The sequence below is a fragment of the Mustela erminea genome, chromosome 10 (genome assembly GCF_009829155.1).
Source record: "Mustela erminea isolate mMusErm1 chromosome 10, mMusErm1.Pri, whole genome shotgun sequence".
NCBI classification, from domain to species: domain Eukaryota; kingdom Metazoa; phylum Chordata; class Mammalia; order Carnivora; family Mustelidae; genus Mustela; species Mustela erminea.
The window spans coordinates 79,164,498-79,442,603 of NC_045623.1; the positions used below are offsets into that span (position 1 = coordinate 79,164,498).

At 47.5% G+C, this 278,106-nt stretch overlaps 6 protein-coding genes and 1 pseudogene across 9 annotated transcripts; 4 read left to right on the forward strand and 3 right to left on the reverse strand.

The window, feature by feature from the left end:
• Window positions 1-36,694: 36,694 nt before the first annotated feature.
• MFSD2A (major facilitator superfamily domain containing 2A) lies at window positions 36,695-50,458 on the reverse strand. Its single transcript, XM_032361569.1, is given in 15 exon segments — window positions 36,695-37,449; window positions 38,274-38,450; window positions 38,542-38,685; window positions 39,117-39,229; window positions 39,322-39,405; window positions 39,885-39,968; window positions 40,176-40,297; window positions 40,416-40,506; window positions 40,944-41,101; window positions 41,455-41,533; window positions 41,671-41,794; window positions 46,790-46,914; window positions 48,640-48,714; window positions 48,716-48,772; window positions 50,215-50,458. Coding segments are annotated over 15 exon segments (1,590 nt in total). The 5' UTR covers window positions 50,308-50,458; the 3' UTR covers window positions 36,695-37,385.
• Window positions 50,459-80,426: 29,968 nt separating this feature from the next.
• MYCL (MYCL proto-oncogene, bHLH transcription factor) lies at window positions 80,427-87,133 on the forward strand. Its single transcript, XM_032361570.1, has 3 exons — window positions 80,427-80,685; window positions 81,021-81,525; window positions 84,516-87,133. Exons 1-3 carry the CDS (start codon window positions 80,605-80,607, stop codon window positions 85,112-85,114), a joined length of 1,185 nt encoding a protein of 394 aa, XP_032217461.1. The 5' UTR covers window positions 80,427-80,604; the 3' UTR covers window positions 85,115-87,133.
• A 10,004-nt stretch (window positions 87,134-97,137) lies between these two features.
• On the forward strand, window positions 97,138-145,796 carry TRIT1 (tRNA isopentenyltransferase 1). 3 transcript variants are annotated; one of them, XM_032361784.1, is made up of 12 exons: window positions 97,138-97,337; window positions 125,828-125,968; window positions 130,881-130,979; window positions 131,690-131,832; window positions 134,295-134,437; window positions 136,818-136,929; window positions 137,303-137,415; window positions 137,677-137,754; window positions 140,564-140,673; window positions 141,000-141,117; window positions 143,759-143,956; window positions 145,578-145,796. In XM_032361784.1, exons 1-11 carry the CDS (start codon window positions 97,164-97,166, stop codon window positions 143,926-143,928), a joined length of 1,401 nt encoding a protein of 466 aa, XP_032217675.1. In that variant the 5' UTR covers window positions 97,138-97,163; the 3' UTR covers window positions 143,929-143,956; window positions 145,578-145,796. The 3 variants fall into 3 exon arrangements, 2 of the variants coding, with proteins under 2 accessions (XP_032217675.1, XP_032217674.1); XM_032361783.1 differs by lacking the exon at window positions 145,578-145,796 and having other exon boundaries at window positions 143,759-144,472; XR_004289920.1 differs by lacking the exons at window positions 140,564-140,673; window positions 145,578-145,796 and having other exon boundaries at window positions 143,759-143,922.
• Window positions 145,797-187,181: 41,385 nt separating this feature from the next.
• LOC116568223 lies at window positions 187,182-189,303 on the reverse strand (annotated as a pseudogene).
• On the forward strand, window positions 189,285-221,305 carry BMP8B (bone morphogenetic protein 8b). Its single transcript, XM_032301604.1, has 7 exons — window positions 189,285-189,635; window positions 204,287-204,476; window positions 204,884-205,032; window positions 211,177-211,371; window positions 212,165-212,244; window positions 212,802-212,912; window positions 216,354-221,305. The coding sequence occupies exons 1-7, from the start codon at window positions 189,302-189,304 to the stop codon at window positions 216,501-216,503; spliced, it is 1,209 nt and encodes a 402-aa protein (XP_032157495.1). The 5' UTR covers window positions 189,285-189,301; the 3' UTR covers window positions 216,504-221,305.
• Window positions 221,306-222,389: 1,084 nt separating this feature from the next.
• Window positions 222,390-236,957, reverse strand: PPIE (peptidylprolyl isomerase E). Of its 2 annotated transcripts, XM_032301606.1 has the most exons (11): window positions 236,884-236,931; window positions 236,426-236,597; window positions 235,839-235,937; window positions 235,212-235,255; window positions 234,694-234,720; window positions 233,483-233,564; window positions 232,688-232,788; window positions 230,423-230,546; window positions 224,067-224,252; window positions 222,979-223,121; window positions 222,390-222,803 (listed from the first exon to the last, which is right to left on the reverse strand). In XM_032301606.1, the coding sequence occupies exons 5-11, from the start codon at window positions 234,694-234,696 to the stop codon at window positions 222,735-222,737; spliced, it is 708 nt and encodes a 235-aa protein (XP_032157497.1). In that variant the 5' UTR covers window positions 234,697-234,720; window positions 235,212-235,255; window positions 235,839-235,937; window positions 236,426-236,597; window positions 236,884-236,931; the 3' UTR covers window positions 222,390-222,734. The 2 variants fall into 2 exon arrangements, with proteins under 2 accessions (XP_032157497.1, XP_032157496.1); XM_032301605.1 differs by lacking the exon at window positions 236,426-236,597 and having other exon boundaries at window positions 236,884-236,957.
• A 26,114-nt stretch (window positions 236,958-263,071) lies between these two features.
• Window positions 263,072-275,219, forward strand: HPCAL4 (hippocalcin like 4). The gene is made up of 4 exons (XM_032302526.1): window positions 263,072-263,287; window positions 269,105-269,274; window positions 269,459-269,674; window positions 271,192-275,219. The coding sequence occupies exons 1-4, from the start codon at window positions 263,128-263,130 to the stop codon at window positions 271,387-271,389; spliced, it is 744 nt and encodes a 247-aa protein (XP_032158417.1). The 5' UTR covers window positions 263,072-263,127; the 3' UTR covers window positions 271,390-275,219.
• Window positions 275,220-278,106: the final 2,887 nt, after the last annotated feature.

Sequence of the window (278,106 nt, forward strand, 5' to 3'; positions counted from 1 at the left end):
CATTTCTTTCTGTCCCTTCCCTAACTTCTCTGCTGCATGTGATAGTTCCTAAAAGTTCATTCTTAGGTTCTTTATTCCTTATTCTTTTCATTGATGAATTACCCTTGTATCATGTCTTTAGTTAATAGGTAGTTTCATTTCAGTGTCCCTCTGGTGTGTTTGCCATCCTTTTATTTTGCTTTAGGTTCTTGAACATCTTGCTGCAAATTCACTAAATGACATTGGACAGTGTGTCAGTAAATTGCCACAAGATGGCAGCCTTGCTAATTTTGGCTACTTTGAAGAGTTACCAACTCCTTTAAGTTGGAGGGAATAGGAGTGACTTCTAAAAAGACTTTAATCTTATTTATTTAGTCAGAGAGAGTGGCCACAGGCAGATAGAGTGGCAGGCAGAGGCAGAGAGAGAAGCAAGCTCCCTGCTGAGCAAGGAGCCTGATGTGGGACTCTATCCCAGGACCCTGGGATCATGACCTGAGCCGAAGGCAGCCGCTTAACCAACTGAGCCACCCAGGCATCCCTAATCTTACTTATTTAACATTTGTTAAAAGTCTGCTCAATACCTGGTCTTTTAATATATTAGCATTGGGTTTTTAAAAAATTTCACCGAAGTTAAGATAATCCCCTTTGCAGATGAGAAAATCGAGTTTAAAATGGTTAAATTTGGGGCGCCTGGGTGGCTCAGTGGGTTAAGCCGCTGCCTTCGGCTCAGGTCGTGATCTCAGAGTCCTGGGATCGAGTCCCGCATCGGGCTCACTGCTCAGCAGAGAGCCTGCTTCCTTCTCTCTCTCTCTCTGCCTGCCTCTCCATCTACTTGTGATTTCTCTCTGTCAAATAAATAAATAAAATCTTTAAAAAAAAAAATGGTTAAATTGCCCAAAGTCAGGACCTAGATTTTAAACCAGTTTTCTGACTCCAAACCCAATTCTCTTTCCATTCCGTAAGAGAATCTCAAGCTGCAGCAGTATTATTTAGAGGTTTCTATTTTTGTTTTTGTTTTATTTGTTTTTTTTAAAAAAGATTTTATTTATTTATTTGACAGAAATTACAAGTACACTGAGAGGCAGGCAGAGAGAGAGAGAGAAGGAAGCAGGCTCTCTGCTGAGCAGAGAGCCCAATGCGGGACTCGATCCCAGGACCCTGAGATCATGACCTGAGCCGAAGGCAGCGGCTTAACCCACTGAGCCACCCAGGCGCCCCTTGTTTTTGTTTTAATTACAACTAACTGAAAACCACCTTGAGCCAGCTTAACAACACAATAAAGCTTTTGGGAATGCCTCACAGAAGCCTAAAAGGAAATGATGTCCAGGCTTTAAAAGAGAGAATAGAGCCAGGAATTGGAAAGCCTTCAAGATTTAGGGGAGGAAGGACAGAAAAATGGGGGAAGGGGAAGAGAAAGGGAAAGCTGGGGTGGCCTCAGAGATTAAACTCTGCCCCATTCCTCATTCAACTAGAATAGTCCCATTTTTTTTTTAAGATTTTATTTATTTATTTGACAGAGAGAGATCACAAGTAGACAGAGAGGCAGGCAGAGAGAGAGGGAAGCAGGCTCCCTGCTGAGCAGAGAGCCCGATGCAGGCCCGAGCCCAGGACCCTGAGATCATGACTTGAGCCGAAGGCAGAGGCTTAACCCACTGAACCACCCAGGCACCCAGAATAGTCCCATTTTTAATGCATTTTATATATTGGGGTCCCCATGTCAGATTCTGTTTGAAAAATAAGGATGAGGTATATTAGTACTTTTAAACCACTGGTGTAATATATGAAGCCATTCCCACATTATTGGACATTTAAGGCTATTGAGGTTTTCCTAATTTTTCACTCTAGTAAGTTAAATTGTGATGTATATTCTTTTTTTTTTAAGATTTTATTTATTTATTTGACAGACAGAGATCACAAGTAGGCAGAGAGGCAGGCAGAGAGAGAGGAGGAAGCAGGCTCCCTGCTGAGCAGAGAGTCCCATGCGGGGCTCGATCCCAGGACCCTGAGATCATGACCTGAGCTGAAGGCAGAGGCTTTAACCCACTGAGCCACCCAGGCGCCCCAATGTATATTCTTTCATATTGTACTAGACAGTGCATGAAGCCATCTAGTATGTCCATTTCTCCTGGCCCTTATAACTTCGCTTAAGGGAGGAAAGGTGAGGAGTGTAGCCTTGGGCGATTTTAGCCTGTGCCCAAAGGGCTTTGCTGCTTCGGCCTTCCCTGATGGTCAGGCAGTCCAGAAACATTTAGTGCGCATCTAATGCCAGGTAACTACTGAGCACTGTGGACACAATAGTGGATAAAATAGGTCCCATCTGTCATCATGGAGCCTAGTAAGGAAGTCGGACAAGAAACAGTCCAGTAATTACAAGAATCAGAAGCTAAGTGCTGCATCAGAGAAGTTCAGAAGGTTAAGGAAATACTCAACATAGGGAGCTAACCTAATCTGGGGATGGGGGGTTATGGCAGGCTGCCCTGAGGAAATGTTATTTAATCTGAGACTTGTGGTTTATGAGATTGAGCTCCATGTCTAGCTCCAGCTCCCCACTGGGGGTGGAGGCTGCTTCAGATTTTTTCTCTCTCCTCCTTCTGCCCCTCTCCACTCACATATGTGCTCTCACTCTCTAAAAAAAAAAAAAAAGATAAAGAGATTATGGAAGGTACACAAAAGAGCTAATATGAAATCCAACAAGCATATGTTGATTAGAGCTTGGTCCAATTGCTTGCAACTCATTCTTGTTCACTGTGGTTTTTAGCTCCAGTGTCTAGGCTCTTGGTTCCAGCCCCTGAATCATCCTTTCTTTCTCCTAAGAAAATGCAGTGAGCAACTGGTAGCCTCAAGGCCTTTCCAGCCCTCTGCCATGCAGTACCAAAGTCAAAGCCAATGTTTTAGGCTTTTGTTATGGCAACATCCATACCAAAGTGTTTCATTATGGCTACATAGTGAATCACCCCCAAATTTAGAAGCTGTATAAATTTGAGTCTTCTCAGAAGCAGATGCCAAGGATGGAATCAGAAGTCCAAGGAGGCACTGCCTGTGAAAGATAAAGATAAGAGGAAGCCAGAGTAGACAGGGACAATCTTCAGCCATGATGTGGGACTGACACCTGTAACAGGAAGATTGGGTAGAAAATGGTTCAGAGTTGCATTTTCTGAAGCAGAGTAGGGAACCTCTGAAGGAACTTTGGCCAGGCTAATTTCGCATTACAGTCCCACAGGAGTCCCACAGCCCAGCTTCAGTATGCCCACTGGGCTTACTCATCAGCTGGGACTAATCCAGGGAGAGTGTGCCTTGGCATGAATGCTGTGGCAAACCCCAAAAGTATGACATTTGGCAAATGACAGCTGCCTATGCTCTTCACAGCAGTTCCTTTCTGAAAGGTAAATCTAAGAGCTCATGCACACAGTCCATCCCTTGCCCTGCTTGGGATTCAGTCTTCTTCACATCTTTGGAAAGCAGCTCCTCCTTCCAGGCCTCTCTTATTGAAGGAAAACTTAGAAGAGGGAGGTTAATTGGTTGAACTATAGCCCCCATTGCTGCAGATGGTTGAATTGTCTTTTTTTTTTTTTTAATTAGAGACTCTCATTATATATTACAGGTAGTAATCCCTTTTCAATTCTATGCATTGCAAACATTTTTCCAATTCATCCTTTGACTTATTTTTCCTTATTAAAAAAATGGAGTTTTTGAGGTCTGATAAATCTAACTTTTCCTTGGTCTTCTGAGCTTTTCTCCTGTTTGAAATGTCTTTCTAAATCTTAATTTGTAAGTTTAGACGGCAAAATGTTTTCTTAAAATTTAATTTTTTTTAACTTTTTAAATTCAATGTACCCAGAAGTTATTTCTGAATGTAGTGAGTTTGGGAGTCCAATCTTATTTTCTTTCTGGTGGATGGCTAATTGTGCCAGGGCCATTTATTAAATTTACTAAATAAACCACACCTTCCTCACTGAATTAGCATACCATTTGTCATTCCTAAAATCTTCCGTACACATGTACACATGTCTGAACTCAGTCTATTTTTATGCTAACATTCACTTTTTCATTAGCAGTATTTTATTATTTTTTGGTGATCAGAACACAGATACTATGAACAATTTTTTTTAAAGATTTTTATTTATTTGACAGATCTTAAGTAGGCAGAGAGGCAGGCAGAAAGAGAGGGGGAAGCAGGCTCCCTGCTGGGCAGGAAGCATGCTGCAGGGCTTAATCCAAGGACTAATCCAAGGACTATCCAAGGACCAGTTCAGGTCATGAGATCATGAGATCATGACCTGAACCGAAGGCAGAGACTTAACCCACTAAACCACCCAGGTGCCCCACAATGCACAATTTATGCATAATTCTAAATATTGAAAATCTCTAAAAGTGACATGGCTGTAATAATTTTTTTATGGCTGTAATAATTTTCTGAACAACTTTGCAATGTTCTAGCTTTAAAAATTACAATTAATTTGGTCATAGAAAGAGGATATCAAATACCAGTATCTTAAAACACTGATGAACTATTAGGTGTAAAACTTCACAGATTTATAGTTAAAATCAAGCATAATGCCTACACCATAAAATTTTCAAAACTTTGTATCCTATTAGCAAAGAATGAAAAAACTAGATCATACCATGCAAAAGATGTCACAGATGGCATACATGGATCCAACACTAAGAAACAGTAGTTGTTTTGCTTTGTTTTAGGGTTTGATTCAATATATTCCTATTTAGAAAACTTTACCCAATATTAGAGAGTTAATATTTTCATCAAACATTTCCATGGAGCTTTTGTAAATATTGTCCATACTCTAGACCTTTGTTGAAAACAAATCTCAAATACCAAAGAATTAGTATTTTATTTACCACATTGTATGTATACCTCATAATTGGAGGACAATAATAGCAACACCTTGAAATATTCTGTATATTTGGAAATATTAAAACATATTCCTAAACTGATCAAATAAGACATCTTATAGGAAATCAGAAAATACTTAGAACTGACTTAAAAAATACAATATATTGGGTGCCTGGGTGACTCAGTTGGTTAAATGTCTGCCTTTAGCTCAGGTCATGATCCTGGGGTCCTGAGATAGAAACCTGCATCAGGCTCCCTGTTCAGTAGGGAGTCTGCTTCTCTCTCTGCCCCTCCCCACTGCTTGTGATCTCTCTCTTTCTCATACTGTCTCTCTCTTTCAAATAAATAAAATCTATTTTAAAAACACAATATATTGGGGCGCCTGGGTAGCTCAGTGGGTTAACCCTCTGCCTTAGGCTCAGGTCATGACTCCCAGGGTCCTGGGATCGAGCCCTGCATTGGGCTCTCTGCTCAGCAGGGAGCCTGCTTCCCCCTCTCTCTCTGCCTGCCTCTCTGCCTACTTGTGATCTCTCTCTGTCAAATAAATAAATAAATAAAATATTTAAAAAATTGAAAAAATAAAAACACAATATATTAAACCTTGTGGGATGTGCTTAATGCATATCCTTGAGTGTTCATATTAGAAGATAAACCAATTATTTAAAAAGCTGAGTGTTGGATACTTGGCTGGCTCATTCCATATAACACACAACTGACTCTTAATCTTGGGGTCGTAAATTCAAGCCTCACATTGGGTGTACAGATTGCTTAAAAATAAAATCTTAAAAAATATTGTAAATAAATAAATAACCAAGTGTTAAATTCAGGAAGTTAGACAAAGAACAACAGAATTGACCCAAACAAATAGAAGTAATGAGATATAAAAATAAGAGGAGAAACTAAATAAATAGGAAACATACATGTGATTAAAAAAAAGATTAGCATAGGCAAAAAGCTGATTCTTTGGGGAAAGTCACAGAATAGACAAAACTCTGGTGAAATGATGAAGGAAAGACACAAAAAAATTTGAAGTAAAAAAGAAGACATAACAGATACAACAGAGACTGATGGAATAACATATTTTAAAACTATTTACAAAAAAAAACCCCAAACTATTTACCACGGCTTAAGCTCTAGCCAACATACCTCACATCCATCAAATATGCAGAAGACATTCAACCTCCTGTCAGAACATTTTCATCACATTATGGTGTCAGCTCAACGTACAGGACCTCATCCTCTGAATGAAGTCAAGTTGTAGAGGAGGCTCATCAGATGTGGCTCCTTGGATGTAGTTCCTCTTGATCTGGAGATCTGTGAAATGAATAATTGAGTCATCTGCAACACAAACATGGTTTACATCAGTGTTATGGGGTTAGGATAATTGCAATAAACATTAAAAGAAGTGGGGGATGGATAGGATACAGTCAGTGTTTCATAGCAATTCTAAAACTCCACACAATTTTGAAATCCCCAAACCCCATGAATATGTGTGTATTTCCTTGATTATGACCCAGTCCTGCTTCCTGGGAATGATTCTTTGTAGCTCTGAGCTGCTTTGTGGATCCGTGATTCTTCACTTTGAGTCATCCTTCCTTTCCTTTTTTTTTTTTTTTAAGACGTTATTTATTCATTTGAAAGGGAGAGGGAGGGAGAGAGAGAGCATGAGCAAGGTGGGGGCGGGGTGTGTGGGCAGAGGGAGAGGGAGAAACATTCCCTGCTAAGCAGGGAGCCTGATACAGGCTCATCCCAGGATTCTGGGAAAATGACTTGAGCCAAAGGCAGATGCTTAACCTGCTGAACCACACAGGTACACTTCATCCTTCCTTTCTCATAAGAAGTGGCTCATAGTCCACTGGGTGATGTATGGAATTGTTGAGTCACTATATTGTACACCTGAAATGAATATAACCCTGTATGCTAACTATACTGGAATTAACATTTTAAAAAGGATGTGGCTCATATTTGCTGCTGTGTAGACTTTACAGACTGCTTCTTGACCATGAAAGTGGGGAGTTTCCAGGGCTCTTTTCATTTTGAATTGTCCTTTTCACTTGAAGCTGGTGGTGTTTCCACCAGCTTCAAGTAACGTAGTTCTCTTACATTTTTATGGATTTTTTTTATGTTTTCTGTGAATTTTATTTGTGTTTTTGAATTTGAATTTGAATTTTATTTATGTTTTCTGTGAATTTTATTTATTTATTTAGTTCTTCAAGAAAGTCCACTTTCTACCTTGGTCTAAGATTCAGTATACAAAAGAAAAACATCCTTAAGCTTTCTTTTTAAAGGTTTATTTTATTTATTTTAAGAGAGGGCACACATGCACGCTGGGGGAGGGGTGGAGGGAGAGAATCTCAAGTAGACTCCTTGCTGAGCCCAGACCTATCACGGAGCTCGATCCCACTACCTGGAGATCATGACCTGGGCCAAAATCAAGCATCGGACTCTCAATCATCTGAGCCACCCTGTGCCCCAACACCCTTAAGATTTTTAAAAGTTCTCTTGTCTAGTAAGTAAAAGAATAAGGGGGATTTTATTTATTTTTTTTAATATTTATTTACATAATCTCTACACCTAACATGGGACTCAAATTCACAACTTCAAGACCAAGAGTTGTACACTCCAGAGGCGGAGGGAGGCCTCCAACTGAGCCAGCCAGGAGCCCCAGTGAGAGTTATTTTAACATTCTTAGAGGCCATTTAGTTTACTTGAGAGGATCTATGAAACATCCACTTAAAACTTTCTAAAATCTTAACAAAAAGTCTTAAAACTGCACTCTCGACTCCATCTTTATCTTTTTTTTTTTTTTAAACTCCATCATTATCTTAAGAGTAGTCTTCCTTTGAGAAAATTTTGATGGCTAGAAAAGCTGTCCTGAGCCCTTCACTTACCCTCTCAATTCTTTGAAGCTAAACAGTTCCCCTTTTAGCTTATCTCTCTCTTTCTGTATCTTATCATAGACAACTAAAACAAACCAGTTGGCACTTAGAACATTCTTCCTAGAGATCTCCTTAGCCAAATTCACCCATACATTAAGTGTACTACTTTCTATTTGTGTTCCATCGCAGAGGATGAAATTTATTTATTTATTTATTGAGAGAGAGAGAGTGCAAGGGGGCTGGGGGCAGAGGGGAAGAGGGAGACAGAGAGAATCTTAGATCTCAGGCAGGCTCCATAGTACAGCAGTGGAACCTGACATGGGGCTTGATCTCACGACCCTGAGATCACAACCTGAGCCAAAACTAAGAGTCAGACACTTAACCTACTATGCCACTGGAGCCCCCAGGTAACATCGTTCTGAATACCAGAACTGTATAACAGGAGTTGCCTTTCTTCCACTACAATGACAATTTCCTTTTTTTTTCCCTTCAAATTGTCACTAACAGTCTCCTTGAGGCCCTTCCTGTTTCAACCACTATTGGTCCCAAGCCATTGGCACATGGTTTAGGTTTTTGTCACAGCAGCACAATACTTCTGGTATCAATTTCTATTCTAGTTATCTATTAATAAGAAACCACACCAAAGCTTATTAATTAAATCAATAACTTATTATCCCTTATGCTTTGGTAGGTTGAGTGGGCTCAGTTGGGCAGTCCTCACTTGGGGTGTCTCATATGATTACCATCAGATGGTAGCTGGGAGAGGAGCCAGCTGAAGTCTTTACTGGGCTGGATATCCAAGCTGACTCATTCACATGACTGGAAGTGGATCCTGGCTCTCTGCTGGGAGCTTAGTTGGGTCTGTTAATCAAAGTGCCTACAGGTAGCCCATACACAGGGTCTGGGATTCTCACACTATGATGTCTGGATTCTGAGAGAGACTATCTTAAGAAAAAACATTCTAAGATTCCAGATGAAAGCTGCAATGTTTCTTATGATTGGGGGGAAGTCCCAGAACAGTACTTCCTTTGGGTTCTACTGATTAAGCAAGTCAGCATTATGTTGAATAAGTGAGTCATTAAATCCATTCCAGGTTCAAGGGGATGGATAATGCCAGAGAGGGAATGAATTGATGCCAGAGAGGGAATGAATTAATCATGTTCATCCCTGGAGACTATCTACAAAATCAACTTTTATAACCTAAAGGCAGGGAGAAAATTTTTTTAACTCCAAGAAGTGTAACCTGAGTTGATTAGATTATGTTAAAATCAAAACCTTTGGTTCAATGAAGGACTATGTGGGCAAAGTGAAAAGACAGATGACAAAATGAGAAAAGATACTTTCAATGTCTAATGCCAATAAGAGATTTTTATCTAGAGCAGAGTTCAGCAAACTCTTTCCATAAACAACCAATGAATACTTTAGCCTGGTTTTGTGATCCAATTCGTTCTCTGACACAGCTATTCAACTCTACTGTTGTAGCTGGAAAGTGGCCATAGACAGAAAGTGAATGGGTGTGACTGTGTTCTAATAAAATTTTATTTACCAAAACTGGAATTAGGCCAGATGGAGTCTGTGAGCCATAGTTTGCTGATCCCTGATCTAGAAAAAACAAGGAACTCCTGAGTATCAACAAGAAAAATACATCAAGTCCAATTTTAAAAATAGAAAGGGGGGGCTCCTGGTTGGCTCAGTGGTTTAAGCCTCTGACTTTGGCTCAGGTCATGATCTCAGGGTTTTGGGATCGAGCCCCACATGCGGTTCTCTGCTCAGCAGGAAGCCTGCTTCCCCACCTCTCTCTGCCTACTTGTGATCTCTCTCTGTCAAATAAATAAATAAAATCTTTTTTAAAAAATAGAAAGGGGTATAAGTAGGCAATACACAGAAGAGGAAACTCAGGAAAGTAATAAGCATGTGAAGAGACATTTAAACTAAATTATTATTATTATTATTTTTTTTTTAAAGATTTTATTTATTTATTTGACAGAGAGAGAAATCACAAGTAGGCGGAGAGTCAGGCAGAGAGAGAGAGAGAAGCAGGCTCCCGCTGAGCAAAGAGCCCGATGCGGGGCTCGATCCCAGGACACTGAGATCGTGACCTGAGCCGAAGGCAGCGGCTTAATCCACTGAGCCACCCAGGCGCCCCTAAACTAAATTATAATCAGAGAAATATAAATTAACAATGAGACATTGCTTTACATCTAATCAGACAGCAAAAATTAGGGAGATGATGGTGAGTTTTGTTGAAATAGGGACTCTTCATGATGGGAATAAAGACATGCAACTATTCTAGAGTGCAATACAGTGGCCCATAGTTTAATAGTGTATGCGTATACCTAATGACCCAGCAAATCTGCTCCCATGTCTGTATCTCAATGAAATTCCCACTCAAGTCCTTAAGGGGTCATGAACTAGAATGTTCACTGCAGCATTATTTGTGGTGCAGAGGAGCGGAGAGACCATGTGAATTTTTGTTATCTGAAGAGTAAATACATAAAATGTAGAGAGTGTATGCCAAAGAGTAGCGTATAGCAGTTGGGAGCAATGGATTAGACATATAGTGCTGCTTTTAACAAGTCAGAGTAAGTTATAAACATAAACAAACCACTTATGCAAATATAAAATACATGGGCACAAAACAATATCTGTTTTTGCAAGAACACAAACACAAAGATATATGTCAAAAACAAACAAAAACTACAGTGGTTGTCTATGGAGTAGGAAAGGAAGTGATTATGGAATGAAACGGAATAGATAGATTGACAGATAGGAGCACATTACATGCATCAATGATGCTAATGTGCCATGAGATGAGGAAAATGATTAACTGCATCTGAAGTTAAAAATAACAGATAATATAAAAAGCCAGAGTGTCAGTTTTTCTTTTGAAGGAGTAAAGAAGGCAACTGCATAGAAAGATGAACCTGAGCTGTGAATGCCCCCATTCAATTATTTTTCCTTGGAATTAGCCACATATAGGCTAGCATGTGAAAGAATGTGCTGGGGAGCATCGGAACCAGCATGAGAAACATCTGAATAATAGTGTGCAATGTCTGTTTGAGGTTACCAAGGTTTGAATTTTATATTCCAAATTCTGAATGTATCCTGATGACAGTGAAAGAAGTGTAGGTTATTTCTGAATCCACCTACCCATGCATAGTATCCAATGCATAATATTACTCCATTTTCATTAAAAAATACCATTACAGGGGTGGCTGATTGGCTCTGTCAGTAGAGCATGTGATTCTTCATCTTAGGGTTGTAAGTCGAGCCCCATATTGGGTGTTGAGATTATTTTAAAAAATAAAATCAGGGTGCCTGGGTGGCTCAGTCATTAAGCATCTGCCTTTGGCTCAGGACATGATGGGAGGGTCCTGGGATCGAGCCCTGCATCAGGCTCCCTGCTCAGCAGGAAGCCGGCCTCTCCCTCTCCCCTTCCTCTCTCGCTGTGCCTCTCTCTGTCAAATAAATAAATAAAATCTAAAAATAAACAAAATTTAAAAATCATAAAAAATGTACCATTATGTATTTATACATATATACATACAAAAGAAGTTGGAGGGCTTTGCTCTAAACTGTTGACAGAGTTACCCATGGGGTGGGTGTGTCAGCGATTGGTCAGTAATTCACCAAATCTTTCCTCTTCCTTGTGGGCACTCATTAGCTTATGTCTCTCAGCCACCCTACAGATAGGAATGGCAATGTGCCTGAGATCTGGCCAATAGAATTAACAATTCTCTATGTTCTTTCTCCTTCTGTGGCTACTTTGGAAGGTCTGTGTTCAATATGGAAATACAAGATGAAAGGAGCCTGGGCCCCTGAATCATTTCTTAGAAGAGAGCAGTTTTTCTTTTTTTTTTTTTTTAAGATTTTATTTATTTATTTGCCAGACAGAGATCACAAGTAGACAGAGACGTGGGCAGAGAGAGAAGAGGAAGCAGGCTCCCTGCTGAGCAGAGAGCCCAATGCGGGGCTCGATCCCAGGACCCTGGGATCATGACCTAAGCTGAAAGCAGATGCTTAACTACTGAGCCACCCAGGTGCCCCAAATACAGATTTTTAAAAAAAAATTAATGTTTCACAATTTATTTATTTATTTATTTTAAGATTTTATTTATTTATTTGACAGACAGAGATCACAAGCAAGCAGAGAGGCAGGCAGAGAGAGAGAGGGAAGCAGGCTCCCTGCTGAGCAGAGAGCCCGATGCGGGGCTCTATCCCAGGACTCTGGGATCATGACCCAGCTGAAGGCAGAGGCTTCAACCCACTGAGCCACCCAAGCGCCCCTGTTTCACAATTTATAATCAACTCTTTTTCCTTGTTCTCTGAGTAATTCCTTCTCACTTAACATTTTTGTAGTAAATGCAAATTTGAATGGTGTTACCGGATAGCAGATTGTCCAAGGTGTAGAAGTATAGAAGTCAGCTTGCTATCCTTTTTGGTTTTCTTTTTTTCCTTTTTTTAAAAAGATTTATTTATTTATTTGTTTGAGAGAGAGTGCATGGGGGAGGGGCAGAAGGCGAGGGAGAGAGAATCCCAAGCTGGCTCTGTCCTGAGCACAGAGACTGAAGTAGGGCTGGATCCCACGACCCTGAGATCACAACTTGAGCCCAAAATCAATAGCTGGATGCCACCCAGGTGCCTCTCTTTTTTGTTTTCTTAATTAAGATATGATTCACAGGGGTACCTGGGTGGCTCAGTGGGTTAAGCCTCTGCCTTCGGCTCAGGTCATGATCTCAAGGTCCTGGGATGGAGCCCCGCATCGGGCTCCCTGCTCAGCAGAGAGCCTGCTTCCCTCTCTCTCTCTGCCTGCCTCGCTGCCAACTTGTGATCTCTCTCTATCAAATAAATAAAATCTTTTTGAAAAAGATATAATTCACACACTATAAAATTCATCCTACTAAGCATACAAAATTCAGTAATTTTAAATGTATTTATCAGTCCTTGCAACCACCACCACGCACCCAGAACATTTCCATCACCTCAAAAAGTAACCCCATGGTCTTTAGCAGTCATCATTCCCCATGGTCCCAGCCAGCATGACAACCACTGATCTATTTTCTGTCTCTATGAATTTTCCTATTCTGTACATTTCATATAAATGGAATCTATAGTATGTGGCCTTGGGGGCCTGGCTTCTTTCACTAAGCACAATATTTTCAAGGTCTATCCATGTTGCATCATATATCACTATTTTAATCATTTTATGTGTGAATACATTTCATTTATGGATATGCCATATTTTGTTTATTTATTCATCAGTTGATAGACATTTGAGTTGTTTCCACTTTCTGACTATTATGCATAGTGATGTTATGTACAAGTTTTTGTGTGAACATATGTTTTCTCAGTTTCCTGGGGTATATACCTGGGAGTAAAATTTCTGGGTCATATGGGGACTCTATGTTTAACTTTTTGAGCAACTGCTACACTATTTTCAGCAGTAGCTGTATCATTTTGTATTCCCACCAACAGTGTATCAGGGTTCCAATTTCTCAACATTCTCTCTAAAGCTTGTTACTGTCTATCTTTGATTATGGCAATCCTAGTGGGTCCGAAGTGGTATTTCATTGTGGTTTCAATTTGCATTTCCCTAATGATTAATTTCTTTCTATTTTAATGTGTGTGTGTGTGTGTGTGTGGTGGTGGTGGTGGTGGTGTTGCGAAATACTTTTTTTTTGTAAGATTTTATCTATTTATTTGATAGACAGAGATCACAAGCAGGCAGAGCAGCAGGCAGGGGGAGGGGGAAACAGGCTCCCCGCTGAGCAGAGAGCCCTATGCAGGGCTTGATCCCAGGACCCTGAGATCATGACCTGAGTCGAAGGCAGAGGCTTTAACCCACTGAGCCACCCAGGCGCCCCTGAAATTACTTTTCTGTAGTGATGAGGTATTTGTGGATTATATGTTGAAGAAAACATAAAATATAGAATTGGTTCTATTCTCTCCCATGTTTTTCATTCATCTCTTCTCCCCCAAAAGAAACAAAAAGACAGTCAATTCATTTTAACTTCTTTATGTAGCAAGGTGACTAGGTAGGATACAGTTTGGGAGTCAGCACTCCTCCTGATGAAATTCACTAATATCCTTCTCTCCACCTCCACTCATTTATTTAAAGCTTAGTCAGCTCAGGCTGCCTTAACAAAATACCATAGATGGGGTGCCTTGAAAAACAGAAATTAATTTTCTCACGGTTCTGGAGGCTGAAACATCTAAGTTGAAGGTGCCAACTGATTCGGTTTCCGTTGAGACTCTCTTCTTGGCTTGCAGACAACCACCCTCTTGCTGCGTCCTCACATGGCCTTTCCTTAGTGCATGCTGTTTTGGTTGCTGGGGCCGGGAGAGAATGCGAGTACTCTGATGTCTCTTCTTAGAAGGACACTAATCCTAACAGGTCAGAAAACCATCCTCCTGACCTCATTTAACTTTAGTGATTTCCTTAAAGGGTCTGTCTCCAAATACAGCCACACTGGGGATTAGGGGCTCAACATATGAAGAGGCGGCAGGGGACACAAACATTCCGTAGATCCATTGATTTCTTAAGAACCTCCCGAGAAACAGTGTTGATTTCTGTCCACTATTTGATGCAGACACATCTGAATGCTAGCTAATGGATCCGTATGGCCCTAACCGACTGCAGAGAAGCTCATCTGTGCACTTGAGGGGGAATTTGAGAAGAGGGCTGCATGAGGCTGGCACAAAAAGCCGAATCCAGCAACGGGGACCATGAGCGGGGAGTACCAGGTCACCCAACTGTGCTACACAAGGGCACCATTTATTTCATAATCAATTAGAATGGCACTCCGTGGAGTTTTTTTTTTTGTTTTTTTTTTTTGTTTTTTTTTTGTAGTGCAAAACATGTAAGGCTATGCCCTAGGTCATGGCTCTGAATATGAGGTCTCAGTAACTACTGGTACTCTTCCTGGGACCATTCCCATCCAGATACTATAGAAGTAGTGTGGGGAGAAAATTACTCTATGCATGTGGTGAAAAAGCTAGATCACTAAATATCACCTCGCTCGGGGGTTCTCTTTGCTATCTTTGGTACTCTTTCAGAGGTTAGAGCCCTTTTGCTATGGGTCCTTCCCAATTGAGCTTAATGCTAAGGGATTAACTACTAACTAAAGTCCTTCCTTTGTCTACAAGCAACTGCGACTGCCTCTGGTTAACTTAAGGGGAGACATATAGGAACTCATTGAAAGAAAATGTGGAAAGACAGTCTGGGGAACCAGGTATCAAGATACTTAGAAATCAAGGCAATTCTGGATATGTAGTTAATAGAATGCCTATTGGGGATGCTGCCCCAGAATGAATCAGCTCTAAGAGTTTTCTGTCCTTCCTGTCTCCCACTAAAATATCCTTCCAGAGAAAGCACTTCCCAGTGGCCTAGTTGGGATTTGATGCCATCCTCTGACTAGGGAAGGGTAGAAAACCGTGACTGACAGCCCACCAAGCCAGCAAGCAGTGGGGGAGGAGACAGTCTCCAAAAGAAGGAGCTAGAATGCTGATAGAGAAAAACAACAGATGTCCTTGCATTCCAACCAGGGGTTGCCAAGCAACGTCCTCCCACTTTTTTTCATACCATACACAATTTTTTAAATGCCTCTGCCTAACATAATTATCTCACATGCAAGCAAACACACACACACACACACACACACACACACACACACGCACGCACTCAATTCCTTTTGGATATAACCCATGTCCAGTTATGGCATCCATTCCTTCCCTGGTTCCATCAAGATCCCCCTCCATACTTTGAAACTTGTGGACAAAATGACAAATTTAAACACTGCCAATGAACACCATACACAATTCTAGGGGAAGGGAATAGGGAAGAGAAGGATAACTACTTTTAAATATATCTGACTTTCTGTATATTACTGGATGTCAGTTGATGTAAGTTAAAGAAGGAAAAACCTCATCCTCTTCCTGTGTTTCCCCCTTTACTCTCACATGACTACCATACTCACAGCACTTCTGACACCAGATGGGGGGTTTTTCTGCAACACTAGCCGAGGATCTTCCAATTTAACTCAATTCTGATGCTTCCTACCCAAAAATAGTGTCAGATCCCACAAGTTAAGTGCTCATCCTACAAGACTGCCTCCCACCTTTACTTCAGATGCCAACAGCAAACCCAGGTTGTCACCTTGGGTCTGACCAACTGGCTATGAATCAAAGGTTCCCATGATTCCCTTCCTCGGGTTTGGTTAATTTGCTAGAGTGGCTCACAGGACTCAGAAAAATCATCTACTTGCTGTGCAATGGTTTATTTTAAAAGGTGTGGTAAAGGACACAGATGAACATCCAGATGGAAGAGATGTGTGGGGTAGGGTATATGGGAAGGAGTACAGAGCTTCCATGCTTCTCTGGACACGCCACTGTCCCCACACCTCCACCTTTTCACCAACCTGAAAGCTCTTGGAACCCTACACTATTGGGATTTTTTGGAGGCTTCCTCACATAGGCATGATCAATTATCAACTCCATTCCTAGCCCCTCTCTCTCCTCTGGTAAAAATTCCAGGTTTTTTTTTTTTTTTTAAGATTGTATTTATTTATTTATTTATTTAAAGATTTTATTTATTTATTTGACAAAAATCACAAGTAGGCAGAGAGGCAGGCAGAAGGGGGGTGGGGGAAGCAGGCTCCCTGCTGAGCAGAGATCCAGATGCGGGGCTCGATTCCAGGACTCTGGGATCATGACCTGAGCCGAAGGCAGAGGCTTAACCCGCTGAGGCACCCAGGTGCCCCAAGATTGTATTTATTTATTTAAGAGAGAGGTAGGGCAAGTTAGTGCAGGAGCAGGAGAGAGGGGCAGAAGGAGAGGAAGAAGCAGGCTGAGCAGGGAGCTCAATGTGGAGCTTGATCACCAGACCCTGGGATCATGATCTGAGCTGAAGGCGGATGCTTAATGGACTGAGCCACACAGACACTCCAAATTCCAAGCTTCTAATCATGACTCGGTTTTTCTGGTGGGCTGCCAGCCAAGAGCCCACCAGAGTCTCCTTATTAGAACAAAAGATGCTGCTATCACCCACAAAATTCTAAGGGATTTAGGGACTTTGCATCAGGACTTGAGTTAAAGACAAAATGTTAGAACAAAAGATGTTTCTAGTGCGCTTATCACTAAGGAAATTAGGAAGGTTTTAGGGGCTCTGTGCCAGGAACCAGGAGCAGAGACAGAATATATATATATATATAAAAAATATATATTATATATAATATATATAATATATATTAATATATATATCTATATATATCTATAGATATATATATCTATATGTATTTATATATATTATACATAGATATATATATATGGCCTGCAAACATGGTTGCCATTTGAGTTTTACTTCTTCTTATATTTATTTATTTATTTTTATTTATTCTTATTTATTTATTTTCTCAAACCTTGAAAGTCTCTAGAGGAAGTAGAATTTGGTTATGCTGACCTAGTGATAACACCGACACACATAGACTTCTCCATGTCAGTCTAAAAGAAACAACATTTATTTATATAAACAAATTTTGCATTGGTATTTGTAGAACTGTTTATTAATGGATGGATATTTCAGTAATTGAAAATTTGTGTTGTTTAGAATAGGTGTCCCCTAGTCTGTAGAGTTTGACTTGGTCAATTTCATGATCAAAAGAGAATTCTTGATTCTTTTTTTCCCAACCTGCGCTTGTCCTCATATTTCCTTTTTCTGGATTTTATCTTGTACTCAGGCCAAAACCTTAAGAAACAACTGTGAATCCTCTTTTTCTTCCCGTTCCCCCAGCTCTCACACTCCAATTCATTGGAGTCTTGTTGTCTCTCCTTTCAAAAATTTCAAGGAGGGCCTGGGTGGCTCAGTCAGTTAAGTGTCCAACTCTTGAGCTCAGCTCAAGTCTTGATCTCAGGGTCGTGAGTTCAAGCCCTGCATTGGACTATATGCCTGTGGAGCCTACTTTAAAAAAATTCAAGAATCCAACCTCTTCTCTGAAGCCATGCCTACCAAGTCTAAAGTCCCATCATCTGTTACCTAGCCTACTGTGATAGCGTCCTAACTCATCTGCCTCTTTTCACTCTTGCCCCACTATCAGTTCTCCGCTCAACAGCCAGAGGGAACTTTTCCAAAATATAAACCAGATTCTGTTAGATGTGTATATATTTATGGGCTAATGTAAAAAACTTCCGGAAAATTTAGCCTCTTATGTCATTCCTGGCCACATCGTAGGTAGCCAGGTACCATGTCATAAAAATGATGTGATGTTCCATTCCTAGGAAATTAAAAAAAAGAAGAAGAAGGGAGGTGTTGCTGCTATAGGAAGTTATAAATAGCAGAGTTTGACCTAATCATCTTGGCTCTTGCCCACACTTTACCGGGCAGCCAGTGCAAACAACCTCTGAGCAATTAGCATGAGAATGTTGGAAAAATTGTCATAATAACCTGATGTTTTTCAGATAGATTCCTGCTGTTCTACTTGCTTCTCTCATTACAAAGTTGACCTTTGATGAACTAGTGAAAAGCTTGTTCCTATCATGAACCTGGGTTGCTGCTCTGATGTTATGCCGTCACTTAGCGGGAATGAATATGGTGGATTTTGATGCTCTTCCATGATGCCTTCCAGAAGGACCAATGATCAGAAATATAGTGGGCAAAAAAAGTTTTCTAAATCTCAGGTAGATAGGCATAATTACCATGAAGCTGATAAAGCTTAAGATTTAGGATGCCTTCCTTGCACGAGACCCTTCCAAGGGTCTAATTTTGTGTTCATACTTACATATTATTTTTCTTTATTTTTTTAAAAGATTTTATTTATTTATTTGACAGACAGAGATCACAAGTAGGCAGAGAGGCAGGCAGAGAGAGAGAGGAGAGAGCAGGCTCCCCAAGGAGCAGAGAGCCTGATGTGGGGCTCGACCCCAGGACTCTGGGATCATGACCTGAGCCAAAGGCAGAGGCTTTAACCCACTGAGCCACCCAGGCGCCCCACATATTATTTTTCTTAAAAAGAACGCCACCTTTGGGGGTGTCTGGGTGGCTCAGTGGTTTAAAGCCTCTGCCTTCGGCTCAGGTCATGATCCCACGGTCCTGGGATCGAGCCCCACATTGGGCTCTCTGCTCAGTAGGGAGCCTGCTTCCTGCCTCTCTCTCTCTCTCTGCCTGCCTTTCTGCCTACTTGTGATCTCTGTCTGTCAAATAAATGAATAAAAACAAAACAAAACAACAACAACAACAACAACAAAAACCCCGCCACCTTTGCAATCAAGTTTATAACACCTCTTCCCAGGTTTTGTGACAGCTACCAGAAAAAAGGAGATTCAGGATTTGGATAACATGAGGAGCTGGGGGAAAAGAGCAGCAAATGCTATATGTCCCTGGGACTTTCTATTTTGCTAACCCTCTGAGAAACCTTCTGATACCTACTCATTCCAAGTCACTCAACACCCACACCCTTGACTCAGCTTTAACTGCTTTTTGCCCTTCTGTAGAATTCTGGCAAACTTCCAATTGCATGGACCTTCACGAGACCCTACTGAAAGAGATGATCTTAAGTATCTTAACTGTGAAACTATATATCAGCTTAATCATCTCCTCTCCACGAAATAGCAAGAGACTAGTTAGTTTGTAGTAGGTAGTTCCACTTGGCCCATCTCTTTACCATCTAACATAAGAGCTGAGACTTCCCAAAGTCCTGGCAGGATGTATTTGAACTTCTTGGAACACAGTAGACTCTCTGACTTATTCAATACATTGAACTAAAAGTAAGACTCGTTGCTTTGATCTCTGCCCCCAAGTCATGGATGATCAAAACACTCTGGATCTGCACTGACTTAGGTAGCTACATCTTGAGGCAAAATTGCACAAAGTAACTGAACGAATGTTAGCACTTCCCAGGTGTTGCACCCTTCTGCTTCATCATCTCCAAAGTAGGACATTGAAGTCTTGCTGAGTTAATCTTTAATGATAATTTTTTAAGTGTTTAAGAACCATCATTTTAATAGCACCCCATAAAATAATATGATCCTCAGACCCCACAAAACCCAACTGTATTCTTCAGGGAGTAGCAAATCAAAAATTTCATTACTTTCTATTTATTTATTTATTTATTTATTTATTTTAAAAGATTTTATTTATTTATTTGAGAGAGAGTGCATGAGAGAGAGATAGAGCATGAGTGGGAAAGGAGGGGCAGATTCCTGCTGAGCAGGGAACCTGACTCTGGTCATGAGCTGAGGGGAAGGCAGACACTTAATCAACTCAGCTATCCAGGCACCCCTCATTACTTTCTATTAAAAGATCCAGTTAATTTAAGATCAATATATTCCTAACTATACTTAATGAGAATATTCTGCACTTCCCAGCAATGTGGAGGTCAAGGTAACAACTCAAGTTTTCAATCTGGCTAAAAAATCACTTTGCTTCTTGGGGCGCCTGGGTGGCTCAGTGGGTTAAGCCGCTGCCTTCGGCTCAGGTCATGATCTCAGGGTCCTGGGATCGAGTCCCGCATCGGGCTCTCTGCTCAGCGGGGAGCCGGCTTCCCTCTCTCTCTCTCTCTCTGCCTGCCTCTCCATCTACTTGTGATTTCTCTCTGTCAAATAAATAAACAAAATCTTTAAAAAAAAAAATCACTTTGCTTCTAACTTTACTTAATGTTCTATGCCTCCTATTTTTAAAGTATCACATTGTCCAGGGGGTTCACCAGGAAACTGCATAGTCAAATAAAGCTATTATTCCCCCACCCCCGGTTCTTATCATTGTATCATATGTAATGGTATTATAAGAAAGATGGATCCAGGGTGCCTGGCTGGCTCGATCAGTAGAGTGTGTGACTCTTGATCTTGGGGTCGTGAGTTCGAGCCCCATGTCGGGTGGAGAGATTACTTAAAAATAAAATCTTAAAAAAAAAAGAAAGAAAGATGGATTCCATTAACTATAAGACTCCCACTCAATGGATCTAGATATCCATATTGCATATTCAAAATTGAGGAGAACGAAATTGCTCTGCATAAAAGAGGAAGACAAATTTGGAGTATCAAAGGCAATTCTAGAGGAAAGAGGAGATAGGAAAAGAGAGATGGGAACCAACAAAATTCTGGAGGATTGGGTGTACGAGGATTAAAGGTCACTAAGAATGGCAGGAGAACTGATAAGAATTTTCTTCATTAGTTTTTTTTTTTTCATTTTGCAATCTTTATTTCTATATTTATCAGGTAGCATAATTAATTAATCAACCAAATATTTTTTTAAAGATTTTGTTTATTTATTTATTTGACAGACAGAGATCACAAGCAGGCAGAGGCAGGCAGAGAGAGAGGAGGAAGCAGGCTCTCTGCTGAGCAGAGCGCCCAATGCAGGGCTTGATCCCAGGATCCTGGGATCATGACCTGAGCCGAAGGCAGAGGCTTTAACCCACTGAGCCACCCAGGCGCCCCTCAACCAAATAATTTTTTAACTTCTAATGTAGTTGCAAGCATATAAATTTCGTCAAAGGTTAAAAACAAAAAAACAATCAGAACTCCCTAGTCACGGGGTGCCTGAGTGGCTCCATCAACTCTCCCTTATCTAGGAACTGTACCCTTCCCAGGCCCACCTTCTGGTTCCAGGGTTAGGTATGGTTGATATTGTGTGGTCTCCCTTCTCTGGCTGTAGCCAGTGATAGAGATCTGATCTGAACTTGGACATCATCCCTTCCCCAAGAATCTGGATTGGGACTGAAACATTCCAGCCTTGCTTCAGATAATATCCTAAGCAGAAACAATTAAGAGCCTGGAACCTGGAGGCACCTAGGTGGCTCTGTCTGTTGAACATCAGTCTCCTGGTTTTGGCTTAGCTCATGATCTTGGGGTCCTGAGATCGAGCCCCACATCTGTCTCTGCACTTGGAGGAGTCTGCTTGAGATTCTCTCTCTCCCTCTCCCTCTGCCCCTCTCCTCCTCTCTTTTTCTCTCTCTGAAATACATAAATAAATCTTTAAAGTAAATGAATGAATGAATGAATGAATGAATGAATCTATCTCCCTAGTCATTCAATTGACTTCTTTTAAACACTACCTAAAGAAATAACTGAAAAGAATTTCAACATTAGAACTTTCCCTTATACAAAGTTTAAGTGTACATCACTTCAATGTAAACACTTCATCATTTCCCTGCTCCCCAGCACCCTTAATCTTCTGTAACACCTGATACTCAAATACTTAACATGACTAGTTTTTGTGATACTTGGAACCCAGAGAGATAACATGAGAACGTAATCCCTGGGAATTCACAGGATTCTTCAGGAGTCTGTTGATTTCCACCAGAGGGTGTAGGATTGGAGCGTGGAAGCCATTCTAAGTAATTTCAGAAGGCAGGGATCTGGACTACATATAAAACCTGTGTGCATGGCTTTTCTTTTTCTCATCTCACCAGATTTGTCACGAGATGGGGACAGTGCTGGGCATCCCTTGTTCTGTCTCTGTTTCGGTCCACTCCTCTTAGTAGATGTTCCTCTCAGCCTCCTAGTCTACAGTGAGGGCTGGCACTCAGGGCCACTGAGCATAGCCTTAGAGATCATTCAGGGCATAAGGGACCCAGTCCAAGCTCCAGTCACCAAACCCGGCACACTGGCACAGAGCTGCAACCACGCAGAAGGGACACCATTTACTAATTTCCTCTGAGAGGCCCTGTGGGCTAGAGAGGGCCCTCACACTCTGGGCTGTGTCACAATAGGAAGGAAAAACTGACCCCTCCCATACCTGTCCTATATAACATTTCCTCACCTACCTCCCCCTGGAGGTTTATAAAGCTCTGCACTAATTGTTCCTGCCTTGGCTACCTCTCTCCCTCTACCCCCATAATTTACAAAGCTGCCTCTCTCGCAATGGAGTGAGGACTTCTATTTGCAATGCAGAACAGTTTTGTTTCTTTCTTTGATCCTTGGCCTTCCAAACCATGTTCTCTTAGGCCTGCTGGGAATAATGAGCTGGCCCATTGAAGAGTCAGGTACCTCTTCATAGCTTCTCCCTTTTCTGCACAAAAACACAAAGGCCCTGCCAAAGCTTTGAAACTGAACCCTTAGTCTCCTCCAATCTGTGCTTGTGCGCATTACATAAAAAGGAGCCTGCTGAAAGAAAGAAGGGACAAAGAGTGGGGTTTTCTTTTCCCAGTCACAATTGTTTGCATTTTCTGATTTTGCTGCAATGAATACACAGAGGCTCAGGGAGGTTATATAACTTGCCTGAAGTCATGCAGCTAGTTAAATGGGGGCTGAAAAGTCCAGCCTGTCCCAGGACTTCACAGGGTAGAGGGCTCTTTCCACCACAGCCAAGCTGTCCCTGGAAGGCTGAGACTGGCTGCCATGCCTGGGGAAGGAAGAGGTTTTCTCATAAGGAGAGAGACATGTTACTGTCCTTCAACCGGTGAAAAACATGATCTAGGAAATAAATATGTCTACGGTCAAAAGAACTAAAGTATCACCCCCTGTGGTCCCACCACCTCACCGCTAAGTGCACAGTTCTGTGTACCTAGTTTGTGCTATAATCACTCCCTGATTCTAGCTGGGCTAATAGGATCTCTCTCTCTCTCTCTCTCTCTCTCTCTCTCTTTCTCTCAGGAATCTATAATTAGAATCAGGAGGTATCCTATTTAATCTGGGAAGATCTTTTTTTGTGGGGAGGAGATCTTTTGAATAGAGGAGAAGTATGCTTGAGTTGTGTGTTGGCCATTTTTTTTTTTTAAGATTTTATTTATTTATTTCACAGAGAGAAAGAGAGAGCACAAGCAGGGGGTGTGACAGGCAGAGGAAGAGGGAGAAGCAGGCTCCCCACAGAGCAGGGAACCCCTCGTGGGCCTCGATCTCAGGACCGAGGGATCATGACCTGAGCCAAAGGCTGTCGCCCAACTAACTGAGCCACTCAGGCACCGGCCGTCTTCTACCGGCTATGTGGAACAAAAAGCTGAGCAATGATGCTGAGAGAGAGGAAGAATGATCTATGTGAGGAAGAAATAGAAAGAGATTCCTAATGCTCTTAGTTCCTGGATCCAGTAAATTCCTACTTTGTTTAAGGAGTCCAAAGAACTTGAGGCAGAGGAGGGCACCACATCCCAACCAGTCATTTCCAAACTATAGGAACTATAAATAAATTATTATTTATCACATATTTTCATGTAACAAGAGGCCAATAGTTTAATGGCCAAAACCCCAACAAGGACACAGACTTCCTGGGTGACTGCGACAAGTTTCTCAATATCTGTTTTCCCCATTATAAGATAGAAATAGTACCTTTCTGGTATGATTTTTTTGACGATTAAATGAGTGGTTATTGTGAAAAGTCCTCAGAAATAACTACTGGAGGGGCACCTAGGTGGCTCAGTAATTAAGCATCTGCCTTCAGCTCAGGTCATGATCCCAGAGTCCTGGGATCGAGACCCACATTGGGCTCCCTGCTCAGCGGAAAGCCTGCTTATCCCTCTCCCACTCTTCCTGCTTGTGTTCCCTCTCTCTCTGTGTCTCTCTGTCAAATAAATAAATAAAATCCTAAAAAAAGAAAAAAGAAAGAATGACTGGAACATAGAAAACAGTGTGTAAATGTTAGCTATTATTCATCTTTGTTTTCATCTCCTCCTTTCTCCTGTTTTATACATGGGGAAACTAAGACCCAAGAAGTCAAGGGTATTGCCCAAGGCCATGGTACAATTAGAGAGTAAGGCTGGGCCTAGAACTGAAGTCTTCTGATCCTAAGTTCAGTGTTTGGTGCATCACCCCAAATGTCCCTCAATCAACAACCTGTTACAGTTTCCTTGGAGAAAATGTTAGAACCCAAGCCCTGAAGGTATTACGAGATCTAATTAAGAAGCAGCTCCCTGCATCTGCTCCTGGTTGGAGAACAAGGCTACTCCAACTTGGCCTGCCCAGATGGGCCGCCATGCCTGTACAACTGAGGAAGAGGAGGGTTTAGTAATGATAATGTAAGACAAGGTCATACATTATCTCAAGAGAAGTGTTTTGCAAAGAATCGTGCAGCCAAAAATGTCTGCTAATATTTAGGAAATCATAAGGAACCAACATCAGTGATCTCAGCTACCAGAGACACCAAAGTGGGTGATTCACAGGAGGATTCCTAAAGCCACACCCCAAACCTCTGTCTGGTGTCTGCCAAAGCCCTAGGCCTGTTTGCCACTGATAGAGTAATAATGGCCTTTCCTTTCCTTCTGCCTTCCAAACTCGCATGAGCACCTCTTATTTTCAAGACAAAACCTAGAACCCTACTGGCGAGGGAATCTGGGAAATGTAGTTTTGATGCTTCCAGCCCCCAAAATATAGGGAAAATCATAGAAGGTAGTGAGAATGGTGATGAGCTGACAATATGGTAAGGCCCACCCTTTTGCAACTCATATGCATTCTTCTATCCGTATTTAACTTTCAAACAACATTGCTGTTCCCCTAAACATAAGGGAACTATCCCTCAGATAAATAAAGATGTTGTTATGGGCTGAATTGTGTTCCCCTCAAATTCATATGTTGAAGCCCACCTCCCAGTACCTCAGAATGAGACTGTATTTGGAGATAAAAAGAGGCATGATGATTAGGGTGGGGACCACTACAAGGCTCCTGTGTGTGCGACCAGGGCTCTGAGGCCTCCTGCAATAAACAGAACAATCCGGTACAGCAGAAATTATTCCACATAATTTTCAAATGGCCTATCAGATATTCATTTGATGGAAACGATATTTATTATTTATCTCAACCTAGAAGCTAAACCTCTCTTCCACATGTATGGTTTTAATAATTATGGAGTTTCCCAGGAACACCACTTCTGTGTAATTAACTGACGGAAGAAGGGGCTTTGTCTTGTTTAGAAAATCAACTGCAGGGACGCCTGGGTGGCTCAGTGGGTTAAAGCCTCTGCCTTCAGCTCAGGTCATGATCCCAGGGTCCTGGGATCAAGCCCCGCACTGGGCTCTCTGCTCAGCAGGGAGCCTTCTCGCTCTTTCTGCCTCCCTCTCTGCCTACTTGTGATCTCAGTCTGTCAAATAAATAAAGTCTTTTAAAAAAAGAAAGAAAGAAAGAAAGAAAATCGACTGCAAAAAACAGCTGCTGTCTGTATTCGAGATGGCAGTCCAGTTCTCCCTGATCAGTCTGCACGCGCAGCTTTGGCAGGCAGTGTTTCTAGGAATGGCTGCAAGCATCTGATAGTTACATGAGGGCTTCTGGTGAAGTTGTGCATAATGTGTATGTGTTCAAATATATAACACTTTTATGCACTACTTTCGTCTTGCTTCTCCCTATAATACAGGGAGGGAGTTAGGTTCATTACTTTGAAACGATGTGTAGATTGGTGTGAAGGGGAGTATTCTCCACTTGCCACTCCGGACCTGATCCACTCTCTGCTCTTCTGTTGCTTGCTTCCTGCCCCAGGAGGCAGACTTCAATGAATGGTATCAATCAGCTCTGTTACCCAGTGGCTTCCTGTTGAGTTCAGCCAAAGGGAAATACTACTCCCTCATCTTGGCCCTTCAGACCTAGGAATGGCAGACAAATCCTTCCAGTGCTTCCTCATTCCTTGTTGGTTCCTTTAACTTTGCCCACATCTTTTTCAATAATCCCTTCATTAAATTGGCTTCAGTTGGACTCAGCTTGAGTATACCATCTGTTTCCTGCCAGGCCCTAACAAATACACTAGTTACATTATTTCTGAATTTCATTTTAGGACAGTAAAGGGCAAATTACAAAAGATTTGTTATAAAAAGGAGTAAATCCAGAATGTGGAACATTCTTGAGGACAATTGAGCTGGTTTCTGCAATAAGTCAGCAGAATGAAAAAATAGAGGGAGGGGGAGGATTGCTAGAGATTACAAGGACTGAAAGGGCACGACAACAAAATGTAATGTGTAGACCTTGTTTGGATCCAAATCTGGACAAACCCTGTGTAATAACGCATATCTGAGACACAAGGGAAAGTGTAATTATGGACTGGATTTTAAATGATACGGAAGAAAGATTTTAAATTTTGTTAAGTATGGTGATGGCATCATGGTTAAGTGAGAAAATGGCCCATGTCTTTAAGAAATGCATACTGAAGTATATAGGCATGAAATGACATGGTGTCCGGGATTTGCTTTGAAATACTTCTGCAAGGAAAAAAGAAAAAGAGAAAGAGGGATAGATAAAGCACCTGGGGGAAAAGGGGATAGACAAAGCAAATTCAATATTATTAAATGCTGAGTCCTGGTAATAGATATAAGGGGATGCATTGTACTGTTTTCTCTACGTTGTTTGTATGTTTGACATTCTTTATGATAAAGCATTCTGAAACTAAATTAGATTAAAATCAAAGGGACATTTTGTCTAACAGGGGGCATTAACCAAGAAAGGAAGTGAAGACAAGAGAAGAGATTTGGATTGAAATAGGAATATATCCAGGGGCGCCTGCGTGGCTCAGTCGTTAAACGGCTGCCTCTGGCTTAGGTCATGATCCCAGGGTTGTGGGATCAAGCCCCGAGTGGGACTCCCTGCTCGGTGGGAGCCTGCTTCTTACCCTCCCACCCCCTCTGCTTGTGTTCCCTCTCTCAGTGTGTGTGTCTCTCTGTGTCAAATAAATAAATAAAATCTTTGGGGCGCCTGGGTGGCTCAGTGGGTTAAGCCGCTGCCTTCGGCTCGGGTCACGATCTCAGGGTTCTGGGATCGAGTCCCACATCGGGCTCTCTGCTCAGCAGGGGGCCTGCTTCCCTTCCTCTCTCTCTGCCTGCCTCTCTGCCTACTTGTGATCTCTCTCTGTCAAATAAATAAATAAAATCTTAAAAATAAATAAATAAATAAATAAATAAAATCTTTAAAAAAAAGAAATAGGAATATATCCCGGCAAGATCTATAAAGGAGAAAGGGAGCAAGAAAGTAATGATAATAATGAGACCATGGACCCTAAGGTAAATAGACAAGGTGAAGGGTAACAAAAAGGTAGGTAGTAGGGCCAATGGGCTGGGTGAACTGAAGAAATTGAAAAGTTACTGGATTCAGAATACCAAAGAGAGTGAGCCCTCTTGATTTTAGCTCACGTCATGATCCTCAGGGTCCTGGAATTGAGCCCTGAGGCAGGCTCACTGTTCAGCCGGGAGCCTGCTTCTCCCTTTCCCTCTCCCTGCATCTTCCCTGCTTGTGCTCTTTCAAACAAACAAATAAATAAAATCTTTAAAAAAAAAACCACACATACAAAAAGAATGCAGCTAGGAAAGGTATAGGCTGACGAATCATAACCAGAACATAGAAAGAACTCCCACAAATCAATACAAAACAAAACCCATTCAATTAAAAAATGAACAAAAGAAAAAAAATAAAAAATGAACAAAAGATATAAATAAGCATTTCACAAAAGAACACGTTCAAGTGGCCAATAAACATATGAAAGGATATTTAAAATAATATCTCATAATAAAATAAGATGATATCTCATCCAAAATATGCAAACTAAAACCAGGAGATTTTTTTTTTTTTGAGATTTTATTTATTTATTTGACAGAGATTACAAGTAGACAGAGAAGCAGGCAGAGAGAGGAAGGGAAGCAGACTCTCTGCTGAGCAGAGAGTCAGATGCGGGGCTTGATCCCAGGGGCTTGATCCCAGGGCCCTGAGACCATGACCTGAGCTGAAGGCAGAGGCTTTAACCCACTGAGCCACCCAGGCACCCCAGACCAGGAGCTACTTAAAACATTCCTTAGATTCCTTAGACGACCTTCATTTTTTTTTTTTTTTTTAAAGATTTTATTTATTTATTTGACAGAGAAAGAGAGATCACAAGTAGGCAAAGCGGCAGGCAGAGAGAAAGGGGGAAACAGGCTCCCCGCTGAGCAGAGAGCCTGATTCGGGGCTCGATTCCAGGGCCCTGAGACCATGACCTGAGCTGAAGGCAGAGGCTTACCCCACTGAGCCACCCAGGCACCCCTCTTAGATGACTTTTTAAAAAACTATCATTACCAAGGACTGCTGGAGATGTGGAGCAATTGGAACTCTCATACGTTGCTATTTGGCAGTTTCTTATGGGCCAAACATAAACTACCATGATGCACCAGTTCCACATCCAGACATGTATCCAAGAACAATTAGTTTAAATGGCCATCAGAAGACTTGTACAAGAATGTTCACAGCAACTTTATTCATAATAGCCAAGAATTGGACAAACTCCAAACATACAAAAGGAGAATACAACAGTTTGTGATATATTTGTAAAATGGAATTTTACCAGCAATAATCAAGATGAAAAAGATGCTAATCTACAGAACAACTTAGATGAATCTCAAAAACACTGTGCTAAGACAAAGAAGCCAGACACAAAAGAATACACAAATGATTCCCTTCATAAGAAGTTCAAGAATAAGCAAAACTAATCTATGGTAATAGAAATCAGAATAGTGGTTACCTCTGGTGAATTGGGTATTGATTGAACAGGACACAGGGAACCTTCAAAGGAGATAGAAATGTTCTCTATCTTCAACTGGGTGTAGGTTTTATGGGTTTAGACATATGGGAAAATTGAGCAATACAATTAGATTTGTCCATCTTCCTATATGAAATTATACCTTAATACAAATTTTTAATATAAGGAGTTTATTTTTAAAAATTATAAAAGCAAAATAAATACATTATTTTTACAGGAAATTAAAACCAAATATAACTAGGAGTGCCTGGGTGGCTTAGTAGGTTGGGTGTCTGCCTTCAGTTCAGGTCATGATCCCAGGATCCTGGGATTGAGTCCCACATAGGGCTCCCTGCTCAGCAGGGAGTCTGCCTCTCCCTCTCCCTCTGCCCTCCCTCCCATTTGTGCTCTCTCTCTCTCTCTCAAATAGATAAATAAAATCTTTAAAAAATAAAATAAAATAAGTAAAACAATTATAACTAGAGGAATGAAACCAAGACTTGAATCCATTTCTGAGGACATGGCTCTATCTTCAACTCCCTGCACGTCTGAGTTAGAACTGAGAGAAGGCGTGTTTTGTGTAGATGATAAAGAACAGATCTAGGATCTGTGGGGGCAAGGCACAAGGACATAGTTTCCAATCAAGATGAAGAAAATCTTTTTTACACCTTACTCCAGAAATGAAACAGGCGGACTTGAAACAGTCGGCCAATGGTAGTGTGTGGGAACAGAAGGTGGCCAGCCAGCCACAAGGCAGAAATATTGTAGAGGGCATCCAACACCAGGTGGGGGTTGGATTAGACAACATAGGTCTCTTTCCTTGTGGCCTCTATTGCTGGGTCCCTTTAAGAAATAGCAGTGAGTTGAACAGCTCCTCCCACACACTGCATTGCCCCTACTGTTAATAGAGATGACCAAGACCATCTGCTGGCCGCCATAGAATGCTGGGGAACTAGATCTGGAGACTGGGCCCTGGTGGAAGTGAAAGGGCAATCAAGGACACAGGACAAGAGTATCAATCCTCCGGACACCTGGGTGGCACAGTCAGTAAAGCGCCAGACTCTTGATTTCAGCTCAGGTCATGATCTCAGGGTTTTGAGATCGAACACCACCCCCTGCATGCACAGGGCTCCTCACTCAGCAGGATCTGCTTGAGATCCTTTCTCCCTCTCCCTTTGCCCCTTGTCCCACTGACGAGTGCACTTTCTCTCTCTCTCAAATAAATAAATATATCTTTAAAAAAAAAAAAAAGTGTTGTTCCTTAAGAAACTGACAGTGTGGTGGGAAAACAAAAAATAACTGAGTGGGGAGTGAAACCTGGATTCTGATGGAGTTCAAGGCAGGCTGGCTCCAAAATATGCTATTTTGGCATACTGATTATTTTGAATTAAAGTTATTTAAGAAACAGCCAGTACAAAAAGGACACTCTGACCTTGCTTTGTACCCGTGAAAGCCAGAGATAAATCTCTTAAGTGAAAGATTATCGGGAGGTGAAGAGACATCCTTATCACCAGAGAATGGAATTCAGGGCCAAAGCCTATATAAACACACCTTGTTACTTTTACTAATTTACTACCAAGCCCAGATTCTCTTTAGAATTCCTTACTAACTGAAGCTCCGAAACATGTTTTCTTTGTCCTACCAATTCCTCACAGATTTATGTTTCTTTGTCTAAAAGGTATAAAAGCTGCCTACTTTGGTCACTTCTCTGAGATTCATATTTCTACAAACTCCCATAAGTATGAATTAAATTTGTTTTTCTCTTGTTAATCTTGCTTATGTCAATTTAATTCTTAGACCAGACCAAAGAACCTTGAAGGGTAGAGTAAAATTCCTGCCGCCTCCAATAATTCCATCTTGCTTCTGCTTCTGGCTGGTTGTGTGACCTTGTGCAACTCCTTTGCCAACACTGAGCCTGGGGGCCAGGCAGGGCCGTTCCCCTGCCTTCCTCTGTGCATTGTTTGAGGCTGTCTGGGAGTCCTAAAGTGGAAGATGCTGGGATGAGTGACTGCTGTGACTCTGTTGGGAAACAGAGAGATTCCAGGCTTCATTCCCCATTTCTTAAGCTACTGTGAAAGCAGACAGTCCTGCCCCCCTCCCTGCTTTCCTGGCCCTAGGACATGGGTAGGACATCCCTGACTCTCCCACAAGCTATCCAGCCCCTGTTAGATCACCTAGGGGTGGGGACCCAGGCTGCCCATCCTAGGCCAGTTTCAGCAGGATCTCTGCAAGACGGAGGGCAGTTTCCTGGATGATGAGTAATCAGAGCTCACTCTGGGCTTGGTTACTTTAGGGTTTGGTCCTCACCCCGGAAAGGGCCTTAGGCCACAGCAGTCAGGGACTTCTTTGATTGCCCTAGAGATGTGAGATCCACCCAGCTCTGCCCAGCTGCCCTGTAGGACAAGGGGGAAAGTCTGGATCTAATTGAAAATACCCAGACCTAAACCTTTCCTCACTCTCCACATCCTCTGGCAATGCTGCTGCTTTCTTCTCCCCTCCCTGTCCTGCCTCTCTCCCTGGGGTTGCAAATAAATTTTAGCAAGTAGGCAAATTTGCAAATACAGAATCTTCAGATAATGAGAATCAACTGTATGTTGTCATGGGGGAGCCTCTAGGAACCCCTGACTCAGCTGGAAGAGTCAGGGAAGACTCACAAAGAGATGCTACTTTGGCTATTCCTGTAATACAGAGAGGTCCAGACAGGGGGACTGTGATCACAAGCTAAGTTATGTGGTTTGACAAAGGACAATTCTTTTCTATTCATCCGTAGGTATTTGTTGCTCTCATAGATGTGATCTTCTCTTTCACCGTATCTTCTAACTCAGCACTGAACAATAAAACTTTCTCTAATGATGGACTCATTCTATAACTATACTAATACAATAGCCACTAATCACATGTGGCTATTGAGAACTTCAAGTGTAACTAGGATGATTGAGAAACTGAATTTTAAATTTTACTTAATTTTAGCTATTTTAAATTTAATTCAAATAGCCCCATGGTTATCATGTTGAATAATGCAGTTTTAACTTATTGTGATTTGTATATATAAAGGAAAGGATATTGATTTTTATATATTAATTTCATACCCCATTTCCTTACTGAATGTTGTTTGTGGCAGTTTTTCAGTTGATTCAATTGGATTGTCTTGTAATATGAACATATTATTGACAAATAAAGATAATTTTACCTGCTCTTTTCCAATTTTTATTTCTTTTTCTTGTCTAATTGCATCAGCTAGTACCTCCAGTTAAAGGTTATATAGTAATATTGGTGAAAGTGTGTATTCTTGTTCCTGACCTAATGAAATATGTAAGTGTGTTTTTTCTTTTTTATATATATAAAAATGATACCAGCAGGTGACAAACAAATTGTTCTGCCCCCCTAGCTTGCTCCTCCTCCTGTGTTCCCTGCACTACTGAGTTGAGGTGCTGCTGTTTTCCAAGTTAGAAATCTAGCAATCACCTTTTTTCCTTCACCCTGTTCTCTCCCTTGCCTTGTTCTCACCTTGTCCCTCCTTCCCTCTATTATCCAGGCCAACTACCTGCCAAATCTATCTTCTTTCCATTTCCACTGCCACTACCCATCTGGTACTTTTCTCATTGCCTAGAAACATGAGAAGGGTGCCCTGGAGGCTCAGCTGGCGGAAGGTCCAGCTCCTGATTTCAGCTCAGGTCATGATCTTAGAGTCACTAGATCAGGCTCTGTGCTCAGCGGGGAGTCTGCTTCTCTCCTTTCTCCCCCTCCATCCCTCCCCTGCATGCACACATGCTCTCACTCTCCCTCTCTCAACAGAAAGGAAGGAGGGAGGGGAGGGAAGAAGGGAGGGAGGAAAGGAAAGAGGGAAAGAGGGAAGGAGGAAGGGAGAGAGGAGATGAAGGAAAGAAGGAAGGGAGGGAGAGAGGGGAGATTAGAAGAGCATCTACTACAGGGGCACCTGGGTGGCTTAGTTGTTAAGTGTCTGCCTTCAGCTCAGGTCATGATCCCAGGTCCTGGGATCCTGGGATCAAGCCCTGCCTTGGGTTCCCTGCTTGGTGGGAAGCCTGCTTCTCCCTCTCCCACTCCCCCTGCTTGTATTTTCTCTCTCTGTCAAATGAATAAGTAAAATCTTAAAAAAAGAAGAAGAAGAGCATCTGCTGCCTTAGTCACCTTGTTTCCACTTTCACTTCCTTCAATCCTTTCTCCATAAAGCAGATAATACAATCTTTCCAAACAGTTCATCTGTCAGATGGCTTCCCTACTTAAAACTTGTCAGTTGGCTTTTTGGCTGTTCTCAAAATAAAATTCAAACGTTCACTGGGGGCTACAAGGCCGGGATGGTTTAATCCCTAGACCTCTCCAAATACACTTCGTACCACCTGCCCTCTCATTCGCTACACTTGGGTTGTGCTGTTTCCTTTCAGTACTTCAAATACACCAAGCTCTTTCCTACCTTGGAGTCTTTGCATTAGCTGATTCCTCTAGCTACAGTTCTTTCCCCACAAGCTCTTTGAATGTCTGCTAATTCTCCTTCTTCTTGATTCAAGTCAAAAGGCATTTTCTCAGAACATTCTTTCCTGAGCACTCCATTGAAAATAGTCTCCATAGGGGAGCCTGACTGGCTCAGTCGGTAGAGCAGGTGACTCTGTACCTTGGGGTTGTGATTTGAGGCCCTTGTTGGGTGTAGAGATTATTTAAAAATAAAAACTTTAAAAAAGATAAGTTCTCCACCAATTCCCTCTGTAACATCCCCCTGCTTCTTTCATGATGCTTATTACAATCCAAAATTATTTATATGCCCATTTATTTGTCATTGGTCCTCACTGAACATGTAAGCTCTACTTTATTCACCACTCTATCCTCAGAGGCTAGCCAGTGCACCTAGTAGGCCCAATACAAATATCTGTTCCATAAATGGATAACCAACCTCATAGAGTCAAGGACAGATCAGGAATTCCTTCTTTGAAGTGTTGGAAAGTATTGCTCCTTTCTTCCAGCAGGTGGAGCCAAAGCCACACCTGTGCCATAGCAGGAGTTGTGGGTGGGGTGTATGATTAACGTGGCTGAGGACAGTAGGACAGTCAGAAGGCAGGCAGGATTTTTTGTATTAATGCTAGACCCAAGCATAGGGAAAGTCAAGATGGCACTTTTCCCAAAGGTTGGGTAGGTATGAGCTGTCCAGGAAGCACATGGAATCACTGGTGACCAAAGGAGTTTCTGGGATCCCAGGTTGTTTTTCTGCTCACAGCAACCACCCCCCCCAGCCCCCGCCATATCATCCCCCAAGAAATCAGCAGGGGATCTTTGAGGAGGAGACTGTGAGCGTAAAACTGAATAGAAGGGTTTCCATTCCAAATCCCTCATTGTACATTTGGGGGAAACTGAGGACAAGAGAGAAGCATCATGATGGGTCAGTGCCAGTTGAGTGTGGCTCAAAAAACCTTGTTATAGCTCATGTTTAAAAACTCAGCCCCAACCCACCATAGCGTGCCTGGCCCTGGGCTCGATATAGGAAGCCTCAGTGGACAAGGGGCATGGACGGTCAAGAGCTGCCCCCAAAGAACAGGCGGCAAGAATGGCTTTAGAGAGGCATTCTTGGAACCAAGGCACATTGGACCAGCGTCTGCCAGATGGACCAGGGGCCAGCAGTATATTCCAGGGCTGGGCAGGTGGCCTGTGGGGCTGGGGAGATCAGCAGGTGTCTCAGACTTCCTCCTGAAGGCAAGAGGGACTCAGAGAAGGGCTTCTAAATAGGAGGACTACTTTGGTCATCTTGGAGAGTTTGTGGAAAGAGTGTGAGGAGATCAAACCAAAGACGGAGACCAGGGCACCTGGGTGGCTCAGTTGCTTAAGCGACTGCCTTTGGCTTAGGTCATGATCCTGGAGTCCTGGGATGGAGCCCTGCATTGGGGCTCCCTGCTCAGCAGGGAGTCTGCTTCTCCCTCTGATCTCTTCCTCTCATGATCTCTCTCTCTTTCTTTCTCATTCTCTCCCAAATAAATAAAATCTTCAAAAAACCAAACCAAACCAAACAAACAAAACACAAACAACAACAAAACAACAGAGACCAGGTAAGTAATTGCAGGGATGGGAAAGAAGCAAGCAAGCTTGAGTGGTTTAGGAAATTTAAAATAACATTTTTTTTTTAAAGATTTTATTTATTCATTTGACACAGAGAGATCACAAGTAGGCAGAGAGGCAGGCAGAGAGAGAGAGAGGAGGAAGCAGGCTCCCCGCGGAGCAGAGAACCCTATGCGGGACTCGATCCCAGGACCCTGAGATCATGACCTGAGCCGAAGGCAGCGGCTTAACCCACTGAGCCACCCAGGCGCCCGACATTTATTTTTTTAAAGACAGGATTTGGTGGTTATTGATGTAGAGGGAGGGTGAGGTAGGAGTAGGCCTCTGCAAGCATTATCTGAGTTCCTGAGCCTTCCAGCTACAAAGGCCAGCCCAGAGCCCAGGGCTCCTGCCTTTCCCAGGCAGGCTGACCCTGAGACAGCAAGTCTAAAGGCAGCGAGACCTGGCTTGATGTGGTAAGAAGACTGTCAATTCCCATAATAGCCTAAAGGACTGGGTAAGAGCACTGGTCCTGGAGCCAGACAGCCTGGGTTCAAACATCAGCTCCTCCACTTACTGTCTGATGACCTTCGAAAAGTTATTTTTCTGTGCCTCAGTTTTCTTACCTATAAAATGGGGGTAGTAATATACCTACCTTCTAGGGGAATCATGCATATAATTGTGCCTGATAGTAACACTTGATCAATTTATGAAAGTGGCTTGGCAGAACTTCAGAGCAACCCTGAAAATGGAGCCCTAAACCCGAAGTCTGTATGTCTATGCACTTTTCTTCTCTGGGCTTCGTTTATGCATCCATAAAATAGAGAAGTTGGACGCATAGCCCCTGATCCTGCCAGCTTTGCTTTCCCAAAATTTGGAGCTTGGCCTAAGTGTGTGAGACCGGTGATGTGCTGGGGCACGTCCCTACCAGCTTGTGAGAGCCAACTGTTCAATTTTCAGGAATTTGGCCTTAGTACAACCATTGGTAACTTGACATTGGCTATAGTAGAAGCAATTATGCCATGCCAACGGACAAGTGCTGTAAATGAAGACTTCCCCTGCAACCTTCTCCCCACCCACGATGGTTTTTCACCAGCACACCAGTGCTGAGACCCCTCCTTAGCCCACACACAAGACCACCCAGCCAGATATGCTCTCACCTTCCAACACCGTCGTTAATAACTATGGGGAAAGAATCGCAGGTCTCTAGGACCTCACACAGCCTCAATCACATAGTGTGTGTGCCAGCAGCACGCGTTTAAGCATGCCGAGGGCAGGAGGCACAGCGTGCAGGCCTGGGCAGACCAGTCGGCTGTCTGCTAGTCAGTGGGTCACTCAGATGCAGGGGAGCGAAGGGTGGACATTCACAGACTTGGGATGGGATTCCAGCTAGGCAATTCTTGGCCATGTGACCTGAACCAGGTCCCTCTCTATACAGGAGCTCAGTCTACTCGTCTTCAAAGTGGAACAGACCTGGGGCGCCTAGGTGACTCGGCTGGATAAGCGCCCGACTCTTGATCTCAGCTCAGGTCTTGATCTCAGGGTGGTGAGTTCAAGCCCCATGCTGGGCATGGACCCTACTTCAAAAATACTAATAAAGAAAAAATAAATAAATAAAGGGGAATAGTCCCAATGTAGCAAGACTGTTTTAAGGATTAAATTTGAGAACCAGCACAATGAAGGTAAAGCCTCCACACCATGCCTGGTATAGACAGGTGTTTAGTGAACGTTAGCTGATGCTGTTATCACACCTCCAGACACAGTCTTGCTCCCCAGGGCACCTGCAGCTTCATTTCCCTGTCTTAGCACAGAAGGGCTCAGTGAGTGGCTGAGGGCAAAGACAGAAACAAGCACCTCTGGTTTCCAGCTTTTATCAAAATTAATAACATTAATAGCACACAAACACATACATACACACGTTGCTATATACACGGTCATTAAGTTATTAATTAGTCTCTGTATAAAACGTTTCTACATTAGTGTTTCGGGCTAGGCCTCATCAGTCCATGGCATATTCACAGTAGCAGCCCTGGGGCTTGGCCCCATGGGCAGGCAGATGAGAGGCAGGAGGCTGTCTGAACAGCGCCCCCCACTGTAGGCACAGGAGGTATCCTGGGCCACTTACTCTTCCAGTCTTTGGCTCCCTTTCTGGCACCTGGAGATCAGCTAGTCAGCGAACAGGCCGGCAGGCCCTGATTCCTCCTGTGGTCTGGGCCCCAGTCCCCGTGGATGGTGGCTTCAGGCAACACAGCAAGCCCTAGAGGATGCTGGCCAGCTCTGTAGAGTCTGTGTCTGAGCAGCCAGAGCTGCTGGCCTCTTCCCTGCAAGAGCCAGAGGAGATGGGTTGGAGGAAGCATCCTTCCCCTTCCCCAGCTGCCTTGTTCCTCACCAGACATCGGCCCTACAGCCAGCTGTCAGATGAGTCTAAACGACAGGTTGTAGACAGTTGGCTCACTCCCTCTCTTCATCCAGAAACCGCCAGTTGGTCTGTTTGCAGTTCTTGCTGCCCACAGCGCACCACAAGCCCCAGGACTACGTCTTGGCCTGGGCTTGCTGATGGACCACCATGAATTCACTTCCCCGTGCCTTCTGGTCTCCAGAAAGGCAGCCTCAGACCACTCCTGAGGTCTTGCCAGCCCAGAGAGCCGTGAAGAAGGCAGGCTCTGGAGTGAGAATGCCAGGGCTCAAACTCCAGTTCTACTCCTTCTCAGCTGGGCGGGTTACTCTTCCTGGTTAAGGCTGGGTTTCTTTATCAGCTGGGTGGGAATCTCGGGACTCTCCTGACGCCTAGGGTTCTCGAAGGACTGCAGGAGATCATGAAGGCACATTCCCTAGTAAACTCGGTGAGGGCGGGGATTCTGTCTGTTTCATCCACTAGAGCAGTACCTGGCCCCTAGTAGGTTTCCAGTAAGTAGCTGCTGAATGAAGAAATGCAAAACCAGCCGGCCTACAGCCTGGCACGCAGCTAAGTATCGAGAGATGTCAGCTGCCATTCTCCTCAATCAGTTGCGGGAAGGGGCAACAGAGGAGGAGCCTTCAAGGGAAGACGTCCATGTGCAGGAGGTAAGACAGGACTTGGCCACAAGAGGCAGGGTCTGAGGGCCTAGATCAGACTTTCCCCCACTCCTTTCCTCCCCGCTCTCACCTCAGAGCCTGCAGGGCCTTCTTGTTCTGCCGCCGCTTCTCCTCATCGATGGGGTACAGCGTGAAGAGCAGCAGGCCTAGCAGGATGAGGGCTATGGGAGCTATGGTCACCAGCATCTTCAGGGTGAATTTGACACGTGCCGGCTGGGAGCAGCCACGGCTCTGGTACCCGGCAAAGCTGTGGGACCCAGTGGTCAAGGGAGTGGTGAGCCCGGGGCCCCTGGGGCTCCGCCCTGCCCAGCCCTACTCCCGGACCCCACTGCACTCACTCAAGACTGAGTGTGGAGATGCCTAGGGAGACTCCGGAGGCGAACTTGGTGAAGAAGACATAAAAGGAGAAGAAGATGGGCTCGGTTCCATGAAACTGGGGCTGCTTCAGATGGAAGTCGTCGATGACATCAGGCAGCATGGACCTGCAGTGTGGTGGTGGCCGTGAGGCCATGAAGACCCACCCGCCCAGTGCATCAGGGCCCCCACTAGTCCATGTGGCACCTCTGTGTCAGTAAGAAGAGGTGGCCTCTGGGACTTTTGTAGCCCTGGGGCACACAGCTCTGTGAAGACATGGCAACTTCATGGTAATAAGAAGGCCCCCTTCTCTGAGACGGAGCCCCCCCTCAGGTATGCAGCTTAGCGAATAGGGCACAGACCAGATTTAAGCCGCCCATCTCTCACCTCGATTGGGTCTTCTTACAAAGTTCACAACCAATACAACTGTACAGGAAGACCTGTCCCACCCCCAACCTAGACCCACAAGCAGGAGAACCCCTGCAGAATTCCCAAGGAGCTTAAGAGGTAGGAGGAAAGGGGCTGGGGAACATAGCCAGGTGGGCCTCCATACACTTACCAGGGTAATAAGAAGGCCGCAGCTACACTGATGCCAGCTGCCACAGCTACCACGTAGGTAACAATCAGGTTGCTCTCCATGAAGGCCACCAAGATGAGAAATGGCACTGCTGACTAGAGGAAGGGGTGGGTTCAGGAAGATGAGTCAGCCTGGAGACTCCCACCAGCAACCCCCAACTATGCCCAGGCCTTTCAGCCCCACTCACTGAGATCCCAATGTTTACGGCCGTCTTCTTGCCAAATCGGGTTAGGAACCACTGCCAGATGGGAATGGTGAATGTGGCCGAGAGCTGGGGATACACGGTGGAGGGGCTTAGTCGTGAACTCCTTAGTCATGAACTCCTGCTGCCCTTGCTGAACCTCGAAGATATTCCTAGCCTTGCCGAAAGATATTCCTAACCTTGCCTGTGGGCAGCTAGATGACACCATCTGGGCCCTGAGGAAGTGGACAGGCACCTTGGATGGCTCCCCAGGGGAGCTGAGTGCTAGTCCCAGTCTAATCTCCTACCTTCTCTGAGCACGGCTGAGCACAAAGTCTCCAAGTTCCTGGTCTCCACGCCTTGGTTTTTGCTATGTTCCCTACTGGATTATCTTGCCCCAAATCTTGTACAGTCTTGCCTAAGCAATTGTAGGTCAGATATGACCAGTGATTCGGAGATTCCTCCCTTATCCCTCCTAACCTTAGCCAGTCTGGGAAACAACCTCTGACTATCCAAAGAATCATCTCCAAGCACAGGCTGTCTACCCACCCTCAGGGCCCCACACACACCATGATGGCCAGGAGCAGATTCTGGAATTCGTTTCGGAAGCCCAGGGTGTAGGTGCAAAACAAGGCGAAGTTCCCCTCCACCAGCTGGGGGATGGGCAGGGTAGAGGGAAGGATATGCAAGGAAAGAAGTGATGTCAGGGCCCAGGCTTCCCCATGTTTCTGGAACCTCTGCTTACCCCGCCCCCATCCCCCTGTCCCTCCGGCTTCATCACAGCCCCAGTCCTTGTTTTACCCCACCCCTCTTGCACCCGTCCTACCCTCAAGGCTGAGCATGTCAGGCCCCCCACTCACCATAAAAGCCAGGGAGGTGAAGAGGAAGCCGGCAATAAGCTTGACGTAGGGGCCATAGCCCATGACAAGCCGGAGGCCCCGAAAAAAGGATATTGGCTCAGCCTGCTGAGTCTCATAGGGTTCTGGGGGCCAGAGGAGACAGTGAGGAAGGAGCGGAGGCCCATCCCAAGCCTGCGGCCCAGGCAGAGGAACAAAGCCAGGCAGTGCTGGGGCCTACACCGCTCCCCAGTGACCCCTCACCTCTCTGCTCCCTCACGCCCAGGGTCAGGATGACAGCACAGATGACATAGATGGAAGCAATGACCCCTGCCGCTAACAGGTACGCATTTTGCTACAAGGGAGATAAAGGCGACAGAAAATCAGTTCGATCTTATCCCAACTCTTGGCAGCTCTACTCCATGGAATAGGCCCTTCCCTGGGGCCTCACTGTCTCTACCTGTGAAATGGGAGAATCATTCTGGGCCAGCTGCCTCTTCCCACAGCTAAGCAAAGTCCAAAGAAATAGAATGTTAAGAAACCAGCCTGTGGAGTGTGATAGCCCACCATTCATCTCCCCAAATCTAGTTTCTGTAAATCACTAGTTCTGTGACCCAGGCCAAATTATTTAGCCTCTGTATGTGTAGTTTCCTTATCAGAAAAGCGGGCCTGTTAACAATGTGTATAGATCAAACGCCCCACACTTAATAAACGTGGATGGCATTGAGGAGGCCTGCAGAGCGCCCCGCTGTGCCTCATCTCCCCACATCTCTGCACCGCCAAGGGCCTCACCGTTTCTCTCAGGGAGGTGGTGCTCTGTGTCCGATTGGCACCTTCCGTGGCCAGTGCGGAGTCAGCGGGGTCCTGGAGGCAAGGCGTATCCGCTTGTCCCACGATTTGCCCCTGGATCGCTGTGCCCAGCACTGTGCCCATTACCTCCACAGTCATCCCTGAATGGTAAAAAGGTCCTTTGGAGGGGCCTCATGACTTGTCGGCCTCCAGGGAGGAAGGTCGGCTGGATAGAGGCCCAGTTCTAGCCTCAGGTGGTGGCAGCCGCTCCAGGAGGGTAGATATACAATGGTGGGACAGATGGCACCTTGGCCTACACTTAAGGCCTTGCTCTGTATGACCTCTGTCTAGTCCCTGAACCTCTCTGTTCTCACCAGAGCAATGAAGGGATCAAGTTATTTTTGAGACAGCTTTACACCCAGTCCCAGCAAGGGAAGAAATGTGGCATGAGGGTCAGGGAATAATCACCCCATGGTGCCTGGTGGGTGGGTCAGTGGGCCGGAGAGACACTTACGATATGCAGTGGCAGAATCCCGCTCACTCTGCTCTGTGCTGATGAACATCGTGAGAGCTGAGTAGGGAACGTGGAAACACTGGCATGGAAGAGAGGCCCTCGGCCAGTCAGATGATGGACAAGCAGATGTGGCTTCTGGCACCAACCATACAGGCCCTGGGGACGGCCCTCGTTCCTCCCCACCACCAGACACCCAGGGGAGGCACCCACACTCACCGTGACCAGTGTTTCAAACAGGCAATAGAAAAGCAGGTACCACAGGGCCTGGCCCTGTGGGAAGTCAGGCACGAACCAGATGAGGAAGTAAGCAATGATGGCCAGGGGTGTGGAGAAGATGATCCTGGGAGAAGGGGGGGTGGTCTGAGTAGGGGCTGGATGCCAAAACCCCAGGATCTGGGGTCAGCCCAGATTGCTCTGTAGACCCACAGGGTGCCTGCCGGGAAGGAAATTCCTCCCCCTGAATCCACCCACCCCAGGGTCTCTGGGAAGAGGCTGATAGCCAAGCCCGGAAGTGCAGACTGCCACAGGGCCCCTGGACTGAAATCTTGAGCACGGAGCATGAGGTCAGACACTGTGCCTTGCCTAGTCTCCCCAGTGGAGAGGGCTCAAGGCAGGGGCTTCCTTCCTATGGGCTGGGAAAACCATGAATGGCAGTGAAACCTTGGGTGGTAGGGCAGGAAGGCAGGAAGAAGGAGCAACCCCAACACTGGTGTTCTTACATGTGCACACACACCCCACGTGAGCTCACATATACACACACCATGGGCACACACATGGCTGGGGGAGGACAACTCCAGGTCTAAGACCAGGCCTAGTGAAATCACTCTAAGGGAGGGTAAATGTCTGCCTTCTCAATGGTGCCTCCCACAACATTACAAAAGTGGTTAGACCCCAGGATGGACTGACTTCATGTCATCAGTATAAAAGGCAACAAAGGAGCGCCTGGGTGGCTCAGTGGGTTAAAGCCTCTGCCTTCGGTTCCGGTCATGATCTCAGGGTCCTGGGATTGAGCCCCCCATCGGGCTCTCTGCTTGGCAGGGAGCCTGCTTCCCTTCCCCTCTCTCTCTGCCTGCCTCTCTGCCTACTTGTGATCTCTGTCTGTCAAATAAATAAAATCTTTAAAAAAATAAATAAAAAGGCAACAGAGAGCAATGGCTAAGAGAAAGACCTTTGGAGCCATTCTTCAGGAATGCAATTCTGCCTCTACCAATAACTATACATAGTTTGGTCTTGAGCAAGTCATTCAACTTCTCTAAGGTTCATTTTCTTATCTGTATAAAGAGAATAGTAATAGCACCTAATTACACTCAACCCTTACTCAAGAGATATTCAAGTGCTGACTCTGGGCTAAGCACTATTCTTATGACTTAGGATGGATCAGTGAGTGAAACAGACAAAAGTTACTGCCCCGATGGAACTTGTATTCTAGTTGGCAAATGAAAAATAAATATAATTTAAAAGTTAAACATGTATTATTCAGCTTTCAAAAGGAATGGAAGTCTGACACATGTTATAACAGAGATGAACCTTGAAGACATTACACTAAGTGAAATAAGCCAGTCACAAAAGGACAAGTATTGCCTGATCCCACCTACTAGAGACCTAGAGATGTCAAATTCAGACACAGAAAGTAAAACGGTGGTTGTGAGTCACTGTGGGGAGGGAGGTATGGGGAGTTATTGTTTCTGGGTACAGAGTTTCAGTTTGGGAAGATGAAAAAGGTCTGGAGAAGGATGGTGGTGATGGTTGCACAATAAGAATATATTTAATGGGGGACGCTTGGGTGGCTCAGTTGGTTAAGCAGCTGCCTTCAGCTCAGGTCATAATCCCAGCGTCCTGGGATCGAGTCCTGCATCGGGCTTCTTGCTCGGCGGGGAGCCTGCTTCTCCTTCTGCCTCTGCCTGCCATTCTGTCTGCCTGTGCTCAGCCTCTCTCCCTCTCTCTCTGATAAAAAAAAAAAAAAAAAAAAAAAAAAAAAAGAATATATTTAATGGGGCAGCCTGGGTGGCTCAGTGGGTTGGGACTCCGTCTTCAGCCCGCGTCATGATCTCAGGGTCGTGGAATCGAGTCCCACATCGCGCTCTCTGCTCAGCGGGGAGCCTATTTCCCCCTCTCTCTCTGCCTGCCTCTCTGCCTACTTGTGATCTCTCTCTCTCTCTGTCAAATAAATAAATAAAATCTTAAAAAAAAAAAGGAATATATTTCATGGCACTAAATTGTACAGTTAAAAAATGCTTAAAATGGTGGGGTGACTGGGTGGCTCAGTCGGTTAAGTGACCAACTCTCTCTCTTTTTTTTTAAAGATTTTATTTATTTATTTGACACAGAAAGAGAGATCACAAGCAGCAGAGAGGCAGAGAGACTGGGGGAAGAAGGCTCCCTGCCGAGCAGAGAGCCCAGTGTGGGGCCTGATCCCAGGACCCTGAGATCACGACCCGAGCGGAAGGCAGAGACCCAACCCACTGAGCCACCCAGGTGCCCCAGTGACCAACTCTTGATTTAGGTTCAGGTCAGGATCTCAGGGTCCTGGGATCAAGCCCCGAGGCAGGCTCCATGCTCAGCGGGAAGTCTGCTTCAGGATTCTCCCTCTCTCTCTCTGGCCCTCTCCCTGCTCTCTCTTTCTCTCTCTCAAATAAATACATCTTTTTAAAGATGGTGGGGGAGTTTTGTGCCTGGGTGGCTTAGTTGGTTAAGCATCTGCCTTTGGCTCAGGTCATGATCCTGGGGTCCTGGGATGGAACCCTATATCAGGCTCCCTGCTCAGTGGTGAGCCTGCTTCTCCCTCTCCCTCTGCCCCTCCCCCCCTCCGACTTGTGCTCTCTCTTGCTCGCTCACTCTATCTCAAATAAATTAAATCTTTTAAAAAATAAAAACAAATAAATAAATAAATAGTTAAAATGACAAAATGTATGTTATATATATTTTACCACAGTTTTTAAAAATTCTATAACATTAGAAGGTGATTAAGGGCTACAGAGAAAAGAAAGCTGGCTAAAGGGGACCAGGAGCTTGGGGTTACAACGGACAGCACAGTAGACAGGGAAGCCCTCATCGAGAAGCTGACGTCTGTGCCAAGACTTTCCTGAGAGGAAGCAGTTGGCCTTGCAGTTGCCTGAGGCCAAAGTGTGCTGGGCCGAGCAGTCAGGTGCTTGGGCAGGTCTGAGGAGTAGCAAGGAGGCCGCTGAGATTGGAGTGGAGTGAGTAGAGGGGACGGGCTTAGGAGACAGGGTTGGAGGACATGGAGTATCAGGTCATGTAAGGCCTTACAGGCCACTGGAAGGACTCTGATTCTATTTCACAGAAAGGGAGGAGTTTTGAGACTTCAGTAAGTTGATATTAAAATGTAGAACAGTGCTTGGGACACAGTAAGTGCTTGCTGTGACTTTGACACCAGGAGAGCTCAGCAGGAGAGTATGGTGGTCTGCAGCCTGGGAATCAGGCCACAGGCCCAGCCCTGCTACACCCCCGCCTGCCCGCCTGACCCTGGCCTCTCACCAGGTAGCCTCGGGAACTCCAGGGAAAGTGTCTGTCAAAGTCCTCCCGATCTGAAGGGTGGATTTGAGTGCTGGCTGAGGGCAGGGGCTGCTCTTGAGGGCTGGAAGGATGGTTGGATGGTTGGCCACGGGGCTGATAGACCCTAAAGGCCCAGGCTCTTTTCACACTACAAGAAGGGGCCTAGGACCTTACTGGGGTAGGGACAGGAAGGAGGTCCCATACCCTCATGGCAGGCCTTCAGTCCACGAGGGATCCAGTGTGCCCTCAGACACAGGGGTGGAGGTACCATTCAAGAGGTATCACTGGGATTATCACTGGAATTACCACTCAGGCAGGTGAGGACATGTACAGAGACACGGTGTTAAGTGAAAAGGGAGCCTGAAGGGCCCTCAGCAACTTCAGCAAGCTGGCTGCCACACCTGCCCAGCGTGAGGCCCTCAGATCCTACTTCCCACGGGGAGGGCCTCCTCTGCTCTCCCTCTCGGCCCTCCTCCCTCCAGCCCGAATCCACGTGTCTCCTCAGAGAACAAGGGCTCCTTCCTGCCGCCTTCGCTGAGAAACCAAGTGTGACTGGAAGTAACCCGGAGGCTGCCGCCACCGCAAGGGGCTGTCCAGGGTAGCTGCATGCCATTGGCTGTGCCTCATGAGGAGATGTGGCAGCAAAGCCCCACCTCCCACCGGCTGCCAGGGACTCAGATCCGGGGCCCAGCCTTGTGGCTAACTCCTACCTGGACAGCCTGTCCAGGTAAGGCAGGCTCTCTTGCCTTCCTGCTACCGTCCTCCCTACCCCCTCCCCCACCCCAGCCATAAAGCCTGGATCAAAGGCCCCAATTTGGGCCTTAGCCAGAGGCTGGCGGGGGGATTGTGGTGGGAGGGGGGCCTCGTGGGAAAGGAAGTCGTGGGGGTGAGGTGGGGGCTGTGGGAAGAGCTTTGAAGGCCGGAGACCAGGTATGGGCACCCCTGGGGCAGGAAGGCGCCCACTTGAGCCTGGATGGGCTGGAGATGAAAGGGGTATGTCCACCCCCCTCCCTCCACCGAGCAGGATGTCCTGGAGGGAACCAGAGCTCCAGCCTGTCAGCCTGTCCCATGTGTCTCCCTTTGCTGTCTGATCTATAGTACTACCTCCCCCAACCTTACCCTATAGCCTGAGGCTGAGTAGTATAGGCTCTGTATCAAGGGAAAAGGTACTTTACATCACCCAAGGGTGCAGAGGTTATGGGTCTGCTATTCAATTCTGGGTATTACCCTCCACCCTTGCCCCACCAGGAGCTACTCTGAAGAGGTGCCAAATTATAGATTACTTAATAAGGGCCAAGACTGTTCTTGTTCTATATATTTCACATATAAAAAAGGTGTGACCTTCCCCATAAACCCAGGAGGCACACATAATTATCTCCATTTTGCAGATGAAGAAACTTGAGGCTCAGAGATGTTAAGTGAACTTGCCCCGAGGTTGCACAGCTTGGGGGGTGTTGAAACTGAGGCAGGCTGGTTTCAGAGTGTAACCTCTCAACCACTGTGCAGCACTGTCTCTGCCACTGTGGGAAATGACTTCCCTTCACTTGAAGGGAATGGACCGCAAGGGAGCAACGGGGCCTGGAGAAGGGGGGAAGCTCCTCAGTGTAGCAATTTGGCCAGCCTGGGAATGAATTGGCAGGGCATCGCAGTGCCCATGCCTGGGGCGGCTGAGGCCTCAGCCAGGGTTTCAACACTTGGGTTTTTTTCGTCATTTCTTCTCCTCACCCCACAGTCTGTGACAAGCCAGATGGAAAGATCAAGAGTTAGTAGACATGCCGGATGCCCTGCCTTCTGCCAGCTTGGAGAGGTCTCCTCTACTCACCAGGGCATGAGGCGGCCCAGGCGGGTCCAGGAAGATTTGCTAATGCAGAAGCCCACCAAGGGGTCTGTGAAGGCATCCCAAGCTCGGCCCACAAACAGGATGATGGAGGCAGAGAAAGGGTCCACCTGGAATAGGGAACACATGGAAGATGACCCCTTAATCCTTCTCACCTCAACTCTCAATGGTAGGCAAAAGCAAGGGCTCCCTCCCCGTCCCAGCCAGGTCTTGGGGACTGTGCGCTGCTCTCACCCAGGCCTTAAGCATCTTTGCTTGCCTGTTGACGGTGATAGTAACAGTTCTCTGATAGCAGTCAGTAGCAGCACGTGCCTTAGAAATTTTTCCAGATCTGCTCTCTTATGTCCTCCCTTCCACTGCCCTTGAAAACACTCCCACCCATTAGAATGAACCCAGAATCCTTTCCTTGCTTCGCTCTCACAGCCCTGAGCTCCACACCACCTGATAGCAGAATGAGCATTTGCTGGGTGACCACAGCGGGCCTCAATTTCCCCATCTGTATAATGGGAGTTATGATCCCTATCTTACAGAACCAGAGTCAAAATCCCTGTCTTACAGGTCAAGCTCTATTTTGGATGTGGAAAAAGAAATCTTTAGATGCTTTTAGAAAGTGGCCTGTCACTATCCAGTCAAACTACTCCCCTCTCCACAAATCTTTTAGCCTGAAAGAGACAGCTTATCTGGAAGGGAAGACTCTTCCTTATACCCATCAAGACTCTACTTTTGCTTTTGTTCCAGGGAGTGGGGAAGCTGGTGCCTCTCCCACACTGTAAGCTTCCCCAATCCGACTTTCCCTACCCTCCCACTCCTGACAACAGTTCTACACTTGGAGTACAGGTTCCTCATATTTGCACCCCACTTAGGACCCAGCCCATGGGATTTGCTCCAAAACTAGCTGCTTGAATGAAGTTATTTGTCCTTCCTGGGGCTCAATGTTCCCCACCTAGAAATGGATACAACTAAGATGCTTTGCTTGCAGAGCCAGATGCTACATAGAAAAGACAGCCAGGGGTGCCTGGATGGGCTCAGTCATTAAGTGTCTACCTTCAGCTCCGGTCATGATCCCTGGGTCCTGGGGTCAAGCCCTGCATCGGGGTCCCTGATCGATGAAAGCCACTTTCTCCCTCTCCCATTACCCCTGCTTGTGTTCCCTCTCTCGCTATCTCTCTGTCAGTTAAATGAATAAGATCTTTAAAAAAAGAAAAGACAGCCAGTGCGGTGTGTGAGCCCCAAAATCCATGGATGTTGAGTTTCCCATTCTTCCACCCAGGCAAAGTGATTTCTCAGGATGCCAGCCTCCTGGCCAAAGCTTCTCAAAACAAAGTGGAGCCCTGCTTCTCCCTAAGTACCTCTCCCAGTGAAAGACCCCACACACCAGGCACCTTCCCTGAGCCTAGCACTTGGGGACCCCTCTGCCCACTGACATGCCTCTGCTTCTTAGGTGAAGGTGAGATATGCCTTATCTATAAGCCTGGAAACATCTAGCAACCCCTGAGCGGGGCCAGCTGACTGTTGTCCAGATGGGGACACGGTGTGCCAATCTCTTCTTAGAACAGCGTCACTAGCAGGCTCCATTCGCCCTCACACCCTCGCCTACCCCTCCAGGCTCTATTGCTCTTGCCAGGCAAGAAGTTGCCTGACCTTGCCAGCTGAGACTCCAGGAGCGGATAGATTCCCCCGGCTGGATACTTTCCAAAGCCTTCTTATTTCTTATCCGCTGCTGACTCTGAGAGGCAGCAAAGTAAGGATTCCAGTCCCATTTCACAGATGGAACAGTCCCTAATCCTTCCTACCTCAGGATGCTGGAGGAGCCCTGGCAGGCTCATTCCACTTACCTGAGCCACATCCAACAGGTAGATCTGCAGGAAGAACCCCAGGGCACAGCCTGTCACCTGGTAGGGGGCCCCCCCCAACTGCATAGCAAAGCTTGTTGCAAATGGACAACTGTTGTTTCTTCTTGGGTTCCTTCTGAGAAGAAGAGGAAAGGATGAAAAAAACCCAAGATCCTGGCCTCCATCCTAGAATGTTCCAGAGGCAGGACCATCCCTCCAGCCATCTCTGCCAGGAGGAACAAGTCTGCCTTGCCCAGTTCCCACCCAGGGAGAGCTCACTTCCCACAAGAAAAGAAAGGTATTCTCTATCTTAGGAACCCTGGAAAAAGGGAATCCATACTGAGGAAGTTGCCCCTAAGCCACCCCACCCCCAGATTCCGAGTTATTTTAGCAGCCCGCAGTCCCAGGGGACTCCCACCAGGGTCTCAGCCATGCTCTTTTCAAGCTGGAAGGGAGCATGTTCCAGCAGTGGACCTGTCCCCACCCAGTACCAACCGCCACAACCTGAAAATCCTCTTGCTGCCAAGAGCCACCTAAGCCCAACCCCTGCTCCCGCCCTAGTTCAGAGGCCAGGACCCACCTGCCTACTGGGTTGAGGACTCTAGAGAGCCCGGAGCCCGGCTCAGCTGGCTGAGGGCACAGCTGTTCCTTCATCTGTCCCTGAGCCACCCTGGCCCCTGAACGCAGCCAGAGCTTCAGGCCAGCCCAGGAACTGTCCTGCCCTCCCTCTTGCTGTCCCCCATCTTCAGCTCCTAGGGAACCTTGGAGAGGAGAAGAAAGGACTCTGGGTGCTGGGGCCCTAACTGGGTGGGGCACCAGGAAGATTGAGGTTGCCGGGGGGAAAGTAGAGATTACTCAGATGCAGTAGCAACCTAACTCCTCACCCTGGCTGCTTGCAGGGACCGGTTAATAAAGCTAACAGGAAAAGGCAGTCACTTCCCAGGCAGATATCTGTTGCCTGGGATCCACTCCCCCTCGAGCCTCCCGATTTCGTTTGGCTCTTCATGAGGTCCAAGAGAGCTGGCGATGGGGTCGAAGGTCAAGACGCGCAAAGCACCGCGCGCGCCAACACCCACACTCACACAAATGCCTGGGGGAGTAGCTCTTGTTCTAATGAATGAACTTGAGCGGCCCTCACCGCAGAGCGGAGGCGCAAGCGTAGGTCTGTGGGAGTGAGGAGTAGGGGGCTGAGAGATGGGGAACTAACGGGGTTTTCCCAGACCTCTGGGGTCTGCCTGGCTTCCAGGGTGGCAAACCTAAGCCACTCGTCACAGAAGAACGGAAACCGGCTCAGTAGAGCCGGGCACCACGTGAAGCTTCTGGCAGGGCCGCTCCTCGGAGATGCGGGGCGGCGGGCGGGAGGGGGTGAGAAAAGGGGGGCTCCGGGGCCTACAAACTTTCTTCTTCAGCCCCCGTCCCCAGGACAACCCCCCGCCCTCCCCTGCAGCGGGGCCCGCAGGTCCCAGGCTAGCCCAAGGCGTCCCGGAACCAAGCCTCTCCCTCGACGTCCCCATCTAAGCTCGCCCCCAGCCCCCAGCCCTCCGCCCGGGTTGGCGGGGTTCGGGGGCGAGCCCTCACCTTCACCTGGGCCGGCCGTTCAGCGGCTGGGAGGATGCCGGTGGGCAGCAGCCCCGCCGCGGAGCCGCCCTCGGCGCCCTCTCCTTTGGCCATGACCCGCGGGCCACGCCGCCTGGGACCGGGACGCCGCGATGCTCCTCTGCTCCCCGGGCCTCGGCTCCCGCCCGGGATCCCGTCGTGACCGCCGCCGCTACCGCCGCCGCGCGCGCTTCTAAACCCGGCAGGCGGGCGAGGCTCACACTCCCCTGCACGCCCCCTCGCGCCTCTTAAAAGCTCGGCCCCTGCCCTCTGTGAGATCCAATCCCTGAGCCAGCGGCCCGCCGCAGCCAATCTCCGCGGCCGGCTGCCCGCGCTCCCGCCTGTCTCAGCCAGCCCAGCAGGCTCTGCCACACAGCCACGTTCTCAAAAGCCGGCATCCGGCTTGCGCGTGCTCTTCGGAACCCGGGGGGGAGAAGACCGGGACACCCACCTGACGCGCACGAGGAAACTGAGGCCTAAGGCTGGAAGGGAGCTGCCCGAGGTCCCCCAGAGTGAGTTCTCCCCGAGTGTTGCCTGCAGCCCACGACTTCTGACCCCCCGCGCCTAGGAACCGCTAGGAGCTGGGAAACCCACCGCCCCCTTTAAAACCAGGAGTCGGGTCGAGTGTCCCTCTCCTCCAAACCTGGATGGAGGATGTAGCGCCTGCCACTTTCAGTATCGATGCCCCTCTTAAATCCCCCAGGACTGATCATTCCCGCTTTCAAACACTGGATTCTTGGGGGCTCTGGGCGATGGAGTGGGGAGTGAGTGGGGTCGGGTGGGGGGGGGGAGATGAGGCCATGCAGCCGCTGCCCCTGCTGGCGGGGGGCTCCCGAGTTGTGGGGAGGAGACAGGACCACAGCCGCTAGGACACCATGATCATAACAGTGACCTTTATGGAGAGGTTCCTCCATGCCTGATGTGATCTCATTCAATCCTCTGGGCAACAACGAGCTGGGGACTAACATCCCCATTTTATAGCCGAGGAAATGCAGAGAAGCCAACCAGCTGTTCCTTGACAGAGCCAGGCCACCAGGTTTCCTCCCTTTCCAGAGCCTTCTCTCTTAGCAGCCTTGCTCTGTCCCCCTCAGCAAAAATTACCAGAAGGCTAATGGGGGTGTGTGTGTCTCCCCAACAAAAAGCCTTGGGAGATACAGAGCTGCGGTGGCACTCTGGGTTGAAACAATCAAGGAAAAGACGTGAGAAAGAGAGGACTGAGTAATCTGGTCCTTGAGAGAAGATGGACATTAGTCTGGAACAGAGGCCAGACAGACACAGATCCAGAAAACATGCTTTTCTACCACCTCGGGGTCCCTTACGCGCCCCCTGTCACCCCAGACTTCCCAGACACTCAAGAGGCCAGGTGGGGACCCATTTGCTCTAATTAGTGAGGAGGCTGCTGGGATTCTCAAGGGCCACTCACCTCTGCTCTTGTGATGGCTCAGCTTCCGGATCCTTCTTTTCTTACTTAAGATCTCTGATGGCAGGGAGGAGAGGTGAGGTCTGGCTACCCAGGATGGCCACAACAAGCTTCCTCATATGCCCTAGCAGCTTCCATCTTGACACACAGCTCTTGGTCACTGCTGAGCAGAAAGAGCCAAAGCGAGGCAGCTGAATACTGTGAAGATCGCCCAGACTGGCCCCCGTGGCTCCACCACAAGCTGTCTGACCATCTTCTGTCTCTTCCCTTCTCTGGGTTTGAGTCGGCTGCGGTGAGCTCTGTGAGCCCTCCAGCCCTAAAGCCTTCACTCTTGTAGCATCACGCCATGTTACAAGTGATTTCAACCCCCACTCCCCCCGCCCCCGACCGTGAACTCCAGGAAGACAGGAACCACATCTCTTCCACTGCTGTCCCCTTGAACTAGCTGGGACCTGATTCATAGTAGGAACCTCATAAATATGTGTTCAGTGATGCATGCTCTGTCTTCCTCCAGTACAAGCACAAGAGGAACCCATTAGGAAAAGCCCCAGGCTCCTCCATTTACTAGCTGTGTGGCTGGTCCCCAGCAGCTCAATTACACTCCCTCCACCCGCCCCTCCTCCACCAGCCCCAGTGTATAAAGTGGAGATATTAGTGGTGACTACCTGGTAGAGTTGTTTTGGGTATGAAACAAGAAAATGCACAGAAAGTGCTTAGCATGAGTACCTGGGAGCTGAAGCTGGCCTGGTCCCCCCTCCTGGCCTGATTCCAGCCTGTCAGTGTAGCAATGCAAGATTCCAGATATGGCCTGACCACGCCAGCACAATAGGCCTATTATTTCCCCCAGTCTGGACGCAACACACTGTTAATGCAGCCTAAGACTGCTGGGCTTCAGAGCCTTTCTCTCCCATGATTAGTTCCCATCAGGTTGTGATCAACTAAATCATTCAGATCCTTTTCACCAGAGCTGGGGTCAAGTCAGGTCTCTCCCTATCCTCTGCTTTGTGTGAGTGTCTTGAAGCTCACAGAAGGACAGTGTCATCTTGCTTATTCCAGTCTGGAGAAATCATTTTGAATGCTGGTTCTGTTGCTCACTGTTTTCTTTCACTGTCTAAGTTTAGATCCAGGCTGCTCCTTGAAACTTCGACTCCACCATCCATACTCTCGATGGGAACAGAGCCCCATAAAATACCTCCAAAGTCACTCATTCACCAGCAATAGAAACAGAGCACTGCTAATACAAAAGCTCCCAATTATTGAGCACCCACTGTATGCCAGGCAAGCACAGTGCTAAATGCTTTGTATATGCCTCTCATTCACTCCTCACTGGGGAGGGTAGTTTTTACTCCCCCCATTTTATAGATGATGAAGCCAAGGCTAAAGGAGGGGGAGCAGGGACGCGTTTTATAAACCCAGAGCGAAGTCCCCTTTTCTGATGATGAGTGTGGTTATAGACTTGTCACTGAGAGGTGTCTGCTGATCCTGACCACGTGTCTCCATTGGCCCTCTTGGCCACTCTCCTTCCTTCCCCTTTACCCCCACACCACCAAGCCTGGAGTCCAAGGGGCTGTGCTGAGGCTCTAGTCCACGATGGACAAAGGGCTCTATTAGCCTCAGAAACCTGGAGCAGAGACCTGGCCCCATTCTCCCTAGCAACATTCTTTCCATGTAGGACAGCAATGAGGACAAGGGCTTCTCCCTGAAGGGCAGACAGACAGATTCCCCCTCCGGTAGGACTACTCTCCCAGCCATCCTTGACCCCTTCTGTGTCTAGCCTGACCTTGCAGCCTAGGGCAAATGAACTTCAGAGTCCCGCTGCCCCTTGTTGCTCTCCACCTGTCTGTGCCCTCCTGGACACCATGCCCAGCCTGGTAGTCTTCTTTGTATGCCTTTGCATAGTCCCCTGAGCACCTCTGGGGGAGGCAAGCAGGTTCCCAGAGCTTCTTGGGAGACAGAGCAGCAGAGTGAAGTACAAAGATCCCCGAGACAGGTTACCTGGCTTCATATCTCTACCATTACAGTTTACTCTTGGGCAAATTATCAGATTTCTGATCCTCACTTTCCCCAACTGTCAAATGGGGATAATAATTGAATGTATCTCATAGGGTTGGCATGAAGATTAAGTTTGGTGCTTAAAACAGTGCTTGGCACAGAAAGAACACTTGAAAAGGATGATGATGATGATGATGATGATGGTGATGGTTACCCCTATTGGTACCCTTGGCCAAACCTCACCAATTAAGACCACTTAAGTCAGAGGGAAGAGATTTTGATGTCAATAGCTAGGGGCTGGATTGATGTCTGGTTACACAAGGTGGTTTTTTTCTAGCAAAACTGGATGCTGTCAGAACATGATTACCAGGCAGAGCGGTTGAGGTTTTGGTGCAAGGTGAAGGAGTTGTCAAGTGTGATAGCTTATAGTTTGCTATCCAGTGGAAAATCTCTGCCATGCCTCACTGGTAGACTCACTACTCTGACTTCTGGGGAAAAAAAAATCAGCTCATACTTGAAAGTATACTTAGGTCGAGAGCCACTAGGAAGTTTACATTCTGGGTGGTAGTGCTCTGAGGCCAGGGAATGGTTAGAGGTAAGGACTGGGAAGGCCCTGGAGCAAGCATTTCCTGGAACAGCTGCTGTGACAGGGATGCCCCAGCCTGCTCTCCATGTAGCCCCTTTTGTTTGTTCTGTGGGGAGGAGGCAGGGCAGAAAGTAAGAAGGAGGGACTTTTGATGGTCCCAAGAGAGGTTCTTTGGGGAGGAAGTGCCTGAGGGCCCTTGAAGTCACCAGGGAGTCCACTGGTTCCTGCCTGGAGGTTGGTTGGGCAATTGTAGGACAAGAGAGGCCCCAAGATTGATCCATCTGACCACAAGAGGCTACAAACCACTCCCCAGGGAGGCCCCCTATCCTGGGTTTCAGGACTGAGGCTAGATGATGGGTCTGACTTCTAAGCCTCAGGTATCAGGGGGTGAGGGGCACAGAGAGTACCCAGAGATTCCCTGGGACACCTGCTGCCTCCCCAAACCAACCAGCCAGTATCCCTGTATATTCTCATCCTGGACTCCCCAAAGTTCAAGATTCTTCCCAGAAGAGAGAGACCTCCCTACTCTCCAGGAAGACTGTGCTGAGGAGAGATAGGAATGGTGGAGTAGAAGCAGAGCCTGCCTTGGGAAGCCCTAAGTCCCTGCCCTCTAGGCCTCCTTTTTACCCATCTGCATAAAAAAGCAGGTTGGACAACCTAGCACCCGCTAATGGCAGTTTTAACTTCCGCTATGGCGCACAGGAAACAGGCTTTTGGTGGCTCCCTTCAGACTGCAGGTAACCCCTATCTCATGCTGATAAGGAACAACAGAACAACATAGTTGGGGCCCTTAAAGACTGTGGCCTGCAGTCAGTCTTGTCAGGGTTTGAATATAGTTCAGTCTCTATGCTAGTTCTGTGACTTTAGGCAGGTCACTTACTTCTCTGAACTTCATTTATTTGATCTGTAATAATAGCTCCCAGCGTTATCCTGAGGATCAGGCGAGACAACATGTGTGTGCAAAACTAACCTTACAGCTGGCTCTTCATCTATGTTCATGTCTTTCCTTGGTCCATTCCCTCTGATTGACAGGATATCTTTGATTGAGAGGCAGTGGGAAAACACTTCTGTTCTGGGTTTAAAAACTTAAAATATGGGGCACCTGGGTGGCTCAGTGGGTTAAGCCTCTGCCTTTGACTCGGGTCATGCTCCCAGGGTCCTGGGATCGAGCCCCACATCGGGCTCTCTGCTCAGCGGGGAGCCTGCTTCCCTCTCTCTTTCTCTCTGCCTGCCTCTCTGCCTACTTGTGATCTCTGTCAAATAAATAAATAAATCTTTAAAAAAAAAAACTTAAAATATGAGGTAAAATTTTTTTTAAAAGTTAATTATACTGGAATTTAAAATATAAATAAATAAATAATTTTTTTAAGGCTTAAAAGGGTGTCTGGCTGGCTCAGTCAGTAGAGCATGCAACTCTATTTTTTTTTTAAAGATTTTATTTATTTATTTGACAAAGAGAGACCACAAGTAGGCAGAGAGGCAGGCAGAGAGTGAGGGAAGCAGGCTCCCTGCTGAGCAGAGAGCCTGATGTGGGGCTTGATCCCAGGTCCCTGAGATCATGACCTGAGCCAAAGGCAGAGGCCTAACCCACTGAGCCACCCAGGTGCCCCGAGCATTCAACTCTTGCTCTCAGGGTTGTAAGTGCAGAGATTGCATAAAAATAAAATCTTTAAAAAAATTATAAATAGGGGCATCTGGGTGGCTCAGTAGGTTAAGCGTCTGACTTCAGCTTGGGTGGTGATCTCAGGGTCCTGGGATAGAGCCCTGGGCCAGGTTGGGCTCCCCGCTCAGCTGGGGTTGGGGGGAGTGGGAGGGAGTCTGCTTATCCCTCTCCCTCTGCTCCTCCTTCCAGTCTGTGTGCACACACATGCTGTCTCTCTCTCTCTCTAATAAACAAAATCTTTTTACAAAATTAAAATTAAAATTAAAAATTTTAAATAAATAAAAACTTAAAAGATGAGACCCTTAAATTTTTTTTAAAGACTTTATTTATTTGAGAAAGCGAGAGAGAGCAGGGGGGGAGGAGCAGAGGGAGAGGGAGAAAGAGAGGATCTCCAGCAGACTCCCTGCTGAGTGCAGAGCCCATCTCGGGACTTGATCCTAGGACCCTGAGATCATGACCCGAGCAGAAACCAAGAGTCAGATGCTTAGCCAACTGAGCCACCCAGGTACCCCCAATTGTTTTTTAAAAGATTTTATTTATTTATTTATTTGAGAGAAAGAGCGTGCTCACATGCAAGCAAGGGGAGAGACAGAGGGAGAGGGACAGGCAGACTCTGTGCTGAGACATGGAGCCCAACATGAGGCTTGATCCCATGACCCTGAGTTCATGCCCCAGACCAAAATCAATAGTTGGTCACACAACTGACTGAGACATCCAGGTGCCCCAGGGCCTGAATTTTGTATTTTTATTTTTTTTTTAAGTTAGGGACATCTGACTGGGTCAGTTGGTAGAGCAAGCACTCTTTATCTCAGGGTCGTGAGTTTGAGCCCCACATGTGATACCGAGTTTACTTAAAATTTAAAAGAAATTTTTTTAAAAGATTTTATTTATTTATTTGTCATAGAGAGAGAAGCGAGAGCGAGCACAGGCAGACAGAGTGGCAGAGGCAGAGGGAGAAGCAGGCTCCCCGCCAAGCAAGGAGCCCGATGTGGGACTCAATCCCAGGACGCTGGGATCATGACCTGAGCTGAAGGCAGCCACTTAACCAACTGAGCCACCCAGGCGTCCCCCCCAAATAAATTTTTTTTAATAAAAGCTACTTGGAGGAGATATAAAGGGGGCCTTGTCAGTGGCTCACTGAGCCTACTCTGGGTCCACCAAGCAACACAGAGGTGAATAGGGCATGGAGGATCTTGTCCTTTGAGGAAGTCACATCTAATTATGAGGACAAACCTATGCATACTAAGTTACACACTGCGGCAAAGACCTAATGGACATCTGTCAGAGTGCACAGACTTGATAATACCAGATTCTGTTTGAGGGATGGGAGTCTGGGAAGACTTCACAGAGGAGGTGATGATGGACCCAAACCCTGAAGGATGAGAAAGAGTTCCTGAGATGGGAAAGGTCACGTCGGGCAAAGGGAACAGCGCAGATGAAGAGAGATGGAGGATGGTGGGTGTAGAAGCAAGGAGCCTGGGCCAGGCATGTGCTGGATGGGAAACTGATAAGCCCTGAAGTTGAGAAAGTGGAAGGAGGCCTTGCATCCTCATCCTGAAGGCAGTGGGGAACCTTTACAAGAATTCTGAGCAGAGGAGTAACAGGACCATATTTGTACTTTATAAAGATGGCACGGCCACTTACCATCTCCTGGGCTGTTGGAACAGTGCCCTAACCGGCCCCCTCTAATTCAGTCTTTAGTGACAGACAAAAAGAAATCTGACCATTTAATCCCCCCTGTTTAAAGTTTCTGTATTATATGTGTTCAACAAATATCTGATCAATGAAAGGTTAAATGAATAAAGGGACTCTCTGTAGTAGATCTTTGTTTTGTGCTTCTGGGTCTGTGGGTCTAAATAAAACACTTTCAAACTTCCTTTCTGGGAAAGTAAGACCAGAGAAGGGAAGGAACTTGCTCAAAGTCCCATAGCAAGTCAACAGCAGTGGGACTGCTTCCCATCCCATTAGGATTCCGAGGGGTAGTCCTTGCACAGAAAGCCCCAGGCCATGTTTTGCCTGGTATATGAGTTCCCAGGATGGACCTTCCAGACCAGGGCCTCCTACCCCACAGAACACTCCCTCATCACCACACAAACACCAGCTCCATGTCCCCTCCTGCCAGGAGTAGGGGTGAAATCTGGAATTCCTCCTCCTCACCTTGCAGCCTTGATCTCTCCCTTTGCATCTGCCACTAAGAGGAACATCAGTGCTCCACTAGGCTGGGTGTGGAGTTCTAGGCCCCCCGATAACTATTAGGCTGGGTTTTGAGTCCTGGAGCTAAGAGGGGTCTGTGTTGGGTTCTAGGCTTTGGGGTAGCTTCTGAGCTGGACTCTGGGCTGCTCTGTGCTCTAGACTTTGGGCTTAGCTTTAGTCTGAATTCTGGGCCCTGAGCTTCAGGCTCCCTGGTTCCAAGTTCTAGGCTGTGAGCTGGGTTACAGGCCAGGACTTTGTTCTAAGTTCTGAGATCTGGTGTTTGGCTCTGGCTGGACTTTGCGTCTGAACTGAGGAAATGAATTGTGTTCTGGGCTCTGTGGTCTGAGTTCTGGGTTCTGGGCTTTAGTGCCACATTCCGAGCTGGACCTTGGACCTGGGCTGGCCTTGTTTGGGCTCTGGGTTCCATGCTTTGAGTTGGACTTTGGGGCTGGGATGGGCTGTATTCTAAACCCTAGGCAATAAACTATGATCTCTCTTCTGAATTCCAGGCTCTGGGCTTATGTTAGGTGGGAGCAAGAGGCATCCAAAGGGAAAATAGCAAATTCTTAAGCCTCTCTGCTCACCCCACTCCTTTCTGGAGAGTTTCAGCTCTGCTCCCTCCTCCTAGGCCAAAGTGAAGGTGGTAGTGACCTTCCTTGAGCTTTCCAAGGACTTCCCTGGCCATCAGTAAGAAATGAGAGGGGAAGAGTAAGGCTGGTGGCATGTGAAAGTGTCCTCACCTGGCCACAAGCCATCCCGCTAGCTATCAAGGATCTTCCCACAGAGCAGAGAGCGGTGACGAGGCACAGGCACACCTCACAGCCTGACTCCCTGTGGGAAAGCAGGCTGCCACAGGGGCTGGGACTGACAGAGGGGCTCCCACCCCCCACCTTTCCTACCTCATTCCTGAGATTCCCCCCCAGGAGTTAGGCTTGAAGCTCTCAGTCCTCAGAAGAGGTCATTCCCAGGGATCACCCTAAGCCATTGCTCAAAACCCTGACCCTTATTCTGACTGCCTTGTCCCTGACAGGGGACTGATCTACATTTTATTCCCCATCCAGGGAAGGTTCTCTTCCTCCCCTGTCTGCTCCAGAACCTTCCACCCTGCAGGACTCCTCCCTAGCCTAGCCCCATTGCTGGATATGCTCACTCCGTGAGGCCGCCATGAAGGCAAAGCCTGCATCCATGTGACAGACTCCACTGAAGGGGCAGGAATTCCTGCGGGTAGAAGAAGTCATTCAAAATGATGCATGTCGCATGACTGCCCAAGGGAATAACAACCAAAACCTGTTAACAGGATGTCCCCTTGTGAGTACACTCAGTTCCTAACTTTATTCTCTTGTCTCAGATCTTCCTTCCCTTACAACCACTGAAAGAGACTACCTTTTCAGTTCTCCCCTGGGCAAAATCTCCATCAGCTTCTTGTTCAGGAAACCTCACCCCCTAAGCCACAAGGGATAGGATCAACAGGATAAGAAACACTTAAAAGAACACTTCCCAGAGTCTGAATTATTCTGTCTAAAAGAATATTACAGCAGGAACATGGAGGGGCACAGGCAAATAGCCTTCACCAAGCAGCCCAGGATGGGCTTGGAAATTTTGACTCTCGGCGTCCTGTCTCTTTAAAATCTTTCCACTAGTGAGAAGTGACGAGCTATGCCTCCTCCTCATGGTTCAGATTTGGCCTTTTGGGGCGAGCGGTAGTGGCAGGAGAGTGGTAATGCGGTCATATGCATACATAATCCTACCAAACACAAGTGTTTATTCTCAGCAATGACATAGTCGAACTCCATGTTGAGGAGGAGAAACACTTTCCTAGGAGCCCCATCATCTGGTCCCTGCCCGTGGTGGAGGTAACTCAAGTCATGAGTTACGTCAGACCCTCTGAGTACATTATCTTGCTTCAGGCCATGACCCAGCATAACAATGGGCCTGGCAAAGAGTTTCAACCTATGCTAGACCCTCTTGGATATGTAATGCCCTTGTAAGATCTTTGAAAAGACTACTTTCTTCAGTTTGAGCCTGATTAAATTCGTGGCAGGTGGAGGGCTAGAATTCTTCTCACGCCTGAGAAGAGCAACTCAAAAGTGTAAGGCATTGGGTTTCCCAGTTCACACTCATTCTTTACATCGCAACCCCAGTCCCCCACTCTGACCACTGTATCCTCCCTTGGAGCTCCGTTTGTCCATCCCGGGATGGCCTCTATCTGAAACACACAGGGCACGCTCTGTTCTTGACCTGTTTCATATCTGTCCATTCCATCTCCTCAGCCATATTGGAAACCCCAGGACACAAGGAAGAGGCCAGGATGTCTTCGTTCAGATGACCATTCTCTGAACCCTGACTCAGTGTCAGGCAGAGTCCTTGAGGAGTTCAGAGTCTAGAGAGAGATCAACAGGTAAATAAATCAGTACAGTAAAAATCTGATAAAAAAAATATATATGCGAGAGGTAAGCGGAGGAGCGACAGGGGCATGGCTGCCACGTTGCACAGCTCCAGCACATACATACCAGTCTGTATGACAGGTCCCCTGCTGGAGTTATGCAACAAGATAGCGCTGGTCGTGTGCAAGCCTGGAGGAGGCCTCGAACCCAGTGCAGGAGGTCTCAGCAAGTCCCTTAAGGATATGAGCTATTAGCTGAGGCTCGAAGGGCAAGCTTGCCAGGCAGATGGGGAGCAAAGAGCACTTCAAGCAGAGCAAACAGCATGTGTGAGGCCAAAAGTGGGTGAGGGAACATGTACATGTTAGGAAATATCAGGAAATAAGAAATACATTTTGGCTGAAGCACTGGGCACATGTGAAGGAATGCCTGAAGCTGGTTTGTTAAGTGAGTTAATGAATGCCAGAAAGACTATAATAACAAAAATCATAACCACCCGCCTTTGTTAACCACTTGCTCCATGCCAGCACTATGTGAGGTGATTTATGTAAATTCTCTAACTTTGACTTCATAACAACCCCATGAGCTAAGTTCCTTATTAACCTGCCATCTGTAGATAAGGAAACCGAGGCCCAGAGAAGTTAGTTAACTTGCTCAAGGTCAGAGACCTAGTGAATGGCAGAGTCAGGATGGGAGCCCAGATGTCCTGGATTCTGGAACACGGAGCCCTTGACCACTGCTTCCCACACCACTAGTGCCCTTAACTTTGGGCGAAGGTGGCCTCAGCACAGACCCAGGTGGGCTTTTCTCAGCCTCATTCTAGGGCTTCTCCTCCTCGGTGTGAACTTCGATATTAGAGCTCTGAGGACCTTTTCCTTTAACCCTCTTTTGTCTTTACCACTCCTCTCCCACCTCAGTGACCACATTTATACCCATAACCCCCCGACCTACAGCTTCACCCGGTCTGAATGCCTGAATGTGTATTTCATAGAGTTGTTAATACAATAGATATTTTTTGGTTTATTAGGCACCGTGCTTGTGCTTGATAGATTACATGGACCCTGCCCTCGTGAGTTCACAGTCAGGTGAGCAGATAGAACCAGGCAACTAGAATGGAGCATGTTGGCAGAGAAGCTGATACCAGGAAGTATATCAGTTAGGCCTGGGTTTGGCTGTTGGTGACAAAAACCACATATCACAGCCACATCACCTGGAAATAACCAGTCCAGAGCTGGTATGGTGGCTCCATACCATATCATCAGAGCCTGGTGCTTTCTGTTTAATGGCTCAGTCATCCTCTGTCATCCTTTTGATTTTTTTGTTTTGTTTTGTTTTGTTTTAATTTATCCCACAGAGACAGAGATCACAAGTAGGCAGAGAGGCAGGCAGAGAGAGAAGGGGAAGCAGGCTCCCCGCTGAGCAGAGAGCCTGATGCGGGGCTCGATCCCAGGACCCAGAGATCATGACCCGAGCCAAAGGCAGAGGCTTAACCCACTGAGCCACCCAGGCGCCCCCATCCTCTGCCATCCTTAACACAATGCTCCTTCCTCATTGGCCAGCATGGCTGCTCAAGCTCTCATTATCACCTTTGCATTCCAGTCAGCCAGAAGGAGGAAGGTATGAAAAATAGTACTCTCCCTTTGAAAACAATTCCTGTAAGTTGCACAAAATACTTCTGCCCATAGGCTGTTGACCAGCACCTAGTCACAGAATCACACCTAGCTGTAAGGAATTTGAGGAAATATGGTTTTTACTCCAGGCCAGCTAAGTACCCAGCTGAAAATCAGGGGTTTGTGACTAAGAGCAAGCAGAATAATGGATAGTAGTTAGTATAGTTGTCGTTAGATAGTACTACTCAGAAAGTACCCCAAGGAGCTGACAATTAAACTTGAATTTTGAGGGATGAATCAGAGTTAGCCTGGCGGGGTAGCATGTTTTAGGCAGTGGGCTGCAAAGCACATTCTTGGAAATGCAAACAGTTCGAGGTGTCTCCGGCTTGGAGTGCATCTTGAGGAGTAAATGGGAGATACAGATAAGATCACATTCTCTAAGGAGTTTATTTTGGGAGTGAAGTGGCAAGTCCTGGCCCATTCTGAGAAAGAGTCACACCTGGAGGTGGGGCAGGGAGGAGCCAACCTGTGTTAAAATTAGGTTTCTCCAGAGATTAACAGCCTAGGTGTGGCTTGGGTTTAGAAGTCCCTTAACTTTCCTTCCCCCGCCGGGAGTTCCAAGAGACGCCAATTTGCAGCCATGACATATGGTGCCACAAATACATCCATACCTACACGTTCACTCACCTACACATCACACCCAGACCTCCCACTGATGTTTCTGTGTTTGGCGGGGGGCAGGGGGGAGTACGCAGGGGGTCAGGGTTCTCTCAGCCTTAGGATCCTCGGCTTGTGAACTTCGAAGGACAGAGATTTGCCAGGAAGGCTCTGGAAGTTCTAAAGGTAGGCTACAGTACTGAAGTAATCATTTGGAAGCAGTTAGTGGCCGCAAGGCCATTGGCCTCACGAGCCTCCAGTGCTGGTCAAAGGCAGGACATTGCCCACATGAACTTCCAGCTGTGGCACCCTCCCCAGACACATCACCAGGACTTCCAAAGGTTGTGTTTATTTCCCTGGGTTGGTTTTGGAGTTTATTTTTGGTTTGTGTTTTTTTTTTTTTTTTTTTCCCCAACATCAGGGCAAGATAGTCAGCAGGGTGTGGAACATTTGGCCCTCTGGAGAATAGACCCAAATCCCTTAACTCTGCCCCTACTGCCCTTCTCTGCTCTTGCAGCAAGTAGACAATGACCTTGGCCAGTCCACCTCAGAGAGTTCAGCCAGGAATCCTGAGTACACCAACACTTCCCCACTGCCCACAGAGCTCTCCAGTTCATACTCTCTTCCTCTTCCTATTCCCATAAGACACACGTGTCCAATACAGACACACCAACACACGTTGCTCAGACCACGGACCCAGATCTCCATCTATCGCCCCACGTACAGTTCTTCACATGCCAAAGTCACATATACACACACTACATACCGGCTACATGTGGACGCAGCCCTCCGGCTGCCCACATCACTTAGAGCCCCACACCCACCGCATTCATGTACGTGTGACACGTGGTATTCTAACATGCCTATACTTAGCATACACCATGCCACAAATACATTCGTCCCTCCACAATCACTTACCTTTTTACACATCACACCCAGACCCCTATTGATGTCAGTTCCTATGTTTGAGGTACAGGGCCCCTCAGGTCCCTTATCCGTAGGAATCCTGACCTTCTGAGCTTTGGTGGACAGAACTCAGGAGGCAGTCAGAGGGGAGAAGGAAGCACCTACCTCCCCAACCCAAATACATATACTCAGTCCACAGCTAAGAAGGAAGACCAACCTTTCCCCCAGTACCCCATGGACCCATGTTTGCCCCTGACGTCAGGGACATGGAGTTCTGGGCAGGGGATCCAGTATGGTGCCCTGTCTCTGCCCTCACTGCCCAAGATGTCCTGGGAACAAGAACTGCAGCCAGAAGCCTGGAAGCAAGGCTGTGCCAGGCCCACCAGTGTCATAGTGGCAGGACGGCCCTTATGCAATGGGAACCGTGGAATGCGCAGGGCGCCTACGGGAGCTGACTCAGGGGACTTGGGGAACCAGTGGAAAGGAAAGGCCCTGGCGGTTATTGACATCCAGCTGGTGCCAGGCGCCCTGTCCAGACCCCCGCAGCCTTATCTCCTATCATTCGCACATCTTCTGTTGTCCTTTATAGATAAGAGAAGGGGGGCCCAAGTTGTTGCTCGAAGCCTCACAGCCGGTAAGTGGTTGGGTCTTCCCTCAAACCTGGGACTCTATGTCCCCTTAGCACCAGGGCCCTGAGGTGGGGCCGAGATAGAGCTCTAGGAAAGGGGTAATCCAAGAAGCCGATGGGCCATATGGGGCTCTGTTCTCATCTTTTCCCAGTCTCTCACTCTCCTTCTCACTGGAGGTACAGATTCCTCCTGTTTTTCAAAAGTTTGCATTAAACACCATTTTCCTTTAACAAAAGATACCTTAGTACCTGTTTTTGCTAACCGAAGAAATCCGAAGAGGATTTTCGCTTTTATGAAAGATGGCAAATGGCGAAAAGAGAGCTCTGCGCTTGTTTCGCATCAAGCTGTCAAAGAAGCAGCGCGCACTCCTGGTGGCCAGAGTGGGCCCACCAAGCTCCTTCCCAGGAACCTCGCTCAGCAGCTCAGCATCAGGCCGCCAGAGACTTGAACTGTGGCCATAAGTGTCTGTGCTTTCTCGCGATTTATTTTACATATACATTAGCAAGATGTGTCCTAAAGCAAGCATATCAGAAAAGCCTAACAGGCTTTTTTGGGCGGTCTGGGAATGCTGAAGAATTTTTCCGTATCAACTAATGGCAATTGCTTCTTTATACAACTTCAGCCTATGAAAGATTTCATAGGAACGCAGGGGAAACCTGTAACCAAGGTGGGAGACTTCAGCCCAGGAAAGTGGAGCTGGGGACTGGGAAGGTAGGAAACATGGAGCAGCTGGCCTGCTGGCTTAGATGGTAGAGCATACAACTCTTGATCTCAGGGTCATGAGTTTGAGCCCCACTTTGGGAATAGAGTTTACTTAAAAAATAATAATAATAGCAACAAAGGGCGCCTCGGTGCCTCAGTCATTAAGCGTCTGCCTTCAGCTTAGGTCATGATCCCAGGTCATGATCCCAGGGCTCTGGGATCAAGCCCCACATCGGGCTCCCTGTTCAGCCGGAAGCCTGCTTCTCCATCTCCCACTCCCCCTGCTTGTTTTCCCTCTCCCGCTGTGTTTCTCTGTCAAATAAATAAAATCTTTAAAAAAACACAAAACCTTAAAAATAATAATAAAAGTTTTTTAAAAGGGTGAGTAGGATTTTTTTAAAGGGTGAGTAGAAAACAGGTGAATGGGTTGTGAGTTTGGACTCAAGTCCATGGACTAAGCCCGTATTAGTCCTGGGTATTGAGCCAAAGCTGGTGCTAGGCCTGGAGCTGGAGCTGCAGCTTGTAGCAAGTCAGAGCTAGAATCAGAGATGGATCTGAGCCAGGAGGCTGGACCTGGAGCAGCTGTGGTCACTGGAGTGAATCCAGGCCAGGCCAGAACCAGGACAGAGGGATGCGAGGTGAAGGCTAAGGTGCTCCCACCGCACACTTGTAGAATCTCTGCACTATGTTAAGTACCAGGCTGGGCCCCAAGGGAGTGATGCATAGAAGCTCATGCCATTCAGTAGGAAAAAGAGACAGGGACACAAAAAATTTTAATCTAGGGCACACTAGGCGTTGGCTAAAGGACTCTCCATGTAGCCGGGCTTTCAAGGGTGGCCAGTACTTCACTCAGCAGAGGTAGACGAGGGAGGTTGCGGTAGGCCAAGTTGGCATTGGGAACCCAGGTCCAGAGGTGAGAAACTCCAGCCCAGGGCTTGTTCAGAGGAGGGTGAGCTGGCATTCTGTTTCACTGGAATGGGCCAGGGAACAGTGAGCTGAGGCTGGCCATGCTAGCGACTAGAGCCCAGGGGGCCTGACGAATGTGTGGGAATGTGTGCTTTATCTAGAGGGCACTGGGACATCACTGGCAGGTTTTAGGGACAATGACGAGGTCAGACTTGTGTTTGAGAAGAGCCCTTTGGCTGCTGGTGTGGGCAAGGGCCTCAAGATGGGAATGGGAGAGCTGGAAGGCAGGGAGACCCAGGAGGAAGCTGATGCCATAGCCAGGGCAGGAGGTGGTAAGGCCCAAGCTGGGCAGTCGCTCCAGGACTGAAGGGAAGGGGACAGATGCTAGGTCTGTAGAGAGGTTATGATTAATGGGATTTGGTGATCGATTTGGTTGAGTATGAGGGAGACGGTGAAGCCTAGGAGAACACTCAGGGCAGAGCTCAAGTGTCAGGGAGGTTGAGAGGCCATTGCCATAGTGGGGTCACCCCAGGAGAAACTGTAGGGACAGAACCTGTACTCTAGCCTGTCCTCCCAACTTGGCCTCTCACCAGCTGCATGTCCCTGGCCTGTTATTTATGCCTTCTGAGCCTCAGTATTTTTCTTTTGTAGAATGGGGAAATTTTTATTTCCTTCACAGAGTTTTTATGAAGATTAGACAAAATACATATGACGGTATATGGCACAATTCATTTTTCAAAGCTCAGCCATGCCCCAGCTCTAATAATCTCTGGTTCCCAAGAAAGATCGCTGGCTTCTCTCAGTGATAGTTGCAATACCTCCTGGTCACAAGGGGTGACTTAGCCTGATCCGAAGGTATCCTACCAAGTGACAGGCAGCTCCGGGTACCTCCGGTCTCCCAATTGCTGTGCCACTGAGAAGACTATCCTGGGTACTCTGTTTGCTTATTCTCCAGCCAGCGGAGCCCAGCTGCTCTCCTGCTCTGAGTTCCTCTTCCCAGTGGGGTCCCAGAGGCCCACCACGTGACTCTGGGGGAATGAAGGAACTTCTGGAGGATACTTAGATGTCCTGAACCAGACTGGGGTCTTGCCCCACCTCACCCTCCGTTGGGCTACAGCAGGCTCCATCCAGTCAGACTGCCTCCTCCCCACCTATCCCTCTGTCCACCTGTGCAGGGAGGTCTTGAGGAGGGGTCCTGTCCTGCAAGACAGAGGCAAAGTCCACCCAGGGAGGCACCTGGCCCCTGCACAGTCTCCCAGGCTCCTCTCCTTTTCCTGTAACATCCTTCTCATTAGGGCACCTGGGTGGCTCAGATGGTTAAGCGTCTGCCTTCCGCTCAGGTCATGATTCCAGGGTACTGGGATCAAGCCCCATGGCAGGCTCCCTGCTCAGCAGAGAGCCTGCTTCTCTTTCTCCCTCTGCTGCTCCCAGCTACACCGCCGTCCACCCCAACACACAAGGTTTGTGCTTGCTCTCCCTCTCTTTCTCTATCTCAAATAAATAAATAAAATCTTAAACAAAACAAAACATCCTTCTAATCCCTTAAACATTCTTAATCTCTTAATGTTAACAGGTCCTCAGGGGCCATCCTGGGCCTCCTGCTCTCCCCACATATCCACAGGCCTCCTGTGTCACCAACATTGCACCCTAAGGTCACCTCTTTCTCCTGAGCACGGGACCTCCTTTATCCCACTGATCTAATGGCGAACCCAGACTCTTAGACCCCATGTGGCTAAAACAAACTCATTCTCCCCCACTGGACCCTCAGCTCACTGAATGGGTCTTCCTTCCACCCTTTCTCCTGGGCCTCATCTCCTCTTTCGCCTCTGCATCCTGCATCCCATCAGTTCTAAACACCTGTCACCCGTCTGCTCCTCCTGTCCATCTCTGCCCTATTTCCTGCTAAGGTGTCCACATCTTACACCCCATCACTCTGGCCTCTAGCCCAGCTGAGAAAACTCAAAGACCCACAGATCTTTTCCTTGATTCAGGGGACTCGAATGGCATAAACTGCCTCATTCTGACATGTTTGAGAAATCTTTTAGAAGAAGAACATGGTCCAGAAGGCAACATTTTAAAATCAGACAATCAATAATCACAGCTTAAATATAATATCTGCCTTTCAAAATAAACTTGTCTTGCAGACCTTTGCAACAGTGGAATTGCCTAAGAGATTTTTTTTTTTCCTGGTACAATAATTAACACCACTTTGCAAAAGGCATGCAAAAATACAATATAAAAAAGACTACTGCCTCTAGCATAATACAATAACAGCTTATGAAACACAAGCTTCCAAAGGGAGGAAAAAAAAGAGAGAGAGAAAGAGAAGGAAAAAGAAACACAAGCTTCCCAGACCTTCAGTCTTTTTAAAAGAAGCCAAAATCTGAGTTTTAGATAAAATCTCACAATTTTAAATGTTAGCAATCAGTTTTCAAAAAATTTTAAAACCAGCATTCAGCCTCCAGTATGCAACTTTGGGCCCTTCTAAGAGTGTCTTCCACACTGCTCTTGAAATGATCTTTTGCAACAATAAAAATTATTTTTTAAAAAAATCCTGCACTTGGGCGCCTGCCTGGCTCAGTCGGAAGATTATGCGATTCTGGATCTCGGGGTTCTGAATTGGAGCCCCACTCAAACTCAGAGTGTAGAGATTACTTAAAAATAAAATCTTTAGGGGCACCTGGGTGGCTCAGTGGGTTAAGCCTCTGCCTTTGGTTCAGGTCATGATCCCAGAGTCCTGGATCCAGCCCAGCATCGGGCTCTCTGCTCAGCAGGGAGCCTGCTTCCACCTCTCTCTCTCTCTGCCAGCCTCTCTGCCTATTGTGATCTCTGCCTGTCAAATAAAAGAATAAAATCTTAAAAATAAACAAAATCTTAAAAAAAAAATCCTACACTTAATGAATGCTTACCCGTTCCAGACTGGTTCCAAATACTTTATATGCACTCATTTAATCCCACACTCCACACGCTAGAGCCCAGAGGGGTCAAGTAATTTGCTCGAGTTACACAGCTAATAAGTGTAGGAGCCCGGATTCCAACCCAGCCACCTGACCACAGAGCCACGAACTGGGAGAGTCGTTGGGATCGCGGACTGTTTTTGCGCTCCGGCTTCTGCCGCAGCTTAATAACTGATGGATGCATATATAAATGAATGAAAGTGCAGCTCTAGTCCCCTCTACCCAGTTACTACCTGCCTGACTGCCGGCTGGCCTCCCCAACAGCCGACGCCAGGAACGCGCTCCGGGGGGTACCAGGCGGGCCAGCGGGGAGCGGAGCTCGCACAATGCAGGTGCCGGCCGCTCCCTCCCTTCCGCCGCTTTGAGGCTCCAGAACAGCCCCGGCCCCGGCTTCCTGCACACAGCCCCCGGCCTTAGACGTCCGGCTGCAGGCCCTCCCGTCCCCGAAGCGCCCGCCCTGGTGTTGAAGTGCGGGGGCGGTGTTGGAAGCGGGTAAGGAGGAGGCGCCCTTGACTGGTACTGGAGGGCGGAGGGGGCCAGGTTTCCAGTCCCGCGGTTCACTTCCTGGCTGTGCTCTTGGGGCAAGTGGACCAGCGGTACCACCACGGATTTGTTGCCTCCTGGCCTTGCCCTGCCCGCCCTCCCTCCTTGACATACAGAGCATTAGGGTGGTCAGGCACTCAGAGCCAACTTAAATTCAGCCCCCCCCCCCCGCATGTCTGAAAATAACACCAGCTTCTACGTCATGGAACACCTTGGAGGTGACTGAATCACGGGCTGAGAGCTTTACATGGGTAATCTCATGTAATCTTTGCAACAGCCAAGCTGATGATTCTTCTTATCCCTATTTCACAAGTAAGGAGACTGAAGAGGGAATGGGTTAGCCCTGTTCTCATGACAGGTGGCAAGGGAGTGGCAGAGCCCAGATCTGTCTGACTCAAGTCATCCTTACACTTGTGCTGCAGTGTATCCTGCCCAGCAGCGCCAACATTTCGCCCAGGGACTTGCACCAGTCCTGGGGGTAGGTACCAGGGCGGGTGCTTCCCTGGCCTTCATGAAGCTTCCCTTCTGAGGGGTAATGCTTTCTAGTGCTGGATGAACCAGAAACTCACTTCATTTCTACATGGACGGAAAGGCATGCCCCAGCACTTGAGCGCAAAACGGGTTTTAGGTGGCGGGAACAGCCTGCACAAAGCTGGGCTGACATTGGCAGCGGACCTCTGGCCAAGCCAAAGAGACAACACAACAATGCTTTCTGCGGCTGTACCCCTACAGCCTCTGCCTGCTGCAATTGGGTGCTTCATCCATGGGGAGCTCTCTGAGTGTGTCTGTTGACAAGACCACGGGAAAAACCCATCTCCCCTCCCCCCGCCCAAGACCTGATGTGGGAGAGGCTGAGGCAGTGGAATGTCCCAGTAAATATTTAGGCAAATGGCATGAGATGGGGGGAGGGAGGAAGAACCCAATCTGTAGCATTTGCAGGTTTCATGGCAGCAAAGATCCCACTGTGGCCAATTTCAACCTACCACAGTTGAAACTGGACGGTAGCCGACCATTGCACAGTACTACTGCCTTCATAGCAGATCTATTAGAGAGATGGTAGTAAATAAGTAAGGAAAGATGAGTTTTGGAGTCCTTACTGCCTTTGTTTTTAATATAATTTAAGTGTCAATTTATAGAGTTTAATTTTTTTTGTTTTTAATTTTTAATTTTTTATAAACACATATTTTTATCCCCAGGGGTACAGGTCTGTGAATCGCCAGGTTTACACACTTCACAGCACTCACCAAAGCACATACCCTCCCCAGTGTCCATAACCCCACCCCCCTTCTTTCACCCCCCCTCCCCCCAGCAACCCTCAGTTTGTTTTGTGAGATTAAGAGTCACTTATGGTTTGTCTCCCTCCCCAATCCCATCTTGTTTTCATTGATTCTTCTCCTACCCATTTAAGCCCCCATGTTGCATCACCACTTCCTCATTAGAGTTTTAATTTTTAATGACCATGTTTTACAACCAACTCACCCGATTCCTGAAAATGCAACAGTTGGATCCTGGGGAGGTGATAGATGCTGATGCCAGCGCCACACTGCGCCAAGGTCACCCAGGTCCCAGGCTGGCAGCTCCGGGCGGCCCTCCTGCCTCAGGGCGCCTACACACAGGATTCCCCAGCTCTAGCCTGGGTTTCCCTCTAGTGGACAGAAGAGTCATTCCAGGTGATTCTCTCGCTCCACCTGTGTCCAGAGCTCAGCCGCCACCACCACCCCCATCCCACCACCCCAGACGGTGTGGATGAGGCTGACCATCCCTCATGGGAAAAGTTTCTTAATGAGGGTCCTTATGGCTTCAAAACTGTCCTCAGACACTAGGCACTTGGCATGCCTCCTCTCTGAGGGACAGTGTTAGGGGGCCCTGTGGGCTTCAGCCATTATCACAATCTCTAGAGCTTCTCAAAAGCCCCATCTCATCCCCTAGGTGGCAGCTCAGGCTGGCTACATCAATCCTTCAAGTTTGGAGCCCACCCTCCATCAAGTCTAAGAAGACAAACTGCTTTTTCTGTTTGCATTAGGCATTAAGATTTCCCCCAACTCATAGTCCTCTGGGGAAATGCTGAAGGGAACCTTTCCTATGTGTTGCGCGCATGAGAAAATGGACTCACTTAGACATGGAGCCGGGGCTCAGGACTCCCTCTCTCGCATTATGCATGAAGACTCTCTTCTTCCAGAAGTGACCTTTCCAGGGGCACCTGGATGGCTCAGTAGGTTAAACCTCTGCTTTCGGCTCAGGTCATGATCTCAGGGTCCTGGGATCGAGCCCTACATCGGGCTCTCTGCTTGGTGGGGAGCCTGCTTCCTCCCCCCCCCACCGCCTGCCTCTCTGCCTCTCTGCCTCTCTGACCTTTCTCTCTATCAAATAAGTAAAATCTTTAAAAAAAAAAAAAAGTGACCTTTTCCAAGGCATAGATATATCTGTCATGCTTCCACTCACGAATCTCCTGTAATTCTTCATTGCTCATTATCCTCAGCCCACGCTCCTTAGCCAGGCACTCAAGGCCTTGGTTGAGACTCCATCCATACTGTTTACCTTAAATTGCCAAAGAAGGAAACAGAAGAAAACTGACATTTAAAAAAATTCTCCTCCGGGCCACGCACTTTGCTAAACACTGCAAACACAGGTTTCTTCCACTATCTCAGTGTAGAGAGTTCCTAGGAAATCTTTCATAAGCCCAACCAGTATAAAGCGAAAGTAATCTCTGCATTCTGAAAGTTCACATTATGCTCTTTGGTTCTATGAAAGAATTATATTATTACAGTAGAGGCTTTTTTTTTTTTTTTTTTAAACATGCTCCTCTGGGCACCTGGGTGGCTCAGTCAGTTAAGTGTCTGCCTTCAGCTCAGGTCATGATCCCAGGGTGCTGGGATTGACCCCAGGGAGCCTGCTTTTTCCTCTCCCTCTTCCTCTCCTTCCCTCCCACTCATGCACTCTCTTTCCCCTCCACCTTAGACAAATAAAAAGAAAATAAAATAATTTTCTAAGATTTTATTTTTATTTATTTGAGACAGAGAGACAGAGAGAAAGAGAGAGCACATGAACAGGAGGAGGGGCAGAGGGAGAAGCAGACTCCCCGCTGAGTAGGGAGTCCAATGTGGGGCTGATCCCAGGACCCTGAGATCATGACCTGAGCCCAAGGCAGCTGCTTAACCGACTGAGCCACCCAGGTGTCCCATAAATAAAATCTTTTAAAACAAGAAAAACGAAAAGTGAAATCCTCCTCAGATTTCTTTCAGTTAGTAAAACCAAATACTAATGTACTTTCCAAAAGTGAGGGTTGCTTTATAGTAACTTATTTCTCCAATAATGCTGCTAGGCAGGGCATTTTACAGATGAGAAAACTGAGAGGCAGTACCACCTGATCCGGTGTGACACAACTAGCAAACAGAGAAATGTTGTATTCAGCCTACTTCTCTTTACTCTTGAAAGCTGCTCTTGTCTCTTTAGGCCTGGCCCCTCCCTCGGATGGATACAGTGTAAAGTCTAAAATCTTCAGAACAGGGGCACCTGGGTGGCTCAGTGGGTTAAAGCCTCTGCCTTCGGCTCAGGTCATGGTCCCAGAGTGCTGGGATGGAGCCCCACATTGGACTCTCTGCTCAGCAGGGAGCCTGCTTCCCTTCCTCTCTCTGCCTGCCTCTCTGCCTACTTGTGATCTCTGTCTGTCAAATAAAATAAATAAAATCTTTAAATAAATAAATAAAATCTTCAGAACAGGAGTGCCTTGGTGGCTCAGTTGGTTAAATGTCTGCCTTCGGCTCAGGTCATGATCTCAGGGTGTTGGGATGGAGCCCCACATCAGGCTCCCTGCTCACTGGGGAGCTTGCTTCTCCCTCTCCTGCCTGCTCCTGCTCTCTCACTATCTCTGTCTTTCTCTCTCCAGTAAATACTTAAAATATCAAAACAACAACAAAACAAAATCTCCAGAACCTTTTTCTCACTGCACTGAAAACAAGGCCACATTCCTTAGGGTTCTAAGAAAAGGACAGCTTTTCAGTGAAACTCGAGCAGAAGTAATAGAGCCACAGACAACGGATAAGAAATCAGATTTTTATCTGATTAAATTCTTCTGGTATTGGTGCCAGAGTCCTTCCGCTCCCTTCCATCCCCCTTCTTTCCCCTTCCTTCTTCCCAACTCTCCCTTCTCATCGTCCCTCACCTTTATCTTCTTAACTTCAGCTGGAATTCTAGACATCTGTAAGGCTCAGATCAAATTTCCTTTCTCCAGAAAACCCGCTCAGAGCATCCAACTCAGGAATCTGCCTAATGAAAGTGAGAGCTCTTGCAGTTTCAAACGAAGAGGAGATTTCTGGCTGAAACTTCACTAGACCCAGTCCTGAAAATCCACAAATGGCAGTAAGAGGACTGGGGGCAAAAAACTATAAACTCACAAGAGAAGGGAATGAATGACTGTTTAATGGTCACAGGGTTTACTTTGGGGGTGAAGAAAATGTTCTAGAATTAGTGGTGATGGTTGCACATACAAAAAAAGAAAGAAACGAATGGGAGAAACTGGACCCTTGCCTCACACCATATACAAAATTTAACCCCAATGGATCAAAGACCTAAATGTAAGAGCGAAAACTACAAAACTCTTGGAAGAAAATGAAAGTAAATCTACATGACCTTGGACTTGGCAATGGATTCTTAAATATGATGCCAAAAGGCACAGCAACAGAGAAAATAGATTAATTTCATCAAATTAAAAACTTTTTTTTAAAAGAAACTCTTTTTTTAAAAAAAAAGATTTTATTTATTTATTTGACAGAGAGACAGAGAATACAAGTAGGCGGAGGGGCAGGCAGAGGGAGAGGGGGAAGCAGGCTCCCTGCCAAGCAGAGAACAGAGAGCCTGATGCGGGGCTTGGGATCATGACACAAGCCATAGGCAATTGCTTAACGACTGAGCCACCCAGGCATCCCAATGGTTGGCTTTTCTTGCTTGCTCAAACCCTATCTTGGGTCCCTTAACTATCTGGCTATCCAGCTTATCTAATTTAACATATCCTAAACAATCTAGAGGCCCACCATGAGTAATCCATTAGCATAAACTATCAAGGCCCTTTATGAATAATAAACAAAGTCCTATTGCTTGGCTAATTCCAGGGATATAGAGGCTACCTCCCAGGGACTGGAGACAAGGACCAATCAAATTCTTTATTATACAAGAGACCCAACAATTTTTTCATTTGTCAATGAAAAAATTCAGAACATCAGGGACAAAGAATGTACCCTAAAAGCTTCCAGAGAGAGAAACAGGTCACCTACAAAGGTTTCAAATGATATCAACCTTGAGCGCCTGGATGGCTCAGTCAGAAGTGCACCTAACTCTTGATCTTGGGTTTATGAGCTCGAGCCCCACACTGGGTGTGGAAATAACCTAAAAATAAATAAACTTCAAATGATAACGACTTCAAAGGCAACATTGGTTGCTAAGAAACAGGAAAGCAATACCTTTAAATTTTTGAGGGAAAATTTTTTCTAATCTGGCATTCTATAACCAACCATACTATCAACCAAAGATGAAAAGTATAATAAAGACAATTTCAGAAATGCAAAGTCTCAAAACTTTTACTTCCCAAGGACCTTTCCTCAGGCACTACAGAAAGGTGTGCTCCAACAATGTGAGGCAGTCAATCAAGAAAGTAAAAGCAATGAGCTCCAAAAAACAGGGGAGCCAAAGCAGGAGAGAAACAAAGGGAATTTCCAGAACGATGGTGAAGGGAAGTTACTGAATAACAGTTGTGACTTGGCCTAGACTCAATCAAGAAATTCAGATTAGAACAGGAAGATGAAGATCAAGTGTTCCAAAGGGTATGTTTCCAAGAAAAAAATGGAACTGATAGATTGACTATTTGCTTGATGGGTTTGACTACATGAAGTGATCTTTGTAGCTCAGGTGGGAATGTGTAGCGTTAAATTCATCATATATAAATAGAAATCTACACAAAAGAAAAAAATGAAATAATCTGACTCTGAAAAAAATTGTGCAAGAAGGAAAATGTAGTCAGAGTGCTCCATAGTCATATAGTCAAAATATTTAATGCTTAAAGTTAAATATAATTATATTTACATGTAAATATAGTTATATTTATAATAAATATAAATATTTAATATTTTAAAATCTAACTGGGAGAATAAGGGAATGCCAAATATTTGGGCATGGGAAAGGAAATATAAGAGCTACATCTTCTATTGTAGAATGTCGATAGGAATTTAAAGATTTTATTTATTTATTTGACAGACAGTGATCACAAGTAGGCAGAGAGGCAGGCAGAGAGAGAGGAGGAAGCTCCCTGCTGAGCAGAGAGCCCGATGCTGGACTCAGTCCCAGGACCCTGAGATCACAACCTAAGCCAAAGGCAGAGGCTTAACCTACTGAGCCACCCAGGCGCCCTTGATCGGAATTTAAAAAATCAGGAAAAACAGATTATATTGGTCAAAATATGGAAGTAAATATTACGGACAAAAAAACAGGTAAAAGAGGGGCACCTGGGTGGCTCCGTGGGTTAAAGCCTCTGCCTTCAGCTCTGGTCACGATCGCAGAGACCTGGGATCAAGCCCCACATCGGGCTCTCTGCTCAGCAGGGAGCCTGCTTCCCCCTCTCTCTCTGCCTGCCTCCCTGCCTACTTGTGATCTCTGTCTGTCAAATAAATAAATAAAAATATTTTAGGGACACCTGGGTGGCTCAGTGGGTTAAAGCCTCTGCGCTCAGGTCGTGATCCCAGGGTCCTGGGATCGAGCCCTGCATCGGGCTCTCTGCTTAGTGGGGAGGCTGCTTCCCTTCCTCTCTCTGCCTGCCTCTCTGCCTACTTGTGATCTATCTGTCAAGTAAATAAATAAAATCTTTAAAAATATATATTTTTAAAAAAGAAAAAAAAAACAGCTATAAGAGTAGTTTTCTTTGGAGACTGAGAATCAGGGGTGTTGAGGGCAGGGCAGAAGACACCCTTTCTTTTTTTTTTTTTTAAACCTTGTCATACACTTAGTTTTAAAACCATATACATGTATTATTTCGATTTAAAATGTTTTAAGAAAAATAAAGAAGGTGAAAAATTGAGTGTTGCTAAGGTAGCATTTGTTATCTTAGGGAATTCATATCACCATCCTGGGTCCAGATATCACCTCAGAAAATAAAGCTGTGAGCCCTAAAAGCAGCAGCATCTCTATGGAACAGATACACATTAACCAGGCTCATGAGACTGATGTTTCAAATCAGATGCCAATTCATTAATTTCTAAGGGGAAGCAGGGCTTTGAAGCAGGCTAGATCTTCTTGTTCACTGATGAATGCATTCTCTCCCTATGGGCGGATCTACATAGGGAACAGAGTGATTTTCAGCAGGTAGCTTAGTGATCCAAAGCACAGGTGAGGGGGGCGGTGAAACCACTGGGTGGTTTCAAAGAATGGGGTCTCCATCTCCCTTGTTATTGGATCAGCATCTTTGTCCCCAGACAGCACTGGGATAGACAGTTTAGTAACTGCCTTGACAACCCTTAAGGCTCTCTGCTTCATTGGCTATCTAGACTCCTCCTAACTGGCCCTTCCTTCTTTTTTTTTTTTTTTTTTTTAAGATTTTTAAAAATTTATTTGACAGAGAGAGACACAGCGAGAGAGAGGGAATACAAGCAGGGGGAGTGGGAGAAGGAGAAGCAGGCTTCCCACCAAGCAGGAAGACCAATATGGGGCTCCATCCCAGGACGCTGGGATCATGACCTGGGCCGAAGGCAGAGGCTTAATGCACTGAGCCACCCAGGCTCCCCTGTCCCTTCCTTCTCTTTTCTTCTCTTCTCTTTTCTTTTCCTTTTCTTTCCTTCCTTTTCTTTCTTCCTTCCCTTCTTTCTTTCTCTCTTAAGATTTTATTTATTTATCTGACAGAGAGTGAGATAGTGAGAAAGGGAACACAAGCAGGAGTAGTGGGAGAGGGAGGAGCAGGCTTCCTACCGAGGAGGAAGCCCTATGTGGGGCTCTATCCCAGGACCCTGGGATCATGACCTGAGCTGAAGGCAGCTGTGTAAAGACTGAGCCACCCAGACGTCCCATGGTCTTTCCTTCTTTCCTTCTTTCTCTCTCTCTCTCTTTCTTTCTTTCTTAAAAGATCATTTATTGGGGCGCCTGGGTGGCTCAGTGGGTTAAAGCCTCTGCCTTCGGCTCAGGTCATGATCCCAGGGTCCTGGGATTGAGCCCCACATCGGGCTCTCTGCTCTGCAGGGAGCCTGCTTCCTCCTCTCTCTCTCTCTCTGCCTGCCTCTCTGCCTACTTGTGATCTCTGTCTGTCAAATAAATAAATAAAAATCTTTTAAAAAATCATTTATTTATTTATTTGACAGAAAGAGACACCACAAGTAGGCAGAGCAGCAGGCAGATAAAGCAAGGGAAGCAGGCTCCCCACCAAGCAGAGAACAGGATACGGGGCTTGATCCCAGGACCCTGGGATCATGACCTGAGCCAAAGGCAGAGGCTTAACCCACTGAGCCACCCAGGCACCCCAAGGCACCTTTTTTCTTTAAGCGGCTTTAATGCCTTTATTCAGGAGGCACCTGGGTGGCTCAGCCAGTTAAGCATGTGCCTTCAGCTCAGGTCATGATCTTGGGGTCTTGGGATCGAGCCCGTATCAGCTCCTTATTGGGCTCCCTGCTCAGTGAGGAGTCTGCTTCTCCCTATGCCTCTGCCCCTCCTCCCCACCCCTGTTTGCTCTCTCTATATATCCAATAAATAAATAAAATCTTTTTAAAAAATACATTTTTTCAGGTTACAGTCTAGCCTTGGTCTGACAGTTGTTTTGTCTGCATCAGCCAGGTTGGCACATCTCTACTTTACAACATTAGAAACTTATGTCCAACCAAATAGGCAACACATTTACAAAGCACCTGTGATGTGTGGAGCTTTGCTCTAAGCCCTGGAGTTATGAGTAGCCAAGAAGACTGACATATGTCTCTGCCCTCATTAAGCTTATAGTCTGGTAAAGAAGACAGACATTAAACAAATTGTACAGCTTTCGGCCACTGTGAAGCTGGAAAGGTAAGATTCTAACCCAGCCAGGGATGTCAGATCTCATTGTCCTCTTCCTCTTTGACCTTTCCCCCAGAACCCCTCAATAAAATGGTTTGATCCTCTCCCCCCACCAAAAAAAAAAAAAAAAAAAAAAGTGTGCAAAGTGAAGGAGCAGCCCAACTCTCAGAGACAATTTACTTTATCCTAGTTCTTGATGTGGGGGTCACCTCATGGATGCCCCCAGATATCACCTACTACAATCTTACAACACAATCCTAGTGCTGTCTGCTGAATCATGGGGAAGGGCTGTTGAGTACGGATTTCATCTGGATAGAAAGAGAACACCCATTTTCCAAGCATAGAATCCCAATATCCTGTAGATTCTATATCCCACATCCTTCCAATAAGGAAGGATTTTATGCTTAAATTTATCTGGGGGTGGTTTCTGTCATGTAGAACCAAGAATCCTGACTGGTACAGCAACCATCTCAGACATCCATACACCAGAGAGCAAGTTGCCAAAAGACAGTTCCAAACCCTCTGCCTTAGGACTGCAACCAAACCTGGAACCTTTCTGACCTGCACTTTCATTCAGTACAAAGCAGGGCACACAGACTGTCACAATAAAAATCTGGTTGGCTGAGTCACTCACTAAGTCCAGAAGTATCTGCCAGAAGCTGTTCTACATACTGAGGCTACAAAGCTAGTAAGAACTAGTTGCTGCCTTCAAAGATGTCCTACAAGCATTTTAGACCCAATATATTCAAATCTGAGGGTGTCATCTTCCCTGCCTTTTCTCCCAACCCTTACATCAACTCACACTTTGTGTATGCTCCACCACAAAGAACTGCTTGCACTTCTCACTTCCCTCTGCTGGGACGTCAACAGTGAGTACTTTGGTGCTCTTAGACCACAGGAGTGGGAGGAAAAGAGACAGCTGGCAATCTGGCTGCTGATTGTAGACAGTGACCAGACCTTGCATGCCACATAGAACATTCTAGATATATTGCCTGCTAACCCAAATTACTTTGCTTGGCCTAAACAGAATGACCATATAGTTTAGCTTTTCTTTTCCCACAAAAGGCATAGAAGATGGATGACATTTCAAAGGGCTTATATGTCCATCATTTTGGCCATAGATGCAACTGCAGGCAATGGTCCCATTTTACAGATAAGCAAACAGAGGCTTGGAGTGACTTGACCCCACAGCTAGCAAATAGCAAAGCAAAGGCTTGAATGAAGTTTCTCAACTCCAAATGCCCCATTTTCTTTCCTCTAGTACTTTAGCTCCTACAGAGTGTTTTGTGTGTAGTGTGAGAGAAGGGAGTTCAACCCAGATCTAAACCCCGGGAAAAAATTCTCCTACTTACCACCAGTGCACCAGGGCTAAGTCTGTTTAACTTGTCTCTCTTGGCCTGGTACCTTCCCTACTCTATCTTCTTAAAGAAATCCTCACAATACCCTTGTAAGGTAAGTATTACCATCCTTTATTTTATAGATGAAACTGAAGCTCAGAAATGTTAAGTTTCATGCTCCAAAGTCCGGAACCTTCCTAGCTCGCTTCTCTGAGGTCCAGATCTGGACCACCACAGTAAAGAAACTGGCCAACAGGTGATAAAGAGGTTACCCGGGACCAGTCCCACTTCAGGGCTGAGGGCCGCCAGATGGCGCGGTGGAGGTGCGCCAGTTCCCGCAACCTACACCCGGCCGCAGAACACCTGAAATAAGGCAGCCAAGCTGGCTCGAGGGGCGGGGCAGGGAGTAGCCCTATTCCCTAGCCCGGAGTGGGCAAGGAGTGCGCCTTTAGTTTGCATGCCGGGGACCGCCCAAGCCTAGCTGAAGAGTCACGCCTCCACCAGACGACCCTCAAACTGTGTCAGTTCGCTGCCTGCCCCTGCACGACCCAGCGTGCAATTCATTTTGGGGATCCAGGGAATAGAGTAGAGCGGGAGAGAGCAGCCAGGAGGGGTGGAGCGGAGACTCCACTGCCCCCACCTGTCGGGGGCGGGGAAGGGGGCGGGGAAGGGGCGGGTCCTGCCCCGTAGGGTCCGCCCCCGGCCCCAGAGCCCCGGGCGCGCGACGAGATATAAGGCAGCCGGAAACAATGCGCCTGCATCTCGCGCTCCCGCGCCGATCCCGGGAGCGTCCGGGCTGTCGTGCGCGAGCGAGGGCGGGGGCGCGCGCGAGGGGGGCGCGCTTTTGAGTGCGGGGCGCGCGCTCGGCGGCGCGCATGTGCCTGTGTGCGGGCTGCCGGGCTGCCCCGAGCCGGCGGGGAGCCGGTCCGCTCCAGGTGGCGGGCTGCGGGAGCGAGGTGAGGCTACGGGCAGCCGGGAAGCGGGCTGCAGGCTGCCTCCTGGGCACCACGCGCCCCCACCCGGCCCGGCCGGGCCCTGGGAGCTGCGCTCCGGGCGGCGCTGGCAAAGTTTGCTTTGAACTCGCTCCCCGCAGCCGAGTCCGCGCGTTGTGAGCCGCTTCCCTCGGCGCGCCGACTCAGGGCTGGGCTTCCCGGGACGCGAGGGAAGGGCGCGGGCTGCCAGCCGGGAGGTTGGGAGGGACGAGAGTCTGGCAGCCGGCTGTGCAGGGGGACCTGGGGACGCCTTCTTTCCCGGCCCGCACCCCATCAGCCAGTCCCCTTCCCTCCCGCAGGGAGCGGACATGGACTTCGACTCGTACCAGCACTATTTCTACGACTATGACTGCGGGGAAGATTTCTACCGCTCCACGGCGCCCAGTGAGGACATCTGGAAGAAATTCGAGCTGGTGCCGTCGCCCCCCACGTCGCCGCCCTGGGGCTCGGGTCCAGGCGCCGGGGACTCAGCCCCTGGAATTGGTCCCCCGGAGCCTTGGCCCGGAGGGGGCGCCGGGGAAGAGGCGGAATCCCGGGGCCATTCGAAAGCTTGGGGCAGGAACTACGCCTCCATCATCCGTCGTGACTGCATGTGGAGCGGCTTCTCCGCCCGGGAACGACTAGAGAGAGCGGTGAGCGACCGGCTTGCCGCCGGCGCACCCCGGGGGAACCCGCCCAAGGCGCCCGCCGCCCCAGACTGCGCTCCCAGCCTCGAAGCCGGCAACCCGGCTCCCGCTGCCCCGGGTCCGCTGGGCGAGCCCAAGACCCAGGCCTGCTCGGGGTCCGAGAGCCCAAGCGACTCGGGTAAGGACCGCCCCGGGCCATCCAAGAGGGGGGCACCCCAAGGGTGGCCAAAACTCTGCCGCTGTCTGAGGTCTGGCATTGGGTCCTCGCGAGCCCTTCGGCCACCTCCCCCTTTCTCTGGCTGAAGCTGCCGGTGTAGCCCCCAGCGGTGTCTGTCTGGCACGTGGGTGTGTTAGTAAACAGTTTGAAGAAGTGGCGTGGGAGCCAGCGTCCTTTTGATGATGATTGGAGCCCCAGGGGACAAGGGAGACTGGGTGAAGCTTAGCGTTTAGAGAGGACAATACTAGGATTGGACTGTAGGGGATATCTGTCCTCCGGAGGCTGGAAGGGGTCCCTTAAAGGTCACTTGAGGCTTGAAGTTTTTTGTTGCTGCCACTTTCCCTGGGGAAACTCACACTCCCCTAGAGAGAGAGGAAGCTGAGGAGCCTTTTGTGCAAAGCCAAAGTCTTCACTATAAAAAATCTAGTTTCCTGTCTGCTTTACTTTAAAATGCCCATAATGCCCTCCCCTTGCACCATTCCCACCCTCTACCATTTGTGTCCCCACACAATCACCCACCAGACAGGCAAGAGAGCAATGAACGCTCCCTATTAACAGATGGAAAAACTGAGGCTTGGAAATAGGAAATCACTAGAACTAAGCCCCATCTTCTTTTGCCAAACCCTCCTTTGCAACCAGGCACTTCCTTGATGTTTCCAGGGTCTTCACGGTAGCTTATCCCGGAAGGGCTACACCTTGCTTTGTTGATTTGGTCTGAGTTGGAAAGATGTTCCTCTAGCTCCCACCTAATTTCGCCTGTGGCTCTGTGTACCTGCTTCCTTGCATTCAACAAATGTTCGCTGGCCCCTGCTTGGTACCGAGCTCTGAGCTAGGTGCCAGGATCACAGATACTGGGCTCCAGCCTCCTCCCCCACCCTTGGATGCAAATTTAAACCTCATGAAGGGCAGACTTTCAGCATCCTGCGCCACCAAACTATGCTGTTCTTCTCCTAGCCCTTACACCTCTACCCATGAGAGAGACTGGAGAGGGTGCTTCTCTAGGGTGCCAGCTTCAGGTAAATCAGGACCGAGAAAACTCTCGGTGGCTTTTAAAGAATAACTTCTACAGAACCGTTTGAGAGGGAACTGGGGAGTGGGTATGGAAGTTGTCGTACACTTGAAGGGAAAAATAAGGATAACAAGAAATTAAAAGTCAATTTTTTTCGGTCCACTGTGTTAAGGTCATTTTTAACCTGCTTGCTTTCAACACCAAGAGCTCGTGTTTGTTTAATGGCTGGAATGGGAGTTTTGAGTTCAAGAAACAAATAAAGATCTATCTCTACAAAAGCTGATGAGTGATAGAGTGGAAAAAGCATTGTCTGGGGAGTTTCGAGATCTTAGTTTGAGATCCAGAATATTACAAAGGTGATATGCGGACTTGGCTGATCTGGATCTCAGTTTCTCCTTCTGCACACCAGAGGGTTGGACTTGATTGTCCAGCTGAGACCATTTCCTTGTCTGGGTAGAGTTAGACCATCTCTGAAAAGAATGGTGTCTTACATTATTTCTTCCTTAGGCAAGAACCTTACCAGCTATGAGGTTAACACAAATATTAAAGGTTTGGGATGTGGGGAAGCCTCCTGAATCATTTTCTGACTTGCCCTTTAACCTGAACCTGTTTGCAAGCTCTTGGTTCACTCACAGGCCACATGGCCCAGAACAAAATGCAACAGATTGCAAACAATAAGGGGGGGGTGGGGAGAGTGACTGACGGCAAGGCTCAGCCAATAGGGTCTAGGGGCTGTGTAAAACAGCATTCCAAACACAGCTTAGCCAGCCAATCACAGGCCTTGTGGCCAGGAGGGCTGAATGGTCAGGTTTTATTAATGGAGAAATAATGCGATTGTCCACACAATGGAAGCCTTCCTGACAAAGGGGCTCAAGCATCCTGATATTCAAAAGAGGCCGAGAACCGAGCTCTTATGTTGTCAGACTGAAATGCATTAAGGTGGCCTTCTATGCTGGGGCGGCAAAATGCGTGAAGCAGGAAGGCTTTCCCCTATTTGCACCTCTCCGTGGTTGGGTAGCCAGGGAGACCTTTGAGGCAGGGAATGACGAGGGCATTTCCAGGCGTCTCCAGGTCCCTGGTGTTTTGGCCCCTTGTATTGGGACATTCTGCTGCTGCTCAGTTCCCTGTCCCCCGCAGAGGTCGCTTGGAAATGGTCGCTTGTACCTTTGTGAAGTTCCAGCAGCTTTTGCGGACATGCGATTACAAATCCAACCCTCTTTCTGGTCCAGGGAAGGGGGTGGGGCGGACGACCTATAAATGATGGATGACTAGAAACCCATTGAAACCAGGAGCAAAATGCTCCTGAGGGAAACCCGTTCCCTCCCCTCTGTGGGTGAGGAGGGATGGGTTGTAGCCCCCTCCCCCCCCTTCTCTGAATCTTCAGCTGAAAAGGATGGCAGAATAGAGAGGTGGGGGAATAATAGGATTTATAACTTGTGAAAAGTAACAATTCCCCAAGTGCAGACTGTGCTGGGCAGGAACAAAGGGCAGCTCTGCCCACAGACCCCTCATTTACAATTCTGATGGGGCATGAAAGAGCCCGACTGGGGGAGATCTTTAGAGCTAAACTTTGTCCCAGGCCGATAGCTCTTTCTCTCCATCCCCTTGGTGGGGGAGGGGAGCGCCTGGGCAGACTGGGGGCTGTTGGCTTGGGTCTGCCTTTTGTTCTTATCTAAGCCTTGCTGTGCAAAAGGAAATTGGAGAATATTTTCCTCCTTGCTTATTTCCCCTTCTTTCCTTCACGCTGCCCTTACCCCCTTACAAACGAACCAGTTATCTTTCTCTTCACTTCAATCCTTTTATATCTAAATGGGGGAAAATGTCAGTTCCTTTCCCAAGCCCCAGCCTAGGGTGGGTGTGTATGTGTGTGTGTGTGTGTGTGTGTGTGTGTGTGTGTTTCTCATGGGGTGTGTTTCTTCTCTGGATCTCTCTTCTTGGACAGAGGGTGAAGAAATTGACGTTGTGACAGTGGAGAAGAGACAGTCCCTGGGTGTACGGAAGCCAGTCACCATCACGGTGCGGGCAGACCCTTTGGACCCCTGCATGAAACACTTCCACATCTCCATCCATCAGCAACAGCACAACTACGCCGCCCGTTTTCCTCCGGAAAGCTGTTCCCAAGGAGGGGCTCCAGAGAGAGGTCCCCAAGAAGAGGCTCTGGAGAGAGATGTCCCAGAGGAAAAGGAAGAAGAGGCAGATGAAGAGATCGTGAGTCCCCCACCTGTAGAAAGCGAGGCTCCCCAGTCCTGCCACCCCAAACCCGTCAGTTCCGACACTGAGGATGTGACCAAGAGGAAGAACCACAACTTCCTGGAGCGCAAACGGCGGAATGACCTCCGTTCTCGGTTCTTGGCCCTGAGGGACCAGGTACCCACCTTGGCCAGCTGCTCCAAGGCCCCCAAAGTGGTGATCCTGAGCAAGGCCTTGGAGTACTTGCAAGCCCTGGTGGGGGCCGAGAAGAGGATGGCCACGGAGAAGAGGCAGCTCCGATGCCGGCAGCAGCAGCTGCAGAAGAGAATTGCGTACCTCAGCGGCTACTAAGTGACCAAAAAGGCCGACTGCTCTGTCTTACAGAGACCTGAGTTTATTTTTTCACCTTCCTTCTCCCCCTTAGTAATTTGCACATTTTGGTGATGGTGGGACAGTCCGAACAGTACCTTCCAGAATGCAGTGCAGCTGGCGCACACACTCCTAAGGGCTCGCATTCTCGGAAACCTTGAAGCCCAGCGCTCCCTCTTCCCCGACTCACAGGAGCGCTGGGTCTTCTCTGGCACCTCGGGCTTCTCAGGCAGGCAGCTGACCGAGGAGACTTGGGGGCTGCCTAGCTCACTAGCTCGGAAGAAAAGCCTGACAGATGCTATGCAACAGGTGGTGGACGTTGTTGGGGGTGGGGGGGCTCCAGCCGGCATGAAATCTCACACTCCGGATGAGCTTTAGGCTGGGAAAGGATGCTCCCGCTGGTGTCTCTGGGGTGATGCTAGGACAGCTGGGCCCGGAGGCTCTCCCTGAGGCTCTTCTTTCCAGGAGACACACGAGCTGTCTTGGGTGAAGACAGGTTCACAGACTTGATCAGCATGGACCATTACCTCACTGTCAGACACTTTACAGTAGCTGAGGAGTTGGAAAATTTATATATACTATATACATATATATATGTGCATATATTCATATATATATATGTAATGATATTAGCCAACACCCCTCTTCCCAGTCTAAATGCTGCGACCTTGAGAACATTTAAAAAGAGTTTGGCCTCTAGATTCTTTGTCTCAAAGCCCTCTGGGCCCTTTCCTCTGAGGGAGAAACCATTCTGTCCCCACAAGGGACTTTTTTGTTTCCTTCTGCCTTTGTTATGCAATGGGCTCCATAGCACCCCTTTGCCACAGGTCAGAAATATTTCCCCAAGATGCTGGGAAATGGGTCCTAGCCTGCAGCCGGGGGAAGGCTTGGAGTCCTGGCTGGGAACTGTTATCCACCCAGGTGTTTTCCATCTTGGAATCTTCTCTCAAGGCAGATGTCAGGCACCTGCGGAGGGGGAACTCTACCACTTCCTCTTTCCCACTTCCCTCTTCTCTCCATGCCCGCCCCGGTAAGTCTGAAGTTCTACTAGAACTGTGCAAACTGTCCTTCTAGTGCAACTCCAAGGAGCTTGCTTGCTGGCTCCAGAGCCACCCTCGGGCCCCATGCCAGCCTGCCATGAGTCAGATCTCTTTCCCGGCGTCTGGGCCTTGCTGAAGTTCTTGCTAGGAGAGCTGCTGGGACTCATCCAGTCCTCCAGAAGGTGGACTAGTCTCCTGGTGTGTTTTAAAGGAGCTTCCAGGAGCGCTGCTTAGCCGACCATGGATTTGGCCCCAGGTGAACTTAGTACGTCCAAGTGGATTCCAGGTGCAGCATCCAGTCTGGAAAGGCATCCAACCCAACAGGTGTCCTGTGGGCAAACTCAGGAGCCCCTAAGCCTGGCCTGGAAGAAAGATCAGCTCCTCCAGAACCCTGCCCAGGGCAGCAGGTGCCTACTGGCTGTGGTTTTGAAAGCGGGGGAGGGGAGGACAGTAGAGCACTCTCTGCTGCTCTGCAAAGCCAGCTGCTACTTCCAAACTTATTATGCACAGTGGTCTGTTTCTGAGGTTGCTTCCTGGCCTCAGAGAACCCCAGTGGAAGTTTGGGGAACCTCTCTACTTCTGGAGTACGGTTTTCGGGAGCCAGCTGACTTCTGGAATTGTGTTTGGAGAACAGGTGGGATAAAGGTTACTGATGTATCACCTGAATAGCTTGTGTTTTATAAGCTGCTGTTGGGTATTAGGCTGGGAGCAGTGGTTTGTTTTATTTGTTTTTTTTTTTTTTTTAATACTGTATTTTTGTATGCCTTTTGCAAAGTGGTGTTAATTGTTTTTGTACAAGAAAAAAAAAGACAAAACTCTTGGGCAATTCTCCTGTTGCAAGAGTCTGATTTATTTCGAAAGACAAGTTTACCTGAAATTTTGTATTTAGTTGTGATTATCAATTGCCTGATTTTAAAATGTTGCCTTGTGGGACTTCCGCTAATAAAAGATTTCTCAAACATATCAGAGTGGGGGCACCTTATGCCAGCCAAGTCCCCCTGAGCCAAGGGAAAGGATTTCAGGGTAACCACCAGTGATCCAGAAGGTTACATTTCTCTAAACCATGTTGCTAACCAGGTCATTCCACTTTGGGTTCCTGAAATGCCATTTCAGACAAGTCTAAACAATGTCGGTTCAGTACTTGGTGAACGGGAAATCCTCTTGTGAATTGCAAGGAGTACTGAATTTGTACTTTGGAAGGTTTGAAATCCCAGTTCCACTACCTGATTTGTTCTGTGCCTTTTAGCGTTACCTCTGTGACCCTTTGTTTCCTTATCTGTAAAATGGGGATAAATACTATGGTGCGGGGTGGGAGGGTGGCAGGTATTAATGAAGTAGTAGATTTTAAGTCTTTTTCTCTTTCTTTATTTTAAAATTTTTAATTAACATATAATGTATTATTAGCCCCAGGGGTACAGGTCTGTGAATCGCCAGGTTACTCTTTCTTTCTATCTTTCTTTTAGATTTATTTATTTGTGGGGGGACAGGGCAGAGGGAGAGGGAGAGAGAGACCAAGCAGACTCTGCACTGAGTGCTGAACCTGACTCGGAACTCGATCTCACGACACTGAGATCATGCGTGACCGGAACTGAAACCAAGATTTGGATGTTTAACCCATGCACCACTCAGGCACCCCTAAACTCCTTTCTAGAGTATAAAGACTTATATTCTTCAGGGTGGTACCATTCTTACCTTGATGACCTGATGACTTTGCAGGATGTCTTAAAGATCCTCAAATATTTTGTGTTGTAAATTATTTTTACCTTCTCCCTCAATTAATGAAAGAAAATGAAGACTCCCCTTCCCCCTCATCATTCTCATAAACTTACTGTTGATGCAAGAAGGGAGAATTGAATCAACGCCATTCCCGACAGAACATCACGTATGCCAAAGGACTCTGCTCCCTCTTACATATGACATCACAACCAGCTACTTGTGGGGGCCAGGGAGGAGGGAGACTGAGGTTCTAAGACTGAAAACAAAACTGCCCAAAGTGACAGGGCTAGTAAGTAATCGAGCTGGGACTGAAATCCATTTTTGTTTGTTTGTTTGTTTTTGTTTTAAACTTTATTTATTTATTTATTTGATAGAAAGTGGAAGTGAGAGAAGCAGGCAGGCTTCCTGCTGAGGAGGGAGCCTGATGCGGGGGCTTGATCCTGGTACCCTGGGATCATGACCTGAGCCAAAGGCAGATGCTCAATGACTGAGCCACCCAGGAGCCCCTGAAACCTGCTTTGCCTATCTCCACAGCCTGAGGTCTTAATCATGGCATTAATAACAACAGCTTGTTTTGTTAGCATGGGGTGTGTGGGGGAGGTAAATATGGAATTCCATCACTTAACTGCTTGTTGGAATTGTCTTTCCTTGGGGCCATTGTGCCTGCTACTTACTGAGAGGAAGTGGAACAAATGTTCCATGACCAGGCACTGTGCTGCAGTTGTGACCTGGGTGGGTTAGTCTTGCCCCAGAGAGGCCCCTCCTGGGACTGGGAAAGGCCAACAGTTGCTGTTTGGAAAGGCCATGAGCATCATGGTTGGGGGAGGCCACCTTGCCTCAGCTAATCCTTCCTTACAGCTCAGACCTGTTCGGTATTGCCTGCCTGCTTGCCCTCTCTTGTAGGGAGCCTGAGTAGAGCCAAAAAGCTCCTATAAATTCCTCACATTTGCAAAGTGACAAGGTCACATAACAAAATCAGAATCCCAAACCCAGTCTCCCATCAGATAAACTTTCCACTCCATCCCTGGTGCGTCCAGGTCACCAAACCTAGTTTGTAAGTAGCTATTTGACAAAAAAAAAAAAGGCTTGCATTGCTGGGATTCTCTTCTTAAAACTCCAGTTCCCTCTTTCAGTTCTAGTCACTCTGCTCCCAGTACACTTATCCTACATCTTTGATGCCATTTATCAAGAGACTACTTTGTTGGACTTCTCTCCTTTTCCTAGCCTTGAAAGAATTCAGGAGCCCTCTGTAAAATCATAGGGACCCCTAGATATGGGTACTGGTGTTAGTTGTTTTACATATCTTACTTCTCACAATAACCTAGGGAACAGGGTGGCATCAACCCCATTTCACAGATGAGCAAACTGAAGCTCAGACGCATTGAAATCATTTGTCCAAGCCCACACAGCTAGTGCCAGCCGCCTTGTCTCCAGCTCTGCTCCTCTGAGTCCAGCTCTGCTGAAAAAGGAGTGGGAATAAAGCCATCTCCTGGGGGGAAGGGAGGGTGTTTCTGGAATGTGAAGTATTTTAAGCTCCTTCCTAGCTCATTTCTACAGACTCCTACCTCTATCTTTGTCTGAAAATAGCCAGGAGTTTATTCCTGGATTTCAGAGAACAATTTCTACAAATTAGGTTTGACTCTGAATTGTACACCTAAGGGACTGGGCACCCAACCCAAGGACATGCACGTGGACAATAAAGGGGCAGCTGAGAAGCCACACTTAGTGTAGAAAAGAAAGGTCACCCTCCCCGTTAGACAATAAAAGGCTAACACGTGTGCTAATTCCCGCCCCTGTGGAAAGCTATTTTGGGGGGACTGAGACAGGTTGAACTACCTTAGATGTGCTGAATTTGTGTAAAGGGCTCCGGGGGTTGAGATATTCAAGAATATTCACTTGAGAAGGGGGAGGGGACGATGGGGATGGCTTTGTTGCTCTAGAGGGTGATAGGAGGGAACAGAAAGAGGTTCTTTCTGAGGATAAGATAGCCAGTTGGAAGATGATTGATGAGTGGGTGTCTGACTAGGGAGGCCTGGAGGGGAGGTGTCTAAGTGTGTCAGCCGAAGTTCCGCTGGGGGGTGAGCATTTCTACTTTAAGCCCGGTGGGCTGCTCTTGTTAATGTCTTTATTTGGAACTGCTGCCAAAGGGATCAACTGTATTAACGTTACCATTCTTTGGGCCAGGAAATGTAAATATGTTCTTAAAGTCTCTAATCAGGTGAGTTATTAAATAATTAGACTCAGTGCCAGGGGCCCAGTAGGTGCCCAGGAAGTGTTGGATTGCCTTTAAACCTGTAGGAAGCGGTACAGTTCAGTGGTCTCCCACACCCAACAGGTCTTAGTTCCAAATCTGGCTCTGCAATTTCCAGCTGCACCTTTGCCACCACCTTGGGCAAATTATGACCTTCTCTGTGAAACAGGTCTTAATAATAGCATCCACTTCATGGGGCTGCTTTGAGCGGTAGTAAGTGTTCAGGAAATGATTAGTGTTTTTCCAAGCATTTAGCAAGCCACACCTAGAATACAGATTAGTCATATCTGAAAAGCGATGGAAGAGACTGGTAGAATAAGGAATCTTCCCAGAAGGAGTACTTAAAGTAATGTGGGGTGCACAGAGTGATACCTCAAGAGTAGCCAGAGTCTGGGGAGCCTGAGCTAGGCACAGGGGGAAAGTGAGGCACAAGACCTGAGCTTCCAGCTGGTCCACAGCATCCCACGACCCACGACAGGCAGAAGCTGTGAGTCTGGGATGCTGTGGCACCTGTGGGCCCTCCCTTTGTCCTTACTGGGCACTGCGGGGTTAACTGAGCTGGGGTTAACTGACCCCATTTCTCCAGGTAAACCCTCAAACGTCTGTTTTGTTCAGGCAGTGACTCTCAAACTTGAGTGTGCATTAAGGAACCCCCCTCCCGCCCCCCACTCCCACCTGATACAGTAGGTCAGAGCCAGGAATATCCATGCCACTGACAAGCAAGCAGGAAGGTGGAATCCTGAAGAACACTGGAATGAGGAGTTGGAGACAGGTCCTGTGGAGATTAAAAAAAATACATCTATCTATCTATCTATCTATCTATATCTATATATATATCTCCATAGAAGGTGGTGTAGATGGTATAGTATGATGGTTGAGAATAGGGATTTGGAGTTACTACCTGTGTGATGTTGGGCAAATTCCTTAGCCTCTCTGAGCCCTAGAAGATTCCTTCTTCCCTGAAGTGGATATGATATTAATACCTGCCTCACAGGACTGTTGTAAAGATTCAACAGGTAATTCTACATAAAACACTTAGAATAGTGCCCGCCGCACAGTGAAAACAGTGGTCTATGAAGCTAGGCTCCTTGTGGAAGTTCATGAGCGTGTGAACACGATCATGAGATAAGGTAGTACACGTCTCAGACGAGGGCTACAGGCCTCAGAAGGGGAAGAAAGCACTTTATTTGGAGTCATCAAGAAAGTTCTTGGTGGAGATACTGTGACTATAACTGGAACTGGAAATCTCTGCAGCATGTAGCCGAATGAAGAGGAGGAAGGTGTTCTGAGCTGAGGGACTAGTTTGGGGGGAGGAGGGGATGGGGGAGGTTGTATAGAGTCTTGGGGAATGGGGAAGAATCTGGTCTGATGTGCTGGCTGGGGTGGTCATATTTTTACAAAACAAGAGCTGCACGGGATTTCTGAGAGGACCCTTTTGATTGTCAACTTCCTCAGTGGTTCTTTGAAATAGGGAAGTCAGGGAAAGAAACTGACTGTAGCTTGGGACACCGTGAGGTTTGCGGTGATGGGGTCATACAAAATAGAGCACCCAACAGGAAGCTGAGGATGTGGTACGAAAGCTTTAGGAAGGGGTTTGCAAGGAAGGTACAGATTTGAGACTCCTCGGGATATAAAGATGATGAAGGCCCAACCTGCTGAGCCAGGAGAAAGTAAAGGGGCCAAAGGAGACACAGAAGAGAGAGCTTGAAAGAGTTATGAGATCAGGACTGGACGGGAGCTCTTTATGGCTTTTTCCCTTTTGTACTTCCCCCCACTCTGATCTTACAGCCTTTGGGGCTTCACTGTGGGTGTGCAGGCCCTCTTAGACAGCTGAGAAGACCGGAAGTGAGCCCCCTCTGAGGACATTCTGATGGGCTCTGGAGAAAACCCTGTAACTCAACTTTAGGTATAATAGAAACCCTACAACATGGTGAGCTCCACTCTGGTGAGGGGAACCTCGCTTGTTTTGAGCTCCCAATTTTGAATCGACAATTCGCCAGTGGAAACAGCAACCAATGCAAAGTATTGTGATGATTCCCAGGCACTCAGCTGGGTTGTATCTTGTCCCCCACCCAACTTGTGTCTATCCAGAACCCATGAATGTGACCTTGTTTGGAAATAGGCTGTCTGCAGATGTAATCAAGTTCAGATGATGTCATAGTGGATTAAGGTGGGCTCTAATTCAATGACTGGCATCCTAGGGAGGGAGAAATGTGGAAGAGATACACACAGAGAAGATGGCCATATGAAGACAGAGGCAGGATTGGAGTCATGCTGCCACAAACCAAGGAATGTCAGCAACCACTGGAAGCTAGAAGAGGCAAAGAAGGATTCTTCCCTAGAGGGAGGCTTGGGACCGTGGCCCTGGCCACCCCTTGATTTTGGGCTTCTGGGGTCAAGAACTGTGAGAAAATAAATTTCTGTTGTTTTAAGCCACACAGTTTGTGGCAATGTGTTATAACAGCCCTAAGAGACCAATACAGGCACCAAGTTCATCATAAAATAATCCTACAAGATATATATTTTATTTGGGGGACCTAATTAGTATGGGGATCAGGCTGAAAAGGCACCTAGGGTTGTATAAAAAGCTAGTGTTTGTCTTCAACTCAACAAAAACAGATGCTTCAGACCTCCCATGACACATTCCTCCTTCTGTCCTATCACAGCATCCTCTCGATTTCCATGTTGAACATTTAAGCTTTCTGGATGCTTCACTTTGAATCGCCCTTCGACTCCAATGGCTTCACTTTTAGCCTCTTCTAACAAATTTTAAGTAAATTATTTAAAATATACAGAGGACAAGAAGTAATATAATGAACACTAGCGAGTCAGATATCCCCTCTACCTCTATGCATTTCCCCCTTTCTCTTTTCTGGCCATGTTTCCATGCCATCCCACCCCATGTACTGCTCTCAATTTTCTTTTTATTTTTTAAAAGATGTTATTTATTTATTTGACAGAGAGAGAGACACAGCAAGAGAAGGAGCACAAGCAGGGAGAGTAGGAGAGAGGGAGAAGGAGGCTTCCCGCTGAGCAGGGAGCCCAAGGTGGGGATCAGGATCCCAGGATCCTGGGATCAGGACCTGAGCAGAAGGCAGATGCTTAATGACTGAGCCACCAGGCACCACTGCTCTCAATTTTCTTTCTTTTTTTCTTTTTTAGATTTTATCTATTTATTTGAGGGTCAGAGATTACAAGTAGTCAGAGAGGCAGTCAGAGAGAGAGAGAGGAGGAAGCAGGCTCCCTGCTGAGCAGAGAGCCCCATGCAGGATTAGATCCCAGGACCCTGAGATCATGACTTGAGCTGAAGGCAGAGGCCTTAACCCACTGAGCCACCCAGGCGCCCTTGCTCTCAGTTTTCTAAAGATGCTAAGACTGGTGCAGAGGTTGTCCAGCCTGATTATATGTCTGTCCTACAGACAGACACTGTACAACATGCACGCATTAGAGATAATAATTAGGTGGCTGGCTGTGGACTATCAGAAGGGGAGGCAAAGAATTATTACCCTCCAAGTGATATGAATGTCCCTAGTTTCTTATTCTTAAATTTTAGATATGCTCTGGACTGAAGCCATCCCAGCATTTTTACCTTTTCAACTATCTCTTTACCCCAAATAATCTGTAAGCAGTAGAGTATGGGAGGTGGGCTTCTCATTCTCCACCTCTAGATATACAATATACCTTAAGTGAGAGACTCTCTTTCCTCTTTAGTTATCTTTCAAAATATATTGAGCTACTTCCCATCAGGCCTCAGAGAATGGGGAGAGGGATCAGGGCTAATACTTGGGCATAACTACAAATAGCTTTCTTTTCTCTCTCTCAATCTCTCTCTCTTTTTTTGTAATGACTTATTTTATTTTTTTAAAACATTGTATTTATTTATTTGACAGACAGAGATCACAAGTAGTCAGAGAGGCAGGCAGAGAGGGAATGAAACAGGCTCCCTGCTGAGCAGAGAGCCCGATGCAGGGCTCGATCCCAGGAGCCTGGGATCATGACCTGAGCTGAAGGCAGAGGCTTTAACCCACTGAGCCACCCAGGCACCCCATGTAATGACTTATTTTAGAGAGGGAGTGAGGGAGGGGCATAGGGAGTGGGAGAGAAAGAGAATCTCCAACAGACTCCCTGCTGAGCAAGGAGCCTGCCCTGGGGCTTGATCCCACAAACCTGAGATCATGACCTGAGCAGAAATCAAGAGCCAGTCACTCAACTGACTGAGCCACCCAGGTGCCCCCAAATAGCTTTCTTGGCTCCCTTTGTCACCTTTTGTTTCCTCATTACTATGCAAATCTTCCTATAAGAGGATTTTATGTTTTTAAAATAAATTCTTATTAATTCTTGGTCATAGACTTCAATTTCCCAATTTTCCCTTGAACTTAAACCTACCAATGAGGGTTTCAAGTTACAGATTATCTCGAAGGAACTATTCTTAGTATAATTTAGAGTTCAGAACATCATTAGGGAGACAAACAGAGGTACAAAGGAAATAGCCTAAAGGTATTTAAAAAATATGTTCCTATTCTCTTGGGGTAGGACTGGTAGAATTAAAGCAAATGGAAACGGTTTGTTGTTTTTCTCACCTCTCCTGATTTGTTTTGGACCACGGGCTCCATTCTGATTTAGGAGTCTTTCCTGCTCAGCATTTCAGTGATAATTCTCCCCATGGTCTATAGGATCCCTGTTCTCTTTGTTTCTATAGCAACAGTCCCGTGTTGCTTGGCTAGAAGCAATTTGCTGCTGCTGTGGTGAAGCCCCATTTTTTCATTCCTTTCTCCCCAGTTGCCTTGGTAACCAGCTTCTCCCTCTTTGGGTCTCTCAGTGGTAAATTCCACCCCCCTCTTTTTTTCTCTCTCTAGTAACAGTCACCTGGTCATGACTTGGACAGTGCTTTACCATCTGTGAGTGAGCACACTCTGTCATGGTCAGATTGTCATCATGAAATTAGCCTCCCTTTTGCTTTATTTGCATCATTTCTCCTGCCTGCCATCTTTCTAGTGGTTGTCATGGTAACCGTACCCTCTGAAAGTCTCCAGGCAAAGGCTCTACAGTTAACAACCATCATGTGAGAGTGTCTGCCAATATACGGCCACACATCTCGATTTTAAAACCAGCCCCAGGCGGATACCACAAATTGGAGAGAACAGGCTTTTGATCAAAGCAGACTGGATTGAGAAAAGGAGGGACAGGGTACCCTAGGTTCTGATGTTCTCCAAACATACATGTGGCTACAGGTTTTAGGCTGGGTCTGCAAGAGTGGCCATTATGCCAGCAGTGATCCAAGCAATGGAGAAATGTATCGACACTTATTCCAGGCAGACCTATCATATGCTCTAAACTTGCAGGGGGTAATTTCTCTTGCCCAAGGGATCCGGGTGATATGACCTGAGAGCTAGGCAGAGACCAGTGATCTCAGGCAGAAAAAAAATTAACCCTTAAATTGGTTAACAAGGGGTTAGTAGAATGTATATTTAGGTAATTTACATGGTCTGAAAATTTCTCTGGCCTTAGGTTGTTGCTCTTACCTCCTTAGTGAGGCAGATGGTGTGTTACCGTTATAATAATACAAAGTGTTCAACAAATGGTGGTCATTCTGTGCTAGGGTGTTGTAGCAGGTACTTTTCAGATATAACTTCAATTTATCCTTATGACAGTCCTGAGAGGTATTTCATGATAAAACTGAGGCTAAAAGGTAAAGTTAATTGTGTGAGGTCACACAGCAGCTGATAAGTAGCAAAACTGGGATTTGAACCGTGGTCTATGATTTCAAAGCTTGCTCTTTCTTTCTTAGATTTTATTTATTTGAGATAGAGAGAGAGAGAACATGAGTGGGGGAAGAGGGACAGAGGGAGAGGGAGAGGAAGAAGCAGACTCCCCCCACCGAGCAGGGAGCCTACTGTGGGGCTCAATCCCAGGACCCTGGAATCATGACCTGAGCCGAAGGCAGATGTTTAATTGAGCCACCCAGGCGTCCCAGGTTGTAGGGTTTCCTGAATTTTGGTCCTCTGGTCTCCACTTTAATTTGAGGGTTACTACTCCTTTACCCTTTCTTCCTTATTTTTCCTCTTCATATTTTGTGGGTTGTTTACTTGCTGTTCTTAACCCATTTCTTGCATTCTTTTCACCAAAAAGGAGAAAAGTTTTGTCCCGCCTTCTGATTGTGTCTGGCTTTGCGTTTTGGGATAAAAATGTTAGAGCAGCCGCCCTTGCCTGAGAACTGGGCAGATATCTGATCCTGGAGAACACCACACATCTATCTAGCTCACTGGCTCTAGCAGTAGATAGGCAAACCATTCTCCTTTCCGTTTAACAATTATTGGGTATCTTTCTGTATCAGACACTGTGCTAGGCACTGGAGATACAGCAATGACCTAGGCAGAATCTGTTCCTTGCCTTTATGGAGCTAACAGCCTGGAATGGAAATCAGACAATACACAAGAAATCAGTATATAGGGGCGCCTGGGTGGCTCAGTGGGTTAAAGCCTCTGCTTTCGGCTCAGGTCATGATCCCAGGATGCTAGGATCGAGCCTCGCATCAGGCTCTCTGCTCAGCAAGGAGCCTGCTTTCCTTCCTCTCTCTCTGCCTGCCTCTCTACCTACCTGTGATCTCTGTCAAATAAATTAAAAAAAAAAAGAAATCAGTATATATTTTTATATTGTAATTAGTGGTATGAAGAAAAGAACTAGGTGCCGTGAAAGAAAAAATAACAGGGATAGACTTGAGTTAGGACTGCCATCCCTCATTTAAGAGAGGAGATAGTTTCTAAAAAAATCAATCTTTTTAATAAATCGATAATCAGTTATTAAAAAAAAAAAAAAAACAACCAAAAAGGAGAGAGGAAGATTGTCGAGCCTCTGATACCAGCAAGCTGATGACAGGCATGTCGAACCTTCTTCAGCTTGGAAACCGTGGTCTCGCCCCTCCCACCCCTCCTCCTGTCCTCCTCGCGGAACCCTACGTATGCGCAGGCGCACTGACGGTTGCCATGGGGACAGCTGCTCCCGCGCAATCGCAGATATCTTCAAGATGGCGGCGGCGGCGGCTGCACGAGCAGTTTCTGTGGGCGCCGGGCTACGGGGTCTGCCACGGACACTGCCTCTTGTAGTGATTCTCGGGGCCACGGGCACCGGCAAATCCACCCTGGCGTTGCAGCTAGGCCAGCGGCTCGGTGGAGAAATCGTTAGCGCTGACTCCATGCAGGTAAGAGTGTGGTTGGCCCCGGGCCTGCGAAACCCAGAGGCCGCCTGCGGGCCTGTGGTGGAGTGGATCCCCTGTCGCATGGTGGTAGTGGGTGAACCCCGAGGCTTGTGGGGTGGAGTGAAGGGAACCCATAATTACTAGAGGCCCACCGTGTACCAGACATAGTGTCAGGCGATTGAGTCAGTTTTCTCTCATTTGCTCCTCAAGACGTTGCTGTTGATAGATGCTATCTCCATTGACGCTTGAGGGAATTCACCTAGGGAGATGAAACGGCTTTCTCCGTGTCACATAGCGAATAAGGGGAGGAGATGGCATTTGAACCTACATGGTTGACAGGCGTCCAATAAATACCTGTTGAATGAAAATTGTTACAGCGCTTTTGCTATTTAGAGTACTCAGCGACAGCGGTATAAATCGGTTACCGTCTATGAATAACTCCTGAGGGAATGGAACAGGGTGGATATTCAGGAGACCTGCATTCTAGTTCCGAATCTGCCATCGACCGCGTGAGCTTAACGTATCTGTAAAGTGGAAAAAATGGCACCTACTTCCCAGGGCTGTGGTGCAAAATAAGTGAGAGCGTGAGTTTTAGAATGGAGAGCACGGTCCTGAAAAGGCCGGGGCCAGGCACCTGGTAAATGTTTAAGTTGAGATTTTTAACTCCCTACTGGCTGATGGGAGCCAGGAGGCTTTGTCCTCTTCCTTGAGTTAGAGGGAAGCCGAGGAGGGTAATACACCTGGCACCCGGTTGCATTTGGGCTTGGGTTGAGAGTGGTTGACATTTAGGGTAAATCTGTGATGGAGGAATTGTAAACCCTATTTATTGAAGATAATTTGCAGTTAATGAGTTTTTACAGAGTAAATGAGATGCTTGATGGGAAATGCCTGCCACTGAGTCTGGTATCTACCTGATGGGTACTCAGCAAGGAAAGGCATTCCTTCTCCCTACTATACCGGATAAACCTCTGGGCATGGGCATGGTTTCTACCTTTATTAATTCATTTGGAGTGACATGGCCATCAACACACAAATGATTAGGATGATTCAACAAATGTTAGTTTGCAGCCTTTATTTTGTGTCAACTTCGAGAGACAGACTTTACCCCAAATCCCAGCTCTGTCTTTTCTAAGATATGTGACTTCAGCCTGACCTCTTTGTGCCTTTGTTTCTTCTGTACAATAGGAAGAAGAATACCAGTAACACAACATAATTGTGATGATTGATGTGATAAAGTGCGTAAAGCATTTAATACAAGATAGGGTGCATGGTGCTAAAAATATAAGTGCTATTTTCTCCAAGGCTCTTTGGAAAGAGAAAATCATAATCCCCTTCCTCAGGGAGTTTTAGTCCAGCTAAACATGAAACAGAGCAATTAGAAAGTGTTTGAACTATGATATTAATGATGCTTTGGAAGGTGGATGGTTAGGGAGGAGAGAAACCACAAATGTTAGATTTTATAGTAAACCATATAGTTTCTGAGAAGGGAGAAATCCTTGAAGGCTGATATAGTTAGTCATGTAAAGCTCTCTGAAAAGGGACTTGAAAGGTGAAGTTTAGATAGATAAGAAGAAAAGGCATGTCAAAGGAAGGAACATGAATGAAGATTTAGGTGAATATGTAGGACAGTGAATGTAGAACAGTGTGTATGTAGGACAGTGAAAGAAGGATGTTCATTAGGTATTGTAGATATTGTGGATGGAATGGAGAATGAGTAACATGATGAAGGCAGTGTGTAAGAAGCATTCATTTGTGAACAGTATGCACAGTGAATTGGATGTGGGGTGGGTGTTAGGAATGCGGGGGAAGGGAGAGGTGTAACTTTAAAAAAAATTTTTTTTATTTATTTGACAGACAGAGATCACAAGTAGGCAGAGAGAAAGAGGGAAGCAGGCTCCCCACCGAGCGGAGAGCCCAACGTGGGGCTTGATTCCAGGACCCCGAGATTATGACCTGAGCCGAAGGCAGAGGCTTTAACCTACTGAGCCACTCAGGTGCCCTGTAACTTTTTTTTTTTTTTTTTTAAGATATATTTATTTGAGGGCTGCCTGGGTGGCTCAGTGGGTTAAGCCTCTGTCTTCAGCTTAGGTCATGATCTCAGGGTCCTGGGATTGAGTCCTGCATCAGGCTCTCTGCTGGGCGGGGAGCCTGCTTCCTCCTCCCTCTCTCTTTCTGCTTGCCTCTCTGCCTGCTTGTGATCTCTCTCTGTCAAATAAATAAAATCTTAAAAAAAAGAGAGAGAGATTTATTTGAGAGAGAGAGAGTGTGTACTTGAGCAAGCTGGGGGAGAGGGAGAGAATCTTAAAGCAGAGTCCTCTCTGAGTGTGGAGCCTACCATGGGGCTCAATCCCAGGAACCTGAGATCATGACCTGAGATGAAATCAAGAGTTGGACAGTTAACTTACTGAGCCACTCAGGTGCCCCAAGATGTAGCGTTTTTTGAAGGTATAATCATGTTACAGTGAGCTGGTCACTGATTGCTGAAAGAATGAAGGACATAATAGACTGAAGATTCAGGTTTGTATGCCTGGGAGAGTCTGGTGAGCCTTGGAATCAGGAAGATTTGGCAAGGCACAGTGGGAGTAGCAACAGGACATCCAAGGGGAAAGTCTGCTGGGTAGGTGGAGAGTGTGCAGCAGGTGTGACTCCACTTCAAGACTCTTGTACTTACTGTCTCTGCCTGGTGGCACTTATTCCTCTAACCATGTGGCTTGCTTTCTCTCTTCATTATGTCTTTACTATGATGTCCTCCTACTGAGGCCTTCTCTGATCATCCCATTTAAAGTAAGACATCACCGGGCTGCCTGGGTGGCCCAGTCATTGGGCATTTGCCTTCGGCTCAGGTCATGATCCCAGCATGGAGCCCCATGTTGGGCTCCCTGCTCCACGGGAAGCCTGCTTCTCACTCTCCCTCTTGCCCTGCTTATATTCCATCTCTCACTGTCTCTCTCTCTCTGTCAAATAAATAAATAAAATCTTTAAAAATAAAAAATAAAATAACGCACCACCAATCCCTGTTCCCTATCTTTCTCATATAGCAAACAGTCCTTGTCAGGGGAATGTTCCCAGTAAATCATCTTAATTTTACATCATCTTTTTTTTTTTTTTTCCCCAGATTTTACTTATTTATTTGAGAGAGAACACACAAGCATGAACGGTGGGGAGGGGCAGAAGGAGAGGGCAAAGCAGACTCCCCATGAAGCAGGAGGCCTGACATGGGGCTCCGTCCCAGGACCCTGGGATCATGACCTGAGCCAAAGGCAGATGCTTAACTGACTGAGACACCCAGGTGCCCCAATTTTACATCTGTTTTTAAGTAAGTTAGTGTGTTCTGGCCATGAGTGCTGTGTATATATAGCTCTGTAATAGCTGTTATCCATATCTCAGGAGTGTTTCTTTTCTCATAACTGTACCTTAAGGTTGAGGTTGCCAGAGGTGGTGTTCGGTATAAAATAGGTCATGTCAATGTGCCTTGTATAGTGCTGATGATATGGTAGACCCTTAATATTTGATGAAATATTTTAAAGAATATTTTATTTATTTGACAGAAAAAGACAGCGAGAGAGGGAACACAGGTAGGGGGAGTGGGAGAAGGAGAAGTAGGCTTTCCGTTGAGCAGGGAGCCTGATGGGGACTGGAGCCCAAGACCCTGGGAGCATGACCCAAGCCGACCCATACCTAACGACTGAGCCATCCTGGTGCCCCGGATGAAATATTTGTTGGCTTGCCTTATTAAAACAGCACATCTTGATCCATTCAGATTTTTTCCTGTGGTTATATAGGTAACTGAAATATAAGACTTAAATTTCTTTCATCCTAGGGATGCCATGAGGATTAATTGATATGAAAACACTTTGAAGATTATCCAGCTTTCTGAACTGGCTATCGGTTGTGTTTAGTTTTGATTATATCATGGATATTTGTAACATTTCCTCTTGGTCCCTATTGGAAAACTTTGATCTTTGATTTTACTTTTCAGTCTAAATAATGATATAAAGTATCACAGCCCCATTTACGTGGCCATACACAGTTCTTCATTTCTACCTTTGCTTACATGCCCCTGTTATCTGTTTCACTTGCCTTTTTTTTTTTAAGATTTATTTATTTATTTATTTGACAGGCAGAGATCACAAGTAGGCAGAGAGGCAGCCAGGGGGGAGGAGGGAAGCAGGTTCCCTACTGAGCAGAGAGCCGGATGTGTGCCGCGATCCGAGGACCCTTCCTGGGATCATGACCTGAGTGGAAGGCAGAGGCTTTAACCCACTGAGCCACCCAGGTGCCCCTGTTACACTTATTTTTTATCCAGAGAAAGGAGATTGCACTTTTTAGTCACTTGAGGTTGACGCAGAATTTTTGGTAAGCATGTGAACAAAATTATGTTTAAAGAAAGAATTGAAATATAGTGGACACACATTACATTTTCAGTTTCAGGTGTACAAAGTGATATTCTTTAAAAAAAAAATGACATTCTTAGTGTTGGATTACCAGCTCCTTGAAAGAGCATTTTCAATTGCGAATAAATACACAAGCAGAATGATAATAATAACTTAAATTTGTATAGCAGATTTTTTTATAATATACTTACAGATGCTTGATATCTCACAATAACCTTGTAAGGTAGATACTGTCATTTCACAGGTAAGGAAACAGGCTTTGCAATAAGGTCTTACAGTAAGTAGCAAACCTGGAGTTGAACATCGTTGTTTACTTTCCATGCCCACTGCTTTGTCCACAGGAAACCATCCCCTATAGATGAGGCAGGAGCAGTGGTGCTCAATCATTAGGGAGTTATTTCTTTTTTTTCTCCCCCCTAAATATTTTATTTATTTGACACAGAGAGAGAGAGATAGTGAGAGAGGGAACACAAGCAGGGGGAGTAGGAGAGGGAGAAGCAGGCCCCCAGCCAGGGAAGGAGCCTGATGTGAGGCTTGATCCCAGGATGCTGGCATCATGACCTGAGCTGAAGGCAGATGCTTAACGACTGAGCCACTGAGGCGCCCTGAGAGTATTTCTTTTTTCTTTTTTTTAAAGATTTTATTTATTTATTTGACAGAGATCACAAGTAGGCAGAGCAGCAGGCAGAGAGAGGGGGAAGCAGGCTCCCTGCGGAGCAGAGAGCTCCATATGGGGCTCGATCCCAGGACCCTAGGATCATGACCCGAGCAGTGGGCTTAACCCACTGAACCACCCAGACGCCCCCCTGAGAGAATTTCTTAACTTGTGTGCCACTCTTCTTTCCCAGGAGTGTGCTACATTTTCATCAGGATTGAAAATGTATTTTAGGGTTCATATTGTGAGTTGTAGTGTGAATTCATGGTGATGTCTGTCTGGTGGAGTGTTTGAAGCTTAGTGGTGGCCACATAATGGGCGGCTTAAGGGGATAAAACTTGCTGCAACTAAGAGATATAATTTAATGTCAGTAATTTAATGATACCTGGAGAGAATGTTTACTGAAACCAAAGAGAAACTTGGTCTTGTGGAGAGCCTAGATGGAACAGTAAACTTTGTTATACAGCCACACAGACAAAAAAGTAACCAAATGGAAAGTGTGATAATTAGAATGTTCCTCCAAAGTTCCAAGTTGATTTTTTTTTCTAAATTTTATTTATTTGACAGAGAGAGAGAGATCCCAAGCAGGCAGAGAGAGAGAGGAGGAAGCAGGCTCCCTGCCGAGCAGAGAGCCCGATGTGGGGCTCGATCCCAGGACCCCCGGATCATGACCTGAGCTGAAGACAGAGGCTTAACCCACTGATTTTTTAAAAAACAAATATTTGCATTTTAATCCTTTTGGAATGATGTCTAGAATTTTGTATTTTGTAAGTGTAATAGTAATTCAAAAAGGATTGCAAGACACTTTTTTTTTAAAGATTTTATTGATTTATTTATTTGACAGAGAGGAGAGAGAGAGAGACACTGAAAGAGGGAACACAAACAGGGGGAGTGGGAAAGGGAGAAGCAGGCCTTCCGGTGAGCAGGGAGCCCAACACAGGGCTCTATCCCAGGACCCTGGGATCAGGACCTGAGCTGAAGGCAGATGTTTAACACTGGGCCACCCAGATGCCCCAAAACACTGTCTTAAAATTTATTTTATTATTTTATTTTTTATTTTTGAGAATGAACTTTTTTTTTTTTTTAAGATTTTATTTATTTATTTGACAGACACAGATGACAAGTAGGCAGAGAGGCAGGCAGAGAGAGAGGAGGAAGCAGGCCTCCTGCTGAGCAGAGAGCCCGATGCAGGGCTCAATCCCAGGACCCTGGGATCATGACCTGAGCTGAAGGCAGAGGCTTTAACCCACTGAGCCACCCAGGCGCCCCTATCTTAAAATTTAAATTGTCTTGCACCCCATACTTACTTTGTTATCCCTTTGTTCTACCTTAACTGTAGGGAGATCCCTTTGTCCTACCTTTACTGTAGGGCCATCCCTATTGGGGCAGTTCCCTTCTAGGGAAAGTGATCATTTTTGTAAACATTGAATAAGTAAGTGCTTTAAGTATTGAGGTAGCTTCTTTGAGGGAAAATGACAGTGGAGTGTTAACGGTAGTATATCTTAGGATGATAATGTTTATTTTTATTTTTTTTTATTTTTTATTTAAAAAAAAAATTTTTTTTTTTTAAATTTATTTGACAGAGAGATTACAAGTAGGCAGAGAGGCAGACAGAGAGAGGAGGAAGCAGGGTCCCTGCTGAGCAGAGAGCCCGATGCGGGGCTCGATCCCAGGACCCTGGGATCATGACCTGAGCCGAAAGCAGAGGCTTTAACCCACTGAGCCACCCAGGCACCCCTTAGGATGATAATGTTGTCATGGAGCCTAATGGTGACTTGCTTCTGTAGCCATGTAGCATACGAAGGTCCTGCCTGGCTTTTTGCTTCCCATTCTCATGCACTTAATTTGTTGAGTGGGACATCAGAAACACTCTGAGGAATTACTTGCTTAGTGACTACTGCTGGACTCTGCTTTGGATTTTTGCATGGCAGGTGTGACAAAAGTGAAAAACAGCATTTGTGCTTAATTTCCTGAGTTTTCCAAACCCCAATTTCACAAATTATAGAAACTAAATATTGTTAATCAGTGGTAAGAGTCTGCTTTTAAGGAAGGACAGGTAATGCAATCCCTGTTTTCCAGGATGGAAAAACTGAGGCCCAGAAGATTAAAAGAGCACGCTAGAGATCTCGCTGCAAGATACTGGTACACCTGGGAATTGGATCTAGGTCTTCTGATTCCAGTGTAGTGTCTGATATATTGCAGGAAGATGATACTGAAGGTCTTCTTTTCAGTCTGAGTCTTTTTCTTGGCATGTAAATTCAAGGTACAATACATCGCCTTCAGTCACTGGATGAAACATTGTACTGAGAAACATGAAGGCACTTGCCAAAAGATGTACAATGACTGCCTGGAAATACAGACTGCCAACTATATGCCAAGAGAAAAATAAACAAAGTGTTCTATTTGGGTTTATAGAGAGGAAGTATCTCTAATGCCTTAGTTCTTCAAGTCCTGTGGAGAAGCAGTAGTCATACATAGGAGCACAGTTCCCTTTGTGTTTGTCTAAACCTACAAGAGGAGAAGCAAATGATTTTTGGCAATCTGACTTGTGAGCAGGCTGTGTGTCATCTAATAGAGGCGGAGTTCTGTGTTCTTTTTGTCTGCTTTGGGACATAATTTAGGAGCAGTTTTTTTTTTTTTTTTAAACCGAAGGACTATTTGTCTGATAGTGCTCAAGGAAGATCTGGGATGCATGGGGGAGGGATATGAAAGGAGAGATGGGAGGGTGGATCACAGTGGCTTAGTAGGACATGAAATAAAAGTCACAAAAATCTGTTACCCAGGAGAGATGGGAGCTATCTGGAGGCTATTTGCAGAGAAAGAGGGGGAAGCAGGCTTCCCGCTGAGCAGAGAGCCCGATGTTGGGGTTTGATCCCAGGACCCTGAGATCATGACCTGAGCGGAAGGCAGAGGCTTAACCCACTGAGCCACCCAGGCGCCCCCAGAAGCGATCTTTAAAAAAATAAATACCTTAGCCTGACAGGAGGCTAAGAGGGAAATCTCAAAATTTTTGACGCATCTAAAAAATCTGTTATGAGTTTCTAGATCCCTTAGATCACCTCCATTGTGACGGTATTTAGTTTTCCTTTGCCTACAGTATTAAACCTGGGTGGGTTGTTCATATACTGTATATTCACTTTTTTGCAGCTATGGGAAGAACTCTGGAATCAAACATCCTATGTTATATAAGGAAAGAGAAGTTGCCACTGGCCAAATGAGAAACCATAGGCGAGCATAGATAGGACTTGCAGGTTCCGATTAGTGAGGATGAAATGCTGCCCTGATGTTTCTGTGCTTGGGGCAAGGTGTTGAAACTGCTCTTCTTCAAAAGGAGTATATATTCGAGACATGCAAGTTATTTGGGGTAAATAGGAATTCACCTATGTGATTTGTATGTGGCTTACCTAAGTTGTTTTTGGTTTCTTGTGTAGTTTGAATTCTTCAGATAAATTTGAATCAGACTGTGGTCCTGTTTGCTTCCTTGCTTACCTTTGGGGTTCTGGTTCTGAGCTAGAGCTTCACCACTGCTATTTCCTCATTGTGGGATCCAGAGTTCCAGGTCTTACCATGAAAATCATCATCATCATCACAACATAGTAGACAATTATAGTGTATATGCCAGATACTGTTCTAAAAGTTTTGACGTATATTACCTAATTTAATCTCCTCACCACAGCCTTGTGAGGTAGGCACTATTATTATCTCAGCCCTACAGAAAATTACTTTCTTGAGCCCTCATCTCTGCTTTTCTATGTTTTTTCCTCCACCTCTTTATATTTGTCCATCCTGTATCCCGTTCTTCTTTTTTTTTTTTTTTTAAGCTTTTATCCATTTACTTGAGAGAGAGCTTGTGAGTGAGAGAGCACAAGCAGAGGGAGAGGAAGAAGCAGACTTCCCACTGAGCAGGGAGCCCGACGTGGCTCTTGATCTCAGGACCCTGAGATCATGACTTGAGCCAAAGGCAGCCGCCTAACCTACTGAGCCACCCAGGTGCCCCCGCATCCCGTTCTTTTCCTCTGTGTCCTCTGTGTCACTGTATACATTTTATCAGGTAGAGGAGAAAGACTTCCCTGACAAAAGAACAGCATGAGCAAAGCATGTGTGTTTTCGAGTGACGAGCAATTATCTGGCATAGAGGATGCTTAAGGGACAATAGTTGATGATGAAACTAAAAATATAAGACCTGTTGAACAAATTGTAGAGGCCCTTGAAAGGAATGCCAGGAGGTATGGGGTTTTAAACATGGAAGTGACAGTAAGTCTGTTTCATTGGGTAATTCTGATGGCGAAGTGAAGAGTGGGTTAGAGAGGGATAACAAGCTAAGAATTTGGTTACATGAGCCTGGATGAGAGGAGCTGGCGTTGGACTGTGGCTAGGGAGAAGAGGTAACCATTTTGGCATTTTGGAGGCAGAATCTAGGATTTTGGTTATTAAACTGGAAGTATGAGAAAAAATGATAGAGAACAAAGCCTTTTAGATTTCGAAGAAAGAGACATGCTTCTTGAAAAAATCCGGATTAACACAGAAAAGTACAAAGGATATATCACCATAGTCTTAGCAACCAGAGGTAACCTTAACCATGATTTTGACTGCTCTTAAGTACCTCACATAAGTGGAATCAAAAATATTTCTTTTGTGACTGGCTTATTTCACTTAGCATAGGGTCCTCAAGGTTCATCCAATTTTGTATAAATTGACTCATACGTTTCATATTCTTTTTTTTTTTTAAGATTTTATTTATTTATTTGACAGAGGTCACAAGTAGGCAGAGAGGCAGGCAGAGAGAGAGGGGGAAGCAGGCTCCCCGTGGAGCAGAGAGCACGATGCGGGACTCGATCTCAGGACCCCGGGATCATGACCTGAGCCCAAGGCAGAGGCTTTAACCCACTGAGCCACCCAGGCGCCCCATACATTTCATATTCTGTATCTTGCTTGCCTCTCCCCCGCTTAACAATATGTTATGGATATTTTTATGTTTTTATGTTGGTTTTATGTATGTTATCTTTTTAATTTTTTTTTAAAGATTTTATTTATTTATTTGACAGACAGAGATCACCAGTAGGCAGAGAGGCAGGCAGAGAGAGAGCGGGGGGAAGCAAGCTCCCCGCTGAGCAGAGAGCCCGATGTGGGTCTTGATCCCAGGATCCTGGGATCATGACCTGAGCAGAAGGCAGAGGCTTTAACTCACTGAACCACCCAGGTGCCCCTATGTATGTTACCTTTTTATTTTTTATTTTTTTAAAGATTTTATTTATATTTGACAGAGAGATCACAAGTAGGCAGAGAGGCAGGCAGAGAGGGGGAAGCAGGCTCCCCGCTGAGCAGAGGGCCTGATATGGGACTTGATCCCAGGACCCTGAGATCATGACCTGAGCTGAAGGCAGAGGCTTAACCCACTGAGCCACCCAGGCAGCCCTCTTTATGTGTTAATGTAACTGTATATCAGTGGTCCCAACCTGGGGTCATTTTGCCCCCTAAGGGCACATTTGCAATTTCTGGAGACATTTTTGGTTGTAACAACTGGGGAGGTAGGTTCCTGACATCTAATGGGTAGAGATCAGGAGTGCTGCTTAAGATCCTACTATGCATAAAACAGCTCCTCACAACAAAGAATTATTTGGCCCAAAATATCAATATATTATACTGAAGTCAAACTCTGTTCTACATTGTTATTGTTGTTTGTTAAATTTTGAAGTAATTATAGATTTACATAAGAGTTTCAAAGATAGCAGAGAGTTCTTGTATACCCTTTATCCAACTTCTCCTAAAATTAGCATCTTATATCATCTTGGTACATCTGCCAAAATTAAGAAATTGACATAGATGTAATACTTTAAACTGTAGACTTTATTTGGATTTCACCAGTTTTTCAACTAATATCTTCTGTTTTCGGGATCCTATCTAGGGTCCCATGTTGCCTTTGGTCATCGTGTCTCTTTTGACTCCTCCAGTCTGTAGCAGTTTCTCAGGTGTTTCCAGTCTCTGACTTCTGAAGGGTACTACTGGTCAGCTTTTCTGTAGACGGTTTCTTAATTTGGGTTTGTCTGATAGTTTCTTATGATTACACTAGCATTACAGATTTTGGGAAAGCAAACCGCAGAGGTGAAGTACCCTTCTCATTACATCATATCAGGGCATGATGGCAATATGACTTATTTCTGGTGATGTTAACCTTGATCATTTAGTTTGGGATGTGTCTGCCAGATTTCGCCACTGTGAAGTCCCTTTCTGTACTCTGTTAGAAATGAGTTGCTGGGGCACCAGGGTACCTCACTTGTTAAGTGTCTGCCTTCGGCTCAGGTCATGATCCCAGGACAACCCTGCATTGGGCTCCCTGCTCAGTGGGAAGCCTGCTTCTCCCACTCCCACTCCCCCTGCTTCTGCCTTTTTTGCTGTGTCTCTCTGTCAAAAAAATAAAATCTTAAAAAAAAGAAAGGAAGGAAGAAAGAAGGTGCTAAGTTTAGCCCACACTGAAGGGGAGAGGATTTAAGCTAGGAAACATGTATGTGCACTATTCCATGTGTACACAAATCTCTATGTTTATGTCAGTATCTGCGTATAGGTGAAAATAAACATGGGTTTATACCAATATCTCTGACTCTACTGTGCACCACAAGGTTCATTCTAGTGTTTCTTTCCTTGCCCATTTGTGACTTCTTTCTCAGAGAGTAAGAAATTTGGTTCTCATTGTCTATAATGTGTTTACCAATTTGTGCAACCTGTATAGTAGTTTGCAGTAGTTACTTAGGTGAGAAACAAACTTCCCAATTAGGTATAATGTTTGTGTGTAGTTCTTTTTGCTCATTTTAGCCTTATAGTATCCAGTCATAAGAACGTTTTACACAGTTACTTAGGTAAGCTCCTTTTCTCCCTTCCACTGCCCTTCAGTGAAGTCATGCTATACATTTGTAATACAAGTAGATTTATTTGTTGCAGTCTGTATTCTGTCCTGGGATCCCCAGACATTCTGGTTGTTGTTGTTGTTGTTGTTGTTTTTTAAAGATTTTATTTATTTATTTGACAGAGAGAGATCACAAGTAGGCAGAGAGGCAGGCAGAGAGAGAGAGGGGAGGAAGCAGGCTCCCCGCTGAGCAGAGAGCCCGACGTGGGACTCGATCCCAGGACCCTGAGATCATGACCTGAGCCGAAGGCAGCGGCCTAACCCACTGAGCCACCCAGGCGCCCCTCTGGTTGTTTTTTTTTAAAGAATTGCCTACAGCAAAGTGCATTCTTTGTTGAGTACAGTTTTATGTTTTTTTTTTTTTTTTTAAGTTTTTATTTATTTGACAGAGACATAGTGAGAGAGGGAACACAAGCCGGGGGAGTGGGAGAGAGAGAAGCAGGCTTCCTGCCAAGGAGTGAGCCAGATGCTGGGCTTGATCCCAGGACCCTGGGATCCTGACCTGAGCCGAAGGCAGATGCTTAACGACTGAGCTACCCAGGTGCCCCAGTTTTATGGGTTTTGATAAATACAGTCAGGTACCCACCTTTACAGTACTATATTGAACAGTTCCATCACTCTAAAAATTGCCTTGCGTGGCCTCTGTAGTCAGCTCTTCTACCTCTCCGACTTTCAACCACCTCTGATTTGTTTTCTATCACCATGCTTTTGCCTTTTCCTGTGTACGTGGAGTCATACAATATGCAGCCCTTTGGGGTCCGACTTTTTCACTTAGCAGAGTATATTTTATTATTTATTTTTATTTATTATTTTTAAATCTTTCATTTATTTATTTGTCATAGAGAGCTCAAGCAAGGGGAGCCACGGGCAGAAGGAAAGGGAGAAGCAGGCTCCCTGCTGCGCAAGGAGCCTGATGCAGGACTCTATCCCAGGACCCTGGGATCATGACCTGAGCCAAAGGCAGATGCCCAGCCAACAGACACCTAGGCGCCCTGCAAAGTACATTTTAAATTCTCCCATGTTGTTGCATGAGTCCATTATGCTTTATTGCTGAGTGTCATTCCATTGTACGGATGTGCCTACCTTAGTATGTCCATTCACCTATGAGAGGACATCAAGTTGTTAGCACTTCCTTTGTGCTGTTACAGACATCTGATGGTTTAACTTTAAAAACTAAAGTTTTGGGGCACCTGGGTGGTTCAGTGGTTAAAGCCTCTGCCTTTGGCTCAGGTCATGATCTCAGGGTCCTGGGATTGAGCCCCACATCAGGCTCCTTGCTCAGCAGGGAGCTTACTTACCCCTCTCTCTCTGCCTGCCTCTCTGCCTACTTGTGATCTTTGTCTGTCAAATAAATAAATAAAATCTTTTAAAAAATAAAATAAAAACTGAAGTTTTTTCTAGAATGGCTGTGCCATTTTGCTTTTTGACCAGCAGTGAATGAGAATTTCTGTTCTTCTGTATTCTCTCCAGGATTTTTTTTTTTTTTTTTAAATTTTAGCAATTCTAATAGGTGTGTACTGGTATCTCTTGGTGGTCAATTTACATTTCCCTAAAGGCTAATGATGTTGAGCATCTTTTCATATGCTTATTTGCCATCTGTGTATCTTTGAAGTGTTTGTCAGATCTTTGGGGGGTGTGTTTGTCTTACCGACTTTTAAGAGTTCTTTGTATATCCTGGGTACATATCCTTTATCAGATATGTTATTTGCAAATATTTTCTCCTGCTTTGTGGCTTATTTTTTCATTTTCTTCAGTGTCTTTCACAGAACAAAAGTTTTAAAATTTTCACTAAGTCCAATTTCTCTTGTTTCTTTTTAAATGGATCGTGTCTTTGATTTCCTATCCTAAAATTGCCAAACCCAAGGTCACACAGATTTTCTCACCATTTTTTAAAAAGTTTTATTTAAAAAAGAAAAGTTCTGTGGTTTTGTATTTTACATTTAAGTCTATGAGCTATTTTGAATAAATTTTTGTATAAGGTTTGAGATATTATGAATGTCCAGTTGTACCAGCACTGTTTTTGAAAGGCTATCCTTTCTCCATTAAATTGCCTTTGTACTTTTGTCAAAAATCAGTTTATATTTGTGCAGGTCTATTGCTGGGCTGCATTCTTTTCCATTGATCTGTGTGTCTTTTTTTTTTTTTTGCCAATATTGCTTTGTCTTGGTTACTGTGGCTTTGTATTAAATCTTGAAATTGGATAGTGTAAGCTCTCCAACTTTCTACTTCTCTGTTTTTAATCTCTGTGTATTCTATTTTATAGGTGTATTGCTATGAGCTAGGTTTCTACTGAAGGACATTTGGAGGGTTGTTTTTTGCTATAATAAATGATGCGGAGATGAACATCTTCATACGTATATCTTTTTGGACTGTGTGATTCTCTCTTCAGGATAAATTCCTAGAATAGGAATACTGGATGAGAAGATGTACACATTACCTTCTCCCCCCTTCCAATTTTCTAAGATTATTAGAGGTTACTTACATTATTTTTCTTATTGAGGTGAAATTCACATAATATCAGCCATTTTATTTTTTTTTAACTTTTTTTTTTTTTTTAAGATTTTATTTATTTGACAGACAGAAATCACAAGTAGGCAGAAAGGCAGGCAGAGAGAGAGGAGGAAGCAGGCTCCCCACTGAGCAGAGATCCCGGTGTGGGTCTTGATCCCAGGACCCTGGGATCATGACCTGAGCTGAAGGCAGAGGCTTCAACCCGCTGAGCCACCCAGGTGCCCCTGTGTTGTTAAGTTTTAATCTTTTGTGCAGACTCCTGTGTTGGAAGTATTTTTTCAGTTGGTCATATTTGTCTTTTGTATGATTTTTTTGGTCATAAATGTTTTGTTTTGTTATTTTTTTAAGGATTTTATTTATTTATTTATCAGAGGGAGGTGGGGGAAGCAAAAGCAGGGGGAGAGGCAGACATTAGGGAGGAGCAGGCTCCCAGCTGGGCAAGGACCCCCATGCAGAACTCTATCCCAGCACCCTGGGGTCCTGACCTGAGCTGAAGGCAGATGCTTTACCAATGGAGCCACCCAGATGTCTCTTCATAAATGTTTTAAATTTGTATGTTCTTGTACACTTTTTTAGAAGTACAAGTTGGTTTTAACATTCTTTTAGAAGTAGAATGTTATAGGGGTGCCTGGCTGGCTCAGTAGAGAGTGTGACTTTTGATCTTGAGGTTGTGAATTCAAGCCCCATGTTGGGCATAGAGCTTGTTTTTAAAAAGTGAGAATGTTGTAATAGATTTATAATTTGTTGAACCGTTGGAACTTACAGATGTGGCTAAAAAATATTATTGACGTTCTAGTGTGAATGAAGGTATATCCAAGAAGTCCTTGCCTTCACTGTGCCTGTTGCTCTTCCCTTGCGTTCCCCTACATATGATGTAGCAGAGGAAATAAGGGATTCTACATTGTCGGGACTGGTACTCTTGGTTAGCTACCGAGCTATCCAGTCAGTTTCCTACTCTCCTTTTTTGGTTTATATCTTGCTAGTGCCTTGCGTAATTCTTATGGCAGTGGTTCTCGCTCTCAGGTGCACATTGCAGTCACCTGGAGAGCACTAAAAAACATTGGTTCCCAGGCTTATAGTATTCAGTAAAAGCCCGTCGATTAGAATTAGATGATTTGCTTAACTCTTCAGGTGCAGATATTCTTTCCTAATTTATAGCTTCACTCTGTGGTCTTCATTTAGCCTCTTTAGCCTGAGAGGCAGTTTTACTTACTGGGGAGACTGGGTTTTAGGCCTGCCCAGCTTTGCCCCAACTCACTCCATAACCTGGGACAAGATACTGCCCTCACTGGGCTTTAGTTTCCTCTTTGGCTATATTAGGGAGGGGAACTGATTAGATTAAATCAGGGATGGGCAGCCTTTTTCTGTTAAGGTCCAGATAGTAAACATTTTAGGCTTTGTGGGTCATACAGTGTCTGTCACAGGGTCTAAGGCTCCTTTTAGCTCTGGTGTTTTGTGGTTCCCTTCTTTCAAACCCTAGCCAGAGGTCTCACTTAGAAGAACCAAGGAAAATCTTGTTTAACCACCAGTTAAATACAGATAATATCAAGTACTTATATAGTGCTTACCACACTTGCCTGCAACCATTTTACATATTTTACCTGTATTAACTCTCATCTTCAGAATAACCCAGTGAGGAGTATAGGTGCTATTATTATTCTCATTTTATAGATTAGGAAACCTGAGGCAAAGAAAAATTAGAAACTTAAATAATCTGCAACATGAAGTTGAGTAGTAGAGCCAGAATTTGAACCTAGGCATTCTGGCTCGATTTTACTCTACTCTCTCTCTCTAACTTAGACCTCCAGATAATATATACTCTATCATAGGGATCTTGAAAGAAAATATCACTGAAACCCTCAAAAAATGGGCCAATCTTGAGGCTGTAAAAAAAAGTGACCACAGAGAGGAACTTTATTAATTTTATTTTCTCAAAAGACCCCTTTTGTTTCTGTCCCAGCATTATAGTCACATGGCATTGTCTTTGTGTATATTTTTAGCTTTCTATCACATTTACTCTTTAACAGTGAAGGGGTTCAGTGTATGAAAGCAGGCTTCTCCTCAGTTTCTGGAATTTAATTTCACCTTAGTAAGAATTCATTACTAAAGCAAACAAACAGACCAGAGTCAAATGGGGATAAAAATTCTACTGGTAAGAGGCAGCAGAAACAGCTTGTGTTATATATAGGCAGAGCCTCAAGGCTTTAGTTGTCTCTGCTCCCAGTCAGTTATATGTCCAGGGAAGCTTTCTGAGCCTCCATATTCTCAAGTATAAAATTTTAAGTGATTGGACTGGGCCCATGATCTCTGAATTTCCTTATATCCATTCTTCACCAGGGTTTGCAGGTAGACCTCCAAGCGGCCACAGCAGACGCTCTTCGTTGCAGAGTTTCTCATGCTTTAACTTAAAAGTACGTGCCAGTTTTGCATTCTCCGCCCTGATCTATGTTTATTTAGATGTAAAAATGTTTCAGGTTCTTTTTACCATTTAGTTAGATTGGTGCCCTTGAAGAATGCATAGTAAGTATACTATGCATGCACCTCTCAGTTTGAGAAGCATGACCTTCTATTAAGATTCTAGTCCCCTTTCCTTTTTTTTCTTTTTTCCGTTTAGGTTTTATTTATTTATTTATTTATTTTTAAGATTTTTTATTTATTTGACAGACAGAGCTCACAAGTAGGCAGAGAGGCAGGCAGATGGAGAGTGAGAGAAGGAAGCAGGCTCCCTGCTGAGCAGAGAGCCCGATGTGGGACTCAATCCCAGGACCCTGAGATCATGACCTGAGCCGAAGGCAGCGGCTTAACCCACTGAGCCACCCAGGCGCCCTAGGTTTTATTTTTAAGTAATTTCTATGCCATTTGTGGGGCTTGAACTTATAACCCTGAATTCAAGAGTTGCATGCTTCACCAACTGAGCCAGCCAGGCACAACCCCCCCCCCCCCCGCCCCCGCCAACCCCTTTTCTCTTAAATGGGGATAACAATTGGAAGAGTAAAAGTCATGATCTGGACTATAATTTCCAAACCACTCCTCTCACCAGGCTGACTGAACATATTACTACAGGTTCTCCTGCTTTCTGAGCATCTTAATCTGCCTGATTTAGTCAGCACGTCTGCAGTTGAACTTCGGCCAAATAAAGGTAAAAGGAGTAGTTGCCTGCCATGATGTTCCTGCAGCTAGTTCATTCTTTCTTAATAAAGTGTTACATTTTTAAAAAGTCATCCTTTTTTTTTTTTTTTTTTAAGATTTTATTTATTCGACAGAGAGAGATCACAAGTAGGCAGAGAGGCAGGCAGAGAGAGAGAGAGGAGGAAGCAGGCTCCCCAACAAGGAGAGAGCCCGATGCGGGGCTCGATCCCAGGACCCTGGGATCATGACCTGAGCCGAAGGCAGAGGCTTTAACCCTCTGAGCCACCCAGGCGCCCCAAAAGTCATCCTTTTATTAAGAAAGAAAAGTTAAGCAAGAGATTGACCTTTTTCCTACTTTTCCACATCTCTTCAGTTGAATAACAAATTCAAATTCAAATTCCTTCAATTGAGAAGCAAATCATCTTTCTGGTGAGTGCCAACATCCTTTAAAAAAATAAATTTTCGGGTGCCTGGGTGGCTCAGTGGGTTAAAGCCTCTGCCATCAGCTCTGGTCATGATCCCAGCGTTCTGGGATCGGGCCCCACATTGGGCTCTCTGCTCCGCAGGGAGCCTGCTTCCTCCCCTCTCTCTCTGCCTGCCTCTCTGCCTACTTGTGATCTCTTGTCTGTCAAATAAATAAATAAAATCTTTAAAAAAAAGTAAAAAATAAATTTTCCTTTTACCATTCTATGCCAAGATTCTTTTTTCTTAAATTTGGGCTCTTAGAATTAAAGGGGGTGTTAGAAATGAGGAGCTTGAGGTTCCAGGAAAGAAAGCTGACATCCCAAAGTCACAGAGCTGATTTGTATAGAACGGAGATTAGGAACATGCTGGGAAAGGAACAATAAGAAGTCAGAAGACATGGGGTGCCTGGGTGGCTCAGTGGGTTAAGCCGCTGCCTTCAGCTCAGGTCATGATCTCAGGGTGCTGGGATTGAGCCCCACATCGGGCTCTCTGCTCAGCAGGGAGCCTGCTTCCTCCTCTCTCTCTGCCTGCCTCTGTGCCTACTTGTGATCTCTCTCTGTCAAATAAATAAATAAAATCTTTAAAAAAAAAAAGTCAGAAGACATGGATTAAAAGTTTGCCTCTGCCACTAAACTTGCTCTGTGGCTTTGGGAAGGTTACATAACGTGTCTAAGTTTTCATTTCCTTATTGGTAAAATAGAGACCAACGTAAGATAGGATGTGAAATTTTTTTTTTTTTTTTTAAAGATTTTATTTATTTGACAGAGAGAAATCACAAGTAGATAGAGAGGCAGGCAGAGAGAGAGAGGGAAGCAGGCTCCCTGCTGAGCCGAGAGCCCGATGCGGGACTCGATCCCAGGACCCTGAGATCATGACCTGAGCCGAAGGCAGCGGCTTAACCCACTGAGCCACTCAGGCAGCCCAGGATGTGAAATTTTTAACATAGGATTTAGCACTCTGCCTCAGGCATGGCATATTTATTGAGTATACTCCATGTATCATTAGGTACCATGTTAGGTGTTGGGCCTAGGGATAAAATACCCAGTTTCTTCCCTTGGAACTTGTAGTCTAATGGAGATAGAACTTACTGTCCCTGACTTTAAAATACTTCTGTGATACAGGTAAAGGCAACGTACTGGGGGGGCAGAGAGGACAAGCACACAAGGAGTAGGAATGAGAAGTGATCTCAAAGTAGGCTTTCATCAGGAGGTGGATGCTAGAGTTTGGGGATAGATAAGATCAGATTTTCATTTTAGAAAGCTCCCCAGCTGCAGTGTGGGCATAAATTGGGGGGTTATAGTAAAGGTGGGAAGATCAACAAGGAAGCTGATGGAATGGACAGTCTAGTAGGGGAAATCACGAAAACTTCAGATGGTGTAATGGCAGTGAAGTAACGAGGAAGTGGTGATGGTGAGCTTTGAGATCATTTTAGGAACAAGTATGGACAAAAGTTGAAGGATTGAAAATGTGGGGAGAGATTGGGATACAGAGATATAGGATCACTTCAAGGTTTTTGGTTTGATTATCTCGTGGTTACTCAAATACACCTGGGAAGATCAGGAGTTCAGTTTTGGACATAGGGAGTTACAGGTGTCTGGAGTGCTGCTGCTGCTGCTGCGGATGATAGCTAACATTTATTGACTGCTTCCTATAGGTCAGGCCCCAGTCCATATTCTTCACATGGATTAATTATTTAATTTTCATCATAACCCTTTGAGGTTAGGTTTAAAATGAGCCTCACTTTATAAATAAAGTCTGAGGCACAGAGAAATTCATTAACTTGCCCACGGTTACATAGCTAATAAGTAGTGGAGCCAGGACTTAAATTGAGGCAACATGGCTCCAGAGTTTTTACTGTTAACAGCTTCACTATATTAAATGCCTCTCAACGATGATGAAAATGTCCACTAGACAGTTGAAAATAAAGGTCTGGCATCAAGAGAGAACGAGATTGTAGATATGGATTTTGGGCATTAGCACAAAAATGTTATAGAAACCATGATTGTCTGACAGTTCAGAGTTTAGAAATAGCAGGCAGACACCATAGGCTTGGACATTTCTCATTATTGTTACCATGACAGATATTACTAATACATCAGTGGTTGGCTTTATTTATTTATTTTTTTAAGATTTTATTTATTTATTTGACAGAGAGAAATCACAAGTAGATGGAGAGGCAGGCAGAGAGAGAGAGAGAGGGAAGCAGGCTCTCCGCTGAGCAGAGAGCCCGATGCGGGACTCGATCCCAGGACTCTGAGATCATGACCTGAGCCGAAGGCAGCGGCTTAACCCACTGAGCCACCCAGGCGCCCCAGTGGTTGGCTTTAGTAGGGAAACTGAGGAAGGGCCAGTGAGATAGGGAGAAAAACTGGAGAGATTGCTGCCATTGAAATTCCAAAGGAGAATGATTTAAAAGAGAGTGGAGTGGTATCAGATTGTTGTTTTTTCCATTAAACGTGTTTTCAAAGCTTAGTAGAAGAGTGTTAATATTTGACAGTCGGGGTTCATTAGTGATCTCAGGGAGTGAGATATCCATGGAACAGAGGGGAGCAGCTAGCAGAGAAGATAGCTCATTGTATTGATTCATAATCTGTGATTCTGGTTTTCAAAGCAGATGTAATCTATAGAGGCAAGGAAGTGATTGAAGAACTTCAGGATCTAATTTGGATTGGGAAGGAAATGAAGTCAAAAGGGGGAAGGAAAGAAAAACAAATGGGGGTGGGGCGGGCAGCTTTTCCTCATGCTTGTAGACAGCAGTGTTGGGCACTGTAGCCAACCTGCATTCAGACACAGCTCCATGATCTGCCCAGTGCTCAGGATTTTGCTGATTAACAAACCCAGTAGGACCACCCTACAGCATGACAACCATAAAGGGATGGAGCCTTACGTGAGTGATCTTTAGTTGTACGCTTAAAGATTTGGGGGAGTTTCTCCAAGTTAGAATTTCTTTGGATCAGTGTTTCTAAACCTCAGGACTGTTGACATTCTTTGGCTGGATAATTTTTTGTTGTGTGTGTGTCTGGTGGGGGGTGTTCCTTGCATTGTAGGATGTTTAGCATCATCCCTGACCTCTGCCCACTAGATACCAGCCACACCTCCACCCCTGCAGTTGTGACAGCCAAAAATGTTTCTTGACTTTGCCAAATGTCCCCTGGTGGACAATTTACTTCTGGTTGATAACACAGCTCTAGATTCTGCAAGTTTCCCTCTAGGTCTCTGTTGTAAATTTTACTCACTTTGATTAGTGCCTCTGGGCACTTTAGCACCTTGATTTGGCGAGTCCAGGTTATTTCAGTTTTGTGGCCTTTTTCCAGAACATTTCACTCTGGAAATAAACTCTCAATAGAGGTGAGACAGAAGCATATTTCCTTCTAGTACCCAGTTAAATACCTAGAACGTTAAATGCTCAGTGGTTATGAGATTTAAAGAAGATGATTACACTCAAACTTTATTATCTCTCAAACTTTGATATCATTTGTCTCTTTATAGTAGTTATTTGTATCTGTGTCTCTTGCTAGCCTGGACTCCTAGAGGACGGGACCCTTTTTTAATCTTCTTTGAATGCCTAACATCTTGCAGAATATCTGGCACATAATAGGCTACACTCTCAGTAAATGTTTGCTGAAATAAGTCAGTTATGTTGATAACTGGCTAAGTAGGTGAAACCTGTAATTTTTCAGAGTATTTCAGTTATCAGACCTTACAAAGAGGTCAGAGTTCCCTTAGTATTGACAAAAATCTGATTTGTGCAGAGAGAAGCATTTTATCCATTCATTTCTGTGTACACAGATCACAGGTGTCCTCTGGGAGAATAGGAAATGGAACAGAGTGACATGCTGGCTTTAGAAGATAAAACAGATCCTTTAAGCTCTTCCTAGCACCCAGGGCTGGCTGACAGATAGGTGGAGTCACACTGAAACTATAATTGAAGCTGGAAAATATAAGGCAATCAGCTACAAACCTGGTAGGGTATTGTTTTCTGACCAGGTAATAAGATAAGCCCAGTTGTGGGATTTACGATGTAAATACCTGTATAGGCCAAATGTGACATTTACAAAATTGATTGGTTTCTGCATTTGTTTAGATATTTATCCTTAGTGCAAATGTGTAGAATGTGTTGTGTTTTTGCTTTTTGTCTGGGTGGTATGATTTTAATTGATAAATAATCAATTTAATAATAATCAAAATAATCAATAATCAATGTCATAAAATGCATAATTCATGGAGCTTCTGGCACGCTCAGTTGGTGGAGTGTGCAGCTCTTGTTCTTGGGGATATAGGTTCAAACCCCATGTTGAGTGTAGAGATTCCTTAAAAATAAAAGCTAACATAATGAATAGTTTGTAACTGTATAGTTCAGTAAGTTATCCAAAAAGTGAGGGCGCCTGAGTGGCTCAGTTGGTTAAGTGACTGCCTTCAGCTCAGGTCATGATCCTGGAGTCCCGGGATTGAGTCCCACATCGGGCTTCCTGCTTGGCAGGGAGTCTGCTTCTCCCTCTGACCCTCCCTCTTCTCATGCTCTCTCTCTCATTCTCTCTCTCAAATAAATAAATAAAATCTTAAAAAAAAAAAAGAAAGTGAAAATACCCGTGTAATCAAAACTCAGTTCAAGAAATAGAACATTACCAGTCCTCTCAATGATTTTTTTTTTAAATATTTTATTTATTTATTTGACAGACAGATATCACAAGTAGGCAGAGAGGCAGGCAGAGAGAGAAGAGGAAGTAGGCTCCCTGCTGGGCAGAGAGCCCGATGTGGGGCTAGATCCCAGGACCCTGGGATCATGACCTGAGCCGAAGGCAGAGGCTTTAACCCACTGAGCCACCCAGGTGCCCCTCTTTAAAAGTTATGATGTAATCCAGCAATTCCATTTCTGGGTATATACTAAAAAGAATTGAAAAATTCAGGGGGGTGCCTTGGTGGTTCAATCCATTGAGTGTCTGCCTTTGGCTCAGGTCATGATCCCAGCAACCTGGAATCGAGTTCCAAATTGGGCTCCCTGCTCAGGCGGGTAGTCTGCTTCTCCCTCTCCCTTTCCTGCTCCCCCTGCTCATGTACTCTTTGTCTCTCAAATAAACAAATAAAACCTCTTAAAAATTTTAAAAAGAAAAAGAATTGAAAAATTCAACAAATTTTTGAAAATTTCATTTCATTGCTAATATTCACTGGTTTCTTATTATACCAAAAAATCTGTCTTCCAAGTCTTTTGTTATGGTAAACTATATGTGGTTAAATATACATGACATAAAATTTACTATTTTACCATACATTATGCACATTTACATTGTTCTCCAACCATCATCACCCTTCATCTCCAGAACTTTTTTGGTCTTCCCAAAGTGAAATTCTGTACCTGGTTTATACTTCCCCATTCTTCTCTGCCCCAGCCCCTGGCAAGCACCATTCTACTTTCTGCCTTAGAATTTAACCACTTTAGTTATGTCATATAAGTAGAATCCTACAATATTTGTCTTTTTGTTTCTGGGTTATTTCACTTAGTATGATGTCTTCAAGGTTCTTCCATGTTATAGTATGTGTCAGAATTTCCTTCCTTTTTAAGGTTGAATAATTTTCCATTATATGTATACAGCACATTTTGTTTATCCATTCATTCATGATGAACATGGATTGCTTCCACCTTTGGCTTCTGTGAATAATGCTGCTATGAACATGGGTGCATAAATATCTGTTCAGCTCCCTGCTTTCAGTTCTTTTGGGTTTGTACCCAGAAGTGGAGTACTGGATCATACAGTAATTCTATTTTATTTGTATATATATAAATTATTTATTTATGAGAGACAGAGAGAGAGAGGAAGAGGGAGAAGCAGGCTCCCCGTGAAGCAGGGAGTCTGATATGGGACTCAATCCCAGGACCCCAGGACCATGACCCGAGCTGAAGGCAGAAGCTTCAACTGACTGAGCCACCCAGGTGCCCCTATTTTTTATATTTTTATGGGGCTTGAACTCACAACCTTGAGATCAAGAGTCACATGCTCTACAGACTGAGTCAGCCAGGCACCCCACTATTTTTTATGTTTTGATGAATCATTGTACTGTTTTCCATCCATAGCTGCATCATTTTATATTCCCACCAGCAAAGCGCAGGGGTGCTAATGTCTCTACATCTGCACCAACATTTATTATTTTCTGTTTTTTGACGGTAGCCATCTTAGTGGGTATGAAGTGCACCCAAATATTTTAAAAGTAACTTTTTGCTAGGGAAAATTTCCAGCATATAAAAAGTTAGAGTGGATGCTAGTCGAACTGCTGTGCATCTCACCTCACTTCAGTAGTTAGGAACACTTGTCTGATCTTATTTCAGTTAGTTTGTTCTCCCTACCCCATTATTGGAACATGGGTCCCAGTCTTCATATACTTTTTTTCCCTATTGTGAAAAGCAGAAAATAAACATAAAATTTTTTAAAGATTTATTTATTTATTTGAGAGAGAGAGAATGTGAGAGCAAGGGGAGGGGCAGGCAGAGGGAGAGGGAGAGAGAATCCTCAAGCAGACTCCTCACTGAGCCCAGATCCCAACATGAGACTTGATCCCAGGATCCTGAGATCATGACCTGAGCCAAAATCAAGACTTGGTTGCTCGACCAACTGAGCCCCCCAGGTGCCCCTATAACCATAAAATTTTAATGTTATGAATGTTACTGCAAATTTTACTTGCACAGTTGTTCTGCCTTTCATTCAGTGATCATAATCCTTTTTTTTTTTTTTCCTAAAGTAATCTCTACACTCAGTATGGGGCTTGAACTCATCATCCCAAAAGAGTCAGGTGCTCATCAATCAGAGAAAGACAATCATCATATGGTTTCACTTATATATGGAATATAAGAAATAGCACAGAGGACCACAGAAGAAGGGACGGAAAACTGAATGGGAAGAAATTAGACAGGGAGACAAACCATGAGAGACTGTAGACTCTGGGAAATTGAGAGTTGTAGAAGGGGAATAGGGTAACTGGGTGATTAGCATTAAGGAGGACACATGATGTGATGAGCACTGAGTGTTATATGCAACTAATGCATCAGTGAACACTATATCAAAACTAATGATGTACTATGTGTTGGCTAAATGAATGGGAAAAAAAAAAGTGTTGGATGCTCTACCGATTGAGCCAGCCAGTGATCATAATTCCTGTGTCAGGGGCACCTGGGTGGCTCAGTGGGTTGGAGCCTCTGCCTTCGGCTCAGGTCATGATCCCAGGGTCCTGGGATCGAGCCCCGCATCGGGCTGTCTGCTCCGCGGAGAGCCTGCTTCCTCCTCTCTCTCTCTCTGCCTGCCTCTCTGCCTACTTGTGATCTCTGTCTGTCAAATAAATAAATAAATAAAATCTTTAAAAAAAAAAATTCCTGTGTCATTATTATTTTTTTTTTTTAAAGAATTTATTTATTTATTTGAGAGAGAGACAGTGAGAGAGAGCATGAGAGGTGAGAACGTCAGAGAGAGAAACAGACTCCCCATGGAGTTGGGAGCCTGATGCGGGACTCGATCCCGGGACTCCGGGACCGTGACCTGAGCCGAAGGCAGTTGCTTAACCAACTGAGCCACCCAGGCGCCCCTCCTGTGTCATTATTAACAAATTTCTTTGCAGCATCATTCTTGCTCCAATTCAATGCAGATATAGATGTACTTTACATATGCCCTTCATCTACCCTTCCCTTCTTGCTTGTTAAAAAATTCATTCATGGAGGACGCCTGGGTGGCTCAGTCGTTAAGCATCTGTCTTTGGCTCAGATCATGATCACAGGGTCCTGGGATCGAATCTGCTTCAGGCTCCTTGCTCAGTGTGGAGCCTGCTTCTCCTTCTGCCTGTGCTGCCTGCTGCTCCCCGTTTGTGCGTGCGCTCTCTCTCTCTCTCTGACAAATAAATAAATAAAATCTTTTGAAAAATTTATTCATGGGTAAAATGAAAAAATACACAGTAGCTGTGATCACAGTTGCAGTCATTTGTAAGCTCAACTATAACAGCACATCAGTAGCTATTGAAAGAAGTCATATTAGAATGGAAGACTGAAACAACATTATTATAGACATAACCTTGGATCGGTTCTAATTTCTTTAAAAATATATTTTTATTCGTGTGTACCTCAGTATAGTGTATACCTCAAAGTTAAGGACTCCTTTTTTTTTTTAACATAACTATAAAACCATATGATACCTAAAAATAAACAATCCTTTTATCATCAGTTATCCACTTAGTATCACCCATATCTTTATGCCCAGTTTCTTTTAATTCAGTGGTATGGGAAATGAAAAGTTGACAAATCACTCAAAGAGGACAATTTACACTGGTAACCAAGATGTAGTACTTTTGTGTGTATTAGTTTTTGTTAACTCTGTGAGCAAGACGTCTAGTTTTAATACTCTTTTCTTCTTGAAACCATTAATTACTTTTCCTTCTTTCTGATATTTGTTGGCATTTGTATATACCATAAACAGTACAGTAGGCCACTTCCTTTAATAAATAAGGTGAGCCTTGTTCTGGGCTTACCTTCTGTTTGATTTATGTTGATGTGTTTATTTAAACTTACCATTTTTAGGAGTTCTAGAAGATACACATAAAGGCAGGACTCAGGATGAAATTTTATCTACAAACTTATGTATCTGATAGGATTTACTGGGAGAGATATTTACATTTTGGCTTTTTGGAGGTGGGGAATGGTAACTGGGCATTTTCAACTATGCCTTTTCCTTTTTTTTTAATTTTAAGATTTTACATATTTATTTGAGAGAGAGATCGAAAGAACGAGTGGGATCAGGGTCAGAGACAGAAGCAGACTCCCTCAGGGAGCCCGACATGGTATTCGATCCCGGGACCCTGGGATTGTGACCTGAGCTGAAGGCAGACACTTAACCAACTCAGCCACCTAGGCACCCAAAACACGCAATTATTAACTCCTTTCCTTCCTTTACTTTTCTTAATTTGTGCGGAAGACTGCAATGTACAGTATGTGCTACAGCACTTTATAATGTCAGAAGGACATCTTATTCAAGATGTACAAAAAAGAACACCCTGTGATTTAAGATTCCATCAGTTTTCGGGTGTGAGAATGCAAGTCTGTTGTCAAGTGCAGATTAAATGAGTTAAAGGCAGAGCTGGTTCTTTCCCTATGGCTCTTTATATTTCTTCTGTGCACTATTTTACTAATTAACAATTTTCTTTTACTTGAAGATAGCTTATATTCTTGTTGGGTAAATAACGTTGGTCATTAAGAGCATGAAAGCTTCAGAGTGATAATGACATTAAACTTATTTCCTGTTCTCCTTGCACTGTGATAGTAGTAGTGGTTGTAATACAGGTAGTTACGTAATGATCCTGTATAGTGATGCAGTGTGGTAGGCTAAAACTAAGTGCTTTGCATGTATTAACTCACTTAATCCACACAACAACCCCATGAGATAGATACTGTTATCCTCATTTACTGATGAGGGATTGAGGTAGAGAGAGGTTAGTAACTGACTACTCCATAAGTACAAAGAACTGGGAACTGGCAGAGCTAGGAATTGATCTGAGGCAGCCTGGCGCCAGCGTCCTTCCTCCTAACCATTATACTGTACTGTACTTAATCGACACTCATGTAAGTAAAGGGAAATGTGAGATAAAAAATGCTTTTAACATCTTTGTGGGCTCTATGGAACTTATTATTTGTTCATTCAATGCTCCCTGTAGAATCAGTGATTACAGAGAGAACATTTAATCTCAAAGCATTCATCCCTATTTCCAAACTAGTATTTTCAGATCTGTTCTCCATCTGAGACCTTGCATTTAGAAGAAGTACATTTGAACTTTTTAGTTGAATTGGCAGATCAAGAGCTTACAGACAGGATATTGCCTTTGAGTATTTAGACTGCATGTGCTGACCCCCTGAAGCAGTAATTTGGTTAGATCACAATGTTTCCATTACAGTACAGCAGTATTAGGGGTTCTGACTTCAAAGTGTGTATGTGTGTGTTTTATATGTATCTTTGTAAATAGGCCACTTCTCTGCAAATGGAGCCAAGATTCTAAAAATCTCTCAGAGCCATTTAAATCCAAGAAATACCTAAGCATTTGAAGTAGAACTATGAGCAATGCAAAATGTTACCTTTCTGGAGACTTGTGATAAATAAAATAAATAAAACAATCTGCCAATTTTTAAACCTAAAGAACCTCCAATTAATCTTGCAGAATTCTCAGTTGAGCATTGATTTACATACACTTTTTATCTTGAAGTCTAAGCTAATAGCTACTATTTGATAAGAAAGTCAATGTTCTGTTTTCTTCTGCTTCCTTTGTCTTAGGTTTTTGTGGGTCTGCTGTGCTCTGAACACATAGGGTTAGAACACATCTATCCTGTGGCTTTGGGTCAGTCACGTGTTTGGCTGGAGGGCACGTGTGCCTTTTAAGGAGGCAGGTGACTTTCTTATGCTTATTTTCTTTCCCCTAGGTTTATGAAGGCCTAGACATCATCACCAACAAAGTTTCTGCCCAAGAGCAGAGAATATGCCAGCACCACATGATCAGCTTTGTGGATCCTCTCGTGACAAATTACACAGTTGTGGATTTCAGGAACAAGGCAACTGCTCTGATATCCTTAGGAAAGACAGCAACTGGGTTCGGTGGGTGCAAGGCAGTCCAAGCCAAGAAAGAAGTTTTCGTTTCAGTGACAGTTTCTTCTAAGCCAAGACTTAAGAAGAACCAGTAGGCAGCACCCCCATCAGAACTATATGGATCAAAAGATACAGTACCCTTGCTTCTCAGAGTGTTGTCAGACTGCAGCACCAGCCATCCCTTGGGCGCTTATTAGAAATGCTGAATTTGGGTCTCACTCCAGAACTACTGAATCAGAATCTGCATTTCACAAGAGTCCCAGGTGATTTATATGCATATTAAAATTTGAGAAGCTGTTTTAGTGGAGAGAATGCTGATTTAGGCACTAGAAGATCTGTGTTCTAGTCCCAGAACTGCCTCTTTGGACCAAGTGAATTTTACTGGGTAGAACATTTACCCAACTCATCTTCAGTTTCCTACCCTTTAAATGGGGATACAAAATCAATTTACAAATATAGTGGAGTTATCGTTAGAATTTAATAGGGATTATTGGGTGGGGGAGGACTGCAAAAAGATTTTTTTTTCTGTGATCAGTGATCTTTGATTGATTGATTGATTGATTAAGTAGATTGTATGCCCAGCATGGAGCCCAACACAGGGCTTAAACTCACAACCCTGAAATTAAGACCTGAGCTGAGGTCGAGTTAGACGCTTGAACAGCTGAGCCACCCAGGTGGCCCTTGTTATTTATTTTTTTAAAATTTAATTCCAGTATAGCTAACATATAGTGTTCTATTAGTTTCAACACCAGTATATTTTGGAAGAAAGAATAATATAAGGGGGGACTGTCCCTATGTTTTAATTGTCCAGGCTTCCAGATGGCGTAGCAGGCTGGCTCAGTTGGTAGAGTATGCAGCTCTCAATCACCAGTTTGTGAGCTCAAGCCCCACGTTGGGTATAGGGATTGCTTTAAAAAATTTGGACTGCCACATATTAAGACGTGAGGAAAATTCATAATAACTATAATAGTATTGAATTTATGCTGGACAAATTTATGACACGGAATAGAAAACTCAGATGCAAATTAAAATGTTTATATATATTTATCTTATGATCAAGGTGGCATTTAAAACAATAGAGAATACAGTAGTTAATATTCCTGGGATAGCTAATCTTTTTGGAAAAAATAAAATTATGACCTCATTATGTATGACATAAATTGCAGATGGATTTCAGAGTTAAATATATGTATTTTTAAAACTTTAAAACAAATGGGATAATAATTGAGTAGTTACGTGATTTTCAAGTAGGGAAGGACTCTGTAGATACACAGTTACTAAAAAAGTTCTTTTTAAAATTTTTATTTATTTATTTGATAGAGAGACACAGCGAGAGAGGGAACACAAGTAGGGGGAGTGGAGAGGGAGGAGCAGGCTTCCGGCTGAGCAGAGAGCCCGACATGGGGCTCAATCCCAGGACCCTGGGACCATGACCCAAGCCGAAGGTAGATGCTTAATGACTGAACCACCCAGGCACCCCTGTTTTTTGTTGTTGTTGTTGTTGTTTTGTAAGATTTATTTATTTGAGAGAGAGAGAGCACGAGTGGGAAGGTCAGAGGAAGAGGTAGAGAGAATCCCAAGCAGACCCCTTGTCCTATATGGGGCTTGATCCCAGGACCCTGAGATCATGACCTAAGCCAAAACCAAGAGTCATGGATGTTAAACTGACTGTACACCTAGGCACCCCCTGCCTTTTTTAAACAGAAGTAGCTAGCTTCCAGTATATTCAAATTAAGAATTTGTGTCAGCAAGAATATATATCAACCAGAACTAGATATCTACTGTAGAGTAACCTTGCCATGCGAGTGAGATAGGTGATAGATCTCATTCATAGCAGCATTGCTTTTTGATGGCAAAAACAAACACCTAAATTCTTACTTACAGAAGAATGTATAAAATTTGCTTTGTTCATATAAGTACTTTTTCAGCAGTGAAAATGAATAAATTGTACCTACATGCAGCAGTCAATGTGGAAGAATCTCAGAAACAATAAAATGTGAGAAATTATAGACATTCATACCGTACACATTCATACCATTTATCATAAAAGTTAAAATGCAGGCAAAACGGGTGCCTGGGTGGCTTAGTCAGTTGAACCTTCAGCTCAGGTCATGATCCCAGGGTCTTGGGATCAAGTCCCACATCTGGCAGTCTGACTGCTCAGTGGGGAGCCTGCTTCTCCCTCTCCCTCCACTGCTCCCCCTGTCTGTGCGTACACAACACTTGCTCGCTCGCTCTCTCTCTCTCTGTCCAATAAATAAACAAACAAAATCTTCAAAAAAAAAAAAAAAAGGCAAGCAAAACTAACCAATATGTTTTTGAGGGAGTTATATACACATAAGGAATAATGTAAAGAAAAGCAAGGGAATGATAAAACCAGACAATTCAGGATAGCAAATCTCAGGTTTCCCCACAGAGAGGGGAAGTAGGGAGTTGGGATGGGAGTGAATACATAGAAGTTTCAAAAGAATTGGTAATACTCCTTTTTTACATTGGGCTCATGAGTACATGTTTATTATTAAGCTTCATAATTTACATATGTTCTTTTATTTGTATTGAATATTTTTTTTTTTAGAAAAAAAATTTTTTTAAAGGTTTTATTTATTTATTTGACAGACAGAGATCACAAGTAGGCAGAGAGGCAGGCAGAGAGAGAGAGAGAGAAAGCAGGTTCCCTGCTGAGCAGAGAGCCTGATATGGAGCTCGATCCCAGGACCCGGGATCATGACCTGAGCCGAAGGCAGAGGCTTTAACCCACTGAGCCACCCAGGCGCCCCTGTATTGAATATTTTATAATTAAAAATTAGCCTACTATAAACAAAATTAAAAAACACTACAGGCCAGAGGAAAAAAAGTTTGTAACATAGGAAAGGCAAATGGTTAATATCCTTACTATATAAAGAACTCATATGAATCAATATGAAAAATACTTAAAGGGCCTGAGTAGTAATTCACAAAGGAAGAAATACAAGTGATGGTAAACATGAAAAAGTGTTTTTAGCCTTGTTGTTAAGGCCATGCAAATCAAAATAATGAGATCATATTTTTTGCCTATCAAATAGGCAGAGATTAAAAATGCAGATAATTCTTGTCTTACCTGCTTTACAACACAGTTGTATCAGGTGAGATAATATATATGAAAGCCCTTGGCAAATTAAAACATATCACTAAATGTATGTTGTTGCTTTAAGACAATTTGGTTGTTCAAAAAGAGCTGATAGAAAATGGTGTTTTCGGAGGGCAGTAAGGGATGACCCATCCCTTACAGAATTGGAGATATCTGAGTTTAGGTAAGAACCTAAAATCAGAATGTCAGAACTGAAACTACCTTAAGAAGTATCCAGTTAACCTTCTTGATTTGACAGGCTAAGTAAGGTATTAGATACAGAGGCAGAGAGAAAGGTTTAACCCAGTTTCACAGTTGTTTCATGGATTAGGCAAGCAAGTTAAACCTTTTTCCACCAAGCATCTCCTATCCCATCTCCTTCCCCCTTTTCCACTCACCATTTTCCCCTTCCCTTTTTACTTCCCTTGCTCCCTTTCCCTTTGTTAATCATAGTATATATTTGAATTAATGTTACATTTACTGTAATTCTATGCTCCCTGTACTTAAGAGGAGGTATACAGTTATTTCTCTTTTTAAAAAACAAATTGAGAGGGGTGCCTGATGGCTCAGTAGCTTAAGGGTCTGCTTTTGGCTTAGGTCATGGTCCCAGAATCCAGGGATGGAGCCCTGCATTGGGCTCTCTGCTCAGCGGGGAGTCTGCTTCTCCCTTTGCCCCTCACCAGGCTCTCTCTTGCTCTCTCCCTCTGTCTCTCTCAAATAAATAAAAAAATTCTTAAAAAAAAAAAACCCAACAACAACAAATAGAGAAAGAATGTTTCTTCTTTAATATCCTTGATTGGTAACAGCTTTCTTCTCAGCCCACCCCAACCTCTTGGGGTTCGTGGGCTTCTGGTAGAAAAGAGGTCATCTATCTCTGTGCCCACAGACAGGCTGGCAAGGGAAGAAATGCACAAATGAGTCTTTGTCTAGGTTGAAAGTCTCTTTTTATCAATTATCCTCAGAAGCAAAGCCCTTCATAAAGCAGATAATTATCTGTTCAACAGGGATTCTAAAGAGAAGAATTCAAAATAGCTGGGATATAAAAACAATAGTGGCTCAAGTTAATTCAGTGCTTACTCAATTGAAAGCAAATATTTCAGGCATCGTGGTAGGGGATTTATGTGCCTTGTCACATTTAATGCTCCTTAGAATTCAGGAGAATTTTACAGGTGAGAAAATTGAAGCATAGGCTGGATAAGTTGTCAGAGAGTTGGATCTGGTAATTGAGATCTATTTGTCCTTGGAATCTGTGCTTCTCAGTTTATCTGGTGGAGTCTCAAGTGGGGCTGAAATGTGCAGTACTACCACATAATGATGGGGACTGACTGAGTCCATCAGTTCTGACTGAGAACCATGGCACAGAGAAACCTACTTGTATTTTATCTAAGAAGGCAGTCCCACAATGGACGTCACCGTGGTGGCTTCCTGAGCAGCTGACACTTGGTTCTCTGAGAGCCCTTGGGCTTGTGCTCATTAAACTGATTTGGAATACCAAGCAAGCTTTGAATTTTAGCAGCAAGGCCTAGAAATTTCTAGAACTGGAAGGAATTACCATCATGCATTTGTATATGGTTTGTGCAAGTCCCTCTAGAACAAATAGGAAATGCTTCTGAGAACTCATGGGAAACCATGAAGACGGATATCAGTTCGTCTGGGTTTCCACCCTTTCCCCTCTGTTCTCCAGACGAGTAAATGAATGTGGTTTCTTGCTAATACCTCCTTCCCAAGTGAGTCAGGATGCTCTTCTTGATATTAAATATTGTGATGTCTTTCTTAACATTCACATTGAAGATATATTTGCCCGAGACAAAATTCCTATTGTCGTGGGAGGAACCAATTATTACATTGAATCTCTGCTCTGGAAAGTTCTTGTCAATACTAAGGTATGTTTAGTTCACTTGTAAGTCACTGAGGAATGGGTTCCTCTTTCTTGCCAGCTAATTTTAGTGGGAGGAAGGTTGACTCTTGTCTATTTCTTAAACTCAGCAACTGTAATTTTCTTACTTAATATTCTGAAGCAAATGCCACCTCCATATATGAAGTGTGCTCCTCCAGGGTGGCCTGAGGGCAGGGGCCGTGTGTGGGAAAAATTCTCCTCTGTGAATTAATTAGCATCTTCATGTAAGTTAACAGTACATCAGTCTGACTCAGCATTTCTTGGCTTTAACAATCTGTACATCAGTGAGATGTCTAACACTAACCCTTCTGACGGAGATGCTATTGCATAGGGTGAGACTTTGCAGACTGTAATGTGTGGGCAGTCCTGGTCCACCCTGGTCACTTGCTGAGAAGACTAGACTCCTGAATATGTTAATACAGATGTGTTAGCCCTGGTTTGTGTTTGTACTTCTGACAAGGAAGCGGGTACCCGAATACTTCCCTGAGCAGGATGTCCTCCTTTGTGTGCTGTGGCCTCACCACACTACCACAGTATATTGGAATTTTCTACGGTCTGTCTTTTACTCTATGGCAGGACCTTCTGGTTTCTCTCTGTTCTGTACTCTGAACTCCTAGCAAAGTGCCTGACATATACACTGTTGCAGTACTTGTTGAACTGTTGAATTAAATTTGCTTCTGAACCTTCTTTTAATAGCCCCAGGAGATGGGCACCAAGAAAGTGACCGACCGAAAAGAGCTTGAAAAGGAGGATGGCCACGTCCTCCACAAACGCCTAAGCCAAGTGGACCCAGAAATGGCTGCCAAGCTGCACCCCCATGACAAGCGCAAAGTGGCCAGGTAAGAGAGCCTGGGCCTGAGTCCGTCTGGAGTTGGGCAGTCAGTTCTCCAGTGCGCCTGGGTAATGAGAGGAGTTTGGTAATAGCAGTTAGTGGAGGCTGGTATGTTCCCAGCTCACAGGTTGCGAGTCCCTGAGTTACTGCCTCGATCCAACTCCCTCAATAAATAATTGCACCCAACTTTGTTGTTAATTTAAAATGTATAATACAATGGAGTTTTCCCTAGGGCCTAGGTAATTGTGCTTCATTTTCTATTTGATCTTTGCTTGTATAACAGTTTTCATATAAATTTTTTCTGGCATGCAGTTGGTTTACATTGTGATTTGAGTTTCATAATTGATGGCGCAATGCTGAGTTCTGCCCCAGCAGCTTTCCTAGTGGGAGGTAGATTTTATAAACTGTCTCATAGACCAGCTCACCTTCACATGTGGAGGCTTTCTTGAAGGGAAGAGCAGGGTGGTGAATGAACTCATAAGGTCATGTTTTCTTAGGTTTGTTTTGAAATTGCAGCCTCGTGTGGTAAGTTTATTCTTCTGCAGTGTTGGGAGTGAAACCGTATCTAATGAAGTGGGGTAGAGGATCTGATGAAGGGCGGTTGATTAACACAGATAAAATACTAGAGCACCATCTGGTATTGAGAGGGATTAGGAAGTAGTCCACTCAAGTGAATAATCTAGATGAGTGTTTCTTAATTCTTTTTCACTATCTCCCACCACCCCATATATACCCAGAGCCTTTTTAGAAAATTTTGTGCTAATTCTGCCTCCCTGCCTCCCTGTCCTCCATGGAATGTAGTATTAAAGAATAATATTTCTTTGGGTATGGTTGCCCCTAAGAGTGTCACACACCATTGTATTGTCTAGGTATTTTTGCCTCCTTCAGAGCTGTGTCACCTCAGGTGATAATGCACATTCTAGATAAATGAAATTTATACTTCCAGTGTCCAAACATTTTATTTTAAAAAATATTTTAATAGAGATATTTCAAAAATTTTTGGAGAACAAGAACATTAAAGATGAACAGTTTTATGTTTTATGATGTAATTCTAGAGTTTGGTCTTTATTACCCTCTCTTTTTATTTATTTATTTTTTTAAAAGATTTTATTTATTTATTTGTCAGAGCAAGAGAGAGCACAAGCAGGAGAGGCAGCAGCAGAGCAGACAGAGGGAGAGGAAAAGGAGGCTCCCCACTGCCCTACCCACTGAGCAGGGAGCCCGATGTGGGGCTCAATCCCAGGACCCTGGGATCATGCCCTGATCATGGTGCTTAACTGACTGAGCCACCCAGGCTCCCCATCCTCTCTTTTTACTAATGAGTTTTATCTTATCACCTCTCTGCATTTTGCTGCTTATAAACTAGTAATGTGCCAAGAATTGTGTCTTAGAGTCAGTAGCCTCTGAACAAGCATTCTAGAGTCCCTTCTTTGGAGAGGACTGGAAGACTTTGTTCATCTTTCTTTTTTTTTTTGATGTTTTTAATTTATTCGTTTGAGAGAGAAAGAGCATGAGCAAGGGGTGGGGGTGGAGGGGCTGAGGGAGAAGCAGACTGCCACAGAACAGGGAGCCCAATGCAGGGCTCCATCCTAGGACCCCAGGATCGCAACCTGAGCTAAAGGCCAGCACTCAACTGACTGAGCCAACCAGGTGTCCCTCATTTTTCTTTTATTTTGAGACTGTTTCCTAATCTCCAGATAATTGAGATTATCTGTTACCACGATTTTTCCTCATAGGTCTTCTTTGAGTGACCAGTGGTATAGAAAGACAAGGGTCTCTACTTTTGTGTTAAGGTTTCAGGAAGTAGAATTGGGTCAGGAGGGAAAGATCACTTTCAAGCTGAATGAATAAGTTGCAGTCACCCAGAGTGGTGGCGTGTAGATTCGAGAGTTGTATTACCTAGGGCTGCATAACTAATGGAGGCAGACAGAGTGGAGGTGGCTGAAGAGTAAGAATGTGAGTTCTTTCTTCAGTGGTCTTTGTGCTAGTAGAGGACCAAATCAGAAGTGTTCTTCGTTAATTCTAGACCTGTGTAAAAAAAAGTTGATGAGCTGGATATACGACATACTTCAGTACTGTGGGAAAGGCGTTCCAGCGAGACTGGACTTGCTGGCTTGTAACAGTCTCCCAAATAAGCTCTTTTACTGCTTACCTGACAGTGAGTGAGCCCCATTCTGTTTGTGTGGAAGAAGCCTGCTGTCTTTGAACCTGAGTTTAGAAAAGTTAATGTATGTTTAGAAGAATAGTATTATTCTTATTGACCTAAAATTTTCTTTAGGACTGTTTCCTGAGTAGCTGTAGGATTGGAATAACCGCAGACCTTCATGGCTTCAGGAGCTTAAACAGTGAAAATGAGAAAGAGGTGGTTCTGTAATAAATAGCCTCTCTCCTTGTTTCATTTGAGAATCAGTATTTTCTAATGGTTTTTATGGGTGTGTTCCCCCTCCCTCACCCCTTTAAATGACTTAGGAGCTTGCAAGTGTTTGAAGAAACGGGGATTTCTCATAGTGAATTTCTTCATCGTCAACATGCAGAGGAAGGTGGTGGTCCCCTTGGAGGCCCTCTGAAGTTCCCTAACCTTTGCATCCTCTGGCTTCATGCTGACCAGACAGGTAAAAGCCTTTTGATGCCTTAGAGTCCATCTGAAATAGAGCTTATATATATATATATATATATATATATATATATATATATATAGAATGCCCAGAACCATGAGTGGGTCTTAATAAGCACTAAACAAGTGTTAGCTCTTAATTTTATAATTACCATGATTCATTAACTTATTAAGGCACAGTGCCTTTCCCTTAGCTATCTGTCTGGAAAGGGAAGTAGGTGCCCCTGGCATTAGGATAAGATACCAAGGATGGGATAAGAGGAGATGGGTGGGTTGGGTAAGAGACTGCCATCCAGGGACGGTCTGAAGAGAAAGAGAAGGAAGGCTTTGAGGAAGGAGGTCTGACTCCCTGGTTGGCTGGGTGGAGGCCGCAGACCTGAGAAATGGGTATGATGATTATTAGCCTGATTATGGTTTGGTGGGTGGTTTTTTTTTTTTTTTTGGTGAAGTATGATAATGCCTTGGGATAGTACTAACTTCTCCATCCAGCTAACATTCAGTAAGCATTCATTGAAGTGCTGGTATGCTGCATAGTTACTTGGATTTCAGAGATGAGCGTGAGACCGTGCCTGGTTTTTAGGAGCTCCCGGTCTAGTGGTGCAGCAAACAAAGATAGCTACTACATTGTGCTAAATGCTAGGCTAGAAAGTACCTTGAGGCCACAGAGAAGGGATACCCATTTTTAAGGATAACCTGTGGGCTGGTCTGTCTGTGAACAGGCAGCATAGTGTAGCGATTAAGAATATGGTCTTTGAGGGCGCCTGGGTGGCTCAGTGGGTTAAGCCGCTGCCTTCGGCTCAGGTCAAGATCTCAGGGTCCTGGGATCAAGTCCCGCGTCGGGCTCTCTGCTCAGCAGGGAGCCTGCTTCCTCCTCTCTCTCTCTCTCTGCCTGCCTCTCTGCCTACTTGTGATCTCTCTCTGTCAAATAAATAAATAAAATCTTTAAAAAAAAAAAAAAAAAAAAAGAATATGGTCTTTGAGCCAAACTGCCTGGATTCAGATTCCTGCTCCACCATCTTTTAGCTGTGTGAGTTTCAAGGCAAGTTAGTTAACATTTCCTATGCCCCAATTTTCTCTTCTGTAAAGTGGAATTAATGTATTAATAATAATACATATATGTATTGAGGATTAGATGAATTACAACATACAAAGTGGTCAGGTATGCATGTGATGAGTCCTTAATAAACAGACTTTTTAGGAATATCGAATAAGAGGTTACTGTTACTGCAGGCTGAGAAGTAGCAATGGCAGATAATGTAGAGCATGGTTGAAATGGTGAAAATTTGTTAAATTGATCTCATGTGCAAGTTCATCAAAAAAGGTAATTTTTTAAATGAAATTTTTGTGAATAAAAACATGTATTGCAGTTCAGCATAAAATAATGGAATCTGATTCATAATAAAGCTGACCACCACTTTTGGTCATAATAAAGTTTTATCATCCCATCTGAATGATTATGACCCCTGACTCTTTGCTCCTTTGTCTGGCTCAGTAGTTCAGGGTGTACCTAGGATGGCTTTGGATTAAAGTTCCTTGTTCCTATCCGTGATGTCATCTGAAAGTCCTTTTTTTTTTTTTTTTTTTTTTTTTAAGATTTTATTTATTTATTTGACAGAGAGAGATCACAAGTAGGCAGAGAGGCAGGCAGAGAGAGAGAGGAGGAAGCAGGCTCCCTGCTGAGCAGAGAGCCCGATGTGGGATTCGATCCCAGGACCCTGAGATCATGACCTGAGCCGAAGGCAGCGGCTTAACCCACTGAGCCACCCAGGCGCCCCCATGAAAGTTCTTAAATATAAAAAGAACACAAAGCTAGAGTAACAAAGATAATGGAAAAAAGTAAGAAGGATAACCAAGGGGTGTCTCAGCTACCTCTGAAGTAAACAATGAATATACATTCCATAATAAAATATTTGTCCTTCCTAATAGCTGTAACTGTATGTTTTTTCTCTCTCTCTCTCTCTCTTTTTTAAAAGACTTTATTTATTTATTTGACAGAGATCACAAGTAGGCAGAGAGGCAGGCAGAGAGAGAGGAAGGGAAGCAGGCTCCCTGCTGAGCAGAGAGCCCAATGTGGGGCTCGATCCCAGAACCCTGGGATCATGACCTGAGCCAAAGGCAGAGGCTTTAACCCTCTGAGCCACCCAGGTGAACCTGTATGTTTTCTCTTTATATAAGACGACCTGTGGTTCATTTTGGCTGTTTTTATTGAAGTGCGATCTTAAGTATGACATATATAATATGAGTTATTCTATAATCTTTGAACCCTTTCTTACATTTGAACAAATGTATTTCTTGTAGCAGCCTGTCCATTCATCATGTAAGTGTCTAGTGGGCCACCTACAACAGGCTTGCTGGTTGATGGGCTAATGTGATTGAAGTTCTAGATGAGCGCTTGGATAAGAGGGTGGATGACATGCTTGCTGCCGGGCTCTTGGATGAACTAAGAGATTTTCACAGACGCTATAATCAGAAGAAAGTTGCAGAAAATAGGTGAGGATTTGGCCATTTCTTTGACCCACTTTCCCTCCCTTGCTTTCGGTCAAAAGACCATAAATGTAATACTGGCTTTGGATCTACTTGTAAATTAGCCTTTGTCCTTGGCATTGGCAAGGCTTGTTGGAAGGCAGTCTGGTGTACTTGTTACAGTTGCACTTTTCTAATCTGTCAGACATTCCTAGGAATGAGCTTTCAAGAGAACTAACCAGGGAGCTGGTGGGGGGTGGTGGAAGAAGGAGTTTAGAGAATATGTAACTGTTGAGGATCTCAGTTTCTCATCTATGAGATGAAATGGCTCAGCTAGATAGATCTTTTCTAAGCCATCTCAGATGCAGTGGCTCATCTGCTGATGCTCTCCTGTTCCCAGCCAGGACTATCAACACGGTATCTTCCAATCCATTGGCTTCAAGGAATTTCACGAGTACCTGGTCACTGAGGGAAAATGCACACCAGAGACTAGTAACCAGCTCCTAAAGAAAGGTGTGAATTCTTCCATCTAACCTAGTCTTGGACATCCTTGGATGGCAGAGTGCACCGCTGATATGGTCTGAGAAAGAACTGAGGTCAGAAGAGTCCCAAATGGCCTTCTCCCAAATGGTCTTCAACTCAGAACTGAGATTTTTGTCTACCAAGTATACTCCAGTGTGCTGCTATGGTTGATTTCTCTTCTGCTGGTCTGGGAGGGCTTGCCTTTTGGCTGGGTCAGAACTTAGAGGTTCTTAGATCTACCTTGTCTTTCAGGTATTGAGTCTCTGAAACAAGTGACTAAGAGATATGCCCGGAAGCAAAACCGATGGGTTAAAAATCGATTTTTGAGCAGTAAGTCTCATGTTTTTCCTTATCCCCTGGGTCCATTTCCAGTAGAATATAGATCCTTAGCTCACCCAGAAAAGGAACTTTAGTTTCTGGACCTGTCCTAAGCTTTGGGGACCCGATCTGGGAGAGGGTCTACTGCATCAGTGACTGTGCAGGATACTTCCTCGTAATGTCTCAGGAAACAAATGAAATCTTTCCAATGAGGAGTTGAATATTCAGGTGGTAGCTACAAACAGGTTAAGAGCATACTAGCAACATCGCTATAGAGTTGGTGCTCAAGGGTGACTTCAGCTTCAGATTTTGTACCTGAAGTGCAGTCAGATTTCTTTAGGGAGGCTTTCCTAATTCACATGGTTCTCGGGCATCTGGCTGGCTCAGTTGGAAGAGCATGTTACTCTTGATCTCAGGGGTCGTGAGTTTGGGCCCCATGCTGGGTGTAGAGATTACTTTAAAAAAAAAAAAAAAAGAAAAGAAAAAGAAAAGAAAGAAAGAAAATGGTTCGTAGACCACATGAGCAGTTGCAAAAGTCAAACCTACATCCTTGCTCCCAGCGTTGCCTTCACTTTCCGGTACGTGGTGCTTCCGAGTGCTGCAGCTTTGCCTTCAATTGAACAGCACTTTTAAGGAACAGGGAAGGAAATTCTCCTTCATTTGACCTTGTTCTGTGTCTTTTAGTATATGTGCTGCCGAAGTGAGGACTGTGTCTTTGACACTAAATTTGGTGCTATACATATATTACTGAACCTGTGAGGTAGGTGTTATTCTTTGATTTTTGCAGATAAGGCAAAGGAGGCTTCAGGAAGTTAAATATATTGCCAAAAATCTGCCAGCTGAATAAGCAATACTGATTACAGGCCTGACACCCCACCACCACCACACACACATTGTACTTTTTAGTGCTCTTCTTGATTCCTATAGCCATAACTTTAGCTAGACAGCATTGCTGTTGGGCCTCAGGTAAGAAATTGTTCAGTTATGAGCTAAAAGGAGATTACCTTAAAAGAGATTATGTGAAACACCAACTTTATCTTATGGACATTTCTTAAAAATGCTTCTGAATCATCTCCTGTTTGCCTTTTGCTGTTAGATTTCTGCTTTCAGTTATAGATAAGGACAGCTGAGGCCTCCCCTCTGCTCTTCAGGGCCTCTGAACAGAAACATCTCGATCCGTGTTGTTGACCACCAATAGCTGAAGTTCTTTCTCCCACACTCGCTCTCAGCCCGGCATCTCTGGGGTAGTTCTGGCACCAAGGGACTCTTTATACCTACTTCTCCTTACCCTGCTTTCTCTGCATGTCCTGTCAGATAGGAGAATTCTTGGCTTCAGCTAATACCGAAATCGAATTGCATCAACTGAAATTCACTACTACAGATTTCTAGTGCAGCTTCTCCTCTCCCCAGGGCTAACAATTAGTCTGTAACAAAAGATGTTTTTTGTAATGATTTGAGACTTCCCCCTGTGGTAAAGCCACAATAACTCCCCCATCCCTGAGTCAGGAGGGATTGATGGCACAGTGCATCATCTGCCCATTCCTCATTCATGTGTATGCCGGCTCAGTCCTGGTGCTAGAGTGAAAGGCACAGCTGCCTTATAAACCAGGAGCTGTGTGTGATTGGCCAGGGCTAGTCTGCTGGGACATGGCTCTGGCAAGAAGCCAGAGGGACTTCCCCGCCCCAACTTGGCCTTGGACCCAAGCCAGAAATAGCAGCTGGGAGCCGAGAACTTGTTGAAAGGTGCTTAGACAGGGCACAGAAACCCAACAAAGGACTGAGAGGGGAAAGGAAAATATAGAGTGGCCTGGAAACAGGTGCAGAGCTTAGCCAAGGCCAGGTGTGCTGTGGATGCTGCCTGCACCCTCCCAGTCTCACCTTTCCGTGTGGTGGCAGGTGCAACGCAGTCCATTTTATGAAGACTCTTACTTGTGGTTGGCACAGTCAAAAGGCCAGCACCTGCCAGCCGTTGGCATCCGAAGGACTTTGATGTTTTTGTCCATGCGGAGATGCTCTTTGCCTTTAGACAACTGACTTGACCTAGCTATGGAAGGCAGTTTAGTGTGTCCATTGACAGGGGAAGCTACCAGCAGAGACTAAACAGTGTTGGCTCCAATGGGCAGAATGCCTGTAGCTTTACTCTAGGCTGTCCCTAGTCACCTCTCCATACAGAAGTATTTACGAAAGGGTATTTCTTGAATACTCTAGATCTGTTTCCTGAAAGAAGGGGCTCACCTAGTTCAGTCAAAGGCTTCTTTCTAGTTCTCAGATATAGTGGCTCATTGATAGATATTCTTCTGTCTCAGTCCCTGAATATCCTTATGGTATCAACAAGTTTCATAAATGCCATACTGCTGAAGGGATATATACAAACCTGAGACTAGTGTCTGTTCCTAAAGAAAGGTGTGAACTCTCTTGCCACAAGAGGAACATCACTGTAAGATGATAGGCAACTTAGAACAGGCATTTACTTCAAACTGTTATTTACTCCTTTGATATGCTATCTTCATATTGTAGCCCACATGGTTGTCACTAGAGCTGTTACTCTGTTCTGTTTTTCTGACTTATCTGGAAGATCCTATCTCTAGAAGTCTCTAGATTATTCGGGTAGACTAGTTGGCTACAGATCAGTAAACCTTCTTGATCATTCTTGTATTGTATGTAGTTGTTTGGTTCATGTTTCTGGCTAGAATGAATGTTATGATCAGAATGTTTATTCCTTTGGCCCCTTTTATTTCCTTTGAGGATTTTGGAGTCCTGGGAGCAGAATTGAGTGGGTCTTTGAGGCTGACTTCTCACAATTTCTCTTTGTCATCATTAGGACCTGGTCCCAGTGTCCCCCCAGTATATGGCTTAGAAGTATCTGATGTCTCGAAGTGGGAAGAATCTGTTCTTGAACCTGCTCTTGAAATCGTGCAAAGTTTCATCCAGGTGATCATTAATCACAGTACTGCGTATTGTCTGGCTTTCAGAGACCTTTCCTTAGTTGGCACCTTTGTTGGCAGGAAACCAAACTTTCTTTTTCATGGAATAGAGCAGAAGAGTTGGCTGCTTTTAGATCTCTGGAGGCTGTGTTTCTACTTTCACATTTACAAAGGTTGCTAAAATCTGTCTATAGTCCACCTGTTCTGTGGGATGAGAAAAAGGAATCTTGGGAAAATCCCACTTCCCTTAATATCAGAGAATGAGATCCAAATCTCTCTGAGTCGATTGCTTCTCTCCCACCCTGCCACCCCCCACCCCCCTTGTTCTTTCAGGGCCGCAAGCCTGCAGCTGCTCCAGTAAAGATGCCATGCAATGAAATGGAGAACAAGAGAAGTTACCACATGTGTGACCTCTGTGATCGAATCATCATTGGGGACCGTGAATGGGCAGGTGAGTCTGGGAAGGACACGGAGAACTGTAAGGGTGATTCACAGTGACCTTGTGAAATTTAAGGTCTTTGATGGGTTGAATGCTTGAGTCTACTTATTTGTAAAGGGACGGCCAGATTCCTCTAAGAGCCCCTAAGTACTCAAATTTTATAGAGACTTTCCCATTTTGGAGAGTTATCTTTGTATTCTGATTTTCAAAGGAAGATCATATGCGCTCCATCTTCAGCTAGAGTAGATATTTTATTTATTTTTTAAGATTTTATTTATTTATTTGACAGAAGAGAGAGCACAAGCACAAGGAGGGGAGCAGCAGGCAGAGGGAGAGGGAGAAGCAGGCTCCGCACTGAGCAAGGACCACCCCCCCCAACGTGGGGCTCAGTCCCAGAACCCTGGGACCATGATCTGAGCTGAGGGCAGACGCTTAACTAAACTGAGCCACCCAGGGGCCCCTAGAGTAGATATTTTATACTGAGAGATCTGCAGTTAACTTTCCAGAGCTCCTTTGACTTTCCTGAACCTACCTTCTAGGAATTTCTTGGCCTTTCATGTTTAAAACTCAGTGTGGATGAGGTGAGATTGTAAGGGAAACCAGCCAACTCACCCAAGAGACCAAGGAAGCAGAAACAGCTGGGAAGGTAGGGGGAGTTCAGTTACTCCTCCTGAGTACAGTCTTTGAAAATGGGATCTCTTTGGTAATTTTTAAGGTAATATATTGAAATGGTGGTGATTGCTAAAGCTGTGATGAAAAGTGTTAAGCTGTGAAAGCAGGGGCACCTGGGTGGCTCAGTAGGTTAAGTGTCCAACTCTTGGTTTTAGCTCAGGTCATGAACTGTGCTCAGCGGGTAGTCTGCTTTGGGGATTCTCTCCCTCTGCTGCTACTCTGTCCCCACCCCCTTCTCCATGCATGCGTACACACTCTCTCTTTCAAATAAATAAATCTTTTTAAAAAAAAAAATCTTAAAAAAAAAAAAAAAAAAAGATGCTATGAAAGTCAGACTTGTATAAAGGAGGTGGCCAAAGGGTTATGTCTTCTTTAAAGGTACTCTTGACTAAGCAGCATGGGCCCTGACCTTAGGCTCTTTTTCACTATTGTAGAGCCTGGATTCACTTCTGCCACAGAGTCACACTGAACTCCCCTGTCGGGTTCTTGCAGTCCTCTAGTCAAAGCCCAGAAAAGGCCAGGGCCTCCCAAGTCTTGAGTTTACATTCTGTTTGGAACTTTTTTTTAAGGCTCACTCCTTTTGAGTACAGTAGGGCTTGTAGGGACCCAGTGGCTAGAATCCTGTTCAGAGCACTGCCGTGAATGGGATTCTCCTAGAAATAGAGTTTTCTCCCCATACCAACCAATAGAATGATTAGTTCTGTTAACTGGTAATGCTGGCAAAATGAACTCCATTGTCAGAGATTGGGGATGGCGTGATTTGCCCAAGCAGCAGAAGAAGCCTCGATTGTCGTTGGTTTATAATGATGAAAGGGGAAGAGAAAGAGAGTGTCTGATTGTTTTTTTTCTAAAGGAAACTTAGTGGTTCAGTTTGTCTAATGTCCTTCAGGGATAGCCTTAAAGAAACAACATTTGTGAGCCTTTGTGAGCTTAGCTTGTGTGAGCCCTTCTATAGTGCCATCTGTCAAGTCCTTGCTCCCATCTCCTGCTGCCGTGGCGAGCCAGGCCAGAAGCCCTTTCTTGCCTTAGGCTCTAGCTGGAGAATAAAGCTGACTTTTTTCCCCCAAGTAAACTTTTCTTTGACTTCTAACCTCTTCCTTACTTGTTTTTTGCTTTGAAACCTTAAAATGATGTTTTTAATAGATATCAAAGATAATTTAATCTGGTTGTCTATGTCTTTAGAGGCTTCCAAAGAAAATTTCCTTGAAAAAGAAAAAGTAGAAAGAGGCTAGTATGAGGATGGGAACAGTTTTCATATATCAGGCAACAGTGACCTTTCAGTTTTACTGCTTCTGTGGGCTCTCAAAAAGGATTGGCAGAGAAGAATGCTTCCTGTTATCTCTCTGGAGCATTGTGTGCTTGGAGAATGGGAACCTTGTGGATTAGTCATTCAGATGGCTTGTCTAACCCAGGCAGAGGGATGTCAGATCAGCAGGGGTAACCTGTGTGAGCAGGAAAGAAGTGCAAGGACAGCTCTAGGTCTGATGTGGGACAGAGCATCTGTTCTGCAATATAGACAAGGATTTGGATTTATAACTTTTTAGCTGAGTGAGTTGAAAGGTAACCTATCTGTAACAAGAAGCCACGTTCTGGAAAATTGAGTTTAGAGCCCTCATTCTAGAAAGTTTCATCTCTTTTTGTACTATAGGTGAGCCGAAGAACTTACCTGCTGTCTGTCCTTGGACAAAATCTAAGTCCTTGGTGAAATTCAGTTTCCTCCTGTATAAAATGAGCTGAATAATACTGTCCTGCAAGATGGCTGTGAGGATTAGTGATGTAAAGCACCCAGCAGGATACACTGACTGCATGGTAGCTTGTTGGCCCTGTAACTTCGCCTTCCCTTAAAAATGCTATGCAGCTCTTACCAGTATGTGTTGATCCTGTTATTGTTAAAGAAAAGGATCATATAGTTAGTTTTGTATGCTTCTAGGATTGATTCTAGAAAGTTCTAATGAGTTGTTTTTGTTTTGTTCTGTCTTAGCACATATAAAATCCAAATCCCACTTGCACCAACTGAGGAAGAGAAGAAGATTGGACTTGGATGCTCTTGCTACCATTGAGAGTCAGAGTATTTCTCCAGACTGTGACAAAGAGCCTGAAGAGAAAGGGTCCCCAGGGCAGAATGAGAAAGAGCTAAAATCTGGTGTTTAAAGAGAAATGTCCAGTAGCCTTTGCACAGGTAGGGACACAGTTCAGGAGGGAGGGCTATGTCTGTGTCCCTGTCTGGACTGAGGAGTGCTACGCAGAAAGCCCCCACCATTTTCTTTTGCAGTGGTATAGTTTCAGTGTTCTTTGTCATGTAAACAGCAGGACTTGTTAGCTCCCTGTTTGGCTGATGTGCCTGGTAATGATGATTTTGGGAAGGAATTTTTTTTTCTTTCAACCCAAAAGGTTCTATTTTTGAAAGAGGCACAGATTGCACTTTTTAATACTTGAGGATCTTTTTGGTAATGAATACCTGAATTTCCTATATCCCTTAAAAAAGAAGTTTTATGTCCCCGACTGTGGCTAAAAATACCTCATTTCCACTTCTATAAAAGATGACTGAAGTATTGTGAGCCACAAATCAGGAGTTCTGGATTTGGGTGAATGGCAGGAAAGGCCCAGCCCCAGTGAGATGATTAAGTGAACTCAGCCAGTTGTTGGATTCCACTGAGAAGGAGAGAAGGAGGTGGTCATGATGTGGCTTGAAAACTAAAGACTTTGACATTTGTTGAGCTCCTCCTGTGTGATAATTACTATCACTGCTATCTTTTTATTGAGTTAAGAGTCTATATTTTTATTAAAAGTTAAATAAAGAAAAAGTTTCTAGGAGTCTCTTTAGTCCTTAAAAAACATATATATACCATGTCTAGTTTATACATAGTAGGCTCTGTAATCAATATACATTGGGGCACCAGGGGGCTCAGTTGGTTAAGCATCCTAAGGGCACCTGGGTGGCTCAGTTGTTGGGCATCTGCCTTTGACTTGGGTCATGATCCCAGGATCCTGGGATCGAGCCCCACATTGTGACTAGCAGGAAGCCTGTTTCTCCCTCTCTCACTCCCCCTGCTTGTGTTCCCTCTCTTGCTGTGTCTCTGTCAAATAAATAAAATCTTTAAAAAAAAAAAAAAAAAAGCATCCTATTCTTGATCTCAGCTCAGATCTTGATCTTCACGTCCTACATTGGGCTCCACACTGGGCTTAGATCCTACGTAAAAAACAAAACAAAACAAAAACATGATAGCCTTTTCTCAAACTTAACATTCGTCTTAATGATCTTTCTGTCTAGTCACTATTCTTTTTTTAAGATTTTTATCTATTTATTAGAGAGAGAGACAGCAAGAGAGGGAACACAAGCCGGGGCAGTGGGAGAGGGAGAAGCAGGCTTCCCACTGAGCTGAAAGCCTGATGCGGGGCTCAATCCCAGGACACTGGATTGAGTCGAAGGCAAACGCTTAATGACTGAGCCACCCAGGTGCCCCTGTCTAGTCATTATTTAGCAAATGTTTATTGAGCACTTACTATATTCCAGGAAGACATAGAGGGTTATTGGAGATGTGTGATTTCTAGCAGTGTTGAGTACATGTATGTATTTAGCATAAAATTAAGCATTTTTGTGTTTATAGTTCAGCAGCATTAATTATGTTCATAATGCTATGCAACTATCACCTCTATTTCCAAAATTTTTCATCACCCCAAACAAGGTGTATCCATTAAGCCATAACCTCATTCAAGTAATACGTTATTTGTTCAGAATCTACTAGATGAGAGGCTAGAGGGAAAATGGAGATAAAATGAGATGTCGTTCTTGTTTTCAGGGAGCTTTGTTCATACTGTACCAACAGCCAGTCTAGGGAAGAGAATATCTAAAGGCCATAAGAGGTGTGTATATATTTTGTGTATTATGCTTTGGAGGGGAGGAAAGAGAGGGGAAGAGGATCATGGAAGAAGGAGCACTTCTGCTGGACCTTTAAAAGCAGTTCTTGGTAGGGTGCCTGGGTGGCTCAGTGGGTTAAGCCGCTGCCTTCGGCTCGGGTCATGATCTCAGGGTCCTGGGATCAAGCCCCGCTTCGGGCTCTCTGCTCAGCAGGGAGACTGCTTTCCCCTCTCTCTCTCTGCCTGCCTCTCTGCCTATTTGTGATCTCTGTCTGTCAAATAAATAAATAAAATCTTAAAAAAAAAAAAAAGTAGTTCTTGGTTAGCTATGTGTAGGAAGAGAGGATAAAGAACTATCAACCCTGGCTGACCTTTTTTAAAACACTGCTGAATTCCATAGCCTTACCTTTTTTTTCTTTTTCCTTCTAACATTTTTTAAAAGTCATTTTTTCCACTAAATTTGTTTACATACTTCAAAATCAAAATGATATCAAAAGACATTCATTGAGGGGCCCCTAGGTGGCTCTCCGCTCTATCTCTGAAATAAATAAAATCTTTATTTAAAAAAAAATGTTTTGTATTTGAAAGAGCACAAGCAGGGAATGGTAGAGGGGACTGGGCAGAGAGAGATGCAGATTCCCTACCCAGCAGGGAGCCTGACGTGGGGCTCCATGCCAGGTCCCTGACAGGATCTTGACCTGAGTGGAAGGCAGACGCCCAACCAACTGACCCACCTGGGTGCCCCCAAATAAAATCTTTAAAAAAAAAGACATTCTTTGAGAAATGTCACTCCCATTTCTATCCCCTTCTCCCCAAGTAGATACTTACTAGTTTTTTAATCTCTCTCAAGAGTATTTATTTATTTATTTAAAAGGTTTTATTTATTTATTTATTTGACAGAGAAGCAAGCTACCTGCTGAGCAGGGACCCTGATACAGGGCTCAGTCTCAGGACCCTGGAATCATGACCTGAGCCAAAGGTAGACACTTTACGACTGAGCCACCCAGGGGGCCCTCAAGAGTTTTTTGATGCAAAAATGAACAAATAGAAATATGTATCCACCCCCTCCACAAACCCCCGCCCCCCGCCACCTTACCCAGAAGATAGCCGTTAGCACATACTCTCTTCATCTGTCACCTCCCCTGTAAGCAGCATCTGGGTGTACATGGATTTCTCCTGCTACCTCTGTCAGGTCTTTTGTGTTGGGCCTTAACCATTTATGCTAGATTCCCCAGTTAACTCCAGCAGGGTTCACTTAACCTCATACACTGAACTTAATTCAGATGCTAGGGCTTAGGCCCAAACCAGTCTCTGACAAATTTTAAGCTATGGCCAGCCCATTCGTTCAGCCAGCAGATACCTCAGAACTTCCATGTGCTTGGTGCTTTGCCAGACTCAGAGGCTACAGTGGTGATCCAGAAAGTCTACACTGATTAAATAATTATCGAATTATAGCTGTAATAAGGCTGCAAAGAAATCACACTTGCTCTAAGAGCGAGTAATCTAAAGCCTTGCGCCCCACCCCCTTGGTGTGTGGGAGTGTGTGCATGCGTTGGGGGAAGACACGTGACACAACAGGGCACAGTGTGATGCTAGCTCGGGGTTTGGAGCCAGGTCTGCAGATATTGTACGGCGTGACCTGGAAAGCTGAGGTTCTCAACGTGACTCCAGTGGCTTCTCCTCCCTCCTTCCACACTCTGTGGGTGGAATATCCTGGACCCCTTGAGTTTTATTGAGCTTTACCCATTCTTTTTTTTTTTTTTTTTTTAAAGATTTTATTTATTTATTCGACAGAGAGAAATTACAAGTACACTGAGAGGCAGGCAGAGAGAGAGAGAGAAGGAAGCAGGCTCCCTGCCGAGCAGACAGCCTGATGCGGGACTCGATCCCAGGACCCTGAGATCATGACCCGAGCCGAAGGCAGCGGCTTAACCCACTGAGCCACCCAGGCGCCCCGAGCTTTACCCATTCTTAATGACTTTGAATTTCAAGAATACATTTTTCTAAGCCAAAGGAGAAATTATCTTTGTATCCACCCCATGTTATTCTTTACATGGAACATAATAATATAGTTTTTCCCAGTCAGTTTTACATTAACTACTTCTGGAGCTAACAGAGCAGAGGTCACATCTTCCCACTGGAAGTGGGGACGGATACTTAACTGTGAGTCAAACAGGACCGAGCGTGTTATATGCAGTCTCCTACACAGTCCTGGGAGGGAGAGGCTGTTTCTTTCCCCAGTAACCAGCGGGCAGAGGGACTGGGCCCAGGAGCACAGCACAGAGCAGCCGGCCCGAGCTGAGGCACTGTTAAGCCGCCTGTAATTTTAGGAAGAGCCTTCGTCTCTGAAATGCTCTTCACTTAAGTCACTAAATGTATTTTAAAGCTTTAAAAAAAGTTTCAGGGGAGAAGCAGGAAAAACTAGTTTTAATAATCCCACCTCCAGAAGCCTTTAATCCTTTCACCTGAAATACTTGGAGCAGCAGCTTCTCATTGAATCACTGCTATCTCTGTGGCAATTGGAAATCAGGAATTTCCTGAAAGAAAGAAATCCAAATGCCTAATATTTATGAAGTACCTATGAAATTTAAGGCACTGTCATTGGACCCACTGCCTCTGTTCTTAGAAACTGTAAATTCAACAAGATTAATTCCTTCACCATCAGCAGAGAGTATAGGGAAGAGGAACACTCACTAGAAATCAGCTTGGTGCCCTGATCTGAGGCCCTGCATTGAGGTAGATTTCCCCTTCTCTGCCTGCTGCCTTCTGAATGACCTTGCTGTTGAGTGTAAGGAAGGAAAGTAGTTCTCCCTAGTGATTGTCATAAATATAAGGATGAAAGGATCATCAGCACCTTCTTGTGCAGATGGGAAATCAAGCCCCGAACATGGATATTCCATAGCCCTAGAGCAGGTTGTGGCAAAGCCAGGACAAAGCTCCGCTTCCCTCTGTTACTGTTACTAAATATCTCATTCCAGATCTCATTTGAGAGCTGGAAAGGACCAGGGAGACCAGCTCTGGGCTATCTGTTCAGCCTGGATCGAGGGTGAGGAGTGCCATTTTGTACCATCTGGCCTAAGCTAATCCCCACGCTAGCCAATCCCTTTGGTCCAGGTGCTCAGAGTCTTCAGTCCACAGCAATGCTCTCTAAATGGCTTTGGTAATTGATTCCAGCACTCAGCAAGCTATCTGGTCCACCTACCTTTGTCAGTAAAAAATTTTTTGCCCCAGTTTTATTGAGATAAGGTCGAAAAAGAAAGTAAAAATCTTAACTAGGCTCTGCACTTCTTATAGTTAAGGCAATGCTGTTTTTAAGTGGGTAGGAAGTACTTTGACTCTGAATATCAGAGAGCTGGATTCTTAGTCTAAAATATTTTGCTTGATTTTTAGGGCCAAGCAGGAAAACAGTTCATCTGTAGGCTAGGTACGTGGTTTGATCCTTTGTAACCCTTAGTAACTGTATTCTTAGCCTCAGTTCCTACAGAGAGGTTTTTCTGCTTAAAACATGACATTAGGGCGCCTGGGTGGCTCAGTGGGTTAAGCCGCTGCCTTCGGCTCAGGTCATGATCTCAGGGTCCTGGGATCGAGTCCCACATCGGGCTCTCTGCTCAGCAGGGAGCCTGCTTCCTTCTCTCACTCTCCATCTGCCTGCCTCTGCCTGCTTGTGATCTCTGTCTGTCAAATAAATAAAATCTTTAATAAAAAAAAAAATTTAAAAAAAAAAATAATAATAATAAAAAAAAAAAAACAAAAAAAAACCATGACATTAAAAACACCACCAACAAAAAAAACACTAGAAGGCAAGCTTTTATGAATGCAGTAACCTGTTTGTATATCCCCAACATGTGGAAAATCCAGTATTTGTTAAAGTAATACATGAAAGCATAAAAGCTAAGTAGGTCTCTACATAAATGATCTGTTTTAATCATTAAATAACCTTAACCAGGATGAAGAAAATCTTGAGATAGCAGCCAGAGGAAGGAATTTCAGTATTTATCACGTGCTTGGGCAGTTAGGGCTATTTTCTAAAAAGATGGCTAACGGGTCACTTGTAAAGCTATTCTGAATACGTACAAAGGAAGCTGCATGGTTGTATTAGTTAGGATAAAAGGCTAAGCTGCTATAACAAAGAAGCTCAACAATACAGTGGCTTAAGGAACAAAGAAGTTTGTTTCTTTCTCACATAACAGCTCTGGGGGAGTAGTTAACTTTTCTGAAGTGAGCGGCCCAGGTCAGTGGGGCAGCTGTGCTCCAAGCAGTCATTCAGGAACATGGACGGGTTCCTTATATCATGTTGTTTTTCCAGCCTCTGGGTGGGCATTGTCATTTTATCATCTGCATGAGTGAAGCTAGGTCATCACTGGTGGGAAGGGGAAATGGGAAGGGGAAACAGCACAGAGGAGACACCGGAAGCCTTAAGGCCTGGACCCTGCAGTAGCACACATACCTCGCACTTTCCTTTGGCAAGAACTTAGTCATGGCTGTCCGCACCTACCTGCAGAGGAAGCTGAGAAATGCAGTCAAGCCATGTGCCAAGAAAAAAAGGGAGAACAGATTTTGGTGGGAAACTTGCAGTCTCCACTAAATACTTGTATCCTGGAAAGAGCCCCGGACTCCAGGCTGGTGTAACTAATTAGCTTTGCTATCTTGCTAGGGGCAGATCTATTTCCCCATCTGTGAAATCAGTGAGCTGTATGAGCTGACTGCTGAAATACTTCAGAAAGTAAAGCTGGACAAAATCTTGGCCGGTCAGATTTTTAAAGAGGGATTTGAAAAGTGTCCTAAGGAACGAGAGACTGCAGGAGCCACAGGGCCAAATGGCAAACGCTCTCAAGATGGTGGGAAGGAGTGAGAGGTATTTTGGTGGCATTGCAGAGTAACTGAACTAAGGGCTGCAACTCCCTTCCTGCGGACTTCTGTTTATGTGAGGGGAAAAGAAAGGAAACAACCAAAACTGCTATTTGATAGGAATACTTTCCTATCCAGTATACTGTCTCTGTGACCTTGGGAAAATTGCTCACGCGGCCTGAGTTTCCTTATATATAAAATGGAGTTATTGCCTCCATTCCAGAGGACATCCTAAGGATTAAATGAGGTCCTTTTGGAAACATCATAGTTGTTGCCATTTACTGGCAACGCAGTGTCTAGTAAATGGTGGGTATAAATTGGATTTATTTGCTTTGTGTGGAAAAATTGTTAATACTCCTGAAGTGTTGGTTTATTGTGTTATGTCAGTTCCCAGAAGTTACCAGGTCAAACTCTAAGTTAAAACTGATTAGGTTTTAACTGATCCACAACGCTCATGGCCTAAAATGGTGCCTCGTGTATTGTCTACCATTTACTAGATGTTGTTACTGTTTTTTTAATTTAAAAAATTAATTAATTCTTAATTAATTAAAAATTTAAATTAAAAAAAATAATTTTTAATTAAAAATTTTTATTTTATTAAAATACTCAATTGGAGCTTGAACTCACGACCCTGAGATCAAGAGTCGTATCTCCAGTGGATGAACCAGCCAGGGCCCTTGTTGTTTTTTAACGCATATGATTTCTCATGGCTTAGCTCATTTGCTTAAACTGTTTTCTTCATCAGGAATGCTTTCTGCTACTTTTTACCTAGTGAACTCCTATATATCCTTGAAGACCCAAATCTGATGTCCTCTTCTTAGACAAAGCTTCATTGGGACCTCTAAGGAAGCTTAGTGCCTCCTTCCTATGTGTTCCCATAGTAGTTTGTTGTTGTTTTTTTTTTTTAAGATTTTTTATTTATTTATTGGACAGAGAGATCACAAGTAGGCAGAGAGGCAGGCAGAGAGAGAGGAGGAAGCAGGCTCCCTGCTGAGCAGAGAGCCCGATGCGGGGCTCGATCCCAGCACCCTGGGATCATGATCTGAGCCGAAGGCAGAGACTTAACCCACTAAGCCACCCAGGCGCCCCCCCATAGTAGTTTTTTGTTTTTGTTTTTAAGTAATCTCTGGCCACTGTGGGACTTGAACTCAAGACCCCGAGATCAGGTCCATCCAGGTGCCCCTCCATAGCAGTTTATAAGTCACATTAGGAAGTACTTACATAGCAGTATGTGCCAGGCAGGTTTTAAGTACTTTACATATAATAACTCATTTAATCCTCACAACAGCTCTGTGAGGTAATATCATCATCATTGATATTAGTCCTATTTTTGAGCTGAGGAAACTGGAAGAGTTAAGTCCTTTCCTTGAGCGCAAGCTGGGGTTTGAATCTAGGTGGGTGGCTCCAAAGTCTGTGTTCTCACCCACTGTATTCTTTTGCCTCATTATTCTGCTAAAGTGCATATCACCTCTAGCTATCTCTGACTCCAGTTGGAGAGGAAATTCTGTCAAGGTGTCAGTCCTATTTTGAGACGTATGTAGGACATACATTGGGTCCCCAACAGATACTGAGGCTAGTTCCTGCAAGGCATGCCGCTGTGTCTAAACATAAACGTGGCTGCTTCTCATTGAGTGCTTGCTGTGTGTCAGGCAGGCCTTGTGTGTTAAGCACATGCATACCTTATAATGATTCCTTTAAACAAACGGACAAGGTAATTTATTATCCCCACCTTATAAACAGGCGTATATATTCAGAGTGCTTACGGGTGACTGGCGTGTAGTCAACACACAGATATTTAATGAGTACTAGAAAGAAAGCTCTGTGAGGGCAGGGGGTTTTGTCCATTGTTAACTGCTTTATCCCTGGCACCTGCTGGGGGCCTGCGGCTTGCAAGGCACTCACTAAATATTTGTTGAGCTAGGATATGAAGCCAGGTTGGGCTGACTCCAAACCCATGCTCTAACCGTTACGCTGCTTCATTAAGGACATTCCTTTAGGGCTTTTTCAATGTACAAATTATTTATATCCCAACTACTTATAAGAAGGAATCAAGAAAAGAAAAAGCAAAAAAGATTCCCAGAGAACTAACCCTTTTACTAAGATGTTTATTTTAGTTAAGGCTCATGGTTACCAATAAATAAGCCAAACGCTGGGGCGCCCAGGTGGCTCTGTGGGCTAAAGCGTCCGACTCTTGATCTCAGCTCAGGTCTTGCTCTCAGGTTTGTGAGATTGAGCCCCACACTGGGGCACCCAGCATGGAGCCTACTTTAAAAAAAATGAAGTAAGCCAAACTCTAACTGAAGCAAAAAGGTGAGTTTATGATAGGGTTACTTAGGTGTCTCATCAGATTCAAGGACGGAAAAGCCCCAGGCACAATCAGTACTACCTAATCTGATGCTGTTGGAGACGCCGCTCTCTCCTCTCATTGCAAACAGGCTTTTTCTACATGATGCAGACCAGGCTGCCAGTAGCACCTAAGCTTTACCACTTAGAGCTCTTACAGCAGAGAGACTGTGCTGATTCTTTCTCTAAAGTTCTGAAGTGCCAGGATATCTTACAACCATTAGGATGGCTCCTATCAAAAACCAGGAAATAACAGACGTTGATGAGGATGTGGAGAAACTGAAACCCTTGTGCAATATTGGTGGGAATGCAAAATGGTACAGCAGCTACAGAAAACAGTCCAGTGGTTCCTCCAGAAATCAAAAATAGAATTGCCGAATGACCCAGCAGTTCCACTTCTGGGTGTGTACCCAAAAGAACTGAAAGCAGGGTCTTGAAGAGATTTTTGTACACCCATGTTCATTGTAGCATTATTCACAGTAGACAGAAAATGGAAATAACCCTCAAGTGCCCATGGCCAGATAAATGGATAAGCAAAATGTGGTATATACATACAATGGAATATTATTCAGTCTTAAGAAGGCAGGAAATTTCTGACTGGTCCAACATGGATGAATCTTGAGGATATTATGCTAAATAAAATAACCCAGGCACAAAAAGGACAAATAGTGTATGATTCCACCTATATGAGGGATCTAAAGTAGTCAAATTCATAGAGATAGAAAGTTGAACGGTGCTTGCCAAGGCCTGGAGAGCAGAGGAATGGGGAGTTGTTTAATGGGTATTTCAAGTTTGCAAGACAAAAAAGTTTTGAAGATTGGTTGTGCAACAGTGTGAAATGCTCAACAGTACTGAACTGTATACTTGAAAATGGTTTAAGATCATAGATTTTAGGGGCTCCTTGGTGACTCAGTCAGTTAAGTGTCTGACTCTGGGTTTCAGCTCAGGTCATGATCTCTGGGTCTTGGGGTCAAGCCCTACATTGGGCTCCATGCTGAGTGGGTAGTCTGCCTCTGCCCCTTGCCCTACTTTCTCTCTCTCTCAAATAAAATAAAGTCTTTAAAAAAAATAATAGATTTTACGTTATGTATATTTTGCCACAGTTTGAAAAAAGAGTCCCAGAGGTGCCTGGGTGGCTCAGTGGGTTAAGCCTCTGCCTTCGGCTCAGGTCATGATCCCAGAGTCCTGCTCCCTGCTCAGTGGAGAGCCTGCTTCTCCCTCTCCCTCTGCTTGCCACTGTACCTACTTGTGCTCTCTCTCTGTCAGATAAATAAATAAAATCTTAAAAAAAAAAAAAAAAGAAGGGTCCCAGGAAAGGGGTTCATTAGCCTTAATTGGGTCTGGTGCTTATCCTGAGGCCCATCAATCAGCCAGGCTAGGAATGGAATTTGAAAGAATAGGGCAGTTCCCATGGAAATCAAATGGACACCCAGAAGTAGAGTGTGTGTGTGGCGGGGGGGTAGGGCAATTGGACAGACGAACAGTGGGTGTCCACTGCTGAGCTCCTGCCTTCTAGTCAACAACACCCTTGTCTTCCTAGCAGCAAGGGTCATTTGTGCTACCTTCACCTCGGTAGCACTTGCCATCATATTCATCATCAGACAGGTCATAGTCCCTCCTTACGTAATTACAGCTTAGTACATTTTTAACAAAGTTACATATCTCCTTAGTCCTTGCCAAAAATCTTTCTAATAGGTTCTGCAGGTGAGGAAATAGACTCCTACTAGTTGAGTGACTTAATGTAGAGTTGGGGTCAGTTCTGTTGTAAGGGACTAAAAGCCAATCTGAATTAATTTAGGTAGAAAGATCTGTTGGTTCGTGGGATCCAAGGACACCTTGAACAGCCGATCCCTCCTGAAGAGCAGTTAAGATACAGTTGAGCAGTGGGTACAGCTGCCTTCAGGGGCTCCACACAACCAACACTGTCTCTGTCCCTTCCTCTTCTCTGCCTGATGACTTTGCTTTTTTCTCCATGCAAACAAGTTTTCCTCAGAGGGTTACTGGAAGCTTCCACACCTCACATCTTACAGCTTTGCTCCCCTGCAAAGAAGTACACCTGACTTGCAAGCTTAAAAATCCCAAAGAAAGAGGAAGGACTCCAAGTAGAGCTGAATGCTGTTCTTACCCCGGGATGAAGCAGGAGAGCCAGTCACCTAAGAATATGGCCAGTCCCCGTAGAAATATATGACTAGTGGGGTGCTTGGCTGGCTTGGTAAAGCGCACAGCTCTTGATCTCAGGGTTGTTAAGTTTGAGCCCCATGTTGGGTATAGGGATTACTTTTTTTTTTTTTTTAAGATTTTATTTATTTATTCGACAGACAGAGATCACAAGTAGGCAGAGAGGCAGGCAGAGAGAGAGAGGAGGAGGCAGGCTCTCCGCGGAGCGGACAGCCTGATGCGGGGCTCGATCCCAGGACCCTGGGATCATGACCTGAGCCGAAGGCAGAGGCTTTAACCCACTGAGCCACCCAGGCGCCCCAGGTATAGGGATTACTTAAAAATAAAATCTTTAAAAAAAAAAAAAAAAAGAACTTTGTGATTAGAAGGAATGGGGCTGTGGGAAAAACAGTTTTTAAGAAAAGGGTGCATGTAGGATTGATGCTGATAAACCAAACAGTAGGGTGTCCCTGACAGAGACCTAGGCAAGCAAGTGATGCCCAGGTCTGAATATAGTCAGTGGCCCACGCTGATCACTGAGTACTTCCCACACAAAAGGAAGGCCCTATCTATGCAAGGCCCCAGGACAGTGCATTCTTGGGTGTGAGGCTAGATCAGCCTCTGAGTCACCAGACGTGGGCTGATGAGCCACCTAAAGCAAGACTTAAAACCATTTAGAGGTGCCTTGGTGGCTCAGTCATTAGGCTTCTGCCTTCGGCTCAGGTGATGATCCCAGGGTCCTGGGATCAAGCCCCACATCAGGCTCCCTGCTGGGCAGGAAGCCTGCGTCTCCCTCTCCCACTCCCTTTGCTTGTGTTCCCTCTGTCACTCTCTCTGTCAAAATAAATAAAATCTCAAAAAAACACACCATTTAGGCCTCTGCCTTCTGTCTGAGCTTCCTTGTTAATATCAGGGGATTGAGGGATAAAGACCTTTATCTAACTCATTTTTGTGGATTCAGAAATGCCTCTGTGTCCTCCTAGATGTGCATAACGGGGTAGAGTTACATGAAAACCAGTGGTTTCTTGACAGCGGATGGAAGAGCCAGCCCACCCTCTCCAAACTTCCTCAGAATCTTCACATGCTTTTAGAAACTATCTTCTTGATACTGATGCCCATGGCTTTCAGTTGTTTTAAATGTCAGCATGTAAAGGGTGCACAGAATTCAGCAGTCATCTGGTACAGTTTTCAAACTAGCTTTGGCTATGGACCCTTTTTTATGCCCCAAGTGAAAACCTTACCAAAACTCCTAATACATAATATAGATTGAAGCAGAGTGGCTTGGGTCTTGGTGGGTCACAGGGGCCTCTGGACCCTCCGATTCAAGTCTCTTCCCCTATGGAGCACACTTTGAAAATCACTGATCTACATTAGCCATTTTATTTTGCAGATGGAGAAATTTAGGCCCAGAAAGGTTAAGTGGGTCACCCACAAGAGCACCAAGAGTAGCAGAGCTGACTGGCGCCCTGGTCTCCTAGCTCACGAGTGGGGCTCTTGCCACCGTATCATGCTGCTTCTAGCTATTTTGAGAGAGAAATTCTTCAGGTACACAATACTTTCTTCAGGTGCAGGGACTGGACTAGCACGAAGGCAAGTAGAGGACTTCAGGAGCCTAATCTAATAAACAGATAAAAGCTTTATAATTAGGAACTTCTGTTTGTTAATTTATTCAACAGACTTAATGAGTGCTTACTACACACCATTCCAGGTGCTAGAGATGTATCAGTGAACAAGGCAGCTGCTGTCTTCAGAGAGTTCAAGTCTTCCATGATCTTTCAGGGGATTTGATAAATACTGTTAATAGAGATGTTCAGGAAACACTCATGATTGTGCCTGACCTGGTTCAGAGGCATCGGGGAAGGATTTCAGAGGAAATAGCATCTAAGAAAACACCAGAAAAAACAGTGGGAGTGGGCTAGTGGGAGTGTTAGGGGGAAAAAAAAAGGCTAGAGAGTTCTGCAGGAACCAGGTTGTAGAAGGCCCTGTAAACAAACCTTCAACCCCAGGATAACGATATCACATATGTTTAGTGGATAGATGATTCTGATGCAACTTGGAGAATGAATTGGCTGGAGACAGCCAAGAGGCGAGGGATGGTAAAGTAGAGCATTCTAGAGTCCTAGGATTCACGGGACTTGATAGTGGATCAAATATGTGTGGTGAAGGAGAGGGAAGGGGTCGGAAAGAAGGCTTTCTCACCCAAGCAGTTGACTGATGGTGATTCCTTTGGTCAAGATGGAGAGCACCAGAGGAAGAGCAGGATTGGGCTCAGGGCAGAGGATGAGTTCACTTTGGGATTTGAGATGAAGTGTCTGCGGAGAAGCCTAATGGAAAGATGTAAGGAACTGGATATTCAGGTTGAGCCCAGTGAGCATTCTGGGCAGGAGATAGAGATCTCGAAGTCAACAGGTTTGGTTATATTTGAGTATGAGGTCACTGGGTGTGTAGTGAGAAGAGAGAGCTCTAGAACAGAGCTTGCGGAACAGCAGCCATTAGGGAAGGGGAGCTTGTATCTGAAATGGAAGCATAGTGAGAGAGCAGGGAGAAACCAGGAGTCTGGGGTTGTGGAGGCCGAGTGGAAAGAACTTTGAGAGGGGAGTAGTCAGCAGGAAAGAATGTGTAGAAAAGCCATGCCCAATAAGGAATAAGCATTCAGTGGCTTTTAGTCATGAGGACATTGTGGTAACCTTGGTAAGAGAAGGCTCAGCCGATGGTTAAAACATGGAAGCCACATCTCCGTGGTTTGAGGAGTGAATGGGAGGAGAGTGGCCATAGTGAGGGTGGTCCACTCTTTAAGTAATGAATGGAAGGGGAAGGGGTGGCTAGAGGTTTAGGGTTGAAGGAAGTTGTTTTCTTTTATTGCTGAGAGACTTCTGCATGTTTAGGATCTCAGATCCTGTGGATCTCAGGATCTCAGGATCTCTACACCCAAACTGGGTGTAGAGAGTATGTTAAAAAAAAAAAAAAAAAGATCTTAATTAAGTAGGTAAAAAATAAGTAAAATAGATTTGGGGGAATATCTGTACCAATACAACAGAGCTCCTTCTTGATGCTCTCTGCAGCTGGAGGTCTGGTGACCCACTCGGCTGGTTCTTCTGGGATTTTCCTGGTGTTATCACTGAAAGCCCCATGTCCTGGGAAATCCCTCACTCTGGGCAAACCCGGATGCTCCATGAGGATAAATAAGAAATATTCAGTGGTTGTTGAGAGCATGATCTATCATTTCTCTGAAGATTTAGAGGAGCTACCTACCTTAGAAAAAGACCTATTGCAAGGAACAGAAGAAAAGGTAGGAAGGGAGGCAGTACCTGAATGATATTCCAGTTAGTTTCAAAAAGAAAAGTATACCATGAACTTGGAAACCGCGGTCCTGCAAACAGAATAATCTGAGATAAGGAAGGAGGACAAGGAGAGTATAACTGTGGCTTTTGAGTTAAAAAGTGCATGGAAGCAGTGGATGCCAGCTTGAGCACAGTAGGTCTACTGAATACAGGAAATGGGCTTCAGATGATCTCCCAGAACACAGACGAAACTGATGAAGTTAGGAAAATAAAAGATGAGACCCAGAAGGCAGAACAATGAAAGATGAATTTTAAGAATTCAAATGAATGCAAAAATTTATTTAAAAATTAAAAATTTAAAAATAAAATAATAAATATTTCAAAAATAAAAATTTAAAAGAATTTTAAATGATGAACGGACTAATGATTATTAATGAGTAAAAGCAGTGAAAATGAATGAGTGCTTATTTTGTGACAAGCACTTTGTAAGCCCTTCACAAGTGTGAACACACTGCTCAACACCGTGGGCACCATCATCCTCCCCATTTTGCATACAGGGAGACTTATGCACAGGGAGGTTCAACCACTTGCGCAAGTTTACAGCAGTGGAAAGTGAGGGAGCTGGTGAACCCAGGCAGCCCAGCTTTAAAGCCATCACTCTAAAGCACTTAGCCACAGGCCTGCAAGGCTGAACATTGAAACCAAGTGATTCAGGGTTGGTTGGTTGGTTTTTGGTGTCTCCTGAAAGCTGGCTAAGTTTTGCTGCTAGGAAAATATCAAAGACCAAGACAGAGTAGATCCCTGCTCAAATAGAGCTTGCATTTGAAGAAACTAACAATTAAGAGAATGTCTGTAAGTGTTAAGTCCTATAAAGAAAAAGCTCAAAAACAAGGTAGAGTCACTAATAATGTGTGTGGAGGTAGGCATTACTACTTTAGGAGTGATGACCAGGGAAGACCCTCTGAAGATATGACATCACCTGAGTTCAGAATGATGTGGAGTCAGCTGTGGAGCAAGAGGGAATGGCAAGTGCAAAGGTCCTGAGGTGGGATTGCATTAGGCATATTTGAAGACTAACAAGAAGGCCATTGTGCTGGTAACAGAGTGAATGAGTGGGACATGTGTAAAGGAGAAATAGCTAGGGGCTAGATCAGGTGGGTCATGGTAAGGATTTGCCATTTTATTCTAATTGCAGGTGAAGGAATTGAAGAGGGTTCTTTGTTGTGTTTTAGGTTTTGGGTTTTGTTTTATTTTGTCTGTTTTTAGTGAGGGAAGAATATAGCCCGATGTGCGGGTTAAAGGATTAGCCTGGCTACTCTGCAGAGAATAGACGGTAAGGTGATAACCATGTGGAATGAGGAAGCAGGAAAAAGTTTAACGGATGTTCTGGCTGGAAGCAGGGCGGAAAGCTCAGAATTTTTGGTACCTTAATGGTTAATGCTAGCTGTCTCTCTGCCCTGGGGCATCCCCTTCCCAGTTTATCTAATCACATTCACTAACTTACAGAGAGGCGAAGGATCCTCTGGTGGAAAAAAAGATCAGAGACCCCAACACCCTTAGTGGGTAGCAATAGCCCCGTAGAGGACCCCCAGGCTGGGCCAATCAGACACCTGAGAATTTCAAACTGCAACTCTGTCTTTGTGGGTACCCTTGAACACGGAAATGTAATGTTTGGGCACGTACACAAAATAAATATTTGTTGTATGAATGGGTGCATGGCCAAAAAGATCTGCAGAGAAGGAGAAAGGATGCAGGTGTACGAGGGGAGATCATTTCCTGCTGACTCCCTGGTTCCCAGGTTGGTTCCTGGTTTCTCATCCTCTCCAGGCCTAGGGTGCTTCCTTGGGTTCCTAGAGACCTTGTTTCCTCAATAAAACGGAGGTTTTATGTTTGCCCCCGTGGTTTTTTTGTATGTGCAACTCAAGGATCCCTGGTCCAGGGTGAGCACGTCGGTAAAGCTCCTGTCCTTCACGGTGGCCTTGGTCAAATTTGTGGCTAGCGCGTGTCCCCCGGGTCTCACCATCTCACCCGCTCAGGGCTTGCTTGCCTCTTTCTGTTTTTTTTCTAGTTTTATGGGCTCGTAATATTATCTTAAAGTAATTGAATTTGCTTTTATTTTATTCACTGGTAAGACTCAGCATTTTCCTCAGATAACACCATATTCGTATAGTTTGCATATTAAGGCCTTTCTGATTGGACGCCAGTGTTACCCTTAATGTAGTTGCTTGGTTAGTCAGATGCTCAGTGTGTATCTGGGTGTTTTTTTGGTCTGGATTACATAGTTTCCCTGTCCTTTCTATAGTCTATGGAGGATAAAATACAAATTCATCCATTCACCAAGCAGCCTCTGAATTCCCACTATATAGGTATGTCCAGAAGATGAGTATGTCAGGGTCCCCCCGCACCCCCACCCTTCTTTGCCCACCCTCTAGAAGCTGGTTTTCCTGGCCCTCCTCTCTCTTAGGACACAGGCCTTCCCTGAATGATTTCATCTGCTCTCAGGCCTTAGCTCACACCCGTTCTGCAGGACGAGCAGGCTTTTCTTTTTCTTTTTTTTGACTGATAATGTGATTTCTGCCCCCATGCACTTTGTATTCGGTGTTTGAATGTTTAATTTGACCCATGGGAAACTCCACTGAAATATTTCTGTCACTGCCGGAGACACGTTGGTGCTGTCCACAGGTATACCTCGAGTTAAACTAGCCACTAAACTGCATCTTCGAATGGACAGTGAGATATGGGTCCCCCCAGGAACCAGCAGAGCTCACCTAGAAGCAACTCAGCAGAGTGGCCTTGCTTGGACCTTTGCCCCGTGGCTGCCCTGCAAGGCCCTGGTGGCCGTGAGGACACACAGGGCACCTCCTTGGAAGAGTCCATTTGGCCTGTCTCATCTCGAGTCCAGCTGCCACCCAGTCCAAACTGGGGTGTGAGGAGGATATGCAGACAGGTGTGGCAATGCTCCACAACGGCATTTAGGAGACTTTCTTCTACTTTTTTATTTGTCGGAGAGAGCGAGAGAAAGGGCACGCACTAGCAGGGGCTGTGGCAGGCTGAGGGAGAAGCAGGTTCCCTGCTGAACAAGGAGCCCAATGCAGGGCTCATCCCAGGACCCTGGGATCATGACAAAGGCAGACACTTAACGGACCAGCCACCCAGACGTCTCTAGGAGTGACTTTCAACCCCACGGCACAGGCTATGAGCTGGAAAGGGAAACCCAGGTCTGCGGCTATTAGGGTCTCCCTGAAAGTGTCAGACCAGTGCACACAGATGGCTGTCAGCTCTGTCTGAGGCCCTGGACCTTCCTCCTGGACGTCTCCCCAGGGCATCCCATGGGCACTTTAAACATACATTCCAGACTGGACATGCCACCCTTCTTCTGCTCTTCCCCAGACTGCCCTTTCCTTGCTAGTTCTCCATTCTGACTGTAATGCTCTCGCCACCAGCCCCATTACCCGAGCCAGGATCCTGGCTGTCATCCTCCACCCTCTCGTGACCCTTCCTTCTCCTTCTTTTGGAACCACAGGGCAAGGCAGCAGGCCCCCAGTGACCACTGAGCTCAGTGCAAACAGGCTCACAAAGTGACCCACCTCTAAATAACCATAGGGGGGCGCAGCTCGGGTCATGATCTCAGAGTCCTGGGATTGAGCCCCGCATCGGGCTCTCTGCTTGGCAGGGAGCCTGCTTCCCCCTCTCTCTCTGCCTGCCTCTCCGCCTACTTGTGATCCTGCTCTCTGTCAAATAAATAAAGTCTTTAATAAATAAATAAATAAATAAATAAATAACCATAGGCCCTTGCTGACCAGTTACAACTGGGCTCAGTTCTTAAGATCACCAGAAAGGGAAAAATTCCATATGTCCCCATATTCCCTCACTCTGCTCTACAACTGCGGCCCCTCCCCACCGCCTCGTGTCAGAGGGTCTCTCTTCTGCTGGCCTGCCACTGCTTCCTTGCAGTGTATTCAGTAAACTTCTCTTTTGTTCTGCGTTGGGTGAATTCCATCACCATCTGCGCCATCGACCTCCACCCAATCAGGGCACCCCACATTTGTTGGCCCCCCATCCAATCGGGATACCCCATAGTAACTACCTGGTCACCAGGTTTTATCATCTGTATTTATTTCCTACTGCTGATAAATAACTACAAACTTGTTGGCTTAAAGCAACATAGATTTATTATCTGACAGTTTGAAATGAGTTTTATGAGGCTAATATCCAGGTGTTAGCAGGGCTGTTTCCTTCTGAAGCTTCTAAAGGAAAATCCCTTCCTTGTCTCAGCCTCTAGAGGCCACCCACACTCCTTGGCTTAGAGCTGCACCACCTTGGTCTCTGCCTTCCTGTCACATTGCCGCCTTTCCAAACCTCTGATCTCTCTCCTTCTCTAATAGGGACCCTTGAGATCTACATAGGGCTCATTCAGATAACCAAGATAATCCCAGTAAGGTGACATTCACAGGTTCCCGGCATCAGGATGTGGATACCCTACACACCACCCAACCACGCACCATTCCTGGAACCCATGTGTTCCAGCTGTCACTCTTCAGAGCACTTGTCTCTCACCTAGGTTGTTAAAACTATCAGTCGAAGGGCTACTGATGCGTGATCCAGATTGTGTAGTGGGTTCTCTGCTCCTGGTCCTGCCCCCCTCCAATCCATTATGCTTCATTTTTTTTTTTAAAGACTTTATTTATTTATTTATTTATTTGAGAGAGAGAGAGAGAGAGAGAGCGCCCATGACCGGAGGGTGGGGCATAGGGAGAGGGACAAGTAGACTCTGCGCTGAGTGGGGAAACTGATGTGGGGCTCGATCTCATGACCCTGAGATCACGACCTGAATCGAAATCAAGAGATAGATGCTCAACTGACTGAACCACCCAAGAGCCCCTAAAATAAAATCTTACCAAAAAAAAAAAAAGTACTTATGAGAACAGTGCTTGGCACATGGTTAGGGTTTCCTCCATCATTCTGTGTTCTCAGTCCTATTGATACTGTCTGGAAGGCTCTCCTCATGACCCGGTTTCCCTGGAAATTCTTATCCATCCCTTTAAGGCTCCCCTCAGTGTCACCTCTTGGGCGCAGGCCTTCCTGCTGTCTCCTCCCACCACATGCTGGCACTCTGGGACTCTGCGACCTGAACCAGAGGCCCTATCACGTATTTACAGTCATTTCATGACGTGTGTGAGAGGGAACATCCTGAAATACTAATATTTGTGTTTTTCTTTTCCACACTTCCTCATGTGTGACCCTCCCAGTCAGTCAGAGGTATTCATATCACCTTCAAGAATTAGTCCTTATAACAGAAAGGCAAGGAGAAAGGAAAAGATTATGTTTAGTTTTTCAGCTTCCAAAGTACACTTTGATGTGGACACCCACATGAACGGTTTTGAAAGCCGAGCTGCGGGCTTGATGGAGAGGAGAGATTTTGAGAACCCAGAGAAGTGGGAAGCACTGAACAGCGTGTGCTTCGGTCATGGATAAAACAGACCAAGTGCCTGGCCCATCCCGCTCATGGGAACGCTGGGTGGGGGTCACCCAGGCAATGAATGGGGACAGGAGTTGAACTTGGAGATCAGAGAGGAGCAGAGTCAGCACCAACCGACTGTCCAGTGGCAGAGCTGGTGGCGTGGTGGCAGCCAGGCCTACATGGTACTGGTCCATGGCCCCTGTTTGTGGCCCCCCGTGTCAATGCTGTGGTCCCCTGTGCTGAGGGGCCACAGTCACTGTTCTGCTCTCTTGTCAGCTGCCTGCTGCTGCCCTTGAGTCACTCAGCAGAAATGGGTCCCACCCATGCCATGCCTCATGTGAGCCATTTCCTGTGGACCCCACTTTTCCTAACAGCTTAGGAACCTTGTAAGCCTCATAGAACAAAAAAGCAGAATCTCCTTCTCTCTGTCTTTGTCTGTTTTTAGTAAGCTCTATACCCAGCATTGGGCTTGAACTCACAATCCCAAGATCGAGAGTTGCATGCTCTACTGACTGAGTCAGCCAGGCACCCAGGAGGGTAGGGTCTTGACACTGAGTATCATTGGTGTGGGAAAGAAAGGTTCCAGAGCCCGAACTTGGGATGAGTTGGACAACGAGACTGACCTGTTTCATGTGACTCTGTGCCTCTGGAGTATAGACCAAACCTCCCAGAGGGCAGCAAGCATTGCTGGATTCCTCTCTCTGTCCCTAACACATGGCTGGTGCTGGCAAATTTATTTTTATAGGTTTTATTTGGGGTGCCTGGGTGGCTCAGTCAGTTAAGCGTCTGTCTTTGACTCAGGTCATGATCTCAGGGTCCTGGGATAGAGCCCCACAACAGGCTCCCTGCTCAGCGGTAGTCTGCTTTTCCCTCTCCGTGATCTCTCTTACTTACCTTCTTTCATAAACAAACAAACAAACAAATAAATAAAATCCTTATTTATTTGTTTGAGAGAGAGCGTGAGAGCTCTCGAGAGAGAGTGGGAGAGCATGAGCAGGGGCAGGGGGAGAAGCAGGCTATCTGCTGAGCAGTGGAGCCTGACATGGGGCTTGATCCTAGGACCGGAGATCATGACCTGAGTGGAAGGCAGACACTTAACTGACTGAGCCACCCAGCTGCCCCTTGGTAGATATTTATTACATTGAAAGAATGAATGAAAATCACTGTTTAGTGAGGGAGAGAGATACATAAACAAATAAATATAATACAACCTAAGTTCTATGATAAAGGACTGCAGAAAGCCCTGAATGAACAGAAGAGGGAAAGGGTCCAGAGGCATAGGGGATTTTCTGAGGCCACAGCAGGATTGGTGCACAAGTCTTGTGACCTTCACTCCAGAGCACCGTTGGAGTGGAGAGATGCTTGTAGGAATCTCTGTCCATGGGACCCCCGGGTGGCTCAGCTGGTTAAGCATCTGCCTTCGGCTTAGGTCATGATCCCAGGATCCTGGGATTGAGTCCTGCATTGGTCTCCTTGCTCAGCGGGGAGCCTGCTTCTCCTGATTCCTGCCCCTCCCCCTGCTTGTGCTCCCTCCCTCTCTCTCTCTCTCTGACAAATACATAAAATCTTAAAAAAAAAAAAAGGTAATGTCTGCCCAACCATGTTGCTGTCTCTGGGCACTAGACTCCCCACAGGACTGAGTCCCTGGCATTGCCCTTGGCCATAGCTGATGGACTCTTGGTACAGGACCCAAATAGAGCAATGGGTTCTCCCTCCCATGATTTTGCTGTTGGGATCCAGAGATGCCAGTCCATTTCTGCTGCGCCCCTACAAGGAGACTGAGAGCTGGCCATATTTGGCCATGTGTTCGGAGAAGCGGTCAAAGGTGAGGACAGACCCACCTTTCTGGCAGCCCAATGACTTGTAAGATCCTGGTTCTTGTTGCTGTTGAGGCCTGGTTGTCCCCTACCCTTTGGCTCCATGTGACATCTCTGAGGACTTGTAGTAAATTCTTCTCTTGCTTAAGCTTGCCCGAATGGGTTCCATTCCGTGCAGCCAAGCATCCTGACTAACTTTATCCCCACTGATGTCACACCACCATCACAGCAAATACCTGTGCGGTGCATACAATGCCCCGGACTCTATTCTGCGAGCTTTACGTGTAAGAACTTGTTAAATCCTCATAACATTCCTATGAGGTTGGTACAACGATCGCCCTTAGTTTTTAGGTGAAGAAACAGGCACAGAGAGGCTCCATGACTTGCCATGATTGTACAGCTGGTGGGATTCAAATCCAGACCAAGCCTATATCCAACATGGCAGTTTTTACCATATTTTGTCAAGCAAAAGTTTGCATTTTTATATTTTTAACCTGTTGTCTTAGAAGAATGTAGTTCTACATGCCAAACACTGGAGAAGCCCTGGATGAATCCCTTTTCCTGAAATGAGGCTGGGTGGGCCCGGAGGCTGGCCCCTTGGTCTGCCCCCACCGGTCCTGCCGTTTGCTTGCCGGGCCTGGCAGGGGAAGCGCGGGAAGGAGCCGCCGAGCCAGGCACAGGGCTTGGCGGCAAAGCTGCTTGTGGGGCGGGAGGCCAGAGCCGCGCCCTGGCACCTGGCAGGCGGCCCAGCCTCACCGTTGAGAAAATACCTGCAACAAAGGAGTCCTCCCGCCAGGACTGGCCGCCTCTCTCTGCTCCTGCAGCTCCTCGCTGAGGAATCTGACCTCCAGGCCAGGCCGGGTCAGGTCCTTACATGGCCTCAGGAGGCTGCAGGAGGGCCTCGGGGCCCAGCCTGGAACACCTCCCTGGCTGCCCCTGAGTTGGGGGGGTTGTGCGTCCCAGAGGCTTCCAGGCTGATTTCCACCCAGGGGCTTGGCTGGGCTCCCTGAACTTCCCCTTCGGGCTGCCCTCCCCCATGGCATCCAGGGCCGGTGGTAGCTGCAGAGTGCTGGGCCTTGAATCCCCCTGCCATGAGGCCCGTCGCAGTAATGGCTTGTCAGGTGCAGAGTGGATGGATGTGTGTCTCTGCTGAACCAGGGACCCGGAAGGGTATTGGGGCATTATCAACAGCAGGCATCTGGGGGTGTGGATCTGGACTGGAGGCCTGGGAGAATGAAAAGTGAAGACAGACCCCAAGGGTTGTGGTGTGGTTTTCCTTGGACACCTGTTTTTGTTTGTTTGTTTGTTTGTGTTTGTTTTTGTTTTTAAATGTAATCTCTACACCCCCCACCGGCCTTGAACTCACAGCCCCGAGACTGACAGTCACATGTTCCACCAACTGAGCGAGCCAGGCACCCTCTATTCTGGGCACACCTCTTGAGAGAAGCACTAGCAGCTCCTCAGAGGTGAGGGCTGGCCTCCCAAAGGGGTGGTCAGCCTATAACCAGTTCCTTCTCCTTCCTTCTCCCCTTCTCATGAGCAAGACCAGAGGTGCATGGGTCTGGACAAGAGACTGCATCCCTTCAGCTCTTTTGTTCAAAGAGAGACGGACCTGAGAGCCCCAGGCCCAGCTCCCAGCCCCAGGCCAGCCTTAAGCCTCCCCCTGAAATCATAATCTGTAGTGACTTCTGTGGTCAGGGCCTCTTCCAGCCTGTGTGGTGCCCTAAGGTGATTCAGAAAAAGACTGTCTCCTGCAGGCGGACACCACCCTCCTCCAGGATCCCCAGCTGTGCTAAGTGGAACTGGATGTCAGCCCACACTTGCTCTGCCTCTCCATGAGCGGGTACAGACCCAACCTATGCTGTCATTTGCAGGGGCAGAGCCAGTTAAGATTATGCCCCAAACTGTGACCTGGACCCCTGATTCCCAGGCCAAATCCTGTCCCCGTGGATCTTTCCTGGGCCAGGCAAAAAGACACCATTCCGGAGATGGCTTCTCTTCACTGGCTTAAACCCACTTCAGACAATGGGACAGGGACTCAGGAGGGGGGTCCTTAGAAGCAGCTCCAATAATCACTAGAGGGAGGCATCTTCCCAGCAGACCCTCTGGCCTTGGGACAGCCCCTGGATGAAGGGACTGTGGGTATAACCTTGAGGCTATTCTGAGGACAGCAAGATGCTGTCCAGCCCATGCTCTGACCCCCATGTGTGGTTCTGTGTGGAAGGGAAACAAGTCCTGGGCAGGCAGAGGTGGCAGGGAGCTGCACCTTCCAGCTGGCTTTCTGTCCCCCGGGCCCACACTCAGTGCCAAGACCCGGGGAGCCTGAAGGCTCTGGGTGCAGGGCATGGCACCCTGCGCCCAACTCGGGACCAGGCTCACAGAGCACCCTACACACTCAGGTGAATGAATGAGTATTAGTCCAAAGAAAGAGGCCCTCCTGAGGCAAGTGTGGGCACCAGGGCCTGGAGTCCCAGGAGCCCCAGCTCTGGACCCTTGATACCCCACTTCCTCTTCTGCAGAATGGGCATCAGAGACACCTGCTTCCTTTGGTTGCTGGGCAACGTGCTATTGATAATGAAATAGGAACAACAGTCAAAGAGCCGCCACTTCTTGAGAACTTGCTCTGGGTTAAGTGCTTTGCATAAACCCTCACAGTAGTCCTGTGAGGGAGGTGCTCTGCCCACATTACAAGAACTTGGGAATGACTTTATGATTTGAGCCTTGCTCAGGAAAGGACAGCTAGCTGTATCCTTTCTATGTGCAGCCACAGGCAGCTGGGGTCAGAACCCTGGCCACTGTGCAGAATCCGGGCCCAGCCTGTCTCCCCTCAGGTGCTCAGGGTCACCTGAGTTTGGGTAGGGGTCCAAGCTGCTGGGAGGCAGGGGTCCTGGGCGCTGGTGCTACTTCTGCTCCTGATTGACTCCGTCCCCCCACTCCCACTTCCCCCAGGTGGGTCCCTATCCTTCCCTGGTCTCAGTTTATCTCATTTGTAAAGTGATAAAGAGGGGTTAGATCCCTTGATCACCCAGGGCTCTGACCACAAAGGCAGGCAGAGGGAAGTTCCGGAAATCAGGGAGCCTCTGTCTGAATTCCTGGCTTCTCTCTGCCCTCTGGTGGATGCCAGCAGCCTAGCACCCAGGGGAAAAACTTGCTTTGTGACCTCTTTCCAAGGAGTCCAGCCCTGGGAGCCCCAGTCCCCATCTGTTCAGTAGTAAGAGTACCTACCTCTTCGGACTGGTGTGAGGATGCAGAGAGATAATACATGAGAACTGCATGGACAGAGGCAAGGGCTGGCAGGGCTGCTGAGGGAGCAGTGGACCAGGGTCCTTGAGCCTGAATGGAAAGCGGGGGAAGCCCATGACTGGGAGGCACTCAGCAGTCCTCCAGGCCCCTCAGGGAAACTGAGATCAGGATCAAGGGAAATAAATTTATTATTGTTATACTGAGCATTCAGTACTTAAACACATTTTTAAAATATTTTATTTATTTGAGAGAGAGCACAAGCGGGAGAAAAAGAGCAGGAGAGAGAGAGCAGTAAAGACAGAGAGCACAAGCAGGGGGAGGCAGAGGGGCAGAGAGAAGCAGACATCCTCCCTGAGCAGGGAGCCCATCGTGGGGCTCAATCGCAGGATCCCAGGATCATGACCTGAGCTGATGGTGGATGCTTCACTGACTGAGCCCCCCAGGTGCCCCAACACATTTTGATTCTATTCAATGTTTTGGCTAAATAATATATTCACAACATCCAAGAAACCATATATGAAATGATAAGTATTCAATTTTAATCATTTCTTATGTATCCTTTTCACGTGACTAAATATAACCAAATATAAATATGCATTCCTACTCATTCACACTCCTTTTTGCTCAAAGGAGGGCATACAGTGCTCTACATCTCACCTGTGTTTTTTTTTTAAAGATTTTGTTTATTTATTTATTTGACAGAGAGAGATCACAGATAGGCAGAGAGGCAGGACAGAGAGAGAGGGGGAAACAGGATCCCTGCTGAGCAGAGAGCCCGATGCGGGGCTCGATCCCAGGACCCTGGGATCATGACCTGAGCCGAAGGCAGAGGCTTTAACCCACTGAGCCACCCAGGCACCCCTGCATCTCACCTGTTTTACTCAACAGTGTGTTTTGTAGCTCAGTCTGTAGAGAGCTTCCTTGTTCTTTTTTTCCTTCAGCTGTCTAGTATTCCATAGTGGAGATGTGCCATTATTTATGTAGCCTGTTCCTTCCTTATTAAGGGGCACTTGGGCTTTTGCTTTTGCAAACAATACTGTAATGAGTAATCTTCCCTTTTCAGGGCTGATGATTAGGCAGGGGTATCAAGGGCATGGCTGTGTCAGTTGTTAAAATACTGAAATACTTTCCTAGTACTTGGTAAATAGTACAATTACAACTGTAACAATCGATAAACATAATTAAGTATATGAATTCTGTTATAAAAGCTGAAGTTCAAGTCAGGACTGTTCAGTGACCACCTGCCATACAGGCATCTGGACTGTTAAATACATGGCAGCCGACTGGGACTTCCTCCTGTGTGACTGCTCGATTGTACTGAGCATTCTTTAATGGAACACTCTGTGTCTTAGAAGAGTCACCGGTTTATCATCGTTCTCTAGTTATCAAGTTGCGCTGCTCATAAATATTTGTTTCCACTGGGCTTTTTATTAGTTCATTTTCATTCATTTTTTTTTTAAGATTTTTATTTATTTATTTGACAGACCACAAGTAGTGATCTGTCAGAGAGGCAGGCGGGGGCGGGGGAGGGGGGAGCAGGAAGCAGGCTCCCCGCTGAGCAGAGAGCCCTATGCCAGGCTCAAGCCCAGGACTCTGAGATCGTGACCTGAGCCCAAGGCAGAGACTTTAACCCACTGAGCCACCCAGGCGCCCCCATTTTCATTCTTATTAATAAGTAGGACAAATGGAGTGCTTTGGTATTTGAAAATTAAAGATTTATAGTAAAATATTAGAAATAAACAGGGATGCTAAAATTTGGTGTTCTTAAGGTTTTTTTTTTAACTACCTTAAACATGACTCTTCTTTTCCTGGGAGGAAGAAAAAAGAAAAGATAAAAATAATAATCAATCACAGCCTGGAATATCCTTTTATTACTGTGTGAAAATCGGAAGACAGTAGAATATTTACAAGCGTGAGAGAAGCAGTATGGGGGCACCTGGGTGACTCCGTCATTTAAGCATCTGCCTTTGGCTCAGGTCAGGATCCCAGGGTCCTGAGGTCAAGTCCCGCATCAGACTCCTTGCTCACTGGGGAGCCTGCTTCTTCCTTGGCCTGCCGCTCCCTCTGTCCTCTCTCTCTCTCTCTGACAAATAAATAAATAAAATATTTTTAAATAGACTGCTTTCTCCTTAAAAAAAAAAAAGAAAGAAAAAGAATCAGCAGAAAATAAGACAAATAATTTGTATTTCTAGAATAAAAAACAAATTTTACAGTCTTGTACCTCAGGTTATGATGAACTAGGTAATTTTCATCGTATTTCCAAGGACAACTAGAAAAGCTGAACAAAATCACTTAAAAATCCTATTTAACAGCTGTGATGGATTTTAAATGTGTCCTTTTAGTCCTCAGTACTCCTCTTTTCAAGAGGTAGAGCCCAATTCCCCTTGCCTTGCTTGTGAATTGGACCTCATGACCTCTACTCATTTCTGATGAGTAGAATAAAGTGGAAGTGACATTAAGCAGCTGGGTCATTAAAGAGATTGTGGTTTCCTCCTTGCTCGCTCTCCCAGATTACTCAGTCTGGGAGAAGCCAACTGCCATGTCACAAGGACACCCAAGCCTCCATACGGAGAGGTCTACAAGGTAAAGACGCTGAGGCCTCCTGCCAACAAGCAGCACTATCTTGCCAGGGGCGAGTGCGCCATCTTGGAAATGGGTCCTCTAGCCCCAGTCAAGCTTTCAGATGAACAGTCCCAGGTGACCACTTTACTGCAGCCTTGTGAAGCCAGAACCATCCAGCGAAGCCACTCCTGGATCCTGACTCTCAGAAACTATGTTAGATAATAAATGCTTCTACTATGCAGAGGCTACATTTAGTATTTAATGTAGTATGTAGTTTGTTATTAGAATATAATTTGTTATTCAGCAATGGATAACTCAAATAAAGGCAGTGGAGTGCTCACAAGTTAGTGAAGAATTACCAACTGGACCAGGACCCTTGGGAGCTTAAAGACTCAGGGAGGTGAGCCTTATGTTTGGGGCTGAGAGAGGGCAGCCGGGAGGCTCAGTAGCACTAGCGAGGCCAGTGGAACAGGATTTGGAGTTGACAACCATTAAAGAGAGTTCCTTGGTGAACTCCCCCGGTTTTGAGTTAGAACCCTGAGAGGCTAAACTCTAGGAATAAGTGAGGGCGAATGGGGAGGAGATAGATCTTCACAAAGAATGCACCGCAGCTCTGTATCATCACAGTCCTTGGCATTGTATTAAGGATACCTCAGGTTGCAAGTCCCTCAGGTGCTGGGCAGAAGCAAAGTAGGTCCTCTCTGGACTCACCTTCTGGAGAAAGATAACACAACACTCAGCCTGAAATTGTTCCCGCAAAGAACTTTGCAAATATAATGCCCAGCACATGCATGCAACAAACACATGAACAGTTAACATGAACCAAACAACTACAATTTTGTTTTGTTTTGTTTTTAAAGACTTTATTTATTTATTTGACAGAGAGAGAGAAAGTGAGAGCAGGAATACTAGCAGTGGGAGTGGGAAAGTGAAAGGCAGGCTTCCCTGCTGAGCAGGGAGCCCGATTTGGGGCTTGATCCCAGGACTCTGGGATCATGACCTAAGCTGAAAGAAGACACTTAACTGACTGAGCCACCCAGGCGCCCCTCAAACAAGTACAATTAACAGACAAGAAAAATAAACCCTCAGAAGCTTTAGATATTGAAATTACAGACACAGACCTTTAAATAACTTCCTACATTAAAAAATACAAAAGGCGGGGCTCCTGGGTGGTATAGTCGGTTAAGCAATGGACTCTTGGTTTCAGCTCTGTCGTGATCTTGGGGTCCTGGGCTTGAGCCTGTGTAGGGCTCCATGCTGAGTGTGGAGTCAGCTTGGTACACTCTCTCTCTCCCTCTGACCCTCCCCCCTGTGCATGCTTTCTCTTCCAAATAAATAAATAACTTAAAAAAAAAAAAAAAAAGGCAAGCTTGAGTTTCAGCGGAGAACGCAAAACTATAAAAGGGACCCAAGGGGAGGTACCTGTGTGGCTCAGTTAGTTGAGTGACCAACTCTTGGTTTCAGCCTGGATGGTGATCTTGGGGTCGGGCTTTGAGCTCAGGGTGGCGTCTGCTTGGGATTCTTTCTCCCTCTCTCTCTGCACCTCCTCCCGCTCACACACATGCAGTCGCTCATTCTCTCACTCTCTCTCTAAATAAGTAAATAAAATCTTAAAAAAAGAAGGCCAAAAGGAAAGTGGTATGGGTTGAGTTGTGTCCTCCAAAAGGATATGTTGAAGTCCTAACCCCTGCACACCTCAGAATGGGGACTTATTTGGCAATAGGGTCATTGTAGTTAGAATTAGTTAAGTTCAGATGAGGTCATACTGGAGTAGCATGGGCCCCTCGTCCAGTACGGCTGGCATCCTTACAGAAGATGATGTGAAGATTCAGCAGAAGAGAAGGCCGTGTGATGACCGAGGCAGAGATCACAGTGACACATACAAGCCAAGACATACCAAGGATTGCTGGCAGCAACCAGAAGTCTCCAGAACCTTGAGCGGGTAACTGTCATTTTAAGCCACCCAGTTTGTGATACCCTGTTCCTGCAGCCCTAAGAAATGAATCCAGAGAGCATAAAGTTGAAAGATACAATAACTGGAAGAAAAAGTCAGGAGATGAGAATGAGTGAACCAGAAGACTGGTCAGAGAAAAGTACCCAGAATGAAGCATGGAGAGACACACGGATGGAGAACACACAAGAGGGAGTAAAGGACTATCGGGGAAGAACTCTAACCTCATAGAGGACAGCAGGTAGTCAGCCTGCCACAAGTCCATAGATGCTCAACATAGACAACAGGTCCTGGTAGGTGTGAGCACGACAGGTTGTTACTCATGGCACAGCCAGCGGCAGGAACATCAGCACAGTGGTGTCTGCTCCTTTTGCCTCCAAGTCCTGTGTGTGGGGGGGGTGACATGATGGAAATGACACATGAAATGCGTTGTGCCCCAGCCACAGCTGAGGAACCCAGAGCCAAGGGCTTAGTGCTTTATTTGTTATTTTTATTTTTATTTAAGTAGGCTCCATGCCTCGTGTGGAGCCCAGTGCAGGACTTGAACTCACGACCCTGAGATCAAGACTGGAGCTGAGATCAAGAGTTGGTTGCTTAACTGACCGAGCCACCCAGGTGTCCCAAGGGCCTAGCACTTTTTGCAGCAAGCGGCAAACCAGCACCCCTCCTCCCAATCCCCGGAGAGTGAACAGGTGCCTGCAGTCCCCTGTGGTCTCCTCAACCTGCCCCGTCACCTTTGTGATAAGCTGCTGCTCAGTATCAGGTAGTTTAGTTTAGCTCAAGAAGGACATAGGGGCTCTTAGGGCAGGCCCATGGCGGCCTGCCTTTCCAACAATCCACCCTGTACCTTACGTGTTCATAAGTGAATTCGAATATTCTCATGACTACACCGTCCTATCAGAAACTCAGATTGGACATGCTGACCGGCCCCAGAAACAAATCCATTCTGTTTGCCTCATATAACATTTGATTAGACTATTATGAATAGAATCCCAATCAGCAACACGAGGCAGCATTGACCTCATTCGTGCACCTCAGGATCTCTGACTCAGGCGAATGAATGAGTCCCAGGGGGACACCAGTAGGAATTATTTCAGATGACCTTTTAGCTTCTTTTCTGGCAGTGTGTTTGGACTGCTTTGCTTGAACTGTGCTCTTAGCCCAAACAGACGGGAGGGTTGGCAACCATACATGCTCTCCCTGTTCATTCAGGATGCAGTGTCAAGACAGACCCTGCCCTATTCCAGCCACACGAGAGAGTTTAGACTGACCTGCTCATCGGGGACATGTGCCATCTCCTCGGCTATGTAGCTAAAGCAAAGGGTAGGTTTCTGATCATTGTGTCTGGAGCATGGTCTCTGTTGGGAGACACCAAGACTCATACAGCTATACAGAACCAGGAGGTAGTGTCTGCTCCGGGAAGGACTACCCTCTTTACCTGGGGACCTGACAAGGGAAATATGACCCAAGGGGCAGTGTAGTTGTCAATAATTACAGAAGATGATGGGTGAGCCAGAAAGCAACCCCCATCTCTAATGGAAATTCCATGGCCTGCCCTTCCCCCCCTCCAAACCTGTGTCCCATGGGGTGACATAGTGGACCAATTTGGAAGCTATATAGGCAGTGGGTCGCACCACAGCTGATCCTGATCAGTGTCAGGGAATAATGAACCTTGAAGTGTGACATCCTCGGCAAGGACATGCAGGTGCTAAGGGCCCATGGCAGACTGCTTTTCCAGCCGAGAGAGGTTCTGCAAGAAGTTCTCACCCACACGTGCTTCTATTCCCAGGGTGGAGAGCAGGAATGGGGTAGAAGCCATATTTTGAAGAGAATGGTCAATAGTTTAAAACCATCAAGACACAGTTAAACCTCAAGCCACGTTCAAGAAGATTTACAAACTCTGTGTTACTTTGCTGCCAAAGCAGTAGGACCACAGACTGGGGCGGGGGCGCTTAAACAACAGCACATACTTTCTCACCGCTCTGGATACTGGAAGTCCAAGACCAAGGTGCCGGCAGGTTTGGTTCCCCCCCGCCCCCCACCTCCGAGGCCTTTCTCCATAGCTCACAGATACTACCTTCTGGCTGTGCCTCATGTGGCCTTTTCTGTCCACGTGTGAGCATCCCGGGTAGCCCTCCTCTTATAAGCTCATTGGTCATATTGGATGAGAACCCCAGCCCGATCACCTCATTTGACTTTAATCATCTCCTTATAAGCCCTGTCTTCAAAAAGAGTCACACAGGGGGGTTAGACTTTTTTTTTTTTTTTTTTTTAGATTTTATTTATTTATTTGACAGACAGAGATCACAAGTAGTCAGAGAGGCAGGCAGAGAGAGAGGAAGGGAAGTAGGCTCCTTGCTGATCCAGGACTCCGGGATCATGACCTGAGCCAAAGGCAGGGGGCTTTAACTGACCCACCCAGGCGCCCCAGATTTGCATTTTAAAACAGGCATCTCTGCAACTACCTCCTGATTTTTCTCCCTCCACACTGTTTCACTTCCCTCCAGTGAATAGTGTGAAGTTCCTGTGAGGTCAGCAGGGGTGGAATTCAGAGCGCAGGAGTGTCCTTGGAGAGGAGGGGAGGGAGGGAAGGTCAGGCAGCTGTGCAATAGCTTCAGTTTTCTCCGTCAGGGAGAGCGTTAGGTCATCTGCTGAGAGGAAGGGGTAGAAGGGAAGATAGAAGTCTGAGAACAGTGTATCTAAACAACCAAACCCAGAAGTATTTAGCAGCATAGATGTTGGTGACTGTGAATTTATGGTGTCACTTATGCCCTGTGGTTTATGCTCTTCAGCGATGCTTGCCACCTGGATGCAGGCATGAAGGAGATAGATAGTTGGGCTCATCTAGAGTTTGGGGTTTTGATAGGGGTAATGGAAGACAGTGGAGTTCAGGGTGTTTGCAAGGAAGTGTTCGAAATGAGGGAACATGACATTGACATTGGTCGAAGTCCAAAATGAAAGCAGATAAGAGTTGGTGGATAGGGAGAAGTTGGATGGTTCAGTGGATCGGAGGTCTTGAGGAGATCCAAGAAGAGGAGGGCTTGACTGGTGGAGCAAGCAGGTTGGAAAGACATGCGTTGTAGGGCTGTACGATCCTGGGCTTTGATGGGGTACACAGGGTTGTCCCAGACATCAGGGGTGCCATCAAGTGCAGAAGGAGGTCACTGGGGAGGAGGAGATTAAGGAACAAGAAGCCGGGGGCATGGAGTCATGGCCGATGGTGGTGTGCCTTACTCTGCAGGTAGGAACTTCTCAGAGGACCTTGGTGGCACTTGTGTGGGGGAGTGCATAGATGAACAAGATCTCACATAATGTTCAGGTTAGAACCTTTTTTACAGAATCCCCTGGTTTCAAGCCATTACCAGGGAACACAGATGGAGTGTTTAAAAAAATAGAACATGTATTTTAAGGTCATAATGGAAGTCTCAAAAAGTTCTGAAGGATTAATGTCATACAGTCTCTGTTTCTCAACCACGATTCAGTGAAATTACAAATTGTAATAGGTTTATATGTCTGAGAACTATTGTATTGACAACTTTTGGTAGAAAAGGAAATCATAAAGAAATCTGAGAAGTATTTAGCTCTGAATAATAATGACAAAAACCATATGGCAAAGTTTGTGAAACAGCTAAAACATCACTTAGAGGCAAATTTATATCTTAAATACATTTATTAAGAAGCAGTACACATATAAAAATAACCCCCAAAAGACATGAAAACATACATCCACACAAACACTCGTAAGCAAATGTTCATAGCAACGATTCTTTAAAATAGCTTCCAAATGGAAGCAATACAAATGCTCATCAACTGGTAAATGGGTAAACAAAACATGGCTGTGCCCATACGAGGGAATATTATTCGGCAAAAAAAAAAAAAAAAAGAAAGTACTACTATGTGCTACAACATAGATAAATCTCGAAAACATTAAGTTAGGGAAAGAACCAGACACAAAATACTTGACATTTTATGATTGTATTTTTGTGACGTGTCCAGAAAAGGCGAGTCTATAAAGAAAGAGAGTAGCTTGGTTGCCTAGGTTGGTTGCCTAGGGCTGGGAGTGGAATTAGGGATAAACTGCCAATGGGTATGACCTTTCTTACTTTTGGTGGTGATGGAAACATTCTAAAATTATATTGTGGTGGTGGTTGTGCAACTCTGTAACTATACTAAAGATCATTCACTTGTACACTTAAAACAGGTGAATTTCATGGTGTGGAAATTATACCTCAACCAAATGTTAAAAATAAACAAAGCAAGCATTCAATTTAAGATGGTGAAAAAAGAGCAATGAAGCGAACCTTTATAAACAGGAAGGAGGGGGGCCCCTGGCTGGCTCCTTTGGAGGAGCATGCAATTCTTGATCTCTGGGTGGTGAGTTTGAGCCCCATGTAAGGTATAGAGATTACTTAAATCAATAAAGATGAAAAAAAAATCAGGAAGAAAATAATAATAAATCAGAAACCAAGGAAGGAAAACAAAAGAAGAAAAAATAAATTTGGTATTTGAAAAAATTAATAAAATACATAAGTAAAAAATATAAAAATATGTGAACATACATAATAAAATATATGTAATATAATACCCAGAGGTGGATTATCACAGTGAACTCACTTACAACTTAAGTAAACAATTTCAGTTTCCAATAACAAACAAGTCTTATAATCTTGTAGTCATTGCGTTCCTCAATGGATGAACTTGGCCATCTTAATGGTAGGGTCTGGCTTCTGTTGATTGACTAGGCTGTACTCACCTCTGTCCAAGCACTTCTCCTGTACTATCTCTTTGCATCCTCACACCAGTCTGAAGAGGTAGGTACTCTTATTTTTTTTTTTTAAGATTTTATTTATTTATTTATTTAACACAGAGAGAGAGATCACAAGTAGGCAGAGAAGCAGGCAGAGAGAGAGGGTGAAGCCGGCTCCCTGCTGAACAGAGAGCCCGATGTGGGGTTTGATCCCAAGACCCTGGGATCATGACCTGAGCCGAAGGCAGAGGCTTAACCCACTGAGCCATCCAGGCGCCCCGAGGTAGGTACTCTTATTATCCCCATTGAACAGATGGGGATTGGGGCTCCCAGGGCTGGACTCCTTGGAAGAGGTCACAAAGCAAGTTTTTCCCCTGGGTGCTAGGCTGCTGGTGTCCACTAGGGGGCAGAGAGAAGCCAGGAATTCAGACAGAGGCTCCCTGATTTCCTAAACTTTCCTTTGCCTGCCTTTGTGGTGAGAGCTCTGGGTGATCAAGGAATCTAACCCCTCTTTCTCACTTTACAACTGGGATAAACTGAGGCCAGAGAAGGATAGGGACCCATCTGGGGAAGTGGGAGTGTGGGGACAGATTCGATCAGGACCAGAAGTAGCACCAGAGCCCAAGACCCCTGCCTCCCAGCAGCTTGGACCCCTATCCTAGACTCAGGTGACCCTGAGCACCTGGAGGGAGACAGGCTGGGCCCGGATTCTGGATGGTGGCCGGGTCCCAGACCCCAGCTGGGAACTCCACAGGTGCTCATGGCTGCACACGGAAAGGATACAGCTGCCCTTTCCTGAACAAGACTCATCATCACGGAGTCATTCCTGAGTTCCCTATAACGTGGGGAGAGCGCCTCCCTCACAGGACTATTGTGAGAATTCACAAAAGTGCTTAACCCAGAGCAAGTTCTCAAGAAGTAGTGGCTCTCTGACTGTTGTTGCTCCTATTTCATTATCAACAGCACGTTGCCTGGCAACCGAGGGAAGCAGGTGTCTCTGATGTCTGTTCTGCAGAAGAGGAAGTGAGGCCCCGAGGGTCCGCAGCGGGGGCTCCTGGGACTCCATGATCCCGTCTTGCACACGAGAAGTCAGAGGTTGAAAGAGGTTAAGGGTCACACGGCCGGTGTGGAGCTCTGATAGGATCGTCTGTCTGTCTGATTCCAGAGCCTGAGTTCTAAACTGCTACCTTGCCTTCAACCACTACCCTCTACTGTGGGAGCCTAGGATCAGTACCGGCTTCCGTCCTTAGCGCGGACCCAGTCTGGGGACCCAGTGCTTGGACAGTAAGGAGCCAGACGGACTCTATACCTGTTCCCAGCACTCTGCTTGCTCCATTCTAGAGTGTGGTGTGGGTAAAAATGTTTAGATATTACTTTTGGTCACCTTTTAAATTGTGGTAAATATACATAGCATTAAAATGACGATTTTAATGATTTTTAGGTGTACAGTTCTGTGACATTAAGCACATCCACACTGTTGTGCGACCATCACCACCGTCCATCTCCTGAACTTTCTCATCAACCCAAAATGAAACTCTGTGCCTGGGGTGCCTGGGTGGCTCACTGGGTTAAGCCTCTGCCTTCAGCTCAGGTCATGATCCCAGGGTCCTGGGATTGAGCCCCCCATCAGGCTGTCTGCTCAGCAGGGAGCCTGCTTCCCCACCCCCACCCCCACCTCTCTGCCTACTTGTGATCTCTCTCTCTGTCAAATAAATAAAATCTAAAAAAAAAACCCGTAAACCTATGTGCCTGTTAAAAAATAACTCTTCACACACACACACACACCCCTCCCCCACTGCTCCAATCCCTCACAACCACCCTTTGACTTTCTGTCTCTGAATTTAACTACACCATGTATGTCGGTTAAGTGGAGTCAGACAATCTCTGTCCTTTTGCATCTGGGTTCTTTCACTTCGCATAAATGTCCTGCAGGTTTATCCATGTTGTAGCCTGGGTCAGAGTTTCCTTCCTTTTTAAAGCTGAATAACATTCCATTGCCTGTATATTCCACGTTGTGTTTATCATTCATCTGTTGATGGACATTTGGCTTGTTTCCATCTTTCAGCTCTTGTGAATAATGCCGCTGTGAATGCCGGCTCACAAATATCTATTCAACTCCCCGCTTTCTGTTCTTCAGAGTGTATGTCCAGTGGAGGAACAGCTGGATGTTATGGTAATTCTGTGTTTAACTCTTGGAGGAACTGCCATACTGGGTCACAGCAGCTCGCCATTTCCATTCCCACTGGCAGCACACCCAGGCTCCAATTTCTCCACATCCTCACCAACACTGGTGATTTTTGGTTTTGTTTTGTTTTGTAGTAGTTACCTTTGGGCTCTGCTTTTTTTTTTTTTTTTTTTTTTAATAATAAACATCCTAATGGATGTAAAGTATCTCATTGTGGCTTTGATTTGCGTTTTCGTAGTGAGTAGGAATATTGAACACTTTTTTAAAGACCTATTTTATTTTATTTTTTATTTTTTTAAAAGATTTTATTTATTTATTTATTTAACAGAGAGAGAGAGAGAGAGAGATCACAAGTAGGCAGTGAGGCAGACAAAGAGGGGGAAGCAGGTTCCCCACCGAGCAGAGAGCCCGATGCAGGGCTTGATCTCAGGACCCTGAGATTATGACCTGAGCTGAAGGCAGAGGCTTTAACCCACTGAGCCACCCAGGTGCCCCTTATGTTTTTTTTTTTTAAGATTTTATTTATTTGACAGACAGACATCACAAGTAGGCAGAGAGGCAGGCAGAGAGAAAAAGAGAGGGGGAAGCAGGCTCCCTGCCGCGCAGAGAGCCCAATGCGGGGCTCGATCCCAGGACCCCGAGATCACAACCTGAGCCGAAGGCAGAGGCTTTAACCCACTGAGCCACCCAGGCGCCCCCCCTTATTTTATTTTTTAAAGTAAGCTCTACACCTAGCATGGGGCTTGAACTGACGACCCCGTGATCAAGAGTTGTGCACTCCACGGACTGAGCCAGCCATGCACCTCTGGACATCTTTTCTTGTGCTTATTGGCCATCTCTACATCTTCTTTGGATAAATATTTAAGTCCTTTGGCCATTTCTAAATTGGTTGTCTATTTTATTGTTGTTGAGATGTAAGAGTTCTTTATATATTCTGGATGTTGTTGGATATATGATTTGCAAATATTTTCCCACGTCCTATACATTGTCTTTTTGCTCTGTTGATAGTGTCCTTTGATGCACAAGTTTTAAATTTTGATGAAGTCCCAAAGTCCACTTAATCTATTTTTTCTTTGGTTGCCTGTACTTTGGATATCATCTTGATGACTTTTTCCTTTTTTTTTTTTTTTGAGATTTTATTTATTTGAGAGGGAGAGAGCACAAGCAGGGGTGTGGCAGGCAGAGGCAGAGGGAGAAGCAGGCTCCCCACAGAGCAGGAAACCCCATGCAGGACTGGATGCCAGGACCCCGCCATCATGACCCAAGCCGAAGGCAGTTGCTTAACCAACTGAGCCACCCAGACGCCCAACTTTTTGCTCTATTTCAAACCAGTCCAGCGTGGAGGGCCCTCTCTCTCTAGAGTTCAAGGATTATTCCTTTTCCATTCAGCGGTCAGAACTGTGAGCCAGCCAAAGAGACGGGATCTCTAAAAACGGTGAGGGTTGTGTGCTTTTCTCAGGCAGCACAAGTTGGAGGAGGCCCTGCTGTTTTCGGGTCAGTTCATGGACGCTTTGCAGGCCTTGGTCGACTGGCTGTACAAGGTGGAGCCGCAGCTGGCCGAGGACCAGCCCGTGCCGGGGACCTCGACCTTGTCATGAACCTCATGGATGCCCATAAGGATGCACCGCAGGGGGCACCGCCACTGGGTCCTTGGCCTCCACAGGCCTTCTACTCACGCTTCCCACCCAGGGGAGAAAGGAAGTCTCAATGAGCCTTTATCTCTGCTTGTCAGAGAGACTGCTCCTCGCTCTGTGTCCTTAAAGTATTGCTGGGATTCCGTGTCAGTCACAGAGAATTTACCCAGATTGCTTCGATTCAGATTTGGCAATGTGTAAATTTCACCTTGAGAGGTTCCCCCATTACACCCCCACCCATCCCTAGTCCTTTCATCCACTGGATCGCATCCCTCATTTGGGTCACAAATGGCATTAATTTCAGGTGGAAATTTCAAACATACCCATTTCCAGTGACTCCCAAAATAAATGTGAGAACTTTGTAACCACATTGAACCACCCACATCAGTATCTGGGCTAGCCGGAGCCTATCATCGTGAGATGCATCACACCCTCCTATTTTGGCAGGTTGGATTCGGATGAAGGGGCACTTTTATTTTATTTTATTTATTTTTTTCAGCGTAACAGTATTCTTTGTTTTTGCACCACACCCAGTCCTCCATGCAATCCGTGCCCTCTCTAATACCTACCACCTGGTTCCCCCAACCTCCCACCCCCCACCCCTTCAAAACCCTCAGATTGTTTTTCAGAGTCCATAGGAAGGGGCACTTTTAACACTGTCTCTGCTAATATTCTTTATCTTTTTTTTTTTAAGATTTTTTTTTTTACGTAATCTCTACACCCATCGTGGGGCTAAAAGGCACAACCCCCAGATCCAGAGTCACCAGCACACGTGACTGAGCCAGCCAGGTGCCCCAATAGTCTTTATCTTGAGACTAGTTCTCCTGATATTAATAAGCCACTGCAGCCTTTTCTTTTATTTGCATAGCAGAGTGTTTTTCCATCCATTTACTTTCAACCTGTATTTTTTTTTTTTTAATTTGACAGACAGAGATCACAAGTAGCAGAGAGGCAGGCAGAGAGAGGAAGCAGGCTCCCCGCTGAGCAGAGAGCCCGACACAGGGCTCGACCCCAGGACCCTGGGATCATGAACCAAGCTAAAGGCAGAGGCTTTAACCCACTGAGCCACCCAGGCGCCCCTCAACCTGTATTGTTATATTTACAGTGCATCTCCTAAAAACGACTTGTCCTTTGCTCTTTTGCTTTTTTTTCTTCTCCCTTAAGGCATCTGACAATCTTTGACTTATAATTGGGCCCTTTAGCCCATTAATAGGAGGTGACCTGACCCACTGGCTGGAGATTCCCCAGGAAGACAGGAACTGTGTCATTACGGTTTGTTTGTTTGTTCTTGGCAGGTGAGCACACCTTGGGAACACAATGAACTGGCTTTTCCCAGCCTCCAGAGATGCAGCCAACCAGAAGTGGGAGGGAGGCACACTCCGGGCCCCTTAGAGGTCATTTAGTGAGGCAGGATACTGCCCTTAGCCCCTGGCAGCCTCTGGGTCTGACACAGTCCTGACATAGGAGCTCTGGGCAGGATCCTATGATAGGATTAAACAGTTCCTCAGATCACAAAATGCAAAGGTTAAATTTGTTGGTAGAACACTGGATAATCTCCATCCCTGTAATATCTTTCTTATGGAAAATGGTTCTTATTTTCTTTTTTGAAGATTTTATTTATTTGTCAGAGAGAGAGTGCACAAGGAGGCAGAGTGGAGGGCAGAGGCAGAGAGAGAAGCAGGCTTCCCACTGAGCAAGGAGCCCGATGTGGGACTCGATCCCAGGACCCTAAGATCATGACCAGAGCCGAAGGCAATGACTTAACCCACTGAGCCACTCAGGCATTCCCCCCACCTTTTTTTTTTTTTAAAGATTTTATTTATTTGGCAGAGCACAGGTGCAGGTGAACAGAAATGTTTGCAACAGGACAGGTGAAGGGACCATAGGTAGCCCAACGTGACTGTAGCAAAGCGTACCCATTTTTGGCTAGGTAAGACTATAAAGAGGGACCCAGCAATATAGACCAGACCACCAGTGCTGGGCACTTGATCATGTGATCACATGGTGTCCCCCTAGTCCCCAAGATGTGGCCTTCAAACCCTCAGCCCCCAAACATGGCCAAGTGCCTTTGGAAGACAATGCATTAAAGCTAAGTAGTTTCTTCCCTACAGGACTTCCCAGAGCTTACTGCAGGTTACAGGAGGACTCCCTTGGGGGAAGGGAGAAATGTAGTGTGCAGCCTTTACCAAAGTCCTTTCTGTAGGAACCCCTTCACAAACCTCAGTTTGGATAATCCTGCTGTAAGAAGCGAAAGGCCATGGGAGGATTTGGAGCCATTTACCGGTGTCAGATTTTCATAAAAATTCATTCTGGGGGGCGCCTAGGTGGCTCAGTCGTTAAGTGTCTGCCTTCGGCTCAAGTCATGATCCCGGGGTTCTGGGATTGAGCCCTGCATCAGGCTCCCTGCTCCATGGGGAACCTGCTTTTCCCTCTCCCACTCCTCCTGCTTGTGTTCCCTCTCTCACTGTGTTTCTGTCAAATAAATAAAATCTTAAAAAAAAAAAAAAAAAGAAATTCATTCTGGGGAATGAAGAGTGCGTGAGGGATGGGAAATGAGAAACGAGGAGACCAGTCAGAAGGAAGCCTGTTACAGCCATGCAGAGTAGAGAAGACACTCCATGAACCACACAGGAGGGGGGTGTGGAAAGGCTCTGGGGATTCAAGAAGCATGGGAAGGTAGAATTAATGGATTGAACTGCCTTTGGAGGGAGGGACACACATCGGCTCCCAGGTTTCTGGCTTTGACCATGTCTGATCACTTGGGTGTTAACTCCTGGTGTTCAGGAGAGGGTCTGTGCAGGGGATATATTTGGAGTCAGGCATGACCGTGTGACGGCAATGAAGTCTCAGGTGGGTGAGCTAATCGACACCAGGTTCAAAGTCCAAGAGGGAGACCAGGACTGTGGATGGAAGCAGGGGAACATCAGTGTTTAGGAATGGGCTGGAAAGAATAATGGAGGAAGGAAAGAAACAGGAGAGCAGGTGTCCTGGGAGCCAAGGGAGGAGAGTGCTTCAAGAAGAGAGCACTTAGTAACCTCCCCACATGCAAATTACAACAGCGGAGGGCTGTATTTCCTTGTCACATCAGCAGAAATGTATTGATTCACGTGTTTAACAATAACATATGGTATTAGCAAGGGTGAAAGAAAAAGGGCACCACCCTCATATGATTTGGGTAATAGACAATATGTAGCAAAAACTTTGTAAACCAAGTATGCCCTTTGATCCAAATATTCCATCTCTAGAAACTTACCCTAAGGAAATCATCATCATGGAGGGTGATGAACAAGATTGTTTGTAATAGCATTGCATGTAATATTTAAAAAGAAATGTATTATTCAATAACACAGGACTGGTTAAATACATTAGGATAGTCAGATGATAAAAAAAATCATGAAACTGGTAAAATACTACATGTGAAATAAATAATGGCATAGTGAAATATTGCAATAAATTATGAAGTCAATAAAGCATGATTCTCTGGGGGTTTTTGTACTAAAAATATACAGATGTATATAAGAAAAAGACATACCACATATTAAGCAGTATTTCTCTCAGAAATATGGGTTTGGGTGATTTTTGTTCTCTGTTTTACCTCTCTATATATTCAAAAGATTCCACAATAAGCAAGTTATTTTTTTAGTACTTTGAATAGTGTAATAATAATATTTTAATAATAACAACTACCATTGTTATGGTAGTTACCATTTACTGACTGCTTGCCATAGGCCACTCACTGTGCTAAGTGCTCTGTCTACAATCCTACCATCCTGACCCCATTCACAGATGAGCAAGAGCCTGAGAGGTTCAGAAACTGCCCCAGGTCAGAGTGCACCAGCCGCTAGGGAAAGCCCTTGTTTGACACTACTTTCTCCAAGACCTTCCCCACCTCACTTCCCTTCCAGTTCCTGAGTTAGAGGATTCCATTCACCACCCCCCCCAACAAGTCCCAGCTCCTTGTTCTCTGTCCTTCCAGGCGCTTTGCCAGCCCCCAGGTCGGAGCACAGCCTTGGTTCTGCCTTCTGTGAAGACTGTTCACCTGACTATCACCCCTGTTGGGGGCCTGGGTCACTCGGGAGCAGGGACTGGTTGGCTTCATCTCCAGCTCAGGGCAAGGACTGAGCGGCCCATAGTGTTTGCTGTTGAACTGAGTTAAGGGATGCCATCCTTTGGAATGGCTAAAACCTGATGTTTAGTTTTACAAGAATGGGAGGCCCATTGTTGGAAGAACGCAGCTATCTCTGCTCACCCTAAGTTGAGCTAAATGATTTCTGCTCTGAAGAATCAGACCCACACTGAGCTAGCTTACAGTCTAGCTGGAAGCCCAGTGTCGCACGATAGGCTCCAGATGATGTGGTGCGGACTCCAAGTGAAGTACAGAGGGCTGCCCAGAGAAGGACAGTGAAGAGGACAGGAGATTCAGAGGCTGTGAACAAGCCTGACACGGGGATGCCCCCTTGACTCTGCCCCTGCCTCTGCATGCAGTCACCAAGCCCTGGGGATGCAGCCTCCCCAACTGCTTTCTCCTCCTCCCTCCCCCCATCACCAAAAAGGATCATGGTCATGTCCACACACCCTCATTACTGTACCTGCCTCCAGCTGTGGGCCCTGACTCTAACCTTCGTCCCTCTGATCCATGGTTACCCCTGCAGCAGACTCTGTCCGAGGCACGTTCAGAGGCTGAGCTGCAACATCATTTTTTTTTCTCTTTTTTTTTTTTAAAGATTTTATTTATTCATTTGACACAGAGAGATCACAAGTAGGCAGAGAGGCAGGCAGAGAGAGAGAGAGAGGAGGAAGCAGGCTCCCCGCGGAGCAGAGAACCCGATGCGGGACTCGATCCCAGGACCCTGAGATCATGACCTGAGCCGAAGGCAGCGGCTTAACCCACTGAGCCACCCAGGCGCCCTTTTCTTTCCCTTTTTAACATATAATGTATTATTCGTTTCAGGGGTACAGGTCTGTGATACATCAGTCTTACACAATTCACAGCTCTCACCACAACACACACCCTCCTCCATGTCCAAGACCCAGCCAGCCCCCTCTCCAGAGAACTTCAGTTTGTTTCCTGAGATTGAGACTCTCTCATGGTTTGTCTCCCTCTCTGATTTTGTCTTGTTTCATTTTTCCCTCCCTTACCTTATTTTGCTTATAAGCTGCAACATCCTTAAGAGGCTTATAAGCAGGGGCGCCTGAGTGGCTCAGTGGGTTAAGCCTCTGCCTTTGGCTCGGGTCATGATCTCAGGGTCCTGGGATCCAGCCCCACATTGGGCTCTCTGCTCAGAGGGGTGCCTGCTTCCCCCTCTCTCTCTGCCTACTTGTGATCTCTCTGTCAAATAAATAAAATCTTAAAAAAAAAAAAAGAGGCTTATAAGCAGTGTGGAAATTCACCCATTGGATAAAAGGCAGACTAAGCATGGGTTTAAAGGCACCAACAAATGATTGTTTGCTTAATTAATTTATGTACAGTAGGCTCCATACACAATGTGGAGCTTGAACTCACAACTCCAGTTCAAGAGTCTCAGATTCTACCGACAGAGCCAGCCAGGCATCCCAGTTCTGATACTTCCTAAAAGTTTGAAGTGATCAGGGGAAATTCTTAATTTTGGTGGACTTCTTAATTTATTTTGAAGTTTAATATTGAATCCACACTGGGGCCGCATAACCATCTATGGTCCAGTGCCCTCATCTAGTCTTCCTGGAAGGTCCTTTGGGTCCATCCTTTGCCAGCCCCTCAGCCTCAGCCTCACCTGGGCCATATGCTCCCCAGGCTCTCCAGGTTTCACTGAACAGCTCACCTGCCCAAGCCCAGCTCCACTGTTGTATGAAAGGGGAAGTCCCTTAACTTATGCGTGCATCAGTTTTCTTGTTTGTTAAAAGAGTGGGTTGAAATGGCGTCTACCCTCTATGTGCGAGCCTTAAAGCAATAATGTAGAGCACGCATAGCACACGGTAAGTGCGGAGTGGTGCCTGCATTACGCTCCCTGGCATCGCACATCAGCAGTTTCCTCTGCCCATTGACCTTTCCTCTCATCCCAGGCCCATTCCTTCCAGCCTTTCGAGCTCAGTCTGGGTGTCACTTCCTCCCAGTGCAGCGCCTTAGCCATAAATGAATAAATGCAGCGAGAGAGCGTCCAGGAAGAGCAGAGTGTTCAGGAGGGGGCTGAGTCAATGGAGGGGGTTCCGTGTAGAGTCTTCTCTTGAAAGCCCTTGGAGGTCCTGACAATTAAGATGCGCAAAGGGAGCTTCCTGGACGCTCCGGAAGGGCCCCAGAGTTCCCTGGCCCAGTTGGACACGGGTGTGCATCTCCCTTGCGCGGCTGGATCAGCTTGGGGGCTGCAGGGTGCAGATCAAGAGCATGAGGGATCATCGGGGAGCGTGGGGAGCCCGCCTGGGACGCGGGCCAGGAGCTCGCTGGAGCCAGGTAGATGGAAGCCCCGGAGCAAGAGACCGAGCAGTAGTGAGGGAAGGAGAAGCCGCCAACAGCGCGCGTAAGCGGACAGCGGGAGAGGGGGTGGCCAGCGAGGAACTGCGGAGGCGGCGGGTGGCAGAGGAACGCGTCCCACTCTCCCGCCGCAACTGGCACCAGCGGGGTCCCTCTACCTCTAGACCCCACTGAGGTCTTTCAGGTCCTGGAGCAACCCTCCGCGCACCAGGCGAGACTTGCCGGGTCACTGCGCTGGCGGGACGGCGCTCGAGGACACGTCCTGCGGGAGTTCAAGTCCCGGATTTGGCCGGACCGGGCCGCTATCCTGGAAAACCTAGGACAAGGCCCCGCGGTCGCCCGACGGCGCCCCCGGCGGCAGGGAGAGGAGCCCAGCAGGGTCGCGAAGACGGCTGGGCAGAGGACTCCTCACCCGACCCGTCCGTCACCAACGACGGCTTACATCTCCGGGAAGCCAGCACCCGCGACACTAACCGAGACCCACAGCCCCTTCCCGGTCGTCGGTTCCGCGGCTTTGGCCCCGCCCCGCGCCGCCATTGGTCAGGGCGGAAGGGGGCGGGGCCTGACGGCAGCGCGCGGTCCCCACAGGCGGCGGAGGCGGGGCGCGCGGCGCAGACGGCTGGTCCCACTGAAGAGGTGCCCGCGGGTCCGCGCCGCCCTCAGGGCCAACCGGAGCTCGCCCGTCGCCCCTACCTTGGAAGCGGCCTCGGCAGTAGCCGACCGACCGCACAGCGGCCACAGATTGGCCGCCAGTCCCCAGTCCCCGGCCCCCGGAGGAGCGCCTACCGCGAGGCGGCCGAGGCCTCCTCGACGCCGCCGAGAGCCCAGCAGGTGCGGCGCGGGAGGCGATCGGAGGTAGCGCCGCGGCCGCCGGCGACCCCAACCGGAGGAGCCGACCCCGAGCCTCGCCCGCCGCTCGCCGTCGGGGCGGCCGCGGTCTCCGCTCGTCCGCGGAGCGGATGCGAACCGGCTGAACGCCCGCCCGGCCCGCCATGGCCGCGCGCCCCGGGCCGCTGTGGCTCGTGGGTCTGGCGCTGTGCGCGCTGAGCGGTGGTGGTCCCGGCCCGCGCCCCCCGGCTGGCTGCCCGGTCCGCCGCCTGGGCCCGCGCGAGCGCCGCGACATGCAGCGCGAGATCCTGGCGGTGCTGGGGCTGCCCGGGCGGCCCCGGCCCCGCGCGCCGCCCGCCGCCGCCCGGCTGCCCGCTTCGGCGCCGCTCTTCATGCTGGACCTGTACCACGCCATGGCCGACGACGACGACGAGGACGGCGGCCCCCCGGAGTGGCCCCCGGGCCGCGCCGACCTGGTCATGAGCTTCGTCAACATGGGTGAGTGCGGCCGCCGGCTGGGCGTCTGGGGCCCAGATGACTGTTCGGCCTCCGCCTGGACGCGCGGCGCGGACGGGACCAGGGACCCCTCGCGGGCGGCAGGGGCGAGTGCACCGCCTTGGCCAGTGCGCCCCCGCCTCGAACAGGTGCCCCCTGGTCGTGACCACGCCCCCAACGAGGGTTGAGGAGTGCGGAGCTCAGGGCCAAGTCCACGGCGGGTGGGGGCGAATGTGAGTCCCACGGATGTGCGCGTTCGTCCCGCCCCCGAACACACCGAGGGTAGGAATCATCTCCTGTCGGGTGGACCGGACAGTGCCAGGAAGACAGTTTGGTCCCAGGGAGACAGATGAGTAAACAGGCCCAGATGCTGTCACAGTGATAAGGGCGATACTGGAAAAGGACAAAGTTCAGTGTGGAAAGCCCCAGTCACATCATCAAAGTGACCGGAGCTGAGAACCCAGATGTCCTGAGTGCACAGCTGCCTGTTCCCTGGCCAGAGCCCCAGCTCCTGCAGGTGAGGGTGTGGCTGCCAGGGCAGCAGGCGGGAAGGAGTAGCCTCTGAGCTCAATGAGGCAGTCAGTGGTCCTGTCACCCTGGGCCTAGCACCTGGGACATGGCTGGCAGGCAGTGAGTGTCCAGGCCGGTGGAAGGACCCAGTAGGCCCCTTGGACCCTCCTCGTTCTTCCACGCAAAGCCCAGCCTTTCCTTTCTACGGTAATTTTTCTCCAAGTCGTGGACCCATTTGTGGTTAGAGTACTCAAAGGTGTCTCCCCATTACTAAATCTCTTTAATCTGCAGTCGTGAATGTCCCCTATCTGCTGTGCCTCCTGTCTGTAGCCAGTGAGTTCCAGGGTTCTGGGCTGGAGCAGACACCAGACTGGATGTGGGATTGAAGGACTACAGCTCAGGCTGAGGAGGAGACAGGACCCTTGCCAAAGCCACAAGCATCCCTTCACGTACAGCATCACGCTCACCCCTCCCCACAACCCCGGGAACAGACATGATATTCATCCCCATCTCCCAGATGAGGACAGTGAGGCTCAGAGAGGTAATGTCATGCCCAGGACAGCACAGCCTCTCCATGGCCCAGTCAGGACAGGCCCAGATTGTTTGGCCCTACATCGGGTCCTCAAGGAGATGATATTTCTACTGTCAGGAGGACAGGCTTTCAAGGTGGAAAGAGCTTCCAGAGAGATTTAGGCAGAGGAACCCAGGGGATGGAGCAGCAGCAGGTTTTGTGGGGTTTTCAGCCATTCGCTTCCTCTATAAGGGCAGGCAGAGTGGACAGTCAGGGAGACCTCTGTCCTCCACACCCCAGAGTTGGTGGGTGGGCTGGGGTGGGGAGTGAGCACCAGGAAGTGGCTGTTAATCTCTGCTGAGAGCCGGGTGCCAGGCATAGGACTGGGTCAATGGGTTCTGAATGCCACCTTCTTGGTTAAGGGCAGGGTGGGGGACTCAGGACGAAAGAGACCATGTGTGGAACTGAAACTAGAGCCCTTTCCTCAGGACAAGCTGACCTGAGGCCAGAACCAAGAGGGGTTGTGGATACAGTCATCCTGAGAATGTCCCTAAGGGGGACATCCATTAGAGTGAGTCTCTGCCCAGCCAGTGTCCTGCTTCCCCAGCATCCCCTGGGTGAAGGCGTGCACAGCCTTGGTGGGAGCTCTTACTGCGAATTAAGCAGCACCTTAGCTCAGACAAATCTGATTTCTCTCCTGCCTCTGCTATGTGACCTCAGGCAAGCCCCTTGCCCTCTTGGAGCCACAGATCCATCCTTGTAAAATGGAGCTCCTAGAGATCAGTGCATCATCAGGGGTATTGTGGGATGGGTTGATAGATGGGAGGAGCAGAAAATCAGCCCTCTAGTAGGTGCATCTGGACTGGTCCCTGTTGCCCCAGCTCCCTGCCAGCTGCTGCCCAGCCTTGGTTGGGTGTGTTGGGAATGTCCCACACTTCACATGGGCAACCCAGAAACAGATTTTAAAAGCCAACCAAGAGGTGCCTGTACCTATTTTTAAAATAAAAACGAGCACCTGAAGAGCCTTTGTTGCACCCATCTAGCGACATGTAAGCTGTTTTACCAGCCCCCTTTGCATGGGCTCAGAGAGGTAAAATGGCCAGCCCAGGGCCACACAGCTCATCCATGGCATCATCCAGGGCCTGTGGATTCCTGATGCCAGCTTCTTCCCACGCTGTCTGTGTGTGTTTCATTAAGATCTGAAGCCTCTGACGCTGTGGGATTAACAAGCAGATCTTTGTTTGGTGGAAGCCCAGTCTGTGGGCGGGCCCAGCCAGCTGTCAGAGGGCTTCTTTATTCTGATGTACTAATTGCACTAGTAGAACTCTTGCAGTGTGAGTGGTTTAACTGGTAATTACCTAGGCTGTGGGGGTGGGAGGGTTAGACACCTAGCAGGAGTCTTTGCTTCTTTGGAGGCCCAGGCCCCAGGCCCTTGAACCGCCACAGAGCCTGATGGCAGAGTCATGGTGGCATCTACGCCCACAGCTGGGCTCCTGTACCCGCACCACCAGCTCCACCTCTCCTACTGGCCTCATCTGCTCCAGAAGCCAGACCTAGTGCCTGCTAGGCCCCTGACCATCCACGGCAGCCTGTGGGACCAGAGGCCTTGGCCCTGTCACAGGCCTCCGGCCCACAGGCCGGGCATCTGTGCCCAAGCAGATGCTTTAGGACACCTCTGTCATGGCTGCCAGCATCTCTGGAGGGAGGCCGGGGCTGTGGTCAGAGCTGGGGCCCCTTCCTGGCCTCTCTGTCTCAGACTGTACACTCTTGGCTCCCCTTGGTCAGGACATGCTGATGGGGGCTGATGCCCATGTGGAGCAGATGGGGTCTGTCCCGAGTGTCTCCTGTGCTCCCGGAGAGGAGAGCCCTGAGCTGGGAGGCAACATTCACATTCTTACACCACCTGGACCCACCACTGATTCCTTCCTGTCCCGAGTCACCTCCCTTCCCTCTGCTTTCTCGTCCAGTCCACAGCGATGGTGTCAGGAAGCAAGGGGCCTCCCAGCCCTGACCCCGTGGCCCTGTGCTGGAGACAGCTCCTCACCGCACTGCCCCATCCCCTGGGCTGGAGGATGGTCTGACCGGCTGTACCTTAGGCACCTGGGGTTGGCCCTGCGGCTGGTGAGGGAGGAATGTGGAGGGAAGGACTGACTCTGCGTGTTCCTTCTGGTCCTTCTCCACCTTGAGTCAGAGGAGTAGCAGATACCGAGTTCCAGGTCGAGAAACTGAGGCACAAATAACCCTGCAGGCAGAGGTCTAGCCAGAAATGCATGGAGCCGTCTTCACTCTTGTCCCAGCCCTTCTCTGAGCAGACTTACTCCTGTGCCTTGAGGACGGGGGTGTTGACCTGAGGTGTTGGATTTGGGGCCAGCAGGGCTGTGTAAATGAGGAATCTGGCCCACGTGCTCCTCAGCCCTGTGACCTTGAAGGGGCAATGCTTGGTCTCCATGACCCCAGGGTCACTTTCTTTGGTTCTTTACTAGGGAATTCTTTCATTTTTCATGAATTCACTCAACAAATAGTTGTGTGATAACTGCCATGTGCCAGGCACAGTTCTGGTTACTGGGATGTGACAGTGAGCCTAACCAAGTCCAGCCCTCATGGAACCGGTCTTCGGAGGGGGGGATGCAAATAATAAATGCATAAACCACAGAGATGGTTGTCAAGTGGTGTAGACAGTGACACCCCCCCCATCTGGAAACCAGGAGCCAAGGGACAAGGGGAAGGCAGAGGGGATTTAGATGGGGGGTTCTGACCGTGGACTCAGACATAATCTGCATCTCAATGCCACCACCTGCTGTGAGTGTGATCTGGGTCTTCTAGTTCACCTCCAGGAGGCTCAGTTTCTTCCTCTGTAAAATGGAGGCACTCAGGGTACCCACCCACCGGAGCTGTTCTGGGAGCATGTGAGATGATGCCTGGTGAGGACCTTGAGCCCAGAACCTCCAGGTCTGTGCCTTCATTTGCAGTACAATTACAGTCACATCTATGTTTTGGAAAAGAGGAGAGTGAAGCTCAGAGAAGTTGGGTGATTTTCCCAAGGCCACCCAGCAGGTCTGCTCCCTGCTCCTCTGCTCTTCTGCTCTTCTGCTCTTCTCCAGTATAGAAGCCGCCTCTCCCTGTGGGGCCCTGGCCCATCATTAGGTGCATTAAGTGTGGCGGAATTGGACTGTGTGGAATGTAGGTTGTAAACTGAGATTCTTATTTTGAAAATATCTTCATTTGAGGGTTTTATAGAACTAATGATAATGAATGTTCACTGTAAAAAATTCATACCATATGGATTAATTGTAGGAATTTCATTTTAGAAAATCAGACCATATGTTCAGAAACATAAAATATGGGGGCGCCTGGGTGGCTCAGTGGGTTAAAGCCTCTGCCTTCGGCTCAGGTCTTGATCCCAGGGTCCTGGGATGGAGCCCCTCATTGGGCTCTCTGCTCAGCAGGGAGTCTGCTTCCCTTCCTTCTCTCTGTCTGCCTGCCTACCTGTGATCTCTGTCTGCCAAATAAATAAGTAAAATCTTTAAAAAAAAGAAAAAAAAATGAAGCCCTTTGCAACCCTCTCTCCACTTCAGAGAAAACCAGCATTTTAATCCTTTGCTGTAGTCTCCCCAATCAGCCCTGACATTTTATCAATACAGATATTAATATTTTATTATTTTTTATAAAATGGAACATTAAATGCCTACTGTCTTGCTACTTCACCGGTCATTTAACAGTAAATCCTTTGTCCATCTGAAAAGCCGTTAATGTGGCCATATGCCCAAAGGTGGCATCTCTTATTAAAAATTAACTTAGCTTTATCAATGTGTAATTGACATGTAAAATTATAAGATATCCAAAGTATACTATGTGGTGACTTGTTATATAGAGGCATTGTCACAGGATTCTCCGCAGCTGGTTAATCACCACACTGGTCACCTCACAGATTTCAATTACACACTATTGTGTCATCAGCTCTAGTCCTTATATTTTACATTAGGTCCTCAGAGCTTATTCATCTTTTTTTTTTTTAATTTTTAAATTTTTTATGAACATATAATGTATTATTAGCCCCAGGGGTACAAGGCCTTATTCCTCTTATAGCTGGATGTTTGTACCCTTTTAAATCTCTCCAATATTCCCCACCCTTAAGCCCCTGGCAACAACTTTCTACTCTCTATCTTTATGATTCTGACTTTTTTTCCTAAGATTTCACTTAGCATAGCATGATTTCACCATGCAGTATTTGTCTTCTCCGTCTGGCTTATTTCACTTTGCATAATGCCTTCAAAGTCCAGCCCATCTTGTCACAAATGACAGGATTGCTTTTTTTTTCATGACTGAATGATACTCTGTTGTATGTACACACTGTATCTTTTTTGTCCATTTACCTGTTGATGCACACTTAGGTTGTTTCTATATCGTAACTGTTGTGAATAATGTACAGTGAACATGGGAGTGCTGTGATCACTTCGGGATCCTGTTTTCATTTCCTTTGGATCTATTCTCCGAAGTATGTGTGCTGAATCATATGGTAGTTCTGTTTTCAGTTTTTCAAGGAACCTCTGTGATGATTTCCACAATGGCTGCACCAATGTACATTCTTACCAACAGTGGACAAGTGTTCCCTTTTCTCTACATCCTTACCAACACTTGTTATCTCTTGTCTTCTTGAGGATAGCCATTGTAACAGGTGTGAGGTGTAGCTTATTGTGGTTTTGATTTGCATTTCTCTGATGCCGAATGATGTTGAGCACCTTTTCATGTGTCTGTTGGCTATCTGGATGTCTTCTTTGGAAGAATGTCTATTCAGTTCCTCTGCCCATTTTTAAGGATTTTTAAAAAATTTATTTATTTGGCAGAGAGAGAGTGAGAGAGAGCACAAGCAGAGGGAGAGGCAGGCAGAGGGAGAAGCAGGCTCCCCGCTGAGCAGGGAGCCCTATCTGGGGCTTGATTCCAGGACCCTGGGATCATAACCTAAGCCAAAGACTGAGGTCACCAACTGAGGGCCACCCAGGTGCCCCTTTCTGCCCATTTTTAATTGGATTATTATTATTGTTATTATTTTTGCTATTGAGTTCCTTATCTATTTTAGATATTAGTTCCTTATCAGATAAGTGGTTTGCAAATATTGTCTTTCATTTCACAGATAACTTGGTTCCCTTTTCTCTAAAACCCTGTCAGTCCACCAGGATGGTGTCCCCTGTGAATCCCTGATAACTGCCTCCTTCCCCACATCCATCTCCTCGGTGTTTCTTACCCTTCTGGGGTAAATGTCTACTACCACCCCCTGTAGGCAGGGGAGGAAGTGGAGTCTCAAGGACTATAAGTGACTGGCTCAGTTCCTGGGTACCCAGGTCCACAGGAGCGGATGTGAAAAGTGGATCACAGCAGTGAAGAGGCTTGCCCCTGCCACTGGGAGGCCAGAGGGGTGGGCTACTTTGGAGGAGGACACGCCAGGTTTCAATCCTGGGTCTATCACTTGAGAGCCGTGAGATGTTGCACAAGTTACTAAGAGCCTCCATATCTGTTTCCTCACCTTTAACATCAGAATAATGTACCTATATCCTGGTGCAACACTTAAATAGGTTAAGGCTTTTAAACCCTTAGCAAGTGCCTAGCAGTGCTCAGTTAGAGCTGCCAGCGATCCGAGGGAAGGGCCTGCCGTTTATCTACACCCTCCCCCTAGCCCAACCATCCCCTTAGGGACCTGCAGCTGAGTGGGTTTCAGGATCCATTTCAGGATCAGGCTTCCTGGGTTCAGATCCCCATTCTGCCTCTTGCTGTTTGTAGTGGCTGCTGTGTATTTGCCATGTCTTCTCTTCAGGAGTAAGCTGCCTGGAGGGTGGGCTTCGGACCGGTGGCGAGTCTTCCTCTAGGCACTAAGTGGCCAGGTGCACAGGGGCTGCTTATCCAAGGTCAGCCACCCTCCTTGGCAGCACCCCACATTTAATGGCTATTTTATGGGGGTGTAAAATGTCCAGCCCCCTCGTCTCAAGGAGGACTGCTCTGAATGGCCCCTGTGCAGGAGGAATGGGCTGAGGCCTTTGTGGGTCCACATCACTGTTCAGCTGAGCTCAGTCCTGCTGCCTCCATTCCTTACAGAGAGTACTCTCTGCCAAACCTTCTGACTCAGGGACTTTTTCCCAGGAAACCTGACCTGAGATACTGTTTATATGATTTTTGTGTAAATTATTTAATGCTCTGTGCCTCAGTTTCCTCCCTATAAAATGGGAGAGATAATAGTTCCTGTGTCATAGGATTGCTGTGTTAAATGAAATAATCTGTGCCAAGTGCTGAAACAGTGCCTGGTAAATACCCAATAAATGTTAGCTTTATCTGTTTTTAGCCCAAGGCCAGCTAGTTAGTAACAAGACCAGAAGTAAAATCCAGTTATTTCCTTTAGCTGCTGGCTCTGTGCTCGGAGCAGCAGCCACTTATTCTGAGCAGCCAAGGGCTCTGAATACAGTGTGTTCTGGGGAAGCTGAAGGCTGCAAGGCCTGGGTATGGAGAATGTTGGATTGTTCGGTCTGTGGCCATTCTTTAACACTACTAGGAACTCACTGTGTGCCATTCCCCTTCCTGGTTATCTTGGGGCCTATTCCAAAGTACAGCCCCAGCCCAAGGTCTGCTTGTTATAGCTATAAATTGAGGCAAAATGGGAGGAATGACCATTCATGCATTCAGCAAACAGGAGCAGAATGGTTCAGCACAGCAGAAGACAGACCAGGTATTCCTCTCATTTTGTGGGAGACAAACAAGGCCAGAAGAAGAGGAGGAAGGTTCTCCTGGCTGGAGGACAGAGAAAGCTCGGCAGGAGATAACATTCACGCTGGACCTTGAAGGAGGGTAGAACTTAGTCAGAAGGCGGGAAGGAGAAGGTGTTCAGGTGGGGGGAGGCATGAAGGTGAAAGCTCTCGGCGTGTTTTAGAACTCCAGTTCCTCCAGTGGAAATCTACTCCAGACAGTTTCCCTGTTCAGGTTCCCTCTGTGTGTCCCTTCATGCCAGCATTCAAGTTCCTCGAGTCTTGTACACTGTGTCCAGTGTTCTAGTCCAGCTTAACCACATGGTGGTCCCTTGATATGTCCCCAGTATGCTGAGGCTTTGAATGAGGGGAAAATACAAACTTTGGAGTCAGATACACCTAGACTCTCATCCCACTTTGGGTGCTCCTGTGGACCCATGCAAATCAGTTACCTTCCCTGACCATCCATGTTCTCATCCATAAAACTGGGCAAATAATGCCTCTTCCACTGAGTTCTTGTGTCCTCTGGCCTGGTTCTCAGTGATCCTGTCTCCTGGTGTTCATGCCCTTGTGCAGGTCCCTGCCACACTGTGCCAGCACTGGTCTGTGTGACCAATAGTACATGAGAGTGGTGATGATATGTCACTTCTGAGACTAGGTATAAAAGACTACAGCTTCCTTCTTGGGTCCAACACTCTGCCACTCCCCGCACCCCCACCAGATTGCTGATTCTGGGGGAGGTCATGCTGTGAATGCCATGAGCAACCCCAGGGAGAGGTGGACACCATGAGGAACAGAAGAAGCCTGCCACCAGCAGCCACATGAGCTTAGTAGATTTGTTCATCCTAGCCAGGAGGGACCCTGAGCCAGACCCACCTGGCTAAGTGCCTAGATTCCTGACCCTCAGAAATATGTGAAATAATAAATGTTTCTTGTTCTAAGCTGCTACAATTGGGTTACTGTGTTACACAGCAACAGATGACGAAAAGAGTTAGGTAAGCATTAACAGAAGTGGTGTGTGTAACGTGCCCAGTGTGATGCCTGACACAGTGGGGTGCTTAAATAATGGGAGCTGGCACATTATTTCCCAACCCTGTGCCTTTGCCTCTCTTGCATTTCTGGCTTGTCAGAAGTCTCCCACCACTCTCAAATCTGTTTTCTAGGAAGTGTCACTGACCCTTCTCCCCACAGCACCCTCCATGATTAGAGCCCTGATCCCCCATCCTATGTATTTTTCTTAGGATTTGAGTCACTTTCTGCCAGCCTCATTCAGAGCCATGCCTTGCCCCTTTCTCCTGCTCCCTAAGAAACCATGAACAACCTGAGAACAGGGGCCAGATCTGACTCTCCATGACATCCCCCCTCCCACTGTGCACCCCAGGTCCTGTGTGGCAGGTGCATGGGGCAGACTGGCAAGGTGCAGGAGCCTGGGCCTGGTCAGCTGGGGCAGAGCAGGGCCTGCCCTCCCTGTCCTTATGGAGGCTGACCATGGGTGCAGCATCTCCCTAAACGCTTTCCTGGGATCTCCAGTCCTCCCAGGGCCCTGCCTGGAGGAAGGTGCCTTCAGCAGGCATTCTGAAGGGACTGGGGTCCTCCCTTTGACAGCAGAACCTCATTGACAGGTGACCCTCCCATCCTAATTTTGCCACCTACAGGGAATCTGTTGCCACACATCTCACATCATCTTTAAGTCTGAAAGAATGTGCCCTGCCCACTGATGGGGTTCCTCCAGCACTGGGGCCCAGGACAGGGAGGTACACCCACTCCACCTCCTCATGGGAACCTATTCCCTACGGGAGAAAGGGATGTGTCACTGTGACCACATCTTTCTGGAAAACTCCCACAGTTCAGTTCTTTCCCTGGAATTGCACTGGGGAATCGTATACTTGCTCAATCTCGTTGGATCTATTTTTGGCCTTGACTGACTTGATGTGGTGGAGTGTGCGGGTGTTCCCTTTTAATTTGGGGTCTAAAGCTGTCTGAGGTCTGGACTGGCAATCATGAGTGCAGAGCCATTTATGGAAGCAGCTCTTGAAAAAAGTCGGTAATGAAAACTGACTAAAAATACCTTAGAAATGAAGCCTCCTTGGCCTCCTCTGGGTAGCACTGAGATTTCTGGGTGGGAGGGAGAAGCCCTTCAGACACAGAACTGGTAGGTGATCAGTGCTGCATCTCTTCCCGGGGCCCCCACCAGGCACAGAGATCCTGGTCTTGCTTTAGGTCTAAAGGGGGCGCCTTAGCCTTGTCACTAGCAGGACTAGCCAGATGGGACCAGTGCCTCTGCTTCTGGGACCCTCAGGAGCCTGCTCTCTACCTCAGCAGCCTGGCTGTGGGAGTGGGGGCTAGTCCTGCAGCAAAGTGAAAATGTGAGGGGCTTCTGACGGAGACCCGCTGTGCTGTGGAAGCCATTCCCAGACCAGCAGCTGCCCCACTGTCCTGTGGAGCTTGGGAAGAACCTGCAGACACATGCCCTCTCTGGGCCCCCGGAACAAAGGGAGCTCAATGACATCCACTGAGAGCCTCCCATTTCCGCCCCACATGGTACAGTCCTGCCCTTAATTGCTCACCGTCCAGAAGGACACACGAACTAGAGATGGGGACCCCTGGGACAGGGGAAAGAGAGAGGCCAGCAGGCTGATCTGTGTGAGGTCAGAGGAGGACGAGGTGCCTTGAAAGCTGGACCTAGAGGAAAAGCATCCTTTAGACAGGGCAGAATGGGGGTGACTCAGGAGAGGGCGCTTTGGGGAGGGCCTTCAGGGGAGGGAAGAGGCATCTGTAGCCAGAAGGCCCAGGAGGCCATGAGGTTGGGCTGGGCCAGCTCGTGGCGGGGCAGAACCAGAGCTTAGTCTCCTCCTGGGGACCCTGTGGGGTTGGAGAAGGGTTTGAGGGCAGACAGGTCAGGCAATTCTGTTTTCTTAACAGCCACTCTGGGTAGCTTACTTTTGGTCAGAAGCAAGACAGATTTAGGTCCTGAGTGACTCTAAATTTTGTCCAGGGCACAAAAATAGCCAAAGCTTTTGTTGGTGTAGGACTGGTGGACTCAGGGTGTGACATCTGGAGATCTAGCCCACGAGTGGTGCAGGGCCTCAGACACAGAAACGTAGAATGTGGATGGTGGTCACAGAGGGTGGAGGACATCACGTCCCCACAGCGGGCCTTTCCCAAATGTGGGATCTGGAGGTTGGTTTATCAGAGACTAAAGAAGGCTGAGAGTCCTAACAGCACACGTTGATGATTCATAATTATTTCTTGTTCCGGAAGCCACATTATGGTGATTCAGAAAGTAAATTTGTTTGCTCCTTCCCCAGACAGAAGCTGGTTCAGTGTTTGATCATTTGGGGCAACTTTTATAATTATGTAGAAAATAAACATTTAGAAGTGCCTTTTGAGCCAGGTGTAGCTTTGTCTGTTCCCTAGGCCCACTGAATTATTCGTGTGGGGCCTTTCATATCTCGCCAGTGTATCTTGGGGTTGTTGTGTTAAAGAGTAAATTCGTATGTAATTTTGCCAGGGTACTGCAAAAGGATATTGCCAAATTGCTCTCCAACACATTCCTACCAGTGATGTGGGAGAATGTTCTTGTCTGCTCTCATTTACTTCTCAAAGGCCACACTGAGCACCTTATAAAGTATCCCCTTCCTTTCCGCATTACTGTTGACCTCATAACCCTCCATATTCCACTCAACAATGTAAATGGCATCCCTTGTCTTACTTGTTTTGTTGTTGGTAGTGTTCATATTGTGTCTCCCCCATTAGACCATAAACTCCATCAAAACAGAGACTTGACTTACTGTACTCCCAGTGCTCAGGTGGTCTCTACCTTACCATCGTAAGAACTTAATACATTTGTTTATAAATAGAACTTGATAAACCAATGAAAATTAAATGAGCAAAGTGATACATTTATTTAAAAAAAGGTCATCCCAAATCTCCCTTCCTCTCCTTCCCATGGCTTTGAAATTTCTGACATGGCCTCTTGAGCACATCACATCTTGGCACAAATAAATAGGGAGATTGCAAGTTAGGCTCCTCAGAACTTAAGTTGAAAGACTACTCCTCCCAGTCCGTTCCTGACTGTTTACAAAGCCCTTCCATGAGGAAAGCTGGACTGCACCCTTACTCCCTGTTCATGGAGGAGATGAGACTCTGACCTGACCACTGCCACAGTTTCCTGTGCTGCCTTGAGCTGCCTCTTTGGCTAAAGAAGTCTTGGCCTGCACTTGGTTAACAAAGGGACATAGAGGTGCCAGAAAATGATTTCCCAGAACATCTGCTTTTAGAAAATCTTTCTCCTAGCTCAGAGCAACAGCCACTGAAAAGGAGGCAAATCTTTAGGTTACCTCTTCCCATCCTCCCAACTGACTGTCAGATGAAGGATCTTTCTTTACCTAGTCCCACACTGCAGGAAATATCACTAATTTCTGATGAAAAACATCACTTTCCTCACAACGTCCTGGCTTCTGGTGCTTGCCTGGAACAGCCAGGGGGGCAGTTTCCTGTGCTGAGCTACTGGGTAGTTCATGGATTTAACAAATGCATAAGGTAGAAGCTTGGAACCAGGTTCAGTTCAGGTGCACAAGGCTCCCTGACCCTGCAAAGGAGGTCAGCAAAGGCGTGAGGCCCCAGAGCGTGGTCCTCCCTTGGAGCTGGCAGATTCGTGGGTTGTCCCCTTGGCCCCCATATCCGAAGGAAATCAGCTGCAGGCCTGTGGAACAAGATTGCCTGCGGCTCCACCCGCGCACCAGCCCCACAGTCTTGGGAGCAGGTATGTGTTCACGGATCCGGGTTCGAGGCTCTGTGAGGAGTCAGGTGAAGGGCAGGACGAAGCCACCCTCCTTCCTCCTCTGAGCCATACCCTCTCACAGCCAGCAGCCTCGACCTGGGGCATCCTGCACATCCAGGATTCTTAACACAGCCACGGAACAGAGGTGGTCTGTGTGGTCCCTGAATCCACAGAAATTGTCCCCAAAGCTGTGCATGTGGGAGTGTCCATAGGGAGGAGCGGACGCGTGTGGCAGTACTCGTGGCCCACATCCCCGGGTGCAGGACCAGAGCCCTGCCAACCTCGCTCTCCACATGTGTGGGAAGCCGTTCTAGGCAGAGGAGACCTCAGAGGCACAGGTGTGCAGCACGGGGGTGTCCACAGGTCAGCGCTGTGGGGGACCGGCCCTGAGTCTAGCTGTGGTCTGACTCTGGAGGGCTGGAATTCTGGCCTGGGAGCACCAGCTGTGTGTCTGGCCAGCGGGGTTTAGGGTTCTGGGCAGCAGGGGGGCGCACTTCCCTCCCGGGGTCACCGCCCCCGAAGCATCCTAGCTCCCGGCTGCGCATGTGCTGCCTGTTCACCAACCTGGCGGAGCCTAGACGTTGTCTTTCTTTGCCACTGCGGTCTCCGGAGAAAGAGCCCACCTTGTCCCGTCACCATGTGTGTCTACCAGCCCCACCCAGCCCAGCTGTTGGCCTGTCCCTCACTGGACCCAGTCCCTACCGCAAGGACAGGAAGCGTTCCCCACATCCATCTCCGCCCCAGCCTGGTGACTTGTGGTCCCGGACCCCAGTAGCCAGAGAGAGAGTTTTTAAAAAGACTCACAGACATGTCATTAAAATCTCAGTGTTGGGTTTGGGGGAAGGTGCTGGGTGGCTCCCGCCCCTGCTTTCTGGAAACAGATTTGGGGTGTTTGACAGTGACAGGAGACTAAAGTGGGATAGTACTAAATATACCGTCCTGGGCATTTCCGGGCAGCGGGGGGATGTGGGATTGACTCGCCACCCCAGCCTCCGGCCCAGATAGACCAGCCCCACTTCGGCTCCCCTCCAGCCTGTGCATCCCTTTCCCCTCTGCGCCTCTTTCACCCGCACTTCAAACCACATCGCCCCCCTGCTGCCCAGAACCCTAAACCCCGCTGGCCAGACACACAGCTGGTGCTCCCAGGCCAGAATTCCAGCCCTCCAGAGTCAGACCACAGCTAGACTCAGGGCCGGTCCCCCACAGCGCTGACCTGTGGACACCCCCGTGCTGCACACCTGTGCCTCTGAGGTCTCCTCTGCCTAGAACGGCTTCCCTGCCACCTTTTCCACCCCACAGGACTCCGTCCCATCCTTCAGGGCCAGTTCAGGTGGCACCTCCCCTGGGAAGCCTGCTCAGATCCCACCCATCATAGGACCGTCCAGCTTCCCTGGGACCTGACCAGGTGTCACCAGGTGCTGTCACTCCTACTTTGCTCCTTCTTGTTCCTTTCCAGGTCTCCCTCTGAACTCCTTCTTCCCTCACCTTGTCACCAAACAGGAACTGCCATCCTTTGTCTTTCGCTGTGTTTGTGGCTGTCGTTTTCCCTACCTGTGCTGTCTATTCCTCAGCCCTAAGCCTTTGTTCAGTCTGGGCCATTCCTCTGCATTGTCCTCCCTTGACATGGGAGGACACTCTCAGCCCTTGAGGCCCAGCTCCGGGGTCAGTTGCAAACACTCCCTCTCCCCCAGGCTCCCGTGCACACACATCAGCAGACTCTGCTCAGCCCCGGCCTCAAAAACATGGTCAGCTCTGTCCCTGCCCACCCCGTGGCCTGTTTCTGCCTTAGGTCTGATGTCAGTCTTCCCAGAGGAGGGACGTGCCCTCAGGTCCCATCCTTGGGTCCCAGAGCCAGCAGGGGATGGGTGGGGCAGGCTGGGTTTGGGGCTTGGGGGTCAGAAGCAGAGGCAGCTCTTGTTGACACCACGGTGTGCTGGGCCCTGTGCCGGACACCTCAGCGATTGACCCGCCATGTCCTCTCAGCACCAGGAGACAGAGCTTGGCAGCAAGTCCCCTTGCAGAGGAGGGAGCCGTCCCCACCCAGGCTGCCCGGGGCCCCATCTCCCCCAGCCCCAGCTCTGTCCAGAGCACAAGTGACCGACGGCCCTACTCTATCTCGCAGTGGAGCGTGACCGCACCCTGGGCTACCAGGAGCCCCACTGGAAGGAGTTCCGCTTCGACCTGACCCAGATCCCAGAGGGCGAGGCAGTCACAGCCGCCGAGTTCCGGATTTACAAGCTGGCCAGCGCCCACCTGCTCAACAGGACCCTGCACGTCAGCATGTTCCAGGTGGTCAGGGAGCAGTCCAACAGGTGCCTACCCTCACGCTGCCTCCTGATGAAGCCTGGCCGAGGAGGGGACACTTCCCAGAGGACAGAAGGGGAGCTCCCTGGGAAGTACACCCTCAGAGGCAGAAGGATATTTGGCCAAGGCCTCATGTCACTGTGGGGAGAGGCCCAGCATAGGTCCCGCTTCACATCCCTGCCATGCTGTCCCGGCTGTGGGACCATGGCAGGTCACTGAGCTCCCAAGCTTTGGTTTCCACACCGCTGCTGGGCCCAGTAGCATTTTGTGCAGTACATAAAGTGAGAGAAGGCACATGGGGTGCCCACCCCGAGCCAGGCGGGATAGGTGCCCCACACAGCATCCCCCAGGTGGGCTCTAGAAACGCAAAGGCAGCTGTGCCGACCCTCAGTTAATTGTTTTTTCATGTCCACAGGGAGTCTGACTTGTTGTTTTTGGATCTTCAGACGCTCCGAGCTGGGATCGAAGGCTGGCTGGTGCTGGATGTGACAGCAGCCAGTGACCGCTGGTTGTTGAGCCGGAACAAGGACCTGGCGCTCCGCCTCTATGTGGAAATGGATGATGGTAAGGCTCAGGGTTGGGCAGCAGACCTTCTCCTGGGGGCTCTTCAGTGCTGCTGGCACAGAGCCAGCTGTAACCACCTCCTTTGGCCCTGGAGGCCTGGCCTCTCTCAGCCAGCGACTGGGGTGATAATCCCCTAACCACTTTGGGTGCTCACTGGGGTGCAGAAGCCACGGTACCCACAGCGGGAGCCCCTACCACGCTGGTCTCCCTCCTCTCCTTTTGCAGAACCAACATTTCAGTCACTAAGAGAGAGTCCATGTTGTCCCTCCCCAAGAGCAGCCGTGTATGTGGGTGTGTCCATACTGGGCAGGGCCGAAGGGAGGCAGTTACACCCTCAGACTCGGAGCAGAGAGGCCTGGGTTTGAATCCCAGCTCTTCAGCACTCTAACCCGGTGAGCTTGGCAGGGTACTTACCTTCAGGGTCTCAGTGTCCTCCTCTGTAGAACAAGGGTTCACATCTTCATTCATTCCCCAGGCAGCCGGGGGAGAACCTCCTTCATCGCGGGCAGTGGAGTGGGGGAGGGAGAGGCAGAAAGTGGGCACAGGATGGTGGATCTGAGCTACAGCAAGGGGCCGCCATGGCTGGAGCTGGGCGGGCAGGGGCGAGGTGGGAGAGGAGACTGAGAGCTGCAGGGCACATCCTGAGTGTGGGTGAACCCGGGCCCCGTGTCAGGGTGGCTCCCTATATTTCATAGCAATGGAGGATGACGGGATCTGAGTCAGGTTTTTAGAAAAGAGCCCTCTGAGACAGCCCCTGGAGGAGGGCATCACTTACCCCGGTGCTTAGTGAATTAGGCTTCCCATAAGTACAGTGGGGACAGGGCAAGCGAAGTGAGTTCACAGAGGAGAAAGCTGATGGCACTACTTAGCAGGTGACCAAGGCTCATAGGAATGTCCTGCACCTGCTGTGTCCCCTTGACGTGATGGAATGGGAAGGGCCCTTCATCTCGTTCATCCCAGAACCCCACCTGACCGTGGGAAAAACATCAGACAAACCCAAATCGAAGGACCTGCTACAGATGCCTGACGAGTGCTTCTCAAAACTGTCCAGGTCGTCAAACACAAAGAAAGTCTGAGAGATTGTAACAGCCCGGGGAGCCTAAGCAGTTGTAGCAACGGAATGCCGTGTGGGATCCAGGATGGGACCCTGGAGGAGAGAAAGGACACTGGGGAAGACCAGTGAGGTCCGAATACATCGTGTTTAGTTTATCCTCAGACTTAGTGTTGGTCCTTTAGTTGTGACAAGTGCACAGTGCTAATGTCAATGTTGGCATTTCCCGGGGAAACGGGCCTGAGTATCTGGGAACTGTCTGTACTGTCCTTGCGGTTTTTCTGTAAATGTCAGCTGTTGTAAAATAAAAACTTTGCGTGTGTGTCCAACAAAGGACCTGTCCCCCTGCAGTAGTCTAAGGGGGACAAGAGCAAAGTCAGAGCAACTGGAGCCACGAGCTGCAGGGGAGAGTGGAGACGTGCTTGTTGGTTGGTAGCAGCAGAAATGGACAAGAGGGGATAGAGGAGGAATGATGGAAAACGTGGATTGAGCCAGTGGCCATTTTTAATAGAATCTTTATATTTTTCTGCCTGAGTTAAAGTAGTAGATGGGCAGGCTTGAGGGAGCAAACCAGGAGCCCTTTTTCGGCAGCGATGTTATTGAGAGCCCTGGTTGACGTCCAGATGGAGAGTCAGCTAGGACAGGTGAGAGCTGGGGCACAGGTGGGAAGCGCCCACATCTAAGTGGCTTGAGAGGCTGGAACCAGAGCAGGTCTCCTGGGCAGGGGTGTGGATGGAGAAGGAAGGGGACGGTCCAGAACCCTGGGGCCTCCCCCATGGAGAGGGCTGCCCAGAAGGGGTGATGTGGAGGATCTTTCCTTCCCATGGGGGTTCTGGGGTGGAGAAGGTGGCCTTCCAGCCAACCTGAGGGCTCAGGGTCAGTCTTCCCCTCATAGACACCACCACGGGGCCTCTGCAGGCATGGCTCCCTCCCCATCGGGTGCAGGGTCCTGGGTTTGGGTCCTGCGGGCTAAGAGGCACGATGCTTCCCGAGCCTCTTGGAGTGTGGAGGGGCCAGGACGTCGGGGGTCACCTTGTCTCCACATAAACACCCCGTGTGCCCTCCCTGCTCTGTGACATGGCAGCTGTGGCAATCAGTCGGTCCTTACCAGGTCCAGAGCCAGGAGGCAGAGGGCATGATGGCAGCCCTTCATCGGTTCGCCAGATTGTACACAGACCCCATGGACCTTGGGAAAGACATCTCTGACAGTGCCAAGCTCAGGGTCATGGCTTTGGGCTCTGCAGGATTCCAGAGAACCTGATAAAGGCGCTGCTCAAGACACATGTCAAGGAAGCAGCAACATGGGGGTGGATGACTTTGGGCTGGGCGTTCTCTTGGAGACCAAGCAGGCCCCCCATATCATCGGCACTGAGCAGGGGAGAACCAGTGCCTGTCCCGCAGCTGGGGCTGGAGCTGCCACCCCAGGGCCCCGGGGGAGCACATCCCTAAGGGGTGCACAGGGGTGCCCCTGTTCTACAGGCCCACAGCCTACAGGATCCTGGTGCAGGAGAGAGGTGCCCCCATCAGGTACTCGCAGGAGGCCACATGGCCCTCAAGAACCAGTGCCCAGAGGTGAGGGACTTTCTCGGGGACCACTGTCTTCTGGAGCGTCCATCTTGGTGGGTTTGCTTTGGTGAAAGGGTGAAAGGCCCACTGCGGAGGAAACGTTATCTTCAGAAGAAGGGCCAGGAGTTCCAACGTGCCCATGAGCAAAGCTGCAGAAACCTCCATGATGGGGGCAGATGAAGCTACAGGTGTGGGCACGTCTGCCCCCGAAAACGTCCAGGTTCCTAACGCTGATATGGCCGCGTCATCTGGAGAGAAAAGTATGAGAAAAGAATTGAACATCTCATGATGCAGCCAAAGGAAGGTGAAAAAGCCAAGTGTGTGGGTGACCCCAGGGCCCGGATCATCACATGGGCAGCTCTTGAACACGAGGATGGCATGTGCGCCACCTGGGGCATAGGAATCCCGCTTCTGCCCAGCCACTACATCAGCCCAGATATAGCTGTTCATCTTCACCGTGAAAATGGGATCCTGGGCTTCCTTCCGTTTCCATTAAAAGAGGAGGCGGATGCAGATCTCATCACTGCAGGTGAGCAGACGGTCACCATTTCCCTCGGGGGCTGTTTTTTCTCCCACGAAGACTCATCTGTAGTAATTCGAGGGGACACCTCCACCTCACCATACTGGGAGCCGTGCAGGTTTCCTGTCTGGTGACAGGCTAACGGGGTCACCCCCAGAAAGAAGGGGAGCAGCCCGGAGGGAGCCATGGATTTGGTGTCCAACACCAAGGCCAGAATGGTGGTCACCATGCAACGCCACACCAAGGACAAGGGACCCCACGTCTTGGAGAAATGCACTGGGCCGCTGACCAGGGCGCTGTGCGGACAAAACCATCCTCAAGAAGGCTGTGTTCCACGTGCACGGGAAGAAAGGCCCCACGCGGATCGAACTCTGGGATGGCCTGAAGGTAGACGACGTCAAAAAGAGCTCGGGCAGCCCTTTGCCCTGTCCCCAAACCTCAGACCCACACAGCAGGTGGCAGCCTGAGCTGGGAAGGAAGCCCTGGTCACAGAGGGTTGGTTTCACTGGAAACCAGAGGAGGTCTGGTCACCTCTCTCCATGGCGCTGGCTGTCTGACCAGCTTTCCCATCGCCAGACAGACTATTCTGCCAAGAGGGATATGGCTTTAATTAAAAACCAAAGAAGAACAGAGCCCTTTATCTTGTTTGTTCTGTACTTCCCAGAATGGTCTGGTACCATCGTCAGGCGCTTTGAACGCCCTCCTCACTGTGCTGTTTACATGACATTGTGTGCAGCTCGAATGAGCCCACGGGACAGCTTTCACAGAAGGGCCTCCCCTTGTGAATGAGTCAGGAAACGTGGGGGGATGGTGAGGAAGGCGTGACCACCCCCATACCCCCAAGGCCCCACTTTGCCAGCACCGTACGCCCCGTGACCTGGGGGATGCTGTCCGGGTTAGCTTGTCTTCCTGCGGCCCCTCTGACTTTTCCTTTGGGGACTTCCGTCCTCTGGTTAAATTCTGTGTCCCTGCAGCCTCCCCTCTTCCTCCCTGCATGTCCTCCTCCTCGTGGCTCGATAGATGTGTCTGGAACGACAGCAAGGTCGTCTTGCTGAGCCAGAGCACTGGCAACGCAGTGACAAGTTCCCCTGTCGAACAGCCATCCCCCCGTGTGCTGTCGAAGGCTGCGGCTTGTGGTAGGAGGGGTTCTAGAAACCTAAGACGGATTTCTGGGTTTTCTCATCCTCAGGCTCCTGCTGCTGCTGGCCTCCTGTCCAGCAGGATTCTTCCCAAGTGAGCCTCTAATGGGTCCAGGGCATTTGTGTGTGGCAGGTGATGTCATAGGTCAGAGTTCAGTCTTTGGATTGATTCGTTGTTCAGTCAACTTGGCCCAAGGACATGGGCCTACAGCACAGCTATTGAAGGACTGACCTTTACCAGAAGAGCAGGACTGTGGGTGGGGCAGGCAGTGCCCTTGACCTGTGGTGTATCCTAGTGACTCATAATAGACCCATTAATGGAGCAAACATAGGTATTTGTACATGTGGACGTCTGTATACTGTATGATAAATGCATGTGTTTCTATACATATGTGTGTGTATGTCAGGGTGGTCACATCGAGGGGACAGGGACACGGAAGGGGAACAGTTGACTCTGCATGTTATAAAGCATAAAACTGAGTTAGTAATCCTCTCCTATTGTTTAAGAAAATTCCACAGGAAGAGAAAATGAAGGGGTCTGTGGCACTCTCGTCTTCACAGTGGAAGCCAGGAAATAACTGACGTGTTTAAAGTGAAGCTAATATCTAAATATTATGGTGTATTTTCTCAAAGGATTTTATACATTTGAAATGCTCATTGTGGAGACATTTTAACAGCAGTGAACATGTTTTTGTGAAAAAGTTGGAAAAAATACAGACACTCATGGTCACCATTGTGTAAAACTTCAATTGACATGAATATATTCCAGAAATATGAAAATGCTGTGTTGGAGTGTGGAGAGATTTCAGAGGGATCTTTTTTTTCTCAAAGGTTACTTTACAGTTGCTATTGTATTACTTGGACAATTAAAAAATGAGGAGGCAGGAAGCCTGGTGGCTCAGTCAGTTGAGAAGCCTTGCTCACTCTTGGTTTTGGCCCAGGTCGTGATCTCAAGGTTGTGAGATCAAGCCCCACATGGGTCTCTATGCTAAGCGGGAGTCAACTTGAGACTCTCTCTCCCGGTCAGAATAAATAAATAAATCCTAAAAAAAAAAATCGGGAGGTCCTTTGGAAATACAAAGAGGTACAGGAAATTAGTTTTATTGGTGGAGTCGACATTTCCAGGGATCATGTCTGTGTTTCTTAAGGCATCATCTTTAAGCAGCTTTGGGACCAAATCTCATTTTAATGGGTAACCCTCTTCCTAGCCAGAGGCCTCCGTATTTCCCTGCCCACAGTCTTTTCTCTCTTTTTGGACCCACAAACCTGGGGTTAACTCTTAAGTGAATAAGAACTTGGGGTCTGGAATTTGACGTGGGCTGAACCCCAGCTCTGGGACTTTGGCCTGATGTTGTGGCCCTGCTGTCCCCGGTGTCCTGTTTGTGGGCATTACAAGCAGAACAAGCCCTTGCTATGTCCTGGCAGCTGCTCCCATCTGCTGGGGCACAATCCATCGAGTCCTCCCAAAGTATGGGGTGGGCGGGAGAACTTGGGCCTTGGAGCTCTTAGATGGCAGTGGGAACCACGGTTCTGTGCTCCCCTGGCCACGGGGCTCCAAAGTTTCTCCATGAGGCATGTGGTCCAGGTTACTGTGGAGACACATGGGTTCACAAGTGGGAGTCGCTCAAACCTGTAAAGGGCTTCACAGATGGCAGTGTTGACCACTGTCACAAATGACGACCCTGTGTTGGCAAGGCCCCCCGCCCTGTCTTCCATGGACCATCTCCCTTGGGTCTCCAGATGAGGAAACCTAGGACCTCTGCCTCCATGGGCCAGAGCCCGTGCAGTCTCTAATGGAAGGGTCCCCATTCTCCCCCGTGCCCGGCCCTGCCTGTGAGTGACCGCCCTCTCTCCTGTCTCCATCCCAGGGCACAGCGTGGATCCTGGCCTGGCCGGTCTGCTGGGGCGACAGGCGCCACGCTCCAAGCAGCCTTTCCTGGTCACCTTTTTCAGGGCAAACCCCAGTCCCATCCGAGCCCCTCGGGCAGCCAGGCCCCTGAAGAGGAGGCTGCCGAAGAAAACCAACGAGCTGCCACATGCAAACAGACTTCCAGGGATTTTTGGTGAGGTCCAGGGCAGGCCTGCGGCTGGGCCCCAGAACAGCTCTGGGGGACAGAACCCTCCAGGCCTGCCATAGGTTCAAGCCTGTGCTTACCCTCCAGCACTTTCCCGACACCTCCTTTGTCCTGTGTGCCTTGAAGACCAGCCACTGTCCTCTCTGTTCCTGCCACCCAGAAGCATCTTCTCAGACCTCCTCTGGCTCACCAGGGCTTTTTCCAGAAGTCTCTTTCAGCACCAGGTGCCCCTTCCTCCAGGCACTGGTGGCTCTCAGGTCTCCCCTGGGGACCCTGAGGACCCATTGTTGTTTTCTCCCCACCTGACCAAGTTCCTTGGGATCGGGGTGGGCCTGTCCTGCCCTCCTGCCCTCCTTTCCTCCATGGGGAGTCAGCCCTTTGGCCTCCATAGAACCACTCAACCCGGTGGAACGGGTGCGGCAGAAGAGGTGTGGGGAAGTCAGGAGGTATCTCTGCAGAGGAGGAGCCGCCTGATGTCCTGGGCCCCCTTGGCCTCTTTATTGGCACCTTTGGGGCCACAGGTTGGAACTCAAAGGAGGCTGGGCTCAGTGCAGGGTTACTCTGTAGCTATCAGGAGCCACTGGAGCCATGGAAGTTTCTCGAGCTGGGTCAGGGCACCAGCAGAGCTGCAGGATGGGCTTTATGACACCACATGCCTTAGTTCCTCTTCAATCATTTTATTCAACAAATATGCCCAATGCGGTGTCCCCACCCTAGGAGCCACCAGGGGTAGATGCGTGAGCAGGAACCCCAGAAAAGACCTGTGCTTCTGTCCCTGCAGATGATGTTCACGGCGCCCACGGCCGGCAGGTTTGCCGGCGGCATGAGCTCTATGTCAGCTTCCAGGACCTCGGCTGGCTGGTAATTTCTGACTATCCTCCTTCTTCTTAAAGACAGTCCCCACCCAAAGATCCTAAGTGTAGCTCCAGGAGGAGGTAGAATTATGGGTGATTTTCATTTTCTCATGCATTAGGCTCTTCTGTGTTTTCTGAAGGGAGAATATCTTACTTTTATTGTGAGAAGTGCTTCTTGGTAAAAACCATGAAAAGAGGGATAGTTTGAATCCTCAGCCCTAACAGGTCAGATCTGCAACAGGGAAACGGAGGCCATGGTGGGCAGTGCGCCTGTGCACCTGCTGGGACTGCAGCTCTAGGCGGCGTGGGCGGTAGGGGCAGGTGGGGAGGACAAGGCCCGGGCTGACTGCACATGAGGGGGACAGAGCTGTGCCTAGCCCCACCTGCTGAGAGTGCCCAGCCTCTTGGGGGAGCCTGTCTGAAGGGACCCTGGGGTTGGCTGACTGGCCTGGGGCTGGGGGCTGGGTGCGGGGCAGCCCCAAGCCGTCCTGTGCCGGGTGCTAGATTCAGGAGCTCAGGAGGGGGCATCTGGATGGGACTCACCTTCTCCCCTTACACCCCCAGGACTGGGTCATTGCTCCCCAAGGCTACTCGGCCTATTACTGTGAGGGGGAGTGCTCGTTCCCACTGGATTCGTGCATGAACGCCACCAACCACGCCATCCTGCAGTCCCTGGTCAGTACTGCGTCTGTCTGGTCCGGCTCCCGGGGACGGGGGTTGGCACGGCCCGGTGAATGGAAGCCCCTGCCAGGGGGTCAGGGGGCTCTCTCTGCCCAGAACCTTCCCTGTACACATGAGCAGGGATGGCCCGCACCTGGAGGGAAACGGGTGCCTCTATGGCCGTGCTGGCCATGTAGACGCCTATGCACCTCAACCTGCATATACCCGACTTACCCTGACTGCTGGTGCACACCAACCTCTGTATACTGCACACACACGTGTGAGGACACCACAGACAGTATGTGGGTACCCAGATTTACAAGACATGCTTGCTCATGGTCACACAGCGCCTGCATAATGGGCGTACATCCCTCCTGGGGCCCATGTGCTCCGAACACACACATCACTGTGTGCACGAGTGACACACACGTGTGCTCAGCCGCCTGCTGCGTGTGTGTGCAGGGAGGGGTGCGGGTGTGCCTCGCTGGGCTTCTGGGTTCTGGCCTCCCCTGTTCACCTCCCCGCTGGCACTTTTTCCCTTTGTGCTTTCCGTAGACGGTATGGCTTCGGGAGCTGTGGCCGGGGTACCTTCACAAGCTGCCGTTGATTGCTAAGTGTTTTAAATGTTTGTTGGTTCTAGGGTTGAAATTTCTTTCTAGAACATTTAGATAGAATCCACCCAATGTTAATCTAGTAATAGGTGACGTGATGCTTCTGAGCAAGAGTAAATGTATCTGCAACAGCAGTTTTGACCCTGTGGTGACACTGCCTTTCTCAGACCCAGTGGGACTTGCTGCCCCCAGGAGCCCTTTTCCTGTGAGAAGCTCGGGAGTGATGAGATATGTGTGCTTCCTCCGGCCCATAGGGGCGAGTGGGTGGTGGTCACCCACGTCAGGATGGCTGGGTGGACTCAGGCTGCAGGGCAGAGGTGGGGGCAGCTGGGAAGGTGATGCTGGGGTTGGGCAGGGGCTGGCACAGAGGGGCTTATGGTCCCACCTAGGATGCTGGGTGGGTGGACTGATTTCCAAGGAAACTGAGAAGCTGGTGCAGGGTTTTAGCAACACAGGTCAGTGATCTGATTTACTCTAGAAGTAACTGGCAGCAACACGCAGATGAATGGGGTCGAGGGTGGGGCAGGCGGGGAGCCAAGTGAGGGGCTGCTGTGGTCACCCGACAAGGGGTGGGGGCAGCTGGTGGAGGGTGGAGGTAAGGCTGCTCATGGGCATGGGTGTGGGGTGGGAGGAACCCAAGAGCCTACAGATGAGGGCTATGTGAAGACAGGGATGGGGAGCTTTGTCGGGGGCAGAGTCGTTGCTGGGGTCCAAGGTGGTGAGGGGGGGGACAGCAGTTCTGCATCAGCTGCACTGTAAGATTGGGGTCCAATTAGATCTCAAGCAGGGTTGCCGGTGGGAAACCAAAGCAACAGATCTGAGGTCAGAGAGGTGGCCAGGCCGAAGCTCTGTAAGAGAGGGGCATGTGGCCAAGCTTCAAGTCCTCAAAACAGATGAGCTCCTCTGGGGAGACCGCAGACACTGGAGAGGTGGCTAGGACTGGCCTCCTCTGTGGGGATGCCAGGGCAGTGATGGGAGTCTTGGGGTGTCCTGGGGGCCAAGAGAAGAAAGCAGTTCCCCATGGGCTCATCCTCCCAGCCCTTCTCCATGCAGCAGCCTGGGGCCCCACTAAAGCACAGCTGAGCACTTAGTTGAGAAGCTCGCCTTGCCTCCCATCATTCCCCGGGGGAAGGCTGAGCCCCTTGGCCTGGGACACAGAACTCCTCACGAGCCACCCTGCTGACCTCGCCAGCATCCCCACATGCCCCAGTGTCTTATTTCCCTGCACAGGCCTAGTGCCAGGATGGCCTGATTTTCCCACCTTTCTGGCTTTGCACTTGCTGTTCCCTCCACCTCGAAGGCCGCCTCCCCCGCTCTGGGCCCAGCTACTACCTGCTTACCTGCACACCTCGTGTCTGTGGCCCTTCCTGTCAGGGTCAGTCACCATGCTTATGCTCCCAGTGCTAAGCACCCGTGTGCTGTGCCAACCCCCATGGGTCCTGTTTGTCCACTGGAATGTTCCCTGTCTCCCCTTCCTCCCCACTGAGTCTGTGAGAGTAGTGACCATGTCTGGGACATTTCTGTGACCCATCCTGGCAGAGCTGGCACAGGATACATGTTCTAGATATGTTCATGCTGGAAAATGAGAAAAGAACCATTATACTCATTTGGCAGAGAAGAAAATGAGCCCCATAGATGCGTGATTTTTACCCAAAAATGCACAGCCAGTAAGTGACCCTCCAATTTGGTCTCCCAGAGGCTCAAAGACAGGCTGAATGGAATGGCACATGAGCCTCCACAGATCATTCTGTTTGGTGCCAGATAGGGTAAAAGGCCTTCTTTCTGTCACTTAGCTAACAAAGCTCTTGTTTGGGGGGAGTTTCAGGAAGGCCGCACCCCTGCAGTGCCTGCCTTCTCCCTAGCACCCCCGTGCAGGAAAGGTCCTCCCTGGTTTCCAGACATGTGGAGCCCCACGGCTGGTGCTAGTGGGCCGGTGTCCCCCAGTTTCTTCCACATGAACACCAAGCCCCGTCCCTGCACCTGGAGCTGCCAGACAGGTTGCCCCTAGACAGCTTTGTCTGGGTCCCACTTGGCAGGCTCCGAGAGGCCCGATGTCCTGGGCTGCAGGGTGGCCACCACCCCTGGGTGTGGTAGGCTTCATCTTCTCTCCTGCCACCTCCCCACTTGGCCACCTCCCTGGGGGCCCCAGACCGGAGTCACAGGTAGTGCAGCCCATCCTGCCACTGCTCAGGAGAACTGTTTTTAGGAGGCTGAGTACAGGCTGCTCCTTCAGGCAGGCTCTTTGCTGGCAGTCATGCTGTTAGGAGGGTCACAAGTCCCCACACCTGGTCCCCGTCTCGCCACCGAGAGCCACGTGACTCAGCACCATGTGCAGCTTCCACACGCTCGGTCTCCGTCTGCCCAGAACAGAGCTGCCTTGGAGGTCATTGTCAGGGCTGGGATGTAAGGACTTTGAGGAGTAAGAGCGCCGGACACTCCGGGGGCGGACCGAGGATTCTGGGCTTTGTTTGGTTCTGGGAACATTCACTGGCCCACATTTGGGAGGGGAGACGTACGGCAAACAGCTAATGGGGACAAGAGACAATGCAGACACATCATGAGACACAGAGAGAGGAGCAGAGGGGTCCCCGGAGGGCTTCTGGGCACACCATGTGCTGGGGTGTCCTGTCTGAAGGGAGTGGGTGGGCCCTAAGGGCAGCGGGCCAGGGCAGGGGTACACGGGCACGGGGTGGGGCAGGTCCCCGCATGAGCACCTGCCTGCACTACAGGCAGAGGACGGAGCAGGGGAGGATGAGTGGCCAGAGACTCTGGGGCCAGCGAGGGTGGGGGTGCCAGGGCAAGGCCACCGTGTTCACGCCTGTGCCTGCCCCCTTGCTCCGGCCAGGTGCACCTGATGAAGCCAGATGCAGTCCCCAAGGCGTGCTGCGCCCCCACCAAGCTGAGTGCCACCTCCGTGCTCTACTATGACAGCAGCAACAATGTCATCCTGCGCAAGCACCGCAACATGGTGGTCCGGGCCTGCGGCTGCCATTGAGGCCAGTGCCCGCCGTGGGGGGACCCCCTTCCGCCCAGGACAGGCCCCTCTCCAGAGCCAGGAAACCCTCAAACCTCGCCAGACTTCCGGTGGGTTGGCCCTCACAGATCAATGTATCTGTGTTCCTCTCTCCTTCCTGCCAGGGCTGGATCTTCTCCAGGCCCCGCTGCCCCCTTCCCTGCCTGAGGTTTGTGACAGTCTCTTGGCCTCCAGGCCTGGTGGTCTGAGTCATCAAGCAGGTTCTCTCCCAGCTGTCTCCTCGAAAAGCAGGTGCTGCCCAACATTTTGCATTTGGAACAAAAGTCTGAGGACCTATTCTTGTCCATTGCTGGCCCGGGCTTCGGGTAATATGGGGTGAACTGAGAAGCACCTGGGGCCCCAAATGGCTACCTCGGGCTCTTCACGGTTCATTTCAGGGCATGGATATGTGTAGACATGGTCTAGTCCACCTCCGGTTGCCTGCCCCTCCCAGGCATTTTCTGGGCACTTTTGTTAGAATGTGGACTTGCCCTCATTGTTGTGTCGTTGTGGATCTGAATATCAGCCTGCTGAGAGGCATGTGGGTCAACTCAAGAAAGAGCTGATGAACATGATGTAAGGCAAAGGCCAATGGCATCTGTCTCCCCCCATCCCCTGCCTTGATCTGCCTCTGCTGTCTGGGGAAGAAGTGCCAGGCATGGACATTTGACCTTTGTAGAAACAAAAAATTTGGAGGGCCTCATTCGCCTGTCATCACATTGAATCATGAGGAGCTCAGCTCCCTGGAAAAGTTACCTTTTTATTGAACCTAGCAGGTAGATACATTGGGTGGTCCAGGAGGACAACGCTCAGCACAGATGACATCATTTCGCTTTCCCTTTGGCATGGCAAACATCAGTCACCAAACTTGGTATTTTTTCTTTCCAAACCTGTATAGAATTTCAAAATGATCCATATTAAAACTCCACACAGCCACTGCCAAGAGATCAGAGTTGACACGTGAAGTGAAAACTGTTTGCCATCTTCTGGTGTGCTAAGGAGCGATCCCCTTCATCCACAGCCATACCTCCGTGACCCTGGACAGCCTGTGGCTGGGGCTAGGGCCTCCCAGCACCTGCTTATGTCCAGAAGTTGTCAGAAACAGGCTGTCATAATCTGCACCACCCTGTACGCCCTGGAGCGCTGTCCTGTTTCTCAAGACCTGTGAGCCAAAGAAAAGGCCCCCGTCCCAGGGGAGTGACAGCCAGTAACAAGGCTGGCCCCGGGTGGGGAGGTTCCCGGAAACCGCTGTTCTCCTTGGAGCAGCCACCACAGGCAGCTGGGCTGTTTATTTGATTTCTGACTTGCTAAGCCTGTAATTTACCTGCTGGCACAGAGTCCAGCTGCCCGAACCCTAAAATACTGTCATTAAAAGCAGTTCGTGGGGCCGCCCCACCCTACAGGCATAGCCCAGCCAAGGTGGAGCCCCCCCATGTGCCCAAGAATGAGTCCTTCAGCAGTCATTCCGCACCCCAAGGAGGGACCCGGGACAGCAAATGTGGACGCTGGGGCCCTGCTGCAGGACAGCGGCCCCTCCACAGGGACCGGGAGGTGAGTCTGGAGTGAGCACAGAGGGAGACCCTCCCTGTACACAGAGGATGGGCCCAGACTCTTGACAAAGTGGTGAGTTCTCCATCGGTGCAGGTATCTAAACTCTGGCTTAGAGGTTAGGAGACCAGACTCATAGGTGGCTTCTCCCTCTGGGCCTCATTTTCCATCTATACCTGAAGGCAGGGCGCTTTTTGGGTCTCCAAAGGGCCTCCTGCCAGGAATCTGTCTGCCAGCCCTTTCTCACACTGTACCCAGAAACAGCCTCATGATCCTGAACTTGGGGGTCCGGTGGCAGTCAGATCAGAGTTGGTATATAATAGGGAACCTGTTTGCCATTCTAGTCCTTTGACACTTCTGTCTTTCTAACATCAAGGACTGTCCTTTAGGCAAATATAAATTTAATATTAGCCAATTATTTTAGCTATTTTTTACTTCACCTGGTATGTTTTGTGCCCAGCCAACAGCCCAGCACAATTCGGGGTGCACCAGGAATGTCTGTCAGACATTATAAACAAAGGTTTATAGACTAGGAGTGCACCTCACCTGTCAGGGTGAGCATGGCACGAATGCCTGGAGGTTGTCCCCCTCCGTTTGCATGCCCAACACCTGAAGAGTAAGCCTTTGCCTGCTGACCTGGGTCAGACTTACAGCAACTGTCACCATCCCCGCCGTCACTGAATGAGATCGCGCAGAAAAAGCCCTGAGCAGAGAAACAATTGTGAATGGATATAAGGCCCACGCATTTTATCCCGTTTATTGCAGGATACTGCATGCACTCACTGCATGCTATGTATTCCCAGTTACCTGTTTGCTGAGCCACGCATGGCAGCGGCAGGGAGCGGCCCACACGCCACCGTTTCCCTCTCTCTTGCTCAAGGCATGGCTTATCTGGGTGCACGGGACCAGGATAAATACGGGCGGTTGGTTAGACGCACCGATAGCTCTGAGTCAGCGACTGCTGCCAGGAAGGGGGGACTGTGGGCTGTGGGAAAAGGCTGAGAAGAAACGCAGCGGTCAGTCTTAGTTTGGGCAGTGCGAGGCTAGCCTCAAGGCCAAGTCAACACGTCAGTGTTCACAGTTTTCTAAGGTGGGGAAGTGACCCATTATGGAAAAATCCCTAAGAAATAGAAAAAGAGGCAGCATAGCAAGAGGACAGAATTTTGAAGTCAAATGGGTTTGAATCCGTTTTTCTTTTGTGGAGCAAGGTATTGGTTCTTTCCTTCTAGGCTATTACAAACATACGGACATTCACATTTAGGACAATGTCTGCCATCTGAACGCTTAGCAACAGGCGCCTGTTGGCATCATTACAAAAGGATTTACTGATTTGCTTAGCCCTTTCCATGTTTGTCCACTAAATCTCCTCCCAGAAAGTGTGGAGTATTTCAGAGTTGTGCTTTTTCCTGGAAAATCTAGACCCTGCAATCTGTGGAGGGAAGACCTTGTGTGCCCACTTGCTTTCCAGGCCTAAGGAAAACGCCTGGTTATGGCCAAGGCAGTGAATATTTCCCTGTGTTCCCAGAGGCAAGGGGATCCCACCAGCCTGCTGAAGGTACAAAGCTTGACCCACCTCTTAAAAAAAATGGGTTTTTCATTTATTACAAAAATAATGCAGTTTTGGAGGAAAAATTGGAAAAAAATGCAACTGAAATCACAGTTGTATGACTCAGATAAACACACTTAATATTTTGGTGAATTTATTTCTAGGCTTTTTTCTTAGCATATACACATACAGATGTTTATATATTATAGACAGATATGTTTACAAAATTGGGATCATACCCTCTTCTATAAATTGTTTTGAAATATGCTTTTCCCACTTTATTATGCAGTAAAAAAATTTTCCTGTTAATAAATGTTTTTTGAAAACATGGCTTTTTAGATTTTTAACCCCCGAAGCCTACGAGACTCAGTGTTCACAACTAAAAAGTAGGTCCTTAGCCTTCCTGGGAGGGTTGCTGCAGGTTGTCATGACTGGCACCTAGAGCCCACCGTGCCTGAAAGCAGACCTGCTGTCTAAGAGGGAGCTCCAGCAGCCGCAGCAGGCCTGATCTCAGGGCCACAGCCCAAAGCAGTCTGTGCACTGGCAAAACCCAGCCCTGTTTGCCACAATGGAGCAATGTATACACCAACCAGGTCACCCTGGATGGGAGCCAGGCGGACCAAGGAAGGCACTCTGCCCTTTGGGCCATAGCAGATGCTGCACGGCACCTTCAGGTCCACTTCTGTCAGTGCACAGACTTCCCACGGAACAGGCTGGTGCTGGGCTGTGACAGCGGAACCAGGCCATGGGGCCACTCTTCCCTGGGCCCCAGGCCCCTCCTGCCTGGCAGAGAAGAGCATGGCTTCCTTGAGTCTCCCCAGAGGGTCCAGACTAATTATAAGGACCATGACTATGTCTTCCCCCAGGGCCTTGGGCCCCTGCCATAGCCTGAGGCTAGAGCCCAGTAAACCTCCCAGGACCACATTAAAGTATGGGGAAGCAGGCCAAGTTTCCTATCCCAGTTCTGCCATATTCTGGGTGCATGTCACCCGAGCCTTGGTTTCCCTCTGTATAGAGTTCCACTGTGGATACGATGATAATACCCGTGGATACTCCGGAGTGCACTGGGATGGGCAGTGGTGCCCAGTGGGTGCTAACAGAGAAGAAGAGAAAGCAACAAGGTCATTGTCACAGAAGTTAGTTCCCTCTTGGGAGGTGGCCATGCGCCATGCTATGCCCTTTAAACAAAACTTTCCTAGTGACTGACCTGTGATGGCCAGCGTTTGCCCTCACAGTGGAAGCCTGTGCTTTGGGGGAAGGTCTCCTTTGGAAGCCCCACAGGGCCAAGGGTAACCATGTGGTACATCCTGGCCACAGGGAGACAGAAACCCCAAGCAGGAGCTCAGCAAAGGGCTGGGAGTCTGTTGGGCCCAGAGTAGCCAGAGGCAGGGTGAGAATGCCATCATCCCTCACAGGAGCGCTCCTGGGGCCACCAGGGCCAGGAGGCATTAGGCCTCTCCTGCACCTGGCTTGTCCAGATCTCAAGATGAAAAAGCCCAGCCCAGTGGATTCTGAATGGTCTTAGTAACCCAATCAGAGAGAGGTGTCTAGTGGCCACAGGGCTCAGTCCCTGCTTGGGGCCTTCAGCAGGTGAGGGATTCTCAAAAACCACCTGACTGAGCAGTATGTGGGGAGGGAAGTATGTGGAGAGGGAAGGGAGAGAGAAGCCAGCCTGATGTGAGCAGTGGCTGCATTAGAAGGAGCAGAGCTCAGCATGGGGTGGGGCTATGTCTTTCAGCAATTAGCAAGCTCTTCCTGTAAAGGTTCAAGTAGTCAATATTTTAGGCTTTGAAGCTGTGTTGGTTCATTTTATGTGTCAGTTTGGCTCTAAATCAACAGATTGGAAGTAGCACAGATTACCCTCCATAATGTGGGTGGGCCTCACTGAATCAGTGGAAGGCTATTCAGAGAGAGAAGACAGAGACTGCATGAGGGAGGAGGAATTCTGCCTCCAGCCAGCCTTTGGACTCGAACTGCAACATCAACTCTTTCCTGGGTCTCCAGCCTATCAGCCCTGCAGAATTCCGACTTGCTACCCCCCACAATCATGGAACCAAATGCTTAAAATAAATCAATCTCTATATGCATACCTACACCTATCCTACTGGTTCTGTTTCTCTGGAAAGCTCTAACCCAGGGACCATACAGTATCTGTCCCTGCAGTAGGGATGCAGCCACAGATAATATGTAAATGGATGGATATGGCTGGATTCCAGTAACTTTATGCACAAAAGCAGCAGCAGGCTGAATTAGGCCCACAGAGTTGAGTGACCTCCTGCGTCCAGACAAGTAAGCAAAATACCTGGCACAGAGAAGGCACTTCGAATTATAAAATAGCATTTACAAATTCTGTAGAATGGGGGTGCCTGGCTGGCTCAGTCATTCGAGCAGGTGACTCTCAATCTCAGGGTCATGAGTTCAAGCCCCACACTGGGTGTAGAGCTTACTTAAAAAAACCTCTGTAGACTGACTATGAAGAAACAAATGAATTGTTGAGAATCATAACATACCCTTGCTGCCTCAAGGACTGGCCAGGAGTTCAAGAGTGGAGGCAGCAGGACACAGGGACTTCTTCGTTATTTCTGATTTCCATTATCCTGACCATGGTCTGACAAGGGTACTGGGCTTCAGATCTCCCACCTGGCATCTCCGGGAATCCACCCAAGGGAGGAAAGAAAAGCTAAGCCCTACCCCTCTGGCAGCCTAACTCAGCAGGACTGCTCAGCCACAGACGCAATCCCTGACAACCCCTAGGAACTAGCTGGACTCAGCAGTACAAGAACGAGGGTTTATTTTACCAGAAGCAATGTCCAGGAGCCCCACGGGTGGGCCCAGGAGAAGCCGTGGCAGCAAAGGCCTAGAAAAGGCCACGCGCAGTGGGGAAGGCGTCCCACTGGGGAAGGCGGTGCCTCTGTGCGCTCCCGGGCAGAGCCACACCTGGGAGAGAGCCAGAGGGAGTCTGGGCTGCGTCTGCACAAGAGCCACTCCAAGCTGACCCCAAGAAGGGCCACAACACACATCCCTGCTTGCCGCAGAGGGGACAGGCGACCTCAAGTGCTGGTTCCCAGGCAGATGGATCCTGGACAGGCAGGGGCAGCACAGAGATGGCCAGCGCAGACTCACACATACTCCCCGCAGTCTGCGATGATCACTTTCTGCTTCGGCTTCCCATCCTTGCTGCCCTGGGCCTTTGCGGGGACAGAAGAGGGAGAGAAACCAGGGAGGCTGGAGAGTAAGGAGCAGCTCAGGGATGCCCTCTCCAGGTGCCTGCTGCCACCTGAGCAGAAGCAGCCCTCCCTGGGAGCAGCCGTGGCCCCCCTCTCCAGCTGTCCCACTGGGCCCAGGGCCCGGGCAGCCACCCACCTCAATCTGCCGCAGGACATCCAGGCCTTCTGTGACCTCCCCAAACACCACGTGCTTGCCATCCAGCCAGTCCGTCTTGTCACACGTCAGGAAGAACTGGGAGCCGTTGGTGTTTGGACCAGAGTTGGCCATGGAGAGCAGGCCTGGGGGAGAGAAGGAGCGCGTCACCCCCTTCCCCTGGCCCCCAACCCCTAAAGGGATGTCTGTGGGAGACAGGGCAGTGGAAATGCTGCCAGAAGCCGGCCCAGGATGTGGGCCAAGAACTGGCCACAGGCAAGAAGGATACTGTTGGTATCTGTGGTAAGAGTGGCTTCAGAGACAGCGTGGGGCTCGAAGTCTGGCTGAAGGGGGAGAGAGAGAACAAAAGGCAGGGAGGCTGCACTTTTCCAACAAGTTTTCCTTACCAGGGCATTGGAGGCATGGGCGACAGCTCACACAAGTCAAAGGAGGACTCTTTTTTTAAAGATCAATACCATATACTTTCACATTGCTGGGCTGATCCAGCAGAGCAGGGGATGCGGCCACAAGGCAGCAGGGAGACAATTACAGAAGCCACGCTTCCTTGGTGGGAGAGGGGGATGGGGTCCAGGCCACGAGCAGAGCCACCCACAGGAGACAGCTCACACCCTTCCTTGGAGGGAAGGCAGAGCGGGTGCATTGGGAGGGATGCAGGGGGCCATCTATCCACTTGGAGGGTGCTGTGGAGGCTTGAGGAATGAAGGGAAGGGGCAACGGTGGTCTCGGACAGGGACCAAGCATGATTCCCTGAGGGGCTCTAGCAGCACAGTTCAGGCCCCTGAAGTGTAGTCCTGAATTTCAAGATGATCACGCAGCACAGCAGCTGTCTTCCTCCAGCTGCTGGGGGACCAGCTGCTTGCAGAGAGGTATGTCCGACAGAGAGACGGGGCTGCGGGGCTGACAGACCCAGTTCACCATGGCAGGCCCAAGCCGGAGCTAGACCACAGCAGGTATGCACGAGTAGACAGATGGATGCTGCTTCCCCGACCCTGACCAGGCCACACACTGGCGCTGGGTCACCGGCTGGCTCGCCTGCAGACCTTAGCCCCCCGCACCCCAGCAGCTCCCACCTGGTCCCGTGTGTTTGAGGATAAAGTTCTCATCGTCGAACTTCTTCCCAAAGATGGACTTGCCCCCTGTGCCGTTGTGGTTCGTGAAGTCACCGCCCTGGCACATGAACTGGGGGATAATCCGGTGGAAGCTGCTTCCCTTAAAGCCAAAGCCCTTCTCGTGGGTGCACAGGCATCGGAAATTCTCTGGTGCAGAGAAAGGAAAAGGTACAGAGGTCAGGAAATAAAAGAGAGCCGTTCGTCGGGCCGTGGGGTCACTGTGCCACCAAAGCTGCCAGCAAGATGCTAGGGGCCGTGGGGCCCCCGGACAGTCCCAGCCGAGCTGCTGCAACCACGTGAAGATGGACTTTGAGGTGTGCCACACAGTGGGCGTGGGGGCCAGGCGCAGGATGCAGGGCTAGGAGCTGTGGGCAGCACCGGCAGGAAAACCATGAGGCAGGGCAGCATGGCAGGACCTGTGGCATATTCGTGGCCATTGGGATGGGCATCTGATATGACTCAGGGCTGCCCATGACAGCTACCCCCCTTCCCATCACTCCTAGCCCATGTACTCTAATAACACCAAAGTCTCTGAGGAAACAACAAAACACAACAACCCCCCCAAAACAAAACCTCTGAAGCTAGATTCTAATAAACTATATTTGTTTAGTATTTGTATTTTCATTAAAAAATATGCTGTGGGGCGCCAGGGTGGCTCAGTGGGTTAAAGCCTCTGCTTTCAGCTCAGGTCATGATCCCAGGGTCCTGGGATCAAGTCCCACATCGGGCTCGTTGCTCAGCAGGGAGCCTGCTTCTCTGTCTCTCTCTGCCTACTTGTGATCTCTGTCAAATAAATAAATAAAATCTTAAAAAAAATATATGCTGTGAATTCCAAACCTGTGTGATCCTCACACTATAAAGGACTAGAGAGACTCCAGTTAAAAAGGAAAACTGAATACCTGTGTTCCAGCTCTGCTCTACTCTGAATGGAGGGCATCTCATTTTTTTTTTTGTTGAAGATTTTATTTATTAGTCAGAGAGAAAGCACAAGCAGTGGGAGAAGCAGGCAGGAGGAGAAGCCGTCTCCCCATTAGCAGGGAGTACAATGTGGGACTCGATCCCAGGATCCCGGGATCATGACCTAAGCTGAAGACAGATGCTTAACCAACTGAGCCACCCAGGCATCCTGGTTTCTTTTTTACTTTTCTTTCTTTCTTTCTTTCTTTTTTTTTTTTTTAAAGAAAAACTAAACAGAATCTTACCAGAAAACATAGGGAATAATATCTTTGGATATTTATTTAGGGAATAATAAAATCTTTGTGACTCTGGATTTGGCAAGTTTCTTAAACATGACACCCAAAGCACAAATAATAAAAGAGAAAAAATAAAATGACCTCGTCAAAACTAAAAACCTTTTTGGATCAGAGGATACTCAATAGAAAAGGCAACCCACAGAATGGGAGAAAGTATCTGTAAATCTTATCTGATGAGAGTTCAATACCCAGAATATATAATGAACTCCTACAACTCAGTAACAGAAAGACGAACAACGCAGTTGATAAATGGGTAAAAAACTTGAACAGACATTTCTCCAAAGGAGATCTACAAATGACCCATAAGACCAAGAAAAGATGCTCAACACCATTAGCAAATGCGGGAAATGCCAATCAAAACCACAATGAGATACCGCTTTGCACTCACTAGGATGGCCGTAATCAACAGAAAATAATGAGTGTCGGTAGGAATATGGAGAAACTGAGACCCTCATACATTGGAGGTGGGAATGTAAAGTGGTACAGCCACTGTAGAAAAGTCTGGCAATTTCTCAAAAAGGTAAACACGGAATTGCCATGTGAGTACATTTCCACCCCTAAGTATATACGCAAAAGAGCTGACAACAGGTGTTAAAACACATACTGGCACACGAATGTCCATGGCAGCATTATTCACGAGAGCCAAAAAAGTAGAAACAATGCTCATATCCATCAATAAATGAACGAACAACATGTCACATATCCAGAAAACGGGATATTATTCAGCCATAAAAAAGGGACAGAACCCCAACACATAACATGGATAAACCCTGAACACATACTAAGTGAAAAAAAGCCAGTTGTAAGGAAAGGACCACATAGTGTATGATTCTATTTATAGGAAATGTCTAGAGCAGGCAAATCCAGAGATGGAGGGTAGAGGAGAGGCCCCCAGGGGCAGGAGGGAGACCTTGAGGAGTGGGCTAATGGGATCAGCAGTTCGGTGCGGGCTGAGCAGTTTGGAGACAGTGGGGATGGTCGTACAACACTGAATGCGATCAATGCCCCCGAACCGTACACTTAAAAATGGTTTAAAAAGGGGGCGCCTGGGTGGCTCAGTGGGTTAAAGTCTCTGCCTTCGGCTCAGGTCGTGATCCCAGGGCCCTGGGATTGAGCCCCGCATTGTGCTCTCTGCTTGGCGGGGAGCCTGCTTCCCCCCCCCCTCTCTGCTTCCCTTTCTGCCTGCTTGTGATCTCTATCTGTCACATAAACAAATAAAATCTTTAAAAAAACTGGTTTAAAAGGCCAAAGAGAGAGAGGGAGAGATAGGGGGAGACCAAGCAACATAAAAGTTTTGAAAGCTAGGAAACAGACAGAATCATACCACATGTAGCAGACCTCAGAAAGCTGAATCTCAGCACCTATACCTGATGTTTTTAGCAATATTATCAGCCACAGCCAAATGATGGAAGGAGCCCAAATGTCCACTGACTGAGGAATGGATAAAGAAGATGTGGTGTATATACACAGTGGACTACAATGCAGCCATCAAAAGAAATGAAATCTTGCCATTTGCAATGCTATGGATGGAACTAGAGGGTATTATGCTGAGTGGAATAAGCCAGTCAGAGAAAGACAATTATCGTGATTTCACTTCTACGTGGAATTTAAGAAATGAAGCAGACGAACAGAGGAGAAAAAAAAAAGAGGGAGGCAAACCGTAAGTGATGAATCACTGAATTCTACTCCCCAAACTATTATTATATGCTATGTTAACAAACTGGACTTTAAATAAAAACTTGAAACATTTAAAACAAAAAAGAAAAGTTGAATCTTAAAAGCTGGCAGAGCTGAGAACCAACTCACTCTATGCTACAGAAATGCCGAAAGCTCAGGTCCAAGGTGAAGGTAGTTCTAAAAACAGTAAAGTCGACTATTTAAGAAAACAGCTAACCCCTGGATCCTCCCCCACTCCGCAGGCAGGCGGCTGGAGGCTGCTTTCTGGTGGGTAAAAGCTGAGGTCTCTGGCTGGGAATACACTAGACGCAGCTGGGGGCTGAGGGACCCTAGCGACAAACAGGTATTAGGTGAAGGTTTCTACACTAGCCCCACTTCCCGCCATCACAATGGCTAATAACTGGATGTACAGCCTCCAGCAGGAGATTAGACTCTTCTCAGGGGACTCCCAGCTGTCCAAGAGAATATGTCAGGGAAATGGATATTTGGGGTCTGACAGAAGAAGACCCCAAATGAATCACCCCACAGTGGAAGCCGCAGCCAGCAAGCCTTAGCAATGCCTAGGAAGTTCTCCTAGGAAGTTCTGCAAGCACATAGTTAGGGACCCCTTCTTAATATGAGGGAGGCATCTGATGTGAAAAGCAAAGACCAAAACAAACAGACCAAACACAAAGCAAAACATAATACTCAGGAAATAGTGACTTAAGACATAAAATATAGGAAGAAAAAACTCAGTAATGTCCTCAGAAAGATGAAATGATCTTACCTCTGGGAAATAAGCACAGAGTGCTATAGAGAAAGAACACTTAGGAAGGCTCCACAAGGAGAGGAATCAGAGGGGACAAAAGCAAACAAATAATTGAAGAAAATTTCCGTAACCAGAGGATAAAACACTGTCCTGTGGGTGTGGAACACAGAGTAACAGCCACCTAAACACGTCCATGCCAGTCCCTGGAAGCTGAGAACCTGTTATGGCAAGAGAGCCTTTGCAGACACGATTAGGGTTATGGATGGACCTCAAGACGGGGAAAACAACCCCAATTATCTGGATGGGCCTAATATGATCATAAGCCTGTGACAGAACTTTCCCCAGGTGGGGTTAGAAAGATTCAAAATGTGGGAAGGACTGGATCCACCATTGCTGGCTCCGAAAACGGAGGAAGGGGGGTGGGTGCTGCAAGCCTCCAGAAGCTGGGAATAGCCCTCAGCTGACAGCAGCAAGGAAATGGGGTACCTCAGTCCTACAGACGCAGGGAACTGAATTCTGCTGACAACCGGAATATGCCTGGAAACGTCCCCCCCAGCACATCCAGTAGGGAAGGCAGTGACCCAACCATCTTCATTGTAGCCTACAGGACTTCTGGCCTACAGAATGGGAGATAATTTAAATTTGCGTTGTCATAAGCCACTAAGTTTGTGGTCATCTGTGACAACAGCAAGAGAAAACTAATACAGTGGGGCCCACTGAATATCCAGATTCATGTAAGATCTAGCCAAAGGCACATGGTTTTAGAATACAGGACATGGGGCGCCTGGGTGGCTCAGTGGCTTAAAGTCTCTGCTTTCGGCTCAGGTCATGGTCTCAGGGTCCTGGGATCAAGCCCTGCATCGGGCTCTCTTCTCGGCAGAGTCTGCTTCCCCCACTCTCTCTGCCTGCCTCTCTGCCTATGTGTGATCTCTGTCTGTCAAATAAATAAATAAAATCTTAAAAAAAAAAAAAAAAAAAAAGAACACCACACAGACAGTCTACAAGCCTCTAGACAGGGCTATTGAACAGCTCTTAAGCGCCTGGCTAGTGCAACTGAGTAAATGAATTTTAATTTTATTTAATTTAAATTTCAACAGCAGATACGGCTAGTGGCTACTATATCGAACAGCTCAGCACTAGAGAGAAAAGAAGTTTTATGTAAAGCATCTAGAAATGGAACATTAGACTTCTCTAAAATCTACACCCTGTCTATTAAGTGGGAAGGCACATGTATTTCGCCTTCACTCTCCAAAAATGGACTTCCCAAGCTTTTTGCTGCAGAAGCTTACAGAAGGATGTCTTCTACTAAAATGAGGGAATACACCAAAAAAGAAGACAGAAGAAGAAGAGAGTCCAACCTAAGAGGTGAACACAGGAGACCCCATGACACTCGCTGTGCAGTGGGCCTGAACAGCACGGTCCAGGCTGGGGAGAGTCAGAAGGCTCCAAAGAGGAACTTCCGCAGTGGAGGGAAACTGACTATCTGCTGTGTGTGAACATGAGGAGAGATTTACACAGGCAGCAGAATCAGGGGGAGCATCAGGAATAAACGAACAGAAGACTATGCTTGTGTGAAAACTGGACAATTACGAATCCCAGGAAAACAAAATGCTGTGCACGAAAGGAGGTCACCCTAGTATGATGCTTACATAGTGAGAATAACCTATGGCCTAACCAAACTTACAGTAACTATATAAGGAAGATGAAGGGGCAGCGAGAGGGATAAGCTGATTCCTTATCAGGAATCCAACAGAGGTCTAAAACAATGGAATGGAATGGAATGGAAAGCCAACAGAGCTCTAAAACAAAAAACCAGGAAGTAGCAACATAAAAATCTCTTCTCTACCAATACGGAGGTAAATGCCCAAAGAACCAGCTGGAAGCTGAAACCACTGCCTCTGACGAGCAGCAGATGGTGTTGGTGGGGCGCCAGGGTCAGGGCCAGTGTCAGGGGCCTGCTGTTTTTCAAAACAAGCTTTGTGAAATTGACTTTTTAAACTATGTGTCTACATAACAAAATTAAGATTAAAAAAAAAAAAAAAAATGAGTGGAAGTCGGTATTTACACTAGAAAGACTCAAGAAACTGTTAACAGCAATGACTTTTAGGCCCCTGGGTGGCTCAGTGGGTTAAGCCTCTGCCTTTGGCTCAAGTCATGATCTCAGGGTCCTGGGATCGAGCCCCATATCAGGCTCTCTGTTCAGCAAGAGGCCTGCTTCCCCCTTCCCCTATCTCTCTACTTGTGATCGCTCTCTCTCTCTGTCAAAATAAAATAATAATAATTAATTAAAACAAAACAAAACAAAAACCAGTTACTTTTGGAGAATAAACTGGATATGGAGAAGGGAGGGAAAAAATGGACGTTTTCTACTTACTACCTTCAGTATTACTCGAATACATATGTCCGATTTTTTTTGTTTTGTTTTATCATGAATGTATTTAAAAAGAAAATAGTAAAGCAGCACCTATAAAGCCTCAAAAGTGCCCGGCTGGCCTCATTTGTTACTAGAAGCCAGGGTCTGAGATGCCTCAAAGGAACTCAGGTCAGCAACAGTGTCAAGGGCACAAGAAGGGAGGCAGTGAGACCCAGGGGAAGGCCCCCTGCACGGCCTCCAGCGTCCCGCCCAGAGTCCCGCTCACCTGCTGTCATGGGGACAACGTCCGAACGCAGCAGCATCTGGATGCGGCCGGCTGGCTTGTTCCCAATTTTGATGTCCATGTACACCTGAGGGTTTGAGCGGGCCTTTTTTGCCTTGGGCTCCCCCTGGGCACAGAAGAAATGGTCAGGTTGGAGAGTACCCCGCCTCCCCAAGTCAGAGACTGAGTCTTCCGCACCCACACCAAGAACCCAGGTGCGGGGAGTGGGCTGCTGCCTGGTGCCACCAGGGAAGGCCTGGGGCTGTAGAAGGCAGCCACCAGCCAGACCCCCAGTGACACTGCTGGGGACCCCCCACAACCCCGCCACCTAGCACCAGCTAACTCAGCCCTGCCCCACAGCTTGGGACCCCTTGACACTCGCCTTCAGACATGCCAGCTCCCAGCTCGCCGCACCCTGCCCCACGGTCAAAGAACCCCACCTCCCTGGCCCAAAATACGTGGCTCTCCACACCCACAAACCGATCTCATGCCAGTCAGGCGGACAGCATGTCCTCCCCTCTGCTGGGCCCCCTTAGCCCCCCAGGCTGGCTACAATGGAGACCAGGAGGGCAGCCCTCTGGCCTGCTCGGAAGACAGCGGGGGAGGAAGGGAGCCTGTTTTCCACCCCATGGAGACAAGGCTTAAAAAGGGATAAGAGACATTTTCAGGCATTGCATGTTCCAAAGAGAAAAATCCAAAGTTCCTAACTGGTTTGGGGCTCAGTTTAGCGGCCGTGTGCTGAGACCCGGCGCAGGCACAGAGGACACGGCTGTGACTGGCTGCCACGCGCAGAGCACTTGCCAAGAGCAGGGCGCTATTCTCGATGTTCACATCTGTTAGCCCATCAACTCTTTACTACCATCCTGATGATCCAGCCGTACCACTATTTATCCCCAATTTACAGGTGGGGAAACAGAGGTCCAAGGAAGTGCAGTTACTTGTCCAAAACAAGAGACTGGTAAGTGAAGCTGGAAATGAAACCTCAATCATCACCCCATCCCCGAGCCCACACTCTTAACCACGTTCCTCCACCTCACTTTTTAGTTAGTAAGATGCTCACACAAGGCCCCTAACCTCACAGAATCCCTGTCTAGAAAAGGGACAGGCAATAAACACTTGCGTAGGCTGCACAAGAGCGAAGACGTATAGGGAAACAGACTGGTTTTCCAGAGGGTGGGGGGACAGGAGCTGGGGCACGCCCCCCCCCCAACTTTATCCCTTGGGATGCGCGGTAGGAGCCACTGAAAAGTTCTCGGCAGGAGTCGGGGCAGCAGTCTGTGCCTTAAACAGATCATTCTAGCTGTCCTGGTGAAGGGCTAGGGAGCACTGCACCAGAGACCAGCTAGGGAGCTTCTGATATTACGTGCAGGAGAAGAAGCTGCGGGGGGGCAGTGGGACAAATAGGGGAGGGGGACTCAGGAAGGTCTGCGAGAGAACTCAGCAGCACGTGAAGACACGCAGGCCCTGTTCTGCAGATGGTGTCTCCAACTGTGAAGGCCACAGGTGTGCTCTGCTTTGCAACCCAGTTTCTGGCTTGGGTCAGTGTGCGTGCGGATGGATGGTGGCAAATCGACAAGATGGAGAACAAGATTAGACAGAGGAGGCCACCCATTCTGGGCAACTCGACGTTGCCTGTGACACTTGGTGGCCGAAACGTCTGCAGCTTGACACTAGAACAGAGACCAGAAAAGGCAAGAGCACAGGAGAAGCTGCAAAGATCCGTGACTGCTACTGTTTCGGCCAAGACGAGAAGGGAAGGGGGATGCTCCGAGCCCAGAAAGAAGTCCAGAGAACACCACCCAGAGGGAGCACTGGGAAAGCCCAAGGGGCCAGCCAGAGAGGGACGCCCAGAGTAGGGAGAGAGTGCCGGCAGGCTGCTCCCGGGGAGGGAGAGTCTCGGACCCACGTGCAGACTGAGGGCAGGTACCACACCCCGGCCGTGCACCTGGGCAAGGAGGGGTGAAGAGGAGCCCTCACTCGCCTTCCTCACCTCAGGTGTCCTCCTCCTCAGCAGGTAATCCCAACCTGGGACTGGGCAGGGCTGGGCAGGGCTGGGCAGAGCGGAGTAGCTCATCACACAGAGCATAAGGTGAGGGACCTACTGTTTGTCTCTCCCACTCACTCAATACCTCCTTTACCACAATACTAAGACCTTATTTTTTAATATGTTTTAAAATATGTTTTGCAAATTTCCACAAAAACTTGAAAAAAAAAAGTCTCTTATGGAAAGTGCCAGCCTCCCCGGGGAGGCGCATGACTTCGACTCACCTCCTGGGTTTCCACTTTGGGAGGCTCTGACCCTTCCTCCTCCTTATTTTCTTCAAGAGTCTTCCCAGAAAACTTCTTCAGCCAGTCATCATCTGACCACACTGCAAGGAAAAGAATTGAACAAATGCTCAGAAATTCAAGCCGTCGCCCCACGGCTCGCCAGCTGCTTCTGTCTGCAAAGCAGAACATACTCAGTGGCCCTCTCAGCCAGAGGCTTCAGCTGAGGGAACTCCCAAGTATAACGTTTCCACTGGGAATGTCAGCCCTGAAGTCCAGCTCTTAGAAGGCCAAGTAAAAAAAGTATGCCAAGGGGCACCTGGGTGGCTCAGTTGTTAAGCGTCTGCCTTCAGCTCAGGTCATGATCCCGGGGTCCTGGGATGGAGCCCCACATTGGGCTCCCTGCTCAGCGGGGAGCCTGCTTCTCCCTCTCCCGCTCCCCCTGCTTGTTTTCCCTCTCTTGCTGTCTCTCTCTGTCAAGTAAATAAATAAATAAAATCTAAAACAAAACAAAACTATGCCAAGATGGAAGGTGTAGCCTTGCCAGTTCCAGCCCTTGATGGGAACATCTCAGGAACGAAGTGGAGGAAACTGGGAAAAATGGGAGATCAAGCAGGCTTTCTCTCCTGATGCAAACAATTACTCTGAGAAGCTCAACCTCTTTTTTATTTCCCACAAAGGTGGCTCATGCCCTCTGCCAACAAAAACCATCCAGAGCAGCGTTCAGCACCTACTTCCAAGTAAATCCGGATAAAAATGAGTGGAGGGCACGCTGGGGAACCTACACGCCCCACTCACCTGGTCTGGAAGAGCCCTCCTTAATCCTCATTGGTTTTGCCAAATTGACACGAATTGTCCGTCCGAAGAGCTCAGATTCATTCTGAAAAGATTAAAAACCTAGCTGTTTAAACTCCATCGGGTTACGAGTCAGACCGCTTTTGCATTTGTTCCTGCTACATGCGAGATAAGTTCATGACTCGTTCTCCCTTAATCCGTGAGCCCCAGCAGCAAGCTCAGCCCAGGAGCTGCAGGCAATTTCCCTCCATCACACACCTTTCTTTCATACTAGCAAAGGCCTGTGCTCCTGAAAGTGACTCCAGGTCCAGAGTGCCCTGGGATTACAAGGATACATGTAGTTTCCACGTACTTGAGCTCACCTTCAAAAGCCAAGATCTGCTTTGAAATGGTGAGAAATGATCTCGGGGGGTTGAGGAATATGTTCGGTGAGTGGGAAACGGAAGAGGAATAAAGAACTTTATCATCCAAAGATAACTGGCACCAGGAATGGTCACTTCATGTAAATCCATTTAGAGCAGTGAAGAAAATTTCACAGTAAAAAGTTAAGGGGAAAAAAAAAGGAATGGGATTTTATTGTGATTAAACTAAAAATATGGGAAATAAATTTATTATAAATTTCAGGTTTAACTACGCACTAATTTGTAGAGCAAAGATACAATGGGTGCTGATTAATTTGCAGTGTTTTTTCCAACAAGATTCTATCGACAGTATGCTGTGACATCACTGCGCTTCCTTTCTGATAGGAAAATCACGAACACTCCAGCATTTCATCATTACTCCCAAAGACCTCTCCAGGATATTAAAATCATCGGCATCACGAGCACGCCCTGCCATTATCCTTACTGAAATTTCTCACTTGTAATTAGTCTGAAGCTTCATGAAATTCTGCCTCTTCTGCAACATATGCGGTTTCACTGTGCAATCAATTTACATAGTGTTTGCAATTTATTATCCTAGACATGGGGCAGCCGGTGAGAGACTGGCCAATAACAAGGATTCGAATTTGTATCACTGTTAAACGGGGAAGGACTTTTGAGTAAGGACTGATCTTATAAGTGATTAATTCACAGTGAATCTTCTCACACGACCACAGCTTTTTGCTTCCCCGTGCAACCTTGTAACTCTGACAGTTCAGCAAGCCAGCAGACGCACAAGGCCCCTCTGTACCACCCAAAAGCAACTTCAGTAAGAATGAAGATGCTCAGCCTTACCATGTTGTCAATAGCTGCTGCGGCATCCTGTCAAGGAAAGACAAGGTCAAGTTTAGCTTCTTGTGGTGTCTAAACACATACTCGTAGCAACAGAAAAACAGAGTAAAACAAAACAAAACAGGAAAAAGTCCCATCTATACCTCTTCTCTGGGCTGTGTGTCCGTCTAACAAAGAGCGCATCCTGGCTGAGTTTAGAACTGCTGGTACAGCAACTTGCCATCTCGAGGAAGGCGTAAGAAATATTCACCAGCAATGCCAGGCAAAAATGCTCAGTGAGCAGAGCTGCAGGAGCTCAGCAGAGCAAGAGGGGCATGTCAGTGTTGTTAACAGTGTACAATTTAATTAACTGAAAGAAGCTTTCCATCAAGCGGCACTTCCTGCCTCTATGGGAGCATCAGTTAGAGAAACCCAACCAAATGGGAGAAACCCAACCAAATGGGAGAGCAGCTGCTTTTGTAATCAGTAACGACACTAAAAGAAGTCCAAGACTAAACACAGGTAACACAGAATTTTCTCACCTCTGCCAACTCAAATTCAACAAAAGCAAATCCTCGGTGTTTTTCTGGGAAAAAAAAAAGGGGGTGGGGACAAAAATAAGTAATTACCCTGGGGGGCAATGGGAAGAAACAGGGTTACAAGGATAGTGAAGTCAGTCACGTGCCATATCCTGACACTGGAAAATCCACCCAATCATTGTTTTGGAAGAAGGAATCTCCTTCTTTAATTCTTCCCAGTTTAAACAATATTTCAAGCCATATTGAACTTTGACTTTTAGAAGACAAGGCTAAGTAATGAATTATACTTCTAATCTTTCAGGCAGTCAATTCTTCTACCAAAGCCAAATTAAAACCTTAACCTCAGCATACAAAGCAAGCAGAAAAATGAAGTTATTTAACTTTTCAATTATTGATCCCACATTTTGAGCATCAACGGTGCATAAAGCACGAATCCTAAAATCTTGAGTAGGATGCTCACTCTTTATCCTCAGAAAAATGCTGCTATAACTAGAAAGATCACTGTCCTGCTGCCCTAATGAGGCACCCTCTGGAACTTTCCTACATACCAACCATATTAGAATGCACATTTAGAATTTTTTCAAATTCTTTTCCTCTTAGGATTCTGAACAAGACATGAAAAGGACTCACCTGTTTCATAATCCAGAGGAATCTGAATATCTGTGATGTCTCCAAAAGGGATAAAAGCAGCATGAAGAACTTTGTCGTCCACCTCCTCTGCCAACCCACCTGCAAAGATGCCAAATGCCTTCTGAGCCACCGTCCTCCATTCTCTTGAGAAGTTCCCGCAGCCCAGTTAGCATGTGACAGCCAAGGAGAGGGGTTGTTCCATTTAGTCCTTTGGGTACATAAGCACGTTTCTCATTTGCTCCCTCAACCATCCTTATGAAACACACCTCTTCACCTTTTCTTGCCGGCGCTCATCTTAGCGCCAGGATTACTGCAATAGCTTCTTAACTGGCCTCCCTTTCCTCCACACAGCCAACTAGAGCGATCCCGGGAACATGCAGATTTTTAATCCATCACTTCCCTGCTTAAACTCTTTCAAAGATTTCCCACTGTCCTCAGGATAAAGTACAAACTCCTTAGCAGTGAACACAAGGCTCTTTACGACCTGGGCCCTGTCAATTATTTCACCCTCTTTCCTTCTGCTTCCTCAATTCTCTGGGTTTCCCCCAAGAGGACCCCTTTGCTCCGTGGGTAAGGCTATTTCATACCTTCGGGTTTTTGCTCTTGCAGTTCCCTTTCAGTAAACACAGCTGCCCCTACTTAGGCTACAAAGCCCTTATCAAACTTCGCTACGGAGGTTTTTCTCACTTCTACTGGGTTAATCTGGGAACTTCGTTCTTTAGGGCAGGGGCCAGGACTGAGCCATCGCTGCAGTGGGGTCTGTAAAATGAAGGAGCGCGAGGATCTTGAGCCTCCTAATATTCCTCTACCAATCCTCCCGGCCCAGCAGGTGAAGGGGTTCCCGTTAGAGCTCAGCTGGCTTGGAAAAAACCCGGAAAGACTGCGGAAGTCTGGGGCTAACTCCTCGAAGCAAAGCAATACCGCCATCGATCAGGCCTAGACAAAGGCTCGCCACCCTCCGCAACCGTAAACGCGTTCCAGCCCCACGCCGAGACCCACTCCGGCCCGGTTAGCCCCGATACCGCCTAGCTCCGCGCTTGCTCACCCACGTACAGCACACGCTTCGTAGTGGCCATCTTGCTCCCGCGCCACCCGCCGGAAGTCGGCGATCATCCCGCCCCCCTTCCCCTGCCCCGCCCCTCCGGCCCCGCCCCCGCGTCTAGGTGCCCGCAGACCCTGCCTCCGGCTGTCAGTCCACGTCGGGGGTGGTGGGAGGCGCGGCGGCGTGAGTGAGCCCATGAGTGAGCCCATGAGTGAGCCCATGAGTGAGCGGCAGCGCCCAGACCAGGTCGGTCGGTGTCAGGTGCCTTGGAAACCCGCCTGGGCGGAATCCGCCAATCCGCCAATGAGAGAGGGAGCACAAGCAGGGGGAGTGGGAAGAGAGAAGCAGGCTTCCCGCTAAGCAGGGAGCCCAATGCGGGGGCTTGATACCAGGACTCTGGGCTGATGACCTGAGCCACCCAGGTGCCCAGGTTTTTACATTTTTAAATAGATGGGGAGCGTTTTTAAAACAAGTATATCTTGTCACAGGTGAAAATTAATTGTTTCTAAAGTGTTATTGGAACGCAGGCATGCTCATCTCTTTTAGTATGGTCGGTGGCTTCTTTCACACAAGATCAGACCTACTTGAAATATCTACCACCTGACACTATAGGAAAAAAGTATGTGACTCTTGGAATAAACCAGTACATAAATCACAGATTGCCATTTGTGGTAGAAAATAATGGGACCACCTAATTTTCGTAGAGCTGTGGGTTAAGACCTCTTTGAGTCACATTTAAGTCGAAGCCTTGGACCACCTGGGTAGCTCAGTCAGTTAAGTGGGGACTTAGGATCAAGTCATGATCTCAGTGTGCGCAGACTGAGTTCTGCTCTCCACCTCCTGTTCCTAGCTGGGTGCAGCCTGCTTAAGATTCTCTCTCTCCCTCTGCGCCCCCTTCACATGCTTGCACTCATGCTCTCTCTCTCAAAAAATATAAAGTTTCCTCTAAGCTGAAGCCTAAAGGAAGAAGCAGCAGGGAGAGGAGGAAGCAGGGAGAAGATTTGAGGGAGAGACACTTGCGCACACTCAAGGAATGAAAAGGTCAGAGGGTGCAGAGGAGGGCCATGAGATCAGGCAGGAAAAGTGGGGAGCGGCCACACCAAGCAGGGCCCCATAAGCCACGTGAGGGATTTGGCAGTTTGGAGAAGCTACTGGAGGTTATCCTGGGGGAGTTCATGGTCAGCTACTGGAGGTTATCCTGGGGGAGTTCATGGTCACATTTTATGTTCTAAGATAGTGCTCTGACCACTATGTCCAGAGAGGACTGGGTGGAATCCTGGAGACCAGAAGGTTAATGCAGTTGACTAGGAAAGAGTTGGTGGCTTTGCCCCTTCAATCCACACTCCAGCTTTTTCCTAGGGTGATCTTTCTTCAAAATAAATGTAAACTCTCTAGAGCTCCCTTCTTAAACACTGATGAATGCTAATAACAAGGCTCCTAGAGCCCTTGACAAGGGGCCGTGGCTGTGTCAAGTCAACCCCAACCTCCATATTAACTCTGGCCCTTACCACATGCCTTTTTCCCTCACCTCTGCCCCTGCTCGTCTGGTTCTCCCCTTCTTCCATCAGGAGCTACCTGCCAGTCCTTGTCAGAGGTCCTAGTTCATCTTCAGCAGATGAGAGGCCACAGCTTTCAAACCCAGAAGCCAATCAAAAACACACCCTGTAACTATAGTCAGGTGTGTCTCTCTGTCCCACTTGGACACCAAGGCTTGTGCCTATTGTGTTCTCAGAGCCAAGCAGTAGCTGACCGTACCAACCTCAGGCCAAACCATGGAGATGCTCATAGAAATAAGGCTCTGAGATCTGATTCTGACATCTCCTTGGGTCCCTGGCACGATTCCATACTCATAAGGTCACTCTCAGGAAGAATCTGACCAGGTATCCTTTAAGTGGGTGTGGAATAATGAAAAATACCTATGTTGGATCTTTGTCTCTAGAACCTAGCACAGTTGCTCCTGAGCCCCTGTGCCTCAGCCACGTAACAGATTGAGAAGTATTTATTCAAGAAAACCTGGTGGACTTCAGGTAAGAACGGAGGGACTCTGTGGTGTTTTGCCTGGGGCTTCCCCTCCAGTTCAAGGAGCCTCGAGGCCATTTCAGCTCAAGTGGAGTGAGCCGTGGGAGAGCAGTAGGAGGTGAGGCCAGAAAAATCGCTGGGAGATCAGATCAGGTAAAGCTTTGCAGGTGATTGTAAGAACTTTAACTTTATTCTGAATTCAATGGGAAGACACCAGAGGTTTGCCCAGAGGAGTAACAAGACCTGATGTGTTTTAGTGGAACCATTCTGGCTTCTGTGGAGAGAGAACTAACTATTACAAAAATTCAGTTGAGAGATGGTGATGTGGATGGGGGACAAATGGCACTGGAGGTGGTAAAAAGTGGTGGATATATTGGATATATTTTGGATATATTTTGAAAGTAGAGGGCAAAGAATGGGAGAGAAGGGGTCATGTTATGTGTTTGTTTGTTTTATACCCTGCTGTGTTTTACTTTAGGAGCTTTCCAAATATTTTAACAAGTTTGGGCTAAATTTTCTTTTTCATACTAGCCTCCCAGATTTGTTTGGCATCCATTAATAGGCCCACAGTCTTTATCTGCGATTCTAAAATTCAGAAAGTTCTGAGAACTAACAATAGGGGCTTTTTTTTTTTTTTTTTTAAAAGGGAGAGTACTTCTTCAGCAAACTCATTTGGCAGCAGAATCTGATCTGAATTGAGGTGAGAGCCTATTTATAGTTAAAAAAAATTTTTTTTAAAGATTTTATTTATTTATCTGACAGAGAGAGAGTGAGAGAGGGAACACAAGTAGGGGGAGCAGGAGAAGGAGAAGCAGGCTTCCCGCTGAGCTGGGAGCCAGATGCAGGGCTCAATCCCAGGACCCTAGGACCATGACCTGAGCCGAAGGCAGACACTTACCGTCTGAGCCATCCAGGCACCCCAATTTTAATTTTTTTAAAAAAGATTTTATTTATTCATTTGACAGAGGGAGAGATCACTAGAAGGTAGAGAGGCAAGCAGAGAGAGAGGGGGAAGCGGAGAGCCCGATGCAGGGCTCGATCCCAGGACCCAGACCGTGACCTGAGCAGAAGGCAGAGGCTTATCCCACTGAGCCATCCAAGTGCCCCATATCCCATTTAGTATGTTATGCTATGAAGATATTAACATATTTGATTGTCAGAGTTGGTCCAGACTTTGCTGGAGGTGTTATACACAACTTGTACATTGTACTATCTTTCTAAACTCCCAAACCCCAAAGAATTTAAGATAAAGAATTGCAGACTTAGTTTAACCTAATAAAATGAATTGGTCAGGTTTCTTCTCTCTCTCTTTCTGTTGTTATTTGAAGTCGTTTGTATAAGAGAGGGGATCATTTCTTTCTCTGACCCGGGAACACTCTGGGTTTCATGCTGCTGTTACTGCTGATAGCAGGTCACTTACGTTTCATGCAAATCCCTTCTCTGGTGCCACCATGCCCTGCAGTACTCACCTGGGCCGAGCCTTAGTGATTCCATTTGAAGAAGCCTAATCTTGCAATTCAAAGACATCAGAGACTCTACAGAGTGGTGGTTATTGGGCCATTTGATTTGCAGAAACTATTGGCTTTGTCACTGAACAGTTGGGGAAGTTTACCGCTTTCGGAGCTGTATTTTGTGTAAGGATAGAGCGCAAATTTTAATCTTACCTCTAGGGGGCAGTCATGGACTACAAATTGGTATGCTTTTAAAAAACTGATACAAAATAGATTAAACTGACTGCTCTTTTAGGTATGTATGTATTGTTTTTCCCACTTTACAGATGAGGAAACTGAGTTTAGAAAAGCTAAGTAACCTAATGAGTTCATTGAAGTTGTAAGTGGCATAAGGTAAATCTGGAGTTTTAGCCTAGATTTATGGAGCACTAGAGTCCGTGCTCTTAACAATACTATATTCTTTTTTTTTTTTTTTTTTTTTATTTGACAGAGAGAAATCACAAGTAGGCAGAGAGGCAGAGAGAGAGGAGGAAGCACGCTTCCCGGCAAGCAGAGAGCCCGATGTGGGCCTCAATTCCTGGACCCTGGGATCATGACCTGAGCCGAAGGCAGAGACTTTAATCCACTGAGCCACCCAGGCGCCCCAGCAATACTATATTCTTGGTCTCTCTTTCTCTCACTCTCTCTCTCTCTCTCTCTCTCTCTCTCTCTCTATTGCCCCCTCCTGTTAGGAAGAGTGTACCAAAGTGGTTAAATATACCAACTCTGAGGTCAACCTGCCTGACCAGGAAGGCTTGGCCCGTATGAGGACCTGAAGGAAAGGAAATATGGCCTCAGGAAACCGATTCCCATGAAAAGCCACCTGCCGTACCTACCAATGTCTGGCTCTCTCACTGAGCTGCCATGGGACCAACGGGAGGCTGCTTAACTGCTCTGTGGCTCAGGTTCCTCGTGGTAAGAATGAGATGATAAGAAAATGTACGTTTAAGGGACGCCTGGGTGGCTCAGTTGGTTGGACGACTGCCTTCAGCTCAGGTCATGATCCCGGAGTCCTGGGATCGAGTCCCACATCAGGCTCCCAGCTCCATGGGGAGTCTGCTTCGCTCTCTGACCTTCTCCTCGCTCATGCTCTCTCTCACTGTCTCTCTCTCAAATAAATAAATAAAATCTTTAAAAAAAAAAGAAAGAAAATGTACGTTTAAATCAAGCAATCCCCCTTCTGCTGAAACTGGGGCTGTCGCCCTTAGAAACTCACCCTCTGTTTCTACAGGGCGTGTTCAGCCCCTGTACATTAACTACCTCGAAGGAAGCCTTCCAGGCATCCCCAGGTATTTGTTAACACTTAATCTGAAGATGCGATCTCCCACGGCCTCACTTCTCTACTGGATCCAGTTCCCCTGCTTTCCCTGGCCGTGTGTTCAATTGAATACTCACTACAGATCAGTACTTATTTTTCCTTTTATTAGGGATAACAATTCCTATCTCATCAGATTACTTTGACAATTAAATGAGGAAAGGCCTGTAGGGCACTTAGAACAAATCCCGAGGCGGTAAGGCTCATAAGTGTTATTGCCATTAGTTCGACAAATATCTTTTTCAGTGCTACGGTGTCCTGCACTATGGTGTATGTATCGGGAAGGGTCTGATCAGGAGATAGAAACCGCATGATTTATTTGAGCAGAGAGAATTTAACCTCAGTGATTGTCCCCTAGGTCTAAAGTTACTGAGTGGTTAGCTGTGGGTATCTTGGAGGCAGCAATTACTGGAAGCAATACCACCATCTGGGCTGGGAGAACAAAGGGAAGGTATTTAAATTTTTAAAAACTCAAGCTTAGCGGAGAAGCAGGCCTTGCAGAGTGGAGACTGAGATCTCTGAGGAGGGGTACTGTTCAGCTGCGGTTGGGGTTTCTGAGCGAAGCACAATAAGATTGGTGTCCCAATGTTGGGAAAAACCCCAAATGGATTCAGCAAGCCCCACAGGAGGGTCTGCTGTGACTGTGGTGAAGTGTTCCTGGAGGATACAAGTTTGGGAACTCCAGGGGAAGAAGCCAGTTCCTCCTTCTGGCAATCCTGTCGTCCCTTGTACCGCATGTAGACAGAGACTATAGGGAGCCTGCTTTTGGCAGAGCAGAGAAGTGATTGGCGGAGTCCCTGCCCTCACGTTGCAAGGCAAAGTCTGGAAGGGCCGGTTGGAGCTAACAGACAACAGCTTAACGAATGGCACCCTCCCTCCCTTTGGCTATTTCGCATCCCTGTGCACAAGTCTTCACGTATTTGAACTTCCATAAGACAATATAAACAAGCCTGTCTTTCTACCTAACAAAATAAAACTGTCCTTCATACAAATGGAGACATCTAATCTTCTTCCCCCAAAGGAGAAGATGTCAAGTTTGCAGTAATGATTGTATCCATTTTTAAGACATCCATTTCTAAGATATGTTAATGACTCCTCAAATTCAAGTCATAATCCCAACTGACTATTCATGTGAGCTCATCCATCTTCTTTCCACAAGCACTCTGGGGCATTCAAAAGAATTCATGCCACACCGTGGTCCTTGTAGTCATGGTCTCCACCATAGTGACCAAGGGAAGCAGCTGCTTTATCCCCTGGCACTTCCAATAGGCATTTCATCACAGTCAACCAGGGGTGATAGTTTGATTGATTGTGAAGTCTTTGCATGCTACTGTTGTGCCCCAGTTTTCGCGTCTGAGAGACCACCAAGGAGCCAAGCACCGATACAATCACATGAGGCTTTATTTGACAAGCTTCAGCTTGGGCCCAAGTATACTCAACACAGCGGAGTAGGGACTTGGACCCCGAGCTTAGTTAAGGCAGAGGTAATTATGAGTTCCTGTTACTAAAGCAGGGTGGGGATTCCTGGAACCAAAGCAGGGTGGGGCTTACTAAAGCAAGGTAGGGGAAAGTTCAGCCCTTGGGCACAGGGGTCTGAGATGGCTGCCAGAGCTAAGATGGCTGTACCTATGCTAAGGCTAAACCTGAGGTGGGATGGCCTTAATTTTCTTGGCCTCCACATTTCCCCCTGAACAATTTTGACCCTTAAATCTTTAAGGTTGTTGAAGGTGGGAGGTCTCATCTTCTGTAACTTATTCCTGCTGAGTAGGGGCATAGAGTTGTCCCTACATACTCGGGTCAACATTGATCAGTTGGGGAATGTAGAGGAGAGTTATGAAAGAGAGAGGCAACTGAGTCCAGGGGCTTAAATCAATCATTAAAGGAGAGAGGGACTGTTTAAAGTGCTCATCTGAGTAGGTCAGAACCCAAGAAATATTTTGTGATAATCTGGAACATCAAGATGGCTGCACTTATGTCAGGGCTAGACTCGAGATGGGTACAGCCTTGTTTTTCTTGGCCTCCACAGCTACAACTGCTATCATCCCATTGTCCACGGGCAAGGAGGTCAGCACCAAATTCAACTCCAAGAACACAACCAAAGCAATGTCAAAAAAGTCCCCTCCTGTCACATTGTCTCAGTTAGCCAGAGCCCATTCAGGAAGCAGAAGCCCACCGATGATTGCAACAGAGAGAACGGACTATCAGGAATTGCTAACTAGCTATAAAGGTGTTAACGGACTCAATAAAAGTTGCTGAAGGAGCTCAGAGATGAGAGCTGAGTGATCCAGACTCCGTGTGAGTTTGGAGGAGGGCAAAGCAGAGCAGGAACACTCTAAGGATGGGCACTGCTTGGAGGATGCTGGTGTCTCTGAATCTGGAAGAAGTTTCCATGGGGGCTGAGACCCATGTTTGGGAACAGGACACCGGCTGGCTAGTGCTGGTATCTCTGAGATGGGCACAATGGGGCTGGCTTTGCAAGCAGTAGGAAATTGGACCCTGGAATCTGGGGCTGTAGCAGGAAGGCGCTGCTGTTACTAGGGAGTCAGAGCATTGCTGGAGTGACACAGAAAGTGTCAGCCATCTCAAGAGCCCACGGGAAGTTCGCAGGGCATGGGGCAAGGGAGTTAGTTTCTTCTTCCATTCCTGTCCTTGCGTGCTCCCTCCCTGTCTAGGCACACCTGGGAGATATGGCAAATTCCCTTCCAGGCCACTGCAATAAAGCAAATATCATAATAAAGCAAGTCCGATGAAGTTTTTGGTTTTCCAGTGCATATAAAAGTTAGTTTACACTGTACTGTGGTCTAAAAAAAAAGTACGTACCTTAATTAAAAAACGCTTCATTGCTAAAAAAGAATGCTAACCATCACTTAGCTTTCAGCAAGTCATAATCACGGATCAACAGATCACTATAACTAATATAATTGTAATGAAATATTGTGAGAATTAGCAAAATGTGACACAGAGACATGAAGTGAATAAATGCTGTTGGAAAAATGGTGTCAATATGGGTGCCTGGGTGGCTCAGTGGGTTGGGCCTCTGCCTTTGGCTCAGGTCATGATCTCAAGGTCCTGGGATCGAGCCCCGCATCAGGCTGTCTGCTCAGTGGGAAGCCTGCTTCCCCCTTTCTCTCTCTGCCTGCCTTTCTGCCTACCTGTGATTTCTCTCTGTGTTAAATGAATGAATAAAATCTTTTTTTTTTAAAGATTTTATTTATTTATTTGACAGAGAGAGAGATCTCAAGTAGGCAGAGAGGCAGAAGAGAGAGAGGAGGGAGCAGGCTCCCTGCTGAGCAGAGAGCCCGATGCGGGGCTTGATCCCAGGACCTTGGGATCATGACCTGAGCCAAAGGCAGAGGCTTTAACCCACTGAGCCACCCAGGTGCCCCAAATCAATGAATAAAATCTTAAAAAAAAAAAAAAAAAAGGGGGCGCCTGGGTGGCTCAGTGGGTTAAGCCGCTGCCTTCAGCTCAGGTCATGATCTCAGGGTCCTGGGATCAAGTCCCACATCGGGCTCTCTGCTCAGTGGGGAGCCTGCTTCCCTCTCTCTCTCTCTGCCTGCCTCTCTGACTACTTGTGATCTCTCTCTGTCAAATAAATAAATAAAATCTTTAAAAAAAAAATAAAATAAAAAATAAAAAAATAAAAAAAAAAAAGGAAAAATGGTGTCAATAGATTTGGTTGACGCAGAGTTGCCACATTTGTTTAAAAAAAAAAACAACCCACATTATCTGTGAAGCACAATAAAGTGAACTGCCATAAAACAAGGTATGCCTCTAGTAATTATGCTTTTTGATTCCTTTTATTTGATGCTTTGGCACCTTGGGGACTTACTGGCTCTGGAGGGACTGCTTATATCATCACCTTTAGAGGTAAGGGGCTCCTGGATGGCTCAGTCAGTTGGGCATCCAGACTCTTGATTTTGGCTCAGGTCATGATCTCAGGGTTGTAAGACTGAGTCCCATGTCAGGCTTTGCGCTCAGCTGGGAAGACTGCTTGGGATTCTCTGCTTCTCCCTCTGCCCCTTCCCCTGCTCTTGCTCTCTTTCTCTCTCTCAAATAAATAAACAAAACTTTAAAAAATATAGAGGTATGGGCACCTGGGTGGCTCAGTCATTAAGCGTCTACCTTCGGCTCAGGTCAGGATTGAGCCCTGCATCGGGGTCCCTGCTTGGTAGGAAACCTGCTTCTCCCTCTCCCACTCCCCCTGCTTGTATTCCCTCTTGCGTTCTCTCTCTCTCTCTGTCAAATAAATAAATAAATAAAATCTTAAAAAAAAAAAACTAGTAGTAGCACACAATTTGCCCTAGAGATTGCCTTTCATATGCAAACCAGCCACCTCCTCTAGTGGGCTTTCACACTCAGGGTCACTATTCTCTTGCTCTAGGCACCCCAGAGCCACGTGCCAGACAACTAAGGACAGCCTCTATACCCCAGAGCCCCGGAAATTACTCAACCTAGTCAATTCAGGACCTGCTAACTCTGCCTTGCCTCTTCCTTCCAGTGGAAGCGGCAACCCATCAGTCAGTTCTCTTCCCCCATTTTCCCCTAACTCCCTCTCCCTCCTGACCCATCCTGGCGTTTCCCCAAGCAGCCCTACACAGCGAGCTCTGCCTTCCTGTTTCCAGGACTGTGCATAAGCAGTCTCCTTCACGACTGTCATTTCTGTGTGTGCGTATCCCTCCATATCTGATTAAACAAACCCCAAGTTCCCCTAGAGCATTCTGTGACAGCCCCAAGGGCAGAGCCCGACTAGCAAAGCCTGCTAGCAAAGCCGAATGCCGAATGCCGGCCCCAGAATCCTGGCTCCAGCCTCACAAAGTCCGCATAGGAAGTGGGTGGGGTTTGCAAATTAAGGAGTTTCTAGTCCAGAGCACAACTGTTGACAATGAGACCGCACAAGCAGAAAACTGTGCCTCTGAGACACTCCTCACCTGAGACCACTTTACAGGGAAGCCCAGCAGAGGGGCGACTGGGTGTGCTGGGACTGTCCGAGAAAGCGTCACAGAGTGACATCCAGCAACACCCACAGGAAGTGAGCGGGGACCTTCTGGATATCTAGGAGTCACGTGGAGCAGAACACTGGGGCAGAGAGAGGAGCGAGGGTGAGGGCCTGAGACAGGACAAAGCGACCTTCAGGGAACGGCAAAAGGGACCGCATGATGCCAATTTTATGTGCCAACGTGGCCAGGCCGTGGTGCCTGGTGTTTCGGTCAAACTAGCTGTTCCTATGAAGGCACTTTTTGGGTGGGATGGATGTTTCCATCAGCAGACTTTGAGCCAGGCGGGTTACCCTCTATGTGCGGGTGGGCCTCATGTAACCAGCTGAAGGCCTGGAGAGCCCAGACTCAAGTCCCCCTGAGGAAGAAGGAAATGCTGCCCCCACGCGGCAACACAGAACTCCTGCTGGACCCTAGACCACACCAGCTCCTGCCTGAGTTTCCAGACTGCGGGCCAACCCTGCGGAGTTCAGACTGGCCTGCCCCAACGAGATGCGGAGAACTCTCTCTCCACACGTATGTACGCCCCTCTTGGTTCTGTTTCTCTGAACTAGTCTGCCGAATGCAGGCCAGGGGCACAGAAGAGAGTGGGCGCCATGGGCTCGATGGGACGTGTGGGGCAGGGAGCCCGTGAGGTGCGGCCTTGCGGCCACGGGAAGGGTGGTGGCCTCTCCGTGGGCTGGGGAGTCCTCAGAGGGTGCTGAGCAAACGGGTGGCCTCATCTGGCTTGCCAGCTCAAGGCCGCTTTGGCTGCTGCGAGGATCACGGACTGCAGGGCGAGGGCAGAGCCGCGGGTCCCCACGAGGAGGCCGCTGCAGGGATGTGGAGGACAGAGGGACACGCGCTGCCGGCCCGGACCGGCGGACAGAGGCGCCGCGGTGAGAAGTGGCTGAAGACAGGGCCGTGCCCACGGGATTTGCCCACGGACCAGGTGCGGGCTGTGAGGGAGAGAGGTGTCGGGGACGACCTCGGGGCTTTGGGACAGAGCAGCCAGAAGGACAGAGCGGTCACTTCCTGAGACCAGGAGGAGCTGGGGTGGACGGCGTCAGGGAGGGGGTGGCAATCGGGAGTTCGGTTTTAGACACGCTAGTTGGGTGCCTCTTAGAGACCTGGCCGTGGGGTGTCCGCACCTGGACTTCCAGGGCTTGGGCAGCGCTGTGCATTTGGCCACTTGGAGCCATGGACCCATGGCTGCACAGGGAGGTGGCCGGTGCTCCTCCCGGGACTCGGGCCTGCGTGTTCCCGTCTGCACCTTGCAGTGGGGGCGCCCTGCGCCGCCCCCCCCCCCCCCCGTGCGGCGCCCAAGAGAAGCCCCGAGCTCAGCGCCAAGGCTGGGCAGGCGGCGCCCACACCTGCTCTCCACTGTTCCCTGCACAGGGTCATCGCCCCGCGGGTCACAGTTTTCACAGAAAACAGGGACAAACCCCAAACCCGGTTACCCATTAACCCAGCCCTGAGTGAGGGTCACGGGACAGGCCTAGGGTTTTTGTTTGTTTTTTGAAGACTGACTTCTTTCCTTCCTTCCTTTCTCTCTCTCTCTTCCTTATTTCCTTTTCTTTCTTTCTGAGAGAGAGCACACTTGTGCGGGAGGGAACACAACGGGGTGGGAGGAGCAGAGAGGGAGGGAGAGGAAGGGACAATCTCAGGTCGACTCCTCACTGCTCAGTGGAGACTGATGAGGGGGCTCCTTCCCAGGACCCAGAGATCGTGACCCGAGCCAAAACCAGGAGTCGGAAGCTTTACCGACTGAGCCACCCAGATGCCCCCTGAGGTCTCATTTTTTCACCAGAGCTGGTTACATTTAGTCCCAGGAAGGCCAACAGGTTTCACCTCATGTGGCAATCTTGAATAGCTAAATTCTGGATAAAGTGCCGTAACAAGTGGGAAGCGGCGCAGTCATCCATCAGTAATGTTTCCAGTAATCAGGAAAGGGGCAGGAGAAAGGAAAAGCTGCTCTTTAAATTCCTGTGACATGGTCCTCACATTTAGGGAAGTTGAGGACTGGTATGGGGGTGGCATATACAGCTGAAAGGGTAGGACAAGCAGCTTGTGTGGAGCCCATTCATTGATTCAACAATAATTTTTGCATGCCTACTGTGTGCAGATCACCATGCTAAGTGCAAGGGATAAAAACATAGAGACAAGCAGACTCTGCAAATCTGCTGTCTTAGCGTGGACGGCTATAACAAAATACCACAGCCTGGAGGGCTTATGCAGAAATGTATTTTCTCACCGTTCTAGAGGCTGGGAAATGTCAGATTAAATCCAGTTCCTAGCGTGGGCACTCTTCCTGGCTTGCAGACAGCCACCTTCTCACTACGTTCTTCCATGGCCTTTCCCTAGGGTGTATACTTGGGGTGGAGGAAAGGGGAAGAAAGATTAAGAGAGAGGGGGAGAGAGGGAAGGAGAACTCTTCCTCTTCTAAGTCCATCAGTCCTATTAGATTTGCACCCCATCCTTATGACTTCATTTAATCTTTTCTTTTTTTTTTTTTTTTTTTTTTGAGAGAGCGAGCGAGCATGGAAATGTGTGTGGGGAGAAGGGCAGAGGGAGAGAGAATCCTAAGCAGGCTCCACAACCAGAACAAAGCCCAAGATGGAGCTCGAGCTCACCATCCTGGGATCGTGACCTGAGCTGACACCAAGCATTGGACGCTTAACCGACTAAGCCACCTCGGGGGGCCCATGACTTCATTTCATCTTAATTACCTCCTAAAGACCATATCTTCAAGCACACTGGGGGTTAGAGCAACTTACGAATTTTGGTGTAGGGGGACACACAATTCAGTCCGTAGCACTCACCCTTATGGAGATTATCATCTCATGAAGATTGAAATTTCAACAATATAAACAGGTAAACAAAAATATAATTATGAGTCCTACTGAAAAATAAATAGGGTCGTGTGACAGAGAACAGCAAGAGAGGGAGAACCTAAGTGCTTCTGAGGATATGCCATATGGGTTGGGATCTGAAGCATAAGGAATAGCCATTCAGGATCACCTGGTTGGGTCAGTCTGTTAAGCGTCTGCCTTTGGCTCAGGTTGTGATCACAGGGTCCTGAGATCGAGCCCTGCATTAGGCTCCTCGATCAGCGGGGAACCTGCTTCTCCCTCTGCCTGCCTCTCCTCCTGCTTGTGCACATGCTCTTTCTCTGATAAATAAATAAAGAAAGAAAGAAAGAAAAGAAAAGAAATAGTCATTCAATGTTCCAGGAAAAGAGACCCACAAGTGCAAAGGCCCTGAGGTAGGAAAGTGTTTGGTATGTTTGGGGGACTAAAAAGACAGTTTTTGCTTTTAAAAGATCACTCTGGTTTCTTTGTGGAGAATGAACAATGTAGGAACAAGCATGGAAAAGAGTAGACCAATTCCAAGGCTATTCTATCATCCAGGCACAAGAAGATGGTAGTTGGAACTAGAACAGTAAAAGCAGAGATAGCAAGAAGTTGACTGATCCTGGTGTATATCATTTGAAGTTGGATTTGGTAGGATTTATCCATTGATTAGAGTTTGGGGGTATGAGAAGGAGGCGAAAAGCATGAATCCTGGGTGACTGGCCTGAACAACTATATGAAGCATGGTGCCAAGGGTTGATGTGTGGATGCGTGCAGGGGGTCTGGATCTGGAGGGGTTAATCAGAGTTTGTAATTTGGAGTTGTTTGATTTGAGATATTATTAGATATACAACCAAAGAGCCTGCAAAAGGGATTATGGTGAAGCCAGCATGTTATAGGAAAGGTATGTTATAGGAGTCCAATGAAGAAAGTGTCTCAAGGAGGAATTTGTTCAACTGCATTGTTGATGGGATTAAGAGGGACAATAACATAGAAATACTATGGGATTTGGTCAGGGGGAAGATATTTGTACACTTGACTGCCTTTAGGTAGGAGATGAACACTCCTCCAAGTTCATGGGGGCAGAAGAGATGGATCCAGATCTGAGCTCTTTCATAAACTGGGTGAGAGAAAGACAATGGAGTTTGCCCTTTTTCTTAACAAAATGCCAACAAAACGAACTCATGTGTTGTGACCATTAGTCAGAAAGAGGTATATGAGATCATCAAAATTCGATCAAACACATCAAAAACAGCTGGTCAGAGCTGCAAGACCAACCCTTTGACACAGTGCCCATACAAAGGGTTCTTGTCACAGTGAGATGTTGAACACAACCCCCAGAGATGTTCACAGCTCATCAGATCCCACCAGATGAAAGCCTCCAGTTGCGTGTAACTTCAGTAAATGAGCAGAGATGGTTATTAATCAAGGCAGTGAATGTTGGCCACTGTAGCACACAGCTCCTAACTGTAAATGGCTTAGTAGCAACATGCTCTCATTCATGTCCCAGCCCGGGGCAAGGCAGTGGGGGCTTTGCTCTACATGGTTCCTCAGAAACCCAGACTTCTTCTACATTTGGGTTTTCCCTTCTTCTAGGTCTTTGAATTTCTGTCTGTTGAGCTAATAGATGGAAAAGAGAAAGGGTCATACAGGAAGTTTGTATGGGCCAGGCCTGGAGGAGATCGTACCACTTCCACTCATATTCCATTGGCCAGAGCTCAGTCCCATGTCTACACAACAGCTCCGGCTGAGGTCCCTGACTGACACCAGCATCAAGTCCCTGATGTGCGTGTGAAGATGGCCCCAGATGACATTAGCCCTCCGTCTCTGATTTTCCCAGTTGAACCCCACATGTTGAGGAACAGAGAGAAGCCACATTTGCCAACTATGCCTTTAAGGGAAACTTACAATTGCATAAACTCTAATCCCTTCATGAATTCCTTTTTCTATATTGTTCATACTGTTTCTGCTTATCTGCTGTAACCCTGATTCATGTAAGCCATGAACTTCGGTAGAACAGATTTGCCATTCCAAATAGTACAAGCACCAAGGGGCTCGAACACCTACTTTTAGGAAAATTGGGGTAGGCTTTGACCCAACATTTCTTTTCTTTTTTTTTTAAAAGATTTTATTTATTTATTTATTTGACAGAGAGAGAGATCACAAGTAGGCAGAGAGGCAGGCAGAAAGAGAGAGAGGAGGAAGCAGGCTATCCGCGGAGCGGACAGCCCGATGCGGGGCTCGATCCCAGGACCCCGGGACCATGACCTGAGCCGAAGGCAGAGGCTTTAACCCACTGAGCCACCCAGGCGCCCCTGACCCAACATTTCTATGCCTAGCAATTATTAATACCTTTTTGAATATTTCTCCCTTAGAGCCGGAAGATTTTTCTTTCCGATATTTAAAAGAAACATTTACCCAAACACCACTGTCTTTCTCCTGGATGTTCATCTTTAAATTTGTTTCTGTAAGTTCTGGATCTTCCAAGAAAACGTTAACACCCTGCCCACCTACTACTTATACAAGCATAATGGGCCACCAATTAAAGCCGATGGAAAGGGTAAACTATTTAGAGCCCCTAACACGTGAGTAATTTGAAGATAAAGATAAACTGATGATTCCCCTAGAGCACAGAGTGCTTTAGAAAGAATGAGCAAGGCACCGGGCGCTGGGTGCAGAGACGTGGGCAGAGTCGCTGAGAGCGCCATGGGTGTTTCTCAGCGGTGGTTATTTTAGGAGGACATTTATCAATGTTCATGAGGGTATCCAATGAACTAATGAATCTAGAACTTATATTTATATATAATTAACTTTGCAACTTAGTGAGGTTCCAACTGGTATGTCAGCTGGCAATATTTCCTCACCTGTCCCAGTTGTCCTGCCACGATAGGGGGCGGGTGTGAGTGGGGCAGAACTGGGTTATTTACTTAGAAAACTCTCCCCACTTGCAAATTCTCCTTTCAGAATTCACATCACAGAAGTGTTTTGTTCTTTTTTTTTTTTTAGAGAGAATCTTTTTTAAAAAAATATTTTGTTTATTTGACAGAGATCACAAGTAGGCAGAGAGGCAGGCAGAGAGAGAGAGAGAGAGAGGAGGAAGCAAGCTCCCTGTGGAGCAGAAAGCCAGATGCGAGACTCGATCTCAGGACTCTGAGATCATGACCTGAGCCGAAGGCAGAGGCTTAACCCACTGAGCCACCCAGGCGCCCCTGTTTGCTCTTTTTAAACAGGAAGAACATTTCCCTAATCCAGTCAAGCCCCGTGTGTTCACCCTTTGCCTATCTCATTCATTCCAGGGGGTCTTGTCTTTCCCCTCCAGCCTCCTCACCCAAGCGCACCCACTACCCTGCCTTTAGTTCTCCTCCTTTGGCCTCGAGTCTTCATGAACCCCAAATAAATAAAATGGACAAGACAGTAGTTCTCAAACTTCAGTGTACAGAGAATGTAGATTCCCAGAAGTCACCCCAACATTTCCAATTTTATTCTCTGGGTCACTTCAAGCTCTGCCTTTTCTTGCCTCTGGCTACCTCCCCACCTTCCAGACAGATCTCGAGAGAGATTATCCAGCCCCATGTAACCGGGCTCCATCTGCAAGTAGAGGATAAGTGAGGCTTCAGAGCCAGCCCAGATGATATGACCTAGCCCCAGATGACCCTTTAGTCTCAGCCAGAAACTAGAGTTTCTCTGGGCATGGGGAAGCAGCTTCCATGTGTTGACTCCCTGCTCTGTGCCTGACACCGTGCTAGGTATTTTTTCATGCATTGCCTCACCCAATGCAGATCACAAATCCTGTGAGCCTGGGACCATTATCAATCTTGCTGACACCAAGTAATCACTGAAGGGGAAGTCCCAGCAGGGAGTTATAGCGCAGAGCTGGGATGGAATCAGACTTGTCCTGAGCCCTCCTCTTTCCCTTCGCACTTGCTCACCCGAGATCAGGAGCTAGAACTCGGATCTGGAATTGACCCCTGAGTTCAGTCTAGCTAGCCACGGTCTACTAGGAAGAGGGAATAAGTTCAGTGCTTCCCTCTCCATGGGCTGGCTACTGTTGGGGTTCCCCTTCCCCAGCACCCTAAAGCATAGGCACCTACCCACCTGGCACCCAGAGGCCCCCAATATCCAGAACAGGGAGTTAGGCTTCCAGTCTCCTTCCACGGTATTGGTGTGGGAGGCCAGGGGAGCAGGCGTAGAGACCCCAATCCCAAGTTTTATCTGTCACCCCTTTCCATCAGGCTGCTGGTGCTCTCCTCAGGACCCAGGCTTCAACCCCCTCCAGCCTGGCCATCTCCACTCTCAGCCCCCTCCAACCCAGTCTCTCCCTAGAAGCCTGAATAACACCAAACAATGTGATTCAGACAGCTCACATAACCCACCACCCACGCACAAAACAGTCTGGTAGCCCTTGGGATAAAACCCCAGCTCCTGGCTATAGTCTTCTCTCAGTGAACTCCCTTCTCTTTCAGCTACAGAGGTCTTTTTCGAACTCATGTGATAAACCACCCTTCATCACCAGAACATTCTTCCTCTTCTTTCCCCTGGCTGGCCACTGCCAATCCTTGACATGTCATCTTCTTAGAGATGCTCCCCTAAACCTCCAATCTGCATTCAGTTCGGTGCCCCCTTATTTGATCACAGACCCTGTTCATTTCTCTCATGGCATATTGTGACAGTACGAATTACATACCCGTGGTTTTACTTTTTGGGTCTGTTGTTCCTGTTGGACCATAAACTGCAGGAGAGGAGTTGCCATGTTGGTCTTTGTAATTGTTAATTTCACAGGTCAACATGACGGGGCCATGGGGTGCCCAGACGTTGTTCTGGGGTGTGCCTGTGGGGTGTTTCTGCATGAGTTAGCATTTGGACCACTGGACTCAGTAAAGCAGACTGCCCTCCACAATGTGGGTGGGCAACATCCAACCATTCAGGCCCTCATAGAACAAAAGGTGAGGAAGAATTTGCTCCTGCTGCCTGACCATTGCCGAGTTAGGACATCCTTTGGATGGATGAAGACTAGAATTTATAGCATCAGCTCTCCTGAGTCCCCAGCAGTCTGACTGCAGATCTTGGGATTTCCTAGCCTCTGTAAGTGCATAAACCTTTCCTTATTATCTATTATCTATCTATCTATCTACCTACCCATCCATCTCTATCATCTTTTGGTTCTGTTTCTCTTGAGAACCCAGACCAATATAGACTCTTTTTTATTTATATCCCCAGAGCTTAATACTTAATAAGAATCCAATAAATATGTATTCAGTAGATGAATGGTGAAAACTTAAAGAAGACAGACATAGGGCTCACATGATAAAGAAGGTCTGGGGCCGTGATAGTGGAGAAGGCTGGGTCTCCCCAGCCATGCCCACCCCCTCACTCTCTGCTAAGCACATGGTGTGCTTTACAAAGACTTGACCTCCGCATCTGTACCTAATTTTTCCGGTGTTTGCCTGATTGCCTTTCCTCTTGCCCCAAAGGAGAAAATGCCCCATTTCCCTTTTGCAGACCATTCCACCAACCTTCCTTCTATCCCTTCTCCTCTTCTTCCTCTGTACCAAGGGCTTCCTGATAACATTCCTGTTCTTTGGAAACATCTGAAGTCTGTGGCCACTGTTCAGTGGTCTTTTTTTTTTTTTTTTCCCTATCCCTTGCTATTTTCTGGCTCTTTCTCTGACCCTTTGATTATGTGCGTGGTGAAATGAGAATAATAATAATAACTAAAACTTATTAATAGTGTATTTGCTGGACAATGTTTTGCTTTGTTTTTGTTTTTTAGAGACAGAGAGAGAAAGAGAGAGAGAGAACACAAGCATGGGTTGGGGGGCAGAGGGAGAGGGAGAAAGAAAATCTTTTATTTTATTTTATTTTATTTATTTATTTGAGGGAGAATGAGTGAGAGAGAGCATGAGAGAGGAGAAGGCCAGAGGGAACCCAATGCGGGACTCAATCCTGGAAGTCCAGGATCATGACCTGAGCTGAAGGCAGTTGCTCAACCAACTGAGCCACCCAGGCATGCCACCCAGGCGCCCCAGCCAGGGAGAGAGAAAATCTTAAGCAGGTTCTTTGCCCAGCGCGTGGAGCCCAACATGGGCCTGGGATCTCACAACCCTGAGGTCATGATCTAAACTGAAACCAAGAGTGTGATGCTCAACTAGCTGAGCCACTCAGGTGCCCCTGGCCAGACAATGTTCTAAGCACTTAAGAGGCATTGTTGGATTTAATCTTCACAACAGCCTCGTAAAGTAGGTTCTAGTCTTATCCCAGTTTTACGAATGAGGAAACCAAAGAAGTGACATGACTTGCCAAAGGTCACACGGTGAGTGAAAAGATAGATACAACAAAGATGCAACAAAGGTCCTGACTTTCCATCTCACCATCTCCTTGTGTGCTCTCCCTACTGCAAGGAAAAGCCTTCTCCCCACTGCCTGGCTCCTCCACCCAACTTCCCTTCAAAGACCTCCAGAACCTTTGGGGCCCACTCAGAAGCCCCTTTAGAATGAGCCCACAGTGCCCTCTGCTGGCCTCTACCTCTCACTGCATCTCCTGTCTCTGACCTTAAATGGCCTTTATTAGTTCAATCATTTGACTGAAAGTCATAGAAAACAGCTCTGGCTAACTTAAGGGGGAAAAGGTATGTTGGCGGGTGAGTGAGGAGAGCAGAGGATGAACATTAGAAGAGGTATGGAGTAGCTCATGGATCCCAAGACGGGGTTGAACAACCAAGACAATTCACAGAAGGGCAGGCCTAGAGCCCCCCCAACTCCCCATAGGAGACCAGAGGACTTTCTCCCTAGAGGGCTGCCATCAATGTGCTTCTGCTCTAATGACACTGGGGTTTCTGCGGCTCTCTGTTCATAATTCCAAATGCCCAGGAAACAACATCTGACTGGTCCCACTTGAGCCAGGCGTTTTCCACAAGAGCAGACTGAAGTTATGGGGTCTCTTCATTGGGTCTCCCCCTCTAACGGCCAGACTGGCCCCTGAATGCCTTGATCTGCTCCTGTATTCCCAAAGGACCTTGGGAGTCTTCAGAGCAAACAGGTGTGCTGGGGTGTGTGTGTGCACGTAGGTGGCCAAAGGACCAAGCAGGCATTCCCTAGGCTCAGAGGCTGACATCCCAGGGCCAGGGTAAGAGAAGAGCTGCCAGGGAGTGGTGATGGCAGACAGGAGAAGGAGGTCCCTAAGGAGATCAGCACTTGAATCAAGGGAGCTGATTCCTTTCACTGGGCCACTCATCCCTACTCCACTCCTGAGCCCAATATCTCAGTCACTTTTGATTCTTGAAATTCAATTAAAGTTTCCATTTCACATTTGACTCAAAGCTCTTTCCCAGCCCCACCTTATGAAGCGCAGACTTAAGGCTCCAGCAGCTGGAGGCAGCAGGGGAGCTCTTAGACTCTCACTCCCTTCCTTGTGATTGCTTCTCTGGTCTGGGTTTGAGGATGGAGGGAGACAGGAAAAAATAGGTTCTCGTGTGACTGCCCCGAATGATTTGGGGCAGGCCTCTTCCTTTGGGTCATAACCACTATTCCTCTGCACAAGGAACCACATGTTGGTTGCTGGGCTTTTAGGGTCCAACAACAGCAGCAAGTGACTTCAGACTTCCAGACTAGCATCAGCAAGAGTAGGAGCTCCTAGCTTCTGGCAGGCAGCAGCGGTGGTGTTCTGATGGTGGCAGTTCTGATGGTGGTGGTTCTGATGGTGATGGCAGCAGGCATTCCACTCGACCTAGCCATGCAGTGAGCAGGGGCTCTGGCTAATATCATTTTCCCCTTTGCCCCTTCAGCCTAGCGGTGGTAGTATCTTCCTCCAATTCGAAATCTCTGGGTCACCTCACTGTCTGCCTCCTCCACTCTCTCTTCACCTTTCCACTGGCTGGAGACCCCAGGGAATGGTGGAATCACACAGGAGATGGACACTTGCTCCCAAATCCCTGTAAAAGGGAGAGCCACCCATCCACCTAACAGTGACCTTAGACTGTATGTAAATGAAAAATAAACTGCTGGGGTGCCTGGGTGGCTCAGTGGGTTAAAGCCTCTGCCTTCAGCTCAGGTCATGATCCCGGGGTCCTGAGATCGATCCCTGCATAGGGCTCTCTGCTCAGCAGGGAGCCTGCTTCCTCCTCTCTCTCTGCCTGCCTCTCTGCCTAGTTGTAATCCTGTCTGTCAAATAAATAAATAAATAAATAAATATTTTAAAAAAGAAAAAGAAAAAGAAATCTCTCCTTAAAAAAAAAAAAAGAAAAAGAAACCGTTATTGCATTTGAGTTTTTGTAGGTTGGGGTGTATCTGTTACAGCAGCTTCACCTTTGCCTCAATTAATAAGGTACATTCACAGCCATGGTCGGCATATTTACGTGAATGTCAGGCACTTTGCTAAGCACTCTGTCCTCATTGGAGTTTCACACAACAAGTACTTCTTTTTATCATTCCCATTTGCAGAGTCTCTGAATTGCAGAGAGGTTAAGAACCTTGGCCAAGGGCTGTCTCACTTGGAGCCCTACGCACTTGGGTACATATATAGATAGATATTTTACATGCAAATACATAACATGTGTATCCAGACATTCTCTATTCCCATTAGGTTTGTTTTCTGCTCGTCTCCACTCTCTCCACTCACGAGGTTCCTGTGGGACCGCATGAGTTGGAGCTTCTTTGCCCTCTGGCTTCCAGCTGGGTTTGGACAATAGAAGACATAAGTAGGAGACTCACGGGCTGTGGGAGTAGAAGGAGGTTAAGGTCTTTATTCCACCCACTCTCAGTCTTTCTGTACCAGGCCATGTATTGGCAGTGCCGTATTCCCTTACCAAAGGCTACAACTCCTGCTAGAAGACTCTCTCCTACAACAACAGTTCTGCTCCCTCCCCTTGCCCCTTGAGGCCTGGAGTTGGTAATGGCTCTCCATTGGCCCTAGTCCCAGCGTTTCAGGATACCTTCTGGATTTCTCTCCCCATAGTCCAAAACTGTGCTAATAGTTCCCTCCCTGACCTATCTTCAGTCATCTCTTTGAGCGCCATCTGTTTCCTGCTTGCACCCTGATAGTACAGCTTGTCTGTGTTTTTATAATTTAGGAATTTCTGCTGTCCTTGGTAAGAACACCCACTTGCCCTAGTCTTCGGACACAAGCTTTGGGAGGAGTTGACTTTATCTAGGGGTAGGTATGTGCCTCAGCTCTGGCCAATTCAAGCACTGTATCCCCTGTTTTCAGTGACTGGTTCAGAGCACAGCATGGATCCCAAACCAGCCCAGTACACTGGCTGCCTGCTCTGGGGAAAAGAAGCTCTCTTCCTTTCTCTGGTTCTCCAAACTGAGAGTGTGTGGGCCTAGAGATACGGGCTGATACCTTGCCTTTATGTGGATCTCAAGAATGAAGTCAACACAGAAGAGCAAAGCCATGCCCTGAAAAGAGGTCCTATATTAATCACACTATTTAAGCCCCTGAATCAAGCCATCCCCAGAGTCCAATCTACTCCTGGGTTTTCTCTTCCTGCATCCTCTTTTTGCTTAACCCATTGTGGGCTGGATTCTCTGTCACTTGCAACCAAGGGCCATAATGGATAGAGAAATATTCCAAACTCATGTTTTCCACAAGTAAGCAGAAATCACCTCTAGATAACTTAAGCTAAAAAAGAAAGAAAGAATAGAAATTTGGGGGAGGGATGTAGAGTGGCTCATAAAACCAAAGGAAAAGCAGAAAAATTAGGTCTTGGAAAGGATATGTACCAGAGTTCACCCCCTGGGGATTCAGATAGGAGGAATGAGTGGACATTCACCAGAGCAGCCTTGGAATAAACCAGTGGTAACCATCTAGAGGGCTTGGGTCACTTCACTCCAGATTCAGATGAGCTTGGGCAGGGGGTAGAGTGTCCCTTTAGCCCTACTTGAGACTCGTGCCCAACCCTTGTCTACAGGAGGGCAGGACTCCTGGACTGATAATACCACTAAGAATGTATACAGTTGGGGCTGTGTAATTCCCCCATAGCAAAATCTGTTTTAAGCAGTTGGTGCATACTAATTCATTTTAGTACTCAGAGTAGCCCTTTGATATAGGTACTGTTACTACCATCCTTATTTTACAGATGAGGAAATGGACACACAGAGAGGTTAAGTAACTTGCCCATGGTCATACAGCTGGTAAGGATAGAGTGGGGATGAAAACCTGGACAGCCTGGCTCCAGAGTCTGTGTGAGTAACCCACTACACTATAGGGTTTCTTCAGAAGAAAGTAAATGAAGGGTGGACAAAAACACAAGGTCCCCTGCAGGTAATGTTCAAGGGAGGAATTACCGGGGAACTTCCACTCTCTCAGTATCATTTTTTTTTTTTTTAAGCCACCATGTATTAACAGGAAGAGAAAAAAGATAACAGATTTCTATTTTGGAAATTTAAAAAAAAAAAATTCTTACTTAGCCAATAAGGGAGAGGGAAGGAGTCCAAAGCTGGTGATCTCACTCTCTCCCAGCCATAAAGGCTGTGAAATATCTAGGACCCAGGGGAATTCTAGCTGTCACCAGGCTGCACTAGCCAGGACTGAGGAAACCCAGGGAATTAGGGAGGTGTTATCCATCATAAAGGCCTTGTCCCTACACAACAGTGAGGAATGTTAGCATTTGGCGAAGCAGATTGAAGGGGCCATTGTCTGCAGTTCTCTGCCCTCATCAAAACCCTACTGGGTTTCCCCCTCTGTGCCCCCATCTTGGGTTCTCCCACACAAGCACGCTGTTCCAGGCAGCCTGCTCTGCCCTCCTCACTCTGCAGGGGTAGGGCGCACTCCTTCAACAACATGGGACAGGTGTTGTCAAGGCTCCAAGCCTGAGAATAGCAAGGCCACAGCCTAAGTCCCAGAACTTAAATCTCATTCTTTGGGATTGGCTTTTAGCTGCAGGAAGTGGAAACCCTGACTATCTCTTCCTAGGAACACAGGTCAGTCGGTGGTAGGAGTGTGGGTTCTGGAATCAGACCTGAATGGGTATCCCAACTCTGTTGCTAATGACCTATATGAAATAAAGTCATGTTCCCCGGGCTGAAATTCAGTCCCCAGGCCTGGTACAGCTGAGCTGGTTGAGAAAAACATCAAAATACTTCCAGACTGATTGTAAATAGAGAACCACAGGCCTTGGGCTCCCCCACCCCATCCCTAGCTTCTCTCCTATTTCCCTTGATCCAGTAGCTGAAGTGCTAGCTCTTGGCAGAACAGAGACCTACTAAGTCTTTGGTCTAGCACTAAGGTCAGCATCCACTTTGACTGATTATGCTCCTGTCTGAATGGATTGTTAGGTATTTATTTTTAAAGATTTTATTTGACAGAGAGATATCACAAGTAGGCAGAGAGACAGGCAGAGAGAGAGGAGGAAGCAGGCTCCCTGCTGAGCAGAGAGCCCGATGCAGGGCTTGATCCCAGGACCCTGGGATCATGACCTGAGCGGAAGGCAGAGGCTTTAACCCACTGAGCCACCCAGGCACCCCCAGCTGTTGTTGTTTTAAACATCAAACCTAAAGGCAGATGCAGGATCAAGATCAAGTTCTCAAGTCTTAGAGCTGGTGAAGATAGGTTTTGACTGCAAGCTCAGGAACAGTCAGTCACTGGGCTTGAGATGATTCATGGGCAAGGTTGCCTGGGTCCTATGTCTTGCTTCACTAACTGCCCCTTGCATGGACCCCATGCTGATGGCTGGGTGGGGGATGGGGAAGTCAGGAGCAGCCACATTCTAGCCCTCTTGAAGTTCAGGGGAGCTTCTTTTTGTTATCACAGTTACCAGCTCTAAATGACAGCTACTGCTGGAATCCCATGTCTTGACCACCTCGGAGTCAGAGAAGCTGCTCACCAGAAGTTGAGCTTTGCCTTTCCCGTGGCTTGGAGGGTCCGAAAAAGAACATTCTAATCCAAGGTCTCTGCACTTAAGGACTTGAAAGATCTTCAAGAGAGGCAGTATTGTTTTCTGGCTAGGAGGGTGGGTCCTGGAGCCAGACTGCTTGGGTTCAAGTCCCAGCTCTGCAGCTTTACTAGCTTTGTGAGCTCCGGCGAGTCACTTAAGCGCTCTGAGCCTCAACTTCCTTATCTGTTAAATGGGAGTCATAATCGTACCCGCTTCACTGTGAACATGGGGAGTTCTTGCCTATCTCTAGGTCCCCAGGGCCCACAGCAGAGAAGGTGCTCAGGAAGTGACACTGTCAGGGCTTTCAAAGCCCTGTCCCTGTGAATCATCAACCAAGGGGTCAGGATGTGCCGGCTAACTGGAGGCCTAAGTAGTGCTATCATCCCGTGAGGACCACCAGAGAGAAGACAGCCTGCAGCCCGAAGAATGGGACTGCAAAATGAGTTCCAGAGGGAATGGGACCTAAATGGGTTCCTAAAAAAAAAAAATATCCTCCAGTTCCTCCCCCACGGAGCCTGGTCCAGGAATTTTGAAGATCAGCAGCCTTGGCTGACCTGTCCTCATCCCCCATCACCCGGCTCACTTCAACTTTTGCTCACGCGGCGGAAGCCCCGCCCCCCATCTTTAGTATCCCAGCTCCCATTCGACCAATCTCCAGAAGCCCCGCCTCACTTTTTTGACAGATGCTTCGAAGTCCCTCCCCCGCACGTGGCCCAGTCTGAGAGATACCCGCTCTTATCCCCCGCCCCTCAGCGCCCCCACCCAACCCCCAGTTTGGAATAAAAGAGTCCCTTCCCACCGCCTTGGTTCAGGAGCTCTCAGCTGCCAGAGCAGCTAGGGCAACCTGGCCGGGCTTTGGGGAGACCCCCAAGTGCAGGGAAGAGGTGTTCCCGCGGCCCTGAAACCTTCCAGACCCACTCAGTGTAAACCGCCACGGGTTTGTGTCAACATCCGAGGCCGGAGGCTGGCGGCGTCTGGGGACCGGCTCCGTCTGCGGGACGGGAAGATGGGAGTGTGGGGAAAGGACGGTCCATGGGATAGGCAGAGGGACTTTCTGGAGGCGATCCCGAGAGGCCTGTTGGGGGTCCATGAGCACCAAGCAAGGCCTGTCTGGAGAGGATCGGAATTAAGGGCTGTAGGGAAAGCACGAGGAGTCTGGGGCCAGGTAGAAGTGGGGCGCTTCGCCATCCGTGCTGCGCTCTCGGCGCAGTCCCACGGCGGCAGCGCAGTGGGTGTGTTGCGGAGGCGGCGCGAAGGCGTGGGGACGCGAAGCCGACCACCCCAACTCTTCCCTCCCCCACTCAGCTACTCCACAACTCCTCGTCGCCCTCCTCCGATTTCGGGTGGGACATGGAGGGGGTCACATCTTGTGACTCATCCTCTCTTCCATCCCCACCCCCGTCTGGAGCCCTGGGAGGGAAGGCTTAGAGACTCGACTGTGGCTCTCCCGTTTCCACAGCAACCGTGCGGTTGTTTTTGCGAATCCACTTCAATCATCACTTTTCGCCCCAGACTGCGGCCCGGGGTCTGAACCCTAGGGCGGGGTACCGCTGAGAGCACAGCCCTCCCCCTTCCTCGCGACTCGGAGAAGGTCAGCGCGGGCGGGCGGGGCGCGCTCCGGCAGCGGGGCCTCACTGGTTGTCCAGTCCCCACCTGAAACCCCGCCTGCCACTCCGCCCCAGCGAAGCCAATCAACGCCCGATCTGCTCGGGATGAGGCGGGGCTTATGCAAATCCTGTCGCCTCCGAGAGACAGAGTGATACAAGAGCTGGGAGGCGGCTCCGGTACGGACCTCGGAGAGCCCGGCCGCCAGTCCGCGAGCCAGTCTCGGTACCCGCGGTCCGCCGAGGCTCAGAGCCATCCTGCAACCCGGCGAGCGGCCTCAGGTAACGCGGGCGGGGCCGGGCAGAGGCCCTTGTCCCCTCCCCCTCTACTCTCCATTCCCATTCTCCTCTCCTGCTCCCCTCATTCATCCTTGACCCCTGGTTCCCCCCATAGGCGGCAGCATCTGGGGGGCCGCCCTTGGGCAGGGGACTCCCACCCCAGTCCAGGACCCATGGGTCCCAGGGAAGGGGGCCCAGCCGCCTCCTTACCCCCAGCTCAGGTAAGAACACCCACTGCTCTGGCCCCCCAACTCACTCACACATACACACCTGGGGGTGTGGTGTTGCTGGTGCTTGAGGAGGCATCAATCACCCTTCTCCTTTGGAGATGGGTAATTTGCCCAGCATCATGGCAACCTCCTACCTCCACAGATAGCCCCCACCCACACATCCCCCCAGCAGCTCCCTGTGCACTTCACACCACAAGGCCGCTGCCCCCAAAGACAGCTTCCACCTCCACAGAGAGCCTACTCCCACTTCACATTGTCCCCTCCGACTGTCCCCACCTCCCACCCTTCAAGCTGCCGGAGCTCACAGCATATCTGGAAGAGGAAAGAAGCGCCCCCCTCCCCCAGTTCTCCTCCTCACATTCTCTAATCAGCAGAACCACCCCACACGGTCCCAGGGCTAGGAGAAGTCCCATGCTTGGCTTCTTTCATCCTGGCTGGAGGATGAACCAGGGGCACCACCTCCCAGCACACCTGTCCGTCAGTGTTGCCAAGGTCCCAGACTTCCCTTTTCCCCTCACTCCTGACAGGCACCAAGTTCTCTCACTCTACTTCTCAAACACTTCTAATTTGGATCCTCTCTGGCCTTCTTGCGCCCAGTCACTCCTGCTCTGCTATCTTCCCGCTGTTCCACAAGGACCTGCCAAAGCTCCATGTGGACTGTGTCACTCCTTTCCCTAAGGTGGCCTGAATCTGGAAGGCAGAAGAGATGGGTTAAATCTTGCCTTTGCCTCAGCTGCTGTTTGCCTTTGGCCAAGCCACTTCCCTCTCTGATCCTTCATGAAATGGGGAAGGGGCAGGACAGAGGGTGGACTGGATGAGATGGTCTTAAACGGCCTTCCAACCCTGATGTGCTCTGGTTCTGTGGCTGATTATGAGCAAATGGGACCGTTTCACACTTGGCGTGAACCGTTAGGACATTTCAGAGAAGAGGCCTGAGTGGCGTTAGTCCTCACCAAGGGGACTTGCTTCTTACTCAGGCCTCCCCCTCCCACATGTTCTCCAGGCCCAGACCCCTTCTCAGCTGTTGGGAGTCCCTCCCAGGCCACCAGCCCATGTGGCATGGACAGTTCTGCGGTGGAGGTGGTCACTATGGCCCACATCTTGTTTATCATGCCCTGCCCCTCATTAAGGACAGGGAGAAGACCTGGCTGCTGCCGCTATGGCTGCTGCTTGGAGAAGAGCAAAGGGAGGAGAGGAAAGAGAAAATCTCCTGACCAGGGAGCTGTTGTCACTATGGCAACCGTCTCAGCACCAGCTCCTCTGAAGCTGGGTGAGGATGTGGGATTATTGCCTCCCTCAATCCCTCCCACCCTCACCGCCTCTTCCTCATTTGAAACTCAGGACCCCGAGCTCTGCCCTCTGGAAGAAGCCTCTGAGCACAGAGGGGCCGTGGCTTTGTGTATGAGGCAATGCCATCTCCTTCACGGCTGAAGGGCAGCCCACAAGCAGTAGGCAAGAAGCCTGCCCATGTCCAGCAGGGCCACAGCTCCAACAGAACACGCCATGCCCCCAAGGCCTTTACCTTGCTACTGTGGTTGGCCTTGGGCGAACCCTTCCTTTCCCGGGTCGGGGTTCCATGGTCTCTGAAGTGGGTGCAATGGCAGTAGAACACAGATAAACTAGAAAGCCCGACGCCATTCCGAGGAGGAAGAAGGGGGTTCTGCTCCTCTCATGGAACCCATCAAGGGACATTCATTGAACATCTCTGTGTTCCAGACATGGCCTTTGGGTCTCTGCAGGCAGTTCTGTGCAGCCACAGAGGGGAGAGCAGGACTGGTGTGGGGCAGCTACAAGAGGACAAACCTCAATGATGGGGAAAATGTTTTTCTCACTCTCTAGCTGCCCCGAAGCGGACTTGGCTATAGGGGGAGGGGATAAGCTCTTTGCCATTGAGAAAAAGGCTTAAAGGACTTTTTTTTTTTTTTTTTTTTTTGGCTTGGGCCAAGGCTTAATACGAAGGTCTCTTCCAAATCAGGTTCCATTCTAGAATTCTAGAGCACGGGGTGAGGGTCAGAGAGTTCTGGAGTTTACACGCTTGTGGGGCTCACTTTCACAGCCCTCAAATGCTGAATCCATGCTGCTGACTGTCCATTGTCCAGGCTGGGAGAGGCTGATCATAAGGAAGTGGGCTTCCGCCAGGCCTGAAGGCTGAGGAGAGCTGCATTAGCCCAGATGGGAGGAAGGGATATTAGGGGAAGGGAAAGCAGCTATGCAATAGGGACGTAGGTCCTGGCTGGGTGAAGACTAACTGGAAAGCATATAGTTGTGAGAGGAGCAGTGGGAGGTAAGGCTAGACAGGTGGGCACCTTGATGCCAGATTCTAGAGGATTCTAGAGTGTGAGGGGCCTAATGGGCATGTGCACCTCTAGCCTATATTTTCTGGGCAAAACCAGATATGACATTGTCTCAGAACACAGAAGTCAGAAGAAAGGCACTCCCTCTGAGACCCCTGAGCCCATGGGCATGCCTTAGGCTGCAGTGTAGGACCTCAGCCTGTCAGCTGTGCCCCTGGCCCTGACTATGGGGAGAGAGAAGATATGGTGAAGGTTCTAGAGACACTTGAAAAGAAAAAACAACAAGACTTGGTGACAGCTGGACCTAGGGAAAAGGAAGAGGGGAAACTAAAGGTAACTAAGATCGTATTTCGGCCATGGGACAAGGGAGGGAAGGAAGGAAGGGCTGATGGAGAGGGAAGATGGCCACAGGTTGTGAGTGTCTGATTGTAGATGAGCGGAGTCAGAGGAGATGTTGGGCCATTCCAAGGGATGGATGTTTCCTAGATGTCAGATATGGTGGCCTGAAGCTTGGTGAGATGGTCCCCCTGGGGCCAAGAGGGAGATCAGAGCTAGGGTTTTCCCAGAAGGCAGGCAGGAGTGGGGAAAGTCTGTACTGGACAAGAGTAGCCATGATTTGGAGAGGGTGGTCCAGGCAGGTGGCATGGACTCCGCCTGGGTGCTCATCTGGATTCTTCTACTGACCGGCTGTGTAACTCTGAGCGTTTTCTCCTTTCTCGGGGTTCCAGTTTCCACTAAAATAAGGGGATATCTTGAAGGGACTGCCAATTTTGACTGGCAATGTAAGAACAATAGAGGAAATGAAGAGGGAGATATAGTGTCCAGTAAGCCTGGGACCAGATTTGGGTTGGGAATGTGACCCCAGGACATAGAGAATTGTGGGAAGGGAGCACAGGACAGGGAGGAGGAAAAAGGTGAAAGAAAAGCCACACACACACCATGATACACACACGTACACACACACACACGTGCTCTGACAGATACGCAATCTCATAAAATGATGTGCTCCCACCCACATCCAGCCCCTTACACAGACCCTCGGGCACGTCCCCCGGGAGCATGCTAGAGAGATTTTACTTCCCCTACTGGACACCTCTCTCTCTGGGTTCTCCAGCTTCCTTGACTATACCCCAAGACTTCAGTGTGCTTTGGACTTGAGGATGGATCAACAGAGGGGGAAACCTGTCTTCTTCTGCCCGTAGGTGTCCAAGAATCATCCTTGCACCTAATGTGGCTATTTTAGACTGCACATTCCAGGTTCCTAAGATAGCATACCTCCCTCCCCACCGGCTTCTCTCTTTCCCCCGGGAGCATGGAGGAGTCCTCATGCTCTGGGGGTGGTGAGCGGGGGAGGATGTTGTTACTCCCTTTGCTGCTTGATCTTCCTGTGGCCCAGTGGAGGAGGCCCAGAGATATCCTATGACTAACTTGAAGCCATGGAGCAAGGGAGGGGGTGTGGCAGAGACCCAGCTCAGGTCTGGTTGTTTGGGGCACTCCCAGCAGTAAGGATTAGAAGCCACACTGGCAGGCGGTGGGCTATGGATGTGGAATTCCTTCTGCTAACCTGATGGTTTCCTTTTCCAAGGTATCTTTATGACAGGCTACCCTGCGGCCGGGGTCTAATGCCCTTCCAAAAAGACTAGACAGGTCAAAGTTACCTCCAGGGCTATGTCCTAGGAAACTCAGGCCCTGGAGGGATATTCCTCCCATGGAGGTCAGACAAGAGTGCCCACCTTGAGGCCCTGGCAGGGCCTCACTCCTGATGCATCCTGGGGAGGTCCTGTACTTCTCTGCAAAAACTGCCTCTGTCACAGGCCACATGAAGGGGCTTCTGTTCCCGTGGGGGACTGACTTTTCATCCTCCCCAAACCTGCTTCTCAACACTACCACTTCTCCATTCGGCCCCAAATCTAAGCATCTGCCTCAACTTCTCTGTCCCTCTTACCCCCACATTCGGTCACCAAGCCCTGCTGATGCCCCTCCTAACACACCTCCATCCATCTATGTCACTCCACAGCCTCTGCCCTAGTGTCACCATCTCTCGCCTGAACTATGCAGCTTGCCTCTCTCTGCTCTCTACTTGCCCCCACTCAGGCCATCTTGTACATTGTAGCCAAAGGAAAAATTCCTAAATACATTCCTTCTCTCTCATCCCAGCATCTAGTTCAAGATCTGCCACATAAGCATTCTGTGTTTGTGGACTGAGTGCTATGTTCCTAGCCTTTGCTTTAAAATCCCTATGCGGGGGAGGGGGCACCTGGTTGGCTCAGTGGGTTAAAGCCTCTGCCTTCTGCTCAGGTCATGATCCCAGGGTCCTGGGATCGAGCCCCACAACAGGCTGTCTGCTCCGTGGGGAGCTTCCTCCTCTCTCTCTGCCTGCCTCTCTGCCTACTTGTGATCTCTGTCTGTCAAATAAATAAATAAAATCTTTTGAAAAAAAAAAATCCCTATGGGTATAAGCCAAGCTCCTTGGCAGGGATTGAAGGGCCTTCACAATCAGCCAGCTACCTCTTTGACCCAATTATGAGTTATTGAAGGTTGGCCCATATTTCCTTTATCCCCATCACTGGCACGGGACCTGGCACACACAGTCAGCCTCAGTAAAGGCTCAGGGAATGAATGACTAATGAAAAGCAGGATGAGTCAAGGTCGTCAGTGCTATCAGCTAGGACTTCTCTTTGTACAGAGGAAGGAGAGAGAGAAGCTTCCTGCTGGGATGGCCCTGAAAGCCTTGAGGAAGAACTTGGGAGATGGTGCCAGGGGGATACACGAGGGACCTTCCTCAGGTCCCGGGCAGAGAAGAGCCTGCCCTGGCGGGTGGGGACCAGGGGCCGAAAGCTCTAAATAGCAAGGAGAGGATTAAGACTTTCACAGGGTGTGGGGTGCTCTGCCAGGTGTACACAGGAGAAGGAGGATGAAGACTGAGGCATCCGCGCTGGTCTGGTCGGGGAGAAGGTGGGGATCTGAGACCCGGGGGTGGAGAGGAAACCTGTGTGAGGAAAGAAGAGGCCCTGCCATGGGGGAGCTTCGTGTGCTGGAAGGGAGATGGGACCTCCTATGGGAAGGAGTGTGAAGGACAGGGCCTAGTTGTAGGAAAGTGAGCTTGTTGAGGGTAGTGATGACAGGAGAGGACCCACCCTGCTGTGGAAGGAGGGATCCTGGCGGTGGGAACGTGAGGTCTGTTATGGGAGGGGTCGTTGTGGAGAAAGGGAACCCTGTCCTCTGGGGACTTGGGGGACCGCTGCTGAGGTGAGGGCCTTGCCCTGAACCAAACTGAGGGAGCCCATGTCCCCCAGGCCCTGCCATGGGGAAGACCAACAGCAAGCTGGCCCCAGAGGTGCTGGAGGACCTGGTTCAGAACACCGAGTTCAGCGAACAGGAGCTGAAGCAGTGGTACAAGGGCTTCCTGAAGGACTGCCCCAGCGGCATCCTCAACCTGGAGGAATTCCAGCAGCTGTACATCAAGGTGGGCGGGCAGGGCGGCCGGGGGCGGGGCCAGGGAACCCCAGGGGGCGGGGCAGGCGGGTGTGGGCGGTGTCAGGCCACCTAGGGAGCTCGCCGGACGGCCAGGGGGCGGGGCCACGCAATCGCGGAGACCCGCAGAGACCGCGAGGCTGTGGCTTCGCCTCAACGCTCGGTTCACTCCTCAGTTCTTTCCCTATGGCGACGCGTCCAAGTTTGCGCAGCACGCCTTCCGCACCTTCGACAAAAACGGCGACGGTACCATCGACTTCCGGGAGTTCATCTGTGCCCTTTCGGTCACCTCTCGCGGCAGCTTCGAGCAGAAACTCAACTGGGCCTTTGAGATGTACGACCTAGACGGCGACGGGCGCATCACGCGCCTGGAGATGCTGGAGATCATCGAGGTGCGCGGGGGTGGATGCGGGAGGCCAGGTTGTGCTGGGGTGATGCCCCTCCTATTTTCGTGGCGGGTCCTCTCCAGCCCTCCCCAGGCACCCTACTGTCGGGCCTCAGGAGTGTCCTGGCTGTACTCCACCTGTCCCCGCCTCCCGCCTGCCAGGACCCAGTGGCTAACTGGCACTGGTTGGGGGCGCAGTGTAGGACAAGCCTTGTGCTAAGTGCTTTACCCAGCAACCCTATGGAGTAGGTACTGACAGAAACCCCATTTTACATAGGAGGAAACGTAGTGTAATGGTTCTTGAGTCAAATCCAAGGACTCTTGACTTCAGAGCCCAAGTTTCTAATTCATTATTTTTTCAACAAATATCTATTGAGTGCCTAGCGTGTGCCAGGCAAAGTTCTGTTTTATTAGGGCACTCATTCTATAGTGAGGAGATTTTATTTTTTTTTTTTAAAGATTTTATTTGATAGAGAGAGAGAGCCAGAGAGAGCACAAGCAGGGAGGAGAGGGAGACGCAGACCCCCTCTGAGCAGGGAGCCTGATGCAGGGCTCCATCCCAGGATCCTGGGACCACAACATGAGCCAAAAGCAGTCACCCAACTGACTAAGCCACCCAGGCACCCCAAAACAGGGAGAAGGTTTTAAAACAAGAAAACAACCTGTGCTATGTCAAGAAGTAAGTGTTACGAAGAAGATAGGCGAAGCTGAGTAAGGAGAGTGAGAGCAATGGAGAAGTCTATGGGGTGAAATTTGAGCATCAACCTCAATAAGGTGAGGGAGCTAATCATGTAAATGCCTGGGGGAACAGTGTTCTATGCAGAGGGAACAGTAAATGCAAAGACACTGAGGTGAGGTTATGTTTGCAGTGTTCAAGAGTAGCCAGGAGGCAAGAGTGGTACGAGAGAAGTGAGTGAGGGGAGCGTGGTAGGAAGCGGTCAGGTAGGCAGCCAGGAACCCAATCACTTAGCATCTCACAGTCTGTCGTAGAGATTTGACTTTATTCTGAGTGAGATGGGAAGCCATTTACAGTGCTCTGTTCTCTGTGTGGAGAACAGACTAAGGGCGCAGGAAGGCAGAAGCAAGGAGACCAGTTAGGATCCATCCACGGCAGGCCAGTCAGGAGCTGATGGACACAGCAACTCTGGGGAAGCAGCGGAAGTGATTGGATACGGGACCTGTTGCCAGATTTGAGCTGGCAAGAGTTGCTGAAAGATTGGACATGAGGGAGGGCCAAGAATGGCGTCAGGGTTTTTGGTCTGAACCAGAAGGTTGAATTTTCTATTTACTGAGACTGGGAATGCTGGGGGAAGAGCAGGCTGGAGGTGAAGAGTTGGGTTGTAGACATGTGTGGTATGAGATACCCATTAAATATTCAGTCTTAACGACCACACATCACCTTCCAGTATCCTTGCCATCTCCCATGTTCTCCCTGCCCATCCCCAACCCCCTTCGTTCACCCCAGATCATTCCTGCCCACTGTGAGTGTTCACAGTTCCCCCCTTGCCCCCCCACCCCCACCAGGCTATCTACAAGATGGTGGGCACTGTGATCATGATGCGCATGAACCAGGATGGGCTCACACCCCAGCAGCGTGTGGACAAGATCTTCAAGAAGATGGACCAGGATAAGGACGACCAGATCACACTGGAGGAGTTCAAGGAGGCGGCCAAGAGTGACCCGTCCATTGTGCTGCTGCTGCAGTGTGACATGCAGAAGTAGAGGCTGGTGAGGGGCAGGGCCCCTGGCCAGGAGGGGCGTGGCCACCTCCCAACCTGATGACCTCTCAGGGGGAGGGTACTCTAGCCTCACTCTCTGGCTCACCCACCCCTCTGCCCAAGCCCTTGCTCCCCTCAGTTGAGATCCTTGAGGGACCACCTCACCCTGGAAAAGAAACAGATCCTCGGGTATTCTGTGGTCTAGCCCCACCCCATCTTGGCCCAGAACCAGCATCCTCTGGGCATAGGGAGATGGCTTTTGCCCCAAGAGGCAGGATCGAGGAAAGGGGGCTGCAGGTCTGCTTTGAAATTCTGTTCCTCCTGGGATTACGCTTTACAAGATGTGATCTCACAGATCCCAGTTAAAGGGCCAAAGTGGGTCTGTCCTTTGCTGAGGACCTAAATTCCTTGAAGGTGGTCTCTGCCCTGCCCCCTTGACTCTACCTGGCCCCTCCGGTCCCAGCCTGTGGAGCGCTCATTCAGTCCTTTCTTCACCTAACGTTTATTGAGCACCTGTTCAATGCCAGGCATCTCTGGGTGCTAAGGTTATGGTAGTTTACAAGACACATTCTGTGCCCTCTGGAAGCTCGTAAGGGAAGAGAGGCAAACGTCCAGTGGTCAGAGTCTCAGCTGGGAGCATGGCACACAGCTGAGCAGCGGGCGTGCTGAGGCCAGTTAGTTTGAAAGGAACCATGAAATACCTTCAGCTCACCTCTACCTGGAGCTGTAGAGGGATGAAATGAAAGGTATTCAGAAGTCTAGGAACAGTTGTGAGTGGAAGGTTTAAGAAACACTGATATTTGTGTAATACTTATTTTTTTAGTACCCTTTAAAAGAGCTAAAGTCATTTTATTAGTTTAGGATATTAAAACATACTTTATATTACTTGGTTTCTTGTAAAATGATTAAATGAATATAGAAAATGCTAACTTGGGGAGTGGTGGGGAGGGAGAGCTGAGAAAAAATGAGGGAAAATACCAGCAAACTTACCAAATAACACCTCTGATCAGACTAAGTCCTGAGGCGTCACCATCAGCAGCTTCTGCTGCTTCCTTTTTCATGACCTTTTTCAACTCGCTGGGCAGCTCTCTCTCATCGTGCACTTGCTCTGGCTGGATGCTGACTGTGGAAACAGAAAAAAACAAGGTTTGCTAAGAGTGAGACAAGTGTATCTTCTACATCTTGGTAGTTCCTTTCTGGATTTGGTCTTGTTTCAAGGATGGGCTTGTTCTTTCTGCTATGGAGGCAGAAGGAGCTAGAAGAGAAACGCCCAGCCACTGTTTAGGTTGCCAGACTGCATTTATGGACCAAATGCCTCAAGTGCTGGGGACGTGCTCCATTTGCAAGGCTCTTCCTAACCCCAAATCCTCACTGTGCCAGGTAAATTCATCATCTTCCAGGTGTACTGGCTTTGCTTTCTGCTTTTCTGATTTTGGGTTAGTGAGCTCTACAACTGCATGCTTTGACTGCCAGAAAACTTATCTTGCTTCTTCAAGCATTTCACTTTATTTTCTCCTGTACTTGTGATCAGAAATTAGCTTTGATGTGCAGTGGCAGATTTCCTCTTGAGCTGCTGGTGAAAACAGTCTTGTACACAGGTGCTGTCAGCCCAGGGTAGGAGCAGGGAATGATTGCTGAGTCAGCGGGGTGGGATTGTATCTCCGGGAAAGAGGAAAGGCATGCCTCTTCTGGGGGCTCACCTGTCCCCGTCTCTGAAAGTGGAAGCTCTTGGGGCTGCTGACCTTTGGTCCCAAGCTCTACAGGGCCTTCCTTCTTGCTGCCCTTGAAGGTAGCAAGGCCACTTAGTTGCCACACTCTTTCTGTCTTATGCCTATGACCAGCCATGTGGTGAGGCTGGGAATTTACATCCTCAGGCAGGAACCAGCAGGTTTTTATCCAGTAATGCCTCAAGGAATGTTCCATTGCTCTGAGGAGCGGGTCATTAGGCGTATCCTGTGCTAGTAGTCAGCACCACAGATACATAGATACTTAACAGCTTGGCTGAGCTGAGACTGCCAGACTTTTTACCAAGTGGGGTTCCCATCCCCCAAATGTTGAATCTAACCTGATATATAATCGTACAGAACTTCACAGCTTTCAGAGGCTTGCTTGATCTACTCGATCACATTGTATCCTCTGGCCTGGGGAAATAGAGATTTTCATTCCCTTTCTCCAGACTTGGGAAGTGAGGCACAGAAAGGGGGGCTGCCCTTGTGCAAGGAGGGTGGCACAGGCCAGGACTTGAACCCAAGGCTTTAAGAGGGTGTCGTCCTTCAGAGTTTCTCCCTTCTCATCTCTCTGACTCCGAGTCATACCAAGTTGACTGTGGGGCAAACTAAGTTAGTTTTGGTCTTTGACAAGCTTCCTGCCAAGAAGTTTCTGAGGCAGTGGTCTTCCAAAAAGAAATAGGATCTTGGTTGAACTCCTGACATTTTCAAGCATCTTGTTGTCTGCTTCTGGGCAGCTCTGCCAACAGGTCAGTGCTGTCCTGGGATGCCTCTGACTCTGCACCCTAGAAGCATCTTGCTATATCTTTACCACCATATTCTTCCCTAAGAGAACAGTTTCTGTTTTTCTCCAGCAGGTGGGCAAGTCCTATCTGTGAGAGCATGTTTGATCACCAAGATTTGGACATATCCCATGGCCAAAAATTCACACCCAGCGGTGTGAACACATAAAGCCAGGCTGGGAACTGAGACCAACATCTTGTTGATGAGAGGAGACACAGGCAGGCCAGATCTTGCTCCCACATGCTCCTGGATGTCCCAGGGACTATGTGCTCAGGGGCTCCTGTGGTAGAGCACTGGCCCTCCCTTGAGAAGAGAGGCAGGCCTCTGATCTCCCTGCCAGCTCTGAGGGACTTGCCATAGAGCACATGGTAAGGAGACATTGAATTATGACTGACAGAGACACAAAAATATACAGAGAGTGAAAACAATGATATATTCAAACTCTCCTTTTGAAGTTTTATATCTTCTTGCAGCAAGTCTGAACATATATGAATTAAAAGGTTCTAGAATCTACCTCCTAACTGCATTCTGTCCTTCATCCTTTTGGACTAACTGATGAGCCGCTTATTTCTTATCTCTAAAAACCATCAGCAGGGTCCACTTCAGATGGCTGCTCTGGTCCTTTCAGCTGTAGTCAGGCTTCTATAACTTACCTTTAAATCAAAAGTTAAGAAGATGGAAGCCCATAAGCAAAGGCACTTAATCTTTTACTGACAGTTTCTAGAGGTAGAAATTCATCCTGCTGCAGAGAGAGAGAGAGAGAGAAGGAGGCAAGGGAAGAGAAAGGAAAGAGAATGAGAACAGCTGGGGTTTCTACACAGGGTAGTAAGCTGACACTGTAGATATTTTTACACAAAAATTTACTAAAACAACAATTTTCCTGAAGATCTGCCCTGGGTGAGGTTTTGTTCTGACTTTAGAGATCACTGTGGAAGAAAGAATATAGTTCTTATGTATTTTATTTATCATTTTTGAAAAAAAATTCTTCAAATCCTATAATTGTGAAGAAGTCTCAGAATAATATGGAATTTTCTTTCTGAAATTTTCAAGGTTTTTCTTTTACCTTTGCCAGAAGGTGGGGCAGAACTGGGCCTCCCAGGGCATATGGCCCTTCCTGCTTGGTGGAGGCTGTGGGGGTATGGAGGCCTGGGGGGAAGGGGGAGCTGGGTGCCAGAGGGGGGGCATCCCAGCTCATTCTCTAGTGTGGCCCCTGTCCCTTCCACATGTGCTGCTCCTGGCTGTGGCTGCAGAGACTGTCTTCACTGTTCAACCCTGTGCTGTATGGTGTGTTTGTCACTGACCGTGAATAAAGGTGTGACCATGCTGAGGGCTCTTGCTCTTCCGTAAGCCGAGGTAGCCCTAGGATACAAGACAGGGGGAGAAGAAGCCTAGAGGGAGCTCAACAGTGGGGGTGCCTCAGGAACCTCCTTGGGCCTGAGGGCCTTTTTCTAGCAAGGAATCTGGTTATGTGGAACAGAGACCCACTTGAGCTAGTTCAGAGAAAGGGGTGAGCAGATTTCAAGGGGCTGTGAAGAGGGAAAATCAAGAATGACTTGGCCTCAGAAGGACTGGAACCGACAATAGGGCCTCACCCTTCTCCTTTCTGGGCCTCTCAGGCTCTCCTCCCCTTGGCAATATTTGCATCTGTGTTCTTTTCCTCGGTTTCTCTTCAGACTTCCTTGGTTTCCCTGCAAAAGTGGCTGCATCCCCAACTCTGTATCAAGACTTCCCAGCAGGGGACAAGTCCTCACTGCACCAGTTAGTTCCAATTCTCAAGCAAAAGAATCTGACTGGTTGAGTTTGGCTTATGGTGGGAGCCCTTGGTCCATTCATCAATGGCCACACCAGGTGCTGATACGTGAGCCTGTGGGCGGAGCAGTTTCCCCAGAAGGGAGCCAATGGCAGACAGCATTGGATGTAGTTTCTCCCTCCGTCCAGTGGAAGGCGTCATAGAGCCCCAAGGAATGAATAGTGGGGAGTGGGGAGAAATGCCACGAGCCAGGATTACAATTAATTAAGCTATATGGTGCCCTTTGTGCAAATTAGGAAAAGACACCCTTCTGGGTGTAAACAGCCTCATAAGAACACAGCTGGGCCAGTGGATGGCACCTTTGGCCTAGTGAAAAAGTATACTCGTTCTTCTGAATAAATACAGCCTTGTCATGCCATGGTGCATGGCTTGGCAAGTGAAGCATATCTTGAATTTCAGTCCCACCTGCCCTGCTGGTGGAGGGTGCAATGCATTACCTGTTCCGCCGTCCCCAAGGAGACCAGCCCAGGCCCTGAGACCTTCTGGAACGGAGTTAGTGTTGACGTGTTTTTCTTAGAATACCAACTCCCACCCCCACCCAACACAGTGGCCAGAGAGGCACTGCTTGTTGCAGGGAGCTGGGGGCAGTGGCAGCTGGAGGGGACTGCTTGCTCCTGAAACACTCAATTGCATTAACAAGGATTTTCTCAAGGACGCTTGGAGGGGGCCAGCTTCCTTGGCAGGAAGCAATTAGGACAGAGGAAGGAGGCTGACCTGCCCTCAGGGCAGCCATAAACCTCCGGAGGTGACTCAAGAGCCTGAGAACTTGGGGCTGCTATTCCCCGCTGAAGCCTTGCTGGGGGAATCGGGAGGCTTGTTCCCTACCTACTTGGGGTGCACAGGTCCGGGTCCTGGGTTACATCCTCAAAAGTACCCTCCTGGCCTTCAGCACCTCTGACACAGGTTGGTCTGCCTCCTGCTTTCAGGCTTGCCCTCCATGCCATCCAGGTGTCCCCAGAAATCAGAGTGATCTTCCTGAAGCGCAAGTCTGACAGTGTCAAACTCCGAAATCTCCGCTGTTCCCTCAGTGTGAGTGTGATAAGCTTCCTAAAAGTCCCTTAAGGCCTGGGTGGCTCAGTTGGTTAAGCATCTGCCTTGGGCTCAGGTCATGATCCCAGGGTCCTGGGATTGAGCCCCGCATTGGGCTCCCTGCTCAGTGGGGAGTCTGCTTCTCGCTCTCCCTCCCCCAGCTCATCCTCTTTCTCTCTTAAATAAATAAATAAAATCTTTAAAAGAGAGAGAGAGAGAGTCCCTCAAGGTCCTACAGGATCTGCTTACCACCTGTTGACCTCCAAAGCCTTTTCCTCCCCTACCTCCCCAACCTCCCCATCCTTCACCCTGCACTTGGCCTCCCCATACTGCCCTCCATTTCCCTAAGGCATCTCTCATGCTTCTGTGCTGGTGTGCAAGCCATCGCCTCTCCCTGAGCCCCCATTCCCTATCTCAGTGATGTCCTTCCCTGCGAAGCCCTCCTAAAGCTCAAACAATGACCCCTCTTTCGAACACAGTCCATGATAGCTACCAAACAGTTTTCCATGGGATTATCTGTTAGCTCCAGTTTCCAGTTGAAACTGGAAGCCAAAAAAAAGGCAAGGAAATAAAGGCTCAGGGAATGGCAAGAATACAACTTGAACTCGGGTCTTCTAACATCAAGCCTACTGCTTATTGTGCTTTCTGTGTGGGGGAAGGGGAGAGCAGAGAAGGGTGAAGGGAGCCTTCATGGAGGTGGCTTCTGCCCCAGGTCTTGCTAAAGACCAGCCAACAGGCACGCTGGGGCAGGGCTGGCCAGATGAGCAGTTCAGGTGCGGAGATCCTTGGAGTCATGTGCAGAAGGGTGTGTTCCCGACTTATCCAGCTGCAAAAGAGCTGAACCCTGAGGTTCAGGTTCAGCTGAACCTTGAAGCGCTGGCCCAAGTTCAGCAATGCAGAGCCAGGGAATCCCTGCACCAAGCCCGTGGTCGGAGGTGGCAGAGAAGATAGAGGCAATGGCCAGAAGCCTAATAGAGAGGAAAGAACAGTCTAGGATTGAGTTAGAACCCTTCCAAAGAGGGATCTAAGGAGGATTCTTAAAGGAACTGAACCCAGAGTCAGACAGGATCCTTAGACAGAGGCTTAGTCATGTCCATCTAGATTGGTTGAGATTTTTGGTTTCAAAGGAACAAAACCCAATTCAAACAAGCTCAAGAAAAAAGGGAGGCTTATTGGCTCCTGTAATTGGGAATTTGGGCACTGCTGGGGCCAGAGGCTCAGTGTCGCATCCTCTCTCCTCTCTCCACTTCTGCTTCTCCACCTCTGTGACCTCGCCGTCTGCTCTGTATGGGCTTCTCCCACGTTCTTTCGCCTGCCGCAGGGAAAGATGGGTTCCCAGCTCTCGCTGCCCCAAACTAATAACCCCAGAGAA

Excerpts from the sequence above, each read along its gene's own strand:
- MYCL (XM_032361570.1), top strand. The coding sequence starts at position 80,605 with ATGTGCCTGTGTGCGGGCTGCCGGGCTGCCCCGAGCCGGCGGGGAGCC. Across the intron at positions 80,686-81,020 it reads TGGCGGGCTGCGGGAGCGAG|GGAGCGGACATGGACTTCGA; the intron begins GTGAGGCTACGG and ends TCCCTCCCGCAG. Across the intron at positions 81,526-84,515 it reads CGAGAGCCCAAGCGACTCGG|AGGGTGAAGAAATTGACGTT; the intron begins GTAAGGACCGCC and ends CTTCTTGGACAG.
- TRIT1 (XM_032361784.1), top strand. The coding sequence starts at position 97,164 with ATGGCGGCGGCGGCGGCTGCACGAGCAGTTTCTGTGGGCGCCGGGCTA. Across the intron at positions 130,980-131,689 it reads AAGTTCTTGTCAATACTAAG|CCCCAGGAGATGGGCACCAA; the intron begins GTATGTTTAGTT and ends TTCTTTTAATAG. Across the intron at positions 137,416-137,676 it reads TAACCAGCTCCTAAAGAAAG|GTATTGAGTCTCTGAAACAA; the intron begins GTGTGAATTCTT and ends CTTGTCTTTCAG.
- BMP8B (XM_032301604.1), top strand. The coding sequence starts at position 189,302 with ATGGCCGCGCGCCCCGGGCCGCTGTGGCTCGTGGGTCTGGCGCTGTGC. Across the intron at positions 189,636-204,286 it reads CATGAGCTTCGTCAACATGG|TGGAGCGTGACCGCACCCTG; the intron begins GTGAGTGCGGCC and ends TCTATCTCGCAG. Across the intron at positions 212,913-216,353 it reads ACGCCATCCTGCAGTCCCTG|GTGCACCTGATGAAGCCAGA; the intron begins GTCAGTACTGCG and ends TGCTCCGGCCAG.
- PPIE (XM_032301605.1), bottom strand. The coding sequence starts at position 236,914 with ATGGCCACTACGAAGCGTGTGCTGTACGTGG. Across the intron at positions 224,253-230,422 it reads CGTTGTCCCCATGACAGCAG|AGAATTTCCGATGCCTGTGC; the intron begins GTGAGCGGGACT and ends TCTCTGCACCAG. Across the intron at positions 222,804-222,978 it reads ATGTCCTGCGGCAGATTGAG|GCCCAGGGCAGCAAGGATGG; the intron begins GTGGGTGGCTGC and ends GTCCCCGCAAAG.
- HPCAL4 (XM_032302526.1), top strand. The coding sequence starts at position 263,128 with ATGCAAATCCTGTCGCCTCCGAGAGACAGAGTGATACAAGAGCTGGGA. Across the intron at positions 263,288-269,104 it reads AACCCGGCGAGCGGCCTCAG|GCCCTGCCATGGGGAAGACC; the intron begins GTAACGCGGGCG and ends CATGTCCCCCAG. Across the intron at positions 269,275-269,458 it reads TCCAGCAGCTGTACATCAAG|TTCTTTCCCTATGGCGACGC; the intron begins GTGGGCGGGCAG and ends TTCACTCCTCAG.